This window comes from Cololabis saira, chromosome 8 (assembly GCF_033807715.1).
Source record: "Cololabis saira isolate AMF1-May2022 chromosome 8, fColSai1.1, whole genome shotgun sequence".
Classification (NCBI taxonomy): domain Eukaryota; kingdom Metazoa; phylum Chordata; class Actinopteri; order Beloniformes; family Belonidae; genus Cololabis; species Cololabis saira.
Genome location: NC_084594.1, coordinates 9,407,639 through 9,667,638, shown reverse-complemented (window position 1 = coordinate 9,667,638; position 260,000 = coordinate 9,407,639). Strand labels below are relative to the sequence as shown.

The window sequence follows — 260,000 nt, the reverse complement described above, 5'->3', positions numbered from 1 at the left end:
CGCGACGCGTCGTGAGGAGCGGACTCCGGTGTTCTGACCATTTATGCGGCTTTGCCAAAAAATGGTACCCAGGGGCGCAGCTTGTGAACAGGCAAGGCAGGCAACTTTGTTGGGGGGCCCATGAGGCCCCCCCCCCCAAAAAAAAAAAAAAAAAAAAAAAAAAAAAATATATATATATATATATATATATTTTTTATTTTTTTTTCTTTAATTATTACTATAAACAAAGGTGTTTCCTGTCAGGGGTATTGAGGACTAAAAAAGTATTTTGAAGGCTGTTTTTACTCCACAGATCTCAAACATAGGGCATTTATCAATGACATCTCAGTAGCCAGTAAGAAACCTCCCTCAAGGGCCCCCATGTCGTCATTCCCATGATCACGGATCATCCACCTGTACACAGTGTCAAAAAAAAAAAAAAACTACACACAGTGTCGTGTGCACAGAATTTAACGTTCATTCTGGAAGTTTTAAATGGAGCCGACATCCACTGCCAATCCAGGAAGCAGGAACACACGGAGACACACGTCAAGCACTGGAAATCTGCAACAAAAAAACACAAACAAAGCACGAAACCGGCACGGAGCCATCCAAAACACGAACAGCAATCGACCTAAATCTTGAGATCTGATCGCAGTCTGAGCTAAGCTATCGCTACCGCTACCTAAACCCAAAAACTAGAGAGCCAGCATGCAGGTGAACAAGCCAGTGTGTATGTCTATGTGTGTGTGTGTGTATGTATATGATCATGCATGTGTGTGTGTGTGTGTGTGTGTGTGTGTGTGTGTGTGTGTGTGTGTGTGTGTGTGTGTGTGTGTGTGTGTGTGTGTGTGTGTGTGTGTGTGTGTGTGTGTGTGTGTGTGTGTGTGTGTGTGTGTAATAAACCAAACAAAGCTCCACCTGAAGTGTATCTATAGTTTCCACATTAATCTCGACATTTCGACTTTTTTTCTCGACATTTTGACTTTTTTCTCGAAGTGCACAATAAAAAAAAGATCTTCCCCTCTCAAATATTTTTTCTCCTGCATGGCCCTAATACTCTTCCGTAATAATGTTCACAAAGTGTAATGCAATTCATGTCATGGGTAGTGTATTTTAAGGATCAAATACTCAACATCCCATATTATCCATTTTACATCGTGCAAGAAATGATTGGCGTGGCAATCAAACTTTGAAAATCGACTGTGCGCATGCGCAGAACCACAAAGTAGCATTTCTCGACAGGTAGCAGAAATTGGCAGAACACCCGGTGCAGGGACGAGTGCAGGTTAGGGCTGTTCGATTTTGCCCAAAAATAAAATCTCGATTTTTTTCTCTCAAAATCCGATTTTCGATTACGATTACGATTATTTTGTGAATTGACAAAAGGCAAAGAAATTATTTCAAATATGCTGTTTTTTTATTGAACATTTGCCCCATTGGGCTTTAAGTGCAAACTTTGCTCTTATTAAACCAAACATGAATGAATAAAGTGCAAAACTCTGTAAAATAAGTTGAAAAAAAGTTTTAAAAAATATAATAAAATATAAAGTTTTATCTCTGAAAAAAAAAATCAGCAAATCAGCACTTGCAAACATACAGTAAGTTATATTTCCAATTAAATAAAACAAGACATTTTCTAATTAAACTAAACTGGGTCTTTGCATGCTAAATAATAATGCAACCCATGAAGGAGGTAGAGGTGTGTAATGTCAGTCATTACATTTGATATTCACATTTGCAAGTTTTTTGCAAGGAACACGAGCCGGTCTACGGCATCTGGCTTGAGGGATGCCCGGTGGCATGTTACAACGCCCCCTCCTACACTAAAGAGCCTCTCCGATGGGGCACTTGTCGCAGGTATTGAGAGGTATTTCCATCAATCATTAATATGGTATCAATCATTAATATGTGTGCAGACAAAAAAAAAAAAAAAAAAAAAAAGTGAAAAATCGATTTTACGAGTTTCACGTTTTAACATCGTTCTAATTACATAATCGCGATTACGATTTAAAATCGATTAATCAAACAGCCCTAGTGCAGGTGTGCGGGCTTCTGCGGGGTTATTCAGTGCGATGAGGTAAAGGGGCTCAGCCGGTATGTGAGGTGATCAAAATGATGTCATTCCCAAAGCATGCAGCATTTGACTGGACAGCACCGTGTAAATCCCCTTTAAACCCTATTAACGCCCTGTGTATAGACGGAGATGTAATTTGCGCATAATCTGCGAGCTCCGTCTGCCACAGATTGGACGCGATTGAAGGGACGGTGTGTGTTTTTTTTTTCTGTCGAAATCATCATCTTCAATCTCTGCTGACCCATTTCTCTGAGACAGGAAGAGTAGGGTGGCACTCAGAGGGCCTAAATGAGACTTTCCCCGGGTGTGGTTTGTTTCCCAGAGCGGCATCAGCCTAATTAACCTGTATGAAATCAAGTATCACACTAAATTCTAGCAACTGTCAGCTTTCATTAGAACTCATTTTGTTTTTTTGGATCAAAATCCAAGCAATAACACCAATGCATCATTTGCAAAGCCTTCGGCTTAAATAAAGCCCTACAAAATCTAATTAATTAACGTTTTTATTAATGTGACAGGCATGAAATCATGGACTTGGGCCTGCAACACAGCAGAAAGTCGTTTACACTGCAGTGCTGCAGTGTAAGTCCCAGTTTTTTAAAGATACAAACAGAAAACGCATGAGTCAGACTACCTTTTCCTATCCCCTGAAGTAATTTTGAACATTCTGTAGTTTTATTTTGTGCATCATCTCTATATTTCCTGTTTGTAGGTTAACAAACATTTATTGAAAATTTCAAAAAAGGATATTGACACTACCTGCGCCATTATCCAGCCAAAGACTGTCTGTTATCTATTCTATGAACACACTTTTTTTCAGTAAATATGGATGTCAAAAACTCCTATGAGTGATTTAAGACTTCAAGTAAGTAAAAATAGACAGCAAAAACCATATAAGCAACTAAAAAAAGAAATCACAATTACAATATGTATCACATCTTTCAGTATTATCTATTGACTGAATCAATATTGCTATATTTTTTTGGTTTTTAAGAAAAAGCTGGCCAAGATTAAACACAATGTTAAGACATATGAACTCCCAGTTTAATATATTAAGACTTCAGGATTTGTTTTGCCATTTTCCAGGAAATCAATCAAAAATGTCGGTAAAAAAAAGACTCCTGTGAAATCCTGTGTTTACCAGACGAAAAGCCACAGCTCAACGGTGAGATCATGAAGTCAGTGCAAAAGCTGGAGAACCTATTTGGCGTAGATATGTGCGATTGTGAAACAGCTGGAGATCCCGTGTTAGAGCTTTGCATGAACTCAGAGTCTACACGGTTGTAGCTACATGACCCTTTTTGAGTGCTAAATCTAAATCCAACCTTCATCTCCCAGATTAAGCCCACGTTGGGCTTAAACCCATAACGATGACCTCATCCTGCAGCTTGTAGACATCGGGGAAACCCCGACCAGTGCACAGATAAACCGTAACAGACCTGCACGAATGTGAGCAGTGAAAGCCTCCTGTCTGCTTTTGCTGATGATTACGAGCTCAGACTGTAAGAAGGTCGCTGCATCGCTGGAGTTTGATACCCCAAGAGAAAACAAAGAATGAGTCATTCATCCATGCAGCAACTAGATCAAGCCTTGCTAAATGAAAACAAGTGATTTATTGATGTGGATAAACAATACAGCAGCTGAAGAAGGAAAAACATAGGAAAAAAATGATAATAATCATATGGGGGGACTTTAAATGTACAATTTGAATTGAGTCCACACTGTAAGAAAAAAAATGCTGTTTTTACGGAAAAAAACTGGCAGCTGTGGTTGCCAGAATAATACTGTAAAAGATACAGCGGACTGTAAAACACATTACAGAACAACCTGTAAATTTTACAATTTTAAACTGTAATCCTTTACAAAATAACATTATACAATTTACGTACAAAACTGGTAAATTCAACATCCATTTTCAGCCAAATTAGCATGACTATGCCTTCATTAAAGCTATTTTCTCCTGTACAATTTACGTGCAGCCATTGCTTATTTTACATCTAATCCCATTAAATTTCACTGGAAAACATCAGAATAGAGGTATTATTAATCGGTAAAAGCCTAATTGTAAGACAGTAATTTGACTGAATTTTTCCACTTATTTTATTGAAAGATTGTGTGTTGTGTAATATATTTTGTACTACTAATAGCTGTGTTTTGTTGTGAAATAAAGATCTACATACTACCATACTACCATTGAATTCTTTGAGTAATGTCTTTATTAAATGAGTTATTACAAGTAAGACAGACAAACTCTGACACAATGTCAACAAAGATTTTCATCTGTAACATTTACGGTCCTTCCCCGTTGCTATTTCACTAGAAGTGGGTGCAATTCATCGATGTGTCGATGCATCGCAATGCGTCACGTGACGATTTGTAATCGATTATGGTCCAGTAAAAAAAAAAAAAAAAAAAAAAAAAAAAAATATTTATTTATTTATTTTTTTTTTTTAAGTTATCCTATCCAGATTCCAGACTGAATAAGCTGCGGAATCATTTCATTTTCAAGAATGCACATTTCTTATTGTTCACTTGAAATATGGCAGATATGTTTACACTAAGTACATATATCTAGTTTACTTGAATTAATTAACTCATTAAATCCAGGGCTTGACCGTTTTCAGTGTTTTCCGCCAATAGAGTGGGCTCTCATGCAAGTGCAGCTTTCCCTGGTCAAAGTTAAGTAAGTCAAAGAGCAAATGTTTACATAGTCATAAAATAAGTTATTTTGTGTCTTTGAAAAATACATGTCAAATGTTCAAAAAACCTTGTTATTTACTTAATGAGTGCTGTTGTTAGAGGAACTGAGTTAATTGATTGGCTATTTATTTACAAATGTAGCCACAGATGAAGACAAAATAAATCTTGTATGGAAAAAAGCATTAAAAATCACAATAATCGAAGAATCGTGGCACCAATAATCGAATCGAATCGACAATCGTTATAATCGAAGAATCGAATAATCGAAGCTCCAATAATCGAAATCGAATCGAATCGTGAGGTACCCTTGTTTGCACACCCCTATATTTCACAGTTTTTTACGGTAATTTGTACGGGCTTTTCTTACAGTGCACTATTGGACAGGGAATGGGGACGAACAACAGAGCAATAGTAAACAGACAGGTTCTCATAAACATCATAGCTGGAGACCATCAGGGAGTGAGGTATTACCAGTATTTCTGAATATTTAATCATTTTTGATAGTGGCTTATATTCTAATTTCATGGTTTCCACATGCAAGATTCCCAAATGAATATGCAAACAGCCGCTGCTGAAAACGTGGATGATGAATCTTTCATTGGGGGTTTTAATATCACATGAAAAAGAAGATGACAAAACAAGTGGCTTTACTCATTACTGCTATTTCACCCCCCCCCTTCTGCAGTTCTTCTCCGTTCTCTGTCTCGAGGCAATCTGATTCTGAACAGCGTTCCAGTGAATCTTTTCTCCTTAAAACTTTCCTTTTGATTTATTTAGTGGCGCTTCCACTGGCAAGACAGCTTGTTTTCGTGGATCTTCAAGCCTCTGAGGATCACAGCTACTGTTTCTGATGTTCTGGTTATAGTTACTCCACAGAATGAACAATGCAGGAAATTCCATCTCTATATATACATATTTTCACGTTTCATCATTTATCTTGAATAATTCTACATTCTTCACCAAGCAGAATCTTTAATTTGTAATGAAGTAAACTCTACTGCTAACTAGGAATGGGCGATATTTTACCGTTCACGATAAACCGTCGAAAAAATCCCCCACGGTAAGAATTTGTCATCTCGCGGTAAAAATGATAAATTCCTGTTGATGATGTTTTTGTGTAAAGATGATTTATGGTTCTGTGTTAAATCCACACACAACGTACGTGAAGGAAGGAAGGAAGGAAGGAAGGAAGGAAGGAAGGAAGGAAGGAAGGAAGGAAGGAAGGAAGGAAGGAAGGAAGGAAGGAATGAGCCTGAAAGAAAGAAAGAAAGAAAGAAAGAAAGAAAGAAATGAGCCTGAAAGAAAGAAAGAAAGAAAGAAAGAAAGAAAGAAAGAAAGAAAGAAATGAGCCAGAAAGAAAGAAAGAAAGAAAGAAATGAGCCTGAAAGAAAGAAAGAAAGAAAGAAAGAAATGAGCCAGAAAGAAAGAAAGAAAGAAAGAAATGAGCCAGAAAGAAAGAAAGAAAGAAAGAAAGAAAGAAAGAAAGAAAGAAAGAAAGAAAGAAAGAAATGAGCCAGAAAGAAAGAAAGAAAGAAAGAAATGAGCCTGAAAGAAAGAAAGAAAGAAAGAAAGAAAGAAAGAAAGAAATGAGCCAGAAAGAAAGAAAGAAAGAAAGAAATGAGCCAGAAAGAAAGAAAGAAAGAAAGAAAGAAAGAAAGAAAGAAAGAAAGAAAGAAAGAAAGAAAGAAAGAAAGAAAGAAAGAAAGAAAGAAAGAAAGAAAGAAAGAAAGAAAGAAAGAAAGAAAGAAAGAAAGAAAGAAGGATAAATTCCCGTTGATGATGTTTTTGTGTAACAAACATGGCGGATCTGAGAGCGAGATAGATTTATAGTTACAAAGGTGGAGTTGAATTGGTATTTTTTTTTATCGTCATCGGGATAAATGTCAGAAATGATCGTGATACATTTTTCAGTCCATACATACCGCCCATCCCTACTGCTAACATAATGGCAGCTTAACAAACACATCATGGCATGAGTCCAAATAGATGATGTAAAGTGCTGCATCGCTTGGCAACAAGCATCATTATCTGTAGGAAGGAATTACCAGGTTCCTGCGAGGGGCGAATGCGGACAAGAATGTTGTGTGCAAGTGTATACCTCCGACTCCGAGTGTACCGTATGTTGTATGAGGCCCAATGCCAAGTGGACACAGATTGCCCCGCTCTGGTTATGGGGGGAAAAGTGGCAGGGGAGAGGTGTGTGTGCACATTTGTGTGGTTGGATATAGACTAGAGAATGAGGGGGAGGGCAAGTTCTGGCTCTTTGGAGAGCCTATTTATGGATTCTCATTGAGAGCCCCTTGTGTTACTCATCGTCACTTTCACTCATACACTTCTGAATAGGTGGCCAATTATGAAATCTGCTCAACTTGAATCCTAAAAGGGAATCTAAACAAAGGAAGTGGTGATAAATAGCACTCTGCTTGACCATCACACTGCCTGTAAGCCAACAGCAGAATAACAGGCAGTATTTCAATTTTCTCATGAAAGAAGAATGACAAGTGTATATGGGCAGAAATATGTGCCACTAGAAACTGAACTTGAATAATTTATATTTGAATTTGAATTGCTCAACTTGAATAATTGCATTAAAAAACTGAATCTGAATCACATAATTTGAATTTGTATTGTTTAATTTGAATCAGTGCATTGAATCGAGTGCAGATACAAAGAACTCCTTTTCACGTAGCCTACTATAACCTCTATTTTCTTTCAACGATATAAATGACCAATGGGAGCTAGATATTTCGAAACCTATTGTGTTTTCTCCATTCTGTGTAAAAAGTGTAGATTTATATCTTGCCGTTTTGTAGAAAAATTTCTGCTACTCGATTGCTCTTCCTCCGGAAGACCCGGATGTCTGGCACAGTAAAATTGAAATTGAATTGCAAGAACTGAATTTGAATTGTGAGAACTGAATGTAGATTCAGTTTTTCAATGCAATGATTCAAATTAAACAATACAAATTCAAATTATGTGATTCAGATTCAGTTTTTTAATGCAATTATTCAAGTTGAGCAATTCAAATTAGTTAGTTAGTGATTTATTCCGAACATGCAAATTATATATAACGTAAATATGAACAAGTAAAACAGAAATAATAATACAAAATGGCCAATCAAGACAATTTTACAAAACAAAACAAAATAAAACAAAAAAACAGCATAAAACAAAAAACAGCACAGTAATTTCACTTGCATGTCCGAAAAGGGGTGGGAAGAAGTATAACTTATTTAATCCCGCCCCTTCTCCATAAAATATTAACAATATTTATTTATGTCCTTCTTATTTTTACATTACTCTTTTCTTAATTATATATAAATATATATACACACACACACACACACACACACACACACACACACACACACACACACACACACACACACACACACACACACACACACACACACACACACACACACACACACACACACACACACACACACACACACATACTGTACGTACATAATATACATATACACACAAACATACAAGTACACATACATACATACATACACACACACACACACACACACACACACACACATACACTCTTTTTTCGTTATATTTCTTAATTGTGCTGACAACATATAAATAAATAATAATTAACAAAAGAAAAAATATATAAATATACATATATACACATATACATATATACATATATATATATATATATATATATATATATATATATATATATATATATATATATATATATATATATATACATACACATAAACAATGAACACATGGTGACAGTCAATAACCCTCATCCCTGTACCTTGTGAAAAATATTTTTCTATACGTGTTTTTGAAATGATTTATGTTTGAACATTCCTTGTGCTCCTCCCTCAACCTATTCCACAATTTGACACCACACACTGATATACTAAAACATCTTCTAGTGGTGCGCACTCTCTGAGTTTTGAAATTAAAACTACCCCTTAAATTATAACCCCCTTCCCTTACAGTGAATAATTTCAGAATATTTTCTGGTAGTAGCTTGTTTTTAGCTTTGAATAAGATTTTTGTTGTTTGTAGTTCTATGATGTCTTTGAGTTTTAGTAACTTTGATTGTAAGAATAATGAATTTGTGTGTTCTTTGTAACCTGCCTTATGAATGATCCTTATTGCTTTCTTTTGCAGAATGATTAGTGGATGTATTGTACTGGTGTAATTATTGCCCCAAACCTCTGCACAGTAACTTATATATGGAAGAACTATTGAACAGTAGAGAATAAGAAATATAATTTGAAATATAAATTATTCAAATTCAGTTTCTAGTGGCACATATTTCTGCCCATAAGCGTATGTCTGTTTTGTTTTGTTTTGTTTTGTGTGAGTGCATGTGTTAATATGCGCTATTGGCCACCTTTTCCCCTCTAGTCTGCCTGGGTCTGACATATTTGCAAATACGGCATCATTCAGCTTTTATCCACAGTGATTGGATTCATTAAGACTGGCGTCAACCTGCATTGGCGGGTGGTTGGAGGAGGGTGTTGTGGGTAGGGGGATTCTCAATTTCAGCAGGATGATCTCACCTCCTGTCTGCAGCTTCAGAATACGTGTTTTCATTCATGAAGTTCACCCATTCATGCATGCGCATGCGAGAGACGTGCACGCCAACATACATATGCAGTCTCCTCACAGGATGCTGCGGAGCCTCTTGTGCTGGTGAGGCAATATCCAGGTGAGATCACTGTCGGGTGCAGAGCTTTGTCTTCTCAAAAGTGTGTTTGTTGTAGTTCATCATTTGACCTTGCCTATATGGTGTTCATTTTGTCCTTAAAATAAAAGAGTCAAATACTCACTGTTCTTTTGGCTCTAGCTAATGATGTTTTTCCTTTATATGCTATGGTATAGTTTTATAGATTTTGTTGTAGTCTTGTTTTTTTTTCATGTTAATTTTTTTCTTTGGATTTTTGCATTCCAAAACAGTTTCTCTTCATTATGTGTTATGTTAGTTTTGCTTACCGAGAGTCACACCTGGGTTATGTCACTGATTGCAACAACTTTATTAGTCATTTCTCAGATATGCATTGCTTGGTTCTCTGCTCAATGTTCAACTTCGTTTTTATGTGTGACGAGAGCTGGCTTGTAAAATTAAACTCAGTTGGGAAAAAAAACAAAAACATCCTTTTCATCATGTAAATTTGGTTCCGCTTTCGTATTTTTGTAAGGAAATACCATATTTTGCAAACCATTGGGCGCACAATATCAATGAACGGGTCTATTTCATACATAAGGCGCACCGGGTTATAAGGCGCATGATAAAACATATAAAGCGAAACTCTAAAGTCTGGTAAGTTGAACTTTATTCAACTCATTCACTATATCTCAGAATATTGTTCAGCTGTAACTAATACAGCAAAATACACTCTTCAAAATCATTCGTCTTCTACAAATTCACCAATAAAAAGTGGCGGACATAAGCGTTCTATGTCCTGTTCTCTGATTGGTTCATTGTTACCAACGATAGCGGACACCTGAAGTTAGTGTGAGGTTGGAACAACGTTGTATTCTATCAGTTGATTATAATTGGATTATGATACAGATCTGTAAATTGGGTTTACACTAAAAACTTGACATCTAGTAAGGTAACATTGACTAGATGTTGGATGATGGTTGCTTGCAAGCATTATTATTAGTTATCCAATGTTGTCTGACATCGCAATTCCCGTAAACCAACCAAGGATGGACTTTAATGTGTTAGCTGAATGGTCTGACAATCAAGCGGAGCGGCTTCATCGCTACCAAAGTTGCACTAAAACGGCACTATTTTTGCACGCAGTGTACCACATAAAATTAGATAGAGGTCAGTAAGCACAACAAAATCCATACATAAGGTGCACCTGTTGTATAGCAGCGATTCTGAACATGTCAGGAAAAATTCTTGTCTGACAAAAAGAATTGGCAAATTAAATTATAGCTCAGATGGGTTGCATTTCCTCGACTGGCCGCTAGAGGCTTGCTCCGAAAGCAAATCACTCTTCATTGACTCCCACGTTAAAATGTCCTAATTTGGAAAAGAAATAGAATATTTACAGCCTGGTTTAAACAACCGTTTTGGTTTCAAGGGGGTTGATTTTAAATGTACCACACCAGGATAATTTATATAAAGTGCTACATCTATTTCTGATATGATTGACCGACGGTCAGCTCAGCCAATGGCGAGCCACTGTCACTTCCTCAACCGTAATATCATGATACTGCGCTTAGTAAATCAAACAGCCTTCTGAATTAATCCAGTGTCAGCTAAATGCGACAGTAACATGTTAAATATACTGGTGTAAATACAACTTTTTCTTACACAGTCTGGCATTCATCTCTTTATAGGCTTATTGCCAAGTTTGGCTATCTTAGTTATTTGATGTACTTGAAAATAAAGTAATAAGAACACACAAAGTTTTGTGTAGATAAAATTAAGACACTTTGGGGAGAACTTGGGAGAACATGCATGCTGTTCATCCACTGCCAATAAGCGCACACTGATGGAACAAAGGCATTCTAAACTTTATAGATTGCTCTAATGTTGATAGATGAAGGGGCCTGTCCCAGATAAGTGAGGAAAAATATTGACCGAAAATATGCTAATCTAACACTTAGCTCAACCATTACTTTGATCTTCAGTGGAGATTAGAGATGTGTCTGATTTCCCCCTTTCGACACCTCATGAAAGGCAAAGAGGCAGCTGGGAAAAATTTGCTCTTGAGAGCCTCTGGCAGTGACCCGGCCAGCAGAGGGTTAAAAACAATAAAGGGGCGGGTGGAGAAACCTTCCTGAAAGTCATGTGGTCTGTGCTGGGAAGGGTGGGAGAGACAAGGTTGGAGGGAGGGAGGGATGGAGGGAGTGGGTGGCTGCTTAAGATGAGAGGGGGAGGAGTCTGGAGCATGTTGCCATGGAAACAGAATCCTCAGTTGGCCAGTGTGAAGTCAGAGGAGTAATATTAGCCGGTGACTGCACTTTGATGCTGGTGGTGTTGTGAGGTGGTTGGGTTGATAGGAGGGATGGGGGAGAAGGAGTGACTCATGCTGGAGAACACACTCTGCATTCTAATGGACCTGGACACACACACGCACACACACACACACACACACACACACACACACACACACACACACACACACCCTCAGCAGCTACATCAACTTCAATCCTCAGTCCCCTTCTCATCTGAGAATCGTCCATTTCTCTCCGCTAACCGGACTGCTTTACAGCATGAATCAGCATTATCTCGTACCACTCCACTTCTGAGCATATAATTAATTCATTATGCCAATGATAAAATCCATTAGTGTAAGTTTTGGTGGGTTCAATTGCTCGTGTTGATAAAGGGCATCTATTAGAGCGAACCAAATGCTTAGGCAGGCAAGTAAAACTGCAGCCACGTAATTGGTGACGGTATAATTGCACACCACACACACAGCAATTAAACTGATAATATGTGCATGCCATGTTCAAGATTATCATTGGATTAACTACACTTCCCAAATAGCCTTGAGTGGAGCTGCTCACCAGCTGGTCCAGAAGAGGTGTTTATAATCATATTGACCATTTTCATGCTGTTTTTTCTTTTTTTTTTAGGGGGGGGGGGTCTTCTTTTTAGCTGCAGGGATATTGGTTTGCATCTCATTAAATGTATTGCAGGGAAATAGGGAAATACTCCACATTAATGAGAAAAGCAACAAAGAGGCAATTTTATATGGCTTGCTGAGAATGTATAAGTAAAAAGTCCAAGAGCTGATAAATAAAAGGCCTGATTGATAAAGGCCTGCTCTCAGTAGCCAATGGACAATAATATGACAATAATATGTGCAATAACATAAGATGTGCAATAATATAAGATGTGCAATATCTGCCAATCTGCCAGTCTACCTCACAACACTCCGCCTGCTTTTTTTTTGCACTGTTTCTTTCTTTTAACCAACTGTATATACTGTTCATATTTCTGTGATTATACATATTTTATATATATTTTTTTGTATTTTTAATATATTTTTTATTTCTGACTTTTTAGTCTTTTTACCCCTCCCCTGCATGTGTGTGCTAAGTGTACTGCTGCCAACAAAAATAAGTTTCGCCACTGAGGGAGAAAATAAAGGATATCTTATCTTATCTTATCTTATAAAAAAAAAACATCTCACTTAGAGATATACTACTTTGATTGTGCTGAAAGATTCATGTTCAAGCAATGACTTCAATTCATATTGCAATTTTAGACACGGCTCCTATGATAATCTTAAAAATGAGGAGAAAGTGACAGAGGTCATTTGACTTCAATGAATATATAGTTTTACAGTCATATCTTTAATATTATAAATTTGATTTAGAACAAAAAATTTAAAAAGGAGTGTATTTTCATGTTTGGTTTTAATGATAAACAAAACGAAAGAATATCTAATTTGTGTAGTCATTAGCATAATCATAGTTCATCATACTGTGCATGAAAAGGCTTTCTCACAAGCAAATGCTGTTCACATCAGTTACTTGTGAGTTAAAACACTGAAGAATGTGACTTACACTTGCTGTAAAATATAAAATTCCCTTCATAAATTGATTAAACAATGTTTTTCTCTTCCTTTTAAGGAAAAAGCCAGTGCAGGATCACTTCCCATAACTGCTGCGCGTCATACTGGAAGCAGTGTGAGCGGAGGAAAAAAAAAACGAGCAGCATCACAGGGGCTGTGACGTTTCCTCGCTCCCCACCCACAGATATATCTCATGCTTTGCAGGAGCCAGTGGAGACCAGGCAGAGACTTTAACACGGTGCTGACTGGTCAGCGGTGCATGAAGATGGTGGCTCCATATTATCTCTAGTGCTTTTTTTTTTTTATTATTAACAGTTTGTTTGTGACCATGACGAGTTTCATCTCTTATAGTTATGGCTGATTTAGAAGTTAAACCAACAACTCCACATCTTCTGAACGTTTTTTTTGTTTTAGATTTTATTTTAAATTCTCTATTAGTCGAAGATAGTGAGATTTGATGCAGTTGGCTTGTGACTTCCCTTAATAGAAATTAATTATGAATTATGATTATATTTTAGAAAATTAACAAAAACAAGAATAACATGACAATACATTGAGCAAAATTAACAACTCCACCCTCACACATCTTGATTATGGCACTAAAAGTACTAAGAGAAATATTATTGAAAATTTGGATAACCTTACCTGTCTCTTAATTTTCCTATTTTACTTATTCATTTTATGCATATGTACTGTGCAGCGCTTTCTGTTGATTTGGGGTGGGTTTTTTCTTTTTCTTTTAATTTTATTTTTTATGTTTTGTTGTATTTCATTTTGTTCTGTTCTAATGTTTGTACCTATAAAATTGAAAAACCAATAAAAAGAGTATTAAAAAAAAGAAAATGTGGATAAGCCACATTGTTTATATTAGTACTGTCGTTCTTACAGTTTTTACTAGACATTGTTGTTTTACTCTATTTACTTTACTTATTTAGATTTACAAGATATATTTTTGCTTATTTTTATTGTTGATTAAGGGATTTTTATTTATTTTAGCCTGTACAGCGCCTTGGTCAGCTGAGATGTTTTTAAATGTACCATAGAAATGAATTGACTTGACGTAAAGTGAGGGTTTTATTAAGTTTTGTAATGCTCTTCTTAAAATCCTTTCGTTACCTCCCCTCTGAACTGCGTTATTATTCTGTGATAAACATTTCATATTCTGATAGCACCTTTTACCGTGTGATTGCTGCTCTGAGTCAAAAAATCTGAGCATTTTTTATCCATCTATTATTTGTGTTCACATACGATACATTTTCCTGTTTATCTTGAATTATTTCTGAATTTTCCTCTCCTGTGGTTTGTCTGTATTCAAGTAGAATCTTCTCATCTTTTATGAGAAGATTCTACCTTTTCCTCATATATTCCGTCTGGTATTGTTACGGAAATTTGTATTCAGAATGAATACCAGTCCTCAATTATACAGATCTATGCTAATGACCTCCTTCACAGGCTCACATATTAGCAGCATTAAGAGTCATTCATTCAGCTGAGGGACAATCCTTATTTGCTATGATGTTATGATGAAGCTGATATCCCAATGATATTACAAGAATATGAACTACAGTCAAAAGTATCCAACTATAAGATGGTTTTGTAATGATCTAATAAATAAAAAAAAATAGAAATACAGGACTGTCACAGAAAATTAGAATATTGTGATAAAGTTCTTTATTTTCTGTAATGCAATTAAAAAAACAAAAATTTCATACATTCTGGATTAATTACAAATCAACTTAAATATTGCAAGCCTTTTATTATTTTAATATTGTTGTTTATGGTTTACAGTTTAAGATTAAGATTCCCAGAATATTCTAATTTTTTGAGATAGGACATTTGAGTTTTCTTAAGCTGTAAGCCATGATCAGCAATATTAAAATAATAAAAGGCTTGCAATATTTCAGTTGATTTGTAATTAATCCAGAATGTATGACATTTTTGTTTTTTTAATTGCATTACAGAAAATAAAGAACTTTATCACAATATTCTAATTTTCTGAGACAGGCCTGTATGTAAAAAAGGGTTTATCAAAATAAGAAGTATAAATGTGTTAAGCTCTAAGTTTATACTTATATACTGATATGTTGTGGTGAATTTCATACTGATATTTTTGTTTATGGGTGGAGCTGAAAAGTTGAACAGTAACAACATTTTTGAAACATTGCTTGTGTATATTAAAAACAAAGCCGTCAAGATGTGCTTGACATGTACGCTTCTATTTTCAATTCAAGGGGTTTAACAAAAATGTTGCATTTATCAGTCAAGCCATTTTGACATTGTCCCACCAATTTCACAGACTCCAGTGTGAGCCATGCAAGTGACAGACTGGCTTGTTTCAGCACTACTTTGTGACAAATTAAAGAGATAAAGGTTCCAAGTGTTTACCTTGAAGGCCAAATGGTCAAATGAAGTGTACACACAAATGAAGGAAGCAATCTTTAGGCTAAAAGAAAAAACTCAAAAATAAAAACACCACCACCAAAAAGGAAAATAGACTAATAAGAATTTGACAAAAATCAACATTTTGGAGCATTGTAAAAGAAAAAAACAAAAACAGAACAGCATACTGAGGAGTACCAATTGTACGATGGAGTATTAGGGCCAAAGTAAGACAGAAAAATGGGAAATTACGAGAATAAAGTCGTAAAATTACGAGAATAAAGTCGTAAAATTAAGAGAATAAAGTCATAGCCTAATGTTACGAGAATAAAGTCGTAATACTACGAGAATAAAGTCGTTATACTACGAGAATAAAGTCGTAATATTACGACTTTATTCTCGCAACAATATGACTTTATTCTTGTAATTTTACGACTTTATTCTCGTAATATTACGACTTTATTCTCGTAATATTACAACTTTATTCTTATAATATTATGACTATATTCTCGTAACATTAGGCTATGACTTTATTCTCGTAATTTTACGACTTTATTCTCGTAATTTCCAATTTTTTTTTTCTTAGTCTGGCCCTAATACTCCGTCGTACAATTGGCCTGGAAGACCACAAAGCAGGATTTAATTCAATTCAATTCAATTCAAATTTATAATACTCTATTAATCCCCGAAGAGAAATTGATTAAATTAAGTGTTTGTGGAACGAAGTTGTGAATTTAGTTAAAATGTTTAAGAAAATCCTGTTCACTGCTTGTGAGGATGTGAGGATGTGAAAAACGCATGGCTGTGTTAAAACATGTCCCAGGCAGTGGAGCTGAGTCATCAATGCTTTCTGGTGCCAGATTTAATGCTGCAGAATCCAAATGATTGTAAATCAAAGCAGACCGTTAAAGCAAGAGCAGGCAAGCGCATTAAGACAAGGAAATGGAAGGTGTTTAACTGGCCAAACTGACCCAAATAAGGATTGTTTTCACTTAACAAAGACATAGCTGAGGGCAGAAAAACCTATAATCAGCTGTAAATGATATATGTGCACTAAATACCAGTAAAGTATGTCAGGGGAGGGAGTGCAGTATTTTTTGCCAGCAATGCGCTCCAATGCTTTTTAATTGTTTAAGGGTTATTTAGGGATGGGATATTAATTATTTCACTTTATCCAGAGGAATTTGAGTCCATTCTTTCTGAAAAGACAATTTCAGCAGCTAAAAGGTTTGTAAATGTTGTTGTCGCAGCTTTCTCTTCCTGATACGCCATGCAATTTCAGTAGCAGACAGATCACAATCACTTAGTGTGTATAAAGCACCAGTGTTGTTAGTCATGTAGAATTAGTTATCATGGTACCTTCATCCTTATGTAGCCCTGGATAGTCACTCATCATTGTGCCCAGGGAATCAATCCATTGCATAGTCTGTGTTGTGTGACAATCAAGTTTGCCAAAGTACTCTCAAGCAGATGAAACTTGAAGATCACATACACCAAACAGTGACTTCCGTCTTTGCCGTTTATGCAGGATTTTTAGAGATTCTCAGACTCTCTAAATTCTTTTCATAATATTACACAATGTGAGTGCAGCCAGAGCTAAGTTCTTGGTAATTTTTCATGAAGACTCATCTTTTTTAACTGATCAATAATGCCTGGAGGCTATCCAAGCTTTTTGGCAGGGCAAGAGGCAGGGTACAAAAGACCAATGAATGAGATAAATAACTCTGCACACTCACTCGTTTAGACTGTTATAAAACCTAACACACGTGATTTTGGTTTTTTGGGGGGAACCCAGAAGATCCAGGGAATCAAAACAGCACAAGGGAGAGAAGATGGAAATCTGAAAGAGAAAGGGCCAAAAAACTACGTGACTGAAAAGATTTAAAAAAGGAACATTCCAGATGTGAAGCGACAGTGTTGACCATCGCACCATCGTGCTGATCGCCCCTTCCTTTGCCTGTTACATATAGATTTACGCCTGTTTGGGCAGTGAACAGTTTACAAAAATTGATAATTTGAAATTATGTAGAACCTTAACCTTATTTAAAAAAAACATTGAAAAGAAGGATGATTTCTCTATATCAAATTAATGAGTGGTGATGCTTGCTATGTTGATTTGGGTATTCATTTAATTGGTGATTTGATTTGATTATTTAAGGATGAAGGAAACATGTAGACTGCACCTTTAATTTTAAATTTTTTTTTATTTCTTGAGGAATCTTTGTTATCCCCATGGAGGCAAATTGTTTTACTGGCAGTCTTATCTCTTACTTCTTGCTTTTATTTCATTACTTGAAATAATCTTTTTGAGGGAGGGTGTGTGTGTGTGTGTGTGTGTGTGTGTGTGTGTGTGTGTGTGTGTGTGTGTGTGTGTGTGTGTGTGTGTGTGTGTGTGTGAGTGACAGTTCACAGGTTGCCCTGACGCTGGACCTGATTCCTACATGCAGTCCACCTGAGCTGGATAAGGCTGATTGCTGCGGGGAGGAGTCATGGGCAAAATGCACCAATGAGGAGTTCTGGATTATAACGAGTCAGCAAACCAGAACTCATGGGACAGAGGAGCATTCAGAAACCTCCTCGGCCCCTGCTTTGTGCTTGTTGGACATTGTAGTGGCTTGAATTGGGTTGATTGCCTCTTTAAAGGAAATTCTCTCTTTTTATTTTTTAGCAGTACTCAGAGGTGTCAAGTAACGAAGTACAAATACTTCGTTACCTTACTTAAGTAGAAATTTTGGTTATCTATACTTCACTGGAGTAATTATTTTTCAGACGACTTTTTACTTTTACTCCTTTACATTTTCACGCAATTATCTGTACTTTTTACTCCTTACATTTTAAAAACAGCCTCGTTACTCTATTTCATTTCGGCCTTTAAAAAAAACTATCCAGTTAAATTGCTCCATCCGGATAGGGTGAATTTGGTTGTGGTTGTTTCAGATGTTCTTGTCCAGTTTTGTTCTTACATCCGTTCCCTCAGATTCCTGCAACTAAACTTGGATGTACATTCCAATAAAGGTTAGGATAAATGATAACATGCCTCTGAAGTTTGACTTTTTGCACCATTACAATACTTATAGGCAACTAGTCATCATATCTCCTGCTCTCTGAAACACATGTTAATGCTCAATAGTACACATATATGGTTCTTTAATATATTTGCATTATACTAAGATACATTCATTTTCAATGGCTTTTGTCCTTAATGGCTTTTTTCCCCCTTACATTACTTTTACTTTTATACTTTAAGTAGTTTTGAAACCAGTACTTTTATACTTTTACTTGAGTAAAAAACTTGAGTTGATACTTCAACTTCTACAGGAGTATTTTTAAACTCTAGTATCTATACTTCTACCTGAGTAATGAATGTGAATACTGAAGACACCTCTGGCAGTACTTGTTTGGTTTGAGGTTGCCTTATTGTTACCACTCTACTTTTGTAAATACATAACTTTCAACTACAAAATACCATTTGGTATTTATGTTACTTCCCTTTTCCCCGAGCCGGTAGTAACAGCTTTATGCTGAACTTTTATTTTCTTTAGACTAGTTTTTTTTTTTTTTTAAGTTTTAGTTTTTTAACCTTCAGACTAATTTGTCACTGGTAACACTTTCTTTAGTGTTTTTCGGGTGTTGCCCGCGTGAACCAGATGTAAAAGAGAGAGAGCAACGCAGCAGGCGCTGCCTGATGACATCACTCACTCACTAAGGCCTGTCAATCATATGGCTATTAGCTAATGCTACGCGCCAGTCCTGTTTAAACAGTTAAGACCAAAACTATAATGCCAAATCATATTTATTACAAATTTAGAAAAAAGGGAGAAAAGAAGTTTGATAACATTTATGATAACCTTTAGCTGCTTTGATTGAAAATCAAATTTTTGGCATTACAGAATAGTAGCTTACACCATCCATCCATCTTCCACTCATCTGTTACAGCGTCGCAGAGATGCCCAGACTTCCTTCACCCTAGATACTTCCTCCAGCTCTTCTGAGGGGAGTCCAAGGCCCTGTCCCAATACTATCACTACCCCTCGTTTTCATCCCTACCCCTAAATTTTGCGCGTTCCCGTAAGGGTAGTGGTGTCCCAATTCCTCGTTCCACCTACTGTAGGTGTAGTGAAGAAAAGTAGTGTAGTGGCTATGAATCTGTCCCTACGGATGTATGGATTTCCGATTCTCACTAGTTTGATCTAGGGACAGAAAAAATTCCCAGAATGCTTTTCGTCGTCATTTGCGGACTGAATTAAAAAAAAAAACATGGCGGACATTTCTTATTTTTTTGTGAATAAAATCAATATTTTGAGTTAGTTTCTGCAAAAAATGCATTTTGATTACATTTCTAGCGAGAAATATATATTTTACTTTCATAATATTCACTCAGTGAATGTATATAATCACTCGCTTGCAGTGTTGGGTGTAACGCGTTACAAAGTAACGCGTTACTGTAAAGAGATTACATTTGGGTAATCCCGTTATAGCTACTCTAAGACAAAAAAAATATGTTACTTTAGTTACTTTAAGCTTTTCAGCTACATGTAGAACGAGAGAACAGAAAAGAAAATCAAACTTGCCTTTCATGCGTCTAAGACGTTCCCAGGCCAGCCGAGAGACATAGGCCCAATCCCAGTACTCCCCCTACTTTCAATCACTACCCCTAAAAAAGAAGGGACAGATTTTAGGGCACTTGAAATTTTCCCAGGGGCCTGTCCCAATACTCCCCCTACCCCTACTGTGTCCTGGGTCTTCGGAGGGACGTAGTTTCTCATCCTATCTCTAAGGGAGCGTCCATCCACCCTGCGGAGGAAACTCATCTCGGCCGCTTGTATCCGCGATCTTGTCCTTTCGGTCACTACCCAAAGTTCATGACCATAGGTGAGGGTAGGTGCGTAGATTGACCGGTAAATCGAGAGCTTCGCCTTTCGACTCAGCTCCCTCTTCACCACGACGGTCCGGTACATCGACCGCATAACTGCGGACGCTGCACCGATCCGTCTGTCAATCTCCCGCTCCATCGTTCCCTCACTCGTGAACAAGACCCCGAGATACTTGAACTCCTCCACCTGAGGCAGGACTTCTCCACCCACCCGGAGAAGGCACGCCACCCTTTCCTGGTGGAGAACTATGTCCTCGGTCTTGGAGGTGCTGATTCTCATCCATTCTTCCCACTTGGCACATGCTGAAGGTCCCGGTCTGATGAAGCCAACAGGACAACATCATCTGTAAAAAGCAGAGATGAAATCCTGTGGTTCCCAAACCGGATCCCCTCCGGCCCCTAGAAATCCTGTCCATAAAAATTATGAACAGGACCGGTGACAAAGGGCAGCCCTGCCGGAGTCCAACATGCACCGGGAACAAGTCTGATCTACTGCCGGCAATCCAAACCAGACTCTTGCTTCGATCATACAGAGACCGGACAGCCCTTAGTAGAGGGCCCCGGACTCCATACTCACTCAGCACCCCCCACAGAATGGCACGAGGGACACGGTCAAATGCCTTCTCCAGAGCCACAAAACACATGTGGGCTGGTTGGGCAAATTCCCATGAACCCTCGAGCACCCTGCGGAGGGTATAGAGCTGGTCCAGTGTTCCACGGCCGGGACCAAAACCGCTTTGTTCCTCTTAAATCCGAGGTTCGGCCGGCTAATGACACCAGTGACCCTTTAAATACTTTGTCTTACTTTCCTTTGTTAAAATCTCATGGTATTTACAACCACGGGAATCGAATTAGACACATATGAATTCAGGGGAAATTTAATTTTTGGCATGGATATAAAGGAGTTTTGGCTTAACTGTATGTAGATTTGATAGATAAACTCTGCAGGGAACATGAGACATAAGACAAACAAGACTAAAGGTTAATATTACAGTCAGAAAAGACTTCTGCTGCCTCACCAACAAGGGGCCAATAACAATAATAACGACAATAATTATAATAATAATTATCATCATCATTTCATTTCATTTTTATTTATTCCATATCATGGAAATAGTTCACATACATGTTCCATTCCATGATGGAAAAGGGGCAAGAAGAAGAAAGCCTTATATACCAAGCCCCTTTCTCAAAAAAAATAAAACAATTCGTATGAAGATGGTCTGTCCGTATGTTCAACAATCACTACTTATATAATACCAAAAAAAAAAGAAATAATGAAAAAACAAAACAAAAAAATAAGAAAACGTACACACTAACCCACCAACAATATAAAAACAAAAACAACAAAAGATATTTTACCCGTTAAATTCATATTGTCTAATTGTGTTGTCTTTATACAATTTCTTGAACTGGTGAATATTTTTACAATCCTTTAAATCAGTTGTTAAGGAGTTCCATAATTTTACACCACATACTGAAATACACATTTGTTTTAAAGTAGTTCGTGCAAACGGATGTTTAAAATCAAATTTCCTCCTATGGTCCTTATCTTCTGAACTAAACACAAAAAAACGTTGTATATTTTCAGGCAATATTCTGCTTTTTCCCTTGAACATAACCAATAAAGTCTGTAACTCAACAATATCTTTAAATTTAATTAATCCTGCATTTATAAAAAGTCCATTGGTGTGTTCTCTTGCCTCCTTTTTATGTATGAAAAGATCATCATCATCATCCATGGCCAATTAAAAAAACAAACAAATAGTGATGTGTTTAGAGCAAATCACACAGGATTTTGGATGTCTGTTTGCGTCGTTTTGAGACGGTCTTTTGTTGGAGAAATGGTACATCCAGTCCTCCTAGGAAAATGGACTTCCCCATCCCCAAAATCAATTAATATCGATTTCATTACGCTAAAATAAAGACTTGACAACTTGCCTGGTGAAGTGGTGATTTGGGCTGGAGCAAATCGTTAAAAATACTATTAGCGCCACCTGGTGGATATAAACTAAAAAACCAAAATCTCCCCATATTTTATCCGACCAGATTTACTAAAACGTTTTGGCCTGGAATGAATCTAAATGTTTCCAAAATTAAGATATAAATTGTATCTCTATGGCGATATATTTTTGTGGTAGATCACCACCTGACAGGATACTAAAGGCAGTGTATGCTGCAAGAAACAATTTATACAATTATAATTGTGATATAAAATATGTTCCTTTTGTAAGCTTGTAAAAGGATGGAAAACGAGAGACTGCAACTTGATTTTTAAAAGTATATAAAACCCAGTTCAGTCAGTCCACGCAGCTCACAAAGGTTAATTACCTTGTCAATAAACCTGGAATCTAATGTTGCAAAAAAAAGGTTGGGGCTGAGACAAATATAACTATAGTGTATAATGTACTATAATGTGAAATACACACACTATTACACAAACTGTACCAGATAAAAATGATCAGAATAAGTGTGGATAAAATGATTCGTGTTTATTTTAGAGTCTGCAGTGCCCTCTACTGTGACAATAAATCATGAAAACTATAACCCTAACCCTCATCCTAAAAATGAGTAATGGCTCAGCAGTTCAAGTTCAGTTCCCTCCATCTACTGCTGTCATCAACCCTGTGACTTATCCTAAGTTTATTAAATTAAACACACCAAGCAGAACTTTTTTTTTTCTTTATTGAACACAATTTATAAACAAGAAAAACATTTTATACAAAATTCTAGTAGAGGAAATATAATATAAGAAAATAGAACATTTTGGGAGGTATCATGAACAAGAGACAAATACACAAAAAAAAGTCAAGTTAATAACAAAGGAACAGTAAGGCATTTTAAAGCAAATACAATCGTACATTACAGAAAGAGACTTAAAATAAAAGATATTTTGATATATCGGTTACTAATTAGTTATTTAACTTAATATTTTTTATAGAGACAAGACATGGAAAAACGTATTCATGCATTCATTTTCAGTAGGTTGGATTATTGCAATGGCATCTTTACAGGCCTGAACAAGAAATCTATCAGGCAGCTGCAGCTGATCCAGAACGCTGCCGTAGGAGTCCTTACAAACACCAGGAAACTGGACCATATTACACCGGTCATGAAATCACTACACTGGCTTCCAGTGAGTCAAAGGATAGAGTTTAAAATCTTATTGCTGGTCTACAAAGACCTGAATGGTCTTGGACAAAAATACATGGTTGATCTGTTAGTTCCTATGAAGCTCCCAGATCCCTGAGGTTCATCTGGATCTGGTTTGTTGTGGTTCCAGAACCAGAACCAAGCAAGGTGAGGCAGCGTTCAGTTATTCTGCTCCTCACCGGTGGAACAAACTTCCTGTAGACCTGAGGTCTGCTCCAACTGTCAACTCCTTTAAATCAGGATAAAAAAATTACTGTTTACTGAAGCGTACTCTTAAATTAAATACGTACCTGCTGTACTCTACTGCCCTTAGTTTTAACAACTTGTACTTTTTATTATTTTACTTCTTTTCTTATAATTTTATTCCTAATTTTATTTCATTTTATTTGTTATTTACTGTCTAATTATGTCTTGCCGCTTTTGATGTCAATGTAAAGCACTTTGAATTACCTTGTGTTGAATTGTGCTATATAAATAAACTTGCCTTGCCCAGAGACAAAAACACTTTTGAAATCATTTAAAAAACATTGGAAAGAGGGCTTCATTTTTCTCCAGTTACAACAGTGTATATCAGGGGTTCTTAACCTTTCTGACCTTGGGGCCCAACTCTTTCAGTACAGAGTGGCCCAGGGCCCATTAAATATTAACACTGTATAGCAGGGGTATTCAACTAAATCTTTAAGAGGACCATTTAGAGAAAATTTACTCAAGCAAAGGTCCAGAACATCATAATATATATATATATATATATATATATATATATATATATATATATATATATATATATATATATATATATATATATATATATATATATATATATATATATATATATATATATATATATATTCTTATTAGGTTAAAGAAGGACTTCAATAAAAAACAAAATAGATTTTATTTAATTTTTCAAATGCTATCTTATTGTATTTCTCTACCAGCAGTTTGAATTTCCCCTTTTCTTTGTTAATTGTCTCAACACATTTTTATAATAAGTGAATATAAACACATCTTAACAATTGAACAATTTTACAAGCAGAACTACAACACCAACACCACCAGTTTTATCCGGTTCTAATGTCGGGGGTACCAACATCCGGTCCGGCTACCAAATCCCCCCGCCGTTTCTGCGTGTCACGTGGTTTTCAGCGTGGATGTATCCTTTGCGAGTGGTTTCATTCGTATTAACAAAACTCTCTATTCCGACACCACCGAGCGCGCTTGTGAGTACTTTAGGGCGGTTTCGGTCGCAGTCCGGCGGCTTTTGTTCCCCCCGGGTTGGCATTAGTCGCTCAGCACGTGGATACATGTCCAGTAAAGCCAAGAGAGTCTGCAGTGAAAACATGACGGTGAAGAAGATCGGAACTCACAACGGAACCTTCCACTGCGACGAGGTGCTGGCCTGCTTCATCCTGCGCCAGCTGCCCGAGTACACGGTGGGTGTTAGGCAGTACTGGAGTTAAGGGGGGATGAAGGGGGATGGCATCCCTCCTGAAATAAAAACGGTCCAAATCTTCCCCCCTGTAAAACTGCCATCCCCCCTTTCCATCCCTAATGTCATTTCCTCAATGAATGTGGTTTTACTGCTATTTCAACATTTAGAGTCATCACCAGAAAAATAACACCAAAAAAATAACTTATTTGACAATTTTCACCTCTTTCAAATAAATTTTCACTTGAAATAAGTAGGAAAATCTGAGTTTTATCTTCTCATTACAAGCAAAAAAATCTTGTTCTACTGGCAGATTTTTCTACTTATTTTAAGTGAAAATCTACTTGAAACAGGTGAAAATTGTTGTTTTTTCCAGTGATGAGTCTTGTTTTAAGTGTAATGAGATTTTTTTTACTAAAATGAGGCATTTTAACTAGAAATAAGACAAATATTATGTTAAGATTTTGAGTTTTTGCAGCGATCCATTTTCCTTATCCTGTGAAGGACAGAATCATATTGATAAGTTCAGAAAACTGTTTTTTATTGTTGTGTTTTGATGTATTTGATGTAAGCTCAGTGGATATTTAAAGCTTACAGAAGGCTGCATTTAACTGCTGCTATGTCATTCCTGCAGTATTTCTGCAGGTGTTTTGGTCAGTGCTATTATTTGTAATATATTATATTATTTGTAATCAGCACAAATTATCTGTCCCCATATGATAAAATCCACCATCCCCCCTGATTTTTTTTTTTACAACTCGAGTACTGGTGTTAGGGTTAGGATATTTAAATTATACCTGTCGTCAAGTTTTGGATTTAAAAATACGGGACATTTTCCGCCGCTGTCCCACCAGCCCAACCGAGGTCCAGTATATTACATTTTAAGACAGATTTACGAGAAATCCAAAATAACTACCTGTCAACCACTTACAAACTACAATTATGGCCGACCTTTGTTGACACTGAAATGCTGTGGACATTCGTATGTATGAAATGAAATGAAATGTACAAGTTTCAGAGTAACCTGCAAAGGTCCAAAAATTTGGAATGAGCTTGGTAGTGCTATAAAAGAGTCTGGATCTCTCAATTTTTTAAAAAAAGACTAAAACAAAAATTGTTATTAAATTATGTCTCTTATTAAAAAAAATGTATGTACCAATACCTGATGTATTATTTTTATAAAAATATATTTGTATCTAGGAAGTCTGAGGAGGTCTCAGGTTTTTTTTTGTGTTTTTTTTTTTTTCTTATTTAGGTTATAAGGTTATTATACTGTATGTATATGTATTATATGTGTAATTTATAGTTGTTCTGCTGTGTGACTGGGCCCCTATCCATAAGCTACAGTAGCTTCTGGGGAGTCCCATTTTACAAACCTCGATTGATTATTATCTGTATTTGTGTTTTTTAATTATTTGTAAATAAACTCTTAACTCTAATTCCTATAAAAGAGCCTCAATGAAAAAACTAATGACAGATTTGAACGGGATAAAACTGGCAAAAAATATCCAACTATGTGTATGCATGTATAAGTGTGTGTGAGTATAATTACAGTATATAATAGTAATAATAATAATAATAATAATAATACTGTTACTTAGCAGTGTGAGTACAGTGTGTGAATAATTATAAATACAGGTTAAATGATCAGTGAATGGGGGTAGGACTAAATAATTTTAGACTTCTTCCTACTCCTTTTTTGGCACATGTAAATCAAGTTAGCAAGTTTTAAAGGATGAAATTCCTTGTTTTATTTTGTTGTTTTCTTAAACTTCTCATGAAGTGTTGTTTCTTGTTTTTTACATGTACAAAATACAATCAATCAAATCAAAGGGGAATTAAAGCACATTTATTTATTTTAAATATTTTCAGTTTATATAAACATTGATTGTCTTCAAGTTAAACATTACATTTTCTTTTAATTTGTCATTTTCACTCATGTGGCTCTCTGGTATTCACTGCTGCACCTTTCACTTTAAAAAAAAATTGTATATTTGTTATTAAGAGCTATCATTACCATGTCTACCTCAGTACTGCTGCACCTTTCACTTAATAAGTGCCACATTGTTTATTTACTGTACATTTGTTATTTACTGTTGCTACTTTTAAATCTGGATACAGTGAGCGAAATAACCAGAGTCAAATTCCTTGTCGGACAATGTTCAAACTTGGCCAATAAAGCTGATTCTGATTCTGACTGACATCGGTCCTTCCACCGTGAGAGACACTAAAATCCCAGTTACAAATCATTCAAAATGGGTATCTGAGCCTCATCCTGCTCCTCTTTAGGGAAGTAAATTTGGTTTTCCATTTTTATAGATATTTATACGAAGTCTTTGCTTTTTTTTTTTTAGAAATGCTTTCTCTCTTGATACATCCATCCATCTCTGATTTGTTTTTCCGAGTTTGCTCCCGTTGTCGCCTCTAACCTCGCGAGAACTGTGACCCAGGGTACAGTAGGGGCAGTTCTCGCGAGACTAGTGGCAATTAAGTTTGCAGTTTAAAAATTATTATATTATAAATCGGGAAATTTACGGGAGAATCCTAATACGGGAGGCCGGCGGGAAAGAGGGGTAATACACGGTAGTTTCCAGGCCTAAAACGGGAGACTTGACAGGTGTCAGTGTCTTCGTGTACACTGCAGTTTATCCGCTGCTGGCACTATTAAAAGACTTTTGATTAAGTCACATCTGGAAGATGACGTCCATGTCTTGATCTTTTTGAATTTCAATTATTTTTAGCTCTTATTTCTGTGTCGTGCTATTAAAAACCACAAGGTGGTGCCGTTGTACAGTTATATGAATATCCCAGACATAAACTGTATCATTGACTGCATATTTACATTTCATGTCATAGTAAAAGGTCAGCCAAGCAACCATGTAATCCAATTAATCGTATCCGTGTGCCCTTTTTGGGGTTTAAAGTCTTTATATTGCCCTATTTTCGGAATAAATTGGCACCATATATCCCATTACCGTAATGAAGTCAGAACTGTAGCCATACTTACAAACCAAACACTGCAACAAATCAAACATATGAAAAGCCAATGCTAATAAAATGAATATTAAATGAACACTATTCTAATATATTATGTTGGTACTTACACTAAATTGTTTAATATAAAGTAATACATGATGTGTGTGAAATATTTTACTATCCTTTTGATTTATTAAACTCATTATACTCTCAAAATGAGTTGATTGTAGGGCAGTCTGCTCTGACTGACAGTCCGTAAATGCCTCAGTTTTGAAATCTACAAGCCTAAGAAATACAAATTTCAATAAGCATATTCTAATAATGGAGCCATTGGGAATAGTATTGTGGGTTTTTTTTCCTTTTTCTCATGTGTACATAGCAAACACAGCAGTTGATACAACCTTTGAAACACACAGTGTACGTGTTAATACAATGTGCAAATTACTGTCAACAACTATCATTGTTGACAGTAATTTGCATCACTATCAACAATGGTTATGCATTATTTAATTTCGGTCCTGATAAAGTAAATCGGGTTTCCGTTTGTTCCTCAGAATGCTGAGATTGTTCGGACCAGGGACCCAGGACTTCTGTCAGACTGTGACATTGTTGTAGACGTTGGAGGAGAATTTGACCCAACGAGACACCGCTATGATCATCATCAGAGGTACAGTGGTCTGACATGTAAAGAAAATACACTTATCTTTTTTTATATGTACCATTTAACCTTGTGTAGGTTCTATAAAACAGCTTTCATCTTGTCTCAGTTCCTACCAGAGCCACAACCACTCTCGTAAAGATGACATGTAGTGTGGATCAAAGTGTTTCTCTGCTTTCAGCTGAACGGTTTCCCTGAGGCTTTTTGTTCTGATAAAGCACCGCTGGGGCTACAGAGCAGTGTGCAGTTTGCATGATCTCCCCATGTCTGTCACGGTTTCCCATGACTGTTCCAGTTTTCTTCTGGTTTCCCACGTTTGACTGCAGCTGTGAGTGTGAGCGTGAGGTTGTATGTCTGTTAGCCCTGCAATGTTCCGATGACCTGTCAAGGTCCCCCCTCTTCTTGCCCTCTGTCAGTGGGGAATGCCTCAAATGGCAGGGTTTTGCATAATTCTTCATTCCTGATTTTAATTAAAAGGGCTACAGTGACATTTCAAAAATTGAGTCTGAGAAATTGAATAAGTATGGAGAAAATCTTTGGTTATTTGAAGTTTAATGCCAGCAACTTGCACTGGTGCAAGAAACATTTGCAAACTGTGAAGACAATTATTTTTTTCCCCACCTTGATGTGCGATTTCAATTTGTTGTGTTTTCTGTTTTTATAAAAGCCAAATTTATTTATTTTATTTTTTTCTGCAGATGATACAAGGCTCTTCTTAAAACTCAAATAATCTGTTTGGCAGCTGATCCAAAATCTGTGTGTATATTGTGTATATGGTTCAACATAAAATACACCTTACAAATTATACCATGCCAACTTTATTTATAAAGTACTTTTTAAACAACTGAAGGGCTATAAAAAAGTATAAGTAAACCATTAAAAATGTAAAATACACAACTTGCACGAGCCATGAAAATAAATAACGAATTAGACTGTTTTAAATCAATGGAAAATCGTTCCATGTTATTTGCGCATCTGCTAAGGCACGGTCCTCTCTGAGCTTGTAATGTGAAAGTTTTAGTAGTCACCATGTGAACTAATGATGGAATGACGATGACAGTCCATGAAAACTTTGTTAACTTGTTTAGCAGGCTGATGTGTTCAGTATTAAATTGTTGTACCAAATGCTTTGGTTTCTTTTTCCCCCATGGCTTTTTTTTGTACCTTACAGGTTGTAAAAAAAATCCTGTATTTGGTTATTTTGCACTCATAGTTAAACGGTATAAGACCAAAGCCATGCTTCCTCAGCCTTGACGTGGTGTGCTCACTGACCAGAATAAAGTTGGATTTTTCAGCAACTGCTGGTCGGAGTTGATCAATCTGAAAATCAGCCAATCCCGGTCATCAAACGGTCAGTCAGGGCAGCTCTACACCATGTGGCTTTTGTTGTTGTTGAAGAAAATGTTAAACAATGTGAAACTGCAAAGTTTGACACTTTCAGGTCAGACATTTTGATAAATGGCCTCCAGGCCCATTTTTATTTTAATTTGACTTACAAGCTCATGCCATGTCTATGTGCCAGATACTGTGGTAAATCTCATTAATCACACCCGCAGTTCTGTTGTTTGCAACATAATCAGAGTATGAAAGTGCCAGTGTCCCCTTCTTTTTTTTAATCTTGAGATATAATCATTAGCGGTATTCTCATTATCTGTTGCCCATAAATGAGAGGGTAAACTTCTCCCTGGCTTCTCTTCTGACATCTTAGAAGCTCCCTGATTGCAGGATTCATCAAAGAACAAGTTTCTTCCAAATGATTGCTCCGGAAATCCTGTCACGTTGAATAATCAGCACATTCCAGGTGTCTTTGCGGTTTATTGTCCTGATGAGGATTAGAAATGGCTTTCATGGCCACAGTGATAAAGCTATGTCAGAGCCCTCCTCCTGGCAGGTGGTTGGTGATAATTGGTACTCCTTCAATTGATCGGCTCCTTGCTGTTAGTTCACGAGGCACAGAGCGTGCCACGACAGCGCCAGGGGCTCCAGGAGATTGGAGCTGTCGCTCACACGTGCTGATGTTTGGGATGTTAAGAGCGGATGCAAGTGGGCTGGATCCTAGCGGTAGCTGGAGGAGGAGGAAGTAAAGATGGCAAGAATAATTTGAAAGATAAAGTTGACAGTTGCACCGATAAGTTTAAAATAACAGCATGAAATTAGACTTTTAAGAAGTTGTTTTGCTTTTAAAGCGCTATCAAAGCCCGTGACCTAAAAAACTAAGTAATATTGAAGGCTGGCTTTGTTCTGAAACATCTAAAAGAAGGATAGTTCATAAAATTAAAAACTGGTCATTGAAACATCGTCTTCACAAGGCAGTGATTCAGCAACGGAGTGTGACCGAATAATGATAATGACGAGGAAATGTTGATACTAATGACAATGAAACAGAACACCAAAGTACCATTGTTTCTATCATTTTATTTGCAATAATATGGCTTTTTAAAACTCATAAAAGCTTACAGTTATCTCATCAGAGGTGTCAAAAGTATTCCCATTCATTACTCAGGTAGAAGTATAGATACTAGAGTTTAAAAATACTCCTGTAGAAGTTGAAGTATCAACTCAAGTTTTTTACTCAAGTAAAAGTATAAAAGTACTGGTTTCAAAACTACTTAAAGTATAAAAGTAAAAGTAATGTAAGGGGGAAAAAAGCCATTAAGGACAAAATCCATTGAAAATGAATGTATCTTAGTATAATTCAAATATATGAAAGAACCATATATGTGACTACTGAGCATTAACATGTGTTTCAGAGAGCAGGAGATATGATGACTAGTTGCCTATAAGTATTGTAATGGTGCAAAAAGTCAAACTTCAGAGGCATGTTATCATTTATCCTAACCTTTATTGGAATGTACATCCAAGTTTAGTTGCAGGAATCTGAGGGAACGGATGTAAGAACAAAACTGGACAAGAACATCTGAAACAACCACAACCAAATTCACTCTATCCGGATGGAGAAATTTAACTGGATAGTTTTTTTTAAAGGCCGAAATGAAATAGAGTAACGAGGCTGTTTTTAAAATGTAAGGAGTAAAAAGTACAGATAATTGCTTGAAAATGTAAGGAGTAAAAAGTTGTCTGAAAAATAATTACTCCAGTGAAGTATAGATAACCAAAATTTCTACTTAAGTAAGGTAACTAAGTATTTGTACTTTGTTACTTGACACCTCTGTTGCTCATTCATGCCCATCCAACTCAGCACTTGTCTTTGGAGGGATTTCCAGTGGCTGTACGTGCTCATGTTGACAGAAACACCTTGAGAAAAAGAATATTAACGAGTGCATCAGTGTTGAAGTGTGTAAAAGGACAGTAATGTTTAGGACAGGGGTCACCAATCTTGGTCCTCAAGGGCCGGTGTCCCTGCAGGTTTTAGATGTTTCCCTGCTTCATTGCACCATGATACAAGTGACTGTGTCATTAACAGAATTGTGCAGCCCTGGATGACAAGCTGGTGACGATGATTAATTAGAATCAGGTGTGTTAAAGCAGGGAAACATCTAAAACATGTAAGACACCGGCCCTCGAGGACCAGGATTGGTGACCCCTGGTTTAGGATATATGTCTTATCTAATTAGCTCAGAGACTTAAGAAAGGAAAAAAATAAATCCTCAGTCTAATAATCTGGAAACTGAAATTGACACTTGTTTTCTATTTTTGCCAAAAACTGTTTAAATGGTTAATTCATTGCCAGAATAGAAACAGATGGAGTTTTGTTTTGATTAATCGTTACAGCTCTGACCGTCATAAGTTATGACTGTGATTCAAAAATCCCAGAAATCATAGCAAAATTAAGTTGGGTATTTCTGCTTGTTATGACAGATGGTTGGCTTTGATATAGTTTAGGCTGTCACAGTACATTTATTTAAAGGTAGCCTTTATACCAAAGATGCACCAGCTTCTGCAACGATCTGATACACTGCTGTCACCTATGAATAGTCTTTACCTTTGGGTGCGGGGACATTGGTTAAACAAAGGTAGACTTTTAGAGTTGCTTTCTTGGACTTTTATCTCTATTTTCTAAAAATGTATTTTTAAATGTTACTATTTATGGCATTGTTAGCTTTTAATATATGAATAGCACAAACAATGTAACCCAAATAATATTTATGTGTAATTTTGTGTGGATAGCAGATACGTTACCGTATTTTCTGGACTATACTTTTTTCATAGGTTTTCAAACATGCAGCTTATACAAAGGTGCAGCTATTCTGTGGATTTTTCTTCCACCGCTCGGGGCGCTCTAACCGGAATTAGAATCAAAACTAAGACAAAATAAATGCAAAGAAGAATACGCTACTTCTTCTTTAGCAGATAGAAGTAGGTAGAAGCAGATTTCAAACAGATAAATACATAAATAAATACTGGTTATTTTCTCTTGGTTCTGTCCCGTTTTAATCAGCAAAGTTGCTGCCGTGTTAAAAGACACTGTTAGGAAAGGATCTATTTAGGTACAAACATGTACATCATTTACAGTTCAAAATCGTTCTCAGATTCAGAAAAACTTTATTTATCCCCGAGGGGCAATAGCAATTGTTCTGTACATGTAGTAAATATCTAATCTAACAACATAAATATCTGCGGCTTGCATATCTTTTTTTAATTATTTAAAAAAAAATAGAGCGGGTGCGGCTTATAGTCCAGAAAATACGTTAATTAATCTATATCAGTGTATTTACATCTGTGTCTCTTCTCTCTTTAGGAGTTTTGCAGAGACGTTCAACAGCATCCGTCCGGAGAAGCCGTGGGTGACCAAGCTCAGCTCTGCCGGCCTGGTCTATCTGCATTTTGGTCGTCGACTGTTGGCTCAGCTGACAGAGCTGAAAGAGGACGACGGGCAGTTGGAGATGTTGTATGACAAGGTGAGAGGATGTGGATATCAGATTTATGGCAGGTAGTGGATTACCACTGATTGTGTTTCATTTACTAGACAAACATTCTCTTGGAAACACAGACTGCGTTTACATGCATCAATAACCCTTTTAAAACCCGAATATTGTCAATAACCCGGTTTTGCACGGCCGTGTAAACACCAATAACTCCTTTGAATAACCTGAATTTGCTCATATTCAGGTTTTTAAAAACCCGAATATGACCCCTGGGTTACTCCTTTTAAAACCCGAATATTTGGTCATGTAAACGTTAACGGAATATCCCCATCAAACGGATCAGGAATTTGTTTTCTCATGCTCTGTTCACAAGGAATCCTGGTCTTTTGAGTCCAGGAAGTTCTTATAAACACGGAGAAACACAAGACCAGGCCACACTTTTGGAGTGAGGAGGAGACTAATCACTTCATAAATGTAATGAAGGATATGAACATTTCTGCATTTGTAGACGGTAGAAAGTACTGGGATAGCCAGATTTACAAGAAGGTGAGCGAAAAGTTCCGCGAAGCAGCATTTGTTTTGAATTTGGATACAGGAAGAAGAAGCTGAAATGACGGGAATTGTGTCATGATGTTTTCCGTGAGTCACTGTTTTGATCGAGATATCCCGAATGATTAATCACCATGTATACAGGGAGAACCCTGTTTGCTCACGCATGTAAACGGAATATTCCGAATGTTTCAGTAACCGGAATATTAGCAATAACCCGAATTTTGACTGCATGTAAACGTAGTCATAGATTTTCCGCTGGTCTGATCTTGTCCAAAAAAAAACCAAAAAGCCTCAAATGGTGAACTGAATCTAAACCTTTCGTCTTTCCTCATGAAATCAGAGAATGGATAACAAGATAAAATGATAACAAAAGGCTCGTGTGTGTGTGTGTGTGTGTGTGTATTTATGTATGTTTATAAGAGAGAGAGGGACAACGAATGAAAACTTGGAGCTGTATAAGGTCAGTAGGACATGGAGAGCCTTCATCAAGAACTGGATGGGACTGTGGAAGACGACTTTAGAGTCCAACTGAGAGCCAATTGCACAAGTTGCCATCAAGTGCAGTATATGCCAAGGAGATGCTTTATCCCCACTGCTGTTCTGCTCAGGCCCAAACCCTCTCAGTCAGATCATCACAAAGAGGGGCCATGGATTCCGGTTCCAGAGTCAAGCAATCAAGCTGTGTAAGACATCAACTCACTGATGCACCTCAGGATATACAGCAGCATTATCAGAATGCCTTTCAGACTGAATAAATGCGCTCTAATGGTGTTAGAGAGGGCCAAAAAGATCTCAGCTGAAGTGGTCGAATTACCAGAAAGCAGCATTACGGATGTTCTGAACAGTTACAGATACTTTGGGATCCTGCAAGCAGATGGAAACTATGAGGAGGCTGCAAGGAAGTCGGCCTCAGTCAGAATACCTCAAGAGTCCTGTGGTTTTGAGTAGGGCTGGGTATCGATTCAAATGTCAAGAATCCATTCGATTCTGATTCTTTATATTCAGAATCGATTATCTTGATTCGATATTGATTTGGCTTAGTGTTATTTAAAATGTTTTTTGAGCTGTTGCCTGAATTATATGACTGTAAAATAACTAGTGAAATAATAATTTCACAATAATTATTGTGAAATAACTAAGAAATAAATAACTCAGACAGGCTTTTCATTATCCATTTAAAGGGCAAAAAAGAAAGAAATTGCAACAGTTCATGCAGTAAACAAATCATTTTAGCTTATCTAATTTATTCTGTCACCACGCACACATATTGCCATGAAGCACCTGGCATTTTTCAGAAGTGTCATGACAAACTGTGTGTCCGACTACTGGGATTAAAGTTCACCTGGGGAAAATGATGGGAAAAAAAATCGATCTTTAGACATAAGAATCGATTTTTAGGAATTGATATGAGAATCGATTTAGAATCGGAAAATCGATTTTTTTCAACACAGGCCTAGTTTTGAGAAAAACAACAAAAACACAAATTAAGACATTTCCGTTCCTTGACAAACCACTGGGGGTCGGCTCCAAAAACAAGTCAATCTCTATTGAAGCCAAGTTTTAAATATCCAACTTGGCAGCGGGAATACACTTATTTACAGCTTAGTTAAAAAAAACAACTGTCTTTTATATCCATGACAATTGTGCGAAGTGGGGGTTTCATAGTAGCACATCAGGCTTTTTTTCAAATTTATTTTACCTTTATTTTACCAGGTTAGTCCCATTGAGATCCAGGATCTTTTTCAAGGGAGACCTGATCAAAAATGGCAGCTTTAAAAGTTACAGACAAAACAACAACAACAACAGAAATAGAAGGACAATGCATGATAGCTCACAAAACCGTGCCAGTAAATAAGTTACAATACTTAAAAACAGTGACAAGTACCAACAGAGTCATTTAAAAATGTATTTGTAAGAGCTTTAAAATCAGACAATGAGACTAATGTGTTTAGCTTCAGGTCTTTTTGGAGGCTATTCCAAGCAAGTGGGGCAGAACAGCTTGGTAAAATGATATAAAGTAAAAAATTTGTGTATAATCAGGGCCGTACATTTAAGACTGACAGCTGGCACAGCCAATGGAAAGTCACTTTTCCCACATAACGCTTTTAAACTGTAAATGGAGACCCAGCAGGGCATAACCGTTCTTATTTCAAAGAGAATGTGTGTTTTTGTGCTGTTAATGTTACTAACCTGACTGGCTGTGGGTTAGCCTGGAAGGGTCTGGGGATGCTTGGCTAAGGGCAGGCAGCTTGTGTTAACCGTATTGGTTAAACAAAGCAGCCAGTTCTGATTTAGCCCCTGAAACGGCATTTAAAAGCAGAAAGGGAAGCTCACCGCCGGAGCTCTGCAAGTCCTCGTTTCAGCTCTAGCAACACTCCTGTGTATTTTGTGTAGACATAGGCACATAAACGAAATTAATTGAATATCAAATTTACAAGCAGTCGTTTATTGAAGAACTGCAAATAATTTACTATTTACTCTTTGATTTAGTAATTTTGCTGTCATCAGCGAGTGTGATGACTCATACAGTTTAACGTAATGCTTTTCAAACAGTTCAGGCAGCTGGAGGCGTCAGCACCCCCTGCTATTCGCAGAAGCGATTTTAATCTGGAAAAACCTTCGGTCATCATGAATATTAGAGCTGTTAACTCATTTCATCTTTGGCCTTTTGATGTGTCTTTTTTTTTTTAAAGCCCCAGGTAATCTTTTTACTCACAGCTGGGGTTTTATTTATTCCAGGACGCTTCATGTCTTATCCTTTGCTAGTTCAAACAAACTGAACCTCTGTTTTTGCCCAAAGCTCAGTTGCACTTGCAAGCCACTTGTAAAATGTCAGCTCTCTGGTAATTGACCTTCCGGTGTACCGAGAAGTTGACTCTTCGGGACTAAATATGTCTCTGCTCCTGGCTACTGTGGCTTTACTGTGATAAGGCAGGTCTTTCCTAACATCTTTTTGGGTAACCTGCTGTAATCCAAGTGCATTTATCATTTCTACAAGTCTTCTTGGTCTTTACTGTATTAATGCTCAACATGCGCATAAACTACACTTCTTCTTTAGCGCCGCCCTAGTGGCTCCCTGGAGATTTTTCAAAATAGTTTGACCTTTTTTTTCTCTTTTTTCTTTTTTAAAAATTTTTTTCGTATTTTTTTTCTCTTTTTTTTTTAAATTTTTTTTCTTTCCTTTTTAATCTCGACGTTTCGACTTTTTTCTCGAAATTGTACTTCAACATTAATCTCGACATTTTGACTTTTTTCTCGACATTTTGACTTTTTTCTCGACATTTTGACTTTTTTCTCGACATTTTGACTTTTTTCTCGACATTTCGACTTTTTTCTCAACACTTCGACTTTTTTCTCAACATTTCACCTTTTGCCATTTGCCTTCATTCTAAGACTTTTCATTTTTTGCGGCTCCAGACATATTTGTTTTTTTGTGTTTTTGGTCCAATATGGCTCTTTCAACATTTTAGGTTGCCGACCCCTGTTATAGACGCTTAACCTCCAAAGTCCTGTGTCTCTTTTACGTCCTCACAGCTCTATGAGAACTTCGTGGAGGAGGTGGATGCGGTAGACAATGGCATCTCACAGCGTGATGGAGAGGCTCGTTACGCCATCTCCACCACACTGGGCGCACGTGTCGCACACCTGAATCCTCGCTGGAACAGCAAGACTCAGGATACTGATGTGAGTGCATGTGTGTATCTGCATTTATGTACCGTTTGCCCTCGCATTCAGAAGCATATAGGAAGTCCCACATTAATCCTAAAGTGTGTTAATCTGTTATACTGAGCTGTGATGATGGAATTTATTCATGCATTTTGTTATAGTTAGGGGTGTAACAATATATCGTGCCATGAAATTTCGCGATGCAAAAACGTCACTAAACGTGTCGTGGAGGTGACAAACTGTATCGCGATATTTGGTTATTAATATTAATCTACTGTGTTGACTAGTAACGCGCATCCGACCACGCGTGCCAACCGCGCCTCGACCCGCGGACCAAAATCTTACGCCGCTCAGAAGAAACTAGTCCCGTTTTGCGGTCCCGTTTTGAGCTCTGAATCTTTACTTATGTAAGGCTGGTGTAGAGTTAAGCCTTACCTTATTAAATTAAACCTTTTTGGGGTCGTGAGTAGGATAAACACGGGGCAACTTCTTCCGAGTTCCAGTGTACTTTAATGTCCCTCAACAGTGTAGGATTTTAGAACATCAACACAGCACCTAGTGCCGTACTGTGGCGTATCACTCCGCCCAATCTAAAACAGACTAATCAATACAGATAAACTGACTAGTGTCATTATAGTCCCTGATTTACATCAGAATATAAAGAATATATTTATAAAATAATGAACCCTGAATTACCAAAATAACCTTAACAAAAATAAATGGTGAGCATGAATAAATATTTTTTTATGATGTAAAATTGTATGTATTTATTTACTTTTATTTACTTATTTATTTAATTTTAGTTGTTACATTTCTGGAAAAGAAAAAAGTCAAGTCATACATGAGAGAAACTATTCAGTTTGTGGCAAAATATTTGTACTTGTATGAAACTGAAGATGCATAATGCAAACCTGACATTTACTTTTAGTTCAGTTTGTGGAAAATGGTTGGCCTGGCTTTCTCTTTAAAACTTAAACGGTTATAAAGCATTACAAACTGTAACAATAGGGCAAACGCACAACATTGTTTTGTATTTTGTGTCTTTCAAATAAAAGACCATTTTTTCCATATGTCATATGTTCCTCATTCAAGGTTGTTAAAAAAATACTGCTATAATATCGTATCGTTATCGTGACCTCAATATCGTGTATCGTACCGTATCGTGAGATTAGTGTATCGTTGCTGTTTGTAGTTTTAAAAGTGAATATTTGCAATAAGTGTAAAAATGGTTGTTTGATGAATGAATTGGGTATTTTTGGATAGGATAGGATAGACTTGATGCATCAGGTGTTACATCTATGACCTGAGCCGGATTTATGGTGAACTGACCTGTTGAACTCTCAAACATGGCTTTTTGTAAGAACAGAAAAACCTGATGGATTTATCTGCCATCCATGATTGTTAAAACCAGGACCACTCAGCTGCATACAGATTGGAGGTCAAAACATTGCACTGTCTTTGTGCCTGTATTTTTGTCACGCTCTCATGGATTTCTCCTCATGGGGCCATAAAAGTCAGGTCAAGCTTTGTGCAGATTATGACAGAAACCTGATGAGGCAGAGCTGTTAGGATCCCTGCTTAGACAGACTATCACTTGTGTTTTGCCTGAGATACAGTCTTGGTAAACGTCTTTCTAGTGGAATTTAGACACTACTTGTTACAAAAGATGTAAAAGATAAATATTTGGAACCAAAAGGCAGGTATTATGGTTTCATTCCATTTGATTAAAGTGCCATTCAAATTGATACATGTGTCAAAGAGCTAAATATCTTCATCCTGAATAAGATCCATTTTGTGTTCATATGATTGCAACATCTACCGGTATGTTTGATTTATGCATTTTGTCACTAGGAGGGTTTCAGGAAGGCAATGAAGATGGTTGGGGAGGAGTTCCTGGACCGCCTGGATTTCTACAAATCCTCCTGGCTACCAGCTCGCACACTTGTGGAGGAAGCCATTAAGGAGAGACATCAGGTAGTTTTTATAGTTTTTGTTGTTTTAAAAACAGCTTTATATTTCTTGTTTCTTTCACATGTGTTTAATTGTTTGAGTGTCCATTTAATAGAATAAATGTGCATCTCTCAATGTACAGGGAATATCAAACATTTATCTATAAAACATCTGCAGTGGGGAGGAGTTTTTCACCACTTATGTTTGTTTCTGCATCCTTGTATTTGCTGCTTACGATGAATTAGAGGTTAAACAATTAATTATCATTTTGCCAAGATATGTACTATGTTTGTTTTTTTTCTTCAACCAAGTAGTTTAAATAATGCAACAGCTTATATTGACAGCGAGGAATAGAAGATATTGCCAGCCTGTAAGTTTTATTTCTTTGTTACTGCTCTTGTTTTAGCATGCGAGATCTAAAAATACAAAAGCTAAAAAAAGCAAACTACTTTTAAGCAGTCGGAGATGAAAACCTGCAACTATGGGCAGCATTTGCAGTTGAGGTCAATTTTTTTTGTCTCCAAAGAAACTATAGGACCTTTCCCCAAAATACTGACCAACGACTGCATTATAAATAAAGCTTTACATCGTAAAACATTGTTTTAATGTTAACACCCCTTTTAGTTCACGTTTTAATTTTGAAATATTGATTGATTGAATTGTTTATTTCGAACACATAAGGAAAAAAATATAAGATTTTAAAACAAATTCAAAACATACAGAAAAAAAAGCAACAAAAACGTAATACAAACAGGGGAAAAAAAACAACCAGTGTCCGAAAAACGAGCAGGTAGAAGTAAAACTTATTTAACCCTGCCCCTTTGTTACCTCTATTATAAATTAAACATAAATATTAATAATAAATAGCTGCAATTTACCTAATAGGCTATCGATTTTCCCATTGGTTGTGCCTTTGCACCTAACCAGCTAACAAACACAATCTTTCCTTAACATAACTCCTCAACCAAATAACTTCCCAGAACTTCCTTTTTGTACCGTTTTTTAAATTGATTTATATTTGTACATTGCTTCAACCCATCACCCAACCCATTCCATAAATCCACTCCAACAACTGAGATACACATGCTTTTCCTTTTTTTTTTTTTTTATACTTTATTTTTGTAGAAAAATCATACAAAAAAAAAAAAAAACATACAGAATAATATACAACAGTCGGTCACCTATACATTGATACACACCCTATTCTCATGAGGATACATGTCAGTCCATACAGAAATGGGTCAGTGGACATATCTTGTGGTCATATACACAATCCATTTATCCCAGTATTGCAGATATTTTTCCATCCGTAGATTTAGTGAGAAGGTCATTCTTTCCATATTTTGAATGTTAGACACAGTATCTATCCAGTCTGTCTTTGTCGGAGGAGAAGCCTGTAACCATCTTCGCGTTATAGCTTTCTTGCTGGCTGCTAGCAATATTTTAAGTAGGTACTTATCGCGCACCAATAAATGGGGTGCGATGTTGCCCAAAAAAATAACAGAGAAAGAGCAATCAATTACATCACCAAAAATATTTTGTATTGCCTGTATGATCTCTTGCCAATATACATGCTTTTCCTTTTAGAATGAAAACATTGTTTTTTTAAATGATATTTTCCTCTTAAATTATAACCCCCTCCCTGTCACAAAACATTTTCTGTAAATTGCCTGGAAGTGAATCAGTTCTCGCTTTGAATATTGATTTGTAGAGTTTTTAGTTTGACAATGTCCCAGAATTTCAACACATGCGACTTTAAAAACAGTGTGTTTGTGTGATCCTTATAACCCACATTGTGAAGTATCCTGATTGCTTTTTTTTGCAGTCTGAATAGCGGTTGTAAATTGCTTATATATGTGTTGCCCCAAACCTCCACACAATAATCCAGATATGGTAATACTAGTGATGAATACAGAATGTGCAATGATTTATAATCCAGCATGTATCTTGTTCTCCCCAATATTGCTACACTCTTTGCCAGTTTTGTTCTTATATGATTTATATGGGGTTTCCAAATAAATGTCAAAGTTTTATTTACGCAAATGAAGTGCTCAAAATTACCCCCAAATAAGTGATTGATTGATTGATTAATTGATTGATTGATTTGACTTCAAACCACGCTTAAGCAATGAATAAACTTTTGAACCTCACCTGAGTGGTCAGTCTGCATTTCAACCTCACTTAGTGCTCCATTACCAGAGCTCATGTGACTTCAGCACTTGATTGAGAGAGACTCTTAAAAGCTGATATTACTGGGACTCAGACAGGAGATAATGGATGCTCATTTCCAGGAGGAAGACTCGTGCCATGCCCATTATTTTCACCGTGGAAACATTATCTGTATGTTGCATCATTACAAAGTCACAGCCAGCAAATTCAAATAAAAATCAACCTGGATGTGAGCAAAGTGCAAGAATGCCAATAGTTTGGAAAGGAATATAGTTAGAGACATCAGTAAAAAAAACCAACAAACAAAACAAAAATGGAATATGGTGATGGGAGAATAATGCGGTTGGGCTGTGCTGCTTCAGGTGCATTGGATCATGGGAAAAGATAATTATTTTGATATTTTGCAGGATAGCAAAGAAATTGTTTTGCCAGTCTGGCTTTAGGTTGCCACTAGCTCTTCGATAAAGGCGATAACCCATCTAAATTCAGCTTAGATCTTATGAAGGATACCACAGTCAAAGTCCCGGAGTGCTCTTCTGATTGCCCAGATCTCCAGTAAATTCACTTAAATCTCACTCACTCACTCATCTTCTCCCGCTTATCCGTTACCGGGTCGCGGGGGCAGCAGCCTCAGCAGGGATGCCCAGACTTCCCTCACCCCAGACACCTCCTCCAGCTCTTCCGGGGGGAGTCCGAGGCGTTCCCAGGCCAGCCGAGAGACATAGTCTCTCCAGCGTGTCCTGGGTCTTCCCCGGGGTCTCCTCCCGGTGGGACATGCCTGGAACACCTCCCTAGGGAGGCGTCCAGGAGGCATCCGGTACAGATGCCCAAGCCACCTCAGCTGACTCCTCTCAATGTGGAGGAGTAGCGGCTCGACTCCGAGCTCCTCCCGGGTGACCGAACTCCTCACCCTATCTCTAAGGGAGCGTCCAGCCACCCTGCAGAGGAAACTCATCTCTAAGGGAGCGTCCAGCCACCCTGCGGAGGAAACTCATCTCTAAGGGAGCGTCCAGCCACCCTGCGGAGGAAACTCATCTCGGCCGCTTGTATCCGCGATCTTGTCCTTTCGGTCACTACCCAAAGTTCATGACCATAGGTGAGGGTAGGGGCGTAGATTGACCGGCAAATCGAGAGCTTCGCCTTTCGACTCAGCTCCCTCTTTACCACGACGGTCCAGTACATCGACCGCATTACTGCGGACGCTGCACCGATCCGCCTGTCAATCTCACGCTCCATTGTTCCCTCACTCGTGAACAAGATCCCGAGATACTTGAACTCCTCCACCTGAGGCAGGACTTCTCCACCCACCCGGAGAAGGCATGCCACCCTTTTCCGGTCGAGAACCATGGCCTCGGTCTTGGAGGTGCTGATTCTCATCCCTGCCGCGTCGCACTCGGCCGCAAACCGCCCCAGCACATGCTGGAGGTCCCGGTCTGATGAAGCCAACAGGACAACATCATCTGCAAAAAGCAGAGATGAAATCCTGAGGTTCCCAAACCGGATCCCCTCCGGCCCCTGGCTGCGCCTAGAAATCCTGTCCATAAAAATTATGAACAGGACCGGTGACAAAGGGCAGCCCTGCCGGAGTCCAACATGCACCGGGAACAAGTCTGACTTACTGCCGGCAATGCGAACCAGACTCCTGCTTCGATCATACAGAGACCGGACAGCCCTTAGTAGAGGGCCCCGGACTCCATACTCACTCAGCACCCCCCACAGAATGGCACGAGGGACACGGTCAAATGCCTTCTCCAGATCCACAAAACACATGTAGACTGGTTGGGCAAATTCCCATGAACCCTCGAGCACCCTGCGGAGGGTATAGAGCTGGTCCAGTGTTCCACGACCGGGACGAAAACCGCATTGTTCCTCCTGAATCCGAGGTTCGACTATCGGCCGTAATCTCCTCTCCAGTACCCTGGCGTAGACTTTCCCCGGGAGGCTGAGAAGTGTGATCCCCCTGTAGTTGGAACACACTCTCCGGTCCCCCTTTTTAAACAGAGGGACCACCACCCCGGTTTGCCACCCCAGCGGTACTGTCCCCTTCCTCCATGCAATGTCGCACAGGCGTGTCAGCCAAGACAGCCCTACGACATCCAGAGACTTGAGGTACTCAGGGCGAATCTCATCCACCCCCGGTGCCCGGCCACCGAGGAGCTTACGAACCACCTCGGTGACCTCGGCTTGGGTGATGGATGAGCACGCCTCCGAGCCCCAACCCTCTGCTTCCTCAGTGGAAGGCATGTCAGTCGGGTTAAGGAGATCCTCAAAGTATTCCTTCCACCGTCCGACAATGTCCCCAGTCGAGGTCAACAGCTCCCCACCAGCACCATAAATGGTGCCGGCAGAGTACTGCTTCCCCCTTCTGAGGCGCCGAACGGTCCTCCAGAATTTCCTCGAGGCCGACCGAAAGTCCTCCTCCATGGCCTCCCCGAACTCCTCCCAGACCCGAGTTTTTGCCTCCAAGACTGCCCGAGCCGCGGCCCGCTTGGCCTGCCGGTACCTATCTACTGCGTCAGGAGTCCCACCGGCCAACATAGCCCGGTAGGACTCCTTCTTCAGTCTGACGGCATCCTGTACTTCCGGTGTCCACCACCGGGTTCTAGGATTGCCGCCACGACAGGCACTGGAGACCTTGCGTCCGCAGCTTCGAGCCGCCGCGTTGACAATGGAGGCAGAGAACATGGTCCACTCGGACTCGATGTCCCCCGCCTCCCCCGGGATCCGAGAGAAGCTCTCCCGGAGGTGGGAGTTGAAGATGTCCCTGACAGAGGGCTCAGCCAGACGTTCCCAACAGACCCTCACAATCCGTTTGGGTCTGCCCGGTCTGTCCAACCTCCTCCTCCGCCAGCGCATCCAACTCACCACCAGGTGGTGATCAGTTGACAGCTCAGCCCCTCTCTTCACCCGAGTGTCCAAGACATGCGGCCGAAGGTCAGATGAAACGACAACAAAGTCGATCATTGACCTCCGGCCTAGGGTGTCCTGGTGCCACGTGCACTGATGGACACCCTTATGCCTGAACATGGTGTTCGTGATGGACAAACTGTGACTCGCACAGAAGTCCAACAACAAAACACCACTCGGGTTCAGATCGGGGAGGCCGTTCCTCCCAATCACGCCTCTCCAGGTATCACTGTCATTGCCCACGTGAGCGTTGAAGTCCCCCAGTAGAACAATGGAGTCCCCAGTTGGAGCACTATCAAGTACTCCTCCCAGGGACTCCAAGAAGGCCGGGTACTCCCCACTGCTGTTTGGCCCGTAGGCACAAACAACAGTGAGAGACCTATCCCCGACCCGAAGGCGCAGGGAAGCGACCCTCTCGTTCACCGGGGTGAACTCCAACACATGGCGGCTGAGCTGGGGGGCTATAACCAAGCCCACACCAGCCCGCCGCCTCTCACCCTGGGCAACTCCAGAGTAGTGGAGGGTCCAGCCCCCTTCAAGGAGCTGGGTTCCAGAGCCCAAGCTATGTGTGGAGGTGAGCCCGACTATCTCTAGCCGGTATCTCTCAACCTCACGCACAAGCTCCGGCTCCTTCCCCCCCAGCGAGGTGACATTCCATGTCCCCACTGTGAGGGTTGATGTCCAGGGATTGGGTCGTCGAGGCACCCCGCCACGACTGCTACCCAGCCCACAATGCACCGGCCTGCCATGGTCCTTCCTGCGGGTGGTGGGCCTACTGGAAGGCGGACCCGCGTCGCCGTTTCGGGCTGAGCCCGGCCGGGTCCCACGGGCAAAGACCCGGCCACCAGGCGCTCGCCTACGAGCCCCGACCCCAGGTGTTAAATCACTTAAATCAAATTCACTTTTTTTTGTATTGCATCAAAGTAATCTCAAGTCACTTTAAACAGAAAGCAAACTATTTCAATACAGTTCAACTAAATTCCCTCTAATTGTATCCCAGTTCAATCCAATTATCCATTTTTCAGTAAACCCAATTCATTTCACCAGAGTTGAGATTCAAAATTCATGTAACTCCTGTTCATAAAATACAGCTTAGCTAAAGAACCCATGAAAGTGTTCATTTCAGAGCCATCTCCCATCCCGAGCAAGGATTAAGCGATGTTAGAGGGGAACAATCCTAATTAACAGGGAGACAAAACCTGCAGCAAGTTAGCATCAGGGAAGGAAGCCATCTGCCTCGGCCAGCAGGGAAAAAGGTCTACCAACATCGAGAAAATGGACCATAAATATCTGTCTGAGACCCAACACAGAATAATTGCAGTAAAATGACAAAAATGTAAATAGAACAGTGTGAGGGAAATAGCCCAGTGCATTATGGGATGATCCCATGATTAGATACAGTACATTGTGTCTTTAACATAAGTCTAGGGCTGGGCGATATATCAAGATTTTAACATATATCGATATATTTTCAATCGCGATATGGTACGAGACAATATCGTTTATATCGATTTTAATTTTTTTTTTTTTTTTTTTTTTATGATTTTGATATAGCTTATTTTGTGACAAATTGACTTGAATGTTTTATTTGAGATTTGCACAAATTTTTTGTTATTTGCACAACTGTCAACCTCAGTGGAAAAGTCTGCCTGTTACTGTCTACATTGCACATTGTATTTTCATTTAATTGTTATGCAGGAAAGGGATATTTGTTTTATTTTAATCAAGAAGCATTTTTATTCTATATATGCAGGCAGTTTATTTTTATTTCATTTGTTTTCTACATTTTGATATTGTGCAGACCTTTGTTAATAAAGGTAACTGTGTTACATTTGGCACGAGGCTTTGTATTAAAACTGACTGTTTTTTTTAAGGGTTTGCCTCAGAAGAAAATGAAGCTAACAGAGATGCTATGCTATAATGCTTTGGGGGAAACCCCAGTTATGTCACAGAAAAAATATCGATATATATCGAGTATCGCCATTCAGCTAGAAAATATCGAGATATGACTTTTACTCCATATCGCCCAGCCCTACATAAGTCTACATCTAATTTAAAAATTACCCTGAGAAAACAAACTTGTATTAAAGTAATGATAGAGCAGTTTTTTTCATAATGCTTCAACTGCTTTCTGGTCTGAATCCAGTTCTGTTCATTGCTGTTTCCCTCAGTTCTTTGTTGTTTTGCCCATGTCTCCTCTTGAGTACGAGAACATAGCGTGGCAGCTCGTCACTCAGCTTAAATGATTTGCATGTCACCCGTACCCGACTGGAAACACGGTCTCAACCAGCATGATTCAGCAGTCACAAGTAATATTCATCACAGAGCTGAGGAATGATTTGCAGCAACCTGCTCTCCGGCTTGTATCTGTTGGAGTTTGCACATGTTTTAGACGCCTGAGTGGAGATTTGTATTCACAATCATCTAGGCAAGGCAAATGTATTTATATAGCACAATTCAACACAAGGTAATTCAAAGTGCTTTACATTGACATTAAAAGCGGCAAGACATAATAACAAATAGGTAAGAATAAGAAAAGAAGTAAAATAATAAAAAGCACAAGCTGTTAAAAAAAAATAAAAATAAATAAATAAAAAATAAGGGCAGTAGAGTACAGCAGGTTTAATTTAAGAGTACACTTCAGTAAACAGTAATGTTTTTAACCCTGATTTGAAGGAGCTGACATCTAGGGCTGGGGATCGATTCAAATGTCAAGAATCGATTCGATTCCGATTCTTAAGATTCAGAATCGATTCTTAAGATTTGATTCGATTCGATTCCGATATTGATTTGGGTTAGTGTTATTAGGGCCCGAGCACTTGCAGTGCGAAGGCCCTATTGTATTTGCAGGAATTTTTATTATTTTTTTTTTTCTTCTGACAAAGTGATGGCCTTTTTGCCCCCCTTAACATGCCCAAAAAGTCACCAAATTTTGCACCCAAGTCAGGCCTGGCGAAAAATTTGATATTTAATGGTTTGCATTAATGGGCGTGGTAAAATGGCTCAATAGCGCCCCCTTGAAAACTTTGTGCCTCAAGCCCCACAATACGGTTTGATGTACATGCACGAAAATCGGTACACACCTGTATCATGGGACAACTTAAAGAAAAGTCTCTTGGCGTCATGCCCGAAACCGAACAGGAAGTCGGCCATTTTGAATTAATCGTGTCACTTTGGCGCAATTTATGCCATTCCTTCGGCAGTTAATTCAGCCCGAACCGTAACGTGCACCCAGGTGTGTTATACATCAAAATGTGCGTCTCCATCCTGCGACCACACGCATTACTTTTCTCTTTCAAAAGCGTTACCGTGGCGACGCTAGACGCCAAAAGGCGCGCCCACCCTTCATCTGGTTGGTTCAGACAGAAAAAACTTTGCGCCTCAAGCCCCATAATACGGTTTGATGTACATGAACGAAAATTTGTACACTCCTGTATCATGTCGCAACTAAAAGAAAAGTCTCTTGGCGCCATGGCCGAAACCGAACAGGAAGTTGGCCATTTTGAACATTCTGAATTAATTGCGTAATTTTGGAGCAATATATGCCATTCCTTCGAGAGTTAATTCAGCCCGAACCGTATTGTGAACCCAGATGTGTTATACATCAAAATGTGCGTCTCCATCCTGCGACTACACGCATTACTTTTCTCTTTCAAAAGTGTTACCATGGAGACGCTAGACGCCAAAAAGCGCGCCCACCCTTCATCTGATTGGTCCATATTTGATAGTTCCCCAAAAGTCACCAAATTTTGCATGCAAGCCAGGCCTGGTGATAAATTTGATATTTAATGGTTTGCATTAATGGGCATGGCAAAATGGCTCAACAGCGCCCCCCGGAAAACTTTGTGCCTCAAGCCCCACAATACGGTTTGACGTACATGCACGAAAATCGCTACACACCTGTATCATCGTTCTGCTATCAGGCGCCACTACTATGGAACCAACTTCCAATCTGGGTTAAGGGGGCTGACACCACCTCCACCTTTAAAACTAAACTTAAAACATTTCTGTTTAGTAAAGCCTATAGTTAGTGTCTAGTAAACCTCTAGCTGGTGTTGGTAAATCTCTAGGTAGTGTAAACTTTAGTGTGTCAGAGTCGCTCCTGTGGTTTCTTGTGCTGGCCCCCCCCTTCTCCTCCCTTTTCTCTCTTTTGTCCATGTTGCAGCATCCTTTGCCGGACACCGGAACCTGCAGGTGGTCATGGGTGGCTTGTAGCTTGCATTACGGAGCACAAGTCTTTCCCTGACCCTGCACCCCAACCTGGGACTTGCTGATTGGGCCGGAGCTTCGGGAGCTGCGTGCTGGCCTGCGGTCCCCACCCCTGGTCATCCCGTTGCTGCCCCCCCCTTCTCCTCCCTTTTCTCTCTTTTGTCCTGCAGGTGGCCATGGGTGGCTTGTAGCTTGCATTACGGAGCACAAGTCTTTTCCTGACCCTGCACCCCAACCTGGGACTTGCTGATTGGGCCGGAGCTTCGGGAGCTGTGTGCTGGCCTGCGGTCCCCACCCCCGGTCATCCCGTTGCTGCTTCCACCTGCCTGCTGTGCTGTTGCCGTCCCTGACCCACCAGTCTGGCCCTCGGCAGGAGGGTCCCCCCTGATGAGCCTGGTCCTGCTCAAGGTTTCTTCCCTCCTAAAGGGGAGTTTTTCCTTGCCACTGTTTGGCTTAAGGTTTTTCTCCCACTAGGGGAGTTTTTACCTGCCATTGTTTATGTAATAACTGCTCGGGGGTCATGTTCTGGGTATGGGTCTCTGTAAAGCGTCTAGAGACAACTCTGTTGTATTAGACGCTATATAAATAAAATTGAATTGAATTGAAAAAATTGAATCATGGCACAACTTAAAGAAAAGTCTCTTGGAGCCATGGCCGAAACCGAACAGGAAGTCGGCCATTTTGAATAAATTGTGTCATTTTGGCGAAATTTATGCCATTCCTTCGGCAGTTAATTCAGCCCGAACCGTAACGTGCACCCAGGTGTGTTATACATCAAAATGTGCGTCTACATCCTGCGACACCACGCATTACTTTTCTCTTTCAAAAGTGTTACCGTGGCGACGCTAGACGCCAAAAGGCGCACCCCCCCTTCATGTGATTGGTCCATATTTGATAGTTCTCCAAAAGTCACCAAATTTTGCATGCAAGCCAGATTTGGCGATACATTTGATATTTCATGGTTTGCATTAATGGGCGTGGCTAACGGTTCAACAGCGCCCCCTAGAATACTTTTCTCTGCCATAACTTTTGAATGGTTTGACATTGAGAGTTGTGGGTGGTGTCATGGGACTCTGTAATGAGTCCTTAAGCTTCGTTGGCCTTAATTAGCCCCGCCCCTTCTTCTGATTGGTTGTCCCGATTTTCTGCTATAACTTTTGACTGGTTTGACATAGAGAGTCGTGGGTTGTGTCATCAGATTCCTTATGGAGTCCTTGACCTTCATTGGCCTGAATTAGCCCCGCCCCTTCTTCTGATTGGTTGTCCCTATTTTCTGCTATAACTTTTTAAGGCTTTGACATAGAGAGTTGTGGGTGTTGTCATTTCTGAAATGCTTATGGGGGGCGGTGGACGTGAGTGCGAGGGCCCGTTCATCGCTGCTTGCAGCTTTAATTAAAACTGTTTTTTGAGCTGTTGCGTGAATTATATGACTGTGTAGTTCTGCAACATATTAATACTAGTATTATATTGAGATTCAACAGCAAGTATTGCAGCTAATGATGCTGTAAGGACCAATCAGCTCCCAGAATGCTGATAGAACTGCTTTCAGAAACATCATGTGGGTCAGAATTATCAAACAGATCCAGGGAGGAAACAGAGACGGAGGAAATCGGTTTTATTTTTTCCTACATTCCGTTTTTATTTGTTCCATTTTTGGTCTACTTGTGTTTTTCATTTTTGAGAATTTGGTTTTTAGCATTTTTTGCAAATGTAACCCCAAGAAGGTATATAAAGTAATGAAATATAGACAATTTATGCAACTATAACCTAACACTTTAATGTTTTCATACCTTTAAACATATTTAAAGGCAAAAACATGGCACCAGTTATTCTCGTGTCCAACAAAACATTCCTTTTTTGGGCATAAACAAAAAAAATAACCAAAAGTTGTAATGTAATGATGAAAAAAAAATAATACATAAATAAATAAAAGAAAAACCCTAACCGATTTTTAGGAATTAATATGAGAATCGATTTAGAATTGGGAAATAGATTTTTTCAACACAGGCCTACAATCATCCCTGGCTATAACAACGGCCAGCATGTCGGTTAAAAAAATAATTAAAGTTGGGATTTTATGGAGCTCTTATTTGGTCTAATATCAGTATTGCTGATTTTAATAAAGGGGGGTTAATAATTTCAGCCTTAACTGTAGGTGTGATTACAGTGTGCAGTGATGCCTCTAAAACGGTCACAGCGGATGCGACGATAGCAGCAGTTATACAAGAAAAGGATAGGCTTTTTTTTCTTTCTTTTCCTAGTGTTTTCACTTTCCTTCTTACAGACTTGCTATAAGTGTGATTTTTACCATTTGGCTTCACTCCCTTTATCTGATTTTATTGAAGTTAGTTGGAGGTAGCCTGTAATAAAGATTTCGTCCATTTGAACCATCCAATTACTTGGAAATTGTCAGCGGTGTGTTACACAGTCTAATGTGCAATCACTTTTTTCTATGTCCCAGTTTAATAGTACACTATTTTGTCCAAAGCAAATTGTAGTTATTTCTGCTGCCATTGAAAGTTTCCACAGCTTGTTTGTTTCCTGTTTCCAGGTTGATCCCAGTGGGGAGGTGGTGGTGTTCTCCCAGGGTGGCTGTCCCTGGAAGGAGCATTTGTTTGCCCTGGAGAAGGCGCTCAAGATAGAGACTCCTATCAAGTTTGTACTTTATGCAGACCAGAATGGCCAGTGGCGGGTCCAGTGTGTTCCTGCTGGGCTTAACACCTTCCAGAATAGGTAGGTTCTGATTTAAGAATGTGTAGTTCAAGAACCACAACTGAAAGTAGATCCATTCTCAGTTAAAGGCTGTTTATTCTCTGTACACTGTGGAAAACCTGCATGCAAAACTTGGAGAGTTGTGGCTCGTACTTCCACGTCAGAGGTGGGTAGAGGAGCCAAAAATTGTACTCAAGTAAAAGTACTGTTACTTCAGAATAATATGACTCAAGTAGAAGTAAAAAGTAGTCATCCAAATAATTACTTGAGTAAAAGTAAAGTATTTGGTGGAAAAACTACTCAAGTACTGAGTAACTGTTGAGTAAAGACCGATTCAAACAGACAAAAGTACAAATAATAATCTTCAGGCAAATTAAATCAATAAAATAAATTAAAATTAATAAAAAATAGCTTCAATTAAAATAATCTTAAAGTAAATTCAAGTACTTTAATACATAATAAAATAAATAAAATAATAACAGAATAAAAAAAATAAATTAAGCACAAGTAGTAAAAAATTTCAAGCCTTTGTACTTTTCTTTTTTAACCAGAACTAGAACAAACATGAACTCATAGAAACTCTGTGTGTGTTTGAGTCTGTGTATATGTGACAAAACATGCAAAAACAAACATTTTTCCCAAAGAATCACCCAGTGATGTCATGAGATTGACGCGTACGTGGATAAAAGGGATAAAAGAAAAGTAACAGCTCAACGTAGCCTAATGTAGCGGAGTAAGAGGAACAGTTTCTTCTTCACAAATCTACTCAAGTAAAAGTAAAAAATACAGTGATTCAAAACTACTCCTAAAAGTGCAAAATTTCCCAAAACGTACTCAAGTACATGTAATGGAGTAAATGTAACTCATTACTACCACCTCTGCTCCACGTAGACAAAACTTCCTGTACTATACACAAGCTTTCCACATGTGTGGAAGTTGATTGAGCTCTGGTGACAATCATAGCACGTGATTTAACTTTCACGCTTACCGTACCATTTGACAGCTACTCGCTGAGGGTTGACGAGTTATACAGTGAGAAAGTAACTCCTACAAGGATGAAAATACATGTGTGTTGAATGAAGGGCAGACTTTATTCAAGGCTTTGGTTTTGTTCTCACAATGCTCTCCGAGGAGCTGAAAAGTAGTAAACACATCCAACACCTTGATAAGAGTCACCTGAGTCCTTTTTTTTTCCATACACACCCCCTCTCACTAAGGTATTTTTGTTTTCCTTCCAACTGTTAATTAGACCCAGAGCTTCAGATAAAACACGCTGACACTTTACGTATTTGACAGATGGTGTTTTTTTTACAGCGACTATTTGTGGTCTCCAGGACCTCCATAAATAATCATGAAAGTGAGATTCATGCTTTTGTTGAACAAAGAATGTACATAGAACACCATTATCTGCACACAGGCTTCTCATAATGTGGATTTAAATTCGACCACCCTAAGGGTACGGCTCAGTTTTAGCCAAGCCAACTTTATTTATAAATCACTTTAAAGCAGCACTATGTAACTTTTCCACCTTAATCTAATATTTCCAGAGTCATTGTGATGGTACATCAACTTCCAACAGGTTTAATGACACCAATCGCCTTCACTGGCACTATGTAACTTCGAGGTGGATGGTAGGAACTCTTCCACTCTACTGGTAAAGCACTACCGCTTTTGTCCAAAGGAGCCGCCAAACTCAACAAAAGCTGAAAGTTACATTGTGCTGCTTTAACAACAGCAAGCACTGAACATGAAACACACTAGGGCTGGGTGATATATCGAGATTTGAATATATATCAATATATTTTCAAACGCGATATGGTACAAGACAATATCGTTTATATCGATTATTAATTTTTTTTTTTTTTTTTTTTTTTTTTAGGATTTTGATATAGCTTATTTTGTGACAAATTGACTTGAATGTTTTATTTGAGATTTGCACAAATGTTTTGTTATTTGCACAACTGTCAACCTCAGTGGAAAAGTCTGCCTGTTACTGTCTACATTGTATTAATTGCACAGTGTATTTTAATTTAATTGTTATGCAGGAAAGGAATATTTGTTTTATTTTATTCAAGAAGCATTTTTATTCTATATATGCAGGCAGTTTATTTTTATTTCATTTGTTTTATACATTTTGATATTGTGCAGATCTCTGTTAATAAAGGAACCTGTGTGACATTTGGCACGAGGCTTTGTATTAAAACTGTTTTTTTTTAAGGGTTTGCCTCAGAAAAAAATGAAGCTAACAGAGATGCTATGCTATAATGCTTTGGGGGAAACTCCAATTATGGCACAGGAAAAATATTGATATATATCAAGTATCGCCATTCAGCTAGAAAATATCGAGATATGACTTTTGGTCCATATCGCCCAGCCCTAAAACACACGTTACGCCACTAAAAGACATGGATTCAAAAACATAAAATGAAACATAAAAGTGCAGCAGCATTTTGCACCAGCTGAAGATGAGATAGGGTAGACTGCCTAACGCCAATTTACAAGGAGTTACAATAATCCACGTGGCTGGTGATAAAAGCATGGATCACTGTTTTAAAATGATCATTTGATAAAATAGGCCTTATTTTTGCCAACTGTCTCAGATGAAAGAAGCTACATTTCACTGCCGTCAGCAATAGAGAAATTAAATATTTGGACATATACAAGTGTACTGAAGTCAAGGGGAAGTAGCAATTTGAAGTTAGCAACGATGAAGGTTATTGAAGAATGCTTTGATTGATAGTTTTGAAGAAAAGAAAACAACAGCAGCAGCAGAGGTGAAGCTGTTTAGTCAGCCAGAAACATTTCAGTGAAAAAAGCCATGAGAGTTAAACATTTACCACCGAATAATTGATACAATTTAATAGGTCCCACTGGCCCTGATTTTTACAGTTCTGGCTTACTGGGGATTAAAATAAACCAGAAAATTGGATCTTTGTATTTTGAAGCCAACAGAAAAGGCAGCTGGTACAAATTGTACCCATCATTCTGTTATTAGGGCGTCTCCTTTTATTTAATAGCAGTCTCAGTTGAGTCAAGTGTAATTTGAGAATTATTTGACAATTGGCAATTATTTATAAAGAAAGGTGAAAATGAAAGATATTTAAAACAACCACCGTTTTACAAGCTGTACTTGAATGTGCCAAGTTTGGTGTTCTCTGATCAGAGATCAAAGTGTAATGAGTCGAGGGAATCCTGATCGAAATATGTGAATATTGAATTACTGTTGTCACTTTTCAAAGCAGTGGAAATCAGATTCACAGTCAGTCCTCCAGATTTTAAGCTCCTAGTGCCTATTCCTGTGTTTACATATGAACAAACCCTTACAACATTGACTACGTTTACATACAGTCAAAATTCGGGTTATTGCTAATATTCCGGTTACTGAAACATTCGGAATATTCCGTTTACATGCGTAAGCAAACAGGGTTATCCCTGTTTACATGGTGATTAATCATTTGGGATATCTGGATCAAACCAGCGACGCGCGGAGAACGTGATGACGCAATTACCGTCATTTCCGCTTTTTCTTCCTGTATCCAAATTCAAAACAAATGCTGCTTCGCGCAACTTTTCGCTCACCTTCTTGTAAATCTGGCTATCCCGGTACTTTCTACCGTCTACAAATACCCAAATGTTCATATCTTTCATTACATTTATGAAGTGATTACCGTATTTTCTGGACTATAAGCCGCACCTGCATACAAGCCGCACCCACTCTATTTAAAAAAAAAAAGTAATGCAAGCCGCAGATATTTATGTTGTTAGATTAGATATTTACTACATGTACAGAAGGATTTTGAACTGTAAATGATGTACATGTTTGTACCTAAATAGATCCTTTCCTAACTGTATCTTTTAACACAGCAGCAACTTTGCTGATTAAAACGGGACAGAACCAAGAGAAAATAACCGGTATTTATTTATCCATTTATCTGTTTGAAATCTGCTTCTACCTACTTCTATCTGCTAAAGAAGAAGTAGTGTATTCTTCTTTGCATTTATTTTGTCTTAGTTTTGATTCTAATTCCGGTTAGAGCGCCCCTAGCGGTGGAAGAAAAATCCACAGAATAGCTGCACCTTTGTATAAGCTGCATGGTTGAAAACCTATGAAAAAAGTAGCGGCTTATAGTCCAGAAAATACGGTAGTCTGCCTCCTCCTGGTCTTGTGTTTCTCCGTGTTTATAAGAACTTCCTGGACTCAAAAGACCAGGATTCCTTGCGAAAAGAGCATGCGCAGAAAACAAATTCATGTTCCGTTTGATGGGGATTTTCCGTTTGGCGTTTACATGACCAAATATTCGGGTTTTAAAAGGAGTAACCCAGGGGTCATATTCGGGTTTTTAAAAACCGGAATATGAACAAATTCCGGTTATTCAAGGGGTTATTGGTGTTTACATGGCCGTGCAAAACCGGGTTATTGCTAATATTCCGGTTTTAAAAGGGTTATTGACTGCATGGAAACGCAGTCATTGGTTTAAATACACAGCTCATAGTTGTGGTCAGGCTGCAGCCGCTCCAACAATGAGGACAAATTATAAGAAAGTTTTGGGTTATCTAGGTTATCTGAGCAGTACCAGGTCATATCGACATAAACTGCGCTGTCTAATTATATGGCTCATTTGAAAAATTTCTTGGAAAATTAAAAGGTTTGGTATGGTACATTATCAGCAGATCATTTGGCTCATTGGGCTCCTGTGGGACACAGAGTTCTGCCTCCAAACATCGGCCTCATTCCAGCAGAGCCCAGGGCTCCGGGCTGATAGCTGCTCTTTGACGCTGCTGCACCCAAAGACTCTTTTGCCACAGGGAAGTGTGCTTTGTGTAATGAAGTGTTTAGCTATTGGTTTTTCCTTCAGTTTTGGCCATGTTCGGTCTACAACTCCACTATTTATTACCTCATTTATTAATTCTATCCATTCTCTCTAATTGTATGTATAAGCTCATTTATGCAATGGTTTTCACCAGTTGTTCTACATCACTTTGACCTGTCTTTGTTCCCTCTCTCCCTCTAGTCCATGTACACCAGCTCCTGCAGCTATTGTTGATAATAATTTCCACATGTCATTGCATTAATGAGGTCTTGAACCCTCCAGCATATAACTTAAGTGAGAGGCACGTCAGCCGGACTTATTAGCATTCTCATCTTGTTACGCTGTACGTAATGAGATTGGAAATGATACAATGACCCCCTGTCTGAATATGTTGGCCTATTAACACCCATATCCCTTACCTCTCCTCTATTCCTTAGGAGACTTGTTCACGGGCAGACCTGTAATACTCTAATGTTGGTGTTCATAGCCGGTTTGTTGTAGGATCGTTGTCTTTTATCAGAAACTAACTGGACTAGGCCTGTGTTGAAAAAAATGATTTCCCAATTCTAAATCGATTCTCATATTAATTCCTAAAAATCGATTCATATGTCTAAAGATCGATTGTTTTTTTTTTTTTTGGGGGGGTTGGGGGGTTATTTATTTATTTATTTATTTATTTTTCTCTTATTTATTTATGTATTTTTTTTTTCATCATTACATTACAACTTTTGGTTATTTTTTTGTTTATCCCCAAAAAAAGGAATGTTTTGTTGGACACTAGAATAACTGGTGCCATGTTTTTGCCTTTAAATATGTTTAAAGGTATAAAAACATTAAAGTGTACGGTTATAATTGCATACATTGTCTATATTTCATTACTTTATATACTGTCTTGGGGTTACATTTGCAAAAAATGCTAAAAACCAAATTCTCAAAAATTAAAAACCAAAATAGACCGAAAATGGAACAAATAAAAACGGAATGTGGGAAAAAATAAAACCGATTTCATCCGTCTCTGTTTCCTCCCTGGATCTGTTTGATAATTCTGACCCACGATGTTTCTGAAAGCAGTTCTATCAGCATTCTGGGAGCTGATTGGTCCTTACAGCATCATTAGCTGCCAATACTTGCTGTTTAATCTCAATATAATACTAGTAGTAATATTTTGCATAACTACAGTCATATAATTCATGCAACAGCTCAAAAAACAGTTTTAATAACACTAACCCAAATCAATATCGGAATCGGATCGAATCAAATCTTGATAATCGATTCTGAATCTTAAGAATCGGAATCAAATCGATTTTTGACATTTTAATTGATCCCCAGCCCTAAACTGGACGTTAGCGGCATCAATTCTTCTGTTTTTATAGCAAAGAATAATAATAATTTTTAAAAAAAACATACATTATAGGTAGCTGAAGGCTGCTCATTTTTAGTTGGTTGTTGCTGGTTTAAATAATAAACTTCACCAGCAGAAGATTTTATCAGCTGAAGTTAATTAAATGTAATTCTGGTAAAGCTGGAATGAAAAATGTATTTATCTGCTCTCTGCAGCCGGTGTCTGCACTCAGACAAAGATTACTTTGTGAGTGAAAGGGAAAAAAATATGCAACACACCGCACAACAAGAAGTGTTTTCCTGCAGTTGTTCAGGAGCATTTAATTTCATATTTACTACTGCTGAACTCATGTTTAGGTTGTGAGCCTGCGTTGAAAAGCATTTTAGAACAACTCAAAACTGCTGCAAGCTACAACAGAAAGATGCTTATAGGTTTTTTACTCATTCTTGCCCTCCTTCACTTGAAATATGTTTAAAAGGTAAATCTAATACAACGTGATAGGACTGATCCAGGTTCATTAAGTAGATTGGTGAAACGATGGCAGATAATACCGTGAAGAACGATGGAGGGAAAATGAATTATTGTTGGCTGTGTGTCAACTATTGAAGATGTGGAGACGAGTAAAGTCATGCATTTATTAATTGTAACATTATGAGTCATATCCAATGGAAACATGCACTATTTAGTCATTCCTTTACTCAAACCCCCCCTCACTCTTGCTGTTTGATGTTTTTCTGTGTGTGTCAGAATTTATTTCCCCTTCTGGACAATTTTTGGGAGCCTTTTTCAAATATAGATTCATGCTAGAAAAAAGAAAACTTCCAATGACTTGTGTAAATGAATGCTTTTCTCACAAGTGTTAATCCTTAAAAATGCAACAACTGAACCGAGACAGTGTTTTTACTTCAATAACTAATATGTTATACTTCTTGTCATTATTTCAGAATAAATGTTTTGTCAGCTGAATAATTTTAGAAGATGTGCAGGACTAGGGCATGAGAACTTCGCATTAGCAGTAATTTAATGCCTCTTTTATACACAATACCGTTTGAAGAATGACCTAGGGCTGTGCGATTAATCGATTTTAAATCTAAATCGGATTTATTAATCAAGACGATGTTAAACACAGGAAAATCGGAAAATCGATTTTCCTTTTTTGCAGCTGGCTGCATTACAGACGGAGCTCGTCTAGTCATCTTTGTTTGGTCAAGAAAATTGTAAATGTTGTCACTTTACTAAACTCAAGGAGGATTTACAGTATCTTTCAATTGCACTTCATTCCCAATAGGGAAATTTGTTTGCTATTTTTCTTTAAAGAATAAAGATAAAATATTTGAAACAATTTATTCCATTGTCTTTTGTAGTTTTACCAAAGAAATCGAAAATCGGGTTTTCAGAGAAAAAAATCTGGATTTTATTTTTGTCCAAAATCGCACAGCCCTAGAATGACCCTTAACCTGTAAAGCTGATATCAGTAAACATGTAGAATGGGGAATTTGACTAAATTTACATTGACGAGGTACTGCAACTGAGCTTTATTGTAAAGAAATACATTTCCTTCCTCCCTATGAACTCATTTTAGTTTGCCTCATGTTTGCCTCATGTTAGATTTGTCACTACCTGGTTTCTAGGTCTGCCTCAGCACCCTGTTTTTTTTTTTTGTTTTTTTTTTTCCAACTGTCTTTTTTATGTTTTACATAATCAGTCCTGGTGCTTTTATTCTGGGATTTATCGTTCCCGCTGCTGATTGTGGAAGGTTTGAGGGCAATAGGGAACCTTGTGAGCAAATTGCATCCACAGCCACAGGAAGAGGGTGGAATAGCTTTTTGATTTACTTTTGGTTCGACCAGTAGCTGCTTTGGTAGATAGCCGTCCACGAGCTCCCTTTTCAACAGCTCTCCAATTAGTTTTTTTCCCTCTCTTTTCTCTTTCCACACCTTTCTTCTGTGTAGAGTATTTTTCTGTACGTTCTATAATTACCTTTTTTACTTTTAATCGTTTTTCTCCCGCCCGTTTTGTTCTCTTCCCATTAGTCAAATGTTATTTCCTTTTGTGTCTTCTCCCTCTCCTCCCCCATTCACCCATTCCACTATCACACTTTCTCACTTTTCACACCTTGCATCATTCCCTTTCCTTATCTGTCCGTTTCCCTTTTTTTTCCCCCCACACCATCGCAGAAGCTCAGGTGTCAGCATGTTTTTTTTTTTTTTTTTTTTACAAAAAAGACAGTCTTCTATTTATGGCCATGGTCCACCTCAAAGGTTTGATTTAATGCAAACATGGTAGTTGGTGAGGAGTTACACGAGAACAATGACTTATGAGTTGGATGAAAACAACCAGATGGCTCCTTCTCTGGGTGGCCTGCCTCCTCCCAGTAGGCTCGTGCCAACTCTGCAAAAGGAGTGTTGTTATCGCCCGTGTCCCTGCGACTGCACCTGAGGGGAATTAGGTCTATTTTTACCTGCATCACATTGCTAAGGAAATGTGAGCCGGGAGGAGGAAAGAAGGGAGTGAAAGCACTCTTTCCATGAAGATGTGCTGAGTAAAATAGTACCATCGGGCTGACAACAGCAGGAGCTAAATCCAGACCTAATACCTTTATCTCTGGGAGATCAATGGCCGCTGTCACTTTCCTGCAAAGGTCTAGTGTCAGAGCTACAACTGCTGGTTGGGCTGCTGATTATTTTATTGTTTTCTTTCACCTTTTCCCTCTTTCTCTTATTTCCTTCTGATTTAGGTTCAGTAGTAGTCGGGTCAGTAAATGCCAGAAAATGTCATCTGTTATATGGCTCACTTACCTGTCACTAAATGAGTTCACTTGAGAATGAGGACGAGTCCCAAAGCGGGTGTCATTTAGCAGACGCTTTTATCCGAAGCGGCTTACGTCTGAGAGAACATCACAAGCAAGACATAAGTTTACATTGGATGCCCCTCATGACACAACACTCCCCCTTTATCTGGGTGAGTGTCTGGGGCAGATGGGGATAGTGTGGGTTTCACTGTCTTGCCCAGGGGCACTTTAGCATGTGATGGGGTTGGGGAACGTAAAAACATAATCCCAATGGTTTAGTACAGGACTGTCTCAGGAAATTAGATTTTCTGTAATGCAATTTAAAAAAAAAAAAAAAAAAAAAAAAAAAAGTCATACATTCTGGATTCATTATAAATCAACTGAAATATTGCAAGCCTTTTATTATTTTAATATTGCTGATTATGGCTTACAGTTTAAGATTAGAGCTGGGTATCGATTCAAATATCAAGAATCGATTCGATTCCGATTCTTAAGATTCAGAATCGATTATCACCATTGGATCTGATTCGATATTGATTTGGGTTAGTGTTGTCTGGATTATATGACTGTAAAATAACTATTGAAATAATAATTGCACAATAATTATTGTGAAATAACTAAGAAATAAATAACTCAAATAGGCATTTCAATATCCATTTAAAGTGCAAAAAAAGAAAGAAATTGCAACAGCTCAAGCAGTAAACAAATTATTTTAGCTTGTCTGATTTATTCTGTCACCAGACACACAGCTTGCCATGAAGCACCCGGCATTTTTCAGGTATTTCATGACAAACCGTGTCCGATAACAGAGAAACCAAACAAGCTATAGTAAATATAGATAATATGAACTTCATTTAACTAATATAACATTTAGAAATTTAAGCTGAAATGTCCAGCATTTTCTCTAAAGAAAAGTTAATTTAGTTCAGGAGTTTTCAAAACTACTGGGACTACTGGGATTAAAGTTCACCAGGCAAAAATGTAATGATGGAAAAAAAAAAAAAATTGATCTTTAGACATACAAATCGATTTTTAGGAATTAATATGAGAATCGATTTAGAATCAGAAAATCGATTTTTTTTTTCAACACATGCCTATTTAAGATTAAGATTCCCAGAATATTCTAATTTTTTGAGATAGGATATTTGAGTTTTCTTAAGCTGTAAACCATGATCAGCAATATTAAAATAATAAAAGGCTTGCAATATTTCAGTTGATTTGTAATGAATCCAGAATGTATGACATTTTTGTTTTTGTAATTGCATTACAGAAAATCACAATATTCTAATTTTCTGGGACAGTCCTGTATAGCAGAGGAAGCATTATGATCAGATTGCATTTAATGGAAAATTGTTGCAGAAAATGACTACATTTAAAAGGTTTTATATACTTTTTCTTGCTACTTTGCATATTTACAATACGTTTTGGTTTTCACCTTGGAGAGGAAGGTTGACCAGAGCCTCAAGTTTTTGAATATTGCTACTAATTGCATGTCGTCGTCCCCTTTTTATTCTCCAGTGTCCTGATCTGCCAGCCAATGTGAAAGTGACTTTATTACTGATATTATTTTTTTAATGACACACTAAATGGCATAATCTCACAATTCAGGGAATGGTGGTTTCCTCTGCAACGTTAATTTGCTAATTGCTCTTTTAATTTTACAATCTAGAGAAGTAGAGCTTTGTGGCTCGGCATAACAACAGCAGTCATCTCCCTCCTACTTCTTTGCCTAATTACAAGCCCTGCTGACCTTTGTCTGGGCTCGTTTTCCAGCCATACTGTGGAGCGATCGATTGGTTCATTCTTTAACAGGGATTATACATTAGCTTTGCCATGCGCTACACCCTAGGTTATCATGACACCGTCTTAATGGGTGCAGCGTCATGTAGGCTTGAGAGAGTGGCATAGAGACAAAACGACACGTTTCGGTGAACGTGTCTGAGCAAATCATGCGTTTGATGGTTGACGGCCTCGTGCATTGAGTATAACGGCCATAAAGAATGCTTCTCGTATTTAAACGCAACCGGATCGTTACAGATGGAGAGCCTTCAAAATTGAGAACATGGTGGGAAAAAAGCTTTTTTTTAGGGCTGAAAAGATTCCTCGAATAATTCGATTACAAAAAATGATCGAGGAATTTTCTCTGCCCCGAGGAATCGTTTAATTTTGCAGCTCAAAGCAGGTGTTTCACCCGGACTACATTTAATGCGGCACAACGCTCTGACGTAAACGGAAGAAGAAAGAGGCGGCGGATATGTTTGGTTTTAGTAACATGCCGTGCTCAGGCAGGAGACACATGTAGCTCAGTGCTTAACTTTTATTTTCAATCCACGCTATATTCTTCTGGTCCGTTCTCCTATATGTTCCCCCTCTAACCCGGTACATACATAGGTTCCTCTAAACTTCTGTTCCTGCTACAGTTTTAACTAAAAGAAAAGGCAGAAAATGTCAGAAAAATAAAAACGTAATAAAGCTAACTGGGTAGTTTTCAATTTTATCTCTGTAGTCATTGATGGATAAAACATCAAGTAGATCTGGTGCCTAATGTGCTCCAATACAGCAGGTCTCATCATTTTATTTTGAACACTACCAAAACTCAAAATCTTATACTTTAACTTAAAACTTAACTAGAACTTAAAATTTGCTTGACACAAATGAAAGTTCAATTCAATTTGAGTTCAATTGAAACACGTGGGAAAGACACCTAACCTTTTAAGTTATGTGTGTTATCAGGTGTAATGGCATTTTTAGGTTAGAAATAAGAAAACTTCTTGGTAAGATCTTTAGTTTTTTGAGTGAAGGCAGTGAATTTGGTCGACTGGTGTAAGTTCAGGGTTTTTAAATGCACAGCCATGAACCTACTGTATTATATAATTTAGTCTTAGTAATGTCAATTAACATATAACATCTTATGTATATTTATAATTGCTCTTTAACTAAACAAAAATATGTTTTATCCGATTAATCGATGGAATTTTCAGTAGAATACTCGATTACTAAAATATTCGATAGCTGCAGCCCTACTGTCCTCACTTTAAACTGCGGCTGCATTTGACAGATATGTCCTGTATTTCTGACAAGGTCATACGTGCAGCTCAGAGAGAGAGAGAGAGAGAGAGAGAGAGAGATAAGGGTGGTAGGAAATTTTCCATAAAATCCACAGCTTTTGGTCATTTGGGCAGCTTTAAAAGCATTTAAAGTCTATTCCAGGGGCAGTGGAGTGTAACAATTGAGCTACGAACTTCTGAGGCAGAATTAAGTTAGAGTGAAACTTTACTAAAAAACAGTGACTATGATCGGGGCAAGAATGATGGGGAGTAATAACCCCATCAAAGCCAGAATGACACGTATACGATAAGTGCTAATGTGTTTTGAGCAGCCAGGCCGCTGGCGACAGGCATGCGTGCCACATGCAGTGGGAGGTAAATGAGCTGCTCTACATCTTTATGGATCGGCAGCCTCTCTACACCTTATCCAGGGACACTCTGTCGAGGTCCGCTCATAAACCCTTGCCGAGCCAATCTTTCCCCCACTTTCTAAGATTGCCTGTTGACGCTGCTGCCACAGTATGACTCTCCTGCCACTTTGTCGACTTGTGATCTTCCAAATTGCTGGAGAAGAGAAAAAGCCCTTCCCTTTCTTTATTATTGCTCTTGCGATGGCGTGATGATGGTAGTGGTCGTATGTGCTGTGGATCAGGCAGTTTAGCTTTGATGGCAGTCCCTCATCTCAGGGTTTGTCATCTCAGAAATTCAGGTTTTGCTCCAAAGGTATGTAGAAATAGTGAAGATGATTCGCTTTCATGTCATTATGATGACCATCTTCATTAGGGCCGCAACAACGAATCGATAAAATCGATTATTAAAAGCTAGGCCTGTGTTTAAAAAAAATTGATTCTCCGATTTTAAATTGATTCTCATATTAATTCCTAAAAATCGATTCATATGTCTAAAGATCGATTTAAAAAAAAAAAAAAAGATTTTTTTTTGTTTATGCCCAAAAAAGGAATATTTTATTGGACACGAGAATAACTGGTGCCATGTTTTTGCCTTTAAATATGTTTAAAGGTATGAAAACATTAAAGTTTTCAGTTATAATTGCATAAATTGTCTATATTTCTTTGCTTTATATACTGTCTTGGGGTTACATTTGCATGAATGTTAAAAACCAAATTCTCATAAATGGGGAAAAAAGAAAAGCGATTTTTCTTTCGTCCTCTGTTTCCTCCCTGGTTCTGTTTGATAATTCTGACCCACACGATGTTTCTGAAAGCAGTTCTATCAGCATTCTGGGAGCTGATTGGTCCTTACAGCATCATTAGCTGCAATACTTGCTGTTGAATCTCAATATAATAGTATTAATATGTTGCATAACTACAGTCATATAATTCATGCAACAGCTGAAAAAAACAGTTTTATTAACAGTAACCCAAATCAATATCGGATCGAATCGGATCGTGATAATCGATTCTGAATCTTAAGAATCGGAATCGAATCGATTCTTGATATTTGAATCGATCCCCAGCCATATTAAAAGCGTTGGCAACGAATTCCATTATCGAGTCGTTGTGTCGCGCGATTATTACGTCACTCACTAAAGCCTGATTTATGGTTCTGCGTTAAAATTTGCTTGACACAAATGAAAGTTCAATTGAAACACGTGGGAAAAACACCCAACCTTTTAAGTTATGTGTGTTATCAGGTGTAGTGGCATTTTTAGGTTAGAAATAAGAAAACTTCTTGGTAAGATCTTAGTTTTTTGAGTGAAGGCAGTGAGAGAACAAATTGTAATGTTCAAACAAATCCTGTTTCTGATTTTTATTTTTTATAATTTATTTATTGTTCTGACAGCTCAGGTCCCTTTTAAACAAAGTATACCTCTTTTGTGCACTTTATTTTTATATATTTGGCAGATGTAAAGCATACATGTGTATGTTTTCTGTGTTAGTCCATTTAGTTTTTTTTTTTTAATCAATACTCAGGGATGTTCAAGGAGCAACCTGTTTGTGAACTTTCTGAAGATTATTTGCACTGTGAATTTTTTTTTTTTTTTTTTTTTATTATCAATCGAAAAAATAATCGACAGATTAATCGATTATTAGAATAATCGTTAGTTGCAGCCCTAATCTTCATTAAATGTATGTTTTTATTATTATCATTAGTAAATGTCGCTCTTAATGGTGCAACTAAATATTATATAAATGTTTTCGTTTTCTATTTCGATTAAATATCACATACTCCCAAAGTGATATAGTCATCAATTAACTCATTGCTGCCGCTTTGTTGATTTTATTTCCGCTTTGTCGACCTTTTATATGTGATATTCTTGATTTTCAAATTTAGTCTGGCCAGTTCAGTCTTTCTGCGTGTACAAGCATTTACAGCACAGTGTGTTTTTGCAAAAATAACGTGTCAACAGGAAGTGAGCAGCTGACCACATAGTGCCCATCTGTTAGCCGTCTCACCCTTCTGTTCTCACGTCGCAGGCTGTCTCTGCCGGAAGAGTGGCGTGGGGTACGAGATGAGGCGCTGTCGGAGCTCAGTGGGATTAAGGACTGCATCTTCGTCCACGCCGGAGGCTTTATTGGTGGGAACAAGACCCAGGACGGAGCCCTGGAGATGGCCAGGAGGACCCTGCAGGCCGCGGCCAAGTCCCCGGCCAATGGAAGCAGCTGAACGGTTACAGAGGACAGCAAATACTTTCTTGTGTCAATTATTAGAGAGGAGAGCGAGGAGTAATGTCTTGGTTTACTATTGTTCAAGTTGTGTTTTTTTTTTACTGCCATGACAGCTGGTTCGGTATGGAAAAGTTGGCCAGATAAACATCCAAGTTCCAAGTTTTGTAAAGACTTGCAACCCAACCCTAAGTTACTGCCACAACGTTGACTCATGTTCCTTTTCTACCCACATGTTCTTGTATTTGGTTCTGGTTTCATTTGCAATAAAATTATGGATTGTGTTCCGATCTCTAAATTTCATTTCATTTATTCTTTATTTCATTCAAAAAAAATAAAACAATTTACTACAAATACAAATGTTCTTAAATTGTGAATGAAAAGGGAGCAGAAAGAAGAAGAATCTTATCTGATCTGCCCCGTTTTCCAAGAAATAACTTCACAAATAACATAAATTAAAAATAAAAAAAAAAAAACTACGTGAATAAAAAACTAAAATAAAATTACCGCCGTCTATGGGTATGTCAATCAAACTTAACTAACATATTTCATTATATTTACTTAACATACTGGCTTTAATTGTTCTTTTGAATGTAATGTTTGATTTGGATTTTTTGTTTTCTTTATTCAGATTGTTCCATAAACTGATTCCTTTCACAGAAACACAACGTTCCATCAATTTAGTCCTGCATCTTGGTTTTTTAAAAATCTCTGTTCCTTTTAAGTTATACTTGCGTTCTCTTTTTTCAAATCTTTTCTGAATGTTGATTGGTAAAGTTTTTTTATGAGCTTTAAACGTAATTTGCAGAATACTATAGTCTACTAATTCATGAAATTTCAACAATTTTAACTGAAGGAATAATGGATTTGTTGGATCTCTATATCGTTTTCTACTGATTATTCTTATGGCTCTTCTTTACGGTGGCCGAGACCCGCCATTGCTGAAAATAAAAGTTACGCTGCAAACAGAAACAAACGCCGCTGCAAATAAAAGAAACGCAAATATAAACAAATCCAGCTGGCAGAAGTGAATTACCGGGGACTGTTTTTGCCGATGCACCGGTGTTGCACATTAAAAATTACACGTAGCGACGTTGAACACTAACCTTTTCGCGTATTTTTTCGTTCGTTGTTCTTCTTATTCCTCGCTCTTCTCATTTCTTCCTTTTCACTTACGTGCTCTTCGTCTTCTTCTCCTCCTCACATAAAAACACCGGTGCATCAGCAAAAATAGTCCCCGGTAATTCACTTCCCTTGTGGCTTTTTTATTTGCGTTGTTTTTTTTATTTGCAGCGGCGTTTGTTTTTATTTGCAGCGTTTTTTTTATTTGCAAAGCGTTTATTTTATTTGCAGCAGCGTTTGATTTTATTTGCAGCGTTTTTTTTATTTGCAAAGCGTTTATTTTATTTGCAACGGCGTTTCTTTTTATTTGCAGCATTTCTTTAATTTTCAGCAATGGCGGGTCTCGGCCACCGTACTTTTTTGCAGAATGAAAAATGATTATAAAATAAATAAATCCATCAATAAAGAGCCCCCACATTTTACTCAGGTTTCTTGAGTTTCACTCAGCCAGTTTAACATGGTGCCATTAGACCCTGCAGTTCCAGCATCTTCAAAGCCTGTGAACGCCGCAGCTTCACCTTTCAAGGGTTCATTATATAGACACCTGGACGGTGGTTCCTCCTTTCATTTCCAGGATTGCTGATATTAACCACGGCCCGGCACAACAAAGGGATGCAGCGGCTACTTCCGCTGGCCCAGAGATCAAAGCGTCAATAATGAAGCCTGATAAATTCATCGGAATTACATTTGCAAATGCAACAAAGAGGTTCACTGTGTTAGCAAATGTTGGGACAAGGTTACTGACAGTCAATTTCTCGGTAATAAAGTCAGAGGATGTGCCTTAAATTTAGTCATTAACACTGTCGATTTTCTTCCCCTTTTGCTCTGCCTGTTGTCCATGTCACCACTCAAGGTGACCAAACTTACTTATGATTTTTGAAGAGATCCATGTCTGTAGATGATAATTTGGTATGATAAACTTCCTGAGTGGCAGCTGTATCAGAGTTATCAGCTCATGAAGTTACCACCCCCTTCAGAAAATTACATTTTAGATGCTGGTGCATATCCTGGTTTAGACTTATGTACAGGATATCTGTCAATGTTTCACTATAGTGTCTTTGGTATCATTTTAAAGCATTCATTCAAGCTAAGATGTGAATCTTTCTGACCAACATAGAGGTCACTGCAGCTCTTTAAACTATAAACAACACACCTTTTTAAACAATTTTCGCCTAAATGATATACTATCTTTTAGCCCTGTGTCATCTAGGAACAACAGAGACACAAAATACAAAAACTGGAATACTCACAGGACCATAAGGATTCAGGAAATGTATAATATACACCTACTATATCATTGTTGCAGGTCATTGAGCCTTAAACTAGAAGAGCATCATTAGGCTCCTATGAAACTATAACAACCGCTAGGTTAATGTCACAAACTGGTCTTTATCATGCAAATACACGACATAAAGAACACCACAGTGAGATAAGGAACCAGCTTAGTTTTAGGCCACGTTTACACGTAGCCGGGTATTTACAAAAACGGATATTTTCCCCTCTACGTTTTCAAAAAAATCCTCGTTTACACGGACCCGCATGAAAACGCTCTTAACGTCATGCAAGCCAATCAGAATCCTGGAAAAACATCAACAAATGACACGTGTGTAACTTCCAGTTAAGGCTGATTTATGGTTCCGCGTTACATTAACGCAGAGCCTACGGCGTAAGGTACGCGGCGACGCGCACGTACCTTGCGCGTCGCCGCGTACCCTATGCCGTCGATTTAACGCGGAACCATAATTCAGGCTTCATGCTGCTGGCTGACGCGCTCACAGGCTTGAATGAGCAGGAGGCTGGACGGGGGTAGTTACTTTTAAGTGTGACTTTAGAATATAAAACAGGTAAAATACAAGAAAATATTGACGGTGGCCAAACTAATTGTAAACACAGGTCGCACACATGACGCTGGTGAGTTTCTGGTGCATAATGTGACGTTCTGAAGCTTAAATCTCCGTTTTCCTCCGTTTTCCTCCGTTTAGACGCAAACGGGAAAACGGAGTTTTTGAAAATCTCCACTTTGGCCGGAGTTTTCAGAAATGATCGTTTTTGGTGACTTTGACCTCCGTTTCCGTGTAAACGAACGGCCAAAACGCATGAAAACGCCTCCGTTTTTGTAAATACCCGGCTACGTGTAAACGGGGCATCATAAACAGAGACACAAAATACAAAAAAAAAAAAAACTGGAATACTCACAGGACCATAAGGATTCAGGAAATGTATAATATACCCAATTTAGAATCATCAATTAACCTGAAGGGGCTGGGTGACTTCATGAGCTGATAACTATGATACGGCTGCCACTCAGGACGGGTTATCATACCAAAATATCATCTATAGCAGGGGTCCTGGGGTCGGCAACCCAAAATGTTGAAAGAGCCATATTGGACCAAAAACACAAAAAACAAATATGTCTGGAGCCGCAAAAAATGAAAAGTCTTGTATAAGCCTTAGAATGAAGACACATGCTGCATGTTTCTATATTAGTGGGGGAAGATTTTTTTTTTTTTATTATGCACTTCGAGAAAAAAGTCGAAATGTCGAGAAAAAAAGTACAAATGTTGAGAAAAAAGTCAAAATTTCGAGAAAAAAGTCTAAATGTTGAGAAAAAAATCGAAATGTTGAGAAAAAAGTAGAAATGTCAAGATTAATGTTGAAGTACAATCTTGAGAAACAAGTCGAAATGTTGAGAAAAAAGTCAAAAATTTCGAGAAAAAAGTCGAAATATTGAGAAAAAAAGTCGAAATGTCAAGGAAATAGTCAAAATTTCATGAAAAATTCTAAATGTAGAAAAAAACATAGAAATGTTGGGAAAAAAGTCGAAATGTCAAGATTAAAAAGGAAAGGACAAAGGAAGAAAAAGAGGAAAAAAGAAAAAAAGGAAAAAAAAAGGAAAAAAAGGAGAAAAAAAGGAAAAAAGAAGAAAGGAAGAAAAAAAAGGTCAAACATTTTTGAAAAAGCTCCAGGAGCCACTAGGGCGGCGCTAAAGAGCCGCATGCGGCTCCGGAGCCGCGGGTTGCCGACCCCTGATCTATAGTCATGGATCTTTTCAAAAATCATAAGTATGTTTGGTTACCTTGAGTGGTGCTGATATCTGGTCTGGAACATGGACTACCTGATGTGTTTTCCATGAAACTGCCCTGTTTCTCTTTCTGTATATAACACATTACTCTAATTTTATTGTCATGCATTTCATCTCTCCTTTGGTCTTGGTGTCATCAGGAAAGTGTCAGAGCAGGAAAAAAACCTCTTTCTTCAACTCATGCTGCTCTGCTTCATTTATTCTGCTCAATAGTGCAGAATATCAATTCTCAAATCATATGGGCCTTTTTTTTTGTATAGATGTCTTTATTGAGGGCATTTAAAAAAAAAAAAAGATTTACAATAACAATATAATTATCAATATTTTCCCCCCTTTTTTTTTACTTTTCATAACATTAATTAAACCAAAATAAATAATAATAATAATAATAATAATAATAATAATAATAATAATAATAATAATAATAATACAAAAGTAAATAAAAATAAAAAAACAACAGCACACCCTCTCCCCTTTCCTCCCTCATATGGTCAATAGATTACATCATTCAAAATCATTTAACATATGTCTATAAATACTAGAACAAAAATGAATAATGAATTAAATAATCAAGTCCTGTGTAAACACATTCATTAATATAGTCGATGATTCAGATCATTAGTCCATTAAAAGCAAAAAATCCAAAAAAGGTCCCCAAATCATATGGGCCTTTGACTTCATTATTTTTTTTTCTCTTACTCTCCTTTTCTTAAGAATCCTTTTCTAATATGATTGAAACAGGATTTGGAATATAAGCATTGAATTCCTGTCTGCAGCAAACGTGTACAGACAGGTCATCACATAATATCTCTTAGTCCATTATGTAATCTATTTTTAATCTCACATTTCATCGACTCGGTAGTTTCCCTTTTAACTGAGAGTGCACTGGCTTTTTAAAGTATCTTTGGAAATGCACTCCTCTTGCATCCTCTTTTTTTTTGTGTGTACAGCCCCTTGTCTAAGAAGCAGAAACAGATTTAAGTGTTATTACCCTGCTCTCGGCTGCGCTGGACCGGATCCAAAGTCCCAATCCAGCCTTAGTGGCAACCTTTTATAGTCACATGGTTCATATTGTAATCACTGCCAACTAATGGTGTGGTGGAAATGCAGGAGATAACCCCTTTTTCCACAGCTTACCTCGCTGAGCCAAGCAGGAGAGAATGAGGATGTGTTTACCGTGAGAGCGTAATTGGAGATGCTTTCAGAGAAACATCAATCTGAAAGGAAGGAAAAAAATTGTCTAGCACCCAAATATGTATTGATTTTAGTTTCCAGTGGTTAGGTTACTCTGGCATGCACAATCTCCGACTTATTCATGATGAAGAGCACTTGCTTGATTGCTGAGGAAAAAACTAGATGTCTTGTTTTCTGTTTTAATTCAGCGTGTCCTCAAAAGCCCTTACTTCTTAGTTTTTTTCTGTTGATGCATTTATTTCAGCCTATGCTCTCACCAAGTGCTTTCCTGTCACCCACATTGTTTTGTCAGCAGCAGGGAGGATTTGTCCACCTGTGCTGAGGTTTCTAATGACGCAGCAACAGTGAAAGCTTTGTGTAAGTCTTAGGTCGTAAGCATTTTCAGACAACTCCAGCAGTACATTACCAGTACAGTACAGTCCCAGTACAGTACAGTACAGTACAGTACCAGTACAGTACAGTACAGTACAGTACAGTACCAGTACAGTACAGTACAGTACCAGTACAGTACAGTACAGTACAGTACCAGTACAGTACAGTCCCAGTGAGCCACACTGAAGATAAACTCAGAGCCCCAGCAGAGCACCTGCCCCCCAGCCAGACCCGATCTACGGGGTGTCAGCCCAACAGCAAAGTTGCAAAGAAACACAAAACTTTTATTTGTTTTTAGGCCCTGTCCCAATACTCCCACTACCCCTACTTTTCATCCCTACCCCTAAATTTTGCGCGTTCCCGTGAGGGTAGTGGTGTCCCAATTCCTCTTTCCACCTAGGGGGAGTGAAGAAAAGTAGTGTAGTGGCTATGAATCTGTCCCTACGGATGTAGGGATTTCTGATCCTCACTAGCTGATCTAGGGACAGAAAAAATTCCCAGAATGCTTTTCGTCGTGAAATCCCAAAGAATCCCCAAAAAAAGAATTAAAAAAAAAAAACATGGCGGACATTTCTTATTTTTTAGTGAATAAAATCAATATTTTGAGTTAGTTTCTGCATAAAAATGCATTTTGATTACATTTCTAGCGAGAAATATATATTTTACTTTCATAATATTCATTCAGTGAATGTACATAATCACTCGCTTGCCCTTTGTTGCAAAGTCTTTTTCAAACCTCGCCAGAATAAAGGCTGATTTATGGTTCCGCGTTACACCAACGCAGAGCCTACGGGGTAGGTTACGTAACCTACCCCGTAGGCTCTGCGTCGATTTAACGTGGACCCATAAATCAGCTCCCGAGCCGGCAGGCAGAAATCTCGAAATTTTGGGAGCAAATTTCTTAACAGGCGTAGCTACAACTGTTAGATTTCATCTATTAAACCAACATTTATCTTCCTAAATGATTTATTTCAGCCAGCGGTAATTCTCCACAGAGCTGCAGGTTTCTCTCCCGGGACGACGGCGCAGGTTGACCTGGTGGCCATCATGTCTGTACGTGATCTGCTGCTGCTGCTGCTGCTGCTCCGGGCCGAAAACATCTCCGAAAACATCGGGTCAAATTTCTTAACAGGCGTTATTTGGATAAACTGAGCCCAGGTTGGGGATCTTAACGGTTACTTTTACGCCTGAAAAAAATATTAAAACTTAATAAAGTGGCATATTAACAGCGCTACAGCTGAAATTAAAACAGCTTTTGGCTCTCAGCTTCCTGATTTTAGTGGTGGTGCTGAAAGTAGGAGTAGTGGGAGTATTGGGACAGACCTGGGAAGATTTCAAGTGCCCTAAAATCTGAACCTTCTTTTTTAGGGGTAGTGATAGAAAGTAGGGCTAGTGAAAGAAAGTAGGGGGTGTATTGGCATTGGGCCTTAATCTCCACTTCTCCTGCACCTTCAGAATTATTTCCCAAAAATCCATCTTCTATTTCTCTCCACTTCTGTTTCCGTATGACACAGGTGATAAACAAAAATCATAACCATGTCTTGGAGGAATAGATTTTCTCCCACTGGCTTTCAGATCTTTTCCACCGCCTCCTTCTGTTTACAAATTTGTGTAAGGTTCATTTAGTTTCCCCCTCTGAGGACCACGGCCAAACCAAACAGATGATGCCGAACTGTTTCACTTGACTGCCGTCAGATTCTCCAGTGGAGTTCACACTGTCAGCGTTGTCATCAGGAAAATGCTCCCAGGCACGTACATCTTTTGGAAGTTCTTCCTCTGGGATCATAACCACCTTTGTACGCAGCTCTTTTTATCATCCTGCAATCTGCACTTCTCACCCATCGTGCAATTCAATTTACCTTCAAGTATCGGAAGAATAGGCAAACACTTTTTGGAGTTGAGGACATTTTCTCTCTTCTTTCTTATTATGAACCCCTATATATTTCTTTTGGGGGAAAAAAATCAGCTTATCCGCAGCCTAGTCTCTGGAAAAAATGTAGGCAATGTACCAGAAAGATTAAAACATTTTTTGGGGGGTTAAAGTTCTGTAAACCATTCCAAAGAAGCATTACACTTAGAATTTAGAATTTAGAATTTATTAAAGGATAGCTCCTTGAGATGTAACATCTCATTTTCAAGGGGGTCCCATAAAACATACAACATTACAATATATCACATTACAGTACAGAAATACATGACATTAAACAAACACAGACATCTTGCTCACCCCCTCCCACACAACCCCTACACACATAAGTCTAGTTACAAAGTAGGCTAATTGAATAACCGAAACAATGAGATAAATATAACATAACAGAGAAAAGAGAAAAAAAAATTAAATAAATAAAAATAAATAAATAAAAAAAGGCCAAAAAAATACATAAATAAATTAAAAACAATTTGTTTTAAGATGAGAATATAATGCCAACTTAAAAGGCAAAAACGCAAAAAGAGGGGAAGATTATTCCAATCTGATGGAGCTTTAAAATAAAATGATCTTTTACCAACCTCTTTTAAAATTCTAGGAACAAAGAAAAAAGGAAAATTCATATGTCTGAGTGAGTATGGAGAGTTATATAGAATCATGAGTTCTTTTAAATATGGAGGACAGTGAAAATAACCACATTTAAAAAGGAACTGAAGCCAGTTGCGGCATCCTGCATTGCATTTATCTGGAGCAGAAATGCCATATAACCTATATTGATATAGGTTTGGGCAGGTTGAGGGCAACAGAACAGGCTGGAGAGGTGGAGAGGGATATGAGGTGCAATCATGACTGCCAGACGTCTTCTTTCCCCCCAAGGGATTTGCTGCAGAGTGACCAATATTGTTGGGTATTGCAGAGACGAGAGTGAGAGAGTGAGCCCTTGCAAGATGAGAAAACTACCATGAATAACATTTCTCGACAGTGTTTTCACTGTTCATATGTTTCTGTGCTTCTTTACTTATTAATTTTATTATTATTATTTTATTCAGATGGAAATTTCATGATTCTGTGCGTGAGCTGCCTCCCACTATTGTAAATTATTGTAAGTGCTCTATATTTGTCCAAGAGGGTCTTCATTGGGGGAAATTAAGCCCCTCTCTGCACACTCTCCAAAACAAAGCCTGTACAAAGCAGAAGAGATTAGAGGGATCTCCCCTTAAATTTAATCTTGTAGGTTTAGCCCTGCTATTTATCTGATTGTTACAACTATACTTTTTTTTCTTGGTGTGGTATATTTTGTGAGGACACAGTGTTGCAGATGATGCATTACATTCAGACAATATAAACTCGGTGGCTCAGTATTACATTGAAAAAAATAAATCTAAGCGCATGTAAATATAACATATTTAAATCTGTGATATTAACAATTAAAAATGAAGTTTGTTGCTTTACATGAATACATCTTGTTTTGAACTTAATCTGCATTTGTTTTAAAAACAAGACATTGTGCATTTTTTCCTTAACAAGCAGTATTTATGTAAAATGTACTTTTCCTTTAACAATTGTAATCTATTGGGCAGATTGACCAACGTTTAGATGAAAAATGCTTTATTTGTTTAAATAGAACACCACAAATTAAGGCAACTTTTTCGCATGAGATTTTTATGTAGATCAAGAAAGACTAGTCTTTGTATAAACTACTTAATTCTTAGTACTGTATGTACAAAATTAATTTGCAAGTAAAGTCAATTTAATTGTTTTTCTTTCTTTTTTTCCTTTTTTTTCTTTTTTTCTCTTTTTTCTTATTTTTTTCTTTTTTTTCTTTTTAAAGTGAACTTAATTTTGATAAATAAAGTAAACTTAACAGAATTAAGTTGACTGTACTTGCAAAATGTATTATTTACATACAAAAAATTAAGTAGTTTATACAAAGACTAGTCTTTCTTGATCTACATAATAATCTCATGCAAAAAGTTGCCTTCATTTTTTTAAGTAGATCAAGCACAATATTTGTATCAGTGTAGTAAAAACACACACATAGATTACTATTTATTTTGGAGGTGTATTAAGACGGAAGAAGCCTCGCATTGACATAAATAAGATCTTTTTCCCAAGATGAAGCACATACTGAGTTACAGCCTCCCCTGGTTTGGGGGATTTTCAGAGCCGTCCACAAATGTCTCCAGCTTTGTCCCTGCTGTGCGTTTTGGCTCACTGTCCTGCTTGAAGGTGAAGCTTCAATTATGCTTTCAGGAAATTTTTGTACGGTACCCATCTTTGCAACTGAAAAACTCCCCCAAAGCATCGGACAGGAGATGAGTGCTGATCGTTACTCTGTATGTGATACTGATATTTTCACTTTCAGCCTTTAAAAAAATAAAGAAGCCATTGTCATATTCTGTGTTTCTGCCGAATTCTATCTTTGGCTGCCTGTTTTTTTTTTGGGGGAGTGGGGTTTGGTGTGCAATTTTATGTGTTAACCCCTAAATAAACATCAGTGACTTTCCAAAATCATGTCCAATCACCACTGGTTCCAGCAATTAATGTCTGAGATAAATAAATGAAGAAAAAATGTTGTCACCTAACTAAGTTTCAGGAGTTGTAGCAATTTATGTCTGGATACTTTTAAACAGAAGGCAAATGAAGGGTAAAACCATCGCAAGTTGTATTAGTAAGGTAATGGATGTACTCTAAATCCACAACTTTAGTGCAGAAGTGGAGCACTATTCTTCCAAATCACATCCACTCATTTTGTGTTTTAATCAGAGCTAGATGAGATCAGGTGCTTCTGAATGCTCATACATATGAATTATACCATATCACACTTAATAAACTTCACTGTTACCCCTGAAGAGACGGAAAAATGGAGATGTCTCATCCAGAACGATAATGAGTCTGCATATCAACGGGAAGTGGATCAGCTGGTTCTCTGGTGAGTCAGAACAACCTGGAGCTGAATAGCTCAAGCCTGTGGAGATGAAAGTGGACTTTAGGAAACATTCCTCGCGTCACAACCCCCCCCTCCCCCCCAAAAAAGATAAAAAAATCATCTCTCAGTTTCCGATATGAGAGCAGAACATCAGCTCCATCATCAAGAGCCCAGCAGCAGATTTTACTTCCTGCAGCTCCTGAGGAAACATGGTCTGCCCCCTGAGCTGCTGCTGCAGTTTTACTCAGTCCTGTCCACCTCCATTACTGGGGGGTTTGCAGCTGCCACCAAGCAGGACATAACCAGGCTGCAGCAAACTGTGAGGACTGCTGAGCAAATCATCACAGCCTCTCTGCCCTGGGAACATCAGAATGGAACCTTTTCAACCTGCACACAGTGTTTTTGAGCTGCTCCAGATCCTCCAGATCAGGACTAACGGGCACCAGAACAGCTTCTTCCCCACAGCAGTCTTCCTACTCTACTGATAACTGTTAACTGGCACAATGTTTTGCACTATTTTGCACCATTATTGTATATTTGTATACTTTTGCATAAAGATTTTTTTTCCCTTTTTTTCTTTACTTAATTTTATTTGTTGATCTACAGCGGGGGTCGGCAACCCGTGGCTCTAGAGCTGCATGCGGCTCTTTAGCGCTCTATGTTTGACCTTTTTTTTCCTTTTTTTCTTCTTTTTTTCTTCTCTTTTTCTTTTTTCTCTTTTTCTGTCTTTTTTCCTCTTTTTTCCTTTTTTTCTCCTTTTTCTTCTTTTTTCCCCTTTTTTTCCCTTTTTTCCTTTTTTTCCTCTTTTTTCCTTTTTTTCTTCTTTTTTCCTTTTTTTCTCTTTTTTCCTTTTTTTCTTCTTTTTTTACCTTTTGTTTTCTTTTTTTCTTCCTTTTTCCTTTCCTTTTTAATCTCGACATTCCAACTTCTTTCTCAACATTTCGACTTTTTTCTCAAAATTGTGACTTTTCTCTCGACGTTTCGACTTTTTTCTCAACATTTTGACTTTTTCTCAAGTGCATAATGAAAAAAAAAAATCTTCCCCCAGTTATAACTAATATAGAAACATGCAACATGTGTTGCCTTCATTCTAAGGCTTATACAAGACTTTTCATTTTTTGCGGCTCCAGACATTTGTTTTTTGTGTTTTTGGTCCAACCCCTGATTTAGAGAGACAACTTCCACTGAATATTCTTTTTATGTGTCTTACCTCTTTGAATAACACTGATTCTGATTCTGACTCTTTTTTTTTTTTAGTTTAGTTTATTTCGGTCATGACATCACAAAAAAAGAATAAAATTAAGACAAACATCAAAATAGCTTTTACAAAATTAAAAATAAAATAAAATAAAAATGACAACAAGGAAACAAATACACTGTTCAAAGAAAACATTACAAAAAAGTTTCCAATATACAAATAACATCTAGACCGAAAAAGGGGTAGGCTGAAGCAAAGCTTATTCATTGCCTACTCTCAAAAGGATTATTTAAAGTAATGAAATAAAAGCAAGAAGTAAGAGATAAGACTGCCAGTAAAACAAATTGCCTCCATGGGGATAACATAGATTCTTCTAAAAATAAAAAATAAAAAGGTTTCCTTCATCCTTGAATAATCAAATAAAATCACCAGTTCAATGAACTCTGAGAATAATAGTTCAGTTAGTCTTTTTCAATTCAATGTTCGGGAGAAACTTTTTTTTCAAAGAAATTGAAAATATTTTCAGTAATACATAAAATGTGAGGACAGTTAAAAATGAATGGGATCCATCATTTTTAATCCTATGCATAACACAAATCAGGCTTTGAGTTTTACAAGGGAAAACGTACATGAAAGAAATAAAAATACAATGGACAAACATGATACCGCCCTTAATGTAATACTAATGTAATTGATGAAACTTCTGTATCTGCAAACATAAAATGTGCCCTGCTCTTCTTGAACAAACTGCTCTGGCTGTCTCCTTCTCCAAAATGCATTATTCATCTTTCCATTAAACCATCTAAGAATAGTCCAGTGTTTTGTTCTGTTTTTATTCTTTTTTGTTTTATGAACCCGTCACTCTCGGGCACTTTCAAATGTGTGTTTTTGGTCAGTATTCTGTTGGAGGACCCTTGAGCCACAGCTTAGGTTGAGCTTCCTGACGCTGGACTGCATGTTTCGGTCCAGGAGTCCTCGGTAGCTTTGAGACCTGAGATTCTGCTCTGAACAGACTCAATGCTCCTGCGTCAGCTACAGCAAAGCACCCCTGAAACTAAATCAAGCATCCTCTATGTTTCACATTCAGTATCTTGTTCTTTTTGTTTGAGGCAAGGCAAGTTTATTTGTACACTGTAAGAAAAGCCTGTAGAAATTACCGTAAAAAACTGTGAAATAGCAACGGTGAAGAACCGTAAATGTTACAGATGAAAATCTTTGTTGACATTGTGTCAGAGTTTGTCTGTCTAACGTGTAATAACTCATTTAATGAAGAAATTACTCAAAGAATTCTATGATAGTATGTAGATGTTTATTTCACAACAAAATACCGCTATTAATACTACAAAATATGTTATACAACACACAATCTTTTAATAAAATAATCAGAAACATTCAGTCAAATTACTGTCTTATAATGAGGCTTTTACCGATTAATAATGCCTCTATTTTGATGTTTTCGAGTGAAATTTAATGGGATTAGATGTAAAATAAGCAATGGCTGCACGTAAATTGTACAGGAGAAAATAGCTTTAATGAAGGCATAGTCATGTTAATTTGGCTGAAAATGGATGTTGAATTTACCAGTTTTGTACGTAAATTGTATAATGTTATTTTGTAAAGGATTACAGTTTGAAATTGTAAAATTTACAGGTTGTTCTGTAATGTGTTTTACAATCCGCTGTATCTTTTACAGTATTATTCTGGCAACCACAGCTGCCAGTTTTTTTCCGTAAAAACAAAGTTTTTATTCTTACAGTGTAGAGCAATTCATACACAAGGCAATTCAAAGGGCTTCCAAGCTACACCAAATCACAATAAGGCAAATAAAATAATTTTATAAAACATAAGATTAATCATGAATTAATTAAGAGTGCAGATAATGCCCTTTCAGCTGTCATAAGCCCAGTTAAATAGTGTTTCCAGCCTGGATTTGAACCTTGTCAGAGTTGAGGCATGTCTCACATCTTCCGGAGGACTGTTCCAGATTTTAGGAGCCTAAAACTGAAACAGTTTCACCTTGTTTAGTCCTGACTCCGGGCACCAGCAAGAAACCACTCCCTGAGGTTCCCAGAGTCTGAGCTGGTTCATACGACTGTAACATGTCAGAGATGTGCCTTGGTGCTAAGCCATGAAGAGATTTGTACAAAAGCAAAGCTGTTTTAAAGTCTATTCTCTGAGCGACAGGAAGGCAGTGCAGAGACCCGAGGACTGGACTAATGTGGTTGTATTTCCTGGTTCTAGTCAGGTCTTACAGCTATAGAGAGCCCAGTGATCAGGCTGTTACAGTACTCTAACCTGCTCAAGACAAACAAATGGATTAGTTTTATTAAATCTAGTTTAGACACCATCCTTGGATTCTGGCAATGATTTTTAGATGGTAAAAAGCTGCTGATGTTATTGATTTAATGTGGCTGTTAAAGTTCAGATCTGAGTTCAATATTATCCCTAGATTTCTAACCTGATTATTTAGTTCTAGAGAGGGAGCACGGTAGCTGATAACACTTTCTCTTTGTTTCTGCAGACCACGGACAATTGTTTCAGTTTTGTCTGAATTACACTGGAGAAAATGGTTTTGCATCCACACATTGATCTGTTTGATGCAAGATTGGGAAATGATCGTGCAGCAGCAGAATAACATACAAGGAACAGACAGTGACAAGGCCCAAATGAAATATAAAAACATAAAAAAGGTATAATAGTACTATCTAAAATGTCTATACATACAGGACTGTCTCAGAAAATTTGAATATTGTGATACAGTTCTTTATTTTCTGTAATGCAATTAAAAAAACAAAAATGTCATACATTCTGGATTCATTACAAATCAACTGAAATATTGCAAGCCTTTTATTATTTTAATATTGCTGATTATGGCTTACAGTTTAAGATTAAGATTCCCAGAATATTCAAATTTTTTGAGATAAGATATTTGAGTTTTCTTAAGCTGTAAACCATGATCAGCAATATTAAAATAATAAAAGGCTTACAATATTTCAGTTGATTTGTAATGAATCCAGAATGTATGACATTTTTGCATTACAGAAAATAAAGGACATTATCACAATATTCTAATTTTCTGAGACAGTCCTGTACATTTAAGTAAGTGTGCAGCAGAGATTAAGAGGGACTGTGCAAAGGTGGTGATGTGCAAAGATCAATAATTTAAAATGAATTTCTGTCCAAGGTTGTGGCATGAGGTAGGAAAGATTTCTTGTATCTGTCCGTTGGACAGCAGAGCTGCAACAGTCTGCTGTCTGTCCAGTAATAGGTGGAGGGCGTGGTCCTGCTGGTCCATGATGGAGAGTAGTTGTTTGTGTAAATGATTGCATCACTAATGCCTTGAACTTTATCATCAGGAGATCTTCAAGTGTAGAAATGAGTTCTATGGGCAGTGAAACCTGAGGGTTTGTTAATCTGTTTACTGCAGCAAACAGGACATGAGAGTTGTTTCTGCAGTTTTTGATGGTTTCATAAATACAACTGTTCCTTGTTCTACACAAAGTCTGGTCGAACGCATAATTTCTCTTTGTAAATCTCATAATGAACCTGGGACTTTGACTTGCTCCATTTCCTTTCGGCACTCGAGCACTGCCGTTTCTGTGCTCTAACTGAGTCTCGAGAGCTATATGTTTCCATCTATGATCAGAGCTGGTACGTACCAAAATACAATAGGTTACTATAGGCAAGGCAAGGCAAGTTTATTTATATACCGGTAGCACAATTCAACACAAGGTAATTCAAAGTGCTTTACATCGACATTAAAAGTGGCAAGACATAATTAGACAGTAAATAACAAATAAAATGAAATAAAATGATGAGAAAAGAAGGTAAAATAATAAAAAGCATGAGTTGCTGATTTAAGAGTACGCTTAAATAACAAATAAATGAAATAAAATGATAAGAAAAGAGGTAAAATAAAAAAAAGCACAAGTTGTTAAAAATAAGGGCAGTAGAGTACAGCAGGTAACTATAGTTGGCTACAATTTTGGCTATATTAAGTTTCCTATGTTTTTACGGAAATATTGTTCTTTTTTCGCAAAGGAAGTCTGAAGAAAGCTGAAATAACACCTGCAAGTAGCTGGCTGCAGCTTCCTTTGTTTAAACTCAGTCAGTTGTGGAATCACAAACCTGGAACAACTCTGAATCATGTTTTCTAAAACTGAGTCACTGCTTAGTGTTTTGAAATGTGTTCAAATATCCTGTTTTGGTTAACCACACCATGTAGATAACACTGACCTACTGACATGGGCATAGGTTTTCTTGAATCATTAGTGGAGACACGACCACCCCCATCCGCATTTTGATTTGTTTTTGCATATCTGCATTAACCAGAATATCTTTAATTTCCCGAACATTCACACAACAGTTCTTGGACTCCACATGAGAAAAAGGTTCAGCCCAGATGATGCATCAAGAAAAAGCTGGAAGAAACCCCACACCAGGGCTGTGAGAAGAGAGTGATGTCATGTTTTCCCTTTCATCCCTGGGAGTGAGAAAGCATTTCTCTGTTCTTGCGAGTACATATAGGCCTGAATGCATGGCCCAGATCCTATTCAGACTGGAGTTTTACAAAAGAGGGACCCTCGAATAGGGGCCCCAAAAAAGGCTAGAAAGGGTCGCGTCTGTTAGAGCCACAGATACACATGAAATGCGAGAAGAAACAAGCCAGTCCCTGAGAAACTATTGTTTTCATCAAATGACTGACCCTTCTGTCATGGTTGGTCCTCCAGCCTTCAGTGGTTTTCCACTCCCCTCTCTCCTTCTCACTCCATCTGCCAGCCACGTCAGATCATCACTCTATCTTTGTAGATGCAAGACCCTCCAGCATTCCCTGTGTTGTGCCACAAGGTAGGTGCTGTTCAGTTATCAAGAGTTTTTACTGTAATAATTGTCCTTCAACAATTATTAATAATTAATAAAGTAGATTATTTATCAAATTGAATCATCAAATTGACTTAATCAAAACGGGGCACCACCTGGATTTTAACCAGGAAAATTATAACTACAGCAAAATCAGTCTCAAGATTAATTATTCTACAGAATACAATTGAAGATGAAATCCGAGCACAGCATCTGGTAACCAACATTGGCGGCAAATATGTACAAAATAAACAAGGACGACTTCTTTCAATCAGAATTTATTAAACCAGTGTCAAGCAGCTGATGGTAAAAAAACACTCTGGATAAATTCTGAAGGCTCAACTACATAAACAGAGACAAGAAATCATATAATGCAAATCTTCAGATCACGTGTGTGTGTGTGTGTGTGTTTTATTTTTTTTATTTTTTTTATTTGTTTATTTGCACAACATAAAAAAAACGGTACAAAAGTTTAAATGAACATAAAAGCATGAAAATATGTGCAGGTGAGAAAGGAAGCCCTAAATGGGCTTATTCAAAGTTCTCACCAAGAAAATACATTGTATTGAAATAATAGCAAGAACAAAAAACAAAAAACAAAAAAAACAGCGTTCCAAAAAGATGGATATAAACAGACAATTTCTCGGTGTGCACGTGCAGAAGTGAGTCCACATTAAGTGGAAGCACTTCTAGAAGCTTGATCAATAAGGCTGGTCTTCAATCTCTGTTTAAAACTACTGTGTGTGTGTGTGTGTGTGTGTGTGTGTGGGTGGGTGGGTGGATGTCGGTAGCTCAGAATGGCTCGGGAATTTATGACCAAGAGAAGCGTCTGTATGTGTGTGTGTGTGGGGATTAGTTGGAGAGGAAAAGAGAAATAGAGAGAAAGGGTAAAATAACACTCTTAAATAATTCCTCGCTACCAGAAACCCAAGACCTTCTCATCTTTCCCACACAGAAATGCACCACTGTGAAACTAAGCTTCACACGTGCGCTCCGGTCATTCAACTGGGAAATGAGGAAGGGCTTTGTTTTCTGTTGTAGAGGAACATGTCATAAGTGTGTTACTAAGTTTTCTCTGTCCAGACACCAAAAACAGCCTCTTACGTGGGTCTTTGTAGTTGAAGAAAAAAAAGGTGGTTTGTCTGGCCGGTCAGCGTTCCTTGGGGAACAGCTGGGTGGTTACGCTCAGCAGGTGATCCTGATAAAGCGGCTCTCACTCCCTCCTGTTATCCATGCTGCGGATGGGGGGGGGGCAGCAGCTGGGCACAGCAGCGTGGCTTCCTTCAACTTCGGATCGGCGTTCGCGTTCACGTCGAGGCAATGCAGGGTCCCGGTTCGGCTTTCTGGGGTCGGAACGGTCACTCGTGCAGCGCTGCAAAACGGACGCTCCTTCGGTCACGAAAGGAGAAAGCCGGCCCATGGCTGGTCGTCCTGGTGCTACAGCAGAGACCTGTAGGTGAGAGGAAAGGCAGAAAAGAGAGAAGAGAAACAGAGAGAGGGGGGCCTTCTCTTTTATAGCTGCGCCCAGGAAGTCCATGCTCCTTCCTGCAGCTTGAGGTCCTTGTCCAATCAGAGTGTGGTCCCTTATCACCAAGGGGGCCACATATGCAAATCCTGGCTGTGTCCATGGGGTTTTTCCGTTGTTCCAAGCCGTGTGGCCACGATGTCGTAAACTTTAAGGCCCTGACACACCAGCTGACTGTCGGCCGTCGGGCTGTCGATGAGCGTCGGTGTGCGTCTGCCGGCCTAGTTTCCCCGGTGTGTCCCGCACGTCACCACAGGTCGGCCGCCCGTCGGCAGCTTTTCAGCCGATTCGACATGTCGAATCGGCGTCGGCCGTCGGTCAAACACTCACTCTGTGATTGGCTGATTGGCTGTTCAGGTAGCGAATCAGTACCCTGGACACAGGTTTGGGTAAGCTCCTTGAGCCTGTCGTTGTTGTATCCATGATTTCACCCATGTAGTGCGGTTTCTTCTTATTTTTCGCCTCCGCCTCCTCTTTTCTTCTTCCACAAGCTGAAGGCCGAGGGCTGACAACGCCAGTGCCAATTCTTTATTCTTACGCATTGTGGTAGCGAGAGTGGTGTGGAAATGTGGTGTGAATATGAAGCCTATTTGTTTTGTTTACGGCTTCCCAGAGCTTCCGGTTTTCCCTTGTTTTTGAGTGAATACAGACTACCGCTGCCTGCTGGTATGGAGGGGAATTACCTCTCACACATGCGGAGAACGTACGTGCTAGTTGGCCGTTGGGTGTCATCTTTGCGGTGTGTCCAAGTGCTTCTTTTTGAGCCCGACCCAGCCTGACACAGGCGACGCGAGGCGACACAGCAGTCGGCCGACAGCGGACGACGTCGGGTTGGTGTGTCCTCGGCTTTAGTCCTGGTTTCGGGCTGTGGAAATTTCCATTGCCCCTTTTGTTCTCCAGACCACGCTGGAGGTGTCATAAAACTTTAGGCTGGCTTTGGTCGAAGGCCCGAAATCCGGCCTGGTAGCCTGGTCAAAGCCTGACTTGATCACATAATCACACATTTTCCTATGAGTTCATAATCACCCCATGAGTCCATAATCACACATGACTTCATAATCACATGGGCGGTGGTCCAACACCTGTCTTGACTTCCCGTTGCCGACCCTGCCTGTTCCTGGCCCCTGCCTTGTCTCCTGCTCTCCGTTGCCTGACCTTGTCTTCTGAACCTGACACCGATAGCTGCCTGGTCCTTGTCTTGCATTCCTGCCTGCTCTTCGTCCCTGTTGAGGGTAATAAAGCAAATCAGACAAACTACCACTGTGTGCTCCGTGTGCTGCATTTGGGTCCAAAACCTCACCCCGTAACATCTTCATTATTAAAATATGTCTTATATTGTCCACCTCCTTATAGATGCCACTTTTTTCTTCTTTAAAAAAAAAAAAAATCTTTGTGTGTTTAATTGACAAGAAATGATTGGGACCATTCAGCTCAGGCTGGATATTTTAAGGTATTGTATGGACATACTGTATCTCCTGCCCACTGGCCAACTGACTCATGTAGAGATGCATCAGCGGGATGCCAGACGCATGAAAGGACCGAGTCGTGAGCGCAGTGGCTTCACTGTCCCCTTTTTAAGACATCAAGATGTCTTTGTTTCACCAGAACTGTGATTGTTGTTTGGCATCGTCACCCAGCGTTGGAAATCGCATTTAGGGACACGCGTAAAAAACCTTCAGGACTGAATGAGGGCCCGTCAAAAAATAGTCCGGCAACGCCTCTGATGGATCCAATTATACCTAAATGTAATTAAGTTAATAGCTCCCGGGTTGAAACCAGCGTGTTCTCAGAAAGCGGAGACTGAGGACGAGGGCAAGAAGTCATAATAGCACACCTCCGTGTTTGTTGTTGTTCACTCTCTCTTTCTCTCTCTTTCTCTCTCTCTGACGCGCACACAAGCGCGCACTGAACCCACACACACACTAGAGAGAGAGAGGGAGGGAGAGAGAGGGAGGGAGGGTGTGTGTGTGTGTGTGTGTGTGTGTGTGTGTGTGTGTGTGTGTGTGTGGGGTTGTCCCATATCTTTATTGCTCTAACAGCCTCCACCGCTGAGACAGCCAGAGATGGAGCCGTTTGCAGGCGACAGACCGCAGAGCAGCTGATCCTCTTTACACAACATTTCAAACACGAAGATGAGGATTTTATTCCAGTCTGCCAACAGAACTAACTCGAGGAAAAACTAAAAACAGAGTCTGGAAGAAGAAGAAAAAAGAAAAAAGCCCAAACTCTCCCACTCCTTTATATGGATTCCTACTTTATAATAAAGCATCTTAAAGGTAAGTTTAAGAAAAAAATTTGTTCATGTGTAAAATCTGATACTCGTGTCTCCTGTAGCCTAATATTATTTTTTCAATATCATCATTTGCATGAAGTGAATCCTTCGGGGAAATATTTTCAGGATCATTATACAAATGTAATATCCCTCATTTAAGTGTTGCTCGCTCACAGCAGAGAAATTGCAAAACCTTCGGAATAGTTCAGATGACCAGATTTACCCAGATTAATGTCATTTAGTCTGAATGAAATTTCGCAGGGTGATGACTCCTGTACAGTTAGGATAATCTGATTGACATCAGAAAAAGCACCTAAGGATATATGTATATATGTACAGTATAGGATATATATAGGATATACATATATATATATATATATATATATATATATATATATATATATATATATATATATATATATATATATATATATATATATATATATATACATATATATGTATGTATAGGATATATGCATTTGAAGTCTCTGTCCACTTTTGTCAGTCTTCAGCCTTCACCTTCTTATTATGCAGGCGTGGTTATTTTGTTAATTGGGGATTTGCATGCATCAGGGTTCAGTATGTTAATAGCAGACATGAGTGGCTGGAAATCCTCATTTCAGTCTATCAAACACACGTGGACCGTTTGATTGGCATCACATGGCTGTTACACAGCTTCCTTTGGGCATATCAGCCTCATCCCGGCCACTATTAAATCTTGGCATGAAGCTGTCAGTGTATTTTGTCTATCCAGAAGAGTGGGAAGATGGTGTTGATTTTATTACGAAAGGTGCTTGACATTTTAGCGGATAGTCTTCTAATCAAATTCAAGCAGTCGCTTGTGGCTTCTGCCCTGGAACAAGAGCGTCAAAAGGCTGTACTTGTGTCAGTGAAACAAAAAAATATGTTCTGGAAACACCTGATTAGATTGTCGGAGAAAACGGCATTTACACAAAGAGGTTAGAAAAGGGTCAGACGTGAAAGCCGATGAAAATCAGTGACTTTAAAATAATTAAACTCCCATTATACACGGAAACTATCCTTTGGTGGCTTTGTACAGGTCACATGCATTGTTTTTTTCTGTTATTCCTTTAACTTTTGTCCTCTTAACTGCAGGAGTAGTGAGCAGACAGTAACACCTGGCCGACTGCTGGCCAATTTCTTTTCCAGCTATGTCACTTATTGACAGTATGTGACTCAAGCAGGATTGATGCTCTAGTCCTTAGTGGTGTAACAGGAAAATCTTGAGTTATCGATCCATTTCTAGCCTCCATCTCCACAGTGCACAGTACCCCGACTTCACCCTTGGAACATGATTAAGGCACTGTGCCATCACGGGGAAATAAATAGAGGGGAAAATTAGATGAACATGTATTGATCAGTGTGATATAAGGCCTTTCGTCAGCTCTTAAATTTGCACTGCTGGAAGCACGCAAACATAAATGGGGTGAGGAGGATTTGAAATAATCATCTCTTCGAACACAGAAATGGAAAACAGGTTTTCAGCTTTATTTATCCAGCTAAACGGTTATGGCTGCTCTGAGTCTGCAATAACATAATCAGGTTCCTCGTATTAAAGTTACACTTTGACATGACAGCATCATCAAATATGAAACAGATTCTGTGGAAAGTGCATGATGAAGGTTGTTTTTCTGGCAGAGGAATTGTACTCACACATGTTTCAGTGCAGCGTCTTCCCATACAGACATGTTTTATTTGGAGAAGCACATTTCATTTCTGGCAACCGACTGCTTCTCTCCGTCTCTTTTTAAACATTGTGTCTCATCCTTTATAACAGTGTCTCCCAACCTGGGGTCCTCCCCCCCCTGGGGGGGCGCCAGAGATCTCTGGGGGGGCGCTTTGTCTGCTTTGAGTATATGCAGTTGTAAAAATGATATTTACGAATGAGTCATTCTTAAGACATTGTTAGGAATAATTTATGAATGTCTTGAATATTTTTGCGTTTTTTATACACTGGTGACAAACACAGGAAATGATTTCATTCCTTATTATTATATCATTACTCAACATTTAATCGACTCCGACAGGTTGTTAAAGGAAAAATGTTAAAACATTTTGGTCTCACATTAAAAGAGACATTTTTCAGAAATATTTTTATATCCTTTTATGTCCTTTTGTGCTTATTTTATAGATTGGTGACATTTGAGGAAAAAAAAGTGATATGTATACAGAGTAAACCAAAGAGAAATGTATAAAAAAAACATAATTTATGTTCATTTTTACGTTAGGAATGGGCGATATTTTACCGTTCACGATATACCGTCAAAAAAATTCCTCATGATAAGAATTTGTCATCTCGTGGTAAAAACGATAAATTCCTGTTGATGATGTTTTTGTGTAAAACTGATTTATGGTTCTGTGTTAAATCCATGCACAACATATGTGAAGGAAGGAAGGAAGGAAGGAAGGAAGGAAGGAAGGAAAGGAAGGAAGGAAGGAAGGAAGGAAGGAAGGAAGGAAGGAAGGAAGGAAGGAAGGAAGGAAGGAAGAAATGAGAGAGAAAGAAAGAAAGAAAGAAAGAAAGAAAGAAAGAAAGAAAGAAAGAAAGAAAGAAAGAAAGAAAGAAAGAAAGAAAGAAAGAAATGAGAGAGAAAGAAAGAAATGAGAAAGAAAGAAATGAGAAAGAAAGAAAGAAAGAAAGAAATGAAAGAAAGAAAGAAAGAAAGAAAGAAAGAAATGAGAGAGAAAGAAAGAAATGAGAGAGAAAGAAAGAAAGAAAGAAAGAAAGAAAGAAAGAAAGAAAGAAAGAAAGAAAGAAAGAAAGAAAGAAAGAAAGAAAGAAAGAAAGAAAGAAAGAAAGAAAGAAAGAAAGAAAGAAAGAAAGAAAGAAAGAAAGAAAGAAAGAAAGACATGAGCCGGGTGGACTCATTTAATTGGTTTTTATTAATTCAATTTAATTGGTGTAGTTTAGTAGTATTTAGTATTATTTTAGAGCAGTGTTTTGGCTCCAAAGACTGAATGTGTTGATAGATTTATAGTTACAAAGGTGGAGTTGAATTGGTATTTTTTTTATCGTCATTTTTATCGTTATCGGGATAAATGCCAGAAATTATCGTATATTATACATTATACATACATTATACATTTTTTAGTCCATACCGCCCATCCCTAGTTGGGGGGGCCTGGCTGGTCTTAGACACAAGTAGCGGGGGCTCCAAGGAAAAAAGGTTGGAAACCACTGCTTTATAAGACTGACTCCTTTTCTCTCTCTCTCTCTGTCAGATTCTCCCGGTGCGATTGTGTGAGTCTGATTTGGACCCGATGTCTGTCAGGGAACTATGGTAAGGCGATGTGCACAGCCAGGTGCAAGGAGAGATGTGCCACCGTCGCAGGAAGTGGAAGGGGGAGGGGTAAAGGACTGGACCTCAACTCCTGGTTTTGTGTGTCGTTCATGTTCTCGGCTCTCTGGGGTCAGGCGACCCCGCAGTGCCCAGACAGCTGCCATTGTGCCTGGGACACGGCCACCGTGATCTGCTCGGACGCCGGGCTGCGGGAGATCCCCGAGGGGATCCCGTCAGACACCGTCTCCCTCCACCTGGAACGCAACTACATCCGGGACATCCCTGAGAGTGCCTTCAGCCGTCTGGTCCACCTGCGGGACCTGTACCTGTCCCACAACCGCATAGACTCTCTGGCCTCGGGGATGCTGCGGCACGTGGGCCCCGAGCTGCGCCTGCTGGACCTTTCGCACAACCAACTCAGGCACGCCAGCAGGGACGAGTTCGGTTCCACCCGCGCAAAGACGCGCCTCTACCACAATCCCTGGCACTGTGACTGCACCCTGCAGGAGCTGATGGAGACGCTCAACCTGGAGCCCGAGACGGTGAACGGCATCATCTGCGAGAGCTCGGTGCGAGGGGTGGGAGAGGGGAGCCGGTGGGAGGACCTGGGCTCGCACACCGAGCACTCGGGGCAGCCGCTGGTCAAACTCTTGGATTCTGGGGTGAACTTCTGCAGTCTGCAGAGGAAAACCACCGACGTAGCCATGCTGGTGACCATGTTCGTCTGGTTCTTTATGGTCATCGTGTACGTCGTGTACTACGTCAGGCAGAACCAGGCCGAAGCCCGCAGGCATTTGGAGTACCTGAAGAGTTTACCCAGCCCACACAAGACGCCCACCGAGACCGACACCCTGAGCACGGGGTTCTGAGCTCCAGCTGTCATTGAAATGAAATGATTTAGCGAACATGTTAACCAGGGGAAAACTAACATTTTACAACTGTTTGATTATTACTTTTCTTTGTATTTGTTTTCCAGAGGTGTCAAGTAACAAAGTACAAATACTTTGTTACGTTACTTAAGTAGAAATTTTGGTTATCTATACTTCACTGGAGTAATTATTTTTCAGACGACTTTTTACTTTTACATTTTCACGCAATCATCTGTACTTTTTACTCCTTACATTTTAAAAACAGCCTCGTTACTCTATTTCATTTCGGCCTTTGAAAAAAAACTATCCAGTTAAATTGCTCCATCCGGATAGAGTGAATTTGGTTGTGGTTGTTTCAGATGTTCTTGTCCAGTTTTGTTCTTACATCCGTTCCCTCAGATTCCTGCAACTAAACTTGGATGTACATTCCAATAAAGGTTAGGATAAATGATAACATGCCTCTGAAGTTTGACTTTTTGCACCATTACAATACTTATAGGTAACTAGTCATCATATCTCCTGCTCTCTGAAACACATGTTAATGCTCAATAGTACACATATATGGTTCTTTAATATATTTGCATTATACTAAGATACATTCATTTTCAATGGCTTTTGTCCTTAATGGCTTTTTTCCCCCTTACATTACTTTTACTTTTATACTTTAAGTAGTTTTGAAATCAGTACTTTTATACTTTTACTTGAGTAAAAAACTTGAGTTGATACTTCAACTTCTACAGGAGTATTTTTAAACTCTAGTATCTATACTTCTACCTGAGTAATGAATGTGAATACTTTTGACACCTCTGTTGTTTTCTAATCTTTCTTTTCTTACAACATTTTTCTCAATTTCAATGAAATATGAAATATTTGTTTACTATTGATACTATCTGCATTGAGAGAAATAAAGAACATTAAAAAAAACTGGTGCAAACGAAGATGAAACGGGAACAAGCAGAGAGACAGACATTCTTTGAACTTGATAACCTTTTGTCTCTTTTTCTAGCACCTGTTTTCTTCTCTTATTCTACCTTGTGCTAAACACTTTTATCTTTCATTAAGCTCTAATTATCAGACTCTGACCAGCTGACCTTTAATGAACACTTGAAAGGCACTAATCAGTTGGAGTGTGTTTGTCAGGTGTGCTAATTGTAATGCGTGTCCTACTCTAATTGTTCGTTTCATTTGTGTGTGTGTGTGTGTGTGTGTGTGTGTGTGTGTGTGTGTGTGTGTGTGTGTGTGTGTGTGTGTGTGTGTGTGTGTGTGTGTGTGTGTGTGTGTGTGTGTGTGTGGACATGTGGGATATTTGTGCATTCTGATGACCATTTTATTCTAATCGTGCTGATTTTGCACGGACTCTGTTAAAGCCTCTTTCATTACACAAACGCTACGCCAGTTGTTTTGGCGCCATTGCAGAACTGCTGATCTAAATTTACTCCCAGAGATATTTGGACAGTTGCATATGCATACAGATCAGGTCATTGATTGATACCTGAGGAATTTTTCAGGGCAATTTTACCAGGGATTTGTGGCGTCAAAGTCTATCCTTAGGGAAGTTCTTTGTTCTCTCTTGACTTGACCTTTTTTGTTCCCTCTTATTTTTCACATTGGTTTTATTATTCTTGATCATGCTTTTCAAGCCACTGCAAAAAGCAATCAACAGAAAATAGATTAAATAATTATATCAGCTCTATCAACCAGCAAAGTTGAAATGTATACTAGTCCTGACTTGGATACTTGTGGTTACTTGTCGCCAGTACTCGAGTTGAGGGGGGATGAGGGGTGATGGCATCCCCCCTGAAATAAAAACAGTCAAAATCATCCCCCCTGTAAAACTGTCATCCCCCCTTTCCATCCCTTATGTCATTTCATCAATGAATGTGGTTTTACTGCTATTTCAACATTTAGAGTCATCACCAGAAAAATAACACCAGAAAAATAACTTATTTGACAATTTTCACCTGTTTCAAGTAAATTTTCACTTGAAATAAGTAGAAAAATCTGCCAGTGGGACAAGATTTATCTTCTCATTGCAAGGATCTACTTATTTTAAGTGAAAATCTACTTGAAACAGGTTAAAATTGTTTTTCCCAGTGATGAGTCTTATTTTAAGTGTAATGAGATTTTTTTACTAAAAGGGGCCTTTTTAACTAGAAATAAGACAAATATTCTTGTTAAGATTTTGAGTTTTTGCAGTGATCCATTTTACTTATCCTGTGAAGGACAGAGTCATATTGATAAGTTCAGAAAAGTGTTTTTTATTGTTGTGTTTTGATGTATTTGATGTAAGCCCAGTGGATATTTAAAGCTTACAGAAGGCTGCATTTAACTGCTGCTATGTCATTCCTGCAGTATTTCTGCAGGTGTTTTGGTCACTGCTATTATTTGTAATATATTATATTATTTGTAATCAGCACAAATTATCTGTCCCCGTATGATAAAATCCACCATCCCCCTGTATTCTTTTTACAACTTGAGTACTGCGTGTACCGCAGGTGCTTTGAAAGTGTGGCCTGTAGGTTCCTGCAAATGTGGAGCTCAAACAGACTGGATTAACAGGATTTATCTTCATCGTGTTTACTTTAGTATCCTGTGAAGAATGAGCTTCATCCCATGATGAAACATGAGCACCTGTCTTTGTTTTATGTTTTTACATTAGGAACTGCAAAATGGCTCTTTTAAAACACATATGTTGAACAGTGGTTCCCAGCAGGGAACCACTAGTTAATAATGAATTAATAATGAATCCAGTTAATAATGAATTATTGTAACAGCTGCAGATACACAAAGTTATGCTTGTACGTAAAGATTTCCTCCACTACATTTGACTTAGTGCTTCCAAATTACTGGATCAATTTATGCATGACTGGGATTGTCACATATCACATATACATGTAAGAAAGTATCGAGACAAAAGGTAGAAAAAAGACAGATGTGTCTTTTGTTTCACTTGTTTTGTTTGTCGGAGTAATCTCAGTCAAAGTACAAGTGTTGTCCGGTGAAAGCAGGAAACCAAAATCATATCTGACATCAATATGTTATGTAAAACAAAATCATTTTATTATCAGACATATCTTAATGATTCAAAATGGAAAGAAAAAAAACTTTTTTAGTTGGTATGTACAGGACTGACTCCGAAAATTAGAATATGGTGATTTTCTGTAATGCAATTACAAAAACAAAAATGTCATACATTCTGGATTCATTACAAATCAACTGAAATATTGCAAGCTTTTTATTATTTTAATATTGCTGATCATGGCTTATAGCTTAAGAAAACTCAAATATCCTATCTCAAAAAATTAGAATATTTTGGGAATCTTAATCTTAAACTGTAAGCCATAATCAGCAATATTAAAATAATAAAAGACTTGCAATATTTCAGTTGATTTGTTATGAATCCAGAATGTATGACATTTTTGTTTTTTTAATTGCATTACAGAATATAAAGAACTTTATCACAATATTATATATATATATATATATATATATATATATATATATATATATATATATATATATATATATATATATATATATATATATATATATATATATATATATATATATATATATATATATATGTATGTATATATATATATATATATATATATATATATATATATATATATATATATATATATATATATATATATATATTGGAAATGTCATGTGAACAAAACATCAAAATAGTTTTGACTGTGCAGAAATTACTGGGGGTTAAATTGTTAAATTAAATGGTTTTTCTTCTTCTGTAGTGGTTTCAGGCTAAAACAGGGAGCTACGACTTTAGTTCCATGATGGCAGGTGGAATCCAGGGATGTTGACGTTTGACTGATGATAAGAGGATCGGCAATTATCATTTAGATTTTAATCTATTAAGATTGTGTTATCCTTTAGATCAATCATCATAAACTTTCCAGTGGTTCTTTTCTTTCTATTGTGAGTCCCTAAAGTCTAAAAGGAAAAAGGGATTACAGAAGTGCAAACAGAGCTTTGACGTATGCTTAAAGAGAAATGGATCAGTGTGTACAAACCTCTGCGTGTTTATGGTTTATAATAGAAAACAACTGTACTCACTTTCATCATACAGGTGGTTTGTGACAAGAATGAAGCGGAGTTTAGAGTAGGTCAGCCTTTTGTGTAGCGTAATGTACTAAATGTTGTGTGTTTTGTTATCCTCAGAGAAAGACTGGCCGCTGACCGTCTGTGTTGTTCACACGCTGTGAAGTCAGCTGATGTTTGTTACGGTCCATGTCAGTAAAATATCATGTGGATAAACCTGTGAAGCAGTGTTGGTGTAAATGTATGTGATATGGATATTTTCTGACTGTTTGACTGTCTCATGTTGACGTGCTGGAGTTCAACTTCCCCCAAAATGCATCTCTGTCATCAGAGGTGTCAAGTAACGAAGTACAAATACTTCGTTACCTTACTTAAGTAGAAAGTTTGGTTATCTATACTTCACTGGAGTAATTATTTTTCAGACGACTTTTTACTTTTACTCCTTACATTTTCACACAATTATCTGTACTTTTTACTCCTTACATTTTAAAAACAGCCTCGTTACTCTATTTCATTTCGGCCTTTAAAAAAAAACTATCCAGTTAAATTGCTCCATCCGGATAGAGTGAATTTGGTTGTGGTTGTTTCAGATGTTCTTGTCCAGTTTTGTTCTTACATCCGTTCCCTCAGATTCCTGCAACTAAACTTGGATGTACATTCCAATAAAGGTTAGGATAAATGATAACATGCCTCTGAAGTTTGACTTTTTGCACCATTACAATACTTATAGGCAACTAGTCATCATATCTCCTGCTCTCTGAAACACATGTTAATGCTCAATAGTACACATATATGCTTCTTTAATATATTTGCATTATACTACAGATACATTCATTTTCAATGGCTTTTGTCCTTAATGGCTTTTTTCCCCCTTACATTACTTTTACTTTTATACTTTAAGTAGTTTTGAAACCAGTGCTTTTATACTTTTATTTGAGTAAAAAACTTGAGTTGATACTTCAACTTCTACAGGAGTATTTTTAAACTCTAGTATCTATACTTTTACCTGTCATCACGGCAGCTCATGTTGCTCCGTAAACGATGCTGACGACCCAAAACTGAAAGAACAAGCACGTCAGCTGTGGACATTTTATTTATTAGTGATGTATTTCTATCCCTATGATTTGTTTGCCTTCCAATTTGTTTCCCAAAAATGATTCAAACAATGATTATATCAGAAATAAAAAGCAACACATCAAATAATAAACTATAAAAAAAAACATGTTAAAAAAATTCTCTTAATATGTTTTATTGCTACCTTAGATTTTAAAAAGTAAGAACACGATTGTAGGCATTAGAAATACAGGAAGACTCATCATGACAGTGTTTCCCATTTTTCCGTAATCATGCATTTGACACCTGAGGAAAAGAAATGGGAAATGTAATTTGACTATGTAGGAACATATGGGAACAACCTTCCCCAGCTCCTTCTGCAACTCAATTCCCTTTAAACTCCTCATCAAAGAGAAATCGAAACCAGCTCAGCATCCATCCATCTTTCTTTCCTCTTCCTTTTCCCAAAATCAGAACTAAACTTACTTGAGGAGGAAGCAGGGCACAAAATGTGAAAATGTTTAGGTGAGACTGTTTTTAAGGAAAATGAATCCTCGCTGTTCCAGATATTTCATCATTGGAGGGAAAACAAAAGCAGGATATAAATAAAAAGCAATGTCAGTCTGTTACCTGGTTTTGTCTTTTATTTCCAATTTACATTAATTAAAACGTAACAAAAAAAACAAGTCAAGATCAAAATATTAATGCTATTATTATTATTTTTATTAATAATAATGCTATTAATAGTAGTAAAAATATACACAACCTCACACGAATGAACCCTCTGCACTCGCTGTGGAATCGGAGCATCGGTCTAACACACCTGATATCACTTCTGCTGTGTGTGTGTGTGTGTGTGTGTGTGTGTGTGTGTGTGTGTGTGTGTGTGTGTGTGTGTGTGTGTGCGTTGAGGCAGAGGGTTTCTGCTTCGTGAGAGGGCTGAAGGGTGGGAGTGGGACGGGGCTTTTATGACGAACATACTGATCGTAGGGATCTAAAATATTAAACTAAGATTCAGAGGGGAAGGCTTCAGTTCACTGTGTGAATATGTTATTATCTTTTTCTTTTTTTTAGTGTGAGGTAGCTTTACAATACTAAAAACAAATTTAGGAAAAGGAATTTCTGTTTTCCAATTGCCTGATTCATTTGTGCAAGGGGTTTGAAGCAGGAAGGGGATGAAGCGGGGACTTTTATTACTTTTATTACCCTGAAATCCAGAATCCCAGGGTCAAATGCTCTCTCTGAAAACTGTATATATATGTATACACACATATACATATATATATACATATGTACAAGTCACTACATGTGAGTATCGGGTTGTTAAAAAATACAAACTGTTTTACAACAATAGCACCATTGACTTTATTATAATACACAGTAATTTTTGATACACACTGTGGTGGTAGAAATAGGAACACCTGCACTTTTCTACAGTATAGATTTTTGGTTTAAAAGAGATATGTATTCTTTAGTGGATATGATACATGAGGGATGGGTTGATTAGAAAAAGAGGAGGAAGTAAGAGAGGAAGTTGGTGGACGAGCTTCTTTTTTTTTTTTCTTTTTAATATCTGTAGGCCGGCTTCTTTTTTTTTATTACTTTTCAACAAACTCCGTCCTACCACAACCTGGGACTCAAACCTAAACAATAAATAAATAACACCCATGTATTGTACTCTCTCTTGTTCCCGGGGATGTTCCTGTGCTCTCATACTTCCTCCTTTTGGGTCATAGATATAGGACAGGAGGGAGGTGGGGGTGGATATTCACAAAGAAGTGAAGTGGGGGACTTTTAAGGAAAGGAAAGTGTCCATGTAGAGAGGGAGGGAGGGAGGGAGAGCTGATGCTGGAGGCAATGCTGGAGGAATCACAAATGACAGTTGCCGGTGCCATTCAGTGCAGATATCCTACGGAGTTCGACTTGGAAAAAGCACTTTTTACTCAGAAAAAAGTCCCATTTAAAAAAAATGTCTTGATTTTTCTTTTTCTCTCCTCCTTTTTCTGAACCATGCTACTTTTTTTATTTCGTATTGTTTTCAAATTTTCATTTCTCTCTCTTCTTTTTCGATTCCCTCGTTCTTTACAAGTAGCAGACCGGCCCGACGTCGACTCCGAACTCCTGGTCAGCTCCGCCGATATCCATAGGGGCGATGTCCACGATGGGCAGACGGGAGGTTTTCTGCGACCTGTACTCGATCACCGTCTTGCCCCAGTGTCCTGTGTGTTTCTGTGGAGAGGGGAAATAACACGGAGGGTGTTAAATGAGCCACGACTTCACCCAACGCTGCAGAGAATTGGACCGTTTTGATGAGTGAACGTCGGAAGCTAAAGAGGCAGGAACCAAAGATACTCTATACTAGGGCTGGGCGATATGGACCAAAAGTCATATCTCCATATTTTCTAGCTGAACGGCGATACTCGATATATATCGATATTTTTTCTGTGCCATAATTGGGGTTTCCCCCAAAGCATTATAGCATAGCATCTCTGTTAGCTTCATTTTTTTCTGAGGCAAACCCTTAAAAAAACAGTCAGTTTTAATACAAAGCCACGTGCCAAATGTCACACAGGTTCCTTTATTAACAGAGGTCTGCACAATATCAAAATGTATAAAACAAATGAAATAAAAATAAACTGCCTGCATATATAGAATAAAAATGCTTCTTGAATAAAATAAAACAAATATCCCTTTCCTGCATAACAATTAAATTAAAATAAACTGTGCAATTAATACAATGTAGACAGTAACAGGCAGACTTTTCCACTGAGGTTGACAGTTGTGCAAATAACAAAACATTTGTGCAAATCTCAAATAAAACATTCAAGTCAATTTGTCACAAAATAAGCTATATCAAAATCATCAATAAAAAAAAAAAAATATATATATATAAAAAATATATATATATATATATATAATTTTTTTTTAAATCAATATAAACGATATTGTCTCGTACCATATCGCGTTTGAAAATATATCGATATATATTAAAATCTTGATATATCGCCCAGCCCTACTCTATACAGAAGATAACGCATTACCGTTTCTGCCAATGGTATGAAATGGTATACACTTCCTGTCTCCTACAGTAAGTGGTGTTGCTCAGACAGAGACAGGTCTCAAACAAAGTTCATTTTCTCCTAATCTGTCGGTCTGAAAATTGCCATTTTGGTGTCAGAATGTTCAGAAGGTTTGTGGCTTTTGAAAAATAGGTCCCATATTTACTTAGGTTACTATGGGACGAAGGAATTGGTAATAATCTGTGCTCACGTTCACTTTTCCCATAGGACTCAATAGACTCAGGACCTGCTTCCTGTCTCCTAAAGGGGCGGGGCAGTCACGTGACACAGATACAGGAAACCCAACCGTAGTGGGGTGTCTCGTTTATTGAAGGTCTCTGGTTGAACTCACCGTGCAGCCGTCTTCCATGACGCTGTAAGTAAAGCGGCTGTTGCCCTCAGCTCTGATCTCCACGTCGTTGGAGCCCTGCAGCAGCACGGCCTTCTTCAGGTTGCCCGTCGAGGCGTCCATGTAGGCCACGCTGTTCTTACAGTGGTAGGTGAGGTTTTGAGCGGCCTCGGTGGACAGCAGCCTCAGGAAAGTCATCTGGATGGCAGCGGTGTTAGGTGCCAGACTTTCGTCACCGTAGCTGAACTGCAGTGTGTGGATGGAGAGGCAGAATAACCATTAATCCCTTTATTGTGTGGAGGTATGGGGTAACACCTATAAAACAATTACAAACCCTATTTTCCTGTTACAGAAAAGAGCGTTAAGGATAATTAATAGATCTGACTATTATAAACCAACAAATAATCTCTTTATTAAATATAATACTTTAAAATTCCATGACATAGTAGAGCAGAATACTGTTTTATTTGCCTTTAAAGCCCAGCAGAAACTGCTTCCAAACTACATTCAGGATTTGTTCCAGATAAAAGAAACCCGCTATGACCTGAGGGGGAAACTCATGTTTGAGATGACGACAGCAAGAACTAATATTAAAAAGAGATGTACATCAATTAAGGCTAGAGAAATTTGGAATAGTTGTGACAACGACCTAAAAATGTGTAGTTCTATCTTCAAGTTTAAGGAAATGTTTAAAAAAATACTGTAAATAAATATAAAACACTATAATTATAAAGTATATTATCAAAAACATTCTAGAATGTGAAACGTCAATTTTATATTTTGTCTTACTTAATTTTGTCTTCTTTATGTATTGTTTGTTTCCACGGAGTAAAAGCTAATGTCTCATATTTAAGCAGATCATAAGAAAAAAAGGGTCGGCACTATAAGCTACGGCTCCAGCCTACACCTTTTCGGCAAAAGAAATGTTTGTTTTTTTTACCTTTTCATCTTGTTTTGTAAAAAAGTGTGTACAAGCCGAAATAAAGAAAGATTCATATTACAGGTTTGGAAAGCATTTTCAATGTATCACTCCACTGTAAACCACAAAATGTATTTTTGCAGGTGGTGCAACGTACGTGGAATCCTCCGTTCATCGTCTCTCCGAACCAGACGTGCTTGCGGTCCTTGCTCCTGCTGAACCACCAGTTCTTGCGAGGAATGCTGGACGGTTTGGGGTAGACGCAGGACTCCCCGGTCTCCATGTTGCAGAAGACCTTGATTGCATCTATGGTGCAGCCTTGATTGGGATCAATCCAGTACTCCCCTAAAAAAATAAAATAAATGATGAACTTGAACTCCCAGGCTGCTGCTGCTGCTGCCGCTGCCTCTTGACGCGCGTTTTCATAGAAAATGAATGGCAGCCGGCTGCCTATGATGCCCGTGACGCTTTCAATGTGAATGCAGGGTAACTCCTCTCTAGGCCTGTGTTGAAAAAATCGATTTCCCAATTCTAAATCGATTCTCATATTAATTCCTAAAAATCGATTAATATGTCTAAAGATCGATTTTTTTTTTTAAATTATTTTATTTATTTATGTTTTTTATTATTTTTTTTTAATCGTTACATTACAACTTTTGGTTATTTTTTTGTTTATCCCCAAAAAAGGAATGTTTTGTTGGACACGAGAATAACTGGTGCCATGTTTTTGCCTTTAAATATGTTTAAAGGTATGAAAACATTAAAGTGTTAGGTTATAATTGCATAAATTGTCTATATTTCATTACTTTATATACTGTCTTGGGGTTCCATTTGCAAAAAATGCTAAAAAACCAAATGCTCAAAAATTAAAAACCAAAATAGACCGAAAATGGAACAAATAAAAACGGAATGTGGGAAAAAATAAAAGCGATTTCCTCCGTCTCTGTTTCCTCCCTGGATCTGTTTGGTAATTCTGACCCACATGATGTTTCTGAAAGCAGTTCTATCAGCATTCTGGGAGCTGATTGGTCCTTACAGCATCATTAGCTGCAATACTTGCTGTTTAATCTCAATATAATACTAGTAGTAATATTTTGCATAACTACAGTCATATCATTCATGCAACAGCTCAAAAAACAGTTTTAATAACACTAACCCAAATCAATATCGGAATCGAATCGGATGGAATCAAATCTTGATAATCGATTCTGAATCTTAAGAATCGGAATCGAATCGATTCTTGACATTTGAATCGATCCCCAGCCCTACTCCTCTCTCTTTTATCATCTCACCCCAATTCAACCAGTTCTGCTGGGTGACACTCACCGCTCTTCCAGTCGGGATGGCAGAGCTTCAGATCTCTGCAGGTGCGAGCAGGATTCTTCTTGGATCCCTCTGGGCTGCGGATGTTCTCAATCTGGTTGTTGAGAGACTTGAGAGTGGCGTCGACCTCGGCGTCGTGTTGACGGAGGTTTCCCGCGGCCTGGTCGGCCCTCATGTACCTGAGAGGATCGGGGGACTTCTCAACTTGACCCAGACCAGCGAAGGCAGACATGTCGATGCCAGGACCAGGGGGGCCGGGAGGACCGGGGGGTCCGGGGTTTCCAGGGGGACCCTGAGAGAGAAAACAGAGAAGTGGAAACTTGTGGTTACTTGTCTCCAGTACTGGAATTGAGGGGGGATGAGGGGGGACGGCATCCCCCCTGAAATAAAAAATGTCAAAATCATCCCCCCAGTAAAACTGCCATCCCCCCTTTCCATCCCTTATGTTATTTCATCAATGAATGTGGTTTTACTGCTATTTCAACATTTAGAGTCATCACCAGAAAAATAACACCAGAAAAATAACTTATTTGACAATTTTCACCTGTTTCAACTAAATTTTCACTTGAAATAAGTAGGAAAATCTGCGAGTGGGATTTATCTTCTTATTACAAGCAAAAAAATATTGTTCCACTGGCAGATTTTTCTACTTATTTTAAGTGAAAATCTACTTGAAACAGGTGAAAATTGTTGTTTTTTCCAGTGATGAGTCTTGTTTTAAGTGTAATGAGATTTTTTTACTAAAATGAGACATTTTAACTAGAAATAAGACAAATATTCTTGTTAAGATTGTGAGTTTTTGCAGTGATCCATTTTACTTATCCTGTGAAGGACAGAGTCATATTGATAAGTTCAGAAAAGTGTTTTTTATTGTTGTGTTTTGATGTATTTGATGTAAGCCCAGTGGATATTTAAAGCTTACAGAAGGCTGCATTTAACTGCTGCTATGTCATTCCTGCAGTATTTCTGCAGGTGTTTTGGTCAGTGCTATTATTTGTAATATATTATATTATTTTTAATCAGCACAAATTATCAGTCCCCATATGATAAAATCCCCCATCCCCCCTGATTTTTTTTTACAACTCGAGTACTGCTTGTCTCCATTCTCTCTGAGCAGACAGTTCCCACAGCAGGTTCAGCAGATATCCTGCAGTCAGTGCTCTCATCTCATTTTCCTCTGAGACTTCATCTTTTGGTTTCAACAATGGACCTATTGAAAACCAGTTCTTTAGTTACTTTGACAACTCAAATTATTCTTTAAAGCTGGCTCTAACAGCAACTTAGTGAAGCAAACCCCCCACAGGAGTCCGTTCACTTCAAGACACATCATTTACAGCTGACCTGCTACTCATGATGCTATTATAATGTGTGAATCTTGCACAGGCGCTTGCTATTTCACGGACTGTCAAAATGGATTCTTTATACTTCTAGGCACTTTATGGTTTTTTTTTTCATACATTTACTGACTGAAAGTGATTCTTCTCTCTCTCCTACTTGAATCTTTAGAGGTACACTGCAAAAACTCAAAATCTTAACAAGAATATTTGTCTCATTTCTAGTTAAAATGTCTCATTTTTAGTAAAAAGAAAAATCTCATTACACTTAAAACAAGATTCATCACTGGAAAAAACAACAATTTTCACCTGTTTCAAGTAGATTTTCACTTAAAATAAGTCGAAAAATCTGCCAGTGGAACAAGATTTATTTGCTTGTAATGAGAAGATAAATCTTGTCCCACTGGCAGATTTTTCTACTGGGTTTACATACAGGTTTCTTCTTCATTTCTGCCTCAGACCTTCTCCGGCTTTTATTGTTTTTTTTTTTTTCTTTTATATATTTTTTGACTATTTGACATTGATATCATTCACAAAAACGGTATTAGATATAAAATTACTTCATACACTGCAAAAACTCAAAATCTTAACAGGAATATTTGTCTTATTTCTAGTTAAAATGTCTCATTTTTAGTAAAAAAAATCTAAAAAAAAAATCTCTAAAACAAGACTCATCACTGGAAAAGACAACAATTTTCACCTGTTTCAAGTAGATTTTCACTTAAAATAAGTCGAAAAATCTGCCAGTGGAGCAAGATTTTTTTGCTTGTAATGAGGAGATAAATCTTGTCCCACTGGCAGATTTTACTACTTATTTCAAGTGAACATTTACTTGAAACAGGTGAAAATTGTCAAATAACAAGTTATTTTTCTGATAATGACTCTTGTTTTAAGTGTAATGAGATTTTTTGACTAAAAATGCGACATTTTAACTAAAAATAAGACAAATATTCCTGGTAAGATTTTGAGATTTTGCAGTGAAAATGAATGTTACTAAGAGGTAAAGTTATCATATGCACTCACAGAGGGGCCGGTGTCTCCACCACGACCTCGGGGTCCAGGGGGTCCGATGGGTCCTGTCTGACCGTTGGAGCCGTCCTTTCCAGCAGGGCCAACAGGTCCAGGTGGTCCCTACGGGCGGAGCAGATTAGATCATTATTAAAACTAATACAGGCAGATGTTGTGTTACATCCGCAAAGAGGATAGCACGAGAACAAATGCAACAAACGGTAGATTAAGATGAGATGTAGAAAATGGACAAACAGTGAAAAAAAAATATTCATGTGATACATAAAAAAAAAGTATGATTTGTCTTTGAATTCAAAGCGACATTGCAGTTTATTACAGTATTTTAGTATCGGTTGTGTCACTAGGGCAACATTTAGATTTCAGAGCTGGTGCCAGTGTGGAGGAAGGAGGAAACTGCAGTTTGTCAAATGACCACTAGGGGCTGCTTCCAAAAGCAAGTCGGTCTCCATTGACCCAACTTTGTTGAAAATGTCCAGCTTTACAGCAAAAAATAAACGTGTTTACAGACTTGTCCAAACAGTGGTTTTGATCTTGATAACTACATCTCATATCCATAACAGTATGGATATGGTTAGTGGATTTGTATCTACCTCATCAGGTAAAAAACATCTAAAGCAACATGTAAACAGGATCAAGGGTGTGTTTTGGAGTGAATGCTGCATTGCAGTCTATTGTGCCAGACAGCTTGCTATCACTTTAGTAGCTTTACAATTTCAGTGAACTTGGCTTCTGAGCTGTGAATAAAGACGTCAAAGGGTATAATAATTTTTATTTTAAAGTTAATATGGCTTATTGTGTTGTTACTTGTGCTAAAGATTACTGGAAGGGTTTGGGGAGGAAGTTTAGTTTAGTCCAAAGATGACGCTTCGGTAGCGACAGCTGAAATGACGATGGATAAACATAAGTTAAAATTAGCTTAGCTAAAATAGGTTAATGTGTAGCAACTGAGGTAAGGTGGTAGGGTTGCCACCCGTCCCTTAAAATACGGAATCTTTACGTAATTGGGAATTAAAAGTTGCGTTCCGTATTGAACCAATACGGACATACTGTATATCATGCTCTTATTTATTGATGTCATAATATACAGGTGATTTTAATATATTGCAAAACTTCATTCGTAGTAAATTCAACTAAAGGTGAAACAAATATATTATTTCCCAGTACATGCAAAGTGAGATATTTCAAGCCTTTATTTGTTATTATGTTGATGATTATGACTCACAGTTTATGAAAACCTCCCCAAAGAAATCTAAAAAAATTTGAATATTTTATGAAATCAAAAAACAATTCAATCATCAAAATTATAACAAATAAAGGTTTAAAATATCTTGCTTTGCATGTAATGAGACAATCTAATGTATTAGTTTTGCCTTTTAAGTTGAAATATTGAAATAAATTAACTTTTACACCATATTCTAATTTTCTGACCTTCACCTGTAGCTATATTTATATTTACCTGCATACAGAACATCTGGGCTGATGGGGACATACATAACATAGGAGGCTATTTCAGTTGCTAGTATGGTCGGCTGTCTGTATCATGCAAGTTCAATGCAATTAAAGCACTTTAGACTTTAAATCAAAGCATTTTGTTTTTTCATATAAAATAAATACATTTCTATGCAGTTTAGAAGTTTTGGGGATGTCCCTTTTTTTGGCGCCTGCGCTGCTGAAATCGGGGCGTCCCTTATTTCTATTTCTGAAAGGTGGCAACCTTATAAGGTGGGCGTGTTCCAATCAGCTGTCAGACTTGTTCATTCGACCCATTTGCCTTTTTTTGGATTAACTGATGTACAGTAAGTGTCAGCTCCTTTCACACAGTCACCCAGAGTCGTGAATAAAGGGCTTCTCTTCAGAAAACCTACAGACGATGGCGCAGGGGGTTTGTCCAGTTCTATTTATACAGTCTCTGGTTTGCACTCACTCTTTGTCCAGATGGTCCGGAAGGCCCAGTAGCTCCCTGGTCTCCAGCTTGACCCTAATGCAGAGTGTGAAAAGTGAAAATCAGCAGCTTGCAACAGGAAAATAGAATAACCCATACCATTGTAGCGCAAAAGTCTCCATGCAAATATATAGAGCTCAAAAAATGAAGAGAAACACTTTACCTTCTAGTGTGACATCAAGTCAGACTTTTAGGATATTGATTAAATTATGATGATGAAATTAGTATTTTGCTTTCCAATTACCGTATTTTCTGGACTATAAGCCGCTACTTTTTTCATAAGTTTTCAACCATGCGGCTTATACAAAGGTGCGGCTATTCTGTGGATTTTTCTTCCACCAGTCGGGGCGCTCTAACCGGAATTAGAATCAAAACTAAGACAAAATAAATGCAAAGAAGAATACGCTACTTCTTCTTTAGCAGATAGAAGTAGGTAGAAGCAGATTTGGTTATTTTATCTTGGTTCTGTCCCGCTTTAATCAGTAAAGTTGCTGTCGTGTTAAAAGACACTGTTAGGAAAGGATCTATTTCGGTACAAACATGTACATCATTTACAGTTCAAAATCTTTCTGTACATGTAGTAAATATCTAATCTAACAACATAAATATCTGCGGCTTGCATATCTTTTTTTTTAACTAGAGCGGATGCGGCTTATATGCAGGTGCAGCTTATAGTCCAGAAAATACGGTACTTTTTTTATGGTATTTTTGATGTGAAGTGTTCCTGTGATTTTTTGAGCATTTACAGTCATTTTGGCTTCTTACCGGGGGTCCGGGGAGACCCTGCAGACCAGTGAAACCTCTATGTCCCTTTTGTCCTCTCTCACCGTTCTCTCCACCCTCACCCTTGTCACCGCGGGGTCCTTGTGGTCCCTATGAACAGGCAGAAAACATTTTGTCTGACCTTTCTCTGCAAAGCGAAGTCTGTGTTAACTAATGTTTGTAAAGGCCTGAAATCAATTCAGGCTCTCCTTGCAGGATACGTACGGGCATCCCTCTGGCTCCAGCTGGTCCCGAGGGTCCAGAAGGTCCTTGTGCACCCTGAAAAACAAGAAATGACAGAGATTATGCAGGGAAAAAGTTATCATATTAACTTCAGATCTTTTAAAGCAGATTATAATCACACATTCCTGGGTTTGAAATGTCTGTTCACTCTGACGTCCGAGTGAAAGACTTTTGCAAGATGAGGATGAAGCTGCGTAACTATTCATCACTACTTTAAAGGTTTAATTGTCTTCTAGTGTATAATTTTTGACAGCTTTAAATAAAATAAATGAATAAGTGTTACTCCTTCAGTTAAAATTGTTGAACTTTCATGAATTAGTAGATTATAGTATTCTGCAAATTATGTTTAAAGCTCATAAGAAAACTTTACCAATCAACATTCAGAAAAGATTTGAAAAAGGAGAAAGCAAGTATAACTTAAAAGGAACAGAGATCTTTAAAAAACCAAGATTCAGGACTAAATTGATGGAACGTTGTGTTTCTGTGAAAGGAATCAGTTTATGGAACAATCTGAACAAAGAAAACAAAGAATCCAAATCAAACATTACATTCAAAAGAACAATTAAAGCCTGTATGTTAAGGAAATATAATGAAATATGTTAGTTACGTTTGATTGACATACCAAGTGTCATGAAAGGTATAAACATTGTTTGTTGTTGTTGAATGGTATTAACTGAATTGTAACTTGGGAACTAAAAAGGAATGTGACTTTTTTTTATACGTTCTTTGTAAATTGATTTCTTGGGAAAAAGGGGCAGATTAAATAAGATTCTTCTTCTTTCTGCTCCCTTTCATTCACAATTTAGGAACGTTCGTGTTTATATTAAATGCATCTGCATTTCGCAGCCACAATGTGTGTGAATTTAGGGGTGGGATTAAATAAGTTTTCTTCTTCCCACTCCCTTTCGAGTGTTAACGAGTTAATTTGTATTTTGAACTTGCACCTGATAAAAGGTATTTGTTTAATTTTATGTTGCACGCAGGTCACTTATGTTATGTTTTATTGCTCGAAATAAATACGAATTGATTGATTGATTGATTGATTGATATTAAATTGTTTGTTGTTTTATTTTATCAATGAAATAAATAAATAAATAAATAAATAAATAAATAAATAAATAAATAAATAAATAAATAAATAAATAAATAAAATGTAAATAAAAAAAGCAGGTCAGACTGCAAGGACAAACTTGAGACATCCTCTGTATTTTACATCAGACAATACTGAAAAACTGAAAATGATCATATTATGTTAATTTCCGGTGACACGATCCACCTTGTATGTATCCTGCCACTGAGGGGAAAAAAACCCACTAATAAAACATTGTTTTTGAAGGAACATTCAGTTTACTCACAGGCTCTCCTCTGTCTCCCTGTTTGCCAGTGGGACCGACTGGGCCGTTGGCCCCTGGAGCACCAGGAGCTCCAGGAGCTCCTAGAGGACCAGTGGCTCCGCGATCACCCTGCAGCAAACACATCACAGCAGCGTCAACAGGGAAGAAACAGGAGCATTGTTTTTCACATGATTACAGAATCGGTATTTCTTCTAGATATACACATAAACTGCTAAATATTTAATCAAAATTTAATGACAGACTGAACTCAAGGAAAAGGAAATAGCTTGAAGAAAAGGGACTACATTAACTCCACAATGACTCATGCACACTGATAACAAAAATAAGTCATGTTTGTTGAGTTATAGGAGCAGTAAAAAGAAAGACTATTGGATTTTGAGAAAAAGAGAACTGAATTGTATTCTAGGTGTTAAACTACGGAAGAGTATTAGGGCCATGCAGGAGAAAAATATTTGAGAGGGGAAGATTTTTTTTTTTATTGTGCACTTCAAGAAAAAAGTCGAAATGTCGAGAAAAAAGTTGAAATGTCGAGATTAATGTTGAAATACTATTTCGAGAAAAAGTCGAAATGTCGAGAATAATGTTGAAATACAATTTCAAGAATAAAGTCGAAATTTTGTGAATAAAGTTGGAATTTCGAGAATAAAGTTGAAATACAATTTCGTGAATAAAGTCGAAATTACGAGAATAAAGTTGAAATGTCAAGATTAATGTTGAAATAGAATTTCAACATTAACATTAACATTTCCCTAAAATGAATAAAGTTGAAATTTCGTGAATAAAGTCGGGACCTCGAGAATAAAGTTGAAATACATTTCGACTTTTTTTCTCGAAATTGTACTTCAACATTATTCTCGACATTTCGTCTTTTTTCTCGACATTTCGACTTTTTTCTCGAAGTGCATAATGAAAAAAAAACCTTCCTCCTCCAAAATATTATTCTTATTTTTCTCCTGTCTGGCCCTAATACTCTTCCGTAGTTAAACTGATTAATTCCATCAGGCCAGAAAAACACAAAAAACAACGGTTATAAGACTTGAATGGTGTATTGTTGCAAATTCAGGACCAACAGTATTAATATGCTCAGGACGTTGCAGTCAACAGTTCCATTATTGGATGGAGCATTGTTTAAAGACTGATCGTGAGAGATGCTCAGAGAGCAACACCGTGATGTCACACATCATAAATCATTTGTCCATGTGCAGCTTGTGTTTTTCACCTTGATTCCAGTGGAGCCGTCTCTGCCAGGAGGCCCGTCAGATCCAGGGGTGCCCTGTCAGACGAGAGAACAACATCGATCATTGACAGTTTCCACCTCAACCGAACCAGATGTTGCAGTAAGTACGAATCATCTGCTTAATGAAGCGCGCTACAATTATACACATTTATAATCATTATTTATTATCTAAGATTGCAGATTCTATAGAGAACGGAGCTGCTCGCTGTTTCTTGGGTGTTCATAAATTTGCTCCGATTCTGGCCGTTCAAGGTGACATGGGTTGGCTTCCTGGTTCCATAAGACGTAAATGTGAGATGATTAGATTGTGGAATGTTTACTTAATATGCCAGAAGACAGGATCAATAAGAAAGTTTTTATTTGGAGTAAATGAAATGGCTCGCTATGGGCTAAAGAAATATTTGCATTATTTGAAGAGGTTGGATTACAGTGTATGTATAGTAATAACTTAAACTGTTCAATAACTTCAATTAGTGATAAGTTATTTGCTTTATTTGAGACAAAATGGTTAAATGAGATTTTGTTTAAACCCAAATTACGAACATACATCCAAATCAAGCTCAATTATGGCCCTGAACCTTATGTTAAAGCAAACCTAACAAGAAATCAAAGGTCTTTAATGGCTCAGCTGAGAACAGGAATCCTTCCCTTGAATCTGGAAGTCGGCAGATTTAAAAACATTCCCGAAGATGAAAGGTTGTGTGAATTATGTGAAATTAATGAAGTGGAAAGTGAATCACATTTTTTGTTATATTGCCCTCTGTATGATGAACTGAGAACTCCATTATTTACTGAAATGTCTGTTAAAAACCCAGAAATGTTCTGGTGCTCTGACGATGATAGAATGGACGGGTTGTTTAACTTCAATGTTTTTAAGTTGGCTCATTTAGTTTCTGAAGCCTGGATAAAGCGTCAAGATTGTTTATATGTTTAATTGGTACAGGGTCTGCTTTCATTTGCTTTATGTTCCTTTTTCTTTTTTTGGTGTCTTGTAAGCCCCCTCGGGCTGGGCACGTCATGTGCATGACACGTAAATAAAAAGTTCCATCAAAAATCAATCATATAAAACAGTGTAATTATAAATGTGATGCAAATAGTGCTGTATATCTAAGGTTCTCCTATTTCAGTGATGGGAATAAAATGGGTGAGAGTCCCTGGACCGTAGGTGTGACAGTTGTGACTGTGAAAGCAGCTCGGTCATTTTCTGACCTCTCTGCCAGGTTCTCCCGCAGGTCCGGTGAGTCCAGGGGGTCCAACAGGTCCAGGGGGTCCACGGTCTCCAGGACCTCCAGCGGCTCCCTGCTTTCCAGGCTCACCCTGAAAGGAGAGCAGAAAACCATTTATTAGACTGTAACAAAATCCATCACACTGTAACATCACACAAATGACCAATTGGATGTTCAGTCTGATTTTCTGAAGTTTCTGAACTTGAAATGTTTGTTCAGTCTGAGTGAGAGACTTTTGCAGATATATTGAGCTGTTTGTGAGCAGATGTTGAATGCAGATACAGTAAGTATTCAATAGGAGGAAAGTATTTTAGTGGCAACGTTGGCGTAACTCAGCAATGACATCCTCCTCATCGACTGGGCAGAATGGCTTGAAAATTCAATGTCTAAATGAATTATGTAGTTTTCACCACACTCGTGATTGAAACACGTAGATGCTAGGGCTGTGCGATTAATCGATTTTAAATCTAAATCGGATTTATTAATCAAGACGATGTTAAAAAAAGGAAAATCGGAAAATCGATTTTCCTTTTTTGCAGCTGGCTGCATTACAGACAGAGCTCGTCTAGTCATCTTTGTTTGGTCAAGAAAATTGTAAATGTCACTTTAATAAACTCAAGGAGGATTTAAAGTATCTTTCAATTGCACTTCATTCCCAATAGGGAAATTTGTTTGCTATTTTTCTTTAAAAATAAAGAATATTTGAAACCATTTATTCCATTGTCTTTTGTAGTTTTACCAAAAAAATCTAAATCGAAGTCGAAATCGAAAATCGGGTTTTCAGATAAAAAAATTGAGACTTTATTTTTGTCCAAAATCGCACAGCCCTAGTAGATGCTAATCATAAGTAACTATAATTGTGAATTAATAAAATAGATCAAATCCATCTAGAAAACAACACTGATCAGTGGTACTGGATACACTTCCTTCTGGTTTTTGTTGGTTGAAAGACAGATGCAACAACCAGCGACGATCCGGGGATGGTTTGTTCATTCAGTCTGTTCAGTCATTCTGTTAATTCCTCTTTGCTCAAACCAGATAAGAATGAGTGACTTCAAACTGTCAGATGGCAGAATTTATCCTTTAATGATACTTGACATTGCATACTGTGAAAAACAATGTCAGTTTTGATCACTTGGTGCACAATGGCATTAAGTAAGCTCCCAAACAGGATAGAAACCGAATCTGCAGTTCAGTCAGTTATTTTGAGCCCATCCCTTCGTGAGTTTGGTGTCACTGCTGATTTCTTGGCGTCTCCTTCCTCACGAACCGATGAATAATGAATAGTAAGGACATGACCACTGAGATTGTGTAAGTAGGGAACATGGCCCCTGTCACATATCAAATACTGTGAGATGTAAGGGCCAGCGCCTTGTCATATGCAATGCTGCACATCAGCTGGAATCCCAAGAACAAAAGCCACGGGTCATGAAAGAGGCTTTTACTTTGATCAAATCAGGGCAAAGACAGAGTCGGTCCAGAGTCAATCTGCTGCTTTTCCACTTTCACTTCACTCAGTGACAGAACTTTTAGCATCATGCTCGCAGGACGGATTCATGAATATTTATTATAGCGCTGACTGAAGGGATGGTATCATCTCCAGCATATGTGACTGGACACATGCCTGCCTTTGTGTCTTCATGTGGCCGTGATGGTCATGTGCTTTACATGTCCATATGTTTCTGGATAGACTTTGTCACACAGTGGAAAAAACATTCTTAAAATTTTATAGCTGTAGATAGGGCTGGGCGATCTATCGAGATTTTAATATATATCGATATATTTTCAAACGCGATATGGTACGAGACAATATCACTTATATCGATTTAAATTTTTTATTTATTTTTTTTAACATTTTTTTTTTCATGATTTTGATATAGCTTATTTTGTAAAAAAATGACTTGAATGTTTTATTTGAGATTTGCACAAATGTTTTGTTATTTGCACAACTGTCAACCTCAGTGGAAAAGTCTGCCTGTTACCGTCTACATTGTATTAATTGCACAGTGTATTTTAATTTAATTGTTATGCAGGAAAGGGATATTTGTTTTATTTTATTCAAGAAGCATTTTTATTCTATATATGCAGGAAGTTTATTTGTATTTCATTTGTTTTATACATTTTGATATTGTGCAGACCTCTGTTAATAAAGGTACCTGTGTGACATTTGGCACGAGGCTTTATATTAAAACTGACTGTTTTTTTAAGGGTTTGCCTCAGAAAAAAATGAAGCTAACAGAGATGCTATGCTATAATGCTTTGGGGGAAACCCCAATTATGGCACAGAAAAAATATCGATATATATCGAGTTTCGCCATTCAGCTAGAAAATATCGAGATATGACTTTTGGTCCATATCACCCAGCCCTAGACTGTAGAGTTGAAATGTAAAAAAGAGCAGTTCAGAGTGAAGGAGGCTGCTATGACACGGATCACGTTAAGCCCTTGACATTTTTTCTTTCTTAATCGTCTTTTTAATTTTATACATATTTTACATCCATTTAATATTTACATGAGTTCAAGCTATTTAATTTGATAATTTTTCCATTAATGTGTGTACCTGAAACTAATATTTATATCTGAATCTCCCACTGGTGTGTCACAGTAAGAGAAGCCGTAATTAGATGCTAATTCCGCATTAGGGTTGACTTGACGATCACTTCAGTTAGGTAGGAAAAACATTACTGAACAAACCAGCTATGTTCATAAGTGAAAATCATAGTGATGTTTAAATGTTGCTACACATGTGGATGAATACATTTAACACAATAACATAATAAGGGCCTGATTTACTAAAGGTTTGCGTGCGTAAAAACGTGTGCAAACTTGACATCACCCGCAAACCAATGTGCAAGCTGATCTACTAACAGCGTGCAAAGACGACTGCGCCTCTCAAATGAGCAAAATAGCACACGCTGTTCATTTAGTACTTTTGCCATGATGAATAATCAATATGGGGCGTACCTGCCAGAAAGCGCTAAATACTGGGAGGGGAAAATGCAAATGCATTTACCACACGCAATGAGATTTACCAAGCCTGAAAGTAATTGCAGGGATTGTGATTGCATCTGTATTTAATACGTTCGAAAGGAAGGTGCTAATCTGCCCAGCATTACGCACCGATGGCTGCTGTTATTGTGGCAAGGAGGCGACATCGCCAAAATCAAAGAATACGCAGAGAGAGAGTCTTTATTCTGCTGCATGCTATTTTAAAAATGGTTGCTTTTAGTTTTATTAAGTTTTATTAAAGGCCACTTTTTCTTTAGTTCTTCGCCTTATATCTTGCCACCTTCTTTTAACCTCATCTGCCGTTCTTTTTGTCTTACCAACTGCATTTATTCTATCGCATATTTTCTCCGATATTGCGTTTCTTTTGGTAATGTTTAAATTTCTTCGCTGTAGTTCATGAATGTGTTTATTTGCCTCTTCCACTAATATCTCTAACTCCAACTCGTCAAATTTCATTTTGCGCTTGCGACTATCCTGCTTTCCATCCAGACTCTCCATGGCGCAAACCGTAAGATGCGCAACACCTCATTTAAATACTGCGGTTTTCACCTGTTATCAATTGCGCGAGCATTCTTAGTTGATCACCCGCAAAACACACAACAACAGCACGTGCAAACTTTTTCAGTGCACACGCAATTTAGTACTCTTTATTTAGGATCTTAGTAAATCAGGCCCTAAGTGTACGAGTCAACTCCACTGATCAGGGTTATAATAGTTTTGAATTTTTAATTTTAGTTTAGTTTTATTTCGTTTTGACTTTTTCTCCTTCGATTCAGTTAGTTTTAATTCGTTTTTAGTGTGGGTTTGTTAGTTTTTATTCATTTTAATATTTTCAAAAATGCTTAGTTTTAGTTTAGTTTTTATTAGTTTTAGTTTTAGTTTTGACGTCACTGACCGTGAGACGTTAAGGTGCCGTAGCTGCCAGTTGGAGATAAACGGCCAGAGTGGAATAAATTGATCATACCAAGAGGCTTATATTGACAGGGACGAAAACAGAGGAAATTATATCTATAATTTCAGTTCGTTTTAGTTAGTTTTCTAAAAGCGCAATATAGTTTCAGTTAGTTATCGTTTTTGTCTTTTAATTTTCGTTTTTATTTAGTTCAGTTAACGAAATTGGTTTTTCAATTTTACTTTTCGTTATTTCGTTCATTTTCGTGAACGATAATAACTCTGCCACTGATGTGCAGCTGAGTGACGGCTGAATTTGAGGCTGGGCACGGTCCAAAAAATTAAATGTTTCATGGCAGATGAACTTGCATTGAAATATGGTCTCAAATTCGTCTGCACTTTTATCAGAGGTAAAAAGATACTCTACTTTGCTCACGCCTATTATAGTACAGCGTTTTATGTTTTACCCTGAGATATGAGACTTTGATAAAGCCAAAGATGTGATTTTCAGACTCCATCCACCCATCCATTTTCTATACCCGCTTTATCCTTTGCAGGGTCACGGGGGATCTGCTGGAGCCAATCCCAGTTAATTTTCAGGTGACAGGCAAGGGTTCACCCTGGACGAGCCACTAGTCCATCGCAGATTTTTAGACTCTCTATTTTTTTCTTTTCCTGTTTCTACTCTAGCATATTGTTGTGTCAGGTTGCAACTAACAACAAATGTTCATACGTTTTTTGCGTGTCTTCAGCTGTTGCTGTTGTCGTTTTTTTTGAGAATCAGTTAATGATTTGATGAATATTTACATATAAAGATGAAATCACTGGATTTTATGAGAAGAGAAATGTAATTAAATGTATTATTAACTTGTTTTATTTGTTGGACAGACTTTACAGCTGATTATTTCAGCTTTTCTTACACAAAGACATTGTGTGAAGAAAGCTGCAAATCCACAAAGGAAAGAAAACAAAAACACAGGATATTAAGACTTGACAAACTCTTTTTTTTAATAAACTGACCAACTGATTTATAATATTAGACGTGTCATCTTGATTACTGTTGTGCAAAACAAACTATTTGAAGATGACACCTCGGCCTGTTGGAAACTCTGACAGACATGCCGCAAGTTTTGGAACTAATTAGTCATTTGCTAGAAAATAATTTTATAACAGCTTTATCAGTAATGAGGATTTGCAATAATAATGAATTGAGTAAGATAAATTTTGTTACTTACAGAAGGCCCGGGAAGACCAGGGAAACCTCTTTCACCTCGCTGTCCAGGCAGACCGACGATACCACGCTGACCACCCAATCCTTGAGGACCGGAGGGACCTGGGGGACCCTGGGAGCAGAAACACAGTTTAGTATTTTTATTTTTTTAGCCATATACAGAGGTGGGTAGAGTAGCCAAAAAATTTTACTCAAGTAAAAGTACTGTTACTTCAGAATAATATGACTCAAGTAGAAGTAAAAAGTAGTCATCCAAATAATTACTTGAGTAAAAGTAAAAAAGTACTTGGTGAAAAAACTACTCAAGTACTGAGTAACTGTTGAGTTACGTCTGATTTATTTTTTTAACACAACCATTCAAACAGACAAAAGTACAAAATAATCATCTTCTGGAAAATTAAATCAATAAAATAATAAAATTAATTCAAATTAATAAAAAATAAAAAAAGCGTAAATTAAAATAATCAAAAAGTATATTCAAGTGCTTTAATAAATAATAAAATAAATAAAATAATAACAGAATAAAAAATAAATTAAGCACAAGTAGCACAAAATTTCAAGTCTTTGTACTTTTCTTTTTTAACCAGGCAGAACTAGAACAAACATGAACTCATAGAAACTCTGTGTGTGTTTGAGTCTGTGTAAATGTGACAAAACATGCAAAAACAAACATTTTTCCCAAAGAATCACCCAGTGATGTCACGAGATTGACGCGTACGTGGATAAAAGGGATAAAAGAAAAGTAACAGCTCAACGTAGCCTAATGTAGCGGAGTAAGAGTAACAGTTTCTTCTTCACAAATCTACTCAAGTAAAAGTAAAAAGTATAGTGATTCAAAACTACTCCTAAAAGTACAACATTTCCCAAAACGTACTAAAGTAAATGTAACGGAGTAAATGTAACTTGTTACTACCCACCTCTGGGCTTATATCCCATATTTCTAGCTACAGTTGAGATTTTATTATCACAGTCACACATTTTGACACAGATCTGTCCATCCCCTCTCCTGTCTCTACACCATTCTCACCTCGGCCTCCTCTGCCCTGAAACCAATGAACACCTGCGTGTGACAGCTGAGAAAACCCTTCAGCAGACCAACACTCCTATGTTCTGATGCAGGATTTCATTTCATATACAGGGACCAATCTATAGGAAGGAGGGCTCTGTGGCAGCTACAGTATATTATTGTTCCAGTAGGCTATCACTGCTAACGCAGGATGTCATTATCTGGCAGTGGCTCATGATGTTTCTAACACCCGTGCATGTGTGTGTGTGTGTGTGTGTGTGTGTGTGTGTGTGTGTGTGTGTGTGTGTGTGTGTGTGTGTGTGTGTGTGTGTGTGTGTGTGCAGCTCTGAGGGTAGAGGTAAAAGCCTGGGCTCTCGTCATCAGACTGTGACTAGATTGTGCTGGCCTGTGCTGTCATACGTCTTGGTCTGCTATTACAGTCAGTGATGGACACTGACAGCTCTGTGTATTAATGGAGAGTGTGTCCGTTACTGATAAAATTGGCTCTCTGGGTGACAGAGATACACAAAAGCAGCAGAAATGTAACAGACCAACACAATTAATCATTTTGGTTTTCCGTGTCCAGGCTTTTAACAGTGATTAAACCAGAATCTACAAGCCTCGGTTAGTGGTAAGTGGGGACAGGAGGGGGGGTTTCCAACAGGATCATGAAGTTACGATTTATTTAAAAGCCGGGGTGAGGGTGTGATGTGGAGGAGTGTGACCGCAGTAGGAATGGCCGATATTTTACCGTTCACGATAAACCGTCAAAAAAATTCCCCACGGTAAGAATTTGTCATCTCACGGTAAAAACGATTAATTCCTGTTGATGAAGTTTTTGTGTAAAGCTGATTTATGGTTCTGTGTTGAATCCACGCACAACGTACGTGAAGGAAGGAAGGAAGGAAGGAAGGAAGGAAGGAAGGAAGGAAGGAAGGAAGGAAATGAGCCAGAAAGAAAGGAGAAAGAAAGAAAGAAAGAAAGAAAGAAAGAAAGAAAGAAAGAAAGAAATGAGCCAGAAAGAAAGAAAGAAAGAAAGAAAGAAAGAAAGAAAGAAAGAAAGAAAGAAAGAAAGAAAGAAAGAAAGAAAGAAAGAAAGAAAGAAATGAGCCAGAAAGAAAGAAAGAAAGAAAGAAAGAAAGAAAGAAAGAAAGAAAGAAAGAAAGAAAGAAATGAGCCAAAAGAAAGAAAGAAATGAGCCTGGAAGAAAAAAAGAATGAAAGAAAGAAAGAAAGAAAGAAAGAAAGAAAGAAAGAAAGAAAGAAATGAGCCAAAAAGAAAGAAAGAAAGAAAGAAATGAGCCAGAAAGAAAGAAAAAAAGAAAGAAAGAAAGAAAGAAAGAAAGAAAACAAGAAAGAAAGAAAGAAAGAAAGAAAGAAAGAAAGAAAGAAAGAAAGAAAGAAAGAAAGAAAGAAAGAAAGAAAGAAAGAAAGAAAGAAAGAAAGAAAGAAAGAAAGAAAGAAAGAAAGAAAGAAAGAAAGAAAGAAAAAAGGATCAATTCAATTTAATTGGTGTAGTTCAGTAGTATTTAGTATCTTTTAGAGCAGTGTTTTGGGGGCTCCAAAGACTGAATGTGGTGATAGATTTATAGTTACAAAGGTGGAGTTGAATTGGTATTTTTTTTATCGCTATTTTTATCGTTATCGGAATAAATGCCAGAAATTATCGTGATACATTTTTTAGTCCATACCGCCCATCCCTACTCGAGGGACAGGGGGGGGGGGATTTCCAACAGGATCATGAAGTTACGATTCATTTAAAAGCCGGGGTGAGGGTGTTATGTGGAGGAGTGTGACCGCAGGATGAAAAACTCACAGGAGGACCGTCCTCTCCAGCATCTCCCTTCTCCCCGGGGGTCCCAGCAGCACCGCGGAGCCCGGCGTCGCCCTGCCGGCCTGGGGGACCACCGTCTCCTCTCACGCCCTTGGGTCCGTCTTTACCAGGAGGGCCGGCGGGACCAGACGGTCCAGGATTACCCTGAGAGTCGTCAGGACACGGGAACAGCATTATTCAATAAAATATCTTATTGCACATATTGCCAAAAACTATCATGCAATCCTATTTATGACATCTCTGCCCACATTTAACAAAAGTTAAACCATCTTATCAGCGTCTGACACATACTGTATCCATTAGCCGTTACACAGCCGGGCATATCATGCCTTGCACTTCCTTTTGGCAGGTTTGTAAAACTATTGATAGAAAACTCCTGCTGTGTCAGACTAACAGCTCTGGAAAGGTGCGAATTCTGAAACGGTGAGAGCAGGTGCTTCCGATGTGACAAAAACATCAAGTGGGATTTAGAGAAGCATTCCTGTAGCTGTTAAACTGCAGCTTGGTTCTGGCTTGCAGCTTAAACCTTTGCTGATACCTGAAGTTTTTCCATTTCTCATCTTGCAATGTTTACAACAAAAATGGGTATATATTTAAATATAAACTCAATTGCATCGATGCAGGCTGTAGGATTAAGTTATCAGGACACCGAACTCACATTGGGGCCGGGGGGTCCAACTCGGCCAGCGGCTCCAGGGAAACCAGTGGCACCCTAACAGAGAAGAAGTGACTCAAGTAAGGCCAAAAATAACTTTAGAAAAAAAGAGGTTGCAGCATATGCTGCAATATTTTATACATCCAATATTTTCGAAGAAACTGAAAAGTGAGAGATTTGTATACAGATGAAAGCATTTTCAAAGGCCACTTACAGGAGGTCCCTGAGCACCACGAGCACCTTTGGGTCCAGAAACACCCGTCGGACCCTAAAAAAAGAAAATGTGTTAGTCTGACCTTTGCTTTTTGTTTCACGTACAGTTGTCTGGCTCAGCTAGTTCTCTTTGTTCCTGATGTGGCACAAACACTGACGACTGTCACTCTGACTCTTTTAAAAGCACAAATATTCAACAGAGAGAGAGAAAGGTTTTCTTTTTTGCTGATATGTCCTAGTCAAAACATCTCTTTTTTGCAAATCGTTGTCTGTCTGTCTTCCAGAGGTGTCAAGTAACTAAGTACAAATACTTCGTTACCTTACTTAAGTAGAAATTTTGGTTATCTATACTTCACTGGAGTAATTATTTTTCAGACGACTTTTTACTTTTACTCCTTACATTTTCATGCAATTATCTGTACTTTTTACTCCTTACATTTTAAAAACAGCCTCGTTACTCTATTTCATTTCAGCCTTTAATAAAAACTATCCAGTTAAATTGCTCCATCCGGATAGAGTGAATTTGGTTGTGGTTGTTTCAGATGTTCTTGTCCAGTTTTGTTCTTACATCCGTTCCCTCAGATTCCTGCAACTAAACTTGGATGTACATTCCAATAAAGGTTAGGATAAATGATAACATGCCTCTGAAGTTTGACTTTTTGCACCATTACAATACTTATAGGCAACTAGTCATCATATCTCCTGCTCTCTGAAACACATGTTAATGCTCAATAGTACACATATATGCTTCTTTAATATATTTGCATTATACTAAGATGCATTCATTTTCAATGGCTTTTGTACTTAATGGCTTTTTTCCCCCTTACATTACTTTTACTTTTATACTTTAAGTAGTTTTGAAACCAGTACTTTCATACTTTTACTTGAGTAAAAAACTTGAGTTGATACTTCAACTTCTACAGGAGTATTTTTAAACTCTAGTATCTATACTTCTACCTGAGTAATGAATGTGAATACTGAAGACACCTCTGCTGTCTTCATAACCTTCATGTAAATTAAAATAAAAACCTCACAAAGCTGCAGGCATCCATTGTTTTGGTTTAAGCCTTTTTTTATTCTCAATTAAGACCAAATTAAAACCACGATGCACCGCTTGGCAGCAAGAAAAAAACAACAAAATGGCACTCACTGATGGCCCAGGTGCACCAGATGGTCCTTGAGGTCCAGGGGCACCAGCGTCTCCCTTCTGTCCAGATTCTCCCATCTCTCCCTTGGCTCCAGGCTGACCATCGGAACCCTACAAGAAAAACATAAAAAGGTGAGTTTACCAGACATGCTTCGTGATACTATGAAGACAAATCTGAGTTATAAGTTAGCCGGGAAATCAGAATATATTCTGTAGGTGCAGTGCTGTATGTTGGGGAATAAATTCCACTTAAATGTGCTGTAAATTTGGAAGTACTTACAAATTAGACACTGTGTTAAAAAGGTGGTTACTGTTGGTCAGGACAGAAGTCCAATTGAATGCTACTTATATTTACCCAAAATACATCATAAGGCTTCAAGATGGTATGATATGTGTCCCTGGACAAATAATAATGGTTGTAGTAATCTCAAGAAGGTATGGGAGAATGATCTGTCTTGTACACTGGATGAAAAAATATGGGGGGGATTCTTTCCAACACCGAAGAATACATAAGAGAAGCTAGAGGCAAATTTATTCAGTATAAATTAATCAATAGATATTATTTTACACCACCAAGACTTAACAGAATGGGACTAATTAATAATGATCTATGCTGGAAGTGTGGGGTAGAAAGGGGCACTTTTATGCATGCATTATGGGAATGCTCTAAGATCCTCCCCTTATGGGAAAAAGTTATAGAATGTATGAGTAAATCATTAAATTGTGAACTTCCCAGATCAGCAAGACTATGTCTCCTTGGAGACAGAATGGTGGTACCTCTGTTGGACAAATATTGTTTTAGAATATTAAACTTTCCTAATAACATGTGCACGGACTATTCTGAGGTGTTGGAAGGAACCACAAGCCCCACACTGAGTATGTGGAAAACACAGATGATGGAGACAGTGGCGTGTGAGAAGATGCTGGGAAGATTAAACTGTGAAAATGATATGGTAAAAGAAAAATGGAATACTTTTGGTAGACATATGTGTTAATTGGACTTACTTACCTGCCCAATTTTAGTTAATTTATTTTTAGATTTTTCAAATTTACTTTTTTTTCTTCTATTAATATAATTTTTTTTTTTTTTTGCTATTTTTGACCTCCATGATGTCTGTGGTGTTTGATGTTCATTTTGTATGTTGCAATAATGAAAAAATAATAAAAACTTTGAATTACAAAAGAAAAATGTGCTGTAAATACCGATAAATTACAAAAATGCTTTAAAACTCACATGCAAAAGGTGCAGTTTCTGATACAAGTTTCTTTAATACGTTTTCTCAGACAGAGAATTGATTGTACTGGCGGCTGACTCAACAGCAACACTGACAACGGTCTCCAGACCCTTCAATACCCAACGCTGATGCTTTTAGGTAACATGCATGTCTGTTTTCTGTCTCTGGGGTGATAAGCTGTTATGTCACAGTGTGTAAGCCGTGAACAATAATTATTCACACATTGTGTAGTGTTATTTGTCATGACAGAAAATCTATAATTAATCATTGTGCAGCTTAGAAAGAAAAAAGCCTTAAGATAAATTGTGCTGCCACAAACATATTGATGACATCCATTTGGAAGGATGTGGCTTATGAAAAACATCTATTTGACGTCTGCCTAGAAGTCTTCAGGAAAAAGTAAATAAACCAAAGTTGAAGTGGACACTTTTTAGAGTCTGTGGTGCAATCTTTCCACATAATTTTATACTGAAAAAACAAGACAGCATAATAAACAAAGGGGAAAAACAAAGGTAAAAGAAGACTGGAATTCAAATGTTTCAATTAAAACAATAAAAAAGAACAACGTGCCAGGCCAATTATTGTCAATTTTTGCTTTTATCTCACTTATTTATATATACTAATCCATATATGTACGTACAGTATGTAAGTGAGTGTAATCATCTTTTAACAAGTTCATATAGATTTTAAAACAAAAAAAATGTACAACGAAGAAGTCTTTTTTTTTCAAATATTATGATTTGAAAGTTTTGTTCATTTAGAGGGCACCAACATACGGCAGAATATTAGGGCCAAACTAAGACAAAAAAATTACGAGAATAAAGTCATAATATTACGAGAATAAAGTTGTAATATATTATAAATATCTAAATATAATTTACAAGATGCTCAATATTCCTCATTTTAACACAGGGAGAAGACTGCTCTTCCTGTTCTCATAAATTACCACTTTATTTTCATAATATTACGACTTTATTCTCATAAATTACCACTTTATTCTCGCGAATTTTACGACTTTATTCTCGGAATTTTACGACTTTATTCCTCGTAATATTACGACTTTATTCTCATAAATTACCACTTTATTCTCGCGAATTTTACAACTTTATTCTCGGAATTTTACGACTTTATTCCTCGTAATATTACGACTTTATTCTCATAAATTACCACTTTATTCTCGCGAATTTTACGACTTTATTCTCGGAATTTTACGACTTTATTCCTCGTAATATTACGACTTTATTCTCATAATATTACGACTTTATTCTCATAATATTACGACTTTATTCTATTACGACTTTATTCTCGCAACATTACGACTTTATTCTCGTAATTTTACCACTTTATTCTCGTAATATTACAACTTTATTCTCGTAATTTTACCACTTTATTCTCGTAATATTACGACTTTATTCTCATAATATTACGACTTTATTCTATTACGACTTTATTCTCGTAATTTTTACGACTTTATTTTCGTAATTTCCAATTTTTTTTTGTCTTAGTTTGGCCCTAATACTCCGTCGTACCAACAAACCCATGAAACTGAACTGAAAATGGTAAAGGGTTCATAACTGAGAAAACCAAAATGGAAAAATAGCTAAACAAATTAAGAGTAACATTTTTCAGTGTAAAATTGCTGAGACTTTTGGACTCTTGTCAACTAGAGCACAAAGGTGTCATAGAAACCCTTAACTAATCTTTGTATGCAGGGGACAGGGAAGAAAACCAGTAATGACTGGTCGTTTTTGATCCTCAGGCAGCAATGCATTAAAAACTAAAACAGCTTGTAGTGCAAATCCCTTCATGGGCTTTCCAAACACATCGGAAACAACTGTCTGTAACTGCATCAACTAATCTCTACCAGGCCATGAAAAAAATCCCCTACCAGCCCTAACTGTGTACACGGCTGCGTTTGTTATGAGCCTGGGCTTCTTTAAGATGAACTGGAGTGAAGGGGAAAGCTGACCTGTGGTCCAAGTTACCGGGGCACACTTGTACACAGTTCATGAATGCTTATCATTGCTGAAAAGTAAACCAGATGATGGGAGCAATATATGTTTTAGTTGTCTTTTTTTTAAGGAATGACCTTGTTTGATTGAGCAACATAATTCTGCAACAGCATGACTCAGTAATAAAAGGATGTGGGTGCTAAACTCATCCACCTTCAGCTCACACTCTTACAAAGTGTTTAAAGTCTGGGAATATGTTTACATCATTTTTAATCAAGTATAGGTTTTGATTATCCACATTATATTCTTCTTTTTTAATTGGGTGGCACATTTATTTAACCCTTGTGCTGTCTTTGGGTCAAAATGACCCAATTCTTCTATCCTTCTTTCCTCCTGCCAAGCTCTCTCCTTCCTTCTTCTTTTCCTCTTTTCCTCCTTTTTTTACCCTCCTTTACTCCCTTTTCTTCCTACCTCCCTTTCGCCATTCGTTCCTTTATTACCTTCTTTGCTTTTCCTTCCTTCTTTCCTTATTTTCTCCATTCCTTCCTTCTTCCCTCCCTTCTTTCTTTCCTTTCCTCCCTTCCATCTTTTCTCCCTTCCTTACTCCCTTTCCTACTTCCTTCCTTCTTTTCTCCTTTTCCTACTTGCTTCCTTCTTTTCTCCTTTCTACCTTCCTTCCATCTTTTCTCCTTTTCCTACTTGCTTCCTTCTTTTCTCCTTTCTACCTTCCTTCCATCTTTTCTCCCTTCCTTCATTCCTTCTTTTCTCCCTTCACCCTCCCTTGACCCAAAGACAGCACAAGAGTTAAATCATTATATGCTTTTTTTTTAATTTAACAGAAATTGTGTAAATTATGGGAAAGTTCCATTAACAATCTGGGTTTTTCTTGTTTACTGACAGTCTGGGGCACTGGAAGTATCTTCAGATATCCTCATATATCTTCAGATATTCAGTAAAACAAAGGTGTTGGTGTTATTTGTATCAAACCTACAGGAGGTCCAGCGAAACCAGCAGGTCCAGGAGGTCCGCCCTCTCCCCTGTCACCCTAAAGAACGAGGAGAGAGATTAAACAAAAACATACATTTCAGGACTAGTGACTCCTCATGTTATCTGCTTATGTATTTGGGCCGTTTTATATAACAAAATATTGGTATATTTTCCTGCAATACCTGGATCTCACTTTCATATTGAATTGATATTGGTTAAACTTACAGGAGTGCCGCGAGTGCCGGGAGCCCCAGACGGACCAGCAGGACCGGATTCACCCTGCACAGAAACAGAGGAGCATCATCAACACACGGAAACATATACACACTTGTACATCCTCAGTTACTGAGGGGAGGAATGACCTTCATGTCCTAATTCAGAGGTGTCAAGTAACAAAGTACAAATACTTTGTTACCTTACTTAAGTAGAAATTTTGGTCACTGGAGTAATTATTTTTCAGACGACTTTTTACTTTTACTCCTTACATTTTCACGCAATTATCTGTACTTTTTACTCCTTGCATTTTAAAAACAGCCTCGTTACTCTATTTCATTTCGGCCTTTAATAAAAACTATCCAGTTAAATTGCTCCATCCGGATAGAGTGAATTTGGTTGTGGTTGTTTCAGATGTTCTTGTCCAGTTTTGTTCTTACATCCGTTCCCTCAGATTCCTGCAACTAAACTTGGATGTACATTCCAATAAAGGTTAGGATAAATGATAACATGCCTCTGAAGTTTGACTTTTTGCACCATTACAATACTTATAGGCAACTAGTCATCATATCTCCTGCTCTCTGAAACACATGTTAATGCTCAATAGTCACATATATGGTTCTTTAATATATTTGCATTCATTTTCAATGACTTTTGTCCTTCATGGCTTTTTCCCCCTTACATTACTTTTACTTTTATACTTTAAGTAGTTTTGAAACCAGTACTTTTATACTTTTACTTGAGTAAAAAACTTGAGTTGATACTTCAACTTCTACAGGATTATTTTTAAACTCTAGTATCTATACTTCTACCTGAGTAATGAATGTGAATACTTTTGACACCTCTGTCCTAATTTGTGGCTGTGAGAGATTTTAGCAAAGGTAATAATATTCACCTTTTCCCCGTTGGGACCACCGGGACCGGGAGGACCAATGGGACCGGTGAGACCCTGAGACCAGAAACAGATAAAGATAACACTTAGTTTTTATTTGTAAAAAAACTTTTCTTAGGATTAAAACATTTGGAAAAGAAATGAAAAGTGCTGTGTCTGTATTCAACACTGATCATTGTTATTCACAAAAACCAAAATAGTTGAAAGTCACGCACCCTGGCACCATCTTTGCCCGAAGCTCCTTCAGGTCCTTTCTCTCCAAGGTCACCCTGCAGGGTTAGAAGGGGAAAAAAGTTAAAGAAAAAGTTTGCCACCATGTATGAAGACTTAGACATAAAACTAGAGAAATTTCCACATATTTTATTCTGTATTTATTTATTTTTATTATTTTATTTATTCAGCACAGTTTAAAAAAACAGAACAAGTAACATACAAATGTAAAAGAGAGATTGGTAATGTGGGGGCTAATACGAGGGGCTAATACGAGAAATCTACCTATGTAAAATACTTTATATAATAATTTTTTATATTTTTTATATTTCTTATATTCTTATATTTCTTATTGTTTGCACTATTGTTTCTTATTTGTCTTGCACTGGAGAGGTGATGCTGCTTTCAATCTCACTGTACATTGACAATAAAGTATTAAGTATAATAATACAATACAATAATACAATAAAGTATTCTATTCTATACAGCAAAAGATTGTACAAAGATTTAAAATATGCAGAATACATGATTGCAGTTTAAAACAAAAACAAAGCAATTAAACAGCAGCATGAATAGAATACATGGAATCTACATGATTAAAGAAAAAATAACAAATCTAGAAAAATCATTAGGTCATTATTACTAATGTTATTTTATTTGTGTACTTTATTTTATTTTATTTTTATTTTTTTTATTTTATTTCATTATTACTTTTTTTTTTTTCCTTGTTTACATATTATGTTTTACTGCTATTATCTTCTTTGTATGTGGGAACTGGGGGGAGTGGGATGTATGTAGAGTTGTTTGTCTTAAAAAAAATTGAAAAATCTTATAAATAAAGTTATTAAAAAAAAAAAAATATCATTCGGTAATCTGATCAATTAAATGTGTCATGAGCTTATGTTTAAAATGATTGAATGAAGTAGAGGTAGCAGGATTGCTGTAGGTGTTCCATAACTGGGCTCTCATGTATCTGATGTAGAACTGACACAAACCAGTACGGAACTTGGGGAGATTTAAATGATTACCGGTAGCCTGTCTTGTATTAAAATGGTGCATATCACTGTTGAACTGAAAGAAAATCTTTACATGCCAAAGAAAATGAGACTAGCAGGAACAATACTTTGTGTAAATATTCTTTTCTTTTTTTGAAGTCTTTGTTTTCCATCACGACTTACTCTGTCTCCTTTGGGTCCAGGGATGCCGGCGGCTCCTCTTTCTCCAGGCATCCCCTGCAGGCCCGGCGGCCCCTGAGCTCCACCGGTACCAGCTGGTCCAATGGCTCCCTAATTCAGATCACAAATAAAAGGAGAGGAGTTAATGCACCGACAGCAGCGGGGTGATACAGAGACTGTAACGTTTGATTAGTTTGGATTACTGTTTACTGAATAACTTCTTGTAATCACCAGCTGCAGGTGTCTAGAAATGGTTTGAAATAAGACTATTATTGGCACGTTTTACTGTGTGCTTTTGTTTTAGCCTTTGTGAAACAAAAGAGCTCGTCTCCGTCATGGCAAGCTGCGATCAAGGTTATGACCAGAACAAACAAATGGACAGAGGTGGGTAGTAACGAGTTACATTTACTCCGTTACATTTACTTGAGTAAGTTTTGGGAAATGTTGTACTTTTAGGAGTAGTTTTGAATCACTATACATTTTACTTTTACTTGAATAGATTTGTGAAGAAGAAACTGTTCCTCTTACTCCGCTACATTAGGCTACGTTGAGCTGTTACTTTTCTTTTATCCCTTTTATCCGCGTACGCGTCAATCTCATGACATCACTGAGTGATTCTTTGGGAAAAATGTTTGTTTTTGCATGTTTTGTCACATTTACACAGACTCAAACACACACAGAGTTTCTATGAGTTCATGGGCTTGTTCTAGTTCTGGTTAAAAAAGAAAAGTACAAAGGCTTGAAACTTTGTGCTACTTGTGCTTAATTTATTTTTTTATTCTGTTATTATTTTATTTATTAAAGTACTTGAAGTTACTTTAAGATTATTTTAATTTAAGCTATTTTTTATTTTTTATTAATTTTAATTAATTTTATTATTTTATTGATTTAATTTGCCTGAAGATGATTATTTTGTACTTTTTTCTGTTTGAATGGTTGTGTTAAAAAAATAAATCAGACGTTACTCAACAGTTACTCAGTACTTGAGTAGTTTTTTCACCAAGTACTTTTTTACCTTTACTCGAGTATTTATTTGGATGACTACTTTTTACTTCTACTTGAGTCATATTATTCTGAAGTAACAGTACTTTTACTTGAGTACAATTTTTGGCTACTCTACCCACCTCTGCAAATGGATGAAAGTCTGTGCACTAAACCCTTTCAAGCCTCTGCTAGTTCTAACTATAAAAACAGTAGGAAAGACTAATTACTATATTTACTCAACATAAACACAATGCCTTTTTTATTTTGGTACCAGGATTTTATTAGAGGAAAAACTTTATTCATATTGATAAAAGTATGACTTGTTATATTCTGTTCCCTTTTTTAATTATTTTTTTGCAAAGGCATACTTTGATCGCTAACAAATCCTGAATAGTGTATATAAAAAAATGTGTGTTATCTGCGTGCAAATATATATTTAAATCCATTAATGAGGCAACTTCTGGAGCTAGTTCAGGCAGACAAGCCGAGGTGTGTTTTAAGCTCGACGACACCCCACTGGATGGATTATTCCAATTACTCCATTGTGCTTATAGATCTATTTAGGGAGCAAAAGGTACTCGCCTCTCACATCTTTTCTAATGTTGCTCATCCTTAAAACCCTGCTCCTCCCCAGCTCCACCTGTAAACTCTGACTCTATGGAAGTATATTGTTCGTTAGCCCCGATATCTGAATATGGATTAAAAATTGGGATTTAACCGGATTGAGGCCTAGATGCTAAAACTCAAGTGTTTTGAAGTTGTCTCATCAAAATGATCACAGGAATCCCTGTAATCTCCAACAGATGTGCAAAACCTCTTCATTTTTGTAAGACGGCAATCTATTTCTTTCTTTTTTATTTTCATCAGCCGAAATAAATCCCTTTCCATTCTCATATGTTGTACATGTTATACAAGTCAATCTATCAAACAAAAATGATGGACTTATCACACACTTTCCACCTCCTGCACTGTATCAAATTAAAATGTATTCCAAATTGAAAAGATTTGACGGATTAATCAGGAAATGTCCTCTTCTGCAGAGGGTTTTTATTATGACAGGTGTTCATGCATACATGCAGCAGCTGGAATGAATGAATAAATCAATCGGCACTATTCCAGGATAAGAACATGTCTCTTTGACAAATGATACAATTAGTTAAAGACAGCATGAATTTTTTATTTAACTATAAGATAAGATTAGTTATATCTTTTTTGTCTGAAATGTACCTTTGCCTGTATTAGGGATCACCCTTTAACGATTTCAATTCCATTTAGCTTTATCTATATTGTGTCAGATCATAAAAGAATGTCATCAAATGTCATCAGGCAGCCGTCCTTTAACAGGCAGAACCAGACTCAGGAAGTATATCTTGTGTATTAGGGATGGGCGGTATGGACTAAAAAATGTATCACGATCATTTCTGGCATTTATCCCGATAACCATAAAAATGACGATAAAAAAAATACCAATTCAACTCCACCTTTGTAAATATAAATCTATCTCACTCTCAGATCCGCCATGTTTGTTACACAAAAACGTATCAACAGGAATTTATCCTTCTTTCTTTCTTTCTTTCTTTCTTTCTTTCTTTCTTTCTTTCTTTCTTTCTTTCTTTCTTTCTTTCTTTCTTTCTTTCTTTCTTTCTTTCTTTCTTTCTTTCTTTCTTCGTTTCTTTCTTTCTTTTCTGGCTCATTTCTTTCTTGGCTCATTTCTTTCTTTCTTTCTTTCTTCGTTTCTTTCTTTCTTTCTTTTCTGGCTCATTTCTTTCTTTCTATCTTGCTCATTTCTTTCTTTCTTTCTTTCTTTCTTTCCTTTCTTTCTTTCTATCTTGCTCATTTCTTTCTTTCTTTCTTTCTTTTCTGGCTCATTTCTTTCTTTCTTTCTTTCTTTCTTTCTTTCTTTCTTTCTTTCTTTCTTTCTTTCTTTCTTTCTTCGTTTCTTTCTTTCTTTTCTGGCTCATTTCTTTCTTTCTTTCTTTCTTTCTTTCTTTTCTAGCTCATTTCTTTCTTTTCTGGCTCATTTCTTTCTTTCTGGCTCATTTCTTTCTTTTCTTGCTCATTTCTTTCTTTCTTTCTTGCTCATTTCTTTCTTTCTTTCTTTCTTTCTTTCTTTCTTTCTTTCTTTCTTTCTTTCTTTCTTTCTTTCTTTCTTTCTTTCTTTCTTTCTTTCTTTCTTTCTTTCTTTTTTGTTCAGGCTCATTTCTTTCTTTCTTTCTGGCTAATTTCCTTCCATCCTTCTGCGTCATCAACAGGAATTTATAGTTTTTACCGTGAGATGACAAATTCTTACCGTGGGGAATTTTTTTGACGGTATATCGTGAACGGTAAAATATCACCCATTCCTATTGTGTATGCATTTAGTCTGAAAATGAATATCACCAGAATAATCCATGACAAAGATGATTTTATCATGGACCTAGAATCAAAAGAAACCTTTCAAACAACCCCCTCGTACTGTAGGTCCACTTTTAATTCTTCAAAAAACAAACAAACAGAGGGAGCTTTGTCAATACTAAATCTATTTTACAGGTCAAAGCCCAGCTAATGATACCAAATGACTCTTCCTTTTTCTTTAAGTGGCTCCATCCAGCAGATCCAATCCCTTTCCTAAACTGTGAGTCATATCAATAGTCCTTTCTGCTGCAGCTTCAGACACACACATGAGGCTCTGTCTCGTATCTGCAGTCATAAGTGAAACTACACGGCTCATACAACCACATTGTGTGGCTGTGAGTACTTTGCAAGTAATATCTATTCTGATTTTGGAGAAGACTGATACACAAAATGACGTGACATTAGGGATGGGCGGTATGGACTAAAAAATGTATCACGATAATTTCTGGCATTTATCCCGATAACGATAAAAATGACGATAAAAAAAATACCAATTCAACTCCACCTTTTTACTATAAATCTATCTCGCTCTCAGATCCACCATGTTTGTTACACAAAAACGTCATCAACGGGAATTTATCCTTTTTTCTTTCTTTCTTTCTTTCTTTCTTTCTTTCTTTCTTTCTTTCTTTCTTTCTTTCTTTCTTTCTTTCTTTCTTTCTTTCTTTCTTTCTTTCTTTCTTTCTTTCTTTCTTTCTTTCTGGCTCATTTCCTTCCTTCCTTCCTTCTTCCCTTCCTCTTTTCTCCCTTCCTTCTCCCCTTTCCTTCCTTCCTTCCTTCCTTCCTTCCTTCCTTCCTTCCTTCCTTCCTTCCTTCCTTCCTTCCTTCCTTCCTTCCTTCTATCCTCCTGCTCTCTCCTTCCTTCCTTCCTTCCTTCCTTCCTTCCTTCCTTCCTTCCTTCCTTCCTTCCTTCCTTCCTTCCTTCCTTCCTTCCTTCCTTCCTTCCTTCCTTCCTTCCTTCCTTCCTTCCTTCCTTCCTTCCTTCTTTCCTTCACATACGTTGTGCGTGGATTTAACACAGAACCATAAATCATCTTTACACAAAAACGTCATCAACGGGAATTTATCCTTTTTACCGCGAGATGACAAATTCTTATTGTGAGGAATTTTTTTTACGGTAAAATATCGGCCATTCCTACGTGACATGTATAGCAAATCATTCTGTAAATTAATTTTTTATTTTTTTACACCAACAACAATCCCTCAGCCCTGCCCTCCAACTCTTTCAACATCACAGTCATGTCAGCTCTATAATCCTCATCCTCTGCAGCCGCTCCTGCCTGACCTTACGGGAAGAAAATCTATAAACCAGGATTAAAATCTGAGCCGATAACAAACCCAAAAATGGGAATTGCAGCCTCTCTGAGATCTTCCTCTGCGCAGAGAGCAGTCGGGGCAAATGACTGCTTTGGCAGGAATTTACTGTTTCCTGACGGGCGAGCGATGGTCAAGCTTGACAGGAAAATACACTGAGCTACAAGTAGGGATGTAAAAAAGATACGGTCTAAAAAACACTTGGGTTTTATGGGCTCATTAAGACTTAAACGCTGGAACTACAGAGTGAAGGATGGGGCGTGACATAAAACAAGGGTTTTAAATTGAGCTCATCCTGGTTTGACTGTGACAGTCGTTAGCCCCCTCAGGCCTGTAATCCACAACTTTTTCTTTCCTGTAATCAAACTTATTTCTGCTTTTTACTCTTTGTCACGCTTAAGATGAACCATGTCTTGAATTCTGAAGCCGAATTAGATGACAGTCAGAAAAACAAAGAAAAATTAAAGCTGCAAGCAGCGATGAACGGGCCTTTGCACTCATGGCCGCCGCCCCCCATAAGCATATCAGAAATGACACCACCCACGACTTCCTATGTCAAACCATTCAAAAGTTATAGCAGAAAAAAGTATTCTAGGGGGCGCTGTTGAGCCGTTAGGCCACGCCCATTAATGCAAACCATGAAATATCTTTATCTTGCATGCAAAATTTGGTGACTTTTGGGGAACTATCAAATATGGACCAATCAGATGATGGTGAGGGCGCGCTTTTTGGCGTCTAGCGTCGCCACAGGGGTGTTGTTTTTTTATTGAACATTTGCCCCATTGGGCTTTAAGTGCAAACTTTGCTCTTATTAAACCAAAAATGAATGAATAAAGTGCAAAACTCTGTAAAATAAGTTGAAAAAAAGTTTTAAAAAATATAATAAAATATAAAGTTTTATCTCTGAAAAAAAAAATTAGCAAATCAGCACTTGCACACATACAGTAAGTTATATTTCCAATTAAATAAAACAAGACATTTTCTAATTAAACTAAACTGGGTCTTTGCATGCTAAATAATAATGCAACCCATGAAAGAGGTAGAGGTGTGTAATGTCAGTCATTACATTTGCTATTCACATTTGCAAGTTTTTTGCAAGGAACACGAGCCGGTCTACCGCATCTGGCTTGAGGGATGCCCGGTGGCATGTTACAACGCCCCCTCCTACACTAAAGAGCCTCTCCGATGGGGCACTTGTCGCAGGTATTGAGAGGTATTTCCATCAATCATTAATATGTGTGCAGACAACGTTAAAAAGAAAAAATAAATAAATTTAAAAAAAAAAAAAAAAAAGTGAAAAATCGATTTTACGATTTTCACATTTTAACATCGTTCTAATTACATAATCGCGATTACGATTTAAATCGATTAATCGAACAGCCCTAGTCGCCACAGTAACACTTTTGAAAGAGAAAAGTAATGCGTGTAGTCACAGGATGGAGACGCACATTTTGATGTATAACACACCTGGGTGCACGTTACGGTTCGGGCCGTATTAACTGTCGAAGGAATGGTATATATTGCTCCAAAATTACGGAATTAATTCAGAATGTTCAAAGTGGCCGACTTCCTGTTTGGTTTCGGCCATGGCGCCAAGAGACTTTTCTTTTAGTTGCGACATGATACAGGAGTGTACCGATTTTCGTTCATGTACGTCAAACTGTATTATGGGGCTTGAGGCACAAAGTTTCTTCTGTCTGAACCAATCAGATGAAGGGTGTGCGCGCTTTTTGGCGTCTAGCGTCGCCACGGTGACGCTTTTGAAAGAGAAAAGTAATGCGTGTTGTCGCAGGATGGAGACGCACATTTTGATGTATAACACACCTGGGTGCACGTTACGGTTCGGGCTGAATTAACTGCCGAAGGAATGGCATAAATTTCGCCAAAATGACACGATTAATTCAAAATGGCCGACATCCTGTTCGGTTTCGGCCATGGCTCCAAGAGACTTTTCTTTAAGTTGCGACATGATATAGGTGTGAACCAATTTTCGTGCATGTACGTCAAACCGTATTGTGGTTTGTGGATCTTGAGGCACAAAGTTTTCCAGGGGGCGCTGTTGAGCCATTTTGCCACGCCCATTAATGCAAACCATTAAATATCAAATTTTTCGCCAGGCCTGGCTTGCGTGCAAAATGTGGTGACTTTTTGGGCACGTTCAGGGGGGCAAAAAGGCCCTCATTTTGTCAGAAGAAAAATAATTCCTACAGATACAATAGGGCCTTTGCACTGTCCCTAAAAATCATGAGCCCAAAATATAATTTCTGCCTTGATTTCTTGTTAAACATCTCACGACCACACGCTCTAATTTGGGAGGCGTCGCTTGGGTCATCAAGGAACCACAAATTAACTCGCTTTTACGAGCTGGGATGTTTACAGTGTGGGGGAAATGAACCCGTTGCTGTTTCATAACCGGTGTTCAGAATAGACTACCACAATTTACAAGATAATAGAAGTCAGGATCAGAGTGGATTATGTCTTTAAATAACTTGTTTTGGGGAAATCACAGAAATAGGGGAACAATAAAAAGCTAAATCTAATCAAGTCTTCTCACAAACACCTGTGGTAGCTCCGTCACCTGCTCAGACTGCTCCGAGTGCGTGATGAGAATTTTAACAAGCCTCACACGAACGCTTTGAAACCTTTTCAGACGCTGGAATACGCCGCAGGGAACACTCTTTCATTATTTGAAAGCCTTTGCCTCGGGTTACGGGACTCACCTTGGGTCCATCGGTTCCCGGAGTTCCAGGCAGACCTCTAGGTCCCTGCAGACCCTGAGGACCTGCAGGTCCTCGCTCCCCCGGGAAACCACGCTCTCCCTACAATGATGTACAGCAGTAATTAGAAGCATGTCACCCAAGCAGGATACGGGGAGTAAAATCAGAGGAGAGCCGTGAACTCACTCGGGGGCCGGTGGTTCCAGCAGCTCCAGCCTCTCCTGGAACTCCCTGGACAGACAAACGGACGGGAATGTTAGGATAAAAGCAACATCGTAAAGAAATATGAACCATAAATGATCTGCTGATGGCAGATATGTTTGGAGAAGTGATTAACAGTGAAGATCAAAATGATTTCAGAGTGAGGGGAACATCTTTCAAAGATGAAACACCAGTTTGTTTTTTTTCAAATTGGTAAACTATTTGATGAAACTATTTTGATAAACTTCTTTATACAAGAAGTACCGAAAATGGAGGTGGTAAAACCATTATGATTGTTTCCCCCTTTGTAATTTAACCTGAGCAAGCAATCAGCATTTGAACCTTACTTTGAGGGTCCATGGCACTTCAAAACTCGATTGATTGATTGATTGATTGATTGATTGATTGATTGATTGATTGATTGATTGATTGATTGATTGATTGATTGATTGATTGATTGATTGAATTGTTTATTTCGAACACATAAGGAAAAAATAGGAAATTTTAAAACAAATTCAAAACATACAGGAAAAAAGCAACAACAAAAACGTAAAACAAACAGGGAAAAAAAAAATACTGTGTGAAAATGAGCAGGTAGAAGTAAAACTTATTTAACCCTGCCCCTTTGTTACCTCTATCAACATAAATATTAATAATAAATTAATATTTCATTAAAATTACTTTTAAAAAGAAGTTAAAATTGTATTTGTCTGTAAGGTTTTTTTTTTTTTGTATTTTTTTTGTTTACCATGCTTTTTTAACAACTCCCATCATGTAACTTGTTTTTTAAATTGTAAGGTTTTTTAGTACTGAATACTGATATTAATTAATGTTGTATTTGTAAATCTATTTTGTATGTCTTTTATGTGGACCCCAGGAAGACTAGCTGGTCGCTACGGCGCCAGCTAATGGGGATCCCTAATAAAATCAAATCAAATCAAATCAAAATAGCTGCTAATTTACCTATTAGGCTACCGATTTTCTAACCAGCTAACAAAGACAATATTTCCTTAACATAACTCCTCCTCAATCAAATAACTTCCCAGAATTTCCTTTTTGTACCGTTTTTTTTAATGATTTTTTTATTGGAAATAGATTCACATTATACAACAGTAGTAAAACAAAATAACTGGGAATACTTCCATCCATTAATTTTTCCCATCTTTTTATATCCCTCCCACATTCCCATCCCCAACCCAGCACTTACAAGAGACCCAGAGACAAGAAAAAACAACCAAATACAATATAAAGAAAGAAAAGAAGAGAAAAAAAGAAGAAAAAAAAACGTTTTTTAAATTGATTTATATTTGTACATTGCTTCAACCCATCACCCAACCCATTCCATAAATCCACTCCAACAACTGAAATACACATGCTTTTCCTTTTACAATGAAAACATTGTTTTTTTAAATGATATTTTCCTCTTAAATTATAACCCCCCTCCCTGTCACAAAACATTTTCTGTAAATTGCCTGGAAGTGAATCAGTTCTCGCTTTGAATATGATTTGTAGAGTTTTTAGTTTGACAATGTCCCAGAATTTCAACACATGCGACTTTAAAAACAGTATGTGTGTGTGATCCTTATAACCCACATTGTGAAGTATCCTGATTGCTTTTTTTTGCAGTCTGAATAGCGGTTGTAAATTGCTTATATACGTGTTGCCCCAAACTTCCACACAATAATCCAGATATGGTAATACTAGTGATGAATACAGAATGTGCAATGATTTATAATCCAGCATGTATCTTGTTCTCCCCAATATTGCTACACTCTTTGCCAGTTTTGTTCTTATATGATTTATATGGGGTTTCCAGCTGATTTTGTGATCCAGTATCACTCCCAGAAATTTATTTTCATACACCCTTTCAATATGTACATTATTGATCGTTATTTGCACAGTATCAATAGGGAATCGATTGAAATAAACTTATTTTTTTTATTTGACAAATGACATCATGTAAAAAAGAAGAAAAAATGAGTTGTGGATGAAAGAAATGAGCCTGGAACTGAGACAGAAGAGAGTGGCTAAACTGACAGTTACAAGCATTTTACTGTTTTACTGTTCTCAACATCAGTACGCCGCCTCTCTGCATACGCAGCCGTGCATCAACGCCAGCCGGAAGTTTGACCGAGTACATTTGAAACGTGATGATGGTTTTTGGTCTGAAGACACAAAACTGTTTGGTCTCTTAAAATGTCAAGTGGTGGCGCCATAGTGCTCTGCAGGAAACCTTGCTTTGGTGCATGGGATCATGAAAACAGTGGATTGTGTTGACATTCTGAGGATTAATCTAAGGATTAGTCAGCCTAGCTTTATGTCTTCAAACAAGACCATCATTTTTTTTAGAGGACACTTAAATCAGGGTCCTGGAGTCCCGAGGTTAATGTCCACGCTCTGAATTCTGAGGAGCTGGATGTATCTGCCAAGGACGAATTGATCCCTAAAGAGACAACTTAGATAGGATCTACCATAAGAGACTTTTGTCAGTTAAAGTCACACATGTTACACTATTGATTGTTGATTGTCAGAGATTTTTGACGTATTTTTCTTTTTCTTGCTTCGGCTGAGCACATTACCTAAATATCTTATTTCAACTTAAAGGAGCATGAGGCAGGATGGAGGCAGGATTTATGAAAAAAATTTGTATACGTTTTAAGTTTTCTAGTAATAATGTCAGACAGGGCTGGACTGGGACAAAAAATCGGCCCGGGCATTTTGAGCCTAGACCGGCCCACCAGGTATTGATGGAAAGAAAATGAAGCCTATGAATGAAAACAAACGTTTTTGTGACACCGCTTGTACACTGTCTTGTTGGTGTGTATGTTCTTGTCTAATAAACCTAAACCTACACCATCCCCCCCAGTCCCGTTATAGATGTACTTAGTACTGTTTCTGAGTAGACCAGCAAACTTGTATGGCAAGCCGTTTTAACATTTAATAGCTAGACTGGATATGTGTTGCAGATATCTGTAATTCAATTCTTCCTAGTCAAAAAGAACATTTCAGATATCTACAATGATATATTAACCCATTTTAAACAGGGGGAACGCATTCTGACAGCCTGAAATACTGCTGTCAGAATGCGTTCCCCCTCTGTTTATCATGAAGGGATGCTCACACATCTTTCAAATTCATACTGCTGACTTCTTTCACCACCACAGATAAGTCCTGTGATTTTCAGGTTGATATCATCATATTTGACCATTTTAAACAGGGGGAATGCAGCGCTGCCTCTGTTTTTACTAACTAATGACCATGAATTGCCTAAACAGTGGGTTCTTCCAATATATGTATATATACACAATGTCTTTGCTGCGATGGCATCACTGTAGGTAAACATTTCTCCAAAAAGATTGATGTATTATTTCACCCACCCACTATTAATCACAGCATTATTAAAATTTAGTGACAATCAGGAATCCAAACACCACTGTCCCTGTCAAAAAAGCAACTTAAATTTGGAGATCGTAATTTAGTTTTATAGAATATATAAGATATTGAATATGAACTCATCATTCTTTAAATAGTATAAATAATAATATCAATAATAAGCCACGCGCTCTAATGTTGTGACTACTCCAGCCAGAGCTGCCTGGGAGACTTGCGAGGCCCTGTGCGGAATGGCCAGGGGGGGCCCTTGCGCGCTCGCTACGCTCACGCGCGCGAAATTTTTTGGGTTTTCCGGGTCGGATCGGGTGTCTATATGCGCAATTTTTACTCTCCAATTAGCAAAATACTGGATACCTTCCCCTGCCTCATCATCATTTGGCTTGCCGACTCGGGGCCCCACGGCTGCTTGAGACCCGGTTGGATCGGTGATTTTTGTAACAAATTTATCAAACGAGCCTTTCAGAGAGGCATTAAACTCTTCCATTTTCTTTAGTTTTTTTTCTTTTTTCATCCCTGATGGAAATTTCCTGATTCTGTCTCATTCTCTCGACATTGTGTGACAGTTTGTTCAGACTCCACCGTCTGGATCAGAGCAGCTTGTGTCTGCGCTTGGTCTGATCAGTTGTGTTGAACAACAGACATGCGCATCATTGCACATATATTTATTGATATGCACAGACTAGTACACATTTAGGTCTGTAATGGAACGTGACTGTTGATATTTATAAGGGAAAAAACGAAAAAAATTTGAAAAAAAAAAAAAAAAAAAAAAAAAAAAAACGGCCCATAGCGCGAGGCCCCTTGGGGCACGAGGCCCCCTTGGGGCGCGAGGCCCCTTGGGGCCTCCCCTTGGGGTGCGAGGCCCCTTGGGGCCTCCCCTTGGGGTGCGAGGCCCCGTGCGGGGGCACGGTTCGCACACCCCTTGCACACCCCTTGCAGCGGCCCTGACTCCAGCCCATAACCAATCTAGTGGTACCAGTCTGGTACCAGTTGTTGTCAGGTAAAAAACAAAATCAAATGGGCCGGGCCGGCCCGGGCCAAAAAAAAAAAAAAAAAATTTTTTTTTTTTTTTTTTTGCCCGGCCTGGCCCAAAATCACCATCGGCCCACCGGGCAAATGCCCGGTATGCCCGATGGCCAGTCCACCCCTGATGTCAGATGAAGCGTTCAAAACCATAACGAATGAGCCCTCTAGTGTATCTCTTTCTCTCCTTGAACAGGCTGTGTGCTGCAAAATGTGCTGCAATTGTGGGGCCAAATTTCCCGCGCTGGGCTGCAGATGTGACGTCACATGACGCTGCATGCGCGTTCTCCCCGTTCTCCCGTGCCGGCTTCGCTGTTGGCTGCAGTACCCCCGACGGCCGTTGTGGTGAAGGGTGGCGCTAATGAGTCTTATTTCTTAAAGGAGCCTCATGCTCCTTTAATGGCGATTTCTCTTTGTTCTTTTGGAGCCAAATAAACTATAACCACTTTTGGCAGTGGTAATTTCCGCGGAAAACTTAAGATGACATGTATTAACAGATTCTACTTGATATCATTTTAGCAAAATGCAGCATCTCTCGATTCATTTAAGATTTTTTTCTGGTTTTCTTTTTATCACTAGATATGTATGAGATAAGATGTTTTGTTATCTGGATACATGTACTTTGTATGTTATATTTTATTTTACACCAGGTGTTTTGAATTAATTTTTTCTTTCTCTATACCATGTGACCCCCTGGGGAGGGCTTAAAATGGGGCGTCTATTGTATCCACATTAAGTCTGAAGAAGAGCAAAATGCGCTTGAAACGTCACGTGTGATGTGCTAAATAAATCTGCACTGGGGAGCAGAAGTGTGCGGTCTCCTCTCTTGTTTTTTCCTTGTCAGAGATTTTTGACATATTTTTCTTTTTCTTGTTTCGGCTGAGCACATTACCTGATTATCTTATTTCAACTTAATGGTGATTTCTCTTTGTTATTTTGGAGCCAATTAAACTATAACCACTTTTGGCAGTGGTCATTTCTGCTGAAAAGTTAAGATGCCATGAATTAAAAGATTCTACTTGACATAATTTTAGCAAAATGCAGCATCTCTCGATTCATGCTTATACATTATAACATTACACTATAAGTGTGTGAATAATGGCCGCGTCTGTAAAAGGAAGATAATTTAATGCTAGAAAATTGCATTAATCTATAGAGCTATTTTTTAAGTAGTTAAGAACACACTTCTGGAATAAAGCAGTTAAAAATACTGATGCTGTCAGTCTTGAGAATAAAGTAAACGTACAGTATGTGCCATACCCAGTGTGACACATGATTAATGTGGCCAGAGTGGACAGAGTCCATTAATCTTTCTATCAAGTGTATAAAAGAATGCTGCCACTGTGTCTACCGGCACTTTGTGACCTTTAAAGCTATAGTTTGCCAGAAAAGTGCACCGACCTGGTCTCCGGGCTTGCCTCCCTCTCCAGGAGGACCAGGGGGTCCAGGAAGACCCTGATGAAAGGACAAAGGAAACAGTCAGGAAATATAATAATATAATAATAATATATCTTTATTTAAACTCGAAAAATCATTGAGGGCGAGCCCTCATTTACAATGACGTCGAGCAATACAAAAGTAAAAAAAACTAAAGACAGGGACAAAAATAGAACAACAAAAGAGCAGTCAATTAAACAAATATACAATTAATAAAATAATGTAACAATAAAATCAATTAAAACAGATACAAGCAGTGATTAAAAGATTTAAGATCAGGGATTTAAAATGACCAAAAGACACTAGTGAATTAATAAAGTGTTTTGTAATGCATCACAGCTCAAAACTCTAGACGTCTCTCTTGACTTCTCACTGATGATAATAACTATTAACAGTGTTCACCGATGAACCAGAAAAGACGGTTAAATATGTACTAAATACTCCTAACACCTGTTAACTTCAAACATCAATTATTATCTACAGGACTGACCATGATCAGACTTTTTTTGTTTGTTTTTTATACACACAAGAATATGAGTGATAACAGTAACAATATTTAGGTAACAACTAGGGCTGGGCGATATATCGCGATTTTAATATATATCGATATATTTTCAAACGCGATATGGTACGAGACAATATCGTTTATATCGATTTAATTTTTATTTTTTTTTATGATTTTGATATAGCTTATTTTGTGACAAATTGACTTGAATGTTTTATTTGAGATTTGCACAAATGTTTTGTTATTTGCACAACTGTCAACTCACTGTCTGCCTGTTACTGTCTACATTGTATTAATTGCACAGTGTATTTTAATTTAATGGTTATGCAGGAAAGGGATATTTGTTTTATTTTATTCAAGAAGCATTTTTATTCTATATATGCAGGCAGTTTATTTTTATTTCATTTGTTTTATACATTTTGATATTGTGCAGACCTCTGTTAATAAAGGTACCTTTGTATTAAAGGCTTTGTATTAAAACTGACTGTTTTTTTAAGGGTTTGCCTCAGAAAAAAATGAAGCTAACAGAGATGCTAACAGAGATGCTATGCTATAATGCTTTGGGGGAAACCCCAATTATGGCACAGAAAAAATATCGATATATATCGAGTATCGCCATTCAGCTAGAAAATATCGAGATATGACTTTTGGTCCATATCGCCCAGCCCTAGTAGCAACAAAGCTGCTAACATACTTAAACAGAAAAGTCTACATTGATATAACTGGACTTTAACAGACAAGTAGAGGTAAAGGAAGACGGACTCACCTGGAAACCTGAGGGGCCGGGCTGTCCTTGCTCTCCTCTCTCCCCAGCAGGGCCCTAAAACCACCACACACAACTCCAAATTGTCAAACTGAGTCATCAAGGGCAAATGAGATAAAAGAATCACACAGTGCTTGATGCAAGAGAACAAAAACATTGTAAAATTCCAATCTTAGCCAGGCACATTAGTGAAACGACCGTTCACTTTGTGAGACAAGCGCCAAATTTTGCACAAAGTAAGTTCTAGGTCTACTTTTTCAAAAAAGCCCATTAGCCACGCAAAAAAAACCCCAATATGGCTGCCGTTTTCCAAAATGGCTGCCACAAAAGCCGTTTTATGTGTTTTTTGACCTGGAATGTGATTGGAAAATCCAATTTTGATTATTCTGACATCAGACTATAATCTTGGGACCCCCCACCCCCTCCTCCATTAGCCATGCAAATAAAACAACAATATGGCTGCCATTATCCAGATAATATTAGTCAAAATTGGCCCGCCATCTTGAAAACTGGAAGCCATATTTCATTTTGTATTGACATCATAGAATTTGTTATGCCAAAACACATGCATTTGGATAAAGAGATCATTAAAATATGTTCAGCAATTCAAGTTCTACACTGACAACCTTGTTTTAGCTTTCATAAGACAGCCATCTTGAAAAACGGACGGCATCTTGGATTTTCAGGTGGCTAACGGGCTTTTTTGCATAAATAGGTACTAGGCAATGTTCATGCAAACTTTGGTGCTTGTCTCACAAAGTGAACGATTCTCCGAAAAACCTGACTTAATTTCCCTCACTACTATCTTGCTGTAAGATATGCAAACAATACAAAATGAACAATATATCATGCAATGTGACAGGCTGGATCTTAAAATGCCCAGACATAATGTAAGTGTAAAGGGTTTTTTTTCCCAGACAAAGCTATTGTAGAAGGAGTCTGCAAAATTGAGGTACTGAAGGGTGTTTCTGAGTGCAGACTTGAAGAAAAGGCAGAGATAATATCAGTGTTTAAGCTATACAGAGTCAGATGGAGGAGATGGAGATACGTACGGCTGGGCCAGGGGGTCCGGCAGAACCGGTCTCTCCATCTTTGCCGGGCAGACCCTGGGGAGAGGGAACAGATGGATATCACGAGTTAAGCCACAGCAAAAGGTGATGAGATTAGCCAGACAAACGTTTGAGAGTGATAACTGAGCTTTGCAGCTTCTCGTGGGAGCGGAGCTAAAATAAACCAGCAGATCAATGAACTATCTAAACATCATATTTCATTCAAATGTACCATCTCCATAGTGTGAAAATACAGAGTGGTTTTATATTGGTCTCTAAATAGTACGTTGTAGACTCAAAAAGACTTCCTGATTATTTCATGGTTGATATAAATCTGTTTTTTTTTTTTCTACATCGGTGTGCCAAACAATCAGATAATGATTTAGTTTAACAGTGTAACTGTATATTACCAGAGCCAATCAAAATCCACACGAAGATGGAAGTGTGTTACTTCCATTTAGGAGGATTTCACTGGCCCTGAACTCCAAATAGCACAACTTTTATTGCCTTTTTATGACCAAACGTTAACTTACTCTCAGACCGGGAGCTCCCAGCAGTCCTTTCTCGCCAGACTTGCCACCTTCACCCTGGTAAAAGCAGAGATACAATCCTTAAGTCAGTCAAAATCTACTACTCCTGTTCCACTTCAGAGGTGTCAAGTAACGAAGTACAAATACTTTGTTACCTTACTTAAGTAGAAATTTTGGTTATCTATACTTCACTGGAGTAATTATTTTTCAGACGACTTTTTACTTTTACTCCTTACATTTTCACACAATTATCTGTACTTTTTACTCCTTACATTTTAAAAACAGCCTCGTTACTCTATTTCATTTCGGCCTTTAAAAAAAAAAAATCCAGTTAAATTGTGAATTTGGTTGTGGTTGTGGCAAAACGAAGGATGTTCTTGTCCAGTTTTGTTCTTACATCCGTTCCCTCAGATTCCTGCAACTAAACTTGGATGTACATTCCAATAAAGGTTAGGATAAATGATAACATGCCTCTGAAGTTTGACTTTTTGCACCATTACAATACTTATAGGCAACTAGTCATCATATCTTATGCTCTCTGAAACACATGTTAATGCTCAATAGTACACATATATGGTTCTTTAATATATTTGCATTATACTAAGATGCATTCATTTCAATGGCTTTTGTCCTTAATGGCTTTTTTCCCCCTTACATTACTTTTAATTTTATACTTTAAGTAGTTTTGAAACCAGTACTTTTATACTTTTACTTGAGTAAAAAACTTGAGTTGATACTTCAACTTCTACAGGAGTATTTTTAAACTCTAGTATCTATACTTCTACCTGAGTAATGAATGTGAATACTGAAGACACCTCTGGGCCTAAATGTGACATCCCGGCTTCAAAGACAGCACATACTTTGCCACACATGTACTTACAGTTGCTCCCTTGGGTCCGGGGAATCCCATGACACCGGGCTGTCCACGGGCCCCCTGAGGGCCGGGGGGTCCTGGACGACCGTCCTCTCCTGAAGCTCCCTAGTGAAGAACAGTCAGTTCACTTACAGACAATAAAACAATAAAACCTTTTATAAAACAAAGAGGATGGATGGTGAGCTACTTCAGGACAAATGTACTACAGGACTGTCTCAGAAAATTATAATATTGTGATAAAGTTCTTTATTTTCTGTAATGCAATTAAAAAAACAAAAATGTCATACATTCTGGATTCATTACAAATCAACTGAAATATTGCAAGCCTTTTATTATTTTAATATTGCTGATTATGGCTTACAGTTTAAGATTAAGATTCCCAGAATATTCTAATTTTTTTAGATAGGATATTTGAGTTTTCTTAAGCTGTAAACCATGATCAGCAATATTAAAATAATAAAAGGCTTGCAATATTTCAATTGATTTGTAATGAATCCAGAATGTATGACATTTTTGTTTTTGTAATTGCATTACAGAAAAATCACAATATTCTAATTTTCTGAGACAGTCCTGTATATGCAACTGAGCAGTCTATCCCAGAACACCAGCAGCAGCCGGTCACAGCAGCCGCGTGGCTGCCGTGTTTGTTCTCTGTTCCAGAACCAGAGAACAACCACAACTGTTGCAGCATCATTTCTTTTAGGCCTGGCATATTACACACTAACATCATCCACCATACCAGCAAGCAGTGTGTACCACAGGACAGTCTGGAAAACAACCAGAATCTGACAAATGTACAGTAAATCTGTTCATGTTATTATACAACTGTGAACAAATGATTTTGGCAGGAAATGTGTTCTTGGAATAAAGAAGATGCTCAGTGAACAGGACGCAATGGAGTCTGGTGGTTTGGAGATGGATGGATAGATGATTTTTTTTTTATATTTTAGGTTTCAGAAGATAAAAATTGTAAACAAATGGAAAAAAAGGAAGAAAAAAAAAAGGTTTCGCGCTGCGTTCCCTTAGCCAGGAAAAAGGACCTCAAATCTGGGAACGATGAAACACCGGAATTGACTCTGCTCCGGTTACAGTTTGACAATTTTGAAAACCAGTAAGCGCTGCTGTTGGGGTTTGAAGTTGTTTGTTCGTTTTTATTTATTTCGAACATAAAAAAAAACAAGAAAAAAAGCTAAGAGAAACAAATACAGGTGGGCATTCCACCTCATAAAGAAAAGAAAAAAACACATCAAAAAACATATTTCAGTTACATGTTCGAAAAGGAGTGGGAGGAAGTATAAATGTATTTAATCCCACCCCCTTTCCACAACTAAACATAAATGATATGCCTGTATTTACGTTTTATACTATACACTAATTTGTATAAATAAATATATATAATTTTTACAAAAATAACCTGTTTAAAACCAAATGTAAGCTCTATCATAAATATAATATACAGTAACTATGATATAAATATAACTATGATATAAATAAAGTTGGGACTGGTGAGGTTCCTCTGACTTTCAGAGACAAACATTTCTGCCTAAAAGCCGGAAATGTCAACTTCCCAGTTCCAACGGAACACGTCATCATTGCTATCATCAGGACCAGGATCCCTGTGTGACAATCAAAGTGAAACTGAAAAATGCCTGAGCTCGCGTCATTCGTGAACTCGAGGTGAGTGCAGAAACAAACAGAAGTAGAGGCCCGGAGGATAATGATCTCCATTTCCTTTTGACGAAACCGTTTATGAGTCATTTCATGAGAGTACATTTGGTAAAATTAGATCCAAAGATTGAAAAAAAGAACGTCCACAGATGTCTCCCACTGTGCAGTAATTGACAAAGCAACTAATAAATCACTGGAGTAACTGCTTGAAGAAGAAAAAAAAAAGAAGCACTTACAGAGGGTCCAACTTTGCCTTGAGGTCCGGCGTCACCGGGGCGACCAGTCAGACCCTAACAGAGAAGAAAAGCAGAAGCACAGTCGTAATGTGGATGAGTCATGATACTACTCTACGAAGGCATGCACACATCCCTGCAGGGAGCTGCATTTACTCCACTGATTGGCCCCGTCACTAGCCAGGAAAATGACAATGAAGGCATGAATGCGAGAGCAATAAAGGTTACCGACACTCGCTCTGTGCAAATAGGGATATTTGCTGTGAGATGGTTCATAAAAGGGAATAGCTTGAGGAGGAAGTGCAGTTGCTGTCTAATGAGAAGCAAAACTCATTTAATTTTCAGCATACGTGTAATTAAAGAAAAGGTAATTCAACTTCCATAACAGCAGTACTGGAGTTGAGGGGGGAAGAGGGGGGATGGCATCCCCCCTGAAATAAAAACGGTCAAAATCATCCCCCTTGTAAAACTGCCATCCCCCCTTTCCATCCCTTATGTCATTTCATTAATGAATGTGGTTTTACTGCTATTTCAACATTTAGAGTCATCACCAGAAAAATAACACCAGAAAAATAACTTATTTGACCATTTTTACCCGTTTCAAGTAGATTTTCACTTGAAATAGGTAGAAAAATCTATCTAATCGATTTATCTTCTCATTACAAGCAAAAAAATCTTGTTCCACATGCAGATTTTTCTACTTATTTTAAGTGAAAATCTACTTGAAACAGGTGAAAATTGTTGTTTTTTCCAGTGATGAGTCTTGTTTTAAGTGTAATGAGATTTTTTTTTTTACTAAAAATGAGACATTTTAACTAGAAATAAGACAAATATTCTTGTTAAGATTTTGAGTTTTCGCAGTGATCCATTTTACTTATCCTGTGAAGGACAGAATAATATTGATAAGTTCAGAAAACTGTTTTTTATTGTTGTGTTTTGATGTATTTGATGTAAGCCCAGTGGATATTTAAAGCTTACAGAAGGCTGCATTTAACTGCTGCTATGTCATTCCTGCAGTGTTTCTGCAGGTGTTTTGGTCACTGCTATTATTTGTAATATATTACAGTATATTATTTGTAATCAGCACAAATTATCTGTCCCCATATGATAAAATCCACCATCCCCCCTGATGTTTTTTTACAACTCGAGTACTGCATAACAGGGAATAACAATTATCTTGAGGAGAAGCACAAACACCAGGAAAACAGCTGTGTCTTCTGGTGTTCTGAATGAGTTTTGTGGACAGATTTTTAAGTTTAACAACTTTACAAACATACTCTGTTTGCAGGCTGTAGGCATACTACTTTATCTGCAACAAGGACTTGTGGTAGAGAGAATTGTGCCAGATTTTGAAAAGTGCCTCAGGTGAGTCAGTTGGGATTTTATGACAAAAAAGTGAATAAAAAATTGGGAGGTGACAATTCTGGGAGAAATATGGCACCAAACCTCTGTTAACCAACCCCTCATTTCTGCTTGTAGTAAACAATTCATGGTGACGTTTAGTGCCACCAGAACACGCATCCTTTAATGCCTGTAGCGGAAAATGTGCAGTAAAAACACAAGGCAGTAATTTTGGAATATATCATTTTGAAAGCTGACGTTTGTCAAATCTCTGCCGCTCGGAGGAGTCGCACATGATGGCTTTTTTATGACGTACAATAACTTGTGGTGTTTTCTGCACACATTTGACACACTATGTATGTTAGGACACACATAATAGTGTTTAAAATGCTGTTATTTATACAGTGGAACACTATACACTGCAAAAACTCAAAATCTTAACAAGAATATTTGTCTTATTTCTAGTTAAAATGTCTCATTTTTAGTAAAAAAAATCTCATTACACTTAAAACAAGACTCATCACTGGAAAAAAAAAAAATTTCCCCTGTTTCAAGTAGATTTTCACCTAAAATAAGTAGAAAAATCTGCCAGTGGAACAAGATTTTTTTGCTTGTAATGAGAAGATAAATCTTGTCCCACTGGCAGATTTGTCTACTTATTTCAAGTGGAAATGTACTTGAAACAGGTGAAAATTGTCAAATAACAAGTTTTTTTTCTGGTAATGACTCTTGTTTTAAGTGTAATGAGATTTTTTGACTAAAAATTAGACATTTAAACTAGAAATAAGACAAATATTCCTGGTAAGATTTTGAGTTTTTGCAGTGTAGAATCCAGGGTTTTGATATCTTGACTCATCCAAGGGTCTAAAACTGATGAAATTTTGGCCTCCTCTAATTAACCTCTGTACTACTAGGAGACATATGAACAGCTAAAATAACTTAATAGGACTTGGACTTCAACCCAAAGTATAACAGTCAATATTCCAAAGGATAGATCAAATGTCACTATTTGTTTTGTACTTATATCTGCAGTTTTAAAGATTGCTATTTCAGTAGGATTTAAAGAAGAGGCGTCAATTGGGTATGAAGGTACGGCAGCCGCCACACCTTGGCTTCAAGGGAAAATGTAAATGTTTGTTTTTAAATACATTTATGGAATTACTCTGTGTCTATTTGTATTGATTATTCTATTTCTTAATATATATAGAATAACTACAAATGCAAATCAGAACAACATGATCGATTTCACTAGTTATTACACTGCAAAAACTCAATCTTAACAAGAATATTTGTCTTATTTTGTCGTTAAAATGTCTCATTTTTAGTCAAAAGATCTCATTAAACTTAAAACAAGAGTCATCACCAGAAAAATAACTTGTTATTTGACAATTTTCACCTGTTTCAAGTAGATTTTCACTTAAAATAAGTAGAAAAATCTGCCAGTGGAGCAAGATTTTTTTGCTTGTAATGAGAAGATAAATCTTGTTCCACTGGCAAATTTTCCTACTTATTTCAAGTGAAAATTTACTTGAAACAGGTGAAAATGGTCAAATAACTAAAAATGAGACATTTTAACTAGAAATAAGACAAATATTCCTGGTAAGATTTTGAGTTTTTGCAGTGAGCGAGACTGCATTTGAAAAAGTTCCAATGTTCTTGACCACACAGATAAGCTACATAGCAGACTTCTGTGATGAGTATTTGCTGGACGTGTTGATTGATACTCTAGTTAAGTTCTGTGACTTGTAACCTTGCCATACCTTAGCTTTGACTGAATTGACGCCACTGATTTAAAGCCTTTTTCTGCAGAGGAGAAACGTACCCTGGCACCAGGAAGACCAGACTCTCCAGGACGGCCCGGGTCACCACCGGCACCCTTGGGACCGCTGGCTCCAGGGGATCCTCGCTCCCCGGGGGCTCCCTGTTCAAGGAGAAAGAGAACAAAGCAGTTGGTCAGTCACTGAAGAGGTAACAGTTTTCAAACCAGAGGAAATGAGTTTCTCCTTTAATAGTGTGCAGAAGCTTCATTGACCTGCTGGGAGATGGGAAGATTAAATTCTGATAGATTCATTTTGGTTTAAATGAAACTGTCCATGGGAAGATAATGTTAAATGAGATGTTGGCTTAGGTGATAGGGGAGATGTAGGTCAGTGGTGCGCGACGGCGCTGTGAGCTATACTGCCACCTGGTGGCCACATGGTAGAGTACACGGTGTTACTGCAGATGGCAGCTCTATGTGAAGTCCTGAGAAAATAAGAGTCCTTATTTCCATATCTGTCTCCAAAAAGATTAAAAAGGTTCTTCAGGAACTCATTAGCGAGGCACTGATGTGGATTCAGTCTGAACCGGCGAGGAGGCACAAGACTCATTATGCGCATCGTCAACCGTATTATTTTATTATCTGAGGGCGGCTTGGTGCAAATCAACTTGGAAATGAGAAGTGAGAAGTATCATGAGATTTAAAAAAAAGTAATCTAATTAGACACACCTGAATCACTGAAATTAGCAGAATAAAGAAGATGGACATTATTTAACCTGCTTTATTGATTTTTTTTTGAGTCAGCCCTCATCAGAATGTATTGCTTATTACAGTTTCTCATTAAAGATAAATATAAGATTAAAAGTGACACCATCATGTCATGTTTTTTTCATTTTTAAATGATTAGTTTAAGTTCTAGTTTTTGTGGAAACCTTTAAAGAAAAAAACACATAATATATAGACTGTATAATAAGCAACTGTAGCCACCCGTGTGCAATAAACCTGTCTCTTTGTAAGTGCAATAACCGCTAAATACCTCACTTATTTTTGAAAATATTTGTAAATATTTTGTAAATATTATCCGTTTTTTTTTTTTTTTTTTTTTTGGTGTTTACTATTTTTTTCTCTCTTGTACATACTCTTTTTCTACTTTTTATATTGCTCTTTTTTATTATTTAACTATTTTTTTTTTTTTTTTTTTTTTGTGTGTGTTTTGGCTGCTGCACGACTGAATTTCTCCTCTGGGAGATCAATATAGTCTTCTATTCTATTCTATTCTATATCACTGACAGTGTTCATTCATAGACCCTTTTTCATTTATGCAAAAAAACTAAAAAAAGCAAGTAAATCTAATTTAGTAGAAACTCTTTCGTCTTGGTTTTTTGATTTCCATCCCTTAAATAGAAAACTTCTAAGAGTTAACACAATATTTAAATATAAATAAGAATAAGAGAAAAATAAAATGTTTTTCAAGGTTCAGTGAGGGCTTTGACTTACTGTATATGTTTACACAATTATTAATCTAAAATATGCTTTTTTTACCTCTAACAGGTGACTTTGCTCATTTTCAGCTGGCCTATACTAACAGTATTTTAAGAAGACTATATCTCATTTATTTGTTTCTCACTTTCCTCCAAGAAGCCTGGACAGATGTTTATTCCCTACAAATACCGGCCTCTAGGACACTTCCTGGCTTTTATTGTTATAATTCTTCTTTAAAATGACTTCCAATAAATTAACAAAGCCGTCAAATAAATGAGAACTGTCACCAATTCTTGTTCCTGAATGTACATTTTCTGAAAATTGCTTTTCCACATGACAGTTCTGCAGGTTCAGGCCAAAACAGACCAGTCAGAGCCGTGCAGATAAGAATAACACATGACAGGGATTTATGTTTTAACTCACAAAAAAATGTGCAATTATTGGTTAGACATGAGGTTGATAAAATCCCATCTAAAACTGCTCTATCTCTGTCAGAAATTAAACCTTTTACCATGAGTTATAGTGTAAATGTGACGAAACTCACCTTGGGACCAGCCAGACCATCTTGACCAGGGAAACCGCGGTTTCCAGGGGCTCCCTGGAAAGAAAAATACTCAATCTGAGCTTTTTTTGTTTCCATAATAACAAGCAGAACCTTGTCCTGCTACATGCAGACTATGAAGATGCTTATAGTCACAAACTAGGAGGTCCCCTTCGATATACAGAATTAGGGAAGAAATAAAATGACGTCTCTTTCCTTATTAGTCAAGGGGCAACTTTATAAAAGAGCCTCCGTTAAGACTTTTGCTCACATGTCTGGGTAAAGTTTGACAACCTATTTTTTTTGTTAGAACAAATCTATAGAAGGAATTTTAGGGGTGTTGTCATCTTGAATTTTTTAGCTGGTGACCACTAGAGGCGCTAGAATATTCAAGTTCTCAATTCAGGCATATGGTCAGTTTTGGTCAACGTGTACAATTTTGTATGCATAATTGTCAAGATTAAAACATTGTATATCTAAGGAAATAGGTAAAACAATACTAAAAAAGCCTTTATGAATCATATTGTAATATTTTAGCCAATATTGGATACAAAATATCACTTTTTTATAGACGTTTTTGACACAGGATTTCATAGAAAATGAGTTTCACTGTAAAAAAAAAAAAAAAGAAAATGCTTATTATGTGTGTTAAAAACGCCTATAAAAAAGTCATATTTTCTCACCAATATTGGACAAAATATAGCAATACAATTAGAAAAAATGTTCAATTGATGTTTTATCCATTTCCCTAAATATACAATCTTGAACATTGAAGATTTTGCATATAAACTGTACATTTTGACCATTATTGTGACCATATGCATGAATTTGAATGTTACAGCGTCACCAGCAAAAAAATCCAAGATGACAACACCCCTATTATTCCTCCTAGGGGTTCCTTCTAACAAAAAAACAAGGTTGTCAAACTTTATCTATCTATCTATGGAAACATTGGTATGGGTGCCTTTTAAGACTCTCTGAATAAGACTATGTTTTTATGTGTTTATGTAGTTGTTATTTATTTTTTATGTTGTATGTCTTGATATTGGGTCTAGAGCCCGTAATAAAGTTTATATATTTACCCAGAAGCGTGAGCATAGTTATCAATCTTAGGGTTTGTCCCCTGACTATATGGCCCACTGAGAATCACTAACATTATGAGTGTTTCTTTCTTGTCAGTTTATTAGTTTTTAGCTCAGCTGGCATCAGAAAATTTTATATTACTTGGTTAGATAAATGTTTCTAGCTCAGCTTGACTTTTAACTTTAACTAATTTATTCTTAAAATGTAACAGTTTAATACCTCGGCCCAAATCATCTTGAAGGGTTTGATCAAACTATCTTCCACGAGCCCCCCAAAAAAGCTAGAAACACCCCTAAAAACAGTCAAATTCTAACTAATATTGAAACTAATAATAAATAAATCTGTCTCAAGATGGCACCGGTTATACATAAGAGCCATTTATGTTAATCAAACACAATTTTTCTACATTTAAAATGTTGAAACAGTGTCATGTTCAATAATATAACTTGTTTTGAATATGCAGTGACAGGAGTGACCTGATTATGAATGAGTGAAGCGCTATGCACGTAGAGAAGAACGTGGTTTCCACTGATATGATGCTACTTACTCTCTCCCCGGGAGGTCCCAGGGGTCCGGCAGCACCCGGCTCTCCCCTGGGTCCTCTCTTGCCTTCTTCTCCTTGAGGGCCTAGGGGCCCCTGAAGACCCACTGGTCCCTGTTACCAAAACACACAGAGAAATGAGAACAGGGGATTTTTAAAATTGTTACTTTTCCAACCGTATCAGAAAACCTAGCAGTATATATTTCACTTATACACTTTTAGGTTTAGAAAACAGCTTTCAATCAGTGCTAAAATCCGGCTGTATGGATGAATCTTAAAGAAATAAATATGCAAAAAGAAAACTTACAATTTCTCCTTTTGGCCCAGCTTCTCCCTTGAATCCTGGAATACCGGGATCGCCCTATAGGAAGATGCATTACACAGAGAGAAGGAGCATAAGAAAAAATCTGTGAATGTTTTTTTTTTTTTAGTGATAACCAGAGGTGTCAAGTAACAAAGTACAAATACTTTGTTACCTTACTTAAGTAGAAATTTTGGTTATCTATACTTCACTGGAGTAATTATTTTTCAGACGACTTTTTACTTTTACTCCTTACATTTTCACGCAATTATCTGTACTTTTTACTCCTTACATTTTAAAAACAGCCTCGTTACTCTATTTCATTTAGGCCTTTAAAAAAAAACTATCCAGTTAAATTGCTCCATCCGGATAGAGTGAATTTGGTTGTGGTTGTTTCAGATGTTCTTGTCCAGTTTTGTTCTTACATCCGTTCCCTCAGATTCCTGCAACTAAACTTGGATGTACATTCCAATAAAGGTTAGGATAAATGATAACATGCCTCTGAAGTTTGACTTTTTGCACCATTACAATACTTATAGGCAACTAGTCATCATGTCTCCTGCTCTCTGAAACACATGTTAATGCTCAATAGTACACATATATGGTTCTTTAATATATTTGCATTATATTAAGATGCATTAATTTTCAATGGCTTTTGTCCTTAATGGCTTTTTTCCCCCTTACATTACTTTTACTTTTATACTTTAAGTAGTTTTGAAACCAGTACTTTTATACTTTTACTTGAGTACAAAACTTGAGTTGATACTTCAACTTCTACAGGAGTATTTTTAAACTCTAGTATCTATACTTCTACCTGAATAATGGATGTGAATACTTTTGACACCTCTGGTAATAACTTATAATTTTGGAAATGTGGTAAGCAGTAAATACATTGGGAACTGAGCAATGTGAATTGCATTCATGAGTAGATTTATTCCAAGAAACCTATCTCAGATAAAATCTTTTGCTTCATGAATAAGTGAGTGAGTACGTACGGATGTTCCCTTTGGTCCGAGAGGTCCAGTTGCTCCCTGAGGCCCTGGAGGCCCACGAGGTCCAGGGAAACCAGGGGCACCAGCGATACCAGGAGCACCCTAGGATAACAGGGAGAGCAGTTAGTGGTAACCATCAGCACGTAACAGGTCATTTAACTGTAGGTAAAGAGTGACTGAGCAAAAATCTACATGCACAGTCTCAAATATTCAAGAAAAAAAAGGCCAGCATGATTTAAGATAGGCTGTAGTGCTGGCCTTCATTTCAGATGTATTCATAATATATATCGTGTGCATCTTCTTCTGCATCTCAAATAAGAGGGAAGCAGTTTCCAATAAACAGAAGTAACAACAAACTTACAGATGAGCCTTTAGATCCAGGGATACCGTCAGTACCAGGGTTGCCCTGCAATGACATCGAGATTAAAATAAGTAAATACAGTGTAAAATATGGTCCTCGTGGTTAGGCCTTGTCCCAGGACTGACTGGTCCAATAACCAGGCTTTACTAAAACAGTTCTGACATGTACTGAATGACTTTTCCTAGACAAGTAGAGAAAGATAACACATAACAGGTAAAACATAATTGTTAGCTGAGTCCTAACGGAGTACGTCAAACGGTGCATACTGAGAAATAAAAGATGGCGACAGATGTTTTAAATGTATTACACTACAGGTTTTTTCTGTTATAACCAATAATCGAGTTGAGGGGGGATGAGGGGGGATGGCATCATCATCATCATCCCTCCTGAAATAAAAACGGTCCAAATCATCCCCCCTGTAAAACTGCCATCCCCCCTTTCCATCCCTCATGTCATTTCATCAATGAATGTGGTTTTACTGCTATTTCAACATTTAGAGTCATCACCAGAAAAATAACACAAGAAAAATAACTTATTTGACCATTTTCACCTGTTTCAAGTACATTTTCACTTGAAATAAGTAGGAAAATCTGCCAGTGGAACAAGATTTATCTTCTCATTACAAGCAAAAAAATCTTGTTCCACTGGCAGATTTTTCTACTTATTTTAAGTGAAAATCTACTTGAAACAGGTGAAAATTGTTGTTTTTTTCCAGTGATGAGTCTTGTTTTAAGTGTAATGAGATTTTTTTACTAAAATGAGACATTTTAACTAGAAATAAGACAAATATTCTTGTTAACATTTTGAGTTTTTGCAGTGATCCATTTTACTTATCCTGTGAAGGACAGAGTCATATTGATAAGTTCAGAAAAGTGTTTTTTATTGTTGTGTTTTGATGTATTTGATGTAAGCCCAGTGGATATTTAAAGCTTACAGAAGGCTGCATTTAACTGCTGCTATGTCATTCCTGCAGTATTTCTGCAGGTGTTTTGGTCAGTGCTATTATTTGTAATATATTATATTATTTGTAATCAGCACAAATTATCTGTCCCCATATGATAAAATCCACCATCCCCCCTGATTTTTTACTTTTAGTACTGGTCATAACTGATGTTTACTACATGACTTACAGAAGCGCCAGAGGGTCCCGGTGATCCAGGCGTGCCAGACTCTCCACGGGGTCCCTGAGCACCCTCGGGTCCGCGAGCACCAGTAGGTCCAGCTTCTCCCTGATGGCCAAAGAAGACGAGAGATTGACGGTTAAATCAAGATATAAGGCAGCTTAAGTGTAAATGATCAGCGCACATCAGAAAAACAAAACAAACGAAAAGAAAAAAAACTAAAAGAAAGTATAAGGTATAATGACTCTGGAGGTGCTGAACATTTAAAACTATTGCATATCGCATGCAACTATTAAGTAGAAGATGGGGCCTGTTATCAAAATTAAACAGTGGAGCGAAAACTACGTAAGCAAAATCCCCAAATCCCATTCCTGCCTTGCTAATAACTGCTCAACAGTAGGGATGGGCGGTATGGACTAAAAAATGTATCACGATAATTTCTGGCCTTTATCCTGATAACGATAAAAATGACGATAAAAAAAATACCAATACAAAAACGTCATCAATGGGAATTTATCTTTCTTTCTTTCTTTCTTTCAGGCTCATTTCTTTCTCTTTCTTTCATTCTGGCTCATATCTTTCTTTCTTTCTATCTTTCTTTCTTTCTCATATCTTTTTTTCTCATATCTTTCTTTCTTTCTTTCTCATATCTTTCTTTCTTTCTGGCTCATTTCCTTCCTTCCTTCCTTCCTTCCTTCCTTCCTTCCTTCCTTCCTTCCTTCCTTCCTTCCTTCCTTCCTTCCTTCCTTCCTTCCTTCCTTCCTTCCTTCCTTCCTTCCTTCCTTCCTTCCTTCCTTCACGTACGTTGTGCGTGGATTTAACACAGAACCATAAATCAGTTTTACACAAAAACGTCATCAACGGGAATTTATCGTTTTTACCGTGAGATGACAAATTCTTACCGTGAGGAATTTTTTTGACGGTTTATCGTGAACGGTAAAATATCACCCATTCCTACTCAACAGTCCCAGCATCACACCAGCATCCACCTGCTGGCTCTGAAGCTACGGTTCAGGACACGGGTTTAAATTGCTGTTGACCAATCCCAATAACTCGGTGTAGGTGATGAGAGCAGAGCCACTCGATACTAAACTACAAGTAATAATAATAATAATACATTTTATTTATATAAGTTATGAACTTGTTACTTATAGTAAGTATTTGTTATATAATGATCACAGCCTCAGATTACAATTAACAATTACTTAAATGCTCACATTAAGGCTGGGCGATTTGGACAAAATAAAATCCAGATTTTTTTCTCTGAAAACCCGATTTCGATTTCGATTTTTTTGGTAAAACTACAAAAGACAATGGAATAAATTGTTTCAAATATTTTATCTTTATTTTTAAAGAAAAATAGCAAACAAATTTCCCTATTGGGAATGAAGTGCAATTGAAAGATACTGTAAATCCTCCTTGAGTTTAGTTAAGTGACAACATTTACAATTACAATTTTCTTTACAAAGATGACTAGACGAGCTCCGTCTGTAATGCAGCCAGCTGCAAAAAAAGGAAAATTGATTTTCCGATTTTCCTTTTTTTAACATCGTCTTGATTAACAAATCCGATTTAGATTTAAAATCGATTAATCGCACAGCCGAACATGTTCAGCAGATGGGAGGATTCTTCTGTCAAATCCTTACAGAGCCATGTCAGAAAAACATAATCTGTGTCAATAATAGTGGTGTTTAATGATTGTAAATGAACCCGTAAAATGCAGCTGCATTAAAAGGTTTTGTAGCCAAAATCTTTTTTTTGTATAAAAATTTTAAAAAGAAAACTCCCGCACACCCTCTTCTCACCGTACTCATCGTACAAAAGGCATCCTTTTTGATGCCTTGAAAAAGCTCTATGACGGAAACGTTGGCCCAATAAACACGAGTACGGTGAGAAGAAGGTGTGCGGGAGTTTTCTTTTTAAAATTGGCTGCAGATTTCCTCCTCCGACGCACCTTTCTGCATATCCGGTGTGCTAAAAGTTTTCTACTTCGGTTTGTATAAAAATAAAATTAATACAATCTGTGTCAGCATTTAGGTTAAACTGAAAATCACGACTGTGAAAGCTAAAAGAAATATGAAAGAGGAACTTTTATGAACTTGTATGGCTGAAATAAAAGAAAAAAAGGCAACTAAGCATGTATTTGTCATAAAAGGTTTGTATTTAGGTTATTATTACTAAGAAAATAACTTTTTCTAAAATTACTTTATACTTTATTTTCACATATTTACGACTCCAGTAGTGTAAAAAGGCGAACAATAACAGAGCAGTCAAAAAATGTGCATTCTTGAAGAAGTAACTCTTGGATTTGTGGATGTAACAGTGGGGTCTAAACTGGGCAGGTTGGGGTTCAGCTGTGTAAAAGGCGTGTTACAAATGAAGTTGGACGGTTAGAGATGATTGTGACTACTGAGCTAACGTTAAGGTGCTCCTTATGCTGTAAGTAAATATTCTGCATTCACAGGCAGAGATTGGCTCTTATCTTCTTTCAATCAAGAGATCCAGCTCGTCTCATAGTGTTAGCTCAGGGAATTATAATGATAATATAGAATATATTCATTTACATCAGAATTAATACTGGAAGAACAGCAATAGCAAAATATTTACATTCATGTTAAAATACAATATTTTGATGATTATTTAATTTATTATTCATTTTTGTTCTAGTATTAATAGACATATGTTAAATGATTTTGAATGATTTAATTTATTGATCATATGATGGAGAGAAGGAGAGAGGGGTGTGCTGTTGTTTTTATTTGTATTTACTTATTTATTTATTTTTTCTTTTTTTTTCCTTTTTTTAATTTTTTTTCTTTTTCTTATTTTTTTCTCTTATTATTTATTTATTTTGGTTTAATTAATGTTATGAAAAGTAAAAAAAAGGGGGGAAATATTGATAATTATATTGTTATTGTAAATCTTATTTTTTTCTTTTTTAATGCCCTCAATAAAGATATCTACAAAAAAAAAATACAATATTTTCTTTTCTCGTTAAAGTTATTCCACATTGGGATAAGATTTTGTAAAAGTTAAGTGCTGACGATGATAATATAAATAAGGGTTAGGATTACATAAATCTACGACTTCCTCCTAATCCTTTTGGACATGTTTTGGTTGCCTGTGAGGCTTGTTGATTTGCTTTTGTTTTTTTCATTTATAAGTATTTGTTTTTACTTGTCTATATATATATAGAATATATATAGAATCAGAATTAAAATCCACACTCGTGACCTCAGCCACCAGCCCACATTGACTGGTCAATCAGCCGTTTCCATTCAGCTTCTTCGATTAGTAAATCTAACAGAGCTCACTCTTAAAACTGTCTCGGCCTACATAACTTGGCTATTTTGTTTCTAAACTTCTGCACAACTCATCATCCCCAGATTCCCCTTTTCAAACTGCGTCCGACTCAGACGATGTCATCTTTGCCACTGATCCTGCTCTCGTCTGGACACTGAAGGTGGTTGTGCTCTTGTTGCCTCAGGGATGACGCGTTAATGTGTGAAAAGGCAGCGAGGTCGCAGAACAGAGCCATATCTCAGATATAAAACCATATAAACTAATACGATCACTACACACGGGGATTAATATCACGCCAAAAGTAGTTTAAGTGACCTGGAACTGCTGCACACACACATGTGGACTAATGTTCTGGTACCACTTCATTAACGAGAGAAAGACCAACAATGGAAGTGAACACTGACTAATGAAAATCAGGGATTGCTTTTAAATTGTGGTTCAACAGATTTAGAAAATAAATAAAAAATCTAATAAAACTGAACTGGATAGAAAAGTAATGGGACCCTGGACGTTATATTTTATTGCATGATCCTTTCAACCTTTTAAAGCCTCAGTACAATCAAGTGACTTATGTAACTCACAGAGACTTCTGGACCTGTGCACAGTTCACTCCTCGTGAGAAACTGCTCTCAGGTTTGAAGGGTTTCCACAAATGTTCAATAAGACTTAGATCAGGGCTCACAGAAGCATATTTCAGAATAGATCAGTGTTTTTTTTTTGTCATTTCTGAGTGTTTTTAGCTGTGTTTTGGGTCACTATCCTTTTGCAGGACCCATGACCTACAACCAAGCTTTCTGACACTGGACGGCACATTTTGCTCCAGAATCCTTTGATTATCCTGATATTTCATTTTACCCTACACAGAATCAAGACACCCTTTCCCAGATGCAGGAAAGCAGCACCAGAGCATAATGTTAGTTTCACGTTAGGTACAGTTTTTTTTTTAAGACATCTTTTAAATCTGTGAACATGGAGCTCATACGACTTCCCAAAAAGTTCCAGTTTTGTATCATTTGCCCAAATAAGATTCTCTCTGAAACTTTGTAGCTTTGTGGCTTGTCAATATGCATTTAAACAAACTCCAGTCTGGCCTTTTTATAATTTGCTTTCAGCAGTGGAATCCTCCTCAGTCGTGATGGATCGTGACGCTGACACTGATGTACATTGACCTTGGAGTTCACCTTGAATCTATTCTAAATGAAATGTACAACTGTGGTCACAGTTTTATGCTTTTCTTGTAGAAGTTCTGTGAAATGAAGATATTGTAAAAACAGAACATTAGAAGGGGTAGGACTAGAAAGGTTTTTTGAAACTTCATCCTACACCCTTTCAAACAGGAAATATTTATCTACATTCAGATTTGTCTCTTTTTTGCTTTGTTTTGCTCGTTTTTTTTATTGTTTTTTTTTTTTCGGTATATACATTTTATGTATTCTGATTATTTTTTTGTTTTTGTTTTAACCTGTTTGAATAAATAATTAAATGAAATGAAAATGAAATGAAAGATCAAGGTTATTTCAGTTACCATTGTGGGTTTTTCTTTGTTTAATAGCAGGGTACCGACACCATTATCCACCTGTGTAAGTATATTACTTCTTCAGAAATTCTTCATCCCTTTTTAGTGTGTGTAAGTGAATAATAACATAATCTGTATTTGACTTGACTTTGCCTTTCAGGAAATATTCAAATATAACTTCCTATATTATATATTTAATGGTCAAATCTTAGATAACAGATCATCTGAGTTTAGTGAGTTAGATTACCAACTTATCGGGAATCATTTGACTATTTATCATAGCCTAAAGAAATACAAATATTAAAAAGGTGTCTTTGTAGATCAGAGTTGAATGTTTAAAACTGGGGACACTGTGGACAAAGTGGCCAGAATAATTGCTTCACTCTCTTTTCAGTGTCTCTCCCAAGTGTGTTATTCATGGCCAAGAGCATAATATTTTGCAGAACTTCTGGTTTAGTAGTGAAAAAACGTTGGCTGCTTTGCAAAGACAGTATTCTGAAAACTCTCCTCCAGTGGCCACGAGCCAGGTATTTTACTGCTGGTATGCAGCCTCATGCCGCTGAATGGAACTACTTACTGCAGCTGCAGCAGCTTTGTAGATTTTGCAGACCAGTATGACATAATAGAGTTTGCATTTTCAAAAATTAATGACGTACACAGTAGATGACATTTTTCACCCGGGAAACACTATCATCAATGCAAGAAACCCCAGTAAGAACTCGAACAGAAGCTCTGCTGTGCTGGTTTTCTTAAATTAAAGAAAGATTTTCAACATTCAGGAGGCTGAAAGTTGGGCGTTGGTGAATACAGGTGGAAGGAGTTGGAGCTGAAAAACTGCCTCAGTTTGATTAACTCATTTCAGGGGCAAACTTCAGTTTGAGGATCAGATAACTGTGTTGATCCTTTTTTTTTTTGCTGTGCAGAGCTGAAAAAATGAAGCCAAAAAAAAGAAGGAAGTAACAAAAATGATGCTTTTTTACATAAACAGTGAGGGAGCTGAGCAGGTCTGATCCCGACAGTGACTGGATTCTTGGAAGCGCAGCAGAGGGACGTAATATGAGTTTCCCAGTGGGGGACATTTTGAGGTTTTTTACAGTCGCACAGAAGCAAACGGCTCCTGCAGTCATACATAAAAGTAAATTGTGTGTTTGTGAATGTACCTTGTTAAAATGCATGAACACACACACACATATTTCTCTGATCTTAGCTCCACTACTTCAAGGGAAGCGCTCAGATTGTGAAAAGAGATACCCATTTGCAACTCCTAAAAGAGTTCCATGACATTAAAGTGGCTTCAGGAAGGAGGAAAAGCAGCAGTACCCTCGAGCACGGGGCTCAGCCTGTCTGCCATGCAGGAGGAACAAATCAGATGAAAAGCAGAGAGAGGGAAAAAAAAGACATGGGGAAGTGAGAGAAGAACACTTTAAAACCCTTTCCTCCCTAATTTTCCACACAGATGGAGGCAGAACAGCTTTCTCCAATTTCACCAGAGAGTTTCATCTCGTCCCTGCAAAATCCTCCCTGCAGACTCCAGCTATCTTCTGAGATTTAAACTTTTTTGATTTGATTTAAGCGAGTGCTTCGTAAGTTATAGATTTTGTGTCAAATAAGAGACTGAAAATAAATTAAGTCGTGCACATTTATTCAGAAGAAATAGGGGGAAGAGATTCAACAAAGACGCAGTGAAATGAAAGCAGAATGTAAGATGAAGAGGATGCTGGGGAAGCACTTAGTAAAAGATGTGATTTACCTTTGCACCAGGAGAGCCAGGGAAGCCTGGAGCTCCAGACGGACCAACAGGACCCTGCAGAGAAGAAAAAGTGGTCTGTGAGTTCAGCTGTTTGTCACTGGCACATACAGGTGTGGAGGTTTGAGGAGACGGGGTCAGAGGAACCAGAGACCCGTTTAAATTACGCTCCTTAACCAAACCTGAATGTAGGCCTGTGTTGAAAAAATCAATTTCCCAATTCTAAATCGATTCTCATATTAATTCCTAAAAATCGATTCATATGTCTAAAGATCGATTTAAAAAAAAAAAAAATTTTTAATTTTATTTATTTATGGTTTTTTTTTTCATCATTACATTACAACTTTTGGTTATTTTTTTGTTTATCCCCAAAAAAGGAATGTTTTGTTGGACACGAGAATAACTGGTGCCATGTTTTTGCCTTTAAATATGTTTAAAGGTATGAAAACATTAAAGTGTTAGGTTATAATTGCATACATTGTCTATATTTCATTACTTTATATACTGTTTTGGGGTAACATTTGCAAAAAATGCTAAAAACCAAATGCTCAAAAATTAAAAACCAAAATAGACCGAAAATGGAACAAATAAAAACGGAATGTGGGAAAAAATAAAACCGATTTCATCCGTCTCTGTTTCCTTCCTGGATCTGTTTGGTAATTCTGACCCACATGATGTTTCTGAAAGCAGTTCTATCAGCATTTTGGGAGCTGATTGGTCCTTACAGCATCATTAGCTGCAAATACTTGCTGTTTAATCTCAATATAATACTAGTAGTAATATTTTACATAACTACAGTCATATAATTCATGCAACAACTCAAAAAACAGTTTTAATAACACTAACCCAAATCAATATCGGAATCGAATCGAATCGGATCAAATCTTAATAATCGATTCTGAATCTTAAGAATCGGAATCGAATCGATTCTTGACATTTGAATCGATCCCCAGCCCTACCCGATTGCAAATAATTACTCAGATACTCACAGGAGGACCAGCAGGACCAGGCAAGCCATCATTTCCACGTGCTCCCTGAACAGAGAAAAGACAATGGAAAATGATGGAAAGGTAAGCAACAGAAGCATCTGTGAATTACACGTCAACGTGTGGCCAGTGAGACATCTCAAAGAGAAGGAAGAGACCTACAGCAGCTCCGCTGGGTCCTGGGCGTCCTCTCTCACCGGGCAAACCACGGGGTCCCTACGAAGCCACAGGGAAAGATACACTTTTAAAACTGATTCACCATTCTCGTTCACACTGAATGGTACTTTTATTTGCATAAGCTTTACTGCATGGTCACTAAATATACGTACCATGGGTCCAGGGGAGCCAGCTTCTCCGGGAGCGCCAGATTCACCCTAAAAACAGGGAACAGTTCCCTCTTAGTACACCTGGGTCAGTTATTTTCAGCAGCAGGTAGTCTCTGGACTTTCTGTTCCCTACTAAGAGGAACATTATGTCTATTCAGTAGAGATGGACTAAAACATGTATCACAATAATTTCTGGCATTTATCCCGATAACGATAAAAATGACGATAAAAAAAATACCAATTCAACTCCACCTTTGTAACTATAAATCTATCTCACTCTCAGATCCGCCATGTTTGTTACACAAAACCCTCATCACCGAGAATTTATCCTTTTTTCTTTCTTTCTTTCTTTCTTTCTTTCTTTCTTTCTTTCTTTCTTTCTTTCTTTCTTTCTTTCTTTCTTTCTTTCTTTCTTTCTTTCTTTCAGGCTCATTTCCTTCCTTCCTTCCTTTTTCCCTTCCTTCTTTCCTCCTGCTCTCTCCTTCCTTCTTCCCTTCCTCTTTTCTCCCTTCCTTCCTCCTTTCCTTGTTTTCTCCCTTCCTTCTCCCCTTTCCTTCCTTCCTTCCTTCCTTCCTTCCTTCCTTCCTTCCTTCCTTCCTTCCTTCCTTCCTTCCTTCCTTCCTTCCTCCTTTCCTTGTTTTCTCCCTTCCTTCTCCCCTTTCCTTCCTTCCTTCCTTCTTTTTTCCCTTCCTTCCTTCTGCTCTCTCCTTCCTTCTTCCCTTCCTCTTTTCTCCCTTCCTTCCTTCTTTCCTTGTTTTCTTCCTTCCTTCCTTCCTTCCTTCCTTCCTTCCTTCCTTCCTTCCTTCCTTCCTTCCTTCCTTCCTTCCTTCCTTCCTTCCTTCCTTTCCTTCCTTCCTTCCTTCCTTCCTTCCTTCCTTCCTTCCTTCCTTCCTTCCTTCCTTCCTTCCTTCCTTCCTTCCTTCCTTCCTTCCTTCCTTCCTTCCTTCACGTACGTTGTGCGTGGATTTAACACAGAACCATAAATCAGTTTTACACAAAAACGTCATTAACAGGAATTTATCATTTTTACCGCGAGGTGACAAATTCTTACCGTGGGGAATTTTTTTGACGGTTCATCGTGAACGGTAAAATATCACCCATTCCTACTATTCAGAATTAATTTTCATCAATAACAGGCCACCAGAGTGGGTTGTTTTGGTGAATTTTGGGAAACAATGAGCACTTAAAGTCATACAGATTTAGACTTTGGTACAATATCCTACCTTAGAACCGAGAGCGCCGGTCTCTCCCTTTGAACCATCCAGACCTGGATAACCCTGAAACGGACAGAGATGAGAACAGTCATGAGTCTGAAAATAAAGACAATCACCTTTATGTGTCAGAAATTGTTAGGAGAACAAACTTACTCTGTGTCCCTTGATGCCGGGCAGACCCGGTGTTCCTGGGAATCCACGTGTTCCCTGATATACAGGAGCAACAGAAAAGAGGAGATCGATACGCTAAGTTTATGCACTATCTTGAATTCAAACGAGTCCAAAAAAAATCAGCAGGCTGAAAAAATACGGTTTCCTCACCTGAGGTCCGGGAGGTCCACGGTCACCACCTTTGCCTGGTTTTCCAGCCTCACCCTAAAACGGGATAATGATGTCAACATATTTGTGTATTTATATATTTTTTGCGCAAGTGTTCCTTTCAATAAAAAAATATATAATTCAATGAAGTTAAGTGTGATACAGTTGAATCAACAGTAGAGCGATTGCTGCTTCAATCAACACATCAAGGCCATGTCTGCTGCCACCGTGTGGACAAAAGTAGGAATTACATTTAGCTGATTATCACCCCTATATCAGTTGATACATAACTGTTTCATTCTGAGTGAGAAAAACCAGAAACGTGAATTATTTAGACGTTTTACTTCACTTTACTATGAAAAAGTAAAAAAAAAAAAAAGTTTGTATGAGACTAAAAAAGACAAAATGCATAAAAAGTAGTTCAGACTAAGATTAATAATTTACAAATACTTTCATAAACAAGTCATATTAAAAAAATAATCATACAGTAGGTGCTTATACAAATATTGTAAACAAACAGTAATAATCAGAACAAAAAAGCAGTTTTTTACACTGGAGTCAAATGGTTGCAGAAGGGATTCATTTAGTTGTTTCTGTTTCTGATCATTTTAAATTTAATCCAGGAAATGCTATCAATGTTTTAGTCAAACAAGACCTGCTATTCCTAGTCAGAGGACACTAACTGAGCTCACCTTTTTTTAAGACCTTTTTATTCAATTCAATTCAATTCACTTCAGGGAACCAATGGAAATCATATTGTTGCAGTAAATATCTGTCAATCAATATTTTAAGGCCACTATAGTCCTTTTAGCTGTGGACTGAAATAGGAGTCTGTACTTGAACTGAAGACAGGTTGTTTAATCACTGTTTCATGTGGAGGTTGGGCAATGTAAAAAAAGATAAAACTTAAAGTCAGACTTTTAATAACCAACAGAGGTGGGTAGTAATGAGTTACATTTATTCCGTTACATTTACTTGAGTAAGTTTTGGGAAATGTTGTACTTTTAGGAGTAGTTTTGAATCACTATACTTTTTACTTTTACTTGAGTAGATTTGTGAAGAAGAAACTGTTACTCTTACTCCGCTACATTAGGCTACGTTGAGCTGTTACTTTTCTTTTATCCCTTTTATCCGCGTACGCGTCAATCTCATGACATCACTGAGTGATTCTTTGGGAAAAATGTTTGTTTTTGCATGTTTTGTCACATTTACACAGACTCAAACACAGACAAAGAGTTTATATGAGTTCATGGGCTTGTTCTAGTTCTGCCTGGTTAAAAAAGAAAAGTACAAAGGCTTGACATTTTGTGCTACTTGTAATTAATTAATTTTTTTTTCTGTTATTTTATTTATTTTATTATTTATTAAAGTACTTGAATTTACTTTAAGATTATTTTAATTTAAGCTATTTTTTATTAATTTTAATTAATATATTATAATATTTAATTTAATTTTCCTGAAGATGACTATTTTGTACTTTTGTCTGTTTGAATGGTTGTGTTAAAAAAATAAATCAGACATTACTCAACAGTTACTCAGTACTTGAGTAGTTTTTTCACCAAGTACTTTTTCACTTTTACTCAAGTAATTATTTGGATGACTACTTTTACTTCTACTTGAGTCATATTATTCTGAAGTAACAGTACTTTTACTTGAGTACAATTTTTGGCTACTTTACCCACCTCTGATAACCAATAACAACATTTCCACTTACGTCATCTCCTGGTTTTCCTGTAGGTCCAGAGGGACCACGGGGACCCATGGGACCCTGTTGGTGACAAATAACCAAACAAAGGTGAGTCACAGTTCCAGTTCCTTACCGGCAGGGGGCAAAAGCAAACGTTTAAGTGTCGGCCTTGATTTATGGGGACAAGTCCTACGGTCCATTGCTATCTGATTAGGCCTGGAGGAAAGAAAGAAGCCAGCAGCATCTCATGAAGATGTGTTGGCTACCGTCCATGCTGGTGATGTGGTCATCACTGATCCCTGATAGCAAGAGGGTTCCTCGTCTGAATCTGGGGTTGAGTTGACTATACAGTTTAAAAGTTCTCCCCATGTCTGTGGGGGTTTACTCCAGTTTCCTACTTCCCTTCTTACTTACAGGACTGTCTCAGAAAATTAGAATATTGTGATAAAGTCCTTTACTTTCTGTAATGCAAAAATGTCATACATTCTGGATTCATTACAAATCAACTGAAATATTGCAAGCCTTTTATTATTTTAATACTGCTGATCATGGCTTACAGCTTAAGAAAACTCAAATATCCTATCTAGAAAAATTTGAATATTCTGGGAATCTTAATCTTAAACTGTAAACCATAATCAGCAATATTAAAATAATACAAGGCATGCAATATTTCAGTTGATTTGTAATGAATCCAGAATGTATGACATTTTTGTTTTTTTGATTGCATTACAGAAAATAAAGAACTTTATCACAATATTCTAATTTTCTGAGACAGTCCTGTATATTATGTAGGAGTGTAAGTGAAAGTGTGTCTGATTGTTAATAATAATAATAATACGTTTTATTTCTAGTGCACTTTTCATTAAAAATAAATCTCAAAGTGCTACAAGTTAAAAAAAAAACATGAATAAAATCAATTGTTTGCCTCCATGGTAACAGGAGGATAAAGTGGGTACCTGTCCAGAACATATTCCATCTCTTGCCCTTTGACAAATGTGATGGGCTGCAGGAGAGATGTCCCTGATAATGTCAACTGTACATTAAAAAAAGACATTCACAGTTCACATGAATGCATGTTCCTTTTATTGGATCAATATTGTTATGAGAATCAAAGAATTGAATGAACGTTGCATTCAAATGAGTGTGAACTTTGCTTATTGATATTTTTTATACTTCTGTGATACAGCCAATAAATGTCACCTGAGTGACTACTGTTTCCCGTGATCACAAGTAGCTTTGACTCAAAGACTAAAGCTTTCCCCCCGAACTTCACATTTTGACAACTTTGTGACCCATAAAATGATTTACCGGAATCAAATTTGATTTTAATTACACTTAATGATGGACCGGCACATTTTTAGAAACAAACAGGCGTCCCAGACACTCCGCCTTTTATCCTGCAGGCCCACGTGAGCAGATTAACACAGCAGTGGGGAGACCTGGCTCAGTCTACCTGCTGAGGGCAAGGCCTGCAAGTCTGAGTCCTGTAAGCCTCGGGAAGGATGGGAGCCTGGGCTGGACGGGTAGATAACGGAAAACAAGAAAGGCTATTGAAAAGGGAACCGATGTTCCTGCATGTGAAAACAAGCGTGTGAAAGAATAGTACAGTGAAAGACAGCTCAGGCCTGTTTCTGCCCTGCAACCTGCGTTTGATAACTCGATGTGGGGTTCACGTTTACATCTAGGTCTCAAACTTGAGAGTGTAAGAACTGCCTGAGACTAGACATGGTGAACTGATAAACACATAGTAGTTGATGGCTGGGCTGTGTACATACATTTACATCGCTATCAGAAGAAATGTTTTGGGCATAAAGTTACAACACTTATTCAGGTCGGATGAATGCCTGAATAGTGGCAGGACAGATAAATATTATTACACTGCAAAAACTCAAAATCTTACCAGGAATGTTTGTCTTATTTCTAGTTAAAATGTCTCATTTTTAGTCAAAAAATCTCATTACACTTAAAACAAGAGTCATTACCAGAAAAATAACTTGTTATTTGACAATTTTCACCTGTTTCAAGTAAATTTTCACTTGAAATAAGTAGAAAAATCTGCCAGTGGGACAAGATTTATCTTCTCATTACAAGCAAAAAAAATCTTGTTCCACTGGCAGATTTTTCTACTTATTTTAAGTGAAAATCTACTTGAAACAGGTGAAATTTTTGTTTTTCCAGTGACAAGTCTTGTTTTAAGTGTAATGAGATTTTTTTGACTAAAAATGAGACCAGAAACAAGACAAATAATCTTATTAAGATTTTGAGTTTTTGTCAAAAAATCTCATTACACTTAAAACAAGAGTCATTACCAGAAAAATAACTTTGTTATTTGACAATTGTCACCTGTTTCAAGTAGATTTTCACTTAAAATAAGTAGAAAAATCTGCCAGTGGAACAAGATTTTTTTTGCTTGTAATGAGAAGATAAATCTTGTTCCACTGGCAGATTTTTCTACTTATTTTAAGTGAAAATCTACTTGAAACAGGTGAAAATTGTTGTCTTTTCCAGTGATGAGTCTTGTTTTAGAGATTTTTTTTGATTTTTTTGACTAAAAATGAGACATTTTAACTAGAAATAAGACAAATATTCCTGTTAAGATTTTGAGTTTTTGCAGTGTATGAAGAAATTGTATATCTAATTCCATTTTTGTGAATGATATCAATGTCAAATAGTCAAAAAATATATAAAAGAAAAAAAAAACAATAAAAAAGAATAAAAGCCTGAGAAGGTCTGAGGCAGAAATGAAGAAGAAACCTGCGTGTAAGCCCAGGTTTAGGTGAAGATACCGAGGAGTTTATGAGAGAGAAGAATGACGTGCGTCACCAAGTGTCAGCCAGAGAGAGGAGCAGGGGAGCAGCGCACAGCGGGACACTTACGGACTGTCCCGACTCTCCGGGCTCTCCTGGGTTGCCTTGGAAACCTTGTGGTCCCTGATATGTGGAGAGAAGAGAAAGAAAATGTCTGATGAGAGAAAAACCTGTTTTCTTCACTGGCTCCGTAGAGGTGAGCTGTGCATTTCCAAAGAGCAGTTTCTGGACTTCATTCCTTGATCGCCAGGAAAGAAAAATAAAGTCTGCCCCAAGCATCAATTTACACAGCAATAGGTCACATGTATGCTAACTGATTATGCAGTCAAATATGGCTCATTTCAATGGATATTGTCATTTAGACTTTGAATGCTTAGTTGATTTATAATCTAATGTCTTACAGTATATACACAGTGGTTGACATTTAACTTCAAGCATACATGCATCAAGTAATCCAGTCTGAGTCTATCCTGCTTTTGTCAAATGCATCCCAGGGGAAACCAAATCCCTAAATGTGGCCTCATCCTTGTGATTAAACCATCAAGCCAGTGCAGTGTCTATTAAATCTAAGCAGCTTTACTCTGGAGGATGTCGGGAGGAGCCAAACCGGCACTGTGGAAGGCTGGAGCGGAAAAAGGATGGGTGTGTTTGCGTGTGCGGTGTAAGCCCAGTAGGCAGTATGAAAGGTAAATTGTCAGGTATTCTGCAATATGTCTGGGTTGCGGCACAGGAAAAGCCCTGGAGCCTTGCAGTCACAGATGAAAGCCTCCTGCGTGTGCCGACCGCTGCCGGAAAACAGCAGATGCTCTCGTTTGAAAGAGCACATAAGTATAAACATTTATCTGCTACTGACTGGGGACATGGGGCTTCCAAAGTTAACGGTCAAGGGTAGGCCTGTGTTGAAAAAAATCGATTTTCCGATTCTAAATCGATTCTCATATTAATTCCTAAAAATCGATTCTTATGTCTAAAGATCGATTTTTTTAAATTTTTTTTTTCATCATTTTCGCCAGGTGAACTTTAATCCCAGTAGTCGGACACACAGTTTGTCATGACACTTCTGAAAAATGCCAGGTGCTTCATGGCAATATGTGTGCGTGGTGACAGAATAAATTAGATAAGCTAAAATGATTTGTTTACTGCATGAACAATTTCTTTCTTTTTTGCACTTTAAATGGATATTGAAAGGCCTGTTTGAGTTATTTATTTCTTAGTTATTTCACAATAATTATTGTGAAATTATTATTTCACTAGTTATTTTACAGTCATATAATTCAGGCAACAGCTCAAAAAACATTTTAAATAACACTAAGCCAAATCAATATTGAATCGGATCGAATCGAATCATGATAATCGATTCTGAATATTAAGAATCGGAATCGAATCGATTCTTGACATTTGAATCGATACCCAGTCCTAGTCAAGGGCTGGTCATTGTTGGTCAGGACAACTTGGCATGTGTACACGACAACAAACACTTATTATGAGATTTAGGCGTGAGTGTTCTGTCTGCGAGGGAGCAGCGTGTCTCGTCTGCAGCTGCGGCAGAGCTTGGGTGTTGCTGTGGAAGTGAAGGAGGTTTGTACTTACGGGTGATCCGGTGGGGCCAGGTGGTCCTCGGGGTCCCATAGGGCCCTGGGGGAAAGACCAGAAACCAGAGGGGCCATTTAGTCATGACAACTACATGAACACATACATCACTCTAAGATATCATTATATAGATATACAAGACTGTCTCAGAAAATTAGAATATTGTCATAAAGTTCTTTATTTTCTGTAATGCAATTGAAAAAACAAAAATGTCATACATTCTGGATTCATTACAAATCAACTGAAATATTGCAAGCCTTTTATTATTTTAATATTGCTGATTATGGCTTACAGTTCAAGATTAAGATTCCCAGAATATTCTAATTTTTTCTAGATAGGATATTTGAGTTTTCTTAAACTGTAAGCCATGATCAGCAATATTAAAATAATAAAAGGCTTGCAATATTTCAGTTGATTTGTAATGAATCCAGAATGTATGACATTTTTGCATTACAGAAAATAAAGGACTTTATCACAATATTCTAATTTTCTGAGACAGTCCTGTATATCTTTATTTAAACTCTAAAATCATTGAGGGCGAGCCCTCATTTACAATGACGTCAAGCAAAATTAAGCTTTATAAGTCACTGTTCCGGTTAGCTGTGTTGAGAGGAAAAGAAACATGTTTATCCAAATCACTTCAGTCAGAAGCTAAGACACACACACACACACACTCGCACACGCACGCACGCACGCACGCACGCACGCACGCACGCACGCACGCACGCACGCACACACGCACACACACACACACACACACACACACACACACACACACACATCACCTGCTTTGCCCTAAAGCTCGATAATACTCAGGAGCTCCACTTGTCAAAACCATAACTCCTTAGAAATTCCACAGCGGCGTTCAGACCTTCTCTTCCTCCTAGTCCTTTTCAACATTCCTTCGTGTCCTCTTTTTTTTTTTTGTTGATATTTTTCCCCCCCGACTCTGTTTTTTCTAGAGTCCAAAGGTCATCAGCTGTAGCGCTCAGCTCTTAGTAAGAGCCCTAGCCGAATGCTCAACGACTCACTGCGCTCTAATTTGAAGGTAAAAGACAACCCAACACAGCTGCCTTCGGTTTCACAGAAAATGAAAACAATTTTGGGCACGGACTCCAGGGGGTTTGTTTTTTTTCAACTCGGTTCTCTGAGACTGAAACTTAATCCGCTCAGCGAGAGCTTCTGGATGGACTAACACATCCAATTCATTTTTTTCTTCAGCTTCGTGGATCGAAAGAAAAATAATATTGTTCTGGTTTTTCTCTCCGACCAAAAAGATAAACAACATGAATGACTTTTTTTACAACAAGTTCCTGTTGTTACTCTTGTTTTTCTTGAGCCCTGATTCAAAAATGAGAAAATGCAGCCAAAGAAAACATCGCCGCAGGGGGACAGTGGTCCTCAGAGGTGAATGAAAGTCCCCTTTCAGTCGGTGCAGGAAACCTCCACCTTGGTGGCTTTGACGCTTATCAATGGGGCTTTATATGTTCAAGAGGTTTCCGTGTATATTTGCGTCTGTACAGATGTCGGCCGGAGCATAGGTGGAGCGTTTGGTCCCTATGTGCAGGATATAAGTGGGAGCACAGAGTAAGGCCCTGTCCCAATATTCCCACTACCCCTCGTTTTCATCCCTACCCCTAAATTTTGCGTGTTCCCGTGAGGGTAGTGGTGTCCTAATTCCTCTTTCCACCTAGTGGTAGTGAAGAAAAGTAGTGTAGTGGCTATGAATCTGTCCCTACGGATCGAGGGATTTCCGAATGCTGACTAGCTGATCTAGGGACGGAAAACATTCCCAGAATGCTTTTCGTCGTCATTTGCGGACTGAATCAAAAAAAAAAAACATGGCCGACATTTCTTATTTTTTGGTGAATAAAATCAATACTTTGAGTTAGTTTCTGCATAAAAATGCGTTTTGATTACATTTATAGCGAGAAATATATATTTTACTTTCATAATATTCACTCAGTGAATGTACATAATCACTTGTTTGCCCGTTGTTGCGAAGTTTTTTTCAAACCTCGCCAGAATAAAGGCTGATTTATGGTTCCGCGTTACACCAACGCAGACCCTACGGCGTAGGTTACGCGGCGACGCGCGCCGTACGGCGTACCCTACGCCGTAGGCTCTGCCTCGATTTAACGCGGAACCATAAATCAGCTCCGGAGCCGGCAGGCAGAAATCCCGAAATTTTCGGAGCAAATTTCTTAACAGGCGTACTAGCTACAACTGTTAGATTTCATCTATTAAACCAACATTTATCTTCCTAAATTATTTATTTCAGCCAGAGGTAATTCTCCACAGAGCTGCAGGTTTTTCCCGCCCCGGTCTCATCATCGCCGAAAACATCAGATTCAATTTCTTAACAGGCGTTATTTGGATAAACTGAGCCCAGGTTGGGGATCTTAACGGTTACTTTTACGCCTGAAAAAATATTAAAACTTAATAAAGTGGCATATTAACAGCGCTACAGCTGAAATTAAAACAGCTTTTAGCTCTCAGCTTCCTGATTTTAGGGGTGGTGCTGAAAGTAGTAGTGGGAGTATTGGGACAGACCTGGGAAGATTTCAAGTGCCCTAAAATCTGTCCCTTCTTTTTAGGGGTAGTGATAGTGAGGGAGGGCTAGTGGAACTGAGTAAGGCTAGTGGAAGTAAGTAGGGGGTGTATTGGGATTGGGCCTAACTGTTCAAGGGGGGTATAGGCTTGACTTGGTATCAAACATCAGTCCATTTCAGCCACCCAAACCCCCAAGAAGCTGGACGCCGCCAAAGTAAATTTGGGCCGGCTTCACAAGCCCCGGTATTGTGGTGAGCTCTCTGACAGACGAGCATCGTCAGACTGTGGGGATCTGCTGGACTCCAGCTGGATACTCCTCCTCCTCCTCGGGTCTCATGCCTCCTCCGGGCTGACGCGCTGCCAAGCTGCTGTGTGGGCCTTTAAATAGCTCCCGGTCTGATCCTCGCTCCACTGTAAGCAAGCCGCCATGCCAGCTAACCTGCGACTGCACCGGTTTGTTCTTGGGTTTCAGACAGAAAGCCCATCGATGGATGGTTCCACAGTTCATGAAATCGCCCCTCTGTGCTCCATGTGAGGTATTCATTTTCCAGTGGGACTCAGGAACACAGCGCTGTCCTTCCAACTGTCGGTGGATAACGTGCTCAGTTCTATCTCTTAAACTCATCCAAAAAGCCATTTTCGAAGTGTGGGAAAACACACAGTTGACACGGAGATTAGCTGGATCTTGTTTCCACCGCCTGCAGATTGAGTTTAAATCCCACACTGAGAGCAATGCTGATGTTTCCATCTAAGGATGCAGGGAAGCTCCTCCACAAACGGTTGAGTTCAGAGCAGAGTCTGGTTGTTTAAGTCGCTAGAAGTCTCGCCAGGATGATTCTTTAAGCCTCTTTTAGCACTTGCTTCCAAATGCAGTAGCATCTTTTGTAGATTCAGTTCACCCTGAGAGTAAAAATAAAGATCATGGGATTGCCAGCAAGTCTCATCGTGGCTTGCTCACCATCGGTCCTTGCATCACGCCCATCTGCGCGCCGCCAGCCTTCTCGTCGAAACCGCCCGCCATCTGAGCAGCAAAGTTCTGCAAAAGAAACCCCGATAGGTTCGTTAGGGTTAAATAAAAGTTTCCGTGAGTTCACTGAGATTTGTGAAATCTCAAGGAAATTAAGGTTTTAAGTTGATCTGCTAAACCAAACCCAAAGAATCTCAGGAGCGGAATAAGAAATGTTGAAAACCTGCTGCATCATTTTGGCAGAAACGAGAAAGAAATGTTTTATAAATTGTCAGCAGCAGAGTATTATGTGACCATTTTGAAGACAGAGGAGAGACATAATGGCATGTGAGCAGTTTTCCCATGAAAGCTGCTTCCCTTCCCCCCGTTACGTCTGCCCTCCCTCCTGTCAATCCACCTCATCTACTCTTTTCTCCTGCAAAGAAAGAGGGGTATTCGATCTTTTCTTTATCTTTGCATCTAGACTGTTGTGCACTTGCTCCCTTCCCTTCACCAGCTATTTTGCACATCTTTTGTGTGCTTGACTTTGTTTTTGTTTAGTTTTACTCTTTTCTTCGGTAAGACCGGCCCCTCAGAAACTATTCTTGGCCTTGAATCGGTGTTTCAGCGCTGATTCAGGGCATCGTAGCCGGTGATGGGACTAGGCCTGTGTTGAAAAAAATCGATTTTCTGATTCTAAATCGATTCTCATATTAATTCCTAAAAATCGAATTGTATGTCTAAAGATCGATTTATTTATTTTTTTGGATTAAAAAAAAAATATTTATTTATTTTTTCCATCATTACATTTTTGCCTGGTGAACTTTAATCCCAGTAGTTTTGAAAACTCCTGAACTAAATACACTTTTCTTTAGAGAAAATGCTGGACATTTCAGCTTAAATTTCTAAATGTTATATTAGTTCAATGAAGTTCATATTATCTATATTTACTAGAGCTTGTTTGGTTTCTCTGTTATCGGACACGGTTTGTCATGAAATACCTGAAAAATGCCTGGTGCTTCATGGCAAGCTGTGTGTCTGGTGACAGAATAAATCAGACAAGCTAACATGATTTGTTTACTGCTTGAGCTGTTGCAATTTCTTTCATTTTTTGCACTTTAAATGGATATTGAAATGCCTATTTGAGTTATTTATTTATTAGTTATTTCACAATAATTATTGTGAAATTATTATTTCAATAGTTATTTTACAGTCATATAATCCAGGCAACACTAACCCAAATCAATATCGAATCAGATCGGATCAAATCAAATGGTGATAATCGATTCTGAATCTTAAGAATCGGAATCGAATCGATTCTTGACTTTTGAATCGATACCCAGCTCTAGATGGGACACTTACTCCGCCAAGGCCAGGGGGTCCGTTTGGTCCTGGGGGTCCAGGGGGGCCGGGGTTTCCAGGGGTGCCAGGCTCACCATCTCTGCCACGGGGACCAGAACTTCCCTGAAAAAAAAAAGACAAATTATGAAAGAATCAAGAATACGGCCTTAACTAGTTACGCGGCCCCATGCCTTTCAAAAGGCAAAGGATGCAGATGGCCCGACGATAACTGCATAGACCGGATCTGGTCGCGTGGATAACGTAATGCTGCAAAGATTTTTTTTTTTTCTTTTTAAAGAAAATGTGATGGTTCAGCACCACCTTTGTCATCTTTTTTTTTCTTTTTTTGTAGGTAAAATCACACTTGACATATTTTGTGAGGTGTCTGTTGCCATTATCTGTGGAATGACAGTTTCAATTCTCATGAAAAATAATTATTTTCATTTCGCAATACTTAAAAAATAAGTATAAGTATATAAATAATCGCAATAATAAAAACTTCACTTTGGTTACAGTTGTTTTGTATGTTCAAAAATAAAATGATCCCAATTTTTTAAAAAAAAGAAAAAAGAAAAAAGAATATGGTCTTAAGCTGAGTCAATATGACATTTTAAGTGGTTTCTGATTTTTTTAAATAACAAATGTATTATTCCAAATCATAATATATTGAATCTGAAAACCTCAAAGCTGGAAACTTGCTTCTAATCAGCTGTATACAAGATTAGACTAAATATTTTGAATGAAATATTGATGCAAAATGACAAATTCTCATGGGATAATCCCAATAATCCCCTTATTCTGTTATACAAGTACAGGAAAACCCTGAACAATGATGCCAACAGTTCAACATTCATTAAATTCATCTGTCTGTGCTAACTTTTTGAGCTCTGCAGCACTCTGGATAAATCATTTACAGAGCAACTAGCAGACAAAACACGAAAGGACAATGTTATTGAGCTACTGTCGACGGCAGCCTGAAGCTTAGTTGAGCCGTCTCCAAACTGCACTGACAAGTCACACATGACAGAACTTGACTTGACCTGACCTGCTGATGTCAAACTGTGTTCCATCAGGACAGAAATACTGTACATCAACCAGACTTTTAGGAGTTAAAAAAAAAGGGGAGGGGAAATTAACTTTACTGCTCAACACCATTGCCAAAAGTACAGTGCTGGAAACTGATAATTTATCAGGCCAGACAAAAAGACTACCTTGCATTCCTCCGTGCATGTAGTGACAAACTACCCTGCAGGCAGATGCAAAACGAAGAAGGTGCTGAACATCTACGAGGTCGCTTAACCCAGTGTCTCCCAGCCTGGGGTCCGGGCCCCCCTGGGGGGGTGCCAGAGATCTCTGGGGGGGGCGAAACTTTGTCTGCTTTGAAATTATGCAGTTGCAAAAAAATATATTTGCGAATGAGTCATTCTTAAGACATTTTTAGGAATAATTTATGAATGTCTTGAATATTATTTGTGTTTTTTATACACTGGTGATAGGGCTGGGCGATTTTGGACAAAAATAAAATCCCGATTTTTTTCTCTGAAAACCCGATTTTCGATTTCGATTTCGATTTTTTTGGTAAAACTACAAAAGACAATGGAATAAATTGTTTCAAATATTTTATCTTTATTTTTAAAGAAAAATAGCAAACAAATTTCCCTATTGGGAATGAAGTGCAATTGAAAGATACTGTAAATCCTCCTTGAGTTTAGTAAAGTGACAACATTTACAATTTTCTTGACCAAACAAAGATGACTAGACGAGCTCTGTCTGTAATGCAGCCAGCTGCAAAAAAGGAAAATCGATTTTCCGATTTTCCTTTTTTTAACATCGATTGTGATTAATAAATCCGATTTAGATTTAAAATCGATTAATCGCACAGCCCTAACTGGTGACAAACACAGGAAATGATTTCATTCCTTATTATTATATCATTACTCAAAATGTAATCTACTCCGACAGGTTGTTAAAGGAAAAATGTTAAAAAATGTTGGTCTCATATTAAAAGAGACATTTTTCAGAAATATTTTTATGTCTTTTTATGTCCTTTTGTGCATATTTTATACATTGGTGACATTGGAGAAAAACAAAGTCATATGTATACAGAGTAAACCAAAGAGAAATGTATCAAAAAAACATAATTAATGTTCATTTTTTTCAATTAAAGACTGTTTTGGTGCTAGTACGTACGGGTCGGGGGCCTGGCTGGTCTTAGACACAAGTAGGGGGGAAACAAGGAAAAAAGGTTGGGAACCACTGGCTTAACCACAGCTAGCCAATGCTCATGTTTAAAAGATAATAAACAAGATAACTCCTGTATGTGACATAAACCCGCCGCCTGCAGCCATCATTCATGTTTGTGTTGTTGCATTAACGCGATGATCAAAGCCCGGCGAATGTGGCGATGCTGATTCCCCACACCGGCCGACTGTGAGGCCTCTGAGAGAAGCCGAGGTGAACGTTACGAATCCCCCCCAGCCTCACTCACGTCCGTTAAACATCCCCAACCACACAGCCTAATGGGAATGACACATGACTAGTTAGACTGAATGAAAGGCTGCCATTCTCCCAAACCTGCAAGCTCCAACACCTCCCCCAGTCCACCCTCCAGGACCCGCAGCTAGCACGTTCAATCACACGTACTGTACTTGTGAATGGAGCAGAGTGTGGATTTAGTTTTTAAAGGGTTTTCTCTGTGAAAAGGGGAAAAAATCTCCCCCAATTTGTTTTATTTTTTATTTTTCTACATATACATCAAACCAACCCTTTCTCCTTTTTCTCCTCTTGATCCGCGGGGTCCTTGCTCTCCTGGTGGCCCCTGGGGGAAGAAGGAGATGGTGAAACAGCCAGTGTTTTCAGGTGTCACTTCAGCACATGCAGTACTGGAGTTGAGGGGGGATGAGGGGGGATGGCATCCCTCCCTGAAATAAAAACGGTCCAAATCATCCCCCCAGTAAAACTGCCATCCCCCCTTTCCATCCCTTATGTCATTTCATCAATGAATGTGGTTTTACTGCTATTTCAACATTTAGAGTCATCACCAGAAAAATAACACCAGAAAAATAACTTATTTGACAATTTTCACCTGTTTCAAGTAAATTTTCACTTGAAATAAGTAGAAAAATCGGATAAATGTCTGAATAGTGGCAGGACAGATAAATATTTCTAGTTAAAATGTCTCATTTTTAGTCAAAAAATCTCATTACACTTAAAACAATAGTCATTACCAGAAAAATAACTTTTTTTCACCTGTTTCAAGTAAATTTTCACTTGAAATAAGTAGAAAAATCTGCCAGTGGGACAAGATTTATCTTCTTATTACAAGCAAAACAAATCTTGTTCCACTGGCAGATTTTTCCACTTATTTCAAGTGAAAATCTACTTGAAACAGGTGAAAATTGTTGTTTTTTCCAATGAAGAGTCTTGTTTTAAGTGTAATGAGATTTTTTTTTATTAAAAATTAGACATTTTAACTAGAAATAAGACAAATATTCTTGTTAAGATTTTGAGTTTTTGCAGTGATCCATTTTACTTATCCTGTGAAGGACAGACTCATATTGATAAGTTCAGAAAAGTGTTTTTTATTGTTGTGTTTTGATGTATTTGATGTAAGCCCAGTGGATATTTAAAGCTTACAGAAGGCTGCATTTAACTGCTGCTATGTAATTCCTGCAGTATTTCTGCAGGTGTTTTGGTCACTGCTATTATTTGTAATATATTATATTATTTGTAATCAGCACAAATTATCTGTCCCCATATGATAAAATCCACCATCCCCCCTGATTTTCTTTTTACAACTCGAGTACTGAGCACATGTGAGCGAGTTACTCTATACAGTCATTATGTGCAGTCAGTTTCTCTTTCTAAATACACAAATGTCTGCATACCATCGGGCCAGACGATCCTCTTGGTCCTACAACCTGCACAGGAAACAGGAAAGAGAGGGAATAACGTGAGAAATCACAAATGTCACTTCAATGATACAAAACATTAACTTTAATCTCATAGCCTCTACTAAAGCTTACATTTATCAGAGGTGTGTGTACACAAGTGTTATCTTTCTCTCATCAGTGGAGGTTTGTTAATTGCTAATCTCTTTGTGCACAGCGTTACGATAAACATACAGTAAACAATGCCCTCTTATTCCCTGCCATGAACTTGCTCTCGCTCTCAGAGGGGTAAAACATTTCCAGATGCAGCGCTGCCGCCTCGGCGGGGAGTTTACTCTCTCTGCTGCGTTCTGATGGCCTGTGAGGATCTTTACGGGGCAATTGTTTGCAGGCCTTAATGTGCCTGGATGTCTTCCTCCCCAGCGGGTTAACGAGCCTTCTGCTCCTTTGTCTTTCTTACGCCTGCTTTCTTTCTGAAGCTGGTTGTACCGAAGCTTTACTTTCTTCAGTTGTTTCAGGATGCTGCGTTTAAACGACTACAGGGGCCTTTACACGTGCAGAGCCAGGAGTTATATGTAGATTATTTAGGTGCTGTTTATTTCCAGCTCCTATGCTTTTAGATGGGTGTGTTGAATCTGTGAAGAAACATTTGTGTTTGCACTAGGAATGGGTGATATTTTACCGTTCACGATATACCGTTTTGTCATCTTGCGGTAAAAATGATAAATTCCAGTTGATGACGTTTTTGTGTAAAGCCGGATTTAAGGAAGGAAGGAAGGAAGGAAGGAAGGAAGGAAGGAAGGAAGGAAGGAAGGAAGGAAGGAAGGAAGGAAGAAAGAAAGAAAGAAAGAAAGAAAGAAAGAAAGAAAGAAAGAAATGAGCCTGAAAGAAAGAAAGAAAGAAAGAAAGAAAGAAATAAGCCTGAAAGAAAGAAAGAAAGAAAGAAAGAAAGAAATGAGCCTGAAAGAAAGAAAGAAAGAAAGAAATGAGCCTGAAAGAAAGAAAGAAAGAAAGAAAGAAATAAGCCAGAAAGAAAGAAAGAAAGAAAGAAAGAAAGAAAGAAAGAAAGAAAGAAAGAAAGAAAGAAAGAAATGAGCCTGAAAGAAAGAAAGAAAGAAAGAAAGAAAGAAAGAAAGAAAGAAAGAAAGAAAGAAAGAAAGAAAGAAATGAGCCTGAAAGAAAGAAAGAAAGAAAGAAAGAAAGAAAGAAAGAAAGAAAGAAAGAAAGAAAGAAAGAAAGAAAGAAAGAAAGAAAGAAAGAAAGAAATGAGCCTGAAAGAAAGAAAGAAAGAAAGACAGATATGAGCCTGAAAGAAAGAAAGAAAGAAAGAAAGAAAGAAAGAAAGAAAGAAAGAAAGAAAGAAAGAAAGAAAGAAAGAAAGAAAGAAAGAAAGAAAGAAAGAAAGAAAGAAAGAAAGAAAGAAAGAAAGAAAGAAAAATTCCTGTTGATGACGTTTTTGTATTGGTATTTTTATTATCGTTATCAGGATAAATGCCAGAAATTATCATGATAAAGTTTTTAGTCCATATCGCCCATCCCTAGTCATCACAAGAAAATAAAGATCAATTTTCTATTGATTGACTAATTATTCTATGAATTGCTCTGTCTCAAGTCTCATGAAAAGTCCCCCCCACTAGTGCTGACTAACTCACTGTAACTCATTCCTGCAGTATCTCAGAAAGAAAGAAAGAAAGAAAGAAAGAAAGAAAGAAAGATACATTCCGGTTGATGAGTTTTTTGTGTAACAAACATGGCGGATATAATAGATTTATAGTTAAAAAAGTGGAGTTGAATTGGTATTTTTTTTTATCGTTATCGGGATGAATGCCAGAAATGATCGTGATACATTTTTTAGTCCATACCGCCCATCCCTAGTTTGCATGGGTGAAAACTTTGCAACTAGACCATATTACAATCTTATATAGTACTATATGACATGGAGAGGATTGTACACCACTCAATAAACACTAATTTCATGTGTCAACTTTTAAACTGTACTACTATAAAAATTTCCAGCGCACTTTTATTTGAATATGGTGCATTTTTGTGAAGCGGTATTGTCCATTCCTGACTTCTTTTTCTCCTTTGGCAAAGCCAAAAGGCTCGTACTGCAAGTGTTTCATCTGATCTCTTACAGGAAAACAGTTTCCCCACATTTCTATTTGTGTAGCGTGTGGTGTCGACTTACATCTGTGATATCACCTGGTTCGCCCTTCTGACCCTGACGGAGGAAAAGTGAGGCAGAAAAACAATGATTACGGTGGAATGAAAAATTTTAAAGTTGTTGTTTTTTTTTATTCCTTATCTTTCTTCAACCACATTCTGATGAGGAAGAATTAGCATCCATATCAGGAAAACAGCAGGATCTTGAAAGCATCCCCTGCAGTATTACTGGATGCGTAAAAACGTCACATGTGAACAGGAAATTACTATTATCCATCTGCCAAAGCTCTTTCACATCAAAGACTTATCTAAATCCATAAACTACAGGGGCCTCCTGCAGAGTCTGTTATAATTGCAGGGGAGCTTAATTTCACAAAGACATGGACACACCAATAAGCACACACACATATATCTTATCTTAATGTCTCACCTTGGCTCCAGGTATTCCTGTTAGGAGGTTATGTGGGACAGAGATGGACACACAACACAGTTAGTGGACAGATAATACTTAAGCAAACCATGTGGGTGAAACAGTTCAAATAAACAAAATAAATACATATCTATTCTAAAGACTACCACCAAATCATAATGTTTGCCTATAAAGAGCCCATTTGGACTGATCAAGTGTTGGTTGACCTGCCATCTCTCACGTGGAGCTCAAAGCCAAAGCAAAGCCACTCCAGGTAGACGGTAATGGCAGAAAAACAGGGATGTTGCTGTGCAGGACATGTATTTAAAGCTCATTGCTACTGTTTTGCAAATCAGTAAGTTAGTTAAAATACAGCATGTGTATAACATGCTAAGTTAGCATTGCTACATCAGTGTAGGTATCTGAAAAATAGGGCTGGATATAGGGCTGTGCGATTAATCGATTTTAAATCTAAATCGGATTTATTAATCAAGACGATGTTAAAAAAAGGAAAATCGGAAAACCGATTTTCCTTTTTTGCAGCTGGCTGCATTACAGACAGAGCTCGTCTCATCTTTGTTTGGTCAAGCAAATTGTAAATGTTGTCACTTTACTAAACTCAAGGAGGATTTACAGTATCTTTCAATTGCACTTCATTCCCAATAGGGAAATGTGTTTGCTATTTTTCTTTAAAAGTAAAGATAAAATATTTGAAACAATTTATTCCATTGTCTTTTGTAGTTTTACCAAAAAAAATCGAAATCGAAATCGAAAATCGGGTTTTCAGAGAAAAGAATCGTGATTTTATTTTTGTCCAAAATCGCCCAGCCCTAGCTGGATATAATTTCAGCGAAACTGTCTCATTAGTCATCATTTTAATCCTTAATTTAACAAAGGAAGCCAGACCTTTATCATGTCCGGTGATGCCTTAACACAGATAGTTGACTGAAACGGTCCAAAATGACCTAAAACAGTTAAATATTGATTGCAATCTGACAAAATGATATCAATAAGAATAATCCCTGCAATGCCATGCAATTAGTCAGTTACTTTTCAATCAATACAAGAAAATACTTATGTTTGAATGCCAGCCCTATTTGATGTTGCTGAAAACTGACTCCTGTCATGTTACATACTCTTATGAGTCACTTCATTTAGCATTGAAATGGTTAAAATACAAAGCGATTAAATCTACAAGCATGCATAGCCAACAGTGACACCTCTGATTTCAGTGATGCTGAAGTGAAGTTTTTTTTTTTTAATTTCCAAGCTGACCACCAGTGTTTGGATATCGGGATCTTTAATTATCAAGAAGCCATGGCAGGTTAAAAAGCGGTGAATTTCCTCCTTCAAACAGTCTGAACTCTCAGTGGAGAGTCTGGGTATTTTGTTCCCATCAGATCTGCAGAAATCCACAGAGAGGATATAGAGTAGAAACGCGAGGCCATGTCTGCTTGACTGAGGTATGTCCTTAATGACTCCCATATGTTTTCATGATACTCACAGAAAGAGAGAGTATTCAAACAAGATGGGGCCAAGGTGCGCCAGCTATGGAAAAATGAGATTTCACTGAAATCCAGTCAGACGTGTCACTGTCGGTGGGTTTTTTCTTATCATTTGTTTGCTTTGGGGACAGAAAACTGTATTCAAATCAAAGTCTGACCGAAGTTAAACCGCAACTGGAGCAGACTTTGATTAATACCAAACTGCTCGAGTGTCGCTTCCTCCCCAAAACAAACATGATGCTGTACAGTAATTTATTTATGAAAGGTGTGAGATAAATAAATTACAACCAATGGATGGAGGCTGGTCAGCAGCGCAGATGGGGCAACACTCTCCGAATGGGATTTCAGGTTTGGGGCAGTCTTTTAGTTCCTCGCAGACAATTTCATCACACAGGACGGTTCCAGTGTCACACACACAGATGCGACAAGGCTCGGGTTTCCATACGTCCTTGTCGCTATAACTCTGGCCGTCTTGTGTACAGCTAAAAGTATCATCCTCTGTGTGTGAGGGCACAGTGAATGACACGCAGAGGTCCAGGCGGTTAGGAAGGAAAAGGGAAATGAAGCATCAGAAGTGAAAAACAAACACTGCAATGTCTAACTCATAAACAACAGTGAGCATTTACTGATAGTTACTCCTCTTTTTTGATATATGAAGCAAATCATACAGTTTTTTTTCATTAACTGGGAAACACACTTACACTTCACAAGCAAATCGTAGATAAGACATTTGAGGAAAACACCTGTTAGTAGAGATGAACACTTTGAGAACTCATAACTGCGAATGTTGATGACATATTTAAGCCGGATTTAAGGAAGGAAGGAAGGAAGGAAGGAAGGAAGGAAGGAAGGAAGGAAGGAAGGAAGGAAGGAAGGAAGGAAGGAAGGAAGGAAGGAAGGAAGGAAGGAAGATGGAGGAAGGAAGGAAATGAGCCTGAAAGAAAGAAAGAAATAAAGAAAGAAAGAAATGAGCCTGAAAGAAAGAAAGAAAGAAAGAAAGAAAGAAAGAAAGAAAGAAAGAAAGAAAGAAAGAAAGAAAGAAAGAAAGAAAGAAAGAAAGAAAGAAAGAAAGAAAGAAAGAAAGAAAGAAAGAAAGAAAGAAAGAAAGAAAGAATAATTTATAGTTAAAAAAGTGGAGTTGAAATATTTACATACATACATATTTAAAAAAAAAAAAAAAAAAAAACATTGTCACTTATTAAAGCGAATCCACATAAAGGTCGAGTCTAACTAAAAGGATTGATATATCTGCTGAATAATGTCTAAATTGGCTGTTTAATGAATTAAGACTGTTTTGATTAAACTGTTTTGTTTTGCCCAGTTTGTTGGATCGATGTGGAAAGTGATGGATAGATCCAATAGTCCTGTAATGGCCCCATCTATTGAAGCACTCTGGATGACCATGACAACCCAGACATACATAAATACTATCGCTTTCTCTTCGAGAGGACAGGTCGTTATATTTAAACGGTTGCATTAGGAAAAGTGTACGATTCTAGTCTGAAAAATTATATTTTAATGTCATCACAAGAAAATAAAGATCAATTTTCTATTGATTGACTAATTAGTCTATGAATTGTGTCTCAAGTCTCATGATAAGGCATCTTCCCTTTTTTTCCCCAAGTCCACCCCACTAGTGCTGACTAACTCATTTGTGCAGTATCTCAAACGGCCACAGGAGGGCGACATAGCGCCGCGGTCTCGAGGTGCGTAAGCCCAGCAGGGCGCCTTCACAGGATCAACAGAGCAATGTGCCTGAATTCCTCCACAAGTTAAATATAGGGTTAGTTTACATTGCGGAAAACAGCCTAATTTACTTCACGGGGGACAGACTTTTCATTCAGTATTTTTTTTTTTTTCTCAGATGACAGCTCTTTCCGATGGAGGTGGTCCATGACTGAATGCAGCTACTGTGCATGGCTGAAATAACATCACTCATGAACATGTCACAATACACGTAGCGGTAATTAGCAACATCTGAGTTTATATGCTGGCTGGTGAAGACAGAAGGGACGAACACCTGTCAACAGAAATGCTCTGCCTGGTGTTACAGTGAGTCAACCTGTGCAGACGGATAACTGATGCAGCAAAAGGAAGGGCCCGGGGGTCCGCGCTGCTCTAGGAACGACCGAGGAAGGAGCAAGCTTAGTAGCTGTTTACCTTTAAAGCACAACTTAACTCTAGGTAACCAAACAAACCACAGCAGCAGCAATGAATAGTCTCTTTCTGGAAGGGACAGAGTGGACAATTCACAAACTACTGCCTTGTATAAACAGGGGGGTGCATTTTTAAAGCCCATCTGGAGGCCACGGCTGTGTTAGATGCCAGTTCAAACACGTCAGAGAAAATAAAATGGTAAGCTTTCATGCACATACCTGGCAGTTTTGACGTCTAATTTTACAGGCCTGAATGAGGCCCTGCACCTGTCCTTTCACTGGCTGAGATATGAACAATTATCCCGATATGGGATATTCTGGCACAAAGGGTCCTCTATCTACTCGAGAAGGGATTTTTCATCACAGGGGGTCATTTCTAAGTGTGGTAAAGCCATGGTGTCCTCCTGTGCAGGGAAATTAATACTTGGATAGGAAACCCATGTGAATTTAATTGATGTTGTTCTAATTTGCTTTCAAAGTCTAAAGTAACATTTGGGATTCTATCCTGCGCCGACCATATAGAAAACCCAGATGTTTTCTTAGAGGCTCATCTGTTTTTATGGCCTTTAGTAACTTGTGGGCTTCAGAATTGCTTTATTCTTGTCAGATTGCCACCGTTGCCTCATGACTTGCATGAATGATCAGTCAGGGGCGTGTAAACTGAGATCTAAACACTAGCTACTTCTCTCTCGTGATCAATTCCAGGTGAGTGAGACTACTGTGCCGAGATCACAGTCAGACACCTCGACTACCTCCGTCCCCCATGGCCGCCAAAAATTACAAAATTATTCTCTCACTGAGTAAAAAGGAGGTCTTGATCTCCAAAGACTTTCTCTAAAACGGTAATCTGACACTTAAAATTGCTTTGACATAACTGAGCCCCCCCCCCTTCCTTCTGCAAAAATGAACCCAGTCTTCACTTCAAAAGCAAATAAGACTTCACTGGTGAATCAAAGACTTTGCTTCTCAGAATTAAAGTCATAAAGTCCCTGTGTTAATTTATTTCCAATCACATCTCTACCTCTCCGGCTCTGGGCCAAATGTCACATCACAGAGGTAATTTTTCAAGCAGATGGAAATGCTGAACTCATTTGGAACTTCATTTTTGTCCTCTTGTGGCCTTAAAGTGTCTTAAATGGATGCTGGAAACAATGATAATGAAAAACAATCCCATTTCAATTGTACTCAAAAGGAAACAGAAGTATTTTAGTGTGCAGAAAGATATGCAGACTGTTTACTTCTCTGTAAAGACAGCATCAAAATAAGCACTTTGAGAGAATTTTAGTTATTGGTTGACCTTTTTCTTTGCTCTCAACAAGCCAAGATTCGCCTGGATGCCCTCTGACAGGGATGGAATGTGAGAACTTTTCACCAAAGGCCCTTGAGCCTTACCACCTTTCACTTTTCGTGCATCCCCTCCCCCTCTTCCCCTCTATATAAAGTGAATCTGCAGTTTTCAAGGAGAATCTGCCAAGACGCCAAACGCGCCCACAGGTGTCAGGCGTTATGACAGAAAACAGAGAGAGCAGAGAAAATCAGTGAGTGCAGGAATTTCAAATATCATTCTGGTTTCTAATCACAAACTCTACTTTAATAGCAACAAATAACAAAGTATATATATATATATATATATATATTTATATATACATATATAGAGAAAGATTCCACGAGGTCCAGATGGTACTCCAGCAAGACAACCCATGTGTCCAACCTGGAGCGTTATTTCGCGTAAAAGTTGCAAAGCTCTCCATCTTTCCGTCTCATGCGCATCAAAAACTCTCATATACTGTTTCATCGCACCTTGCAGATGCATAAATAGAATAACTCTTGTTTGACAAATACTTCTACTACCGCTATTATTAGTCCTACAACTTTTTATAGATCAAAGTTTTCAGACGGTTTTATATCTGTCCGTGCGTAAAAAGGATGATGGAATCACCCAGACGCAAAGTTTAAATTCTGTGCCTAAAGATAAACTTATCTCTGCAGGGAAAAAAGCTTTCAGTGTTCAACTTATATTTTCTTTTCAAGATAAATAAAACTGTCACTTACGGTCGGCATCCAGTTGACATCTCACTAATAGACAAAGTTGGGATGCTACAAGTAGCAGTACAGTCCTGGAATCCATAAACGTGAACATGTCTAAATATTAGACATGCAGTGGCCCCAGTGGGAGAAAAGAAGGGTTCGAGGGGAGCGAAGGCTTCTCTCAGTGTTTAGAGTTTTGTGTCCCCAGTTACAAAAGCCGGATCATTCGACATTCAGCCCTCCCAAGCAAAAAAAAAAAAAAAAAAAAAAAAAAGAAAGAAAAAAAAAGAAAAGCTATGGGGGAATCCAGCGGCAGGATCCGGACCTGCAGCAGAAATCAGCACCGAGCGCTTCAGGCCAGACGCTGTACTTTTATGTCCCCGTAGCCTTCAATGAATCCTCGTATATTCCCGAATATCGGGCCGGCCCCTTTACCCCCTGTCAGGCTGAAATAGGAGTCCCGTCTTTTCCCTCCCATTCTGTCTCCCAGGTTCCTTTTTCTGCAGACCACTCCTCTCCCCACGTGCTGAAATCAGCCCAAGAAAAGTCTCAAACTTTTTTTCCCCCCCTCCCTCATTTGCTCTCCCTAATCCCCCTCCCGGTTCATTGAAAGCATAGCGATGTCAGAATCACTTCGTTACGCACAGGGAAGGAAGGTGCGCTTTTTTTGTCATGTAGGTCTGTTTTTGTTTGAATTAGAAATGTATTAAGGGTTTATTCCTGGTATTATATTATGCTCTGTTGGCATCATGCTCTGCAAGTGTTCATGGATGGTAAACGCATGTGTATTTGATAGTTTTGACTGTTTTGACTCTCAGAAAATTAGAATATTCTGATAAAGTTCTTATTTTCTGTAATGCAATTACAAAAATGTCATACATTCTGGATTCATTACAAATCAACTGAAATATTGCAAGCCTTTTATTATTTTAATATAGCTGATTATGGTTTACAGTTTAAGATTAAGATTCCCAGAATATTCTAATTTTTTAAGATAGGATATTTGAGTTTTCCTAAACTGTAAGCCATGATCAGCAATATTAAAATAATAAAAGGCTTGCAATATTTCAGTTGATTTGTAATTAATCCAGAATGTATGACATTTTTGTTTTTGTAATTGCATTACAGAAAATCACAATATTCTCATTTTCTGAGACAGTCCTGTATTTTTAAATGAGTAATACAGGCTCGAAGCTCCTAATAAATCAGTAATAGAGGGGAAAAAAATCAATGAAATAAGCAACAACAACGCCATTATGAAAGGTAAGCATAATGCAATATAACAATGAGTTAAAGGGTATAATTTTTTATTTATAACAGCTGAAATAAAGATTTAAGATTGTGAGGATACCCTCTGCCACACTGCAAAAACTCAAAATCTTACCAGGAATATTTGTCTTATTTCTAGTTAAAATGTCTCATTTAGTCAGAAAATCTCATTACATTTAAAACAAGAGTCATTATCAGAAAAATAACTTGTTATTTGACAATTTTGACAATCTGTTTCAAGTAAATTTTTCACTTGAAATAAGTAGAAAAATCTGCCAGTGGGACAAGATTTATCTTCTTATTACAAGCAAAAAAATCTTGTTCCACTGGCAGATTTTTCTACTTATTTTAAGTGAAAATCTACTTGAAACAGGTGAAAATTGTTTTTTTTTCTCCAGTGATGAGTTGATTTTTTTGACTAAAATTTTTTAACTAGAAATAAGACAAATATTCTTGTTAAGATTTTGAGTTTTTGCAGTGCATTAACTCCTGCTCTGAAGCTGCATAACACATGTTTGCTGGGTATCATCCATGAACCCCGCTGTGTAAGGCATCACGACTGAGAGGCGACTGGAGGGGCGTGACATGAATGGGTCGGAAAGTTCAAAGTCAGACTCAGCATGAATTAATGCAACACTTGAAAGGTTAACCTGTGTTGGACATTTTAAAAGTCATTTTAAAGTCTGTAGTGACATTATGATGACAGCTGATTCTGGGGATATTACAGTGCTAGTTTTGTTGGATTTAATATCTGGATTTGTCAACGTCGATCATGATATTTTGATTAACAGGCTCTGTGATATATTTGGTCTATCCGGCCTGGCTTTAGCTGGTTTCAATCATATTTTCTGGCAGAAAGTTCAGCATCTTTGCAAACAAGACCATGTCAGAATCCACAAGCGTGTCATGTGGGTGTACCTCAAGATTCAGTTCTGGGTCCTCTCCAGTTCCTTTCACAGATTCTTCCTCTCGGTCTGACAATTAGGCAATACCCTGATATTTCTGTGCTAAGGTATATAGCTTTACTGTTCTTTCAGACCTTCAGAATGTGATAAGTCTTGACTAGCATCAAACAGTGTCTGTGTGACATCAACTTGAAACTAAATGTAGAGAAGACAGAAACTCTAATTATCCCCCCGAAAGCAGAATCTCTGAAATAAAGCAGCACCTCGGCGCATTATGCTCCTCTGTCCAGCCAAGCCTCAGAAACCTTGGTGTTATTTTGGACTCTACCATGTCTTTGGAACGTCATTCGAGAGAATTAATTAAAGCAGCACAACGTAACTTTCAGCTTTTGTTGAGTTTGGCGGCATCTTTTGGACAAAAGCGGTAGTGCTTTACCAGAAAGAACACTACGTTTCCCATGAGCACCAGCGCGTACTGCCGGAAAGATCCTGTCCCGTCGCTGCATTTGTTTTGATAGCGAATAAAGACGGGACGCTTTTCTGTTTCACCAAGTGAACAGAAGGAAAAAAAAGATGTTAAACTGCTGGAAAGGAACTGGAATTTACCGGGATAACTTAAACAAGGAAGCCAGGGAGCGGTATATGGAGAAAATAATGATTATTAACGGTTTGGATCCATATGAAATCCCTACTAAAGAATGGAGCTCCTCGTCAGAGCTCCACTCTTTATTAGGGATTTACTGCCGCAGTTCTGCAGAACCACTGTCTCCGGCTACCTTGTTTAGGAGTGTTTGGCAGCTGCTTTGGTAAATGTTTGACTCGCCATGTGTTTCAATAAATTAGTATAATAGTACAACATACAGTACATGTTTTGTATCCCTCTTACTTCTCTTTTTTTCTTTTTTTGACTGCTATATTATGCTGAAGAGGTTCCGAGGCGTAAGCAATATTTTTGTTTTCCTCGTGAGATTATTCTTTTTCCTCTGCAGCTACAAATAAGAGTTAATATTTTTTCCTCAACAAACTAGTTTTATCTGAAGATTGGGGTTAATCGCAGCGCAGAGAGCTGGCCAGCAACTGCGTTTAGCTGGCGAAGTGGGGAATAAAACCCGTGTTTTGATCCGACCCGGTCTGTGTGAGTGTTTGCCGCGATCCAACCGAGCCGACGACTATTTCACTCTTTTACTCTGTTATATCAGATACTTGGCCTGCATGGTTCTGCCTCCAAGCAGGAAAGCGGTGAAAAGTTAAACCATTATTGATCTTTTCCCACGTCTGTTGTGTGGAGCTGCTGCAGCCACAACACAGCAACGGGTTACCAGCTTCTGCTGAGCTCTGCGCTCCACGCCCCGCCCATTTTCGTCTTGACTACAAATCAGGAAGGAGGGGGAAGTGACGTATGCCGTAAAGCAGTCAAAGCCGTAAAAATGTGTAGTTTTTTAGTGTGGCAGGGTTCCTACCATGCTCCTCAAAGTTACATAGTGCCAGTGAAGGCGATACAGACCCCTCAGACCATGACAGAGGTTCATTAAACCTGTTGGAAGTTGATGTACCATCACAATGACTCTGGAAATATTACATTAAGGTGGAAAAGTTACATAGTGCCGCTTTAAGAATTGCTGCTTCTTTAAACTTAGGAATATCACCAAACTTCATAAAATACTAGAACGAGAGTTGAATATGATTGATCATGCATTTATTTCATCTCGTTTAGACTTTTAGAAAGACCATACATAACAATCTACAAGCAGTCAAGAATGTTGCTGCACGTTTGCTAACAAACAAAGAGACGACACACAACCCCTGTAAGGTGACGGTGCTTTAGAGCAGTGGCCCCTCGGTTGTGGAACGCATTGCTGCTTCTTTGCATTGCCTTAACTCAATTTAACCTTTACAAAAGCAGCTCAAGACCTACTTATTTAGATAGGCTTTTAATTAAACTTGGGCTGGTCGCATGTTGTGTATGTTCTTTCTTGTGTTTTTCACATTTTATGTTTGTTTTATCCCTGTGTCTTTTTAGGTCTGTCTTATGAAAGACACCTGTGAAAAGTCCTGCATAAATAAACTTTACTTACATTTGTCAACAAACAAAGGACCCGAGAGCACATCTGCAAATGTCAAAGCAATCAAAGAAAAGCCAGGCCATCATAACCACTGCATCGGTTTCTTTACAGTGATGTTATTCAGAGGTAGACGTTTTGTCACAAACCCATCTTTGCTTTATGATTTGCAAAGTCAGACAGCTTTAACTCATCTCAGTATGAACGAGAGACAACCTGCCTTCAAGAATCCAGAGATTAGTACAGAGGGATAGTGAATGAGTTACTGCAAGTGTCTTGCTACAAGTTTTATGACTTACTATGGCAAATCTGTTGCAAATAAAACCAACCAGCATCCGTTGGTCCCTATCCACAATAAGCCTTTGTCACAACGCATTTGCACTGGATTGATGTTCACGTTTGCAGAAATGCAACTTGATTCTTGACTCTTCAAAAAAAGGAGGACACACTTTTTTTGGGCTAATGTCGTCTTATGCTCACCAACATGAGACGCATGACCTCTGCATGAGGAAAGTGTGAGTTTGAGTTTGAGTTAATAGCAGTTCAGTTTATATTTTCTGAGCAGCTGGAAGATCTCTGCCACACACTCCAGCCTCCAAACAGTTTGCTGCTTTATCCAAATCAGATGGCTTAAAGGGCATGAATAATATGCTCAATATGTGAGACAGATTTTTCCTTTTGGTTCTGTGATGAAATTTGCATTGTCAAGTATATGCACAGTCACATTTATTTCCATCCACAGTCGCATTAAATCATTTGATGGGGAAGACCATGTGTAGTTTTCTGCAGGACATCCCAAGGATTCAAAGAGAAGTTACGGGCTCTCTGGTGGTGAATCCATGTGTGAAAATGATGGCTCCTGCTAGCAGAACCACTGATTCACAATTTAAGCCTGATAAATCTTGGCATTGTCATCTTAGAAAAGGAAAGAAAAGAGTCCCCTGGCGGAAAGAAAATTGGTAATTTAATAAATCCAGGTAGTCAGCTGACCTCACTTCTGGGGACATAGCATTACTGAGCATATAGTTAACCATCTAAATCAATGCCAGATCATAATATCGTCCCACAGGCTTTTTCACGGTAGCCAGCAGGTTTGATGACTGCATCACTGCTCTTCTTACCTTGATGTTTCTGGAAGAGGAAGAGGATGACTGGAGTCGTCAAAGCAAACAACCATATTCCACCACTGTAAAATCCAGTTTTTATAATCCTTGGCAAATTGATAAAAAAAAAATTGTTCCATATTTCTCACTGGGAAATTGTTTTTTCGTAAGGCAACACAGTTGTTTTATCAGAGTAGCTTAAGTTCTCTTCACAAAGTGGACTACATCCCTTCCTTAAAGCAGCACTATGTAACTTTCAGCTTTTGATGAGTTTGGCGGCTCCTTTGGACAAAAGCGGTAGTGCTTTACCAGAAAGAACACTACATTTCCCATGAGCACCAGCGCGTACTGCCGGAAAGATCCTGATCTCCCATCACGTGCATTTGTTTTGATAGTGAATGAAATAAGACGGGACGGACTTTCAAAACTACTTTTCTGTTTTCAGCGGTCGTTTGCAGGATGGATAGCAAAGAGGTAATGTATCTATTTTTGGCTAAACAATATAATATGACGAAGTTCAACTTGGTTTTATTAGTGAAGTGTTTCAGCGAGATAATGCGCCGCAAACTACAAACGTTTTTTAGAGGGACTTCGTCATAAATTAGTAGTCCAACATACTTACTGACAAAATAAAAAAATACTTTATAACCTGTGAATAACTGAATGCCCATTCCTTATATTTTGCAGATCATTCCTGCACAATTTTACAGTTCTCAGGAAAAATACTAGAACCCAAGACGATACCCCTGTATGTGAAAACATTCTAATTTTGATTCTTATTGAACATAGAACTCTACATTTACATTTGTATCATAACAATTCTGTCTCTCTTGTCGGACATCCCTCCACGTCTTTCAGCTCACGCCAGCGAGTGAACGCCGGGCCAATGTTTATTCTTGTCCGGGCATTTTTTTTTTTGTCCGGGCATTTAGCTTGTTACTCTCCCACTTTCTTTTTTTTGCCTCCTCCGACAAAACTTTTATTTTCTTCGTTTTTTTCGCTGCTTCGGCCATGACACCAGCTTCTGCTGAGCTCTGCGCTCCAAGCCCCGCCCAGCTTTGGTCTCCACTACGAATCGGGAAGAAGGGGGAAGTGACGTATATCCGCTAATAGAGGGGGCTTTCATGCAAGTGCAGCTTTCCCTGGTCAAAGTTAAGAAAGTCAAAGAGCAAATGTTTACATAGTCATAAAATAAATTATTTTGTGTCTTTGAAAAATACATGTCAAATGTTCAAAAAACCTTGTTATTTACTTAATGAGTGTTGTTAGAGGAACTGAGTTCATTGATTGGCTATTTATTTACAAATGTAGCCACAGATGAAGACAAAATCAATCTTGTATGGAAAAAAGCGTTAAAAATCACAATAATCGAAGAATCGTGGCACCAATAATCGAATCGAATCGACAATCGTTATAATCGAAGAATCGAAGAATTGAAGAATCGAAGAATCGAAGCTCCAATAATCAAAATCGAATCGAATCGTGAGGTACCATTGTTTGCACACCCCTAGTTCCTACCATGCTCCTCAAAGTTACATAGTGCCAGTGAAGGCGATACAGACCCCTCAGACCATGACAGAGGTTCATTAAACCTGTTGGAAGTTGATGTACCATCACAATGACTCTGGAAATATGATATTAAAGTGGAAAAGTTACATAGTGCTGCTTTAAAAATGATAGTTCACCCAAATCTGGTAATGATCTAATAATGCATTGGTCAGTTCAGTCACAGGTGTCTAATCTTGGAATCAGTCAGTCTGCCTGATTAAAGGGTTAAAAATGGTCACTCTTCTGTGTGATATCATGGTGTTCAGGACACACCTCAAATATGGACCAGAGAAAGCAAAAAAGAGAGACTTTAGGTACATCAATGTGAGATCCAGCCATCTGATGCTGTTTGAACCAAAGTGGAAGACAGAGGACGACTCCACTGCTAAAAAAAGATCATGAGAAATCCCAACTGGAATTTGCCAAAACGCATATTGACGAGAAACAAAACTAAAAAAAAAAAGCTCCTCACTTTGTGGCTGATGTGATTTTGATCAGTTCTATGTTCACCAATGCAAGAATGAAACATTGAAAGAAAAGAAGAGTGTAGCCACTATGAAACATGGATGGGGCTCGGCTATGGTGTGGGCCTGCTTTGTTGTGTCTGGCAGTGTGTCTTGAATCCGTGGCAGAAATCCCAAGACTGTCAAGGAATTCTGGAGCTAAATCTGCTGCCTAGTGTCAGAAAGCTTTGGTCTCTAGTTGCAGGTCGTAAGTCCTTCATCTGGATAGTGACCCACAACCCACAACTAAAAACGCCCAACACCCAAGTATTCTTCTATCAGCACTGATCTATGGAAAGAGCTGAAACGTGCAGTTTAGAGAAGACACCCTTCAAACTGAGACAGCTGGAGGACTTTTCTCATGAGGAGTGGGTCAAAATACCTGTTAACCAGTACTCAAGTTGTAAAAACAAATCAGGGGGGATGGTGGATTTTATCATATGGGGACAGATAATTTGTGCTGATTACAAATAATATAATATATTACAAATGATAGCACTGACCAAAACACCTGCAGAAATACTGCAGGAATGACATAGCAGCAGTTAAATGCAGCCTTCTGTAAGGTTTAAATATCCACTGGGCTTACATCAAATACATCAAAACACAACAATAAGAACAGTTTTCTGAACTTATCAATATGACTCTGTCCTTCACAGGATAAGTAAAATGGATCACTGCAAAAACGCAAAATCTTAACAAGAATATTTGTCTTATTTCTAGTTAAAATGTCTAATTTTAGTAAAAAAAATCTTATTACACTTAAAACAAGACTCGTCACTGGAAAAAACAACAATTTTCACCTGTTTCAAGTAGATTTTCACTTGAAATAAGTAGAAAAATCTGCCAGTGGAACAAGATTTATTTGCTTGTAATAAGAAGATAAACCTTGTCCCACTGGCAGATTTTCCTACTTATTTCAAGTGAAAATTGACTTGAAACAGGTGAAAATGGTCAAATAAGTTATTTTTCTGATGTTATTTTTCTGGTGATGACTCTAAATGTTGAAATAGCAGTAAAACCACATTCATTGATGAAATGACATAAGGGATGGAAAGGGGGGATGGCAGTTTTACAGGGGGGGATGATTTGGACCGTTTTTATTTCAGGGGGGATGCCATCCCCTCTCATCCCCCCTCAACTCCAGTACTGCTGTTAACAGGTGCATAAGTCTCTTTGAGAGTTATAGAAATTGCTTGACTGAAGTGATTGCCTCGAACATTGACAATCCTAACTACTTAAACAAGGCCAGTTGCATAATTATTATTAGTATCATTATTTCTTTAATGATTCGGTTGAACCACAATTCAAAAGCAATGTGTGGTTTTCATTAATCATATCACCTGTGTAGGGTCTTCATCCCCCCCGCATGTTGCGACTTATACTCTTTAACTTTTGACCCCATCAAACTTTATGGGAAACAGGAGCAGCTGCTGCGTCCTGAGTGAGCAGAAGTAAATCTGTTCTCTGGTGTTCGGCCGTAAGGACAACTGCAGTTGTCAGTCGGGCGAGGGAACCGCACTAAAAACAAGTACATAACCAATTCTGAAACTTGCAATTAAATACGTGAGAAATTTGACTTTACATGAGCATCAGAATTCTTTTTTGGGCTACAAATACAGACTTAAATTTACCACCACTGAAACTATGCAGATCAGAGTTATAGTTCACTCTAAACATCACTTATAAACCACGTATATGTATATCAAAGTTGTGTTTACCATGTTTTCCCTTCTCTTCAAACAGTCCTGAAAATGGAAGAGCTTGTAATTTTGTGTATTTTCAGACATTTTTTTGACACTGCTGTTGCATGAAAAGCCTATAGCACACTGTGTATATTCTTAACCCTGATATATTAGGGTATAATTTGTTCTCTTTTGTATTTGAATGAATGAATGAATGAATGAAAACCTTTATTGTCCCCCTAGGGAGATTCGGTTTGTCATCCAGCAACAGAACAGTTTAAGAAGAGTTAAAATAAGTTAAAAAGAGTTAAGTTAAAAAGCAGAGTAGATTAGTTGGTAATAAAAACAGTTTAAGAGAATAAAAGTCCAGTACACCTATATTTGGTGGCTTGTCTATAAACTATATACAAGCAAGGGATCAAAGACTGGTTTTCACTGACATGTCAATTTACTATTCATAGTCTAGATCAGGGGTCGGCAACCCAAAATGTTGAAAGAGTCATATTGGACCAAAAACACAAAAAACTAATATGTCTGGAGCCGCAAAAAATGAAAAGTCTTGTATCAGACTTAGAATGAAGGCAACACATGCTGCATGTATCTATATTAGTTATAACTGGGGGAAGATTTTTTTTTTCATTATGCACTTCAAGAAAAAAGTCGAAATGTTGAGAAAAAAGTTGAAATGTCAAGAAAAAAGTCAAAATTTCGAGATTAATGTAAAGTACAATCTCGAGAAAAAAGTTGAAATGTTGAAAAAAGGGACGAAATGTCGATAAAAAAGTCAAAATTTAGAGAAAAAGGTTGAAATGTCGAGATTAAAAAGGAAGAAAAAAGAGAAAAAAGAAGAAAAAAAAGAGAAAAAATGAAGAAAAAAAAATGAAAAAAGAGAAAATAAGGAAAAAGAAAGAAAAAAAGAAGAAAAAAAGGTCAAACATTTTTGAAAAATCTCCAGGGAGCCACTAGGGCGGCGCTAAAGAGCTGTATGCGGCTCTAGAGCCGCGAGTTGCCGACACTTGGTGTAGATACTTAAAAATCAGCTGTTGTGTCTTTTTTAGTGCCTGATGGCGGGAAGTGAATAATGCATTGGCCCATGTAGTCAATACCAATTGTAAAACTTTTAAAAGGTTTTGCTGGGCAGGAATGCATGCTACTATATGGTCTCAAGGCATAATGTTTGACATTTTGTGTGATTTGCAATGGTGTTCTGCGTTTTAGTAGTTATATATTGTTAACATATATCTTGAAAGAGAATTACTGTAATTGAAGACAAACTCAATGTAAATGGTGACCTGTACTTAGAGAGGCATACATATTTATTGCCTCTTGACTCAATATCTGTGTACGTGCAAGTTTGTACTTCAGAACTGGGACTTTCTAACACAAGCTGATCCCTTGTTTCAGACAATGTGAAGCCTGATCATGCCTGGAAAAGAAATGAGCTGCTGCAGCATCCTGGACCTGAACCTTGAATAACACAGACCTTCAAAAAGGTGCCATAGACCCAAACACTAAAGAAAAGACCAAAGAGAGCACACAAGACATCATGTGAGGGAGGATTGAAATCGCTAATTATGATGCAGAAATAAATTATTCTGCTGGACGTACACACTGCTGTGCGTCTAGCGCTGCTTTGAGGAGGTAGACAGTTTTGGGAACGGTTGGCGAGTACGGCTCTGTAGCTGTTGAGGAATGAAGTCTGTCTGGAAAGATAATCAGACAGTATGGGAAAAAGAAATGCAGAAAGAGAGAGAGGGAGAGCGAGAGATGGGGAAAGGGGCAGACGGTGAAGGGAGGCATGCAGGAGTAAGGTGGGTGGGAGAGTTGGAATGCAGAGCGAGGGAGGGAGGAGACAACTGACAGTTGAGAGAGGGTGGGACGCTGAGAATGGCAAGGAGGATGAGGTGCACAGGCACGGAGAGCTTTAACTGAAGCCATGTGAGAGCCCAGCAGAAATAACAAAAGCTGTGACGTCACCAGCTGGGCTGGCTCTGTCAGACGACCTATAGGCATAATGACATTACTTCCAATAGCCTGGTTTCTGCTCAGTGGGCACATGGGTAGATCCAGAGCTAACTTGCTGCCTATTTTTCAGATAAAGTTCTTTCAAATTTCCACATTTCTAAAATTCGAAAATATTTTTTTTTTTTCAAATGATTTTTCGCAAAGTGTGAGGACATAAATGGCCTAAGTTGACCTCCACTAAGGTAGTTTGAACAAAGGTTGTACCAATCTGCCTCTAAATTTGATGTGTGCATATTGTGAGAGACAATATGTCAAAACTGATTAAAATATGTGCAGCACTGTTGTTAGTATTCATGGTATCTGTGTATGTGGGACTGAGAACAGATTGTAGTATCTGCGAATGATTAACCAAATCAACCTGTGGAATCGAGGAACAGTGAAGATGTATTTGGTTTTGTTTTGGTTTTAACAAAAGATTATACTGTTCATAATTTTTATGGACAGGATTTCTAGGCGCAGCCAGGGGCCGAAGGGGATCCGGTTTGGGAACCACAGGATTTCGTCTCTGCTTTTTGCGGATGATGTTGTCCTGTTGGCTTCATCAGACCGGGACCTTCAGCATACGCTGGGGCGGTTTGAGGCCGAGTGCGACGCGGCAGGGATGAGAATCAGCACCTCCAAGACCGAGGCCATGGTTCTCCACCGGGAAAGGGTGGTGTGCCTTCTCCGGGTGGGGGGAGAAGTCCTGCCTCAGGTGGAGGAGTTCAAGTATCTCGGGATCTTGTTCACGAGTGAGGGAACAATGGAGCGTGAGATTGACAGGCGGATCGGTGCAGCGTCCGCAGTTATGCGGTCGATGTACTGGACCGTCGTGGTGAAGAGGGAGCTGAGTCGAAAGGCGAAGCTCTCTATTTACCGGTCAATCTACGCCCCTACCCTCACCTATGGCCATGAACTTTGGGTAGTGACCGAAAGGACAAGATCGAGGATACAAGCGGGCGAGATGAGTTTCCTCCGCAGGGTGGCTGGACGCTCCCTTAGAGATAGGGTGAGGAGTTCGGTCACCCGGGAGGAGCTCGGAGTCGAGCCGCTGCTCCTTCACATTGAGAGGAGTCAGCTGAGGTGGCTTGGGCATCTGTACCGGTACCGGACATCTGTACCGGATCCTCCTGGACGCCTCCCTAGGGAGGTGTTCCAGGCATGTCCCTCCTCCCTAGGAGGTGTTCCAGGCATGTCCCTCCTCCCTAGGGAGGTGTTCCAGGCATGTCCCTCCTCCCTAGGGAGGTGTTCCAGGCATGTCCCACCGAGAGGAGACCCCCGGAAGAAGGAAGACCCAGGACACGCTGGAGAGACTATGTCTCTCGGCTGGCCTGGGAACGTCTCGGACTCCCCTCAGAAGAGCTGGAGGAAGTGTCTGGGGTGAGGGAAGTCTGGGCATCTCTGCTGAGGCTGCTGCCCCCGCGACCCGGGAACGGATAAGCGGCTGTAAATGGATGGGTGGATGGATGGAAATATCCCTTTCCTGCATAACAATTAAATTAAATTATACAATGTAGACAGTAACAGGCAGACTTTTCCACTGAGGTTGACAGTTGTCCAAATAACAAAACATTTGTGCAAATCTCAAATAAAACATTCAAGTCAATTTGTCACAAAATAAGCTATATCAAAATCATAAAACTTTTTTTTTTTTTTTAAATCAATATAAACGATATTTTCTCGTACCATATCGCGTTTGAAAATATATCGATATATATTAAAATCTCAATATATCGTCCAGCCCTAGCAACATATTGTAGTATCTGCTAATGATTAGCCAAATCAGCCAGTGGAATCAGAACAGTGAAGATGTATTTGGTTTTGTTTTTCCGGTTTGGTTTTTACAAAAGATGTTCTGACCATGAGAACAATGGAGGATGCTAAAACGTTTGTAATTTCACTCTTCCTGGATCTTTTTTTTTTCTTTCCTCTGAGAACTAAATTAGCTGCAAACCATCAATCAAAAGCACAAAAATGTACAATCTTGTCTCATGACCTTAGATGTTTATTGATGGAGCTTGAAAAGTGGCTGGGAACTTGCAGCCTAATGTGTTACCAGCTTGGCTAAATAAACTTTATCCACTAAACAAAGTGTTGTTTATTGATTTTCAGCATCAACCTTAGAGTTACGGACTCAGAACTGGGGGATGAGTATGTTTTGTGAGCACTGTTGTTTTTGTAATGTGCTCTTGTTGTTTTTCTATTTGACAAGGGATGTTAAAATCCGATTCGATACGGCCAGTTGGGTGTTGCTCGACTTCTGATTATCAAGAAATTGAAGATATCGAGTCTCACATAAAAGCAGTTCACTTGGGCGGCAGTATTGCTATAGTTGTATATGCACAAAAGAGTGATTTACGTGACTAAAAAATACATATTTCAAGAGAAACTCCAGATTTAAGATATTGGGGGAGTTACAAAGACAGAATGGGAGAAAAATAGACGAAAGCAGTAGAATGTGGCAGCATGTGTGGAAATCTCTTGAAGGAATCAGAGGTGGGGAGGGCTGTGAAATACTCCAAATCTCTGGAAGAACTTGGTTTCACCGGCCCGGGCATGTGTTTTTCAGTCTCCACTTGGAGAGAGTCAGAGCGAGAGGAGCGATGATGATGATGAGGGACAAAGGTGGGTGGGAGGGGAAGTGGAAACTTCATGATCATTTGTAATGCTGAAGCTCACATTATTCAGCTACTTCACATAGTTTTTGAAATGATGCTTTTTACACAAAGTATTTAAAGGCTTTTAAAAGTGGTGCTGAGAATTTATAAACGCTGCATGTGGAAGTGAGTTCAGAGAAGACTGAAAAGGTTGGCAGAGTCTGGAAATACTTTAAATTTTAGGCAAAACTATTACTTCAGTAGAAAAATAAATGAAATGGTTTTGTAACTCTTGGAAAATATCTTTGTCATCTCCCTTCATTTTTTCTGCCTGCAGGTCACTTTCTTCCTTTTCTCTGAAGTATCTGGTTTATCTATCAGTGTGATCAACGTTCCCACCACCTGAACAGGCCCAGCTTTGGGATCTGGAAAGGTTTTTCTTTCTGCAAGAGCTGCTGAGATTTTTTTTCTATTAGCTGTTTTAAACACAGACATCCAAAGATTCCACTACTTTCCATCCGCAAGGTTTCTGAATATTATGTCCCGTTGCAACACTGACATTATTGGCCAAGGCTAACTAGAGTACTAATAACATTCTTGAAGGATATTAAGAATAGTTGCTAAAAGGCTGCATAGCAGTTACAGAGTCTGCAAAGAGCCATCCCCTCCCACATCTGTCAAGCCTACACATCTGTATGATGCCCTTCCAATGGACTCAAAATCCCTCATTCTGTCCTTTATTCTAGAGGTAACATCTTTGTTTTGTTTTGAAATGGATCATTGCCATGATTAGGCCTGTGTTGAAAAAATCGATTTCCCAATTCTAAATCGATTCTCGTATTAATTCCTAAAAATCGATTCATATGTCTAAAGATCGATTTTTTTTTAAATTTTTTTTTGTTTTTGTTTTTTCTTTTATTTATTTATGTATTTTTTTCATCATTATATTACAACTTTTGGTTATTTTTTTGTTTATCCCCAAAAAAGGAATTTGTTGGACACGAGAATAACTGGTGCCATGTTTTTGCCTTTAAATATGTTTAAATGTATGAAAACATTAAAGTGTTAGGTTATAATTGCATAAATTGTCTATATTTCATTACTTTATTTACTGTCTTGGGGTTACATTTGCAAAAAATGCTAAAAACCAAATGCTCAAAAATTAAAAACCAAAATAGACCGAAAATGGAACAAATAAAAACGGAATGTGGGAAAAAATAAAACCGATTTCATCCGTCTCTGTTTCCTCCCTGGATCTGTTTGATAATTCTGACGCACGATGTTTCTGAAAGCAGTTCTATCAGCATTCTGGGAGCTGATTGGTCCTTACAGCATCATTAGCTGCCAATACTTGCTGTTTAATCTCAATAGAATACTAGTAGTAATATTTTGCATAACTACAGTCATATAATTCATGCAACAGCTCAAAAAACAGTTTTAATAACACTAACCCAAATCAATATCGGAATCGAATCGAATCAAATCTTGATAATCGATTCTGAATCTTAAGAATCACAGTGGTATTTGTGAATATTCAACTTTTTCAGGCCCTATATCGATACAAATACCCGGGCTTTGCACAGTGGTCGATTCCCGATACCGATCGTATAGCATGGATGATACCGTGGAAGAGAGGGAAGATATCAGCCTTGAGTGGAACATTTTCTTTTTATACTTTGTTAAATAAACTGTGACACATTATCAGATAGATGTAAATAATACTTATTTACTATAAAATGAGTGGCAAGAAAAAGTATAGGAACATGTTTTACGTAATAGGATTTCTACAGGAATATGCAATAAAATATGATCTGATTTTCATCTGAGTAACAACAGCAGACACAATGTGCTTTACCCTTTAATGCCATAATTATGAAATACAGATCTGACATTTCTGTCACTCTATAAATACATTGTGTTAGTTTATTTATTTTTTAGATTTTGACTCTTTATTGCATAAAATATTTTTTATATATTGTTTAAACAATATGATTACAAGGATGATGGACAGGTTTCAGACATTTATGTATCAAATATGAACATCAGGCATTAAAGGGTTGAGGAGGAAAAACACAAAAACTATTATCACTGCTGTTTTTTTATTGAAAATAATCAATAAACATACATAGTCTAGGTGGAAAAGTGTACAATAGATACTGAATAGATTATAACTGTTTGTGTTTGTTTACTTGTTACAGTATGTTCAGGAAAGACACTTAAATGATAAAAGCTTTTGTGTTTTCACTGATATTGATATTGCTGCAGATCAACAAATGTAGGAGGGAGAGATTCATATACAGTACCATCATGCACAAAACCCTAAATAGTATAGTGCAGGTTTCATGTTTGGTCAGTGATGCAATCATTATGGGGGATTCCTGTTATATTCGCTGAAGCAAACGGTCAGGAGCAGCAAATTTCCTTACTATGATTTGTGTATATCTATCTGTGAGTCAATGTTCTTCTCTGACTTTAAGAGATGCTGTGCATTTTCATTGTACTAATAAAGTCTTTTTTTCTTGAGGAACAACTGCTTTCTCCCTTTACTTTTGTCACAACCATTAAAGTGGATATTGCATGCTTATCTTAAGTTGCACTGGTGGATTCTTGCCTTAGACATTAATGTAAGCTCCAAAAAAAAGAAAGGTGTAGTGTGATTTCATTCTTTTAGTAAAAATGAATAAATTAGTTTTGTTTCTCAACATGGTGGAAGACTATTTGGGGTACTAATTTAAGAAAGCCAAAGTTTTGGTTGTGCAACAAGAAAGGAGACCCTCTTTTGATTGGTTGGTTACAAGGGCAAAAAGTTTTGATAACATTCGTGACAATAACCTTTTTTATATACATAAAAAACAAAATAAAATGAAATAAAATAAAATAAAAATACACAACAAATAAACACAGCCTTAATTTCTTAGTTTGCATATGAAACAGTTGTACTTGATTGTGGTCACTTCTTTGTCTGCAATTGTCTTTTTACCAAACACCGCGATATTATAAAAATCTGGTGGTCATTTCTAGAAAAAACAGTTTTACTAGCTGATATTAAACTATTGCTTACATAGCCAGCTTTTAACCTACTTCCTTGAAGAAACCTTTTTAGGAGCTAAAGACCCCATAAAATCACTTTTATGAACTACCACCAGTTGCAGTTTCAATGTTGCCAAAAAATGGCAAAATTCCTTCAATACTCATTAGAAGTGAGAAAAGACATAACATAATTATGTTGCATATTATACACAAAATAAAGTGTTAATAATTAAAAATGCCAATAACTTTGTACATCATCCTGTGTTCTGTTGTTTAACCACAGCTTCCAAAATCTGAGTGTTGTTCCCATGTCAGGGAATCATGGTTCCATCAACCAATTATATCAGCTCTGCAGGTTTAAATGCAAGATAGCGCGTGAGGAAAGAATACTCGCAAAATCAGTTACAATTAAAGCTGCAAGCAGCGATGAAAGGGCCCTCGCACTCATGGCCACCGCCCCCCATAAGCATATCAGAAATGACACCACCCACGACTCTCTATGTCTAACCATTCAAGAGTGATAGCAGAAAATAGGGGCAACCAATCAGAAGAAGGGGCGGGGCTAATTTTCACCAATTATGGTCAAGGACTCAAAACCGAATCCGATGACATCACCCACATGTCTTTATCACAACCCGTTCAAAAGTTATGGCAGAGAAAAGTTTTCTAGGGGGCGCTGTTGAGCCATTTTGCCACGCCCATTAATGCAAACCATGAAATATCGAATTTTTCGCCAGGCCTGGCTTGCATGCAAAATTTGGTGACTTTTTGGGCACGTTTAGGGGGAAAAAAGGCCCTCATTTCATCGGAAGAAAAAATTCGTACAGATACAATAGGGCCTTCGCACTGTCAGTGCTCAGGCCCTAATTATTTGTTTTGCTCCATTGTCTGAAGTTCATTATCCACTTAGAAACAGAGCATACAACAGCTGCAGTCCATGCCTGAGTTCTCCATATCTGGTCCTCATTCGTGTCCTCACGAAACCCCAATAAAGCCAAGCATGGTCTGTCACTTTTGTAGAAACACTAATAAGGAAGCAGCAACTTGGGTGAATTTTTTTCTCCTTAAACCAGTGATGGACCCGTTGAATTTTGATGGGTTGCACTGAGACGGGAAGACAACTGCATCATATTCCAACTCCATACTCAAGCAACTACCAATTACTGTGATGAAAGAGAATCCACCGCCACCTTTCTCACTAGAAAACTGCTATAAAATGACAGGAAGCCACAACTCATGCATCAACGTTTCACATGCTGCCATTTTCCAGACATGCAGTACAATATTCACGTTGGTCTGTCTCTCTGTCTCTCTGTCTCTCTGTCTCATTCACGCACACTATACAAACACAAACATAGCTACTTTGAATTCTATGTTATGAAACCAAGTGCATCAAACTTTATTAAAATGGGGAGAGCTTATAAAAAGCAATGACACCTTCGGGTTTTTGGTGAGGCCCATATTCTGGCGTATTTCGATAATTGTGGCAAGACCTAGGCTGGGTGATACATGAATCTCAAAGTCTCTCTTCTTGGGTTAATAGTGGGGTTTAAGCATGCTGCCAGTTCAGATGACAGACATTTAATCAAAAACATGCTATTAAGAGCGCCACCCTACCCCCACCCCCGTTTTAGTTGCATTTCCAAGATTGTGTGGTAAAGTCTTTAAGAGCCTGTATAAAGCAAACCCTAAGGAGATTACCTTGGTCAGTACTGATAATGTTACAGATGTAGGAAACCATTGTACATTAAAACTATCAGTTTCAAAATGATGAGAAATTTTACAATGTTGGTTTTAAATTAATAGTTTGACAGCTAACTGTTTTCTTCCAGAATTAGCAGAGTTCAGAGATTTGATAGCTTGGCAGCTAACCTCAAACAAAAATAAAGGATTGAGCTACAGATGTTTATTATGCTCACTTTTCTTTTTCTCCACACCACTTTTAAATTTGCAGCTTTCAGTCCAAACCGACATAGCCCCGAGCAACAGCTTGTGATTCACTTTATCACACTTCATAGAGCTCCCCCTGGAGCTACAGAAGGCTTTTTGCACACGTGCAGCAGAACGTCCTAACACCTGCACCCAAACTTAATTTACAAAAGAGAGCTAATTCCCCAAATCAAATCATCATTTTCCCTGTTTATTTTGTGCAGCACAGTATGGTTGCATAATTGCAAGGGCCTACGGTTTCCGCTTCCGAAAATCAAATATTTCACATACAAGTGCACGGTTCAGCGTCTGGCCAAAAATCATGAATCACGAGAGCGACATACATAGAGAAAGAGGCAAAAAGTGGGAGTAGCCATGTGGAGGGGAGAGTCGGACAGGTGTTGTGGAAATTATATAACGTTTTGGCATAGGTACAGTCATGACAGCTTTGACTCTGAGTATTTTATGGAGACTTTATCCAAGGGAAACAGATCCCCACTTGAAGAGAGGGGAGAAGGAGGACGGTTTCTCTTTTGGAAAACAAAGTCACATTGAGCAGTGTGCCTGTGCATTGGAAAAATGAACTGATTCCCAGTGCCTGAAGTGAGAAACAGAATAAGGGTAACCTCAATTGGTAATGAAAAACAGACGAGTTGTGGGACTTCTTCTGTATTTTGTGGGACTGTTTCACAGTTGCTGTGCTGGATATGATGAATGATTGAAGTATTTTGTCATCGGTCACAATAAAACATAATACCTTGTCCCTCAGGTGCTTTTTCTCTTTTGTGCTATCTGTCTTTGTCTTTTTGTTTCTGACTCTGCATTCCCATCTACTTACAGTCCCTGAAACTGACTGACACTCTGAGAAATCATGTCCCTTGAAGGGTTTGTGGCACTTCCCCACTTGACCCCCCCTTGACTAACATCTGGAGTCCTTTTTTCTCTGTGCTTGAGTGCATCACTTTGCTTGTCTTGGGTGAGTTTCAACTTTCCCAAAACTCTGATATAACACTGTCCTTGTATTTTCTCCCAAAAATCTGATATAACACTGTCCTTGTATTTTCTCCCAAAACTCTGATATAACACTGTCCTTGTATTTTCCTTGGCTATTTCTCCGATTGAAAATACGTAATTCAGATTTGCAGGTTCGAGGGATATCCCAGATCAGGGTAGAATTATCCAGCATGTCCATCCTTATCTCCACCCATCGTTACATCTGTACTTCAAAGGTGGGTAGTTCAAACACTCACTCACTCTCACTCATCTTCTTCCGCTTATCCGTTACCGGGTCGCGGGGGCAGCAGCCTCAGCAGGGATGCCCAGACTTCCTTCACCCCAGACTCTTCCCCCAGCTCTTCCTCCAGCTCTTCCTCCTGCTCCTCCGGGGGGAGTCCAAGGCGTTCCCAGGCCAGCCGAGAGACATAGTCTCTCCAGCGTGTCCTGGGTCTTTCCCGGGGTCTCCTCCCAGAAGGACATGCCTGGAACACCCTAGGGAGGAGGGACATGCCTGGAACACCTCCCTAGGGAGGCGTCCAGGAGGATCCGGTACAGATGCCCAAGCCACCTCAGCTGACTCCTCTCAATGTGAAGGAGTAGCGGCTCGACTCCGAGCTCCTCCGGGGGGACCAAACTCCTCACCCTATCTCTAAGGGAGCGTCCAGCCACCCTGCGGAGGAAACTCATCTCGGCCACTTGTATCCGCGATCATGTCCTTTCGGTCACTACCCAAAGTTCATGACCATAGGTGAGGGTAGAGGCGTAGATTGACCGGTAAATCGAGAGCTTCGCCTTTCGACTCAGCTCCTTCTTCACCACGACGGTCCAGTACATCGACCGCATAACTGCAGACGCTGCACCGATCCGTCTGTCAATCTCACGCTCCATCGTTCCCTCACTCGTGAACAAGATCCCGAGATACTTGAACTCCTCCACCTGAGGCAGGACTTCTCCACCCACCCGGAGAAGGCACGCCACCCTTTCCTGATGGAGAACTATGGCCTCGGTCTTGGAGGTGCTGATTCTCATCCCTGCCTCAAACCGGTCTGATGAAGCCAACAGGACAACGTCATCTGCAAAAAGCAGAGATGAAATCCTGTGGTTCCCAAACTGGATCCCCTCCGGCCCCTGGCTGCGCCTAGAAATCCTGTCCATAAAAATGATGAACAGGACCGGTGACAAAGGGCAGCCCTGCCGGAGTCCAACATGCACCGGGAACAAGTCTGATCTACTGCCGGCAATGCGAACCAAACTCCTGCTCCGATCATACAGAGACCGGACAGCCCTTAATAGAGGGCCCCGGACTCCATACTCACTGAGCACCCCCCAGTAGTTCAAACAATGTAAACTTAACAGAAGAGGGGTTGAGGTCAAGTAGGCGGATTTCACAGCCTACAAAATACTTGCCTATAACAGATTTGTAAATACAAGGCAGAGGTTAGAGCTATGGCACTGTTCTCCTGTGGTGTTTTGACCAAAGTGCATCACGGATGTTTAATTTAGACCCAAAGAAATTGTGTTCTGGAAAACATCATAATGCGCTTCCTTTACGAAAAGGTCTGCCAGTGTGCTGTATTCAGGATCGCTACGATGCCCCTGGAGGTTTAAGGAAACAGAAAAAAGAAGGATCGATAAGTGAAAAATACAATTAAAAAAGTATCTATCAGCTCAAACCTGACCAGAGGAATCTCTCAATATAAGTCACACAAGTGACCTTTTTATCTGGGTCATTGTGTGTTATTATTAATTACTGTGGTTTTAACAGACCACATTGCATTTATAGCATACCTGGCTTGTACTGACGGTGTACAAAACATCCCGTACCAATAAATCAGACCTTGTTTAACAGAAATGTTGAATATTTTGATTTGATTTAATAAAGCCCACCTCCAGGACTTTTAAAAGGATTATTTCTTGTTCCTCATCCAGCTTGTCGTTTAGTGTTTGTGTCCCTTAAGCAGGTTTGCCTCACACATAAAGCAAACAGGTATGAGTGGTCAGCCGGCTGGTTGGTCCTGATGACAATCTGTGATGCGGTTTGTAAAATGGACATTTGAGGTGGTTAACTATTTCTGTACGCACATTGAGAGTTCATGCTTGCAGCTGCCTGAGTCTCTGCAACTGATGTCGAGCAAGCAAAGTTATATTAATCCAAAACAAAATGTCTGATGAGAATTTAAATCACTGTTTAAGTGTTATCAATAGAATTATTGTGCCATATATATATATATATATATATATATATATACTGTATATATATATATATATATATATATATATACTGTATATATATATATATATATATATATATATATATATATATATATATATATATATATATATATATATATATATATATATACTGTATATATATATATACGGGTCAATGACGTGACGCCTGTATTTTATGTAAAACTGATTTTTTTTTCAATTAAAAAAAGGTTTAAATGGATATGGAAAAAAATACCATATATATGTAACTACCTGTCCCACATATGGACTCACTTGAATTTTACAAAAAATACTAGTTATTTTGGATTTTGCTGTTGTTTTAAGCATCAAAATGTCATGTGGTGCGACCGTCAGACAATGACTCTTGTTTTGAAAACTTCTTTTGAAATCACTCTAAATGTTTTTAAATCAAACGTTCTGCCCTATCTGGCATGATTTCCGAACGTCTTGTAGTGTGTAAGATTGCAACACATTTGTATTTATATTTCCATCATAGTATACAAACAAAGTTTGACTGATGATGTCCATTTTTTGAAATATCATGTGGCGCGACCATTAAAAAAACAACCATTTTTGTATAATACTGAAAACTTGTAAAAAAAAGATGTCAAGATGTTAAGGAAATTAATTAATTTTAATCTGAATCATGGTTGCACCACATGACCATTTTTAAGGCTAGTGCCAATTAATCTTAACAAAAAACTCTGAAATCACTTAATTTAAATTTTTTTATATGAATTTATGTGTACACAACATTCTTAATGTTTGAACTACTGCAATAGATATTCTTTTTATTATTTTAAAATTGACCTGTTGAAAATCCTTATTCGTCATTGACCTATATATATATATATATATATATATATATATATATATATATATATATATATATATATATATATATATATATATATATATATGGGTCAATGCAGCAATTACCAGTTGGGCCACAGTGTTGTGTTTACCCAGGAAACAGTCTTGCAATGAATTACGTTGTAGAGGTCTTCTGGACACTGGTCTGTTACTGCTCTGATATTTGCAGCTTTCTCACCCCAGCTGAATCAATAAAAGCCAGCAGTGTCACAATGGTGCACTCCTGACCCTCACCCACTCACACACACGCACTGGCACACTCACACAGCCGTACTCACACAAACATATGCTTAGTCATACAGGCACAGTTACACACTCACACATACAAGACACCAGACTCTTCCCAAATACGTGCATTCCTCACCTAAATGAGATCCCTGGCTCTTTCCTCGGCTCTGTGCCCTGTCACACATCAGTCCTGTTACACTTACTGGCTCGTGGGTCCAGCGATTTACTCGTTTTAGTCCGGTGCCGGTCATCAAGGGCTGGTGTCCTGCATGTTTTAGACATTACCTGGGTTTAACTCGCCTGATTCAAATTAAAGAATCGCCATCAGCTTGTCATCAAGGTCTGCCTAAATCTGCCTCAATGACACAATCATTTTTATCAGGTGTTTTGAAGCAGGAAAACGTCTACAAAATGCAGAACAGCAGCCCTCAAGGACCAGAATTATACACCCCTGTTGTATACACTGTATGTCTGATGCAGGCAACATGGACTCAACTTTTCTGCAGAAGCTAAAACTGTAGCATCCTCTATTTTTAGTTTTTTGGTTTATTGATGCACAAAACTAAAGCCTGATTTTTATCTTTTATTTTGTGCAATAAAGCCTCCTTCCATTTAAAATAGTCATTCCTTTCCATTCAGTATTGAGGGAAATCTGGAAATGAAAGTAAAGTACAAAAGTCTGAGCAAATTCTTTAATATTTTTTCCCTCATTTTTATTTTTCTCGTTCTTATTTTTCCGACGAAATTAGGGCCTTTTTGCCCCCCTAAACGTGCCTCAAAAGTCACCAAATTTTGCACGCAAGCCAGGCCTGGCGAAAAATTTGATATTTAATGGTTTGCATTAATGGGCGTGGCCTAATGGCTCAACAGCGCCCCCTGTATCATGTCGCAACTTAAAGAAAAGTTTCTTGGCGCCATGGCCGAAACCGAACAGGAAGTCGGCCATTTTGAATTAATCGTGTAATTTTGGCGCAATTTATGCCATTGCTTCGGCCGCTTCTTCGCCTGCACCCAGGTGTGTTATACATCAAAATGTACGTCTAGATCCTGCCACAATGCGCATTACTGTTCTCAGTCAAAAGCATTACCGTGGCGACGATAGAAGCCAAGAAGCGCGCCCCCCCTTCATCTGATTGGTCCATATTTGATAGTCCCTATTTTCTGCCATAACTTTTGAATGGTTTGACAAAGAGAGTCGTGGGTGGTGTCATCTGCTAAATGTCCAGGCCTGAAGAATCTACATGCAAGTCATACAAGCTTCCACAGCAATCTGAACGTGCACAAGGGTGCGAGGGCCGGTTCATCGCTGCTTGCAGCTTTAATTGTAATTTGCATGTGAAGCTTGTTGAGTGGGATAAACTTTTAGATACACTCAGTCAGTGTCCTAATAAAACAAAATCCTGTCTATTTCAAGTTATCAAATAAAATATAGTAAGCATAATGCAACGGATGTTAACAATGACAATAACACGGTAAAACAATTTTGAAAGGTGATACCAGTATATTTCTGTTGCTACTCTGTCCTTCCAGTCCTCAGGTGCTCTGGCTGACTCTGTAATCTCGCTGAAATCAGGCCACATGGCTCTCAATCTCGTGAGGAGATCCCTCTGTGTGGCTGCTCATTCTTCTCAGCCGGCATCTAAGCCTCCCAGGAATGCTGAACTCTCAGACTCAGACTGACCGTGTCCGATATCCGACGTCTTGCTTCAGTTTGGGAGTCTCTGCCAGAGCAATTATTTTGTGTGATGATCATTTATATGATGTGTATGAGCATTCATTATAGTAACGCACAGCATATAAAGCTTAAAGCTTTTCTTATATAACCGAGGCCTGAAATAATACAGAAATACGGGCCTGATTTTACATTTTACTTCTCCTGGGATCTACACAGAAAGAAAAAGCTCTGGCTGTGCAACGTCTGAAGCTTTTTTAAAGTAGAAAACAACCTTGTTGTTCAGACTTCTGGCCATTCTGGACCCTCAGACCCTCTTACAAAATTACATTTCTGAGTCACACGTGATAATCTCTTTCAAATGGGTCCAGTTGAACTCATTAACCCGGAGGCTAGTGAAATGGGTCAATACTTGCACTACAAAACACTTGCAAAGCTTTTTGCTTGCAACGAGGCATACATGGATATGTTGATCAGATTTTTTACGAAAACAATGGTAAAAACAAATGAAGAAATCAGCTTGTTAAAGTAAAATATCACCTTTTCAATTAACATTTAATTGAATGTCTTCGATCACTGTATCACAGTTCACATATGCATCCAAAACCTAGTCTAGAAATCACAAAACCTTTAGCTTCAGTCATGAAATAGCTTAGTCATAAATTATATTTTGTGCTTGTAAGCTGACAATATTTCTAAATAATTACCTAGTTTAGATGTTGATTGTGTTTTTCTTCTCTCTTTCTTTGACAGGATTAGTAGCATGGTGGAAATGCTGGTCTCATTGGGCCCAATATATACAAATCTTCAGGACTAGCTTTATTTGCAAGCCACATTCACATTCAGTGGAAGTTACATTAAGTGTAAATGTGCTGTACAAGATGAGACATTGTTGGCAGGGTTGATATGATATGCATTCAAACAGCTTCTCTGTAACATTCGGGCTGCTGCATGTTCACTGTTTGTTGTGGAAACATGCCAGCTAGCAAAAGGTAAAATTCCTTGAATCACATGGCCAATTACAATGCCCATAGCCTGCAACTAAGTCAACTGTAGGTGATGGAGTTAAACTTGCAGCTGCAGCTGTTGTAATAGGTTCAGCTGATTCGAGAGTAAACTGGCTGGAAGCATGCTACAGTGTCAACACTGACGAAGCATGAAATCACTTGTTTTACATAGAAAATTGGCTCCACATCTAGCAAAAACTATTTCTTCTCTGGATGAAATATAGGACATCTATTGAATCCTGTAATCATTCAAGTATTTGAAAGGGTGGAGACATGTTAAAGTTATCTTAAACATCCCCGTAACCTTGATGCACTACGAGTGCATGTTATTGCAATTTAACAAAGAGGGCAAGAGACATCAATTGAAAAAATATGATTACTAGGCTAAAATTAGCGTCACCAACAGCTCAACAGCTATGCATAATGTCATACCATTACACTATTGGGCTATAGATTTTCCCATTGGTTGTGCCTTTGCACCTAACCAGCTAACAAACACAATCTTTCCTCAACATAACTCCTCCTCAATCAAATAACTTCCCAGAATTTCCTTTTTTTGTAATACCATTTTAATACTTTAATATTTTCTACTTTCCAACCAAATATAAATAATATAAATACATATTTAGAGCAATCGTCTACGTGTTGCGTGCTTTGAATAATTCCCATAATTCCTGCTAAATAACCCGCCACCAGGCACCTAAACACTCCCGGTAGCAGCTAGCATCGACGCATTCGCCCTATGTGTTTAGGCCAAGAGTGGCTGGAGCCACCGGAGCCACCGGAGCCGAGTCAATCTAACCCAACTCAAGTGATGAAAAAATGCCTTCAACAACCAAATATAAGTTGTTTTTTTTTTATCTTTTGCGAGTAGTTTTACTTGTTAGTGCTTTTTTTTTACCGGACCATTACCGTATCGCTTTGATTCACGGAGGTAATTTCTCTCACATACACATTTCCGAGTTAGCATTGGCTTGTTGTTGTGGTGACCTTTTTCACGTAAATTTGATTGAAGTAGCTACCAAAGTTTTCATTTTAAAGTTGAAACAACGTCAGTTCACAACAGCCTACTTAGTACGTTTGTTAAATAAAAAGAAAAATGAAAATAACTTACACTTGGCTGTGGGCTTGAAAAAGGGTATCGACGATAATTGAGCACGGACATTAGACAGTTTTGATATCACTATGCAAATTACTCAGTAAGAATATTTTAGAAATACCATTTAAATTTACTATCAAAAAATACACTGAAAACATAACATAAATCTGGCAAATCAAAGTTGCATAAAATATAATCAATTGGTAATAATATATTTTTGTTTTTATTTACAAAATTGTTTTAATGGTATACAACAGTAAAATATACTGTTCATATTATTGATATTTTGGGTACACTTGCATGCATTCTTAATTCTGTCTTATAGACAACAATTAGCCGGTAACATCACTAAAACTGGATATCTACTTGCACTTTCCTGAAGAGTTTAGTTTTATGTTACATTTTATGGAAGAGCTTTGATTCGTTTTACCTTATAAATGCAAAAATATATAAATGTTAAAGTCGGTGCTATGTTTAAGCACTTTGTTTTAATACGGAAACAGGAAAATGTTTAAATAAAGCGAACAAAAATTATTTTGAATATATTGGTTATTGCTTTTATTTATATCTAGTAAATAAATTAACTTTGGCATTAATATGCCTTCTGTTCCTGCTCCTGGGCATTTGCGTTGCATTGAGTTCTTGATTATTGGTAAGTGAGTTTGTAACAGGTGCTCCAACAATTGTAGTCTTAATTTTTGTAATTATACACAAAATCAATGTGAAGTATTCTAAAAGTATTCAAAGTATTCAGAATACCATACTTTTATTAGACAAAGTAACGGAATACGTTACAGAATAAATTTTAAGGCAAGTATTCAGTATTCAGTAACTAAATACAATTTCAGTAGTATTCTAGCCAACACTGAGCACAACGCTGTATGGAGCTTCATGACACCAATTTAACAGCAGGTTCCCGTAAAAACAGACTCGGTAACACCAAGACCTGAAAGGTCTCATGGAAAAGCTTGAAGGTTGGTGGATGACAAAAAGCTCCGTGGCCAAATGTGCACTGCACAGCCCTGACAGCAATACAAGACACCCGGGACGCTGTATTTCCCTTCATCAGGCCAAAACCAGTCAGGTATTGTCATTAACTTTATCTTTTTTGTCTGTGTGCATGAATCTGCCCTGTGTAGTGATCCTGTTAAATAAATAATGGGAAAAAAATATTCATTTTTCTATCGGTCTATAATTTAGATACAATCTCCTGCGTGTACTTAAATAGTAAATATTGACAGAATTAGAGTAGGAGTAGATATACATTTCCTTGTTTCAAGAAATGACTTTGCCTGCAGCTGCAGGTGTAACCACAGACCCAGACGACAGTCTAATGGAGTTAAAGCAGCACAATGTAACTTTCAGCTTTTGTTGAGTTTGGCGGCTCCTTTGGACAAAAGCGGTACTGCTTTACCAGAAAGAACACTACGTTTCCCATGAGCACCAGCGCGTACTGCCGGAAAACTCCTGTCCCCGTCGCGTGCATTTGTTTAGATAATAAATGAGAGAAGACGGGACAGACTTTCAAAACTACTTTTCTGTTTTCAGCGGTCGTTTGCAGGATGAATAGCGAAGAGGTAATGTATCTATTTTTGGTTAAACAATATAATATGACGATGTTGAAAAACACTAAGTTCAACTTGGTTTTATTAAGTTGTTTCAGCGAGATAATGCGCCCCACAATATACGCTTTGGTTTTGTTCTACTGCACCTTTTTCCTGTCACGTTTTTTAGAGGGACTTCGTCATAAATTAGTAGTCCAACATACTTACTGACAAAATAAAAATAAACTTTATAACCTGTGAATAACTGAATGTTTGGAGATCAGCCCTGCACAATTTTACAGTTCTCAGGAAAAATAGTAGAAATGTTCTGTACATTTTCTTTGCATTGAATTATTTCCTCTAGTGCTGTAATTCTAATCAATTGTATTATTATTTTATAAAGCTTCCTCATTGCCAATTACACAATTTTATGATCACTATTATTATTCTGTGTCTGTTGTTGATATTGTCAGTAATTTTAGAATTACCAAAACCCAAGACGAATGTGAAAACATTCTAATTTTGATTCTTATTGAACATAGAACTACATTTACATTTGTATCATAACAATTCTGTCTCTCTTGTCGGACATCCCTCCTCGTCTTTCAGCTCACGCCAGCGAGTGAACGCTGGGCCAATGTTTATTTTTGTCCGGGCATTTAGCTTGTTTCTCTCCCGCTTTCTTTTTTTTGCCTTCTCCGTTAAAACTTTTATTTTTTTTCCGTTTTTTTCGCTGCTTCGGCCATGACACCAGCTTCTGCTGAGCTCTGCGCTCCACGCCCCGCCCAGCTTTCGTCTCGACTACGAATCAGGAAGGAGGGGGAAGTAACGTACATGTATGCCGTAAAGCAGTCAAAGCCGTAAAAACTTGTAGTTTTTTAGTGTGGCAGGGTTCCTACCATGCTCCTCAAAGTTACATAGTGCCAGTGAAGGTGATACAGACCCCTCAGACCATGACAGAGGTTCATTAAACCTGTTGGAAGTTGATGTACCATCACAATGACTCTGGAAATATGATATTAAGGTGGAAAAGTTACATAGTGCTGCTTTAAAGTGGTCACATGACTGCCTAATGTCACATAGGAGTTTAACACAGAGTTCAAATCTAAGCTTCAACTAAGCTTAGAGATGATGTAATTATCCCAGTGTTTATGTGTTCCGGTTCAGTATATTTCTGTAGAGTGATACTAATTCTGTGGCTTAAACATTTATTAACTTATGCTGGTCATTTAAACCAGATATTACAGTAAAAGGCATATCTAAAAAATATTGTTGTTCTCAGCAAACTGAGATCATAGTCATGAGTCTATTGTAGCATGAGTTAAATTGTTTCACTACTTGAGGTAATAAGAAAGCCTCCGTCTTGTTTAAAGTGTTTGGTATATGGTAATTATTATGAAAACCGGCAGTTTTGCAGTTGGACGAGGAAGACAGATGGGCAGGCAGCATACCTGGAGCACAAGAAGACATGGTCAGAATAAATATTTACACAGGAGTTAAAAAAGAAGCCTCAAAGGACAAGAACTGGGCCAAGGTATTACCCAACTGTCAAGTACAACACACTGGAGAAAATACAGAGAAGATACACTGCTTGGTGATGATGAAATGAGAAACAGCTGCCAGGGACAGGGAAGCCCTGGACGCGGTAGGAAAAGGTAGAGAGGCCGACAAAAGCAGAGGCAATTCCCATTGCTAGCTGATATTAACCCGAGTCAAGTTCCCTGTCTGACATGTTGTAACTCGGCTAATAAAGTTTATTCTGATCCTGATTCTGATATCATGGTCATCAGAAAACGGTGGAATAAGTGATGAGAGACTTTACTGAAACAAAACAATATACAAACATACATAGGCCTATTAATAGTCACATATTCACAAATTATGATCTGTCAGTAAAATTATGAATACTTAATGCATCACCAGTCAAAATTGCCCCCTCCATTTAGATGATTATATTGTGCATATAGTGATGTAAATACATGCAGTTGATGGCTCAACATGGAGTTTCCTTCTCAGTGCCTGTCTGGATTTTCAACATGCATGTTTGGGTCACTGATTTTTCCTTATTGTCAAGAGTAAATATTTATAATAATGGAGGTTATGGAAATATTATTTTCTTTACCATACACATACTTACCACTTACCGTCACAATATGTCATATTCATGAATGAAGGGGAAGAAAATGACAGTGTATTGGATCAAAATGTATAGTATCATCAGGGCCGCCGCACAGGGTGTGCGAACCGTGCGACCGCACGGGGCCTCGCGCTATGGGCCTTTTTTTTTTTTTTTTCTTCGTTTTTTCCCTTATATAAATATCAACAGTCACGTTCCATTACACACCTAAATGTGTACCAGTCTGTGCATATCAATAAATATATGTGCAATGATGCGCGTGTCTGTTGTTCAATACAACTGCGTCAGACCAAGCGCAGACACAAGCTGCTCTGATCCAGACGGGTGGAGTTGGAACAAACTGTCACACAATGTCGAGAGAACGAGACAGAATCAGAAAATTTCCATCAGGGGATGAAAAAAGAGAAAAAACTAAAGAAAATGGCAGAGTTTAATGCCTCTCTGAAAGGCACGTTTGATAAATTTGTTACAAAAATCACTGATCCGACCGGGTCTCAAGCAGCCGCGGGGCCCCGCGTCGAGGCAAGAGATGATGATGAGGCAGGGGAAGGTATCCAGTATTTTGCTAATTGGAGAGTTAAAATTGCGCATACAGACACCCGATCCGACGAAAGTGATATATACACATTATAAGCAACATTATAAGCAACATATTACAATTTCAAGCATGGTGACCTGTTCACTCTCAAGCACATTATACAGGATTTTCGAGATTTTTGCTTTTGATTAGGTTTTATAACTTTTATTGTAGTTAGGATGGAAGATCTTTCAGGGCAGAACATTAGACTTCTGTACAGTACAGCTTTTCTCCCTCATTTGCATATTTTTCATTCCTTTGGTGTTTAAAGAGCTGCCACCCTCCGACTGCGCGGAAAGTCTGGAGGACCTTCACTTTGGCACCTCAGGTATTTTATAAAAGGCAGCATGGCCCCTTAAACTACACCTCCCCTCATCCCTTTCTCCTTCTGGTGCTCTTCTGCTAGATCTACCAAACTTACTTACTTTGATCATGTCTGTATGTGGTGGGGAATTTAAAAAAAATTGTGGAAGTGAGAGCAGATGGAATGTGAGCAGAGGACTGAAAGAGAGCAGGGTCGTGGAAGGAAAATGGAACGAGGGAAGAAATTATGAAAGAAAAAGGCTAAATATATTTATGCATGTGCTTGAAAGGTTTGCACAGTAGCTCGTGGTCTCCTAAGGTGAGTCCAGGAGCAACGTGTGGCCCCTCCCTGACGCTCGGACACAATGGGGCTCTGTGTTGTGAACTTGAGGAATGCTGAGAGATGGCAGGGCGGCGGAGAAAAGAAGGGAAAAGGGGGTTTGGGGGGAGACAAGGGTGGAGGGGAGGGGTGGGTGTCGGTACCCGATAGGGTAAAAAGTGGGAGACCTGATAGTGAAAAACATTTTTACTTATTGTGCTTTTTGTAACGTTGTAACTGTGGCTGCTGCTGTTAATTTTGTGTTTCTTTTTAGTTTCTTTAGCCTATCACAGATTGATCTTAAAGTGGACCTATTATGAAAAACAGGTTTTTTCTTGCTTTAACATATATTAAGTGGTCTCCCCTCAGCCTGCCAACTCAGAGAAGGAGGAAAGCAACCAAATTCTGCCACCCGGATGAGCCATCCAGTGTCATGTGACTTCTATGAGCCGTTCAGATTCTGCTCCCTTTCGTTACGTAACGAAAATGTGATTTACATAGGTTGGCCTCCGATACGTGAAACCACGCCCACAACTAACTCCACCGGTCGGAGCTTCCGCCATTTTTTCGTAGCAGTGTATCGCGCCATTCGCATCAGGCAGCCAATCAGCACAGAGCCTCATTATCATAGCTGCCCGCCCACTCAGGCCCCGTTTACACGGAGCAAAAACTGTGGCGTTTTCATGCGTTTTGGCCGTTCGTTTACACGAAAACGAAGCTCAAAGTCACCAAAAACGGTCATTTCTGAAAACTCCGGCCAAAGTGGAGATTTTCAAAAACTCTGTTTTCACGTTTACTTGTAAACGGAGGGAAACGGAGATTTAGGCTTCAGAACGTCACATTATGCAACAGAAACGTCACCAGCATCATTTGTGTGACCTGTGTTTACAATTTGTTTGGCCACCGTCAATATTTTCTTGTATTTTACTTGTTTTATATTCTAAAGTCACACTTAAGAGTAACTCCACTTCTCTGTCACTCCAAACGAAAGACTCTCGTTCCGTCTTGGAAGTAACTGGCAGTCAAAGCTGATTTATGGTTCCGCGTTACACCAACGCAGAGCCTACGGCGTAGGCTACGCGGCGACGCGCACCGTACGTAGGCTACGCCGTCGATTTAACGCGGGACCATATTATTCAGGCTTCACACGTGTTGACGTTTTTTTCCAGGACTCTGATTGTCTAGCATGACTTTACGCTTCTCGTTACACTGCCCCCTGCAGGTTTGGATGCTCATAGCACCTTAACAGTAGGGGTGGGTATTGGGAAGGACCTCACGATACGATACGCATCACGATACTTGAGCCACGATACGATACACATTGCGATATCCCGATTATGCGATATCCCGATTATTATATTCTACATAGTTCACCGAAAAATTTAAAAATGCATTACACATCTTAAAATCCAAGTTGTATATATGTTTTATTATAACTATACAAGCTAAAGTTACAACTTATTTGTATATGTTTTTCATATTATTTACATCATATGAAATTAACATTAAATTTAGTATGAGGTTGCTTTAATTATGTGGCAAATGATAATAAACACAAGAAAGATGGGTACTAAAACCAAGGACAGGCAGAGTGATCAGTCAGTATAGATATAAATAAATAAACCTCTGTCCATTATTTTTCATTTTTTAAGGACAGGCAATTGTGTTATATAAAAAATAAATTATAAAATGAAATAAAACGTGAAATAAAACCTGAGCTCAGTGCAGGGCCGTCCCAGGGTTGGTAGAGAGTGACAATGCCCAGGACTGTCACTTAGGTAGGAGCACTGGGTGATATAATGGGAAAAAAATCGAAGATAAAAAAAAAAAAAAAAAATCGATGTGAGCATGTCTCAGATTGTCCCAGATTGTGCGTAGGCCAACATAAATCTTACATTGTACATAAGAGAGAACATGATGGAGAGCATGGTATGAGATCTTGGGAGGATAAGCAGAAGACTGAGTGAGAAAAGGGAGTGAAATTAAAAATAAAGGATGGAGTTAGTTGAACAGAGAATGGTGATGGACAGCATTATGGACCAAATACAAAATAAGATTGAACTTTTTTCCTTATCTTGGTTATATAATGGTTATAATATTCCCACTATAACCACCATCCGGGATCCATGTACACCATTTTCCAGATTCATTTGTTTCTATATTGCTACCAGTTCTGCTGGAGTGATACCTCATTAATAGAGATCTGTGGATATCTGTAATCCCCTCCACCTCCAGCCAGGGTTAAGGACTTTAGATCATGATCAGGGCTGCATAGAGAAGCAGGAAGCAGGTCACTGGGCCAGTGAGAAGGCTACATGCATAGGTGGACAAAAGACCAGTATTCTGCTGGGCCAGTGGTTAATACACCATGGGCCTGATTTACTAAGATCCTAAATAAAGAGTACTAAATTGCGTGTGCACTGAAAAAGTTTGCACGTGCTGTTGTTGTGTGTTTTGCGGGTGATCAACTAAGATTGCTTGCGCAATTGATAACAGGTGCAAACCTCAGTATTTAAATGCAGTGTTGCGCGTCTTACGGTTTGCGCCATGGAGAGTCTGGATGGAAAGCAGGATAGTCGCAAGCGCAAAATGAAATTTGACGAGTTGGACTTAGAGATATTAGTGGAAGAGGCAAATATATATGGGATAAATATGGGAGAAAATCTGCGATAGAATAAATGCAGTTGGTAAAACAAAAAGAACGGCAGATGAGGTTAAAAGAAGGTGGCAAGATATAAGGCGAAGAACTAAAGAAAAAGTGGCCTTTAATAAAACTATCTGGTTTTCATTCATTCCAAACAAATTTACACGAATCCGAAAGACTCTCTCTCTGCGTATTCTTTGATTTTGGCGATGTCGCCTCCTTGCCACAATAACAGCAGCCATCGGTGCGTAATGCTGGGCAGATTAGCACCTTCCTTTCGAACGTATTAAATACAGACGCAATCACAATCCCCGCAATAACTTTCAGGCTTGGTAAATCTCATTGCGCGTGGTAAATGGAGCAATTTGCATCTTCCCCTCCCAGTATTTAGCGCTTTCTGGCGGGTACGCCCCATATTGATTATTCATCAGGGCAAAAGTACTAAATGAACAGCGTGTGCTATTTTGCTCATTTGAGAGGCGCAGTCCTCTTTGCACGCTGTTAGTAGATCAGCTTGCACATTGGTTTGCGGGTGATGTCAAGTTTGCACACGTTTTTACGCACGCAAACCTTTAGTAAATCAGGCCCCATGGTGGTGATAAGTCTTAAATACATGCACCATGGACTATTTGTCTACTGGCTGGAGCTAATCATGATGTGTGTGATTGAAAATTAATCTTTCATTGAAAATGGAGCGTGAAGACTTAAAAAAGTGACCATGTGCTATATTTTGGTAAATTGAGGGACAATTATTGAGAGACCACGTGCATGGTGATAAATGATCTGGGTGTGTTTATAAGCAGCATTTGTAAACAGAACCACTATTTATGTACTGTACATAATAGTGTGAGACTGCAACAACTCAGATTAAAAGGACTCATTGTGTAAAAAAAAATGCACAGCAACCTGCAGTCGGTAAAGAGCAGCAATCCTCTTAGCTGAATACAGAGCGCTATTAAACAAAAATAATCAGGAGTTAATCATTCTTGAATTCATTTCTGGGTCTCTTTAACAGTTTGTGAAAGAGCTCTTCTAGTTGCCTCTCATTTTCCAACACTGCATTTGTAGTTCAGCCACATTAAAAACAACCCCAGTGTGCAGGTACAGGGAGTTTCAGTGTTTCAATGATTTGGGGGTGTACGTGAGAATGCCTTGATCAGTATGTGGCAGAGGTCCAGTGAATAACTTCGGGAAGTTTAATGGCGGCTCTGTCGGACTGAGAGGAGAGGAACATTCAGAGATGCAATGAGCTTTGACGTGAAACTGAAATTTGAGATTTGAGTTTCGTTCTTTATAAAAAGGGGACTCTAAAGTCACAGCAGGAAGAAGGATGACACATCTTGGCTGTTTTATTACAATAAAAACAAACAAGCAAACTTGTCAATCATATTAAAAAAAACGTAAAACATAAATTGTGTCATAAATTGACACAAGTATCTTGAGTACCGTATTTTTCCGCACCATAAGGCGCATCGTATTATAAGGCTCACCTTCAATAAATGGCCTCTTTTAAAACACCTTTCATATATAAGGTGCACCGCATTATAAGGCGCACTAAATATATGGTAAAATACCATACTATAGTGGCTGGGGTTGAGTTACGTATCTACCTGATGGAGCTGCGCTACAGGAAATGCTACAAAATCCTACAGCAAATGCAAAAAAAAAAACAAAGAAGAAAAGTACCATATGTCAAACTTTATTAACAAAATAAAAACCAGCTTTGCTCCGTCTCGTCAAAGTCGCCACGAGTCAGCGTCGCTGCTGTTGTCTTGAACGTCTGTGACGATTCCTGACGTTTTTAGCGCCGTTACTTCGGCGACACCAACTACATTACCCACAATCCCCCTGACTACAGTAACAGAAATTACCGTAATGATCATATATAAGGCGCACTGCATTATAAGGCGCACTGCCGTTTTTTTTTTAAATTAAAGGCTTTTAGGTGCGCCTTATAGTGTGGAAAATACGGTAAGTGGAGATGCCACACATTTAATAAAATTGACATAAAGCTCACAAAAGAAGAACTGATGCATTGTAGCTGACTGTTGGACGAATAATCAGTTTTTTATATTGCATTGTGCTTGCAAGGTTATTGTGAACTAAATATTAAAAAAATATTAAAACTTTTATTTTAAAATTGTATAAGATTGTGCTGATTCCACATAAACTACCAAAGTCCCAGCATGTTGTTTTCTTCAAATTGCTAGTTCGAAATAAATATAAATTAATTAAATAATAAATATTTGAAACATATATTTTAAAGAGACACCTTTTTACTCATTTACAAGTTAATTATTGCATTCTGTTTATGAGTTTATCGCCTCTGACTGGTCAAAAATGTGAGGGTACAAGATAGGTGCTCATGCTTTGTATGAAACATGTCTAACTTGCAGACGAGTTGGCGTAAATACAGAACTGCACTGGTATTGTGTGTGTGTCACCTAACTTGGATCAAAGTCTTAATATTTCTATGCAGCAAACTACCTGGTGAGGCAGTTGGTTCAACTTTAGTAATGGACATCACTTTTGTCTTTATACACTGCACTTCCAGTTTCATGTAAGTGCTGAGCTTTTTGTTTTGGTTTATTTTTCTGTCACCCACTGTTTGGTTATGTTCAAGCAACAAACTCAAAACCCTGACAGCTTCTTGGATCACTGAGGTGACATCACATCCCTGTTTTTTAGGATAATGGTAAGACTGTTTTTTTTCTGGGAGATGAGGTGAAACGAGCCACTGGGCAATAATTATGCAAACACTGATGTCTCTGAGTTAGGAAAGAAAAGCCTGAACAACAAACAAGATGTTTCTGGCAGGAAAAGCACTGTTGTCTGTGGGAGGGAATAACTCCCTTTGGCTATGGCTTTTGGAGTTTCAACAAAGACCTCCGCCATGCAGAAAAGATTATAGAACACACAGTGAATGTAAAACCCTGAAAACAGAATACATCCCCCCCTTTAAACCATCGTAGCAGTCTCCATCGTAGCAGGAGTTGAAGGTTTTCCTTGATTCCTTGATAGTCTCATCTTTCATCTTGGGGGTTTCCATTACTTACCCAATGTGGGATGAATTTCATTATGAGGGTTTCAAAATGTTATTACAGTATCAGTAAAGATGTTTTAGTTGACAATCTACAAACCAGCTCCACAGTTTTCTTTTTTTCCATAGACAGTAGAATAAATATGTGGTTTATTTTTCTAATTACTGACTCACTTGGTGGCCACTGGGATGTTTCATTAGCAGACAAGTGAGCATTTGTGTGAATAAGTTCATTATCACTGCTTTTGTTCACATGGATGCATTGGAGATGTACAAGCTTTAGCTAACTGTATCTTCTGCACGTTTACTTTTAATCCCATTTTCAGTTTTTTAATCACAAATTTGTCGAAGGAAGAAGAGGAAAACTATGGTGGAAGAATGACATAGATACCCTCCTTATGAGATGTGTGTGTGCGTGCAAAGCATCGCGCCCCACCCCTCACACACCCCCCACAGTGGAAACATAATCCAAGCATGGGTTTATTGTAGGAGTAAGGGCTCAAATACCCTCTATGGCATATTTATTTGGATTGCATGAGCCTGGATTTTTAAATGTCCCTCTGATGTATCCACCGGTTCACTCCCCGGACCAGAGCTACTTTCTGACACTGCGTAAAACTCCGATGAGTGGGGGAAAATCTGGCTTACCCAAGATATTCTGTTTGCGTTTAGTAAAGCAAATGTTTGACAAGAGTTTCACTTCCAGCCAGGGTAATAAACCCTCCCTGACTGCTAAAAAAAAAGGAAAAAAGACATTTCTAGCATAACTACAAAATTGTGTGGGATTTCCTCCATTAGTTGAATCGTACACGCCGTTTATTTCACGCAATGATTAAAATAAAATGCAACACGACACCGGTACTTCAATTTCATCAAGGGCATAAGCAAACAGAAATTAACTAGATTTTGAGCATAGAAGTAATTGAAGTTGCTAAAATTGTGTACTTGTGGACAGTAATTCCCTTTTCATAATACAGGACGGTCTCAGAAAATTAGAATATTGTGATAAAGTCCTTTATTTTCTGTAATGCAAAAATGTCATACATTCTGCATTCATTACAAATCAACTGAAATATTGCAAGCCTTTTATTATTTTAATATTGCTGATCATGGCTTACAGCTTAAGAAAACTCAAATATCCTATCTCAAAAAATTAGAATATTCTGGGAATCTTAATCTTAAACTGTAAGCCATAATCAGCAATATTAGAATAATAAAAGGCTTGCAATATTTCAGTTGATTTGTACTGAATCCAGAATGTATAACATTTTTGCATTACAGAAAATAAAGAACTTTATCACAATATTCACATTTTCTGAGACAGTCCTGTATAATATGAGTGTCTTGTCAGAATGCGATATTGTAAAGATTTTTGAAATGACTAGAAAGGGAGACTGTGGGCATCCTTACATAGTCAGTCTGAAGGGTATGTGCAAAGAACTTTTATTCAGTCAATAAATGATTCTCTGAAGGCGATTTTATCCAGTGAATTATAGAGGGACGTGCATTTGGCTCCAACAAATGCTTTCACTGGGTCTAGGCTGAGTATGAAGGTGTACTGGTGATTTACTGGTGATTTACACTCACCTGCCACTTTACTGGGTGCACCCGGTACACCTAATAAAGTTGCCGGTCAGTGTAAAGTCACGTTAGAATGTAGCTTACCAACTAAACATCTGCTTCTTTTGTTAAAATTAAGCTTTTACAAAGTACCCGTAGAGCGCTGAGCTGTTTCTTTGCTAAAATAAGTTCATAAATGATGATGGGGATTTTCTGTCAATGGCAAGGCAAAAAGGCAAAAGGAAAAAGACTTCCCACTTACAAGGCACAGTGAATGCAGCATGACACGAGGGTGGGTGGAGATAAAAATGGAAATGCTGAATAATTCTACCTATGAATTATTTGCTTTTTAAAAAATAAATTTCCTTTGAGGCCTCCACTCAAGTATGCATAAACACAAGAGTTTTCTTTATCATCTGCAACACTTCTTGATTGTGGAAAGTGAGAAGACAACTGTTGCATGCAGTCAGAATCCTTATAAGTTCTCCAAGTTATAAAAATTGCCCTTGTTTTTAAATGTACAGGAGAACCTTGGAAAAGCTATATTATACAATGTGTTACTGGCCAAGCAGCCTTACTGTATTTTTTTTCTGCCTTACAACAAAACACATATGAAAAGGCTGGACAGCTCCATGCACGTCGGTTCAGAAAGCAGAGAAAATCCAAGCCCTGCTTGCAGATCACACAAATCACTGTCTGTCCGATTAAACAACGCTTTCATTTACTGTGCCCATGTCCCTCCCTTCACAGATGTCAATTTTGTATTTCTAAATATTTGAGGTGTGGTTTATGCATAAAAGGACTTTCATGCAGTTATGTGCAAAATCACTGAGTTGTGCTTGAACTTAAAAATGTAGTTCACATCAAGCAGGTTTAGCAGCAATGTCTTAATCACGCATCAGTTACAATTTAGTTACGTACTCTGCTCAAAATGAAAACAGCATTTGTTTTTCGGTGATTAAGTATGCATCTTTAGTGAGTTGTCTCACCAATTAGACTCAGAGTCTTTGTGTTCCCATCAAGCATCGCTGTCTGCTGTCCAGAATGTGTTTCATAATGACACTTTTAAATAGAGGACAGACTGTGGAGTGGAAGCTTTGAAAATAGGAGCTTTGAACAAGGAAATCATGCACGGCCGGTAGTTCATCTTCCGACTATCAGACGCTATCAGTACTCGAGTTGAGGGGGGATGAGGGGGGATGGCATCCCCCCTGAAATAAAAACTGTCAAAATCATCCCCCCTTTCCATCCCTTATGTCATTTCATCAATGAATGTGGTTTTACTGCTATTTCAACATTTAGAGTCATCACCAGAAAAATAACACCAGAAAAATAACTTATTTGACAATTTTCACCTGTTTCAAGTAAATTTTCACTTGAAATAAGTAGAAAAATCTGCCAGTGGAACAAGATTTATCTTCTCATTACAAGCAATAAAATCTTGTTCTACATGCAGATTTTCTACTTATTTTAAGTGAAAATCTACTTGAAACAGGAGAAAATTGTTGTTTTTTCCAGTGATGACTCTTATTTTAAGTGTAATGAGATTTCTTTTACTAAAATGAGACATTTTAACTAGAAACAAGAAAAATATTCTTGTTAGGATTTTGAGTTTTTGCAGTGATCCATTTTACTTATCCTGTGAAGGACAGAATCATATTAATAAGTTCAGAAAAGTGTTTTTTATTGTTGTGTTTTGATGTATTTGATGTAAGCCCAGTGGATATTTAAAGCTTACAGAAGGCTGCATTTAACTGCTGCTATGTCATTCCTGCAGTATTTCTGCAGGTATTTTGGTCACTGCTATTATTTGTAATATATTATATTATTTGTAATCAGCACAAATGATCTGTCCCCATATGATCAAATCCACCATCCCCCCCTGACTTTTTTTTTTACAACTCGAGTACTGGGTGCTATATAACTATGTTCATCTTCATATAAAGTGTCTATGAATACCACACTTTTCAGAAATGGAACACAAACACGAACGAGACTTAATAAGGAAAGAATCAAGAATTCACAGTAAATCCTGACTTTGGCTCTTAACTGTTCAACATTCAGACTTGGTCTGTTTGAAGTTTTACCTGCACAGTTCTTTATGAAAGCACTTCCTCAACCTCATGTACGTTTCTCTGCTGCTCTACAGAGCGCCCTCTATACATCCTGCTTGTGGAATTCTTTTGGTGCTTGAGGTGGAACTATGCAGGAAGGTAAACGTCTGGATTATGAAGTGCTCACCTCATACCGACAGTGACTGCTTTTTAGGGAACATAGAACGGGCCTGTGTCAATATCGGGCAAGACAAGGCCCTGATTTATCCAAGTCTGATGCAGTAGAATTAGCTGCATTACCAGTTTCCAGGCCTATCTGAAATGCTTAGTTTTCCAAAAATTACTACTGAAATGAAAGACAACTTATTTTCTGCACACATTTTTCTCTGATGGGCTGCATAAATAGGAATGACAGAATTTTTGAATGTTACAACTCAGTCCTTAGGTACAGTAAATAGTCAGAGCCTGCCTTACTGCGTTATGAGAAATAAGCTCAAAGTACGTGCACAAGTGACTTTTTTTTCCTGCGCTGAGGAGAGAACCCATGAAAAGCTTTCACAGGAGGGGGGAAGCAGAGATCCCTGCATGTGCTGTGTACTGTAGTGAGTGACTCATTCTGATGCCAGCAAAGTAAAACAATGGGACATTCATCCACAAATCTCTCCCTGCGTTTACAAAAGCAGTTTGTGAAACGTGCTTGTGGAATTTCAAATCTTGCTTTTATTATTTATTTATTTTTATTTGTATTATTATTATTATATTTTATGTATTATTATTATAATAATAATAATAATAATAATAATTATTATTATTATTATTATTATTATTATTATTATTATTATTATTATTATTATTATTATTATTATTATTATTATTATTATCATCATTACTATTATTAATGTTTTTGTTATTATTGTTAAATATTATCCAAAGTTCATGACTCATTTTTATTTGTATTACTATTATTATTATATTTTATGTATTATTATTATTATTATTATTATTATCATCATCATCATCATTATTACTAATATTAATGTTGTTGTTATTATTGTTAAATATTATCCAAAGTTCATGACTCATCAGTTTTATTGTCACAATAAACCCAGGCTGGCCATACGCTGAAGCACAGAGAGGGCTGAATAGTGTCTCTCTTTTTTTTTTTTTTTTTAACTATTTTGGTTGCCTATGTATTTTTAATAACTTCAAATTTTACTTTCAAATCATTCAATATATTTTTTACGGGTTTCTTTGCACACCTTTGACGACTGTACACTTATGTTGCATGGCTCATCTCTGCGGTATAGGTGTATAATTCAAAAATACTCTACTAATTCCAGAAGGAGGATAAATTATTGCAGTAGTTTTAATGATTTAAGTCTCTCCGAAGAGTCGTTGTAGAGCGTTATTGCTGTGGGCAGGAAGGATCTCCCGCAGCGGTCTGTGTTGCAGTGGATCTGACTGAACACTCTATTGCTGAATCATCGTGTAGTAAAGAGGATGCTCAGGGTTGTGCACGACTTTTTTCATCTTTCAAGTATTCTCCTTTGCAGAGTCAGCTTTAGAGGCTCCAAAACAGTCCCCAGAACAGAGCCATCGTTCTTCAATTTCTTTTAGTCACTGACTCTGATGCTGCTCCCCCAACAGATGACTGCAGATGTGATTGCACTCTCTACAACAGACATGAGATATCCAACATCTTGCTGCAAAGGTCTTAAGGTTCCTCAAGAAGTAAAGTCTGCTCTGTCCTCTCTTATAAGAAGCATCAGCGTTGCATCTCCAGTCCAGTCTGCTGTCCAGATGAACACCGGAGTATCAACACTCTTCCACTACCTGCACTTCTTCCTCCATAATGAAAAATATACATTTGCTTAATTCTGACTCCAATTCTGGTATTTCTGCAGATGTCAAAACTCCAACATGTACTCAAATCAAATCAAACTTTATTCATATACGTAGTACTTTTTCGTGCAAGAAAATGCAGCACAAAGTGCTTAACAGTAAAAAAATAAATCACTCCCACTCAGTCAGATGACACCACCCACGAGTCTTTATGTCAAACCATTCAAAAGTTATGGCAGAAAGTAGGAACTATCAAATATGGACCAATCAAAAGAAACTTTTCTTTAAGTTGCGACATGATACAGGTGTGTACCGATTTTCATGCATGTACGTCAAACCGTATCGTGGGGCTTGAAGCAAAAAATTTTCTAGGGGGCGCTGTTGAGCCATTAGGCCACGCCCATTAATGTAAACCATTAAATATCAAATTTTTCGCCAGGCCTGGCTTGCATGCAAAATTTGGTGACTTTTGGGGCACGTTTAGGGGGAAAAAAGGCCCTCATTTCGTCAGAAAAATAAAAATAAAAACGAGAAAAAAAAAAAATTCCTACAGATACAATAGGGCAGTGTTTCTCAATCCTGGTCCTCGAGTACCACTGTCCTGCATGTTTTAGATGTTTCCTGCTTCAGCACACCGTGATACAAGTACCTGTGTCATCAACAGAGTTGTGCAGACCTTGGTGACAAGCTAATTAGGACCTTTAATTAGAATCAGGTGTGTTGGTGCAGGGAAACATCTAAAACATGCTGGATAGTGGTACTCGAGGACCAGGATTGAGAAGCACTGCAATAGGGCATTCGCACTGTCAGTGCTCGGGCCCTAATAATAGAATAAAACAATAATAATACATTGTAATAGAAATAGACAAATAAGTAAATAAACAAAAAAAACAGGGCTAAGCAGAAAATCTAAGATGGATAGTCTAAAACCGGATTAAAACAAAGAGGGTTCAAAGCTAGATTACAAAAGTAGGTCCTAAACCTGCTTTTAAAAATGTCAACGTTCTCTGCAGCCACTTCTCCAGCAGACTGTCCCATAAATGTGGCCGCAGTGCTGGAAAGCAGCCTCACCATGGGTTCTTGTATTAACAATGTAAATTTTAAGAAGGCCGGTGCTGGAGGACCTGAGGGTCCACGAGGGTTCATAAGGTAAAAGCAAACGTTAAGATAAGAAGGCGCAAGACCAAGACTTTTAAAAACCATAAGAAGTGAGACTTGACCTCATTGAACTTTCATGACGTGATGTTTTAAGGGGATAGGTCTATAGTCGGAGTGTCAGTTTAGCGCGTTAATTAGATTAACTAATTACCCTGCTAATTTACGCGTTATGAAAAATTAACGGCATTAATTATGAGTGGCAAAATGCGCGAGTATTTTAAATTTGGCCCATTGAGGGACCCATAGGTCCTCTTTGCAGTGGCAGGTCACTTCCCACCTGCTGCTAGTCAAACAAAGTAGGGTGACAAAAGACGTGGACGCAACTCAGGGGAGCGAGGCCAGCAAATCTTGAACGGTAAGTTTATGTATAAAAAGAAAGAAGACGGGACTATCAACAAGAACGCGTGATTTGTACATTTGGTAAAAAATGATTTTCCTTTCACCGGAGCCATTTTTTAAGCGCATACACCGCAGAGCAACAGTATTGTCCAATAAAAGGAGAATGTATGTGTTAAAAAAAGTGAATGATATGTCAATATTATATCGTGAAGGATTACAACGTAAAGACAATCTTTTAGGACACATTCTATAAATTGCAGTTCTATGCTAATGCACCGAATCACCAAACTTATTGACGTTGTCAACCTGACCGACCAATCATAGCAATCTACGAGCAGTGACGCGCTTTCCTAGCTTGTTTGTGTGTGTAGCGTTAGTGCATGGAGAGCGAATAAGGCTGAAAGCCAAACGGAGTTGGTCGCAAACAAAATTCCACCTCAATTATATGGAATTGGTTTGGATTTTCTGCAAGTGATCAAGCTCCAGCAAATGTAATTTGCTAAGTTTGCACGTAAACCGTTCGCACGTCGGGTGGTAACAGGGCAAATCTGTTTAATCCCCTGAAGAGGAAGCACTGTAAGCAGAATTCTGAGAGCCGAAAAGCAAGGGGCCGGCGGGAACGGCTGGTGTGAGAGCAAAACAGACAACAGGCATTCGAAAAGTCAAGCTAGCGATGGAAAGAGGTAACAGAAGCTGTTACCTTTACCTTTATCTCGCAAAGGATATGGTACTTCTACAAGCGGTACAAAAAATCGGTGTTGAAACGAATGCTTAAAGTAGCTGATCCGCGGTAGGAGCTGCGCAGCCGTAAATAGGTTTCCAAAAAAGATGTACCGGTAAAAAATCTGCAGAAGGTTTAAAGTTAATTCAGCTGTCAGAGTGCAATTAAATATTTACTTTAATGAGCTTGAAGGAAAGATTTTCTACACAAACCAGCTTTCTAGAAGGTTGGAATACCGAACAAAATGTAAATAATAAGTATGAAAAAACTGGCAAAACATGAACTGACACAGACAAAACATCAGTTATTGAAACTGACAACTAGAATCATTCAAGATATTTTTTTCTGGCCCTATTCCTGCATTGAGGACAATGGTACGCTGCTATCCTAGTTTTTAATAATGTGTCAGACATTAAACAAGCTCTAAACCCAATTTTAGTAGTTTCTTTAAATTATAATCACCTTCAGCAACATGTATTGTCTGTTTTTATTTTTTCAGTTAAAGATCGGAAGAAAATCGAGGATCGATGATTTTATTTTTCAAAAATCGTGATATGATATCTTTGCCATTTCGCACACCCCTATGTTAAATATTACTGACTGGAATAAAACCTCTGTTGTTTTTGTGCTTTGAGCAGCTTTCAGCTTCTCTCAGTGAAGTTTGTTTGAATCTGTGTGAGGATGTGTGGTCAGTCATTAGAAGCTTCACAAAGTTTAACGTATGATTTATTTACAGAAAACTTTCAGCAGCTCCACCTTAACATCTACAACACCATGGACCATTTCCAAAAGTTAATCAAGCATTTTTTCTGATGAATGCCAGCATGCTGTTCAGAAGCTCAGAGAAAACAAAACATGCTTGTTTCACTTTGAAGCAAAAAAGACTGGATTGAGGGAAGTAAGAGTTTCTACTTATATGTAATGCTTTTCCACATAAATTTATCCATCTTATTGTTCGTCCAGGATGACATTCCTTCCAGGAAAACACACATATTCAATAATGCACTGCAAAAACTCAAAATCTTACCAGGAATATTTGTTTTATTTCTAGTTAAAATGTCTCATTTTTAGTCAAAAAATCTCATTACACTTAAAACAAGAGTCATTACCAGAAAAATAACTTGTTATTTGACAATTTTCACCTGTTTCAAGTAAATTTTCACTTGAAATAAGTAGAAAAATCTGCCAGTGGGACAACATTTATCTTCTTATTACAAGCAAAAAAAATCTTGTCCCTTACTTATTTCAAGTGAAAATTTACTTGAAACAGGTGAAAATTGTCAAATAAGTTATTTTCTGGTAATGCCTTTTGTTTCTTGAGATTTTTTGACTAAAAAGGAGACATTTTAACTAGAAATAAGACAAATATTCTTGTTAAGATTTTGAGTTTTTGCAGTGTTCCTCTAAAGATTAAAGTAGGAAAGAATCACTTTCAGTCAGTTAATGTATTAAAAAAACGATAAAAAGAAAAAAAAGCAAAAAAATCTTGTTCCACTGGCAGATTTTTCTACTTATTTTAAGTGAAAATCTACTTGAAACAGGTAAAAATTGTTGTTTTTTCCAGTGATGAATTTTGTTTTAAGTGTAATGAGATTTATTTGACTAAAAATTAGACATTTTAACTAGAAATAAGACAAATATCTTGATATCACATAATAACTTCATCTGATAGCTTTATCACTTAATACTGCATTGTCCTTTGCACATTGGCACAGAAAAGAGGGGGACCCTGGATTGAATGCGTGTGAATACTTCCCTGTAGCTTTAAAAGCGTTCCTTCATCCCTTTTGCCCGATATTTAAACTGTTCTTTTGTCACCAATGTTTAATTTTACAATATTACGAGCACTTTATTAAACTCACAATGGCATGCGGTTAAAAATAAACTCTAAATAAAAATCTAAACTCAAGACAAATTCACCAAATATGGAAGATTTAACTGCCTTCATTTTATAGCACATTAGCTGAACAGCTCCATACAACCCCTTGAATTTAAAGTAAACCTAACACAGCATAAATGTCTTTTGCCTTCTTTTGAGAGGTTTGGGAGAATAAAGAACAATAAACAGAACCCCCCCCACCAAAAAAAGTCTACAGCAAGCGCAAATAACCCCAGTCTGGCTATAGCTTTATTAGTGTTCAGCTGGTTTCCATTAGAAAGGCTTTGTGAACTGCTATCTCTGCTCAAGAATCCCAAACAAACTGACCCTCGCTTCTGTTTGTCTCACTCTAACCTTTCTCAGTATCCATCATGGTTGTTCCAGCGATATCCTGGGATACCGCAGCCCTCCCGCAAACAGGGGTCAGTGTTGGTGACCCATCTGACCAACGATTGTGTCACAAAGTTGTAGAAAAGCTGCCTTAGAAAAGGTTTTTCCACCAAATTTTCCCAATGGAATACATTGACATTTAGAAAAAAGAAACACTATCTTAGATGAGCTGAACATCAAAGTAAGAAACAGACAAAGACTTTTTCCAGTCGTCTTTTTGGTGGGGATTGTGGCAATATCTAGAAGTGTCTGGAAATCAGAATCCAGAAACAGTAATAACTAGGAATGGGCGATATTTTACCGTTCACCATAAACCGTCAAAAAAATTCCTCACGGTAAGAATTTGTCATCTCGCGATAAAAACAATAAATTCCTGTTGATGACGTTTTTGTGTAAAGCCTGAATTATGGTTCAACGTTAAATCCACGCACAACGTACGTGAAGGAAGGAAGGAAGGAAGGAAGGAAGGAAGGAAGGAAGGAAGGAAGGAAGGAAACAAGGAAAGAAGGAAGGAGAGAGCAGGAGATACGGGAAGGACGGAAGGAAGGAAGGAAGGAAGGAAGGAAGGAAGGAAGGAAGGAAGGAAGGAAGGAAATGAGCCTGAAAGAAAGAAAGAAAGAAAGAAAGAAAGAAAGAAAGAAAGAAAGGAAGGAAGGAAGGAAGGAAGGAAGGAAGGAAGGAAGGAAGGAAGGAAGGAAGGAAGGAAGGAAGGAAGGAAGGAAGGAAGGAAGGAAGGAAGGAAGGAAGGAAGGAGCAGGAGGAAAGAAGGAAGGAAGGGAAAAAGGAAGGAAGAAAACAAGGAAAGTAGGAAGGAAGGGAGAAAAGAGGAAGGGAAGAAGGAAGGAAGGAAGGAAGAAAACAAGGAAAGTAGGGAGGAAGGGAAGGAAGGAAGGAAGGAAGGAAGGAAGGAAATGAGCCTGAAAGAAAGAAAGAAAGAAAGAAAGAAAGAAAGAAAGAAGGAATTTGTCATCTCGCGGTAAAAAACGATAAATTCCCGTTGATGACGTTTTTGTTTAAAGCTGATTTATGGTTCTTCGTTAAATCGACGCACAACGTACGTGAAGGAAGGAAGGAAGGAAGGAAGGAAGGAAGGAAGGAAGGAAGGAAGGAAGGAAGGAAGGAAACAAGGAAAGAAGGAAGGAGAGAGCAGGAGATACGGGAAGGACGGAAGGAAGGAAGGAAGGAAGGAAGGAAGGAAGGAAGGAAGGAAGGAAGGAAATGAGCCTGAAAGAAAGAAAGAAAGAAAGAAAGAAAGAAAGAAAGAAAGAAAGAAAGAAAGAAAGAAAGAAAGAAAGAAAGAAAGAAAGAAAGAAAGAAAGAAAGAAAGAAAGAAAGAAAGAAAGAAAGATAAATTCCCGTTGATGAGGTTTTTGTGTAACAAACATGGCGGATCTGAGAGCGAGACAGATTTATAGTTACAAAGGTGGAGTTGAATTGGTATTTTTTTATCGTCATTTTTATCGTTATCAGGATAAATGCCAGAAATTATCGTGATACATTTTTTAGTCCATCCCGCCCATCCCTAGTAATAACTTACTAGACATCATACTTTATCTGCTTTGGTAGAAACATAAAACTGATGCTTTCCATTCTCTGAATGACTGTCTTTAATCCCTGAAACTTTACAGACCATCATGAATTTGCGGCTGAAGTGGTGTGAAATCAGAAGTATCAAAACGACTGTGGATAATTTGATATACAAGAGATGCAACAGGGGTTCTTCTATTTTCTTCCCCAAATAAACCTGGTCTGACTGGCAGGACTGAGAATCCTTTGTAAAGCTTCTGCGCTTGGGTCTTACTCGTGCTCTCAGGCTGCCCCATGTGGATCCAAGCTTCACCAATCCTTCCCGGTACTCCAAACTTCATATAATCAAAAAAACTAAACCAAAAGAGAGTGAAAGAGAGATAGGTACCAAAAAAAACATCTAACTTTTAGTTTTTAGGATGATTTAAAAATAGTTAAAGTTGTGAATTCGTAGGTTAAGCGTTTTGAGGGGATGAGACGGTGGTGGTGATCATGCAGAGGGCTCAAAAAAACCTGACCAAGTCAACATGAAGACCTACCAACAAAGCTACCATTCATCCTCCTTCCCTCGTAATAGAAAACTTTTCTCCCCTGATGCCGAAAGCTGAGCATGTCTGCAAAGACAACAGACAGGGACACATTCCCGCTGCTTTGGATTAGTATCTGCTTGCCGTGAGCTACGTTCAAATATTCACAGAGGCAAAAGTAACCAGCCGTCTGCACCACAGAGTGCAGAGCGGGGAGGAAATGAAAGAGCAGGCCTAATTCGTCCGTGGGCAGAAAGATCATATGGCCTTGGAGGCCAGGGGGACCTCAGTGGGACACTTATCTCAGCGATGCTGTTGGATACCAACAGAATGTCTCATTTATTTAATCTACCTTTACATTTCTTATGTACAGAAGAGTATTAGGGCCATGCAGGAGAAAAAATATTTTGAGATTTCTTTTTTATTGTGCACTTTTGAGAAAAAAGGCGAGAAAAAAGTCGAAATGTCGACATTAATGTTGAAATACAATTTCGAGAAAAAAGTCAAAATTTCGTGAATAAAGTAGAAATTTCTCCTTTTTTCTCCACATTTCGACTTTTCTCTCAAAATTGTACTTCAACATAAATCTTGACTTTTCGACTTTTTTCTCGACATTTCGATTTTTTTTCTCAGCATTTCGACTTTTTTCTCGAAATTATACTTCAACAATATTCTCAACATCTCGAATTTTTTCACAACATTTTCACGAAATTTTTACTTTTTTCTCACATTTCGACTTTTTTCACGAAATGTTGACTTTTTCCACCAAGATTTCGATTTTTTTCTCGAAATTGTATTTCAACATTAATCTCGGTATTTCAACTTTTTTCTCGACATTTCAACTTTATTCACAAAATTTTGACTTTTTTCTCAACATTTCGACTTTTTTCTCAGCATTTCGACTTTTTTCTCGAAATTATACTTCAACAATATTCTCGACATCTCGAATTTTTTCACAACATTTTCACGAAATTTTTACTTTTTTCTCAACATTTAGACTTTATTCACGAAATTTTTACTTTTTTCTCAACATTTCTACTTTTTTCTCGAAATTGTACTTCAACATTTATCTCGACATTTCGACTTTTTTCTCGGCATTTCGACTTTTTTCTCGAAGTGCATAATGAAAAAAAAAATCTTCCTCCTCTAAAATATTATTTTTATTTTTCTCCTGCCCGGCCCTAATACTCTTCCGTACTTATGAGTCCTGACAATGAGTTGGATTTTACTTTGTTTTTTGTTATAATTTTTAACCTGAGGTTCTCCGTACAGAAAATCCAGAGTTTGACCAAATCCAGATACATGTAGCAGCACGCACACTTTCAACAGTGAGACAGTAAAGCTTTTGAGCAACTCTAGTTTTAGGTGGAAACGGCTGCTTTTTTAACTGAACTCAAACTCAAGTTGACTTTTACAGCTCGTGTTTAAAGAATAAACACAGTTCAAGGTCTGTCAATAAAGAATCGGACAACTCGTTATGTAAAATTTCTTTGGAAAGAATGACACTTCAAGAAAAGTAACTACATAAAAGGAAACGCTTTATAAAAAACAAACTGGCTATTGGCAACAATCTAGCCAGAGCTGGGTAGAGTAGCCAAAAATTGTACTCAAGTAAAAGTACTGTTACTTCAGAATAATATGACTCAAGTAGAAGTAAAAAGTAGTCATCCAAATAATGACTTGAGCAAAAGTAAAAAAGTACTTGGTGAAAAAACTACTCAAATACTGAGTAACTCTTGAGTAACGTCTGATTTATTTTTTTTAACACAACCATTCAAACAGACAAAAGTACAAAATAATCATCTTCAGGCAAATTAAATCAATAAAATAATAAAATAAATTTAATTAATTAATAAAAAATAAAAAATAGCTTAAATTAAAATAATCTTAAAGTAAATTCAAGTACTTTAATAAATAATAAAATAAATAAAATAATAACAGAATAAAAAAATAAATTAAGCACAAGTAGCACATCATTTCAAGCCTTTGTACTTTTCTTTTTTAACCAGGCAGAACTAGAACAAGCCCATGAACTCATAGAAACTCTGTGTGTGTTTGAGTCTGTGTAAATGTGACAAAACATTCAAAAACAAACATTTTTCCCAAAGAATCACCCAGTGACATCATGAGATTGACCCGTATGCGGATAAAAAGGATAAAAGAAAAGTAACAGCTCAACGTAGCCTAATGTAGCGGAGTAAGAGTAACAGTTTCTCCTTCACAAATCTACTTAAGTAAAAGTAAAAAGTATAGTGATTCAAAACTACTCCTAAAAGTACAACATTTCTTACTCAAGTAAATGTAACGGAGTAAATGTAACTCGTTACTACCCACCTCTGAATCTAGCTAAGGATTAAACTGGACTTTCAGAGAAATCCAAGTACACATGTGCGAAAAGACACTCGATTATTGAGTGAGGTCCGTTCGACTCCGCGACGCTAGGTGGCGCCACACGCACTTTCACATACAATAAGAAAACAATGAGGACAACAACATGCGAAAATACAGATGATAACGACGCAGCAGGTCTGTAAATACTAAGCCTGGTCATGTTGCAGGTAAGATTCACACAAAGTCTCCCTCTTCTTCTGTTACCGGGTTGTTGTGATTGTGACTGTCCCGCGGCTCGTCTCTTCCCGAGGGAGGAGTCCCGGGGTGGTCAGTAGCTCGGCTAAGCGTGGGTAGGGTATAAATGCCGAAATAACTCGGATTAAGAGCGCATTATCTGGCACTAAAAGCTCGATCTCAAGAGCTTCAGTTTCGTTCGACTACAACCTGGCTTAAGCTTGGGTTATGGTTCTGCGTCAAAACGACATTGTGCCTACGGTGTGTGGTACGCGTCGACGCAGACCACACGCCGTCACTGACGCCGTCACTGACGCCGTCAATGACGTGCACCTCCCGAAAATTGTAACTACGCGTCGAGGCGACGCAGACCAAACGCAGACCGAGAGGGCTGTGATTGGTTCACTTGGAAGCAACGCATTTCCGGTTTCCGGTTTATAGAATAGAATAGAATACATCTTTATTGTCCACCAGGGGTGGAAAATTGTCTTTGGCTCACCAAAAAACAAACATCTCTAAAAAACAGACAGCTCTAGGACAACAACATACATACATGATTACATAAGAACAACAGAGGTACAATTAACATATAAGTAAAAAGATAAATAAGAATAAAAATAGAAATAAAAAGTAGAAATGATACAGTTCATCAGAGTCTGTGGATTGGTCACTTTTTAGAGTTAAGAAAACTGATTGCATTGGGAATAAAAGATTTTCTGAAGGCGCCTTTGGCCAGAGGAACTCTGTAGCGCCTCCCAGACTTCATAAGTTCAAAGTGTCTAGAAAGACGATGAGAGCTGTCTGCCACAATTCTCCCGGCCTTTCTCCTTGTCCTTTCACTGTAAAGGTGGCTAAGTGGCTTAAGGGGTTTTCCCACAATTTTGCTCGCCATTGTCACAATCCTGTTTAGTTTGTTCTTGCACTTAACGTTCAAGTGACCAAACCAAGCAGAGATATGAAAAGTTAGGACACTCTCAATGTGTGTGGTGTACACTGTTTGAAGCAGTCGGGAACTTTCAGCGCTCTTTTCTTCGTGTATGTGTGATTTTTTTTGTTTTGGTTTTTTGCACAATAGTTGTCCTTATCTCTTTGCTTCACTGTGACCGGAAAAAGTCGGATAAACCATTCAGGAAAAGATCGCTAACTAGCGGTCACAGGGGGGTACTGCACCGCGGAGAAATGGAGTGACGGAGAAGTCCGAAGGGTTCACGACGGCGTCACGGAGACGGCGTGTGCTCTGCATTGGGTTGACGCAGAACCATAATTCAGGCTTTAGGTGTATTCATGGCTTTTAAAACTTTGATATCGCGGTCAAAGTTGTTCATGAAGTCCTTTGGATTTAGCTGGTTGGCTTTTGACTCGCTTTCTCCTTTTCTCCTCTCTCACGGCTCTGAAACAGGTGTCTTTCTGTAAGCCTTGGGAATGCTAGGATGCAATTTCACGAATGCCTTTAATTGGCACGACTAAGCATTTTACATCATCTTTTTCTATTTTACTCATTTAAACCTGAGCCAAAATGCAGAAGCAGTATGTGGAAAAACTTAAGAACAACTCATGATCTGATGACATGTAGAAGAACTTTTAGCAGCAATAACTTGAAGAATAATTTTCTGTGTGATGTGTCTCTTACACGGCCATGGGATAACTTGGACTCACTTTTCTTTTTAATAATTCTTAGCTAGCCTATATTTATTGCTATATGTTCACAGAGGAGGCAAGATCTTCAATTTCATGATTAGCAAAATGTGTGGCTGTGTTCCTTTTGTTTTTGTAGGGTGGATGAACTGACACTAAGGCCCCGTTTACACGGAGCAAAAATGGTGGCGTTTTCATGCGTTTTGGCCATTCGTTTACACGAAAACGGAGCTCAAAGTCACCAAAAACGATCATTTCCGAAAACTCCGGCCAAAGTGGAAATTTTCCAAAACTCAGTTTTCACGTTCGTAAACGGAGGGAAACGGAGATTTAGGCTTCAGAACGTCACATTATGCAACAGAAACGTCACCAGCGTCATTTCTGCGACCTGTGTTTACAATTTGTTTGGCCACCGTCAATATTTTCTTGTATTTTACCTGTTTTATATTCTAAATTCACACTTAAAAGTAACTCCACTTCTCTGTCACTCCAAACGAAAGACTCTCGTTCCGTCTTGGAAGTTACTGGCAGTCAAAGCTGATTTATGGTTCCGCGTTACACCAACGCAGAGCCTACGGCGTAGGGGACGCGGCGACGCGTGACAAAACACGTGTCATTTGTTGATGTTTTTTTCCAGGATTCTGATTGGCTAGCACGACTTCATGCTTCTCGTTACACTGCCCCCTGCAGGTTTGGATGCTCATAGCACCTTAACAGCGTATTCATGAGGGTTTGTGTAAATGAAGAGATTTTGAAAACGATCTCGTGTAAATGATGGAATTTTTCAAAACCTAGAGGGGGAAATATCAATTTTTTTAAATACCAAAAAATAAACGTGGCCTCAGTCTCTTACACGGCCATGGGATAACTTGAACTCACTTTTCTTTTTAATAATGCTTAGCCTATATTTATTGCTATATGTTCACAGAGGAGGCAAGATCTTCAATTTCATGATTAGCAAAATGTGTGGCTGTTTTGTTTTTGTAGGGTGGATGAACTCACGCTAAAACGGAAGTTAAACAGCTCATAGAACCAGGTGGAACTACATTAAAGTTGCTCTTTGAAATCAAAAGGAGCCAGTTGAAGTGATTCGGGCAGCTGATGAGAACGATCCCTAACATTATCCTGAAATTCAGTGGAGGGGTTGCAAATCCCACGTGACGTGTTAACACCTTCCGATCCCTTGGGTGGAACTGGAAGCATCACTGGGGAGAACAAACGTTTGGGAAAAAAACCCATTAACCCAGAAATAAAAGAAGATTAAAGTCATGCCTAATTCATGCACGCAAGAATGGGGCACTCACCAAGTCTAAACAGCAGTCTGATTTTAGGAAGTTTGAAATCCACATTTCTTCTGATCAAAGCAAGATCCCTCTCATCTTATGAATGACTTGAATGAAAGCATGTTTGCGTTGGAACCAGATCTGCTTCTGAAACGACAAGAAAAACATGGATGAGTTGATGATCAAAAGGGAGAAAACAGTTTTGGGTGGCTCCTCAACTTCCGATTGCCATATATTGTGTTTTGGAAAAAGTTTATTATGTTTGGGAATCAGAGTTTTCTAAGGCTGCTCATCTGAGTCGGGACATCCTGTTTCCTGAGGGGAAGATGTTTGTCTCTTTCCTTTTTTGTCCAGCGGCGCTGCCTACAGAGCTGGAGAAAGTTGAAGGCCATGTCTGTTGATGTTTTCAATAAAAAGCGTGCATGTTTTTTATTGGAGCCAAGATATAAGTGTCAAGCACAGAAGAATTACAGTAGTTACGTCAATATACTGCATCAAAGAGATGTGTGAGCTCTCGGAGGACTGCAGATGAAGAAGAAGCTGATTTAATGAAAATAGTTTTCGTTTCACATGGCACTGCTCCAAATGTGCTTTACTAGCAAAAACACATTACTGTCAAAAAGTGAAAGAGCCTTGGTTTAAATTTCTGAAGACTTTTTAACGCACCACTAATTGCCATATTATGTAAAAGATTTTTTCAATTGTGATTTTAAAAATTAACTCGAATATTTTGAACGATCTTTTTTGCAATATTGTATGCAATACACTGAAAAAAATAAATCTAAGCGCATGTAAATATAACATATTTAAATCTGTGATATTAACAATTAAAAATGAAGTTTGTTGCTTTACACGAATACATCTAGTTTTGAACTTAATCTGCATTTGTTTTAAAAACAAGACATTGTGCATTTTTTCCTTAACAAGCAGTATTTATGTAAAATGTACTTTTACTTTAACAATTGTGTGGGCAGATCGACCAACGTTTACATGAAAAATGCTTTATTTGTTTAATTAGAACACCACAAATTAAGGCAACTTTTTCGCATGAGATTTTTATGTAGATCAAGAAAGACTTTGTATAAACTACTTCATTTTTAGTATGTACAAAATTAATTTGCAAGTAAAGTCAACTTATTTTTTGCAAGTAAAGTCAACTTAATTTTTTTTCTTTCTTTTTTCCTTTTTTTATTTTTTTCTCCTTTTTTCTTCTTTTTTTCCTTTTTTTTCTCTTTTCTCTTTTCTTTTTTTTTTAAAGTGAACTTAATTTTGATAAATAAAGTAAACTTAACACAATTAAGTTGACTGTACTTGCAAAATGTATTATTTACATACAAAAAATTAAGTAATTTATACAAAGACTAATCTTTCTTGATCTACATAATAATCTCATGCAAAAAGTTGCCTTAATTTTTTTAAGTAGATCAAGCACAATATTTGTATCAGTGTATATAACTTGGCAGGATGACTGGCGGGAAGATTTTTAAAGGGCATTATCAGAAATAACAATTTTCTAAAAAATATATTCTGAAATTTTTAATGTGAAACAACTTTGGAAATATTTTTTTTGTTTTCATCATCTGTTAGTTTAGGTTTAGACATCACAACTGGCTAGAAAGAGTCACTACAACTACATGGAAAATATATTAAAGTCCTTATCAAGAAAAGTTCATGGTATGACTTGATAATATATATATATATATATATATATATATATATATATATATATATATATATATATGTATATATATATATATGTATATATATGTATATATATATATCTTTTCCAAACCCTGTGTGCTGAAAATAAGTTGAAAGTGTGTGTGAGGCCACGAAGCTTGAAGAAGAATCAGTATGGGATGGGACTGGAGCGCTACCAGCTCTTCAGGATCATAAACATGAGGATTGTCCTAATCTTTATTTTGCCAAATGTTATGTTGCTAACGACACGTCCAGGATGTTCTTCTACCTTTCACCCAAAGATAGCCGGGATGGGCTCCAGGAAACCCCCGTGACCCTAAATAGGAATAAGCCGGAGTAGATAATGGATGGATAGTCTATACCAGGGGTCGGCAACCTGCGGCTCTAGAGCCGCATGCAGCTCTTTAGCGCCGCCCTAGTGGCTCCTGGAGTTTTTTCATAAATGTTTGACCTTTTTTTTCCTTTTTTTCTTCTTCTTTTTCTCTTTTTTCTCTTTTTTTCCCTTTTTTTCCTTTTTTTCTCTTTTTTTCATCTTTTTTCCTTTTTTTCTTTTTTTTCTTCCTTTTTAATTTCGACATTTCGAGTTTTTTCTCGACATTTCGACTTTTTTCTCGAGATTGTACTTCAACATTAATCTCGACATTTCAACTTTTTTCTCAAAATTTTGACTTTTTTTCTCGACATTTCGACTTTTTTCTTGAAATTTTGACTTTTTTCTCGACATTTTGACTTTTTTCTCGAAGTGCATAATGAAAAAAAATCTCCCCCCAGTTATAACTAATATAGACACATGCAGCATGTGTTGCATTCATTCTAAGCCTTATACATACAAAACTTTTCATTTTTTGCAGCTCCAGACATATTTGTTTTTTGTGTTTTTGGTCCGACCCCTGGTCTATACGTTGCTAACAGACATTTATGGTGGTCATTCTAATTTAGTGTGTTGTGTTTTAAATTCATTGCAAAGACCTTAATGGGACTCTAAATAATGTAGTTTGACCTTTACCTGTACAGTTGTGTCATCACCTTTACAAATACTATAGTCGATCTCTTTCCACCCTACTGAACTTTTTTATTCAAATGCTTTATTGTCTTCAGGCTACAGCACCTTCCAATCGAAAACATTCACCTTTCCTGGGTATTCCCCATTATTTCAGTCCTCTTAGATGTTTCCTCGGGCATCCTTTCCCCTCCCGTTTAAACTCAAAAGAGCATGTTAGGGGGAAAGGAATGCAGTAATTTGAGTTAGGGTTGGTGAGGACAGATGGGGGAAAGTGCAGCTGGGCCGGGTCTCAGAATTACCTGAGGAATGGCTTTATTTTTAACAGACAGTATAAAGTGCAACATAAGAAAATTAGCCAAAGACAAGCAAACAAATGCATTGAAGAGGGTTTGTGTTTGCAGCATATTTCACTCAGAATCCTGAGTCCAGCATCCAGACGGTTTTGTGGTTTTGAAAGAGTGTGGTTTTTGTTTAAGACCAACAAAGACACTGAGCTGCACATTATTTACACATGATTTATGTTTATTCTTGGGTTTTCAACAGTTGTTTTAGTGGTGACACTTAACAATAAAAACGTGTAACTCTGTTGAGATTACAAGCAAACAAAGTAAACCCACAGATCTGTTCATTTTGCAGTCTTTCTAATGCAACTGTAAGTTTCTGTAAACTCCTCCTCGGTGTGTTTCTCTGCGGCCCCTGCCTCACAAAAGTATGTCTGGTCTGACGGCTCCAATTACTTTGTCATTCATCGATTCCCCTCCTGCAACAGCCTCATCATCCACAACCCACTTGTGATGACAGCTAAATAGACAATTGGCCTGACCTTTAACTTTCCCTACGGAATGAGTTGCCATGGAAACAGATGTCTGTCCATCTCTGCTTCCCATAATGTACTCCCAGAAATAGATATGCAAATATGTAATCAATATCATTATCACATACAAACATGTTGCATTGGGTTCTGCATATATTTTAAGAAAGTCAAAAAAAGGCTATAAGTGTGGAGTCGTTACCATTTACCCCAATAGACAGCTAAACACAAAAGTCAGTATCCGCTCTTTAATCCTGTGTGACTGCATCCATCCTGTAAATATCTTCAGTAAATAGAAGATAAAACAAATTGACTATTGGCAACAATCTAGCCAGAGCTGGGTAGAGTAGCCAAAAATTGTACTCAAGTAAAAGTACTGTTACTTCAGAATAATATGACTCAAGTAGAAGTAAAAAGTAGTCATCCAAATAATTACTTGAGTAAAAGTAAAAAAGTACTTGGTGAAAAAGTACCGAGTAACTGTTGAGTAACGTCTGATTTAATTTTTTTAACACAACCATTCAAACAGACAAAAGTACAAAATAATCATCTTCAGGCAAATTAAATCAATAAATTATTAAAACGAAAAAAATTAAAATAAAAAATAGCTTAAATTAAAATAATCTTAAAGTAAATTCAAGTACTTTAATAAATAATAAAATAAATAAAATAATAACAGAATAAAAAAATAAATTAAGCACAAGTAGCACAAAATTTCAAGCCTTTGTACTTTTCTTTTTTAACCAGGCAGAACTAGAACAAGCCCATGAACTCATAGAAACTCTGTGTGTGTTTGAGTCTGTGTAAATGTGACAAAACATGCAAAAACAAAAATTTTTCTCAAAGTATCACCTCATGAGATTGACGCGTACATGGATAAAATACCTTCATTACTTGAAATCTACTAAAACAAGAGTAGTTTAACAGAGGAAAGGCCATCAGAACAGCAATACATCAGAACCTTCCCTCCAAAAAGTATAACTTATAATACTGTCTTTGTTGCTCATATAAAAAGCAGAAATGTATTACATGTCAGTGAAGTAACAAATACAAATTATGCTTTAATATTTAATATTTAAGTGTGCAGGAAAATGATAGATTTTGGCCCTGTGATGGACTGGTGACCAGTCCAGGGTGCTGTTGCTTTTGGCCTGAAGAGAGCTGAGACAGGATCCAACAAACCCCCTTTGAACCTGAATAGGAATAAACAGGTGTAGAAAATGGATGGATGGATAGATGGATGGATTGACGCTAAACATGTCTGCATTGTCAGTTTATTTCACTGGATTCAGGCTTGATTCATATTTTAAATGTTTATCCATGACTTACAGGTGGGCAGTTTTACCAGTAGGGATGGACATTCATTAGATTTTACTGGTGCCAGAGGCATAATTGATCGGTTTCGATTCTCACCTCTATACTATATTACATTCACAATTCCCCAAATCTATTTGGAAAGACTGAATGTCTCAGTATCAGATATATCTATCTAATAACCTCAAGTTATCATTCTTCAACCTGCTGTTTATACACACGTGGACAAAATTGTTGGTACCCCTCAGTTAAAGAAGGAAAAACCCACAATTCTCACTGAAATCACTTGAAACTTACAAAAGTAACAATAAATAAAAATGTATTGAAAATTAAATAATCAAAATCAGCCATTACTTTTGAATTGTTGATTAACATAATTATTAAAAAAAACAAACTAATGAAATAGGGCTGGACAAAAATGATGGTACCTCTATAAGATATTGAAAACTATTTGACCAGAGTGACATGATTCACTCAGGTGTGTCCTTTAATTGACATCACAGGTGTTTCCAAACTCATAATCAGTCAGTCTGCCTATTTAAAGGGAGACAAGTAGTCACTCTGCTGTTTGGTGAAAAGGTGTGTACCACACTGAACACGGACAACAGAAAGCGAAGGAGAGAATTGTCCCAGGACATCCGAAAAAAAATTATAGAAAAACATCTTAAAGGTATTGTGACATCATTTTTAAAATGCTTTTAACACTATTAAAAGTCTTGGCCAACATCCCTCAAATGTGTCTAAAAGAGTGTAACAAGAAAAACTTCACTCTAGTACTCTTTTCCTGGCTTTTTATGACAGTGTTTTTTTGCGCCGTGAAAAACGCTTCCTTTTCCCCCTTTCCTGTCAATCATTGCGCCGCTCCTCCTCCAAACCTCCTCCTCCTCCAGCCATACGCTCACAGCGGCGTCGGAGAGTTAAGCCGGGAGCGACAGGCGAAGCATGCACGGAAAAGCAGGAGGGCGAACCACAGCAAACAATCATAAAAATAAAGGCATGCAAGCAGCAGTGTCCCCTTATCTTAAGTCCAGTCAGTGGCCGTGGGTCTTCTTAGCAGTTTTCCTCCGGTGATTAGAACAAAAGAGGCTCTAAAGTTTCTAAACAGCTCCGTGTTAAGCCTCATTTATGGTTCCGCGTTAAATCGACGAAGAGCCTACGCCGAAGGGTTCAGCGTATGGTGCGCGTCGCCGCGTAACCCTACGCCGTAGGTTCTGCGTCGGTGTAACGCGGAACCATAAATCAGCCTTTATGGCGCACTGGAGAGGAGAGGAGACAGGGAGCTGGGTGGAGGGGGCGGTGATTTAGCGGATCGTTACGTAACGATCCGCCACCAAACCAGATGCGCCGTTTTTGCATAGTTATGCGGAAAATCCAAGAAAGCACACAATACACTGAATGTTAAAAGTTTGTTGTTTTTGGGTGTAATTGATGTCAAGACACCCAACAAAACACAAAAAATCAAGAAAATTTTGTTTTTCATGTCACAATACCTTTTAAGGTGCAGGCTATAAGACCATCTCTAAACAGCTTGAAGTTCCTGTGACAACAGTGGCTCATATTATTCAGAAGTTAAAGGCCCACGGGACAGTAGCCAACCTCCCTGGACGTGGCCGCAAGAGGAAAATTGATGACGGATTGAAGAGACGGATCGTTCGTATTGTATCCAAAGAGCCCAGGACAACCTCCAAAGAAAATAAAGGTGAACTCCAAGGTACAGCAGTGTCAGATCGCACCATTCGTCGTTGTTTGAGCCAAAGTGGACTTCATGGGAGACGACCAAGGAGGACACCACTGCTGAAAAAAAATCATAAAAAAGCGAGACTGGAATTTGCAAAAATGCATGTTGACAAGCCACAAAGCTTCTGGGAGAATGTCCTTTGGACAGATGAGACCAAACGGGAGCTTTTTGGTAAGGCACATCAACTCTATGTTCATAGACTCAAAAACCAAGCATACGAAGAAAAGAACACTGTCCCTACGGTGAAACATGGAGGAGGCTCATAATGTTTTGGGGCTGCTTTGCTGCATCTGGCACAGGGTGTCTTGAATGTGTGCAAGGTAAAATGAAATCTGAAGACTATCAAGGCATTCTGGAGAGAAATGTGCTGCCTAGTGTCAGAAAGCTTGGTCTCAGTCGCAGGTCATGGATCTTCCAACAGGACAACGATCCAAAACACACAGCCAAAAACACCCAAGAATGGCTGAGAGAAAAGCGTTGGACTATTCTAAAGTTCCTTCCATGAGCCCAGATCTGAATCCCATTGAACATCTGTGGAAGGAGCTGAAACATGCCATTTGGAGACACCCATCAAACCTGAGACAACTGGACCAGTTTGCAGAACGCTCATTGACAAATACAGAAATCGTTTAATTGCATTGATTGCCTCAAAAGGTTGTGCAACAAAATATTAAGTTATGGGTATCATCATTTTTGTCCAGCTCTATTTCATTATTTTTTTTTTAAATAATTATGTTAATCAACAATTCAAAAGTAATGACTGATTTTGATTATTTAATTTTCAATACATTTTTATTTATTGTTACTTTTGTAAGTTTCAAGTGATTTCAGTGAGAGTTGTGGGTTTTTCCTTCTTTAACTGAGGGGTACCAACGATTTTGTCCACGTGTGTATATCCATCCAAAGGCCCCAGTGGCAATGTGACCAACAAAACTGGCATCATCGCACCATTTAGTGTAAACGTTTGTGTAGGTCCATGTGGGCGTCGCAGTTATGAGTTTGCAAATTGGCTTTTAGCTTTGTTGAATCTTTTTATCAATTACATTTGCTCCATTTTTTTGTATCATCATTAGCTGTAAGGAAAGTCCGAAACTAAGACTTGGCAAGCCTCACGATCCATCCATTGATGCTCTACCATTTAGTTGACAGAATCAATGAGCTCAAATGGCTCATTTTGTCATTTGCAGCTCAGTATTTCTGTACTCTGTTGCAGATTTTTACACTCAAATAGGTGGGAATAATTCAACAAAGGGATTTGATGATCATTCCGCAAATCAGTGATGTGGTATATTTGGGTCAGAAACACTAAAGCAAAGAAAAAAAGGGAGCGGAGGAGAGAAGAGAGAACAGAAACAGAGGAGAGGGACTTGCCAGAGGGCACAGACTTTTCAGGCGGCCACTGAGCTCTTATTCATGGGCTGCCGGACTTGAACATTGGGCTCTCTGTGCCTATGAAGGTGATGTCTACCAGGAGATGCTATCTTTACCTCTCGATACAATGGCCTCATACACAACAGACTGAGCCAGAACCACAGGTTTCCACAGTGAACCTCGCTGCTCAGCCACAGCCACTTCCAGGAAAAGTGCTCCACCTGCAGGTGCTGAGAGAGTACGGGAGAGTATTAGGGCCAGGCAAGAGAAAAAAAATTTGAGAGTGGAAGACTTTTTTTTTATTGTGCACTTCGTGAATAAAGTCGAAATTTCGCCTTTTTTCTCAACATTTTGACTTTTTTTTTTTTCGACATTTCAACTTTTTTCTCAACATTTCGACTTTTTTCTCAACATTTCGACTTTTCTAAACATTTCGACTTTTTTCTCAACATTTTGACTTTATTCACGAAATTTCAACTTTTTTCTCAACATTTCGACTTTTTTCTCAACATTTTGACTTTTTTCTCAACATTTCGACTTTTTTCTCAACATTTCGACTTTTTTCTCAACATTTTGACTTTTTTCTCAACATTTTGACTTTTTTCTCAACATTTCGACTTTTTTCTCAACATTTTGACTTTTTTCTCAACATTTTGACTTTTTTCTCAACATTTCGACTTTTTTCTCAACATTTCGACTTTTTTCTCAACATTTCGACTTTTTTCTCGAAATTATACTTCAATATTCTCGATATTTAGACTTTTTTCTTAAAGTTTCGACTTTTTTCCTCAACATTTCGACTTTATTTACGAAATTTTGACTTTTTTCTCAACATTTCGACTTTTCTAAACATTTCGACTTTTTTCTCAACATTTCGACTTTTTTCTTGAAGTGCATAATGAAAAAAAAATCTTCCTCCTCCTTTTTCTCGAAATTGTACTTCAACATTAATCTCGTCGTTTCAACTTTTTTCTCGACATTTCGACTTTTTTCTCGAAGTGCATAATGAAAAAAAAATCTTCCTCCTCTAAAATATTATTTTTATTTTTTTCCTGTGGCCCTAATACTCTTCCGTAGAGAGAGAGTATGAATGTGGACGTAATAAAAGCTTTTAGTTGATAAAGCCCAATGACAAGTGCTTGTGTCTCTGAGCTGTTCCCAGCATGATGGCCGGCGGCTCGTTAACCAAGGTAATTCATTTCAGAATTTACACGGAATTCCCGAATTCATTTCTGTACATTTAATTGTTGGCATCAAGTAGGGATGGGCAGTGTGGACTAAAAAATGTATCCCGCTAATTTCTGGCATTTATCCCGATAACGATAAAAATGACGATAAAAAAAATACCAATTCAACTCCATCTTTTTAACTATAAATCTATAATCACATTCAGTCTTTGGAGCCCCCAAAACACTGCTCTAAAAGATACAAAATACTACTAAACTACACCAATTAAATTGAATTAATAAAAACCAATTAAATGAGTTACACCTGCACTGCAAAACTGGAATGACTCAGATCCGCCATGTTTGTTAAACATGTATCAACGGGAATGTATCCTTTTTTCTCTCTGTGTTTCAGGCTTCTTTCTTTCTTTCTTTCTTTCTTTCTTTCTTTCTTTCTTTCTTTCTTTCTTTCTTTCTTTCTTTCTTTCTTTCTTTCTTTCTTTCTTTCTTTCTTTCTTTCTTTCTTTCTTTCTTTCTTTCTTTCTTTCTTTCTTTCTTTCTTTCTTTCTTTCTTTCTTCACGTACGTTCTGCGTGGATTTAACGCAGAACCATAGATCAGCTTTGCACAAAAACGGGAATTTATAATTTTTACCGCGAGATGACAAATTCTTACCGTTTTTGACGGTTTATTGTGAACAGTAAAATATCGCCCATTCCTAGCGTCAAGACAAGAGGATCACTGCCAAGCAACTATGATTTAGAGTCATTTGACTTATTTGAAGGTGAATTTGCTAATGGATTGTGTCTTTCTTGTGGCGCTGCCAGACTGAAGACTGAAGATTTTAATGAAAAGAGACAACTTCAAACTTTTGCAAGGTTTCATAGTTAGTAAAAAATGTGTGGGTGCGATTACACAAAGAAAAGACATGGATACAGCACAAACAAAAATGAAAAAAAGGAGGGAAACAGGGAAAAGACAGTGGTGATGAAGGACAACGGAGCGCAAAGACAGCTGTCCTTCTACAGATGTTCATTCCCTCCTTTCTGTCAGTTCTTGTGTTGGATGAATACCTGCTGATGCTATTTCCTCCTGGCAAACTTTAACTCTTTTCTCATGATGAGACATTCTGGCCAGGAGGAGGAAGAACGAGAGGAGAGAGATGGGGGATTCTGACACATTTAGCTTTCTCAAAGTGAATACATGCCAAAAGTCAAATAAAGTTTCTCCCAAAATAACACGTGAACATATTTGCAAAGCATTATCAGGGTTCCCTCAGTCACTTGCTACATTCCATGTTAGAGAAGAATCCTGCCGTCAATGAAGGAACTTCTTCACTTTTGACCCCTCCTTCACACCTTGTTTTCTTTTCTCTTCCCACCCGTTCTCTCTTTGCATTCCACATTTCTTTCATCTCCCTTGGACCAGTTTTCTCTCCGTTCCATTTCTTCTTCTTTTTTTTCCCTTACTTCTCGGGATCTTCTCCTACTGTAATCAGCTTTCCAAACAGGCAGATATCAGATTTACACTGGTGGAGTCTTGTTGGGAAAATAACATTTTTGTAATCAAAGTATGCTGATATTTGGTTGTAGGAACATGCACATTATTGCACTTCTTTCTCATAATATGTGAGGAGTCTGTGCAGAGACTGTATTTAAATATATATATAAATAAACACAGAAATGTAAAGTTTTTGCCAGAGAAACAACAACACAAACAATCAAACAAACACAAATATTCATAGGATGCAGTAGGTGAAATATATACGGAAGAGTATTAGGGCCAGCCAGGAGAAAAATAAAAATAATATTTTAGAGGAGGAAGATTTTTTTTTCGTTATGCACTTCGAGAAAAAAGCGAAATGTTGAGAATAATGTTGAAATACAATTTCAAGAAAAAAGTCAAAATTTCGAAAAAAAGTTGAAATGTTGAGAAAAAAGTTGAAATGTTGAGAATAATGTTGAAATACAATTTCAAGAAAAAAGTCAAAATTTCGACAAAAAAGTCAAAATTTCGGGAAAAAAGTCGAAATGTCGAGATTAATGTTGAAGTTCAATTTCAGGAAAAAAGTCAAAATTTCAAGAAAAAAGACGAAATGTTGAGATTAATGTTGAAGTACAATTTCAAGGAAAAAGTCAAAATTTCGAGAAAAAAGTCGAAATGTCGAGAATAATGTTGAAGTACAATTTCGAGAAAAAAGTCAATGTTGAGAAAAAAGGCAAAATTTCGACTTTATTCACGAAATTTCGACTTTATTCTTGAAATTGTATTTAAACATTAATCTCGACATTTCGACTTTTTCTCAACATTTCAACTTTTCTCTTGAAGTGCACAATAAAAAAAAACCTTCCCCTCTCAAATACTTTTTCCCTTGCATGGCCCTAATACTCTTCCGTAGATATAAGTATCTGCAACAAAAAGGCTAAAATCCTCACAGGGTCAGACTAATGGTCACTGTCAGTGTTAAATACAGAAGGAAAATCCTGCAAGTGGAACCACCTGTTATTTAATCAGCGCTGCCAGCTGAGTGGCTGGCGAGCAGCTGACCTGTTTCAGAAATGGGACCAAGCTGTCTGTGAGCAATGTGCATTCATTTCACTCAGGGTCCGACTGTTTCCCAGCAGCTCATTAATATAATGAAAGAAAATGCATCAGCCTCACAAAAACTTCACAATAACTCTGGTCTGATTAATTTTCAATTTGACTAGAAGTCACAAAAGTAACATTTTGATTGTTTTGCAGGACAAGTCAGTTGCTTTATCTGTGAGATTGGATGTCTTTGGTGTTGTGCTTATACATTTGGACAATAAAATCATTAACTTGGTTACTGAATGGAGACAAAGTAGGAGGACAATATGGGGAGGAAACGATTGTTTTGGGATTGTTTAAAAGAAGTGGTCCTGTTAAAAAAACCTCCAAATTGTCTTTGGAAAGTGCAGTGTGCAGTGAAGGGACCCGCCCGTGCTAAATGAGCCCTAACAGGCTCTCAGAAATGAACAAAAAAAAAGTCTCATGAAGTACAAACGGGAAAAAAGTGGAAAGCAAAGCTGGAAAACTAAGTTCACCAAAACCTGAGCATCTTTTCTACTATTTTTGAGTTTTATTTTATGAGTTATTGAGTCAATTAGCACTCTGTTAATGTTAAAGATTGTGCTTTTTTTGTTCGTTTTACAATTGAGAATAAAGGTGTCATGTATTTTGAAAATCTAAAACTGGAAATTCCTCTTAGTTCACAATTTCAATAAAAAAAAAAGAAAACACAACCTAATTCTTGATTATTTACTGCACATTGATTTTATTTTGTTGTGTTTCTTTATGTAAGAATGCCTACACTATGTTCTCCACTTTCACCTCTAATCACCTTTAGAGCAGACTTTACAGGTCACTTCTCCTGACAGGAAACACATAGTTGCTAGTGGAACCGAGTTGGAGGATTACTGTCTAACTTCATTCTTCAAAAAAACTCTACTAACCCCTCTCCATTGTTTTCTTTTCTCTGACAAGGATTTTCACTTCCTCTGTCTGATGTCGTGCTGTCTGTGTGTCTCCGTCTGTCTGTCCTTCTCTCTCCTTTCAGTGGGATTCAGTGTAAATCTTTCTAGGTTTCTGAAATTTATGGGATGTGCTCGCTGTCACACCCTGCTGTTTTCAGCATGTCTGTCCTGGATATGTGTGCACATGCAATGTTTGGTAAGTCCTTTCACCCCACATCAAATTAATCAGAGGAGGAGGCTTCTTCCTCCTACAGTTACCTCTTCATGAATTTAAGTAAGTCTAAGGTTATTTAGGGCATTTTGGGCATTCTACTTCTTCTTTTCCTTCTCTTCACTCTGCTTCTGTGGAGTATTTTATTATATCCTTGATCCCAATCCAGAATAAATCTGCTATATGTCTGGAGGACCAAATATACAAATACAATTTTATAATATAATAGAGTAAAATAAATACAATTTGTACATTTCACTCATTTACTGCACAATAATGGACATACAGGACTGTCTCAGAAAATTAGAATATTGTGATAAAGTTCTTTATTTTCTGTAATGCAAAAATGTCATACATTCTGGATTAATTACCAATCAACTGAAATATTGCAAGCCTTTTATTATTTTAATATTGCTGATCATGGCTTACAGCTTAAGAAAACTCAAATATCCTATCTCAAAAAATTAGAATATTCTGGGAATCTTAATCTTAAACTGTAAGCCATAATCAGCAATATTAAAATAATAAAAGGCTTGCAATATTTCAGTTGATTTGTAATGAATCCAGAATGTATGACATTTTTGTTTTTTAATTGCATTACAGAAAATAAAGAACTTTATCACAATATTCAAATTTTCTGAGACAGTCCTGTATATGTCTTTAATGAAAACCCATTTGTCTAATTTGAATCAATATGTTATTGTGCTATTATATTAACTTTTTTAAATTGCACAAAGTTTCCTGTGATAAAAAAGCACTTATAAAGTGATTTTTTTATGTAATGTATACTTTTTTGCATTAATACTGCTATCACCGAAGCAAAAATGACCTTCACCAAAGGCACTGATACAAACCCACGCACTTACAGCTACATGCTGGTATTTTGACTTATTACTGATAATTGTTGGGGTGGCACTTATTGTTTTCGGCCTGGAGCACACAGAACCCTTTTCTTCCAAAACTGACTGATAATGATTTGTCTGATGTCATGACCCGGCTCACAAGCTATAAGCTAAGCAAGGCAAGTTTATTTATATAGCACAATTCCACACGAGGTAATTCAAAGTGCAGATTGTGTGTAAAAAAATGAAAGATTTCATTTCAACAAAACATTAATGCAACTTGAACAAATGAGAAAACAATGACATGTGGCAATCAGTAGGATCAGTATGTGACCATGTATGGATGAGAAAGCAGTAGAACTGAACATGTTGTATGGCATAACATAAAACAAAGGTATATGGAAGAAAAGAGCTCCAGTTCTCCAGAGTTGTAAAAGGGAATCAGCACCGCCCCAGGTGTTTGAGTCACTCCCAGGTCTCTGCCGTGATGCTGCAGCAGAAACAGAACAGATGTCGACACAAGCACACCGTCACCGTCACACTGACCAGAATATTTCCCGCCTGATATACGTCCAAGCCCAGAGTTATCAACCCTCCTCTGGATAAATGTCATCTGTGAATATAGGTTCATGTTGTAGTTTGTTTTTTTTTTTAGTTTAGTTTATTTTGTTTTGGTCATTTACATTTTAAGATGTTTGCATATACACACTATATGTATACAAACAGGTATAAATATATATATTATATATATGTACACATTTCCTTTTTTTGTTTTTTTTTATCAAAAAGGTATAGGCTGAAGCCTCATGGCTTATTTTTGTCTATCCTTTTCAACAAAAGGCAGACTACAGAAAAAAAAAGATACTAATAAGAAGAAAACGAAACGAACAAACAAAACAAAGAAAATGAACAAAGAAGAGAAGAAAATAAATGTGGTCACTCACGATTGAGGACAGCTGCAGGAGGAAAGTTGCATAATTTAGACAGTTTAATATGAAGATAATTTATAGTAGTGTTCTATATTTATCTATTATTTTAGATTTATAATTTTTTTTAAATTTGTAAATTGAGCTACTTTTTTTTTAGTTCCTCATCCAGGCGGTTCCATAGTTTCACCCCTTCGACACTGATACACCTTGACATTTTTTTTGTTCTTGGCCATTTCTGCTCAAAAATGCCATAGCCCCTTAGGTTGTGCCTGCTTTCCCTCACCTGGAACAACTCCAGGACACAGTGTGGGAGCATCTGGTTGTGTGCCTTGTACTAGTAGTGCTTGACAAAGGTTTCTTAAAATAATCACCCACCCATGTCACATCAGCTATGACTGATATAGTGATGCTGTCTGAGTAAGTGCGACTTTGGCCATCGCTACTGCTTTATGGATACCAATAACAATAAACCTGGGTTTTTGAGTTCATACAAGCTGCAAAGAATCATTTCATCACAGCTTATCTGATTTGGGTATATGAGGTTGAAATTCTCTTCAATGTCCTTTGCCTGTCAAACAAAGAAGACGTTTCTCTGAACTTCTAACATCACTCATCACTTCCATTCCTCGTTCCAGCTAAACGGTAAAATTCTTAAGAGTTATAACACGTAAGTCTCTATGTCTCAATAATCATTATTTGTTCTCTTCGGAGTTGAATCACGTTTTACATTATCCCCTTTCTTGCTTTTCTTTCTCTCTCTATACCATGTCCCGACTTGCTGAGGAAGAATGTTGTCTTTTTCACCTCCCCTATATGTTTAACCATTAAACTGTGTAAGTCATTGGAGTGGTGTGTGTCATAGCCCAGGGCAAAATCTGTACAACAGTTTTATTGAAAGAGAAATGCTTCTGATAGATTAAAAATGTCGTATGCAATTAGAGGCATGACAGTTATTTTTTTTTTCAATCTTATGTTATAGGCATTTATCCATAGCAGTTATTTTGAGGGCTGTAAACAATAGAACCTAAATATTTATTGTTAAGGTAACTTGGTTAAATAAATTTGATAGTACCATTTCATTCAGTAAACTGAACTTAAACCTAATATGTATTATAAACTCATATGTAGTATTTCCTTCAGACTTATTTAAAAAGTGTTGATTTTATTAATTTGCATCAAGCCAGATTAACTTAATTGAATCTTCTTTACATAAATGTTAGCACTTAAGTTCAAGTTACTCAGTTTTATTCCTCTAAATTAAATTATCACATTCTAGTGGTCACAACTTCTAGCTCCTCAATTCATTTTAGGAAACCGATTTGCCTTAAACCATTTTAGTTGTCATAACTTAAATAACTCAACTTTAAGTTGCTTTAATGCAATACAAACACAGACATCTTATACCAGCTTCAAACATTTATTTAATTCATTTTTGAGTTATCTTAACTGATGGCAATGAGTGACCACAACTTTTTCCAAAGTTTAAGTGATTTCAAATTACTTCTGTTATTAAGATGCACTGTTAGGTTTTACAGTGATGATTCAGGTGGTTTGATGCCTTGTCACTGACAAGAAACATGAGGGACACCCTGTAAATCCCTGGCTTGCATGAGTTGTAAACTAAAATAGTCTAGATTGGATCACACCAGTAGCTAAGGTGGTAGTCTGGATATCTGCATATGTTTCTACAAGAAACAACATTAAATGCAGTAATTAACTACCAACAAATACAATGAACAGAAAGAAACTAGAAAGTTGTAGGCTCTGTTGTGATGAACTTGAGCAAATAGGATACAATACAGTGCAATCAAATGTCATCAATGGGTTAGTGCTTGTTTGGGAAGTTGGATGATTTAATTCCTAAATTGGGCCTGTGACGTCTGAACATCTGTTTGAATGGCATATTCTCTGAGATAAATGTCACTAAAAACATTGACAGCAAATACTTACACCCACATACTTACTTTTAAGCTTACAAATATCATTTT

The 260,000-nt window shown here is 37.9% G+C and overlaps 3 protein-coding genes across 4 annotated transcripts; 2 read left to right on the top strand and 1 right to left on the bottom strand.

Annotated features, from left to right (window-relative positions):
* The first annotated feature begins 24,798 nt into the window (after nucleotides 1–24,798).
* myg1 (myg1 exonuclease) lies at nucleotides 24,799–66,645 on the top strand. Its single transcript, XM_061726713.1, has 7 exons — nucleotides 24,799–25,122; nucleotides 28,649–28,761; nucleotides 33,452–33,611; nucleotides 37,665–37,814; nucleotides 39,648–39,770; nucleotides 51,583–51,764; nucleotides 66,173–66,645. The coding sequence occupies exons 1-7, from the start codon at nucleotides 24,841–24,843 to the stop codon at nucleotides 66,360–66,362; spliced, it is 1,200 nt and encodes a 399-aa protein (XP_061582697.1). The 5' UTR covers nucleotides 24,799–24,840; the 3' UTR covers nucleotides 66,363–66,645.
* A 19,977-nt stretch (nucleotides 66,646–86,622) lies between these two features.
* Nucleotides 86,623–91,427, top strand: LOC133449267 (leucine-rich repeat-containing protein 3-like). The gene is made up of 2 exons (XM_061728399.1): nucleotides 86,623–86,846; nucleotides 90,086–91,427. The coding sequence occupies exon 2, from the start codon at nucleotides 90,153–90,155 to the stop codon at nucleotides 91,011–91,013; it is 861 nt and encodes a 286-aa protein (XP_061584383.1). The 5' UTR covers nucleotides 86,623–86,846; nucleotides 90,086–90,152; the 3' UTR covers nucleotides 91,014–91,427.
* A 6,044-nt stretch (nucleotides 91,428–97,471) lies between these two features.
* Nucleotides 97,472–189,029, bottom strand: col2a1b (collagen, type II, alpha 1b). Of its 2 annotated transcripts, XM_061726707.1 has the most exons (54): nucleotides 188,674–189,029; nucleotides 184,754–184,963; nucleotides 182,982–182,998; nucleotides 182,577–182,609; nucleotides 180,386–180,418; nucleotides 179,263–179,316; nucleotides 176,520–176,621; nucleotides 175,170–175,247; nucleotides 171,659–171,703; nucleotides 170,138–170,191; nucleotides 167,289–167,342; nucleotides 165,578–165,631; nucleotides 165,410–165,463; nucleotides 165,266–165,319; nucleotides 164,046–164,090; nucleotides 163,879–163,932; nucleotides 163,720–163,764; nucleotides 162,734–162,787; nucleotides 156,174–156,272; nucleotides 155,044–155,088; nucleotides 154,686–154,784; nucleotides 153,697–153,750; nucleotides 153,396–153,503; nucleotides 151,769–151,822; nucleotides 149,806–149,904; nucleotides 146,646–146,699; nucleotides 144,748–144,846; nucleotides 143,871–143,924; nucleotides 143,341–143,394; nucleotides 142,292–142,345; nucleotides 140,985–141,038; nucleotides 135,153–135,197; nucleotides 134,970–135,068; nucleotides 127,561–127,668; nucleotides 126,388–126,441; nucleotides 126,176–126,229; nucleotides 125,293–125,346; nucleotides 125,072–125,125; nucleotides 120,897–121,004; nucleotides 119,748–119,801; nucleotides 119,537–119,590; nucleotides 118,861–119,022; nucleotides 116,044–116,151; nucleotides 110,893–111,000; nucleotides 109,666–109,719; nucleotides 108,447–108,554; nucleotides 107,074–107,127; nucleotides 106,852–106,959; nucleotides 106,069–106,122; nucleotides 104,139–104,246; nucleotides 101,785–102,073; nucleotides 100,616–100,803; nucleotides 99,543–99,785; nucleotides 97,472–98,360 (listed from the first exon to the last, which is right to left on the bottom strand). In XM_061726707.1, the coding sequence occupies exons 1-54, from the start codon at nucleotides 188,759–188,761 to the stop codon at nucleotides 98,214–98,216; spliced, it is 4,470 nt and encodes a 1,489-aa protein (XP_061582691.1). In that variant the 5' UTR covers nucleotides 188,762–189,029; the 3' UTR covers nucleotides 97,472–98,213. The 2 variants fall into 2 exon arrangements, with proteins under 2 accessions (XP_061582691.1, XP_061582692.1); XM_061726708.1 differs by lacking the exon at nucleotides 184,754–184,963.
* Between the last annotated feature and the right edge of the window lie 70,971 nt (nucleotides 189,030–260,000).

Bases quoted from the DNA above. Each gene is read 5' to 3' on its own strand.
- myg1 (XM_061726713.1), top strand. From the start codon at position 24,841: ATGTATCCTTTGCGAGTGGTTTCATTCGTATTAACAAAACTCTCTATT. The intron at 28,762-33,451 runs GTACAGTGGTCT...TTCTCTCTTTAG, and splicing joins CGCTATGATCATCATCAGAG to GAGTTTTGCAGAGACGTTCA. The intron at 51,765-66,172 runs GTAGGTTCTGAT...CTCACGTCGCAG, and splicing joins CTTAACACCTTCCAGAATAG to GCTGTCTCTGCCGGAAGAGT.
- LOC133449267 (XM_061728399.1), top strand. From the start codon at position 90,153: ATGTGCACAGCCAGGTGCAAGGAGAGATGTGCCACCGTCGCAGGAAGT.
- col2a1b (XM_061726707.1), bottom strand. From the start codon at position 188,761: ATGTTCACGTTTATGGATTCCAGGACTGTACTGCTACTTGTAGCATCC. The intron at 146,700-149,805 runs GTACGTTTCTCC...CTTCTCTGTTAG, and splicing joins CTGGTCTTCCTGGTGCCAGG to GGTCTGACTGGTCGCCCCGG. The intron at 125,347-126,175 runs GTGAATATTATT...GTTTCTGTGCAG, and splicing joins GTGGTCCCAACGGGGAAAAG to GGTGAATCCGGTCCTGCTGG.